We start from the raw sequence: 274,577 nt of genomic DNA on the forward strand, positions 1-274,577 counted from the left end.
GTCCTCCTTTTCATCAAGATCTTCATCAATTGGAATGTGGTTGGAAGGGACGCCTTCAAACTCTTGAGTAGGTTTTGCTGCTACTATTGGGTTGTGCTTGATATCCTCTAGCTTTATCACTTTGATGTCAATGTCATAAACTACTTTGTAAGCTACTTCAAACTTTATATCCATTAGATCTAGTTTGTAGAAAATTGCTTCTTATTGTTGACACATCCCCTTCACAACTTGTGCTACAAAAAACTTGTTCAACCAAGAAAACTTTGTAATTTTGAAAATCTTCTTGTCTATGAGGTGAGAGAACCTTATGTTTGGATCCCTGTGATTAAAACGCACCTCAAATTTTTTGTTGGTCATTTTCCTTCGTTTTTTCTTGACTAAATTTTCAATGCAGGAAACCTCCTGCTTGACAATAGTACAAAATTAACATTGATAGTTGGATGTTGCCTTCATGATATTAGCTTGGGTGTAACTGATATAATGGGGAAGCTTTTGGTGCAAGGTGATAGACTCAGATCCTATCATACGCTCCATCTATCAATAGAACCTACTTTATTTATCAATCCAGGAATGTATAACTTTCAAAAACATTGTGCCCTATATATGCATTTTTGGAGTCTTAAATTCCTTAGCTAATTACTTAATGAGATGATTCTTTTTATGGAGAATAAATAAAGGTGGTATTGTTCCTAATTTATGGGTATCTTAACTAATGAAAATTAACCATTCTCATACAAATAATTACAACAATAACTCATATTGATTGCTCTATTCAACTATAGAAATGAAATACATAAACTAATTACAACAATGATACTAATTTAGTTATAGAAATGAAATAAATAAATTAACTACAACAACTATACAAATTCAACTAAAAAAATGAAATATAGAAATTAGCTACAACAATTATACAAATTTAGCTACATAGGATACAATCCATTGGCTTTCGAAGGGGTTTGCAGGACCGAGAGATTGCAGAAGAAATGGGACAAAAAGAGAACTATCGCCTTGAACTCTGTGAAGCCATTCAACAGTTGAGGGCTCAAGCCTTGTACGCTATTTCCAGATGGGTCATGGAGCAGTTGGTGGGTTTAGAGGAGGAGGAGAGATCAATGACTCCTTTGCCAACATTTATTTAGACAAGCAGGGAGAGTTCTTCCTCCTCAACAAGGAGGGAGCGGAGGTTGAGAGTGGGCAACCATGAATTATTGTGTGGAGGAGGAGGCAGAGGATCATGATATTATACACCACTCGTTGGCTACTCACATGTGGCTACTATGGCCACCGAGTATGAAACCCCAGTGCTTAAAGAAATAGAGATGGAACATGACAACTATATGCTTGCGAAAGATTATTTCAACACTTGCGATTTTAGACGAGTGACGTCTATGCTCAGAGATACCCCTAGGAAGAAGGCATTTTTCCTATGATGTTATTGTCTTTATTTTGATTTTCTACGGTTTAGTTCGTGGTTTCATTGGCTTTGGAGGGTTTCTTTATTTCTGTTGTAGATAAGGAGTTGGGCTAAGGATCCCTTGGTGTATTCTCTGAGACAAATGTTTTTGGGGAGTTTTCTAGTGTTGATCTACATGCTTTAGCCTCCCTCCATGATCTTTTCCTCTCCAAGTTGCATTTTTCCCCTAAGATCAAAGAAAATCTGAAAGAAATACCCCTCTTTCTTCTTTGTTGGGGTTGATGGGAAGTTTAGAAGACTCGAACCCTGCGAAAGGGTTGCAAGTTTTTGTTAAGACACTCAGAGGAAACTCAATCTAGATCTGGGTCACTGCATTTGATAAAGTGGCATCCCTAAAGCAAATCTTGGATAACCGTTTGGGGATTCCTATAGCCATGAAATGAATATTAACATGGATATTAACACTTGATTTCTCTTTTATTTTTATTTTTTTCGTTTTAGAGCCGAGATGTTTTTAATTTGCTCTCACAAGACTATGGTCTTGCTCATACTAAATACTTCTAGCATTTGCAAAATGTAATTTTGTTCCTTTCTAAGTTGCAATGAAATTGTGGTTTTTTTCCAAGGAAAAGAAACTAATTTAGCTACATAAATGAAATACAAGGCTTAACCACAACAGGTAACTAAACTTATCTAGCCAACTATGTTTCTAGAATTATGGTATATAGGATTAGCTCAAATAGTATTAGTCAATTATGGAATGAAATGTCCTAAATTATTATAATTTTCTAAAAGAGTACTTAGATTATGAACTAATTGCAAGAAATAAAAAGATAACAAAAATAAATCAACAAACTTTTTTATTAGAAAGTAATATAAAATAAAAAAGTCAAGTAAAGATATGATCACCACATTTGTAGAGTGGCCCTTGCTCTACATTTTGTTGAATAATCAATTTGGAGAAAACTTAGTCAATCCCAATCACAACTAGCACCAAGATTTCATAAAGGAATTATAGAGCATGTAAAAAGTACGAACCCTTTGGAGTTATTTTCTAACTTTTATACATCCAAGACAAGCCTTCCTCCAAAAACGATTGCTAAAGTTTAGGAATTAATGTAATTGAAATAATGATTTAACTACTTCTCCAATAGAGGGGAAATACAAGATAATTACTTTAAAAAAAAAAAAAAAAAAAACTATGGTGCTAACTACCTTAACCACCTCATTGCACAATCCACAATCTACACTCAAGCCACGTGGCTAAATGTGTGTAATGTGAATACTTAAGATGGATGATGTGGTAATCCAATAAATTCTTAAAATTAAGTAATAAAAACAATAATGATATATTTCGCTATAGAGAAATCTTGTAGCAGTTGGATCTTCTTCCTTTGGTACTTCTATTGTAGAGCAATTCTGTAGCAACTACTAATTTGATATGTTAAATTGATGTCGTTGAAATATCGTGCAACAATTGTTGTTGACGAAGAATTATGTAGCATTTGCTTAGTAGCACAACAAATTGACATCTTGTTGAGTCCCACAATTAACAAATTAACCATTCCAACACAAATCGTTTAATATTGTTATTTTTCTAAGAAAACTCATTCATTTGACATGCTAGCCCAACCATAACCATGTAGTGTTTTGGAAAATCAAAATGAGGTAAAATTGGAAATAACAGTAGTGGAAGGATTGAAGTATAGGGAAGATGGCATAATGCATGATTGAAAAATACAATTACAAACTTCATCACAAGGTGTCCCCTATTAGACCCCACATTTGTTGGATTGCAATGAAAGTTCACTGTTGGATTTCAATGTCCTAGCCCGAGGATGAATGGTAGGAGTGATGGAGGGTAGTTGCAGTAATGGATAGAGAGAAGAAATTGAGAATGGGGAGCGAGGTACCAGACCTAGAACGATAGTCACCCATAGGAAAACTAGAAAGGGGCATGTTACCCATCCTTTTAGCAAGGCTACCTATAGTAAAATTTGTATTTCACTTGCATTTTGATGCGCATGGTAGATTGGTGACATGAAGTAGTCCTCCCAGATGGGTTAGTTCCATTCTGATTTTTTGGGTAGTTTCACTTTTTGCAAGGTAGGTCACATTCTTTGAGGCACTTCATGTATTCTAAGGCATTATTTACAACTCTTGAAGCATTATTGGGGTTATTTGGGCACATGTGGACTTCTTTTTGACATGTCATTTGGAGGATTAAGCATTGTCCTTGCTGTCATTTTATGAGCTAATTATCACTTGAGAAGAAGGATGATTTGTATACATGCCAGGCATGAGGGTATCATAGCAAGCAATGAGGCCTTTGCTAATGTGGATAGGTGACTTTGACTATGTGGTACTCACTTTAAGCAAGTGTGATGATGTGGATTGATCTTGAAGACATTGCTTGAAGATTTATGAGCTTGTTATGAGGGTTGACCTATACTTACTTGCATTATGACAATGATGGAACTTTTGTTGATGTGGCAAGCCATTTAAATGGTTTGGGGATGAATTAAAGCATTGTAATTTGATGTGGCAGGTCACTTGAGGCTAGTGTGATGCTTCAAAGGTGATTTAGTGTCCTTACTTAAAACCTTCCAAACTAAAATGGAAGGCCAACCACTTTGATTTGGACGTCAACATGGACATTAGGAAGTTTTGGGGCTAATTTATGACTTGAAAGTCACTCCCATGTTTTATGGAAGTCCTTGGATGCAAGACCTAGGTAGGGACTTTCTTCTGTGATCCTATGTGGTGGCATCAAAGTAGTATTCTACATGATTTATGGGACTACTTTCATAGTGTCGTCCCCTTGATGGATCATTGTACATTCAAATGAGGATGTTGTAGCAATTAAGGTGAATGGTGGACATATTTTGACCATGTTTTGGGTGTTGGACCATTACTTATTGAGTTGTTGTCATGAACCATTACTATGTTTGGCTCTTCCTTAATGATTGATTTGGACTTTTGAGGATGAATTTTGGATATAGTTGACTTGAGATGCCACTTTATCACATTTGGGGTAACATTGGATCACCTTCTTTCAAGGAACATTGACCATCTACAACAACACTAGAGTCTTTGGAGGATAGATGTGGCAACTTGGACCATAATTTGCTCTTCTTTGCATGGATCGAGTCCTCTTTGAGAATTTTACTCATCTTTGATTGTGCATGTGGCTTGACCATTCTATTTTAATGATGTGTTAGTTTACTTGATTTTAGGAGTTAGATTTAGTTTTCTTAGGTTAGATCTAAGGAATTGAATGAAATATCGTTATTTTATTGTAAACTAAAGTTAGATCTCACTCTATAAATAGAAGATAGCTTCCTTATTTGTACTCATGGTTAGAGGGTAAGAGCACTTCTCTCCTTGAGGCTTGATGGAAATATCTTTATTGGAGCATTTTTGGTGTTAAGGGTGTATCTATGTGGTGGATGTTTTTGACTTGGAAGTTGTTCTTTCTTTATTATTTCTTCTGCATCATTAAAAACATCATTGTGATTACTCAAGATTACCATAAGGTTACTAAGATCAATTCATTTGAAGGGAAAATTTGTCACTTGGAAGAAGGGTGTTTAGAGGCCCTTCTCACACACTTTCCTTCATTGATTTGGGGTAAGTTTTATTTTTCCTTGCTAGGCCATAGTTTAAAGTTCATTAGTAAGAGTTTTGATTATGTTTCATGCCATAGTCAATCTAGTGGTTGAAGGCTTTCCCCTTATAGGGATCCCTTGTAGTGGGGCCATCATTTCATGATTTTTATTGATTAGCTGAGGGGTTAATTTAGCTATTAGGTTCTAACCTCCTGCCCTAATCCAAAAGCACCAAATAACCAACCTACGACAATTTTGTTCTTGATCTCATATGACAACTTGGTTCATCTTGAATCCATAGCCCTAGTGGGATATTGATGTTGATCTTCGTATCCCTCCACCTTTTTCCTTTTTCAAAAAGCCCTAAAAAATCTCCAAAAAAATGTTTCACCGAGGTTACTGGTGACATCATTTTGTGCTCTTTTGACTACACCTTAGTCATCCTAGTAGGGAAGGCCCCCTTGAGTTGGAGTCACCCTAAGTGAATGGATAGAGCATTGAGGTGATAGTGGGTGACATTCCTAAAAGGTTTATGTCGAATTGTGCATTGTAGATTAGGGCGTTTGTCATACATGTACAATTTGGGTGGTAATAATTTTTGGTGTAGTTGCCAAGGATAAAGCGCATTTCCGTGAAAAATGACATTTGTGAGAGTGCATTATTAAATATCTTCTTACATAGCAACTCCAAGACATGATGAAATAGTTGTTCCTTATATATTTTGAAGACATTGTTGGGTGTAAAGGTGAGCACATCCATTAACCATGAATGCTCATTAAAGTTCATTCATCTTGGTGACTCCACCACGATATTTATACGAGGTGTGTTTATTATTTGTTGCATGTTTTTTATTTTATTTTCAACCTTACTTTGATGTTTTACAAGTCAAGAGAAGATGGAGCTTCCTCTATGATATCATAATGATATGCTCCAATTGATTTTTCTAAGAAGTCCAATTCTTTCCCATGAGCATCCATATGTGGACTTGGAGGAAATTCAAAGGTTTAATGGATATGGTGATTTGATCACTCAACATTTACTTGCCTTTATGGAATTCTTCTTCCTTTTAACCATGTTGACTTGGTGACTGGTTGGAGTTATCTAGGTGAGGCTCACGATTTACCTTTATGAAATTCACTAACAACGGTAACCTTTTTTATAAGGACATTATGACAAAGTTTTTGCACTTAGTTTGAAAGGTATTGCAAGTAGCCCGTTCAACAATCTTGGCCTTGCCTCTTAGAATTTCTTGAAGCATTTGGTGCACATTGAGGCTATGATGAGGAGCAATGGCTCCCCATTGTCCATGATATAAAAAAAAGTTGATTTGAGTGGAAGGGCTCATTGATGAGTGCCCTGACCCGCCGCTTAAATATAAAGAAATAGAGTTGTCTTTTAAGTGCGACTTTTTGGAGTTTTTGGAATTGGCCGGAATGAGTGGAAAATCTTGATTTGTGTTTGTTTAAACTAGTTTTTTTTTATTACATATATATCAGAAAACTTTTCAGAAAATCTCACTTAAAACAACTCAAAAAAAAAAAACATCATTGAAAAAGATGTTCATAGTTATGAAGCAGCCATTGATCATGATGCAGTCAAAAAATCTCACTTAAACAACTTAAAAAAACACATCCTTGAAAAAGATGTTCATAGTTATGAAGCAGCCATTGATCATGATGCAGTCAGCATGAAAAAAACGTTTTGGGCCCTATACTTAAAAGATGATAGGGCCGCAAGTGTTGATGAATTTGAAGACACTCGTGAAGGCATGGAAGAAAAAAATCGTCATCCTAGATTTAAAAGAGGGCAGATCAGATTTGCAGCAAGTTCATGGATTCAGATCGTAGGAATGGTGCTGATGGGATATTTGGTGGGCAACCTGTGACAATTTCCAGCACTACAGGCACCATTATTCCTGCCTTAAAGTTGGATTGTTATGTCTCTAGTGACAGCGTTGAGCGTGATTTTGAGCTTATGATCGTTGGGGTAGCGAAGAGTATCGAGCCGATCTGATTATGAGTCTGCTTACTGGGTCGAATCAAGCAGAAACCTGAGGGCCTTATTCTACCGATACTGATGGTCATCTCCAGGACAGAGAATATGGGCATCTTGATGAAACCCGTGGAGATCAGTGTGGTGACTCTCCCCTGCTATTGCATGTAATCAGTATATTGTTGAAGAAAGCTGTCGGAACATGTCACATAACTGCAATTTTGTTGTTATGAAGGATCAATTTGGGAGCTTGGCGACCAATCAAACTTCAGGACCGCCTTGGTATGATATCGAGGGTTGCTGCAATCAAAAGGAAGATCGGAATATCCCTACACTAGAGTCTCATTACCGAACTCAGATAAAACTATGCCCTAGGGTATCACGCTTGGGCGATTTTGCCGCCCCTCTATATCTCATACGGGCATTTCCTCCCCTTCAGTAGCTGCGGATGGATACCCAGAACTGATCGCAGAAGGAGGAAACGTGGCGGATGGATTGGGTGAAGCAAGACAGAAGAAAGCCCCCGCCCAAATAACAGCTTTGAGGTCAAGGTTTACTAAGCATTCAAAGATGAGTTTCCTTGCAACATTCCATATACATATCCAGCACTTAACTGTACGGCTGTCACTTATGAGTCGTTGATCACTCTGACATTAACCAAAGTACTGCGATATTCAAGCTTAGGAAAGGGCCAATCCGAGAAATTTAACTATGGTATTGTACCTCAGAACTTGAACACCATGGTCTGCGAAAGATGTGCGAAGTCCGACCTTTAGTGTCCACCGGGAAAATGAGGATTTCAAGATTGGCCAGTATTTAAGTATGCACTCCTGACGTCATGTGTTGCAAAACAAAGTTCTATGCAGTCGTCAACGAAAAATGTACCTAGTATATGGTGTGACAGTAAATACAATAATCCTTCGCAGAGAGTGGTGGACAAATCCTGTGGCTGCCCATTATTGCAGATTCCGAAAGCCATCTTTGGCTTGTGAGAAGCTAGCGCACAAACACTTGGTTTTTATGTTTCAAACCATCAAAACACTTGCGAAGTTTTTGGTCAAGATTCATGAGAAGAGAGTAGAAAGAAAAGGTTTAAAATTGTGATGGGTTGGAGTGGTAGGTATTTTAGACCATTTGGTTTTGTTGACCTTATTAAAATCTTTTTATTTATTTATTGATGATTTGGCACAAGGAAAGAGGTCATTATATCTTGGAGCTGATGACATCGCTGCATTGGATCACTCACTTCACTCGACAACCCTTTCACCCCCCTTAAGAAGATACTGCTGGGTAAAAAGAAAAATAAGTTCACCTGGACAATAGCTTAGCAATTTTCTTCTTGATGTGGATCTTACATGTACCGTGACGAGAATTTGAAATCCTCACGCATTCTTGAGAAGAGCACATGTTACGCAGTTGGAGCCCGCAATTACCCTTCCATTCACGGGGGTACTTCTAGTAAAATTTTGTGTTGATGAGCAAGGCAAATTGGTGACATGAAGTAGTTTCCGTGAATGGGCTGGTTGCATTCTAATTTTTGGGTAGTTCTATGTTTCCTAGGCAATTCACATACTTTGAGACACTTCATATGTTTCGAGGCATTGGTCATATCACTGAAAGCATTGTTGGGGTTATTTGGGCACATGTGAACATCTTCTTGATATGGGACATGGAGGATCATTAAGCACTATCTTCATTGTTGCTTTATGAGTTGGTTATCACTAGAAAAGAAAGTCGATTTTCACACATGGCAGCCATGGAGATATCATTGCAACTATGGGGTTTTTGCTTATTTGTGGATATGTTACTTTGATTATGTGGAAATCACTTTGAGCAAGTGTGATTACGTGGATGGTATTCAAGACATTGCTTGAAAATTATGAACTAATTATAAGGGTTAATCTATACTTGCATTATGACAACCATGGTAGTTTCAGTGATGTGATAAGCCATTTAAATGGTTTGGGATGAATGAAAGCATTGTAATTTGACATGGCATTCTTTGAAGTTAGTATGATGATTTGAAGGTGATCTAGTGTCTTTACTTGAAGCTTTACAAACTAAAATGGAAGGTCAACCCCTTTGATTTCAACATTGACATGGACATTAGGCACTTTTGGAGCTAATTTATGACTTGGAAAGTCACTCCCATGTTTCATGGAGGTGCCTTAACCCAATATATAGGTAAAGACCTTCTTTTGTGACCATATTTGGAGGCATCAAAGCATTATTCTACATGATTTTTGGGGCTATTTTAATAGGGCCATCCCCTTGATGGATCATCGTACATTAAATGAGGACATTGCAGAAATTAAGATGAAAATTGGACATATTTTGACCATATTTTGGGTGTTGGATCATTACTTATGAAGTTATTGTCATGAACCCTTTCCTATGTTTAACCTTTCTTGTTGATCGATTTGCACCTTTGAGGATGGACACTAGATATAGTTGACTTGAGATACCACTTTATCACACTTGGGGCAACATTGGATCACCTTCTTTCAAGGGCTATTGACCATCTACAACAACATTGAAGCCTTTGGAGGCTAGAGGTGGCAACTTGAACCATTATTTGCTCTTTTTTGTATGGATCAACCCCTCCTTGAGGATTCTACTCATATATGATTGTACATGTGGCTTGACCACTTTATCTTAATGGTGTGTTAGTTTACTTGATTTTAGGAGTTTGTTAGATTTAGTTTTCTTAGGCTCAATCTAAGAATTTAAATGAAATATTGCTATTTTAGTATAAAAGGAAATTACATTTCACTCTATAAGTAGATGAAAGCTTCCTCATTTGCACTCATGGTTGGATTGTGAGAATGCTCCTCTCCTTGGAGCTTAATGGAAATATTGGAGCAATTTTGGTGTTAAGGGTTTATCTATGTGATGTATGTTTTTGACTTAGAAGTTATTTTTTCTTGGATATTTCTTCTACATCATTAAAGGTATCATCGTGATTACTCAAGACTACCACAACATTACTAAGATTGATCCATTTGAAGGGCAACTTTGTCACTTGGAAAGAGGGTGTTTAGAGGCTCTTCTCACATGCTCTACTTTGTTGGTTTGAGGTAAGTTTTAATTCTCCTTGCTAGGCCATATTCTAAATTTTTTAGTAAGAGTTTTGATTCTATTTCATGCCATAGTCAATCTAGTGTTTGGAGGATTTCCCCTTGGAGGGATCCCTTATAATGGGTTCGTGATTTCACGATTTTCCTTAATTAATCGAGTGGTTAATTTAGCTATTGGGTTCTAACATCTTGCCTTAATCCACAAGCACTAGATAATCGACTTAAGAGGGTTTTCTTCTTGGTCTCATCTTATCACTTGATTCCTTTTGACTTCATAGCCTTAGTAGGATATTGACACTAATCTTCATAACCCTCTATCACCTAAAAACCCTAAAAATCTGAAGAAAAAAAAATGTTTCAATGGGGCTACCATTAACATCACCTTGTGCTCTTTTGACTAAGCCTTAGTGATACTAGTAGGGAAGCCCCCCCTTGAGTCGGAGGAGAGTCAGTGTAAAGTAAGAGGACAAGTTGTTGAGATGGCAATGGTTGACCTTTCTAAAAGGTTCCCATTGTATTGTACATTGTGGATTGGGGCTTTTATCACACACATACAATTTGGGTAGTGACAAGACCCCACAAACCAACACACATAAACCTACGTGGCTATGAATGGAAAACTTTGCCTACCTGGGACTAATATCGAGTTGAACCAAAAGACATAACACTCCAAACTACTAAACATACAAGAAAACTTGAAATCAAACCAAAAGGACCAAACTTAGAAGTGAGACTAGCGTTGTCTTGTAGCCCAACTTCCTCTGTTCCCCCAACCTTCCTCCATTTCTTGCTCCATTTGAACCTTAATCCTTTCTCCAAGCATGGTGTTGCACATGGAGATATTAATGAGTGAATCACGCCAACTACTATTCGTTGAATGGGAGGGCTCTATAATTAGAGCTCCCATCTTGACTTCCATCGAAGTCATTGCCCTCTGCATAAATGAACTTATGCAAGTGTGCCTTTGAGCATCACATGGGGCTTCTCTTGTCTTATCTGTCTGCACAAACACTCCTAGGAAAACTTGGTTTTCCATGCTGATACACACCCAAATACTTTATTACTTGTCACTAGAATGCATACCCATGGACTTATTTTTCAATATAATATTTTACCCAAAATTATTAACTTATCTACTTATAAAAAGTATAATTGAATTATATGGCTACAAATAGGCTAACATTCATAAACCTAATAAGTAAAGCAAAACCATATCAATATTTTATTTTTGCATTAATAGATGCTCTCAAGCCTAGTATGGAAGAGATTTTATAATTGCATCGAGAGGCACTCACCAGCCCAGTATGGTAGCGATGCTGTAACATAATGTAATGTCCTGTCAAAAAAAAAACCTATGCTAAACATTTTTACTTGGTTAAAATAAAATAAATTTAACCCTACGTTGAAATATAAATAACTTAAAATTAAAATAATAAGGTAAACTTGACTTCATCAAGTTACCAGTGGTTTTTGAGCTCCATGAGAACCCATGGTATTCATGTGGTATATAACTTGTTTAAAGGGGGAAATTAAATATCCTAAGATCCATCTCAACTTGGGGAAATTAAATATGCCTAGATCCATATCCATCTTAACTTCGGATCTATCCAGCCCCGAGAAGGATCACGTCTCTTGAGATGCAAACCTCTTTTATAGTTAAAAGAGATTTGATCCCTATAGGGCTTGGTAGATCGAGAGTATGGATCTAGGATGGTGTTATGTTATGTAAGTGGTGCTCTCCAATCTAGTATGGAAGAGATATTGCAATGTTATGTAATCTACCATTGGTTCAGTAATTAAAATTATAAAATAAAAATAAAAATAAAAATTATTAATTATTAATATCGATTCGATAATCAAAATAAAAATAAAATAAAATTAGAGAGGTCAAATTATTTACAATAAAAATAAAATTGAAAAATATAACAAATTAATGCTTATAAATATTGTTATGGTAGTTTAGGTAAAATTGAGGCTGTAGAGTCAGGGCTCCAAGTTTTGACAACCCATGGTTTTTTCAATGGTATTCTTATGTAATATAACATATTTAAAGGTGTGAATACTCCTTCGTAATTTTCCTTTGGCCTGTGAATGATCATTGAAAATGGTTTCTAGTGACAAGAAGAAATATAAGAGGGATCAAATCTCTAGAGGTCAAATCTTTCCTCAAGTTTTGCACTAAAAAATAGTTTGTACGTTAAGAGATTTGACCCTCTCAACCACTGAAAATGGTTTCTAGTGACAAGAAGAAATATAAGAGGGATCAAATCTCTAGAGGTCAAATCTTTCCTCAAGTTTTGCACTAAAAAAAAAAGTTTGTATCTTAAGAGATTTGACCCTCTCAATGCTTGATAGATGCACAGTCAAGATGACCTAGACTAGTTACCCCCAGGCACTTAGACTGTGAAGAGTTGGCTTGTCAAACTTGTGATGTCAATGAATTGTGACCGGATTCTAGACAAAGAAAGAAAGAAAGCACTTCGATTGTGAAGAGTTGGCTTGTCAAACTTGTGATTTCAATGAATTGCTACCGAATTCTAGACAAAGAAAGAAAAAAAGGAAATTATTTTAACATCCAGAGGCTAAAGATAACCTATAGGACATATTACTTGTTCAGTGTTCGTCCCTTTTCTTGTGAAGCCTCACAATAAACGCTCACAACTTCTAGATAAATTAAATCGGAAAATAAATCAAATTTTTTTTCAAAAAATCACACTTAAAAATCACTCATATAAATGATCAAAAATTAATTATTTCTACAAAATTATCTTTAATATATAATAAAATTTACCCTCATCACTTTTAACCATTTTCAAAATAAAATTTATTTACCTTAACCCATCATTATAATTAAAAAATTAATATAAAAATAAAAATAATTTATCAGATTGGTTATTTCTTTTCTTTGGAATGAACCTAACAATTTTTTAATTAAATAATGTATATTAATAAATACTATATTAATTGTAAGTCTCGAACAAGATTGTAATAGAAAAAAGGCACCTTTTTATATAACCTTTATTAGAATTTCATGCAATGGATTGGTATGGTTCTCATTGTTTCAATGGTTTTTGGGTTTTTTCGAATCCCAGGGTTAGATGTAAGTAAAATAAATAGAGTTTTGGATAAAACTAAGAGCCAATAAGAGTCCTAAATATAGTTTTGGATAAAATTATGGGTAAATAAGAGTGTTTTCTGGAATTATAAGTAAATTTAAGTTTTTAGTGAAATACAGTTTTGGATGAAATTATGAGTAAATAAGGATTTTTGGTGAAATTAAAAATAAATTAGAGTTTTTAGTAAAATTGTGATTTATAATTGATTTTAATTAATAAGTTCTAAATCAACTTTAATTTATTATTAAATTTTAATTGAAAATTTGTAAATGTATTTTATTTGCAATGTATCTAATAATTCTATTATGCTTTATAAGTTTGAGAGGTTTTAGTCTTTAAAATCAATTTATGACAAAAGTAAAACATGAAAACTACTAAATTAATTGAAATTATAAAGATTGATTTTACTAGATGCCAACTAAAATTAGAACTAACTATTAATATTATTTTACCAAGAGGAATCAATAATTGGGGAGGAATCAACAATTGGGTTGATTATGATTGTTACCACTATACTTTTGGGCATTCTAATTGTACCTTTGGGGAGGAATCAACGTTTGGATTGATTCCGATTACCTTCGAGGCTTACTATCTGTCTTCCTCTCCATAAATAAGAGGACTTGAACCTTTTACCTTACTTTCGGGGGATTTCAAACTTGAATCTCTTAATTTACATAATACTTCATATCATGATGATCACCAACTAAACTACACCCTAGGAACTATTATTGACAAAGATTGAAATTTTACAAATAAATATATTGATTTCTTGTAATAAAGCTAAAAAATAAATAATCTTTAGATACAAAATTACACTCAACTAATTTCAACAAATTACTAACTTTTTAAAATATTTTATTAAAATTAAATTTATTATTATTTTAAATATTTTATATAATTATGATAAAGGAATAACATAAGCCAAAATACCAATATTCTTTAGGAAATCTAACATAACCCTATAAAATGTCAATTTTACAAATTATTCAAATATAATAAATTCAGAAAACACCCCTAAATTCCGAAAAGAAAAAAGATATTGTTTAAACTTAGTTTATTTGTAGTAAATAATATAACACATAAAATTTTACCTTGACGCTGACTTCTTGAAGAGCAGAAGTTGATGTTGAGAAATCACGCACCTGTCAAGTGATAACAATAAGATCCTTGGCGTTAATTTTCGTGAATAACAATAAGATTCGCCAGCCAACACACCTCCGCACTTATCGAATCTCATATTTCCTTTTTTCCCCGTAAATAACAATAGGATGGTGGGCCTTCACCATAAAATCTTTTGGAATTTTCATTGCCAACAACACGCATTGTAAGATTCGCTAGCAGCTCACCTGTGCTCTGGATTTTATGTAAACCATGCGAGTCTTGCTTGCTTTTGCATTGATCGATTGATTCTTGACATCAACATCGGTCCTTTATCAGGTGGGTAGTTTTCTAGACCTTTCTCTCCAATCAGTTTAGTTTATATGTGTAATCTGTTTCCAAATATTGGGTTTCCATATGTATAGTGGATCACGCACAGAAGCTGTTCACTTGAACTGAAGTTGGGCGTCTGTAAATCATCTGGGATTCTGTCTTCACAAAACCTCCCAGATGATAGAAGTGAATTCAAAGATCGAGATTTTTCGATTAGGTACCTCCTCGCTGCCCAATCATTCCATAGCAGTTGTTTTTTGGTTTAATGACTACAGCAACTTTTCCACGGCTGTTTTTCGGTTAGGTGCCTCCTTGCTGCCCAATCATTCCATAGCAGTTGTTTTTTGGCTTAATCACTTCTGCAACTCTTCCATGGCTGTTTCAGGCTGACATTGTAGGAGGCAGCAACCCACAACTTGATCTCCAACGGGTGCCCTGCATGAAAGGGGCATATGGCCTAGTGATATACTGGTTCGATATCAAGGTATGGTTGCTACCTGTAACACTCCCGCTTAAGCCATGTTGGAAGGAGCAATCCCCATCTTGATATTGATCCAGTAAGGGTGCCCAGCAGGAAAGGGGCATGTAGCTACTTCCAAACGACATTGCATTTGATTGATATTGAATGCAGCTATACACTTAAAAACAGATATGTGATTTTGTCCAATAAAATAATTAATTTAATGATGGTTGGTACCACAATAGTCGGGTCTAAAGAATTTGTATTCTTATTATATAGAAAGAATGCTAGAGTCTTCAACATGCTTGGAGAAGAGAATACTCATTGCATGAAGTGAGTTCAGTAGTTTTTAAAAGCCTGGGCAGCTTCCATGCTGTCATCCCAATAGTTTAGAATATTCCTGGTTGATGTTTTCTTCTCTGTTTTTGTTGAGTTGGCAAAGCTAGGACTTAAATGTTCTTCATGCTTATTAAGCACCCACATTCTCATGATTGCCTGAGAGAGGTCCACACTGGCTGCTTACAAACATATATCCATTTATGATTTCGGTAACAGAACTCCCAGAGACCCAGAGATGGATTAATCTTTGACTATCTATGTTTTTTTCGTCAGGTAAATCCTTCTTGATTGGAGGGTACAGAACTCCTTATAATATCAACTTTACAGCGAGCAAACCTTTGTCTATGAAGCTGTGACTGACGTATCTATTCTGTCAAAGTCACCCAGGACTTGGCACTTGGCCTTATCCGCAAAGACTGCATTAGCACGAGGGATCACCATTAACAACTTCCTCACATATTCTTGGAATCAGTGCTGCTTCATTAACGCAAACCACAGCTCACAAAGGCTTTGGTCAACCACTTTAACAGAAGGAGCGCTTGTCTTGAGGATCTTAGTAGTAAACAACTTGAACAATTTATTCTGTTTAGTTGGTTGAAAATGCTACCCACTAGACAATGGTGCTTTCAGTTGCAATATGCCCTCGTGGGATGGGTATCGCTGTGATGGATATCGCTGTTTGTAATGAGGGTGTAATGGTGATTAGACACTTGTACAGTCATTTCTTGTCTGTCAAACAGAATTTTGTGGACAACTTAGACTTTGTTTTGTAGATCATTTGACTTCAAATCTAAATGAGTTTAGTAATAATGACCAATTTTCATTGTCAAGGATGGATGCTAGAATTGTATCATCATAGTTGTAAGCTGCATTTGATCAACTAAACACAATAATAAAGACAATCCCTAATTTACTGTATTTGAAGGATGAACACCAACAAAATGATATGATAAAACTTCAGAAGGCTGGAGTTTGCAGATTGAATGTAGTTGATCCGATAGAAGGATTGATGAATCATTTCAATGGGAGGATGCATTTAGATATTATCTTTATGTACTACTCCTCAAGGGTTATGAGTCCTGACCTAAGTTGCAGGAAATGTGTAGGGAGGGGATGTACCAGGTGCATTTCTCTATGGACATGCGGAAACATGTGTCATATGGCCCTGAAATGCATTTTTAACCATACAAATACTTTACACAGGTGGAAAACATGTTTCCGGCCTGTACCACCATCCATACAGCACATTTCCAAGACTAAATGTGCCAATTTTAAATGGGTTTGACCATTGGGACCCACCAATTTGAAATTAAAACCCAATTAGGGTTAATTAATCATTAATGAGTGGTTAAATTTTGATTGGGTTTGACCAAAAATGCTGGAGCCAGGCAAGTAATGCTAATGTTAAATTCTTAAAGTAAAAGGGACTGGTCAATTAATCATTTATTAGAGGTTAGGTTTTGACTGGGATTGACCAACAATGCTGGAGCTTAGTAAGTAATGGTAATGTTAAATTCATTAAAAGGGAAATGCCCATTTTACTTAAATTTCTAACATTTCCATTAATTGTTTCAAGATGCTTGACAATGGTCCCAACTTCATCAAACTTCATATGGAGAAAGTAGAATTTTATATCCCTTTCAAAATTCAACAAACTGAACAGTTTTTAGGATTTTATGATTGACAGGTTTGCAACATTTTCATTGGATCCTACCGTATATGAGGTTATAGTATTGGCATTGAATCAAGAGCAACAAGCCTTTTAAGTACCTCAATATGTTGAGAATTGTAGCTTAGATAGGAACTTTCACACATGTGAGAAGTGTTGAAATTCTATAACATGTGCAGTAGAATACAGTTTTCTAATCTGATAATTACTTCATAATGATTTTCAAACAATATTTCTCATGCCACTAATATCATAGAATAATTATCACAGAAAATCCTATGTTGCAGGGAGACCCGTTTCCACCAAAATTCATGGTGTTTCCTTCCACCAAAATTCATGGTGTTTCCTTCATCCTGACGATTTGGGTGCTTTGGAACTCGTTGGAAACTTCCCCAATTGGCTGGGGACTTTATCGGTGACAGACTTCCAGGCCGTCCCTCGAAAAATCGTGTTAAAATTGACAACTAGGGCCAAATTCCACCTTGGGCCAACTCATTTGATGGAGATGATGATTGCATTAAATTCCTCTTTTCTAGAGGACCAAAGTTGATATAAAGATCATCCAATTTGGACAAGCAGGAGTGTGTTTTTGAATTTATGCCCACACATGTGCAAATTGTTCGGGTGGGTCACATCATCATGTAGGCTCATGAAGCCCAATGGACGTGACTCTTCAATCTCAACAACTTGCATAAATACAAGTGCCCTCTTATCTCATTTGGCATCATCATCACACACATTTCTTCTCTCTACTTTTCTCATTGGTTCGTACAACTATTGGGTAGATCTTCTCTCTCTCACACGTGTGGCAGAAGGACGACTTTTTTGGGCAAATTGCAGGGCCAAATTTCAGGATTGTTGCAGGAGTTTGACCAACGTTGACCGAGCACTTTGACACATCCTTTGACTGCAATTTTTGTGTGAAATTTTCCTTTTTGGCAGGCCATACAGTTTGGCACAAAAACCGAGAATTTCTGGGCACTTTGACCATAGGGCTAATTGTAGTGTTGCCTGCAGAGTTGACCAAGTTTGCCTGTAGTTTTTCAAGACTGTTTTGGGCTGACTTTGACCACCTTATTAGGCCGAGTTTGACTGTGTGAGCGTGCTCCAAACAGGAAGATTTGTTGCTGCGTTGACCATCTTTGACTTTCTGGTTAGGGTTGAATTTGACTGCAGATTTGACAAGGTTGTTTTGACTGTGATTTGGCAAGTCAAATTTTCACTTTTGTACTTTCTCTCTCTGTTGAACATTTGATATAATAATAAGAAGAATTGATCAAAGGGTTTTCCCCACATTGGGGTTTTTCCTTGGCATCTGCCAAATCTGGTGTCCTCTTGTCTTGGCTTGTCTTCTGCATTTTGTTTCATGTTCTATCTACTTTTACTGTCAATGTGATTAATGTGTTTGCTATTGAAAACTAAATTGGAAATTGTCATTGGGCTGCTAAAGGAACATTGAAGTAATTGTGCTAAGCATAGAACATACTATTGTTAACTGGATTTTACATGGGATCAGAGCCTAGGTGAAGACAAAGCCCAAGCAAGAGAGAGAAAATCAATCACTAAGGGAGAGCTATTAGACAAGATTATTGGACTAGCTTCAATGGCTACTACATCTTACTTCATATCTGAGGATAAGCTCAAGGAAAAATCTGACTATCATGCATGGAAGATGACTTTGGATTTGACTTTGGAAGAGCATGATGCCATGGAGTATGTGTAGTGAAGAGTGGTAGAGTCTCCTTCAAATGCACCTGCTACTGCAAAGACAAAGTACAAGAAAGGTGAGGTCAAAGCGAAAAGAATTATCATAGACTCCATTCAAAAACATTTGGTTGCCTATATTTCTGATTTGGGAACATCTAAGGAGATGTATAATAAGTTGATTGGGATGTTAAAAGTAAACAATGCATTTCAAATCTTCTTTCTCAAGAACAAGTTGAAGGACATCAAGATGGATAAAGGGGAGTCTGTCCAATCCTACTTCATGAGGATCACACAAATCAAGAATGACCTTCTATCCATTGGAGAAGTTATTACTGATAGGAAGCTCACTCTCATTGCATTTGGAGGTCTTTCAAGAGCATGGGATGTGTTAACACAACCATTCTCAACAATGACAGGATTTCTAGTTTTGATGAATTATTGGTGAGATGCACTCAAGAAGAGACGAGGATGATGGAGAGAGACAAACCCTCAAATGGAAATGAACCTACTACCTTCTTCGCTCATGCTAAGAGGAAGAATAACGCTGGTCCAAGGAGACAGGGTCAAGGGTTCAAGCAGGGATTCAAAGAAGGAAAGGAAGGTGCTACAATTGTAACAGGTTTGGCCACTATGCTAGAGAATGCCCTCACAAGAAGAATTCTCCAAGGGATGATGACAACAACAACCACAACAATTTCAAAGGCAATGGAAATCAAAGGAACAACAGGTTCAACAATAAAGGAAAGAGGAATGCTCTCGCTGCTCGATATGGAAATGGTCAACTTCCCAAAAGGACGAGAAATTCTAGGTACAAGGAAAGTAATGTTGGAGAAAAACAAAAGGAATTTTATCTTATTTCTGCTCTATCCATTGTCTCTCCTTCGGATACTTTGGATCATTGGTTGATTGATAGTGGAGCCTCAAGACACTTCATTGGGTACAAGGAGGCCCTCTCAAATTTGGTTGAAAAGAAGACTAATTTGGAGACCATACTTGGAGATAATGCCACCTATCCCGTGAAAGGAATAGGTACTATCACTCTTCACTTAAAATCAAGGTCAAACCATTCATCTACAAGAAGTATTGTATGTACCCAATTTGAAGAAGAACTTTGTGTTTATTTCTGCAATGGAAGATAAAGGCTTCAAGGTAGCATTCATCGATGGAAAGGTACGTATTTAGCAAAGAAACTCAGAAGATGCATTTACACTTGGATTTAGGGTTGAAGGTCTCTATCAAGTTGGAGGAAGTCCTTTGGGAACCTTGACTTGCGATACTTCTCTTCAATCTAAATTATGGCACCAAAGATTTGTTCACCTTCATTACAAAGCCTTACCTGGGGTAAGGAAGATGGTCACAGATATGCTTGAGTTCAACATGAATCATGAAGGAGTTTGTCAAGGTTGTGCTGCTAGGAAACTTACAAGGGGACCATTCCCTTTAAGTGAAAGCCAAACCATTGATATTTTTCAATTGGTCCATTTTGACCTATCTGGAATGTTGCCTGAAACATCATTGGGAGGATACATAGTACAAGAAACCACCCAAAGATGATGTTGTCATCTTTCTGCATACATCTAAATGCACTAGATCAATGTTGAATGAAGTAGGGACATTTTTTGCAAGCGGATCCGTGAAACCGTCATTTCCCAAAAATATAGGAAGCGAGGTGTCTTAGAAGCATCTACTCTCTCTCTCTCTCTCTCTCTATATATATATATATATATATATTTATTTATTTATCTGTTTTTTGCATTTATATTAAAAAAATATCCAAAATACCAAATTAGTTGTAGAAGACATGAAAACATGCATATTTTTACATAAATCAAGATAGATATGGCATCCATTGTATATCAATGATTAATTATTCCAGCATCAACCATCTAGAATCTAGATTCCTCTTCCCTTGTCTAGCCTTTGCCTCTACTTCGATTCTCTAGGGATATTAGTCAACATTGCCCAATTTTGATCAAATGACCTAATCCAAGTCTTATAATATGGTAGAGAAAGCTTAACATGCCTGATCAATGACTTTGACTTTAGTGAAGGGTACATTTTTGCTAAAGCCATGACAAAGCAGTTCAACAATCAACAACACCAACACTAGGGTACATATAGGGCTCGGTGCTCTTGATTAAATGCTAGTCACATGCCCTCATACATGATATAAGCAAATGAAATGCCACAATCCCATTGATCCTGAAAACTGTTAAGTTTGTTGAATTTTGAATGGGATATGAAATCATATTTTCTCCATGTGAAGTTTGATGAGGTTGGAACCACTTTTAAACATCCTGAGTCATTTCATGGTAATGTTAAAAATTCAAGTAAAATAGTGAAAATGAAAGATAGAGGAGAATGTCACTTTTAATTTAAAAATTTAACATTACCATTAGGGAGCATCAAAGGGCACCTTGGGAGAATTCAGAAAGCGTAGTTCCTCACATAACAGTTCGAAATTTGCAAAAAAAAGAAGAAAAAATAGCCTCGTGGAACTATGTGAACCATCCACCTTCTCTCAGATCCATGTTAGTTTTTGTAGCATCGGATGTGTTCTAGGCATGAAATTTTGTAGAGAGGCTAGAATACATGAGATCTCCAAAACCCATAAATCTTTTCTGGAAATTCCGCCCAGAAGTGTCTCAATTAGATTATTAACCAATTTTTTAAATATTTCCTAAGTCTAAACTGAGGGAATATAGTTAATTAATCAATATTAATTGAAATAAGGCGAGAATCATCTAGAAACTCACACGGACCGATCCAAAGATGATCCTAGTCATTGATCAAGTTTTCATCTTGGCCGTTGGTGCTCCAACAGAGGATTATAAGAGGAGGTCGATGTGGTGATGGAGAAGACACTTGAGAGGTTTGATTTCTGAGCAGATCGATTTCTAGAGTAGCAGCAGTCAGTTGCTGAAGAGAGAGCTAGAGATCGAAGCAATGAGAGGGGCAGAGAAAGTAAAGTCGGAGGAAGATTTCCAGATTCGGTGAGTGCATTTGCAGAGACGCAGAAGAGCCACAGAGAGGCTGACGCTGGGGCAATGTACTAGCCTCTAGAGGCAGTTTCGATTCTGTTGGGGAAAGACGAGTTTCAGTGCCAGAAGTTGGACAGTCATTCCAGAGACCTGGAGAGATATTTTCCTAGACGACACCAGACTAGAGGGGAGGCTGATTTAGATTGAGTGCAGAAGGGAATGTGCTAGGGTGATGTAGTAATTGTGCAGAGGTAGTTTGGACAACTCACTCGGAGTTGTGGTCAGAGCCTGGATTTGCCTGTGGGGTGAGGAAAATTCCTAGCAGATTTTTGCCAGTATTTTCTTTGCAGGATTGCCAGTATTCGGCATCTAGATTGTACTCAGATTATTTCACTGCTGCTTAATAATAAAACCCTCAGCTGTTGCACCGGTTTTCCCAAGTTGGGTTTTTTCGGGGACTTGTGTCCAAAAATAATTGTGTTATTTTATGCGTGCGCTACTATTTCTTCCAGCATTTATTATTTCGTAGTTTTGTTTTTGTAGCTTGCAGTGTGATTTATTCAGTATTTGCTGTAGCAAACAATAAATAAATTGTTAAATTAAATTAACAATTAGGAGAATAATTTTCAGTTGCTGCAATAGGATTCCAGTTTGGAATTTTCACATGGTATCAGAGTGTAGTTGATCAGTTGGAGAGCTTACAGGCGAAGAGAGAAGGAATTTTGCTGCTCATTGTGGGAAGCAGGCCGAAATTCCTAAGGGCAACATAGTCATTTTGCCATGAGGCCGAATTACTTGTGGAGGTTTGATTTTTTTGAGTGAGGGGTAGAAAAATTCGATCCTACTAGATCAAGTGATTCCAGAGGCAGAGGGAGCAGCTCAGATTTTCGTTGGGCAGATCTCTAGCTAGATGCAGAGGTTTTGCAGCAGTACGCTAGAGTAGAGCCAACGTCGGGTGGAAGGAAGAAGAGCACACACAGAGGGAAAATTTTCCTCAGGGAACTTCTAGTCTCAAGAAGTTCAATTTTTCCTTGCAGATCAACAATCGTTGTGAGCAGATCTTCTCACTCTAGAAGGGAGTGCGAATAACAGAGCAGCAGCTGAGCAGAAGGAAAGAGGAGATTTTGATATTTTGTTGAGATGGCCACTGCTGGGCTTCGTGATTAGGATAGGTTGGATGGGGCTTTTAATTATGTCATCTGGAAGGCAAGGATGTCCTTCCTTCTAGATGAATATGGCCTGAAAACATATATTGATGCAGTGGTAGTAGTTCCCCAGGATGCAGATCAGTTGAAGGAGTACAGAAAGGAGATGCCACGGGCGAAACGATTGATCCTAAATGGAGTCCGGGATCATGTAGCTGGCAAAGATACTGCCAAAGAGATGTGGGATGCTCTCTCTATGCTATACCAAGGTACTTCCGAGCAACGAAAGATGTACTTGGAGGAGCAGCTAAGATGCATCAGTATGCAGAAAGGGGAAGGCATAGACCCCTTCCTCAGCAGGATTCAGGAGGTTTGGGACCAGTTGTCAACTGTTGGGCAGCGTCTCAACTGACAAAAATTGTGAGATTGGCACTCAATAGTGTCTCCGAGGAATGGCAAGCCTTTTTCCAGAGCATATTGGGCAGAGACAAGCTACCAGATTGGGACATCTGACTATAAGCTCAAGGAAAAATCTGACTATCATGCATGGAAGATGACTTTGGATTTGACTTTGGAAGAGCATGATGCCATGGAGTATGTGTAGTGAAGAGTGGTAGAGTCTCCTTCAAATGCACCTGCTACTGCAAAGACAAAGTACAAGAAAGGTGAGGTCAAAGCGAAAAGAATTATCATAGACTCCATTCAAAAACATTTGGTTGCCTATATTTCTGATTTGGGAACATCTAAGGAGATGTATAATAAGTTGATTGGGATGTTAAAAGTAAACAATGCATTTCAAATCTTCTTTCTCAAGAACAAGTTGAAGGACATCAAGATGGATAAAGGGGAGTCTATCCAATCCTACTTCATGAGGATCACACAAATCAAGAATGACCTTCTATCCATTGGAGAAGTTATTACTGATAGGGAGCTCACTCTCATTGCACTTGGAGGTCTTTCAAGAGCATGGGATGTGTTAACACAACCATTCTCAACAATGACAGGATTCCTAGTTTTGATGAATTATTGGTTAGATGCACTCAAGAAGAGATGAGGATGATGGAGAGAGACAAACCCTCAAATGGAAATGAACCTACTACCTTCTTCGCTCATGCTAAGAGGAAGAATAATGCTGGTCCAAGGAGACAGGGTCAAGGGTTCAAGCAGGGATTCAAAGAAGGAAGGAAAGGAAGGTGCTACAATTGTAACAGGTTTGGCCACTATGCTAGAGAATGCCCTCACAAGAAGAATTCTCCAAGGGATGATGACAACAACAACCACAACAATTTCAAAGGCAATGGAAATCAAAGGAACAACAGGTTCAACAATAAAGGAAAGAGGAATGCTCTCGCTGCTCGATATGGAAATGGTCGACCTCCCAAAAGGACGAGAAATTCTAGGTACGAGGAAAGTAATGTTGTAGAAAAACAAAAGGAATTTTATCTTATTTCTACTCTATCTATTGTCTCTCCTTCGGATACTTTGGATCATTGGTTGATTGATAGTGGAGCCTCAAGACACTTCATTGGGTACAAGGAGGCCCTCTCAAATTTGGTTGAAAAGAAGACTAATTTGGAGATCATACTTGGAGATAATGCCACCTATCCCGTGAAAGGAATAGGTACTATCACTCTTCACTTAAATCAAGGTCAAACCATTCATCTACAAGAAGTATTGTATGTACCCAATTTGAAGAAGAACTTTGTGTTTATTTCTGCAATGGAAGATAAAGGCTTCAAGGTAGCATTCATTGATGGAAAGGTATGTATTTAGCAAAGAAACTCAGAAGATGCATTTACACTTGGATTTAGGGTTGAAGGTCTCTATCAAGTTGGAGGAAGTCCTTTGGGAACCTTGACTTGCGATACTTCTCTTCAATCTAAATTATGGCACCAAAGATTTGTTCACCTTCATTACAAAGCCTTACCTGGGGTAAGGAAGATGGTCACAGGTATGCTTGAGTTCAACATGAATCATGAAGGAGTTTGTCAAGGTTGTGCTGCTAGGAAACTTACAAGGGGACCATTCCCTTTAAGTGAAAGCCAAACCATTGATATTTTTCAATTGGTCCATTTTGACCTATCTGGAATGTTGCCTGAAACATCATTGGGAGGATACTTATACTATGCAATTTTTGTGGATGACTTCTCTCGCAAAACATAGATCTATTTCTTGAAGAAGAAGGATGAAGTGTTCAAATGGTTCTGTTATTTCAAAGCGTTGGTGGAAAATCAAACAGGGAAGAAGATCAAAATATTGAGGACAGATAATGGAACCGAATATGAATAGAGAGGTTGGCATTAAGAGGGAGACAACCATTCCATGAAGTCTTGAGCAAAATGGAGATGCTGAAAGAAAGAATTGAACAATCATGGAAGCCACCCGTGCCATGCTCCATGCTCAAGGTTTACCAAAGTTCTTATGGGGAGAAGTTGCAAACACTGCTATCTATGTTCAAAATAGGAGCCCGCATCAAGCACTGGATTTCAAGACACCCGAAGAAGTTTTCACTGGTAAGAAACCTGATGTTTCTCATTTTAGAATATTTGGTTGTCCTATGTATTTTCATGTGCCTAAAGAGAAAAGAAACAAGCTAGAAGCATATGGGAAGAAAGGTATATTTGTGGGCTACAATGAAAATTCAAAGGCATATAGAATCTATGTGCTTGGACAAAGAGATGTGGAAGTTAGCCATGATGTCACCTTCGATGAAGACACTGCACTTGGGAAGGCCAGAGATCTCCCCATTCTAAGGAAGGATAATCATGATGCTGCAGAAAAGCAGGATGAACCTCCGACAGATGAGTTTATTCCCAATGTTGAAGGTCTGATGGATCCCACTGATCCACCTCTTAGTGATCCCTCTACCTCAAGAAAAAGACCTTTGTGGCTCAAAGATACTCTCGAAGATGATGAAAGATATATTGCTCCAAGAGAGACATTTTGTGAAAGCAAGAAGCCGAACAGGTATCAAGGGTACTTAGTTGCCATGAGTACTATTGTTCAATCTGATCCATGTATGTTCGAAGAAGTCGTAAAGCACCAAGTGTGGAAGGATGCGATAAATGAGGAATATGAATCTATCGTGGAAAATGATGTCTGGGATGTGGTGCCTAGACCAAAGGACAAGTTTGTAGTCACCTCAAAATGGCTATACAAAATTAAACATGGCGTTGATGGGAGTGCTGAAAAATATAAGGCCAGGTTCGTTGCTTGAGGCTTCTCTCAAAGGGAAGGAGTGGACTATGACGAGATATTTGCACCGGTTGCCCGATATACTACTATCTAATCATTTATTGCTCTCGCTGCTTCTCAAGGATGGAGCCTACATCAAATGGACATTAAGACTGCTTTCTTGCATGGCTCGCTTAAGGAGGAAGTCTACTTGGAACAACCTTAGGGGTTCGAAGTACAAGATCGAAGGACACACGTGTGCAGGTTGAAGAAAGCCCCTAGGGCTTGGTATGAGAGGATTGATAGCTATCTTATGAAGTTGGGATTTACAAGGAGCAATGTTGATCCTAACCTATACTTCAAGGTTGAAAAGGACATGCCTCTCATTTTGGTCGTTTATGTAGATGATCTCTTTCTGATAGGTACAAAACATCTCATTTATCAATGCAAGAGGGAGCTGTCTTCCGAATTCGAAATGAAGGACCTAGGTCTGATGCATTACTTCCTAGGCCTGGAGGTCTGGCAAAATCCAAGTGAGATTTTCATTTTTCAAGGAAAATACATTGTGAAGCTGCTCGAGAGATGTGGTATGGTGGATTGCAAGTATGTGTCTACTTCGATGGAAATCAACTTCAATAAACTATGTGGAAGTGTTGTTGGGCCCGAATTGGCAAACCCTTTTGAGTATTGACAACTTGTGGGGGCCCTGATGTTCTTGCTAAACTCCCAACTGACTATATGCTTTGCTGTGAATATGTTGAGTCAATTTATGGTCGAGCCTCATCACATACATTGGATTGCTGCTAAGAATCTCTTGAGATATCTTCGTGGCACAATCAACTATGGACTGAGATACACTGCCGGGAATTTGAGGCTACATGGATATACTGATGCTAACTGGGCTGGCAGTGTGGTGGATTGTAAGAGCATGTTTGGATGTTGCTTCTCTTTGGGGTTTGCGTCAATTTCTTCGATGAGCAGGAAGCATAAATTGATTGCTCTAAGCACTGCTGAGGCCGAATACATTGCTGCTAGTATGGCCTGTTGTGAAGTTGTTTGGTTGAGGAAGCTCTTTAGTGAGCTATTTGAGCATGTGCTGGATACCACTGTGATCTACTGAGTGGGATTCGCCTTTTAGAGAATCTGTGTTCGACGACTGCTCCAAGCACATTGATATCAGGTACCACTTTATCTGGAATATGTTACAACGGGGAGCAATAAGGTTTCAACACATCAGGACTGATGAGAAAGTCTTAGACATCCTCATGAAGCCCTTAGGGAAGGTCAAATTCTTGCCCTTTCGGGAGAGACTTGGAGTCGTGGAAAGACCCTCCCATGAGGGTCGCGTTTGAGTTGGACATTGAGCTTTGGGAGCTCTTGGGGGCCTGGGGTATTTCTTGGAGCTATGAGCGACCATAGGGTGAGTGGTTCGCCTTCTCCTATTGGTGCGTTGTGTACAGGGTGAGTGGTTCACCTTCCCTTGTGATACCCCATGATGATTGACATGTGTGTAGGGTTAGTGGCTAACCTTCCCCTACTATACATGTGTGTAGGGTGAGTAGTTCACCTTCCCCTACGATTGACATATGCACAAAATGAGTGGTTCACCTTCTCTTATGGCATATGAGCAGGATGAGTGGTTCACATTCTCCTGCTGATGCCCCAACATACATTTTACCCATGTAGTTCGGGACTCATGGGAAGTACCTCTTATCTGGCCAATGAGTTGGGAAAAGTGGATAGGGACCATAACACTACTGATGGACGCATTGTGTACTGCCGTACTCCCTATGTCTAGGATGCATGGTGTTCAACAACTTGATCTGGGATCAAGTCTGATTGAGGTTCTACCTTTGGACTGACTTTTGTCAGTGGAGAGTGGTAAGGTCTTGTGACTCACTCTCGATCGATTCTTCTTCATTATTCATATTAGTGTTCAACAGAGCAAAGATGAGATGAGATACAAAGATGGTACATGACGACAAGATGGCATGATGATTGATGATGATGGATGGATTGGCAGGTGGAATTCTCCCTAGTTGAGAGGGAGTCTTAAAGTTGGAAACTAGGTCCAAATTCCACCTTGGCACAACTCATTTGATGGAGATGATGATTGCATTAAATTCCTCTTTTCAAGAGGACCAAAGTTGATATAAAGATCATCCAATTTGGAGAAGAGGAAGTGTTTTTTTGAATTTATGCCCACACGTTTGTTTAGGTCGGCCACATCATCATGTAGGCTCATGAAACCCAATGGATGTGACTCTTCACCCTCAACGACTTGTATAAATACAAGTGCCCTCTCACCTTATTTGGCATCATCATCACACACATTTCTTCTCTCTCCTTCTCTCATTGGTTCGTACAACTATTGGGCAGATCTTCTCTCTCTCACATGTGTGGTAGAAGGACGAATTTTTTGGGCAAATTCCAGGGCCGAATTTCAAGACTGTTGCAGGAGTTTGACCAACGTTGACTGAGCACTGTGACTCATCCTTTGATTGCAATTTGTTAAAATTGGACAACTAGGTCCAAACTCCATGTTCTGATGCTCAGATTAAGAGGCTAATATTTTTGTTGGATTCCTCTTTCTGAGAGGTGTAAAATCCATATAAAAATAGTCTTAATCCGATGAACAGAACTTATATTTTGAATTTATTATTCTTAATAAATTATATGTGCAAGGTCAGCCAGTTTTGTAATGTAGGCTCACATGCCCAACAGATGTGTCACACACCCTCATTGATGGATATATATACAGGAAAAGTTGGAGAGAATTTGAACACAACTCAACTCACATCTTCCTCTCTCATCCTAAAAGTACGAGCTACCAGGAGGGTTGTTGTGACACATGCTGCGCTGGCTGACCAAAGGAGACTTTGCTGGTTGAAGCATCCTGTTGACCGCCGAAACGAACACATTCATTTTTCTTGTTTCTGATTTGTCTTCTGTAAGATCTGCTTATATGTTCTATCTGCATTTTGCTTATCTACTTGTATGATTGCTGTGAGAAAAGTGAAATTGCTCTTAGCATAGAACATCTACAAAACTTTACATGGTATCAGAGTTGAGGTGAAGACAAACTCTATCTATAGCAATCATCATCGAAGAAAACACATTCCTGAGGTAATCTCCTCCTCTCCACGTCTTGGGTTTTTGGAGAAGGAGTGAGACATCAAGAATAAGATGCTGGCCCATGATGCCCTAGCTCTAAATCTCAGCAATATGAAACCCTATACGCTGGTATGGTAGAACATGACAAAGGTTTCTAGCCGCAGTCTAAACGTAAGGCACAGTCCAAGCATAACTCGAGTATCCGCATTGAGTTAAGTATCTACAGTACTCTGAAGGGTAGCCACAGCAATATGAAACCCTATACGCTGGTCATGAAGACTCATACGCAGTCTTGGGTGCCACAGTGATCAAGCTGCAATTATGAAGAGGTCATTACGTATGATACAGTCATAGAGGAAGCACAACATTCACGATATATACGACACCTTAATTATGCACAGCATACAGTCACGCAGGAAGTATATACGCACTTCATGATACATCATGCAGGAAATTATGTATATGCTATGCTGTCATATATATATATATATATTGGAACGCAGTTATATATAATATACCACGCAAAGTTAGCCACAGTGAAGGAAGGAAAACAGCGTGGATGTATACACGTTGTCATACCACGCAGCCCTAATCTGCTTCGGTCATAACTATAGTGATACGTTAGTTATATTGAACGCATTATGGGATGACAGCAACGTAAGCCAATGCAGTCACATTGAACGCAGGGACGCAGTCATATTATATACGCTGCAGTAATGTAAATGTTGGATATATACGCTGGGCACTGGAAATATATACGCTGGGCATTCATATAAATATCTTGGAACGCAGTCATAACATATATCTTGGAACGCAGTCTATACACGCACAATTGGAGAACTTAGCCGCTGTTCACATGGTAGCCGCATTGATATATTGACATGTTGGAACCCACAGTCTATACGGGAAACGCATTCAGGTATGGAAATACGCACAGCAAAGAAGAAAAGTAATACGTTGCTCTGGGAAAATCTAGCCACAGTTCATGAAGAGATACGCATCAACTCAGTCATGATATATGCTCACAGGCCCTAATCCATAGTGAATCTGGAAGCGTGGTTACTGACAACACTTATACGCCGTTTATGAAGAGATACGTGAGTTCATATATACGTTGGGGTGATACGCTAGTCGATGGACAGTGTATGCTGGTCTATGGGCAGTGATCCGCTGTAGCAATATATTTATATTCGCAAGCAAACCAAGCAGTGATATATGCAACTATATATACCTTACCACGCTGTCATATACACAACAATATATACGCTGTCATGAAAACACTTCTTACGTTGTTCATGAAGACATACAGTGATGCCCTAGCTGCAGTGGCCGCAGTGAGGAAGACATCTAGCTGCAGCAGCCGCAGTGAGGAAGACATAGTCACAGTAGCTGATTACATACGCAGCCATGGTGATAGTTAATACGCTGTTCATGTGATACCTTTATTCGTTGTATACGCAGTCATAACCACAGTCAAAGAATTGGCATGATGAACAGTCTCGGCCTAGATGGAAGATAAGATCACACGTTGGATCTACTTCATAAGCAATCAATGTATATGTGATACATTGAACTTAGAACCCTTACTGTTCTCCTTGTCTCGGATTTCACAATGATCCTTAAGGTACAACCTCAGTCTCGATATATATATATTTTGGAAATCGCTGGAAGTCTGGGCACAATGAGAAACAATGTTGAAGGTTTCAAGAAATGTCAGTGCTGCTGTAGTAATGACAGTGATAGTTACATTCTCAGCATAATGGAAGAAGCTGTGTCAAGAATGATCTGAGACAAAGACATGATCTAGTTCTTGTAAGATCATGATCTCGTTGAAGATGTAGAGATTACCTCCATGGTAATTTCAAGGGACAGTCATGGTGCAACAATAATGTTATCAATGATGGTAGCAGTACTGAAAATATCAGTGATGCAGTAGTATAGCAGTGATAGATTGGTGGCATACTTGTAGCAGCAATAAACAACTATAGGTAGTATATCTGTAGAAACCCTATCACATGAACAACAAAGGATGAACAGTCTCAGATCCTGATGATGTAAGATGCAGCATCATAGGCATGTTCGTAAAGGGCAGCACGATGATGAATGAGACAACATGATGCGGCATGATGGTGCTACACAGTAAGGTGCAGCAAACGAACGATATGCAGCACGATGATAGGTGAAGGAGTCACCTTAGATACTAATCTTTCTGAAGCACTTTCTGACATGGTTGAAAGGGATACTAATCTAGAAATTATCCTTGGGGATAATGCCACTTATCCTGTGAAAGGGACCGGGACTGTGACCCTCCACTTGTCTCAAGGACAAGTCCTCCATCTACAAGATGTACTCTATGTACCCAAATTGAAGAAGAACCTTGTGTCTGTATCTGCCATGGAAGACAAAGGATTCAATGTAACTTTCTCTGATGGAAAGGTACTCATGTGGAAGAAGAGCTTCAAGGAAGCTATCTCAATTGGTTTTAGAGTTGGTACACTCTACCAGGTTGGAAGGAGTCCGTTGGGAGCTATGACTTGTGATACTATCCGTCAAACCGAGCTATGACTTGTGAACACTTGCCATTCATATGCAGCACGATGATAGGTGAAGGAGTCACCTTCCTTCCCGAAGCAAGGAAGGTGGTGACAGGGATGCCTGATTTTGGAAATAATCATAAAGGTGTATGTAAGGGCTGTGCTGAAGGAAAACATACAAGGGGACCTTTCCCCTCAAGTGTCACAAAGACATCTGAGATATTGCAACTGGTCCATTCTGATCTTTCCGGTATGTTGCCTGTAACATCCCTGGGGGGATGTTCTTACTATATGACATTTACTGATGACTTCTCTCGCAAAACCTGGATATACTTCTTGAAGAAGAAGGATGAGGCTTTCATGTGGTTCCGTACCTTCAAAGCCTTGGTGGAAAATATGACCGGAAAGAAGATCAAGATTTTGAGGACTGACAATGGCACTGAATATGAGTCAAATGAGTTCAAAGACTTTTGCAGAGAAGCTGGCATTAAGAGGGAGACTACCACTGCATATACTCCTGAGCAGAATGGTGTTGCTGAACGCAAGAATAGGACTATTGTGGAAGCTGCTCGTGCCATGCTATGTGACCAGGGTCTTCCAAAGTTTCTGTGGGGAGAAGCTGCAAATACTGCTGTGTACATTCAAAACCGATGCCCTCATTCCGCTTTGGACTCCAAAACTCCCGAAGAGGTTTTCTCTGGTAAGAAACCTGATGTCTCACATTTTAGAATTTTTGGATGTCCTGTCTATTTTCATGTGCCGAAAGAAAAGAGAAGTAAGCTGGATGCTACTGGGAAGAAAGGAATGTTTGTGGGCTACAGTGAGACTTCTAAGGCATATAGAGTCTATGTACCTGGTCAAAGGGAAGTAGAGATAAGCCATGATGTCACTTTTGACGAAGATGCTTCCCTGAAGAAAGTAGTAGATCTTCCTAGATCTGAAGAAAACCATGAAGAAAGCCCTCTATGGGTTAAAGCAAGCACCCAGAGCTTGGTATGAGAGGATGGATAGTTACTTGATGAAGCTGGGCTTCACTCGAAGCAATGCTGATCCAAACCTTTACTTTAAGGTTGAGGAAGGAAAGCCTCTCATTCTAGTGCTATATGTGGACGACCTCTTCCTGACAGGTGATGACCCTCTCATTCATCAATGAAAGAGGGAGCTTGCTGCTGAGTTCGAGATGAAAGACCTAGGACTGATGCACTATTTCCTAGGCCTGGAGGTCTGGCAGAGACCTGGAGAGATTCTCCTTTCTCAAGGAAAGTATATTGTGAAGCTTCTGGAAAAAATTTGGGATGGTGGACTGTAAGTCCGTGTCGACACCAATGGAACTCAACTTTAAGAAGTTGAGTGGCAGCGCTGCAGGGCCTATCTTGGCCAATCCTACTGAGTATCGTCAACTCATAGGAGCTTTGATGTTCTTAGTGAACACCCGTCCGGACATATGTTTTGCAGTGAATACTTTGAGTCAACAGATGGTTGAGCCTCATCATTTCACTGGGTTGGTGCCAAGAATCTTTTGAGATATCTTCGGGGCACGATAAACCATGGGCTGAGATACACTGCCGGGAGTGTGATACTCCGGGGATATACTGATGCCGATTGGGCTGGCAGTGTGGTGGATCGTAAGAGCACATCTGGATGCTGTTTCAATCTTGGTTCTGCTTCGATCTCATGGATGAGCAGGAAGCAGAAGTCGGTGGCTTTGAGCACCGCGGAGGCCGAATACATTGCTGCTAGTATGGCCTGTTGTGAAGCAGTTTGGTTGAGGAAGCTCTTTAGTGAGCTGTTCCAACATGTGCTAGATACCACTGTAATACTCTGTGACAATCAGAGTGGGATTCGTATGACTGAGAATCCTGTGTTCCACGACCGATCCAAGCATATTGATATCAGGTACCACTTTATCCGGGATATGGTACAGCGAGGCGCCGTAAGGCTCGATCATATAGGAACTGATGAGCAGGTCGCGGATATTCTCACTAAGCCCCTGGGGAAGGTCAAGTTCCTAACCTTCCGTGAGAGTCTTGGTGTCGTGGAAAGACCCTATGATATGGGTCCTGTTGGACGATGAGCTCTGGGAGCTCTGGGGGGCTTTGGGGATAGCTTCTCGGAGCTATAAGCACTCATAATGCTTCTGCCCCACCCTTGTGATTATTGAGCTGGTTCGCCACTCATTTAATCTGTGCCCCGTATGCATCCTACCCATTGAGTTCAGGGCTCATGGGAAGTACCTCTCATTTGGCCAATGAGGTGTGGAAAAGCTAGAGACTTTTAGCAAAGACTGATGGACGCATCAGAGATTGCCGTACTCTCTATCTAGGATGGCATGGTCCAACTACTTGATCTGGGATCAAGATTTGTGAGGTCTGGGACCTCTGGACTGATTATGTCAGTCGGGGAATGATGTCTTTGTGACTGACACACTTCTGTTCTGAAATAAAGAAGCCAGCAAAGCAAGTTTCGGCGGGATGACTCACGATGTTAATTGCACTAATAGATGGAGTTCTCCCTAGTTGAGAGGGAGTGTTAAAATTGGACAACTAGGTCCAAACTCCATGTTCTGATGCTCAGATTAAGAGGCTAATATTTTTGTTGGATTCCTCTTTCTGAGAGGTGTAAAATCCATATAAAAATAGTCTTAATCCGATGAACAAAACTTATATTTTGAATTTATTATTCTTAATAAATTATATGTGCAAGGTCAGCCAGTTTTGTAATGTAGGCTCACATGCCCAACAGATGTGTCACACACCCTCATTGATGGATATATATACAGGAAAAGTTGGAGAGAATTTGAACACAACTCAACTCACATCTTCCTCTCTCATCCTAAAAGTACGAGCTACCAGGAGGGTTGTTGTGACACATGCTGGGCTGGCTGACCAAAGGAGACTTTGCTGGTTGAAGCATCCTGTTGACCGCCGAAACGAACACATTCATTTTTCTTGTTTCTGATTTGTCTTCTGTAAGATCTGCTTATATGTTCTATCTGCATTTTGCTTATCTACTTGTATGATTGCTGTGAGAAAAGTGAAATTGCTCTTAGCATAGAACATCTACAAAACTTTACACAATTTTTGTGGGAAAATTTTGTTTTTGGCAGGCCATACAGTTTGGCACAGGAACCGAGAATTTCTGAGCACTTTGACTACATAGTTGTTTGCAGAGTTGACCAAGTTTGACCACAGCTTTTCAAGACTGTTTTGGGCTGACTTTGACCACCTTATCAGGCCGAGTTTGACTGGGTATGACCGAGCTCCAAAAAGGAAGATTTGCTGCTGCGTTGACCATCTTTGACTTTCTGGTTAGGGTTGAATTTAACTGCGGTTGACTGCAGATTTGATAGGGTTGTTTTGATTGTAATTTGGCAAGTCAGAATTTCACTTTTGTACTCTCTCTCTATCTCTCTACTAAACATTTGATATAATAATAAGAAAAATTGATCAAAGGGTTTTCCCCACATTGGGGTTTTTCCTTGGCATCCGCCAAATCTGATGTCCTCTTGTCTTGGCTTGTCTTCTACATTTTGTTTAATGTTCTATCTGCTTTTAATGTCAATGTGACTAATGTGTTTGCTATTGAAAACCAAATTGGAAATTGTCATTGGGCTGCTAAAGGAACATTGAAGTAATACTGTAATTGTGCTAAGCATAGAACATACCATTGTTAACTAAAATTAACAAATCAGGGACTTTTTGAGGGACTTGAGGACATCCCCCGATATCATGCACATTAGACTTGAAAAAATTTAAATTTAAAAGAAAATTTAAAACCTAAGTTCTAAACTTTAAAGTGAAAAGATTAAAAATCAAATTTTGAAACCTAAACCCTATCGCAACCTAAACCTATCAACTAAACTAAACCTATCGCATACACACTAAACTAAACCTATCACATACTACACAATACACTACACGAAGACGACGAAGGTAAACATGATTACAGAGACACAATGACGAAGGTAAACACAGGTTGCGAAGGTTGCAGGTAAACAAAGGTTGCAAGGGTTGCAGGTAAGAGTCAAGCAAAGTCTTAGATGGTGGGCGAAGGTAAATGCTAAACAAAGAACTCCATTCACAATGACAAAGGTAAATAGAGTTGAGAGAACTCAAGTGAAGGTTGCAGGTGAGGTAAGAGTCGAGCGACTACACGAATTCTGAGACTCTTAATTTGGGATTTATAATTAAATTTTAACGACTTATTCATGTTTACAATTTACAGTCACTATACTCCATGAATTAGTTTGCCTTCAATTCGAACTTGTTTCTTTCTCCATGTCTGTGACAAACCTTTTCTTGGCATGAATCTTTGAAATTTCCCTATGCCACAATCACCATGACTTTAATACCATGTTAAATATATGCAAGAGACAAGCAGGAGAAACTATATGATATATCAATGTGCTACTAAATTACTAGTGGTGTTGTCTATATACATAGCAAGTTCCATTATTCATTTTAGGAACCAATCAATTAATTCCCTGAATACATTAACATAAACATCATTTATTATATATAATTTATTTCACTTTATGAGATTGTTACTTTTGTACATAACATTTATTACTCCAGAAATAAACATTACAATGGCTAACTCATCTTCAACGCTTAATATTAGAAGGTAAATAGATGGGATGGTAATACTCTTTGTGCTCTGTAAATAATAGTGATTTCAAATGATTATGATATACATTATACTGATGACAGGTCCCGCAAGGTTCTTAATTTCTAAACTCTTAATTTGGGATTTATAATTAAATTTTAATGACTTGGTCATGTTTACAATTTTATTTAAATTTTACTTTTAGTCTTTAAAGTTTAGCTGCTACTAAAATTTTGAAATGATTCATCATGCATCATAGAATGATTATGTAGACAGTAGTAGATTGTAGGTTGTAGCTGTGAAAATTTCTGAATCCACACTTCAGAAACCCCTACTGCAATCACTGGTTTATCATCTCCTACTTGTTCTTTGTTATTTAATTACATAAACATCGATGAAAAACACTATTGCAGCCTACACATACATATAGATCATGAACTGAAATAAACTGAGACAATCACACAAGGGACACCGTTATTTTTGGACAATCGTCCCCGAAAAAACCCAATTCGGGAAAACTGGTGCAGCATATAGAGGGTTTGTATTATTAAGCAGATTTCTGAATACAACTAGGGTGCCAAATGCGGCTCACCCAACAGAGAATAACCTTGGCAGAAGTACCTCTATCCAGAGACAGATATTTCGGCAAATCCAGCAACTAGATGATCAAACCCCACAGATGACACTGCTGTCCCCAGTGCTGGTCAGCGATGGTTGCTCCAAGCTCTTCGCTGGGATTGTGTCACCTCCTCTAGGAGATGCGTCACCATCTCAGTGAGCCTCCCTTGCTTAGAAAGTCGATATGCTAAACTTCTCTCTCTCTGCCCCACAAACAAACCCCAGCGCTGCCTCTAAGGGCCTATGTCAGCCCCTCCAGCTTCTGCGTCACCTGCGTTAGCCTCTCTGGCCTTTGCGTCACCCTCTCTGGAGCTGCGCTGTCTCTCCTAGTGCTTCTCTGCCTCTCTGCTATGTATTCTTCGGCCTTCTGCCGAACTGCCCCTCATTGCAACTCAGATCACTAGCTCGATTTTCTCAGCAAACCTCGTCCCAGAAAAATCGAACTCTTTGATCTCTTTGGTGTATCTCCATCTGACCCTCAAGCCTCCTCTTATACTTTTCTTGTTGATGAATCAACGACTGAGATTAAGTCCCTAATCAACGGCTAAGATTAAAACAGGCTTGATCCTCATCGCATAGAACCTTCTCACCCATATTTTTATTAATACACATTACTATTTTTATTTTTCTAAGTTTAGACTTAGGGACCCATTAAAAATATTAATTATTTTAATAACTCCTCATTCAAGTAAAATTTCTCCAAACGATTTCTAGGTTCTGGAGATTTCATGTGTTCTAGCCCCTCCACCAAATTTCGGAGCTAGAGCACATCTGATGCTACCCAAAATCAACAGTAGCAAACTAGTAGTACTTCTTAAGTTCTTAACAATGGGCAATGATGACGAGATTTGTTTTTGTGATGTGTAATGATGATTAGATAGTATTAGACTTTATTATTTTATTTTGTAATTTGAATTTCAAAATTTGTAATGGTTCTAATTTTTATATTTTAATTTATCTTTCATGTTTATGCTGAATTACTAAATTTTATTTTAATTTTAATTTTTTAGTAAATATAAAAAATAGTTGCTTCACTTTTCGCCCCAACCCGCCGTCCCTTGAAAATTTGGGGGTGCACTCTAGCCGTCTCAGAAACTCGCCCCCCCGTCCCAGTAGCCAGTGCAACATAGAGAAAATCTCAACTGTAAATGCAACATAAATAATAAACATCATAGAAAGACAACTATGCACAATAGACACAATATTTAACCTTGGGAAACCCAACCTTGGGAGAAAACCCAACAATCTTTTCTTGAGGAGAAATTGTCTTTTCAACAAGGTTTACAAATTTGTCTAGAAGTCTATGCCAACATTACAAGTCAAATTCCAATCAAACCTGTTCAAACAACTGCAAGTCAATATGGGTCAAACCAATAAATAATATAACTTTGGTCAAACTTCGGCCTGCAATCAAACCCTTGCACGTGTGGCCTGCAGTCAACCTTCATGCAGTTAAAATCGCATGCGCGAACCTGCGGTTAAGCTCTGTGGTCAATGCTGGTTAAACAATCTGCAAATAATTGGTCAAACTTGGTCAAACAATCTAGTCAAATTCTGTCAAACAATCCACTGTTAAACTTAGTCAAACTCAGTCAAATCTTCCACATGTGCGGCTCGGTCAAACTTAGCTGTATAGAACAGTCAAAGATGGTCAAACTCAACTATATAGATCAGTCAATGTTGGTCAAACTCAGCTATATAGATTAGTCAACACTAGTCAAACTTGGTTGTACAATTTCACACGTGCAATCTCTTCAAGAGCAGAAATGATGATAAAGATGAAAGATGAAAGATTTCTCCATAGTTGAATTTCTCCACTAGAAAAGATTAAATGATCTTGCTATGTTGATGATTTGTCTCCTCACATGCTTGTCTATTTATATAGAGCTCTAATGTTGAGTGGAGACCCATAAAGAGGCACCTCATCACAAGAAACCCCTTCACTTATGGAGCCTACATTACAACTCAACATTAGACTAGAATTGTTTATTCCACTAATGGGTGAAAAACCCCATTAGATAAACAAATCAAACCCTTTCTATAAAAAATAGATCACTCCATCCCGGAGCAAGCAATGTGAGCATCATGGGCCAATATCCCTTAGCCAAATCAGCATGGCCCCATGGGAGAAAGACTACCCCTGGGCGATTCAGCCCTAGCCAAATCAACATGGCCCCAAAGGTGAATTTATCATTCCCCCTAGTCAAATCAGCATGACCATGTGGGAGAATGTCTGCTCGATGCTGCAAAAGCATCAACATTCCCTCAGCGAGGGAGACGTTTTGCATCATGCCAAGCTTGTCTTTGAAGTACACAAACTTTCCCCTAGACAAAGGCTTGGTGAGAATGTCTGCAATTTGCTCATCTATGGATATGTAGTGGAGTCTCATTGTCCCCTTCTGCACCATGTTTTGGATGAAGTGATATTTAATCTCAATGTGATTCAACCTATCATGAAATAATGGATTCTTCGAAAGCTTGACACAACTTTGATTATCACAATATATCAAGGTTGTCTATAGTGCTTGATCAAATAGCGCTACAAGCATCTTTCGAAGCCACACTGCTTCTTGACTTGCGACATTGGCTGTGATATAGTCCACTTTTGTTGTACAAAGTGCAACAAAAGTCTTGCTTCCTGCTAAACTTGGATATCATTGTTGATCCCAAGCTGAAGCAACAACCCGAGGTGCTCTTTCTGTCCACTGCACTCTCGACCCAATCAGAATGAATATATCCTTGCGGCCTCACTTCACACCCTGAGACATATCTCAGACCATATCCAATTATACCATGCAGGTACCTCAACACATGCTTCGTTGCAACCCAATGTACATGCCTTGACTTAACCATAAACTAGCTCAGGATGTTCACTGTAAAGCAAATATCTGGTGTAGTGTTAACCAAGTATATCAAGGATCCAATCAACTTCCTGTACATAGTGGGATCCACCAAATCTAAATATGAAGTGGAATCATTCAACTTCTTCAGATTTGTCACCATAGGTGTAGGCATGGAATCAATGTCCATCATACTGAATCTCCTCAGGATTTGAACTGTGTACCTCCCTTGTCCAAGGAAGATATCACCTGGCCTCTGCCACACCCCTAATCCCATGAAATAAAGCATCAAGACAAGATCCTTCATCTTGAACTCCGAAGCCAACTCCCGCTTGCACCTGACAATGAGCCTCTCTTCCCCAGTAAGGTACAACACCAAGATCAAAGGATCACCATCAACAAACTTGTAGTAAAGGTTAGGATCCACATCACTCTTGGTGAATCCCAAACTCATCAAGTATCCATCAATCTTGGAATACCATGTGCTAGGAGCTTGCGTGAGTCTGTACAAAGCCTTCTTCAATCTGCAAACATGGGACTTCTTCCCATGCATCACAAAGCTCTGAGATTGCTCTATGTACACTTCTTCCTTAATCACACCATTGAGGAACACAGTCTTTACATCCATTTGATGTAACTTCCAAACTGAAGCAAAAGAACATTAGTCCCGATGGAAGTGTAACTGACGACTGGAGCAAAAGTCTCCTTATAGTCCTCTCCCTCTTTCTAGGAGAACCCTCTTGCCACAAACCTCGCTTTGTACTTCTCGATGCTGCCATCTATTGCATGCTTGATTTTATAGATCCACTTGGAAGTCACTACTAAATTGCCCTCTAGTCTCTTGAACTATCTCCCACACATCATTCTTCATGATGGACTAATACTCCTCCATCATGGCATCCTTCCAAACCTACTGGCTTGCTTCCTCCTCATAACTGGAAGGTTCAAAATTAATGATGTGGCTCATCAATGCCATATAACTTGAGAACCTCTATGGTCATTTGCTCTCCTTGAAGGTACCATTGGGAGCTGCATGCCTCTTTGCATCTTGCAAAGTGTGATGAAGCCATGTTGGTCTCTTCTTGGTCCCTACAACATCTCTAGGCGGGTCCACTGGCTTTGCTAGCTCTACTGACTCCTCCTGATAGTCTGAAGGATGAACAACAGGACTAGAGGGATCTGTACCCACATCCTTCAGAGCCTCTTGCTCCTCACTATCAATCTCCATATGAGACTCTCTAGACCTCTTGAAGGCTACCTCCTCATCAAAAGTAATGTTTAGACTAACCTCAATTTGGCGTTGTCCTGGAATATAGATCCTGTAGGCCTTTGAAGTCTCGTTGTATCCCACAAAAGTACCCTTCTTCCCAGAAGGTTCTAACTTCTTCCTCCTCTCCTTGGGCATGTGGATGTGTTAAAATTGACAACTAGGGCCAAACTCCATGTGGGTCATTTTATTTATGGCAGCGGATTTTTCTTGGACTCCTCTCATCAAGAGGTGTAGGATTGATTTAAAGATCATCTGATTTCGATAAGTATTCATGGAGATATGAATTTATTTGTGTTATGGGATAATTCGTTAAGGTCAACCAACAACTAAGCTGCCCTCACTTGTGTTCCACGTTTTGGTATAAATACAAGTGCCTTGCGAGTCATTTGGACAGACAACTCTCTTGAGATTTCTTCTTCTCCACTTGTTTTGGGTTTTAGTGGAAAGAAGAAGCTCTAAGGGATAAACGCTGTCTTAGAGGATGCTCTAAATGCAGTCCTAGATGATGCCCTAGCAGCTCTATGCATGACCTAAATCAAGCTAGACGCATGTTTGTTGGGCAGCAATAGGAGGCAAGGAAACTTTGTTTTGGTTGGCTGTAGGTGATAGCAAGTCACTGTGGTAAGCCGCAAGCCTTAACACCCCAAATCAGGGCATGCGTAGGACTGTTTGAGGGTATTAAAGTGCTCAGATCAGCAGCGTGGAGGTAGAGGATACTTGTGGAGGAAGCCGCAACTATTTAAGGGACTATGTGGGTATGTTTTAGGACTGACATGGGCCACAATGATGCCCTAACCAGAACACAGTCATAACAACAATTGTACTCTTACAGTGCAACATAGTGCACATAGGAGCAACAATGAGTACATGTTGTACAATGCAGCATAGTGCACATAGGAGCAGCAATGCATAGCATGATGTACAGTGCAACATAGTGCACACAGTAGTAGTGATAGTGCAACATGGTGTAGATCAGTGTTGCTGGACATTGGTGCAACAATGGGACAACATGGTAATGATGGACATATAGCAACAACAAGAATGTATTGCATCACTAGGATGATGAGGTATTGCAGCATGCATTTGGGTGCAACATAGTGCAATGAAGAGCTCAACATAGTGCAACAGTATAGTGATGGGTACAATCATGATTAGTGAAGCATGATGAGATGCAACATAGTGATGATGGGTGCAACATGGTGCAGCATAGTGAGGTGCAACATGATGATAAGGTGCAGCATGGTTATGGAGTCACCTTGGAGAATCAGTCGAAGCAACATGTCTTCAACTGAGTTCAGCGATCTCATGTATCATCTTCTTAGAGATGATCGATGCTCTTATTTATATAAGTCAAAGTGTTGACTTCTGTTGTATATGTACTATCTCTCTCTCTCTTTGTTGAACTATTGAAGAACATATAAGAAGAATTGATCAAAGGTTTCCCCACATTGGTGTTTGTCCCTGACTAGCGCCACATCTTGTGTCCTCTTGTCTTGGCTTGGCTTTTACAATTTATGTTTATGTTCTATCTATGATTTACTATTATGCTGATGTGATTGCTAATCTGGAAACGATATTGAGCTAACTGTAAAAATTGAAATAAATTCCTCTAAGCATAGAACATACCTAAAATTAACAGGATGTATACTAGACAAGCAAAGATCCTCAAATGACTGACCTCTAGTTTCACTCTTGTGAATGCATCCTTAGGAGTCTTGTCCTCCAATATCCAGTGAGGATACCTGTTTTGAACATAAACTGCCACGCTGGATGCATCTGCCGATAAGAACTATTGAGAAATCTATTAGGGCAGTGATTAGAGTGATTTCTCTTTCTTTTGATAACTACTTGTGATGTCTTTTTACTTTTCTTACTTATTTAGCTTTGTTACTTATTATTATGTTTGTGTATCATCAAACAACTACCAAAAACAAGAAGAACAATAACACATAATATAGGCTGCAAGACAAGGCCAAAACCTCTCCACTTGAGAGGAAAACCCGCAAATCTCTTCTCTTCTTTATAGATTATTCAATTGACGAATTCGAAGACCTCTAGACCAAGATTGATACCCTCCAAGACCAAGTCCAACCCTTCCGGATGATGTGCTTCCTTTGTCCAAGTCAAACCCAGTCAAATCTCTTCTAGTAGCACAACTTCAACTTCTAGCTGTAGAATTTCGGCCTCTACTACAGGTCTGAAATTTTCGGCCCTCCTGTAGTAGTTGCTGCCACACGTGTGAGTTTCTTCTAGCCTCCCAAGGCTTCCTCAGGCCTTCGGTTGGATTTTCTCCTCCTTTTGGAGCTTGAGGATGGCTTATCGTGACCTTCGCTAACCTTCTTTCGCTTCCTTCTTCAAGATCAAACATGCAGAAGAAAACCCTAGATCAGCTGCAAAAACCCTAGCCTTCCTTTGCACATGTGAGAGAGAAATAGCCCAAAGACAAGTCTCCTTCGTCCTCTTCCTTCTTCATTGCCTTCTTCTTCTTCCTTCGCTTTAATGAGTGAGTGATGAATATGATCCAAGGAGGTCAAGTTTCCTCCTTTATATAGGCTTCTCAAGGTGGATGTTGCTCCTCAAATTAGGCCAACTTGGTCTTGAAGGGTATTTTGACACTTTTAAGGATAAGAATAATTTTCTTTACAAGTTACAATGTGCCCGATGGGGTCTTCAACTTATGATAATGACTCGTTTTGACTTCTTGACCTAGGACAAACCCTAGAAGCACTCAATGGGTGCTTGACCTATAAAATAAAAGACCTTGAGCTTGAAACCCATGCTCAAAAAATAGTAATAATAATAATTTTCTTTCATTTTCCAATATAGAAGAATCAAAAGTACATTTCATATTTATGAAGATCGAACCTAGTAACACATTTTTCAACAAGAACATGGGTAAATCTTGATCATGAATCATCACCTTGACAACCTCCACAATGGACCTTTTCTTCCTTTCCACAACCCCATTTTGCTGAGGGTTGTAAGGAACTATCAACTCTCCGTTGATCCTTGCTTCCTTGTAGAAATCATTGAAGTCCTTGGAAGTATACTCTCCTCCATTATTTGACCTCAAAACCTTGATCTTCTTCCCTGTCAAGTTCTCTACCTAAGCCTTGAACTCCTGGAACTTGTTGAAGGCCTCATCCTTGGTCTTCATAAAGTAGATCCATGTCTTTCGGGAGAAATCATCAATGAATGTTACATAGTACAAGAAACCACCCAAAGATGATGTTGTCATCTTTCTGCATACATCTAAATGCACTAAATCAATGTTGAATGAAGTAGGGACATTTTTTGCAAGCGGATCCGCGAAACCGTCATTTCCCAAAAATATAGGAAGCGAGGTGTCTTAGAAGCATCTACTCTCTCTCTCTCTCTCTCTCTCTATATATATATATATATATATATAGATATATATTTATTTATTTATTTATCTGTTTTTTGCATTTATATTAAAAAAATATCCAAAATACCAAATTAGTTGTAGAAGACATGAAAACATGCATATTTTTACATAAATCAAGATAGATATGGCATCCATTGTATATCAATGATTAATTATTCCAGCATCAACCATCTAGAATCTAGATTCCTCTTCCCTTGTCTAGCCTTTGCCTCTACTTCGATTCTCTAGGGATATTAGTCAACATTGCCCAATTTTGATCAAATGACCTAATCCAAGTCTTATAATATGGTAGAGAAAGCTTAGCATCCCTGATCAATGACTTTGACTTGAGTGAAGGGTACATTTTTGCTAAAGCCATGACAAAGCAGTTCAACAATCAACAACACCAACACTAGGGTACATATAGGGCTCGGTGCTCTTGATTAAATGCTAGTCACATGCCCTCATACATGATATAAGCAAATGAAATGCCACAATCCCATTGATCCTGAAAACTGTTAAGTTTGTTGAATTTTGAATGGGATATGAAATCATATTTTCTCCATATGAAGTTTGATGAGGTTGGAACCACTTTTAAACATCCAGAGTCATTTCATGGTAATGTTAAAAATTCAAGTAAAATAGTGAAAATGAAAGATAGAGGAGAATGTCACTTTTAATTTAAAAATTTAACATTACCATTAGGGAGCATCAAAGGGCACCTTGGGAGAATTCAGAAAGCGTAGTTCCTAACATAACAGTTCGAAATTTGCAAAAAAAAGAAGAAAAAATAGCCCCGTGGAACTATGTGAACCATCCACCTTCTCTCAGATCCATGTTAGTTTTTGTAGCATCGGATGTGTTCTAGGCATGAAATTTTGTAGAGAGGCTAGAATACATGAGATCTCCAAAACCCATAAATCTTTTCTGGAAATTCCGCTCAGAAGTGTCTCAATTAGATTATTAACCAATTTTTTAAATATTTCCTAAGTCTAAACTGAGGGAATATAGTTAATTAATCAATATTAATTGAAATAAGACGAGAATCATCTAGAAACTCACACGGACCGATCCAAAGATGATCCTAGTCATTGATTAAGTTTTCATCTTGGCCGTTGGTGCTCCAACAGAGGATTATAAGAGGAGGTCGATGTGGTGATGGAGAAGACACTTGAGAGGTTCGATTTCTGAGCAGATCGATTTCTAGAGTAGCAGCAGTCAGTTGCTGAAGAGAGAGCTAGAGATCGAAGCAATGAGAGGGGCAGAGACAGTGAAGTCGGAGGAAGATTTCCAGATTCGATGAGTGCATTTGCAGAGAGGCAGAAGAGCCACAGAGAGGCTGACGCTGGGGCAACGTAGTAGCCTCTAGAGGCAGTTTCGATTCTGTTGGGGAAAGACGAGTTTCAGTGCCAGAAGTTGGACAGTCATTCCAGAGACCTGGAGAGATATTTTCCTAGACGACACCAGACTAGAGGGGAGGCTGATTTAGATTGAGTGCAGAAGGGAATGTGCTAGGGTGATGTAGTAATTGTGCAGAGGTAGTTTGGACAACTCACTTGGAGTTGTGGTCAGAGCCTGGATTTGCCTGTGGGGTGAGGAAAATTCCTAGCAGATTTTTGCCAGTATTTTCTTTGCAGGATTGCCAGTATTCGGCATCTAAATTGTACTCAGATTATTTCACTGCTGCTTAATAATAAAACCCTCAGCTGTTGCACCCGTTTTCCCAAGTTGGGTTTTTTCGGGGACTTGTGTCCAAAAATAATTGTGTTATTTTATGTGTGCGCTACTATTTCTTCCAGCATTTATTATTTCGTAGTTTTATTTGTGTAGCTTGCAGTGTGATTTATTCAGTATTTGCTGTAGCAAACAATAAATAAATTGTTATATTAAATTAACAATTAAGAGAATAATTTTCAGTTGCTGCAATAGGATTCCAGTTTGGAATTTTCACATGGTATCAGAGTGTAGTTGATCTGTTGGAGAGCTTACAGGCGAAGAGAGAAGGAATTTTGCTGCTCATTGTGGGAAGCAGGCCGAAATTCCTAAGGGCAACATAGTCATTTTGCCATGAGGCCGAACTACTTGTGGAGGTTTGATTTTTTTGAGTGAGGGGTAGAAAAATTCGATCCTACTATATCAAGTGATTCCAGAGGCAGAGGGAGCAGCTCAGATTTTCGTTGGGCAGATCTCTAGCTAGATGCAGAGGTTTTGCAGCAGCACGCTAGAGTAGAGCCAACGTCGGGTGGAAGGAAAAAGAGCACACACAGAGGGAAAATTTTTCCTCAGGGAACTTCTAGTCTCAAGAAGTTCAATTTTTCCTTGCAGATCAACAATCGTTGTGAGCAGATCTTCTCACTCTAGAAGGGAGTGCGAACAACAGAGCAGCTGCTGAGCAGAAGGAAAGAGGAGATTTTGATATTTTGTTGAGATGGCCACTGCTGGGCTTCGTGATTAGGATATGTTGGATGGGGCTTTTAATTATGTCATCTGGAAAGCAAGGATGTCCTTCCTTCTAGATGAATATGGCCTGAAAACATATATTGATGCAGTGGTGGTAGTTCCCCAGGATGCAGATCAGTTGAAGGAGTACAGAAAGGAGATGCCACGGGCGAAACGATTGATCCTAAATGGAGGCCGGGATCATGTAGCTGGCAAAGATACTGCCAAAGAGATGTGGGATGCTCTCTCTATGCTATACCAAGGTACTTCCGAGCAACGAAAGATGTACTTGGAGGAGCAGCTAAGATGCATCAGTATGCAGAAAGGGGAAGGCATAGACCCCTTCCTCAGCAGGATTCAGGAGGTTTGGGACCAGTTGTCAACTGTTGGGGCAGCGTCTCAACCGACAAAAATTGTGAGATTGGCACTCAATAATGTCTCCGAGGAATGGCAAGCCTTTTTCCAGAGCATATTGGGCAGAGACAAGCTACCAGATTGGGACAGGATGTGCGCTGACTTGTAGCAGGAGGAATTGAGGCGAGCTCTTCTAAAGAGCTCCATCAATGGCAACAACAACGAACAAAAGCAGGTGAAGGAGGAGGAGGATGTGGCCCTCACATCGAAGGGTCCCAGTGAGGTACAGGGGGAGCAGAGGAAGAAGAAGGACCTGTCGAAGGTCAAGTGCTTCAGGTGTGGTGAACTTAGTCAATACAATACCTAGTGTCCTCTTAGAAAGGACAAAGAGAAGCAAGACCAGGCTGCAGCACATGCAAATATCGATAGGCTATCCTCCAGGCTGGAGGAATACTTCACCATGTTTGCTGATATACCTCTAGGAGTAAGGTGGGGTGACTTGGTGTTGTAGTCCCAGAGTGCTACATATGTGCAGGATCCTTAATGAGTCCATCTCACGGATCAACACCTGGCTACGGGGGCCCACAATATACAGTAGGAGGATGGATCAGGGATAGTTGATGCAGTCAGATGCTGGGAAGCATAGTGCAGAGTTGGCAGTAGTGTAAAGTCAGCAACATCGCAAATTCTTCAGTGATAGTGCAGACACTAGTAGTAGTCAAAGACTCAGGTGACAAATGCATTATACTGATCACAATTGATTCAATATTTTGGATGTTTTTCACTTGCTGATGTTGCAGTTGCAACACCAACAGATGAGAGTGAGTTGCAGTGCAGATGCAATGTTGACAACAGTTCAATAGCAGCAAAGATGCAGTGTATATCAGAGTTGTGTAGTGGTTGGTGGGCAGTATGGCCAGACATCAACAGTGTGACAAGAGATGATGCAAAGACAGGGTGCTGCCACAAGGTGTGTAGTAGCACTAGAACACATTCCTCACTAAGAGGGAGTGTTAGCTTTTGTAGGGTCGGATGTGTTCTAGCCACAAAATTTTGTGGAGAGGCTAGAATACATGAAATCTCCAAAACCCATAAATCTTTTCTGGAAATTCCACCCAGAAGTGTCTCAATTAGATTATTAATTTAAATATTTCCTAAGTCTAAACTTAGGGAATATGGTTAATTAATCAATATTAATTGAGATAAGGTGAGAATCATCTAGAAACACACATGGATCGATCCAAAGATGATCCTAACCATTGATTAAGTTTTAATCTTGGTCGTTGGTGCTCCAACAAAGGATTATAAGAGGAGGTTTCCAGAGAGAGAGCTAGAGATTAAAGCAGTGAGAAAGGGGCAGAGACAGTGAAGTCGGAGGAATATTTCCAGATCCGGTGAGTGCATTTTCAGAGGCAGAAGAGCCACAGAGAGGCTAACGATGGGGCAACGCAGTAGCCTCTAAAGGCAGTTTCGATTCTGCTGGGGAAAGACGAGTTTCAGTGCCAGAAGCTGGATAGAGGTTTCGGAAGCCAGGAGAGACATTTTCCTAGACAACAACAGACTAGACAGCTTGAGGGGAGGCTGATTCAGATTGAGTGCAAAAGGGATTGCGCTAGGGTGGCGCAGTAGCTGCGCATAGGCAGTTTGGACAGCTCACTTGGAGTTGTGGTCAAAGCCTAGATTTGCTTGTGGGGTGAGGAAAATTCCTTACCAGATTTTTGCCAGTATTTTCTCTGCATGATTGCCAATATTTGACATCCAGATTGTACTCAAATTATTTCACTACTGCTTAATAATAAAACCCTCAGTTGTTGCACCGGTTTTCCCAAGTTGGGTTTTTCCAGGGACTTTTGTCCAAAAATAATTTTGTTATTTTATGTGTGTGTGCTAGTATTTCTTCCAGTGTTTATTCTTTCGCAATTTTATTTGTGTAGATTGCAATGTGATTTATTCAGTATTTGCTGTAGCAAACAGTAAATAAATTGTTAAATTAAATTAACAATTAGCAAAATAATTTCCAGTTGCTACAATAGGATTCCAGTTTGAAATTTTCACAATCTGCTCGCAATCTGCGGTGGATACATGCCCAAACCTCCACGGATCTATAACCGATTCTTTCTAGATCCGCGGATTGGGCAGCTGGAACCATGACTCAGTCCCCCGCAGATCCGATTTTCCAGGAATTGCCCTAAAATCATAGAACCGCAGATCAGATTTTTAGATCCGTATGGGACACGGTTTTGCCTCCTAATCCTTGGGGTGGGGGATGAATCCTGCAACATTTCACTAGATCTAAGGTTATGGATATCATATATAATAATAATAATAATAATAATAATAATGATTAATTAAATAATGATTAGTATACTGAAGAGGCATGTCTTTATGGACATGACTGTTCATGAAGGGTCACCTACCTAGGTATATAAGCGGACCCTCATTTGTAATCATCTCATATCTTCTGAACATTCAACATTCTTAAATTAATATATTACTATCCTATAATGGATATTAACATATTTTAGATATTCTGAATATCCCACTACGTATACAGCGCCTGTTCATTACATTGGTATCAGAGCCTCGTTCTCCAATCCTGACCATTGGCCAAATTACCGCACACTCGAAGATTTTGGATTTTCTCCTATATCTCGATAATCAATTCGATTTTGACCTTTGACCACTAGAAGTTGAAGTTGACTTTTGATCATTACCAAAAAAAAATGGCCCTTGACCATTAACAAGAAAAAAATAAAAAAATAAAGATTCTATATTAGAAAAAAATTAAAAGAGAAAAAAAATAATATAGGCAAATATATATATATATATCTAAAATTTTAAAAAATAAATAAAAAAATAAAACCAAACAAAAAAATCCCAGTAGTCACCACTGCCATGTGCTCTTGTTGCCACCATGCGCTCTTACCACCGCCCCCACAATCCCTTCTTCCCTTTTGTGTTGTTGTCTCGGTTCCCATAGACTCCATCTAAAGCTGCCGCATACTCCATTAATTGCTGCTTGACCAGCCACAGACTCCATCCAAAGCCGCCGCAGATGAGCTGCCCAACCCGCTGCCACCACCGCTGAATATCGTCTCCTTCCCCGATGCAGTTGTACCTCCCTTTGTCTGCAACCAGCTGTCGCTACATTCAACCAGTCACCACTATGTACATCCCTACAACAACTCTGTATTGTGTCGTCATACTCCATACTACGTCGTCATTCACCACAACAAATCAAGAATCAAGTGAACTCGGACGAAAGATTAAAAAAAACTGACTAAGCCATATAGCCTAAACTTTTTTGTTGCCTAGTCATCTATTGTGTATACACATTTTGTCGCAATCTCTTCCCTTGTTCGTGAAACTGATATTGAAGGTATGTTCAAGACGTTTAGTGAGAGAAAGTTGTGACCCTTGATATATGAAAAGGCTCATGTGAATTTAAATTTTATTAAAAAGGGTAAAGAACCAATCAACAAATAATATAAACATAATGAAAAGGCAAAGACATGAGATATTATTAATCCTTATCTCTCTCTCTCTCTCTCTCTCTCTCTCTCTCTATATATATATATATATATATATATATATATACTGAGTTGATATATGTTATAAAAAGAAAAAAATATTCAAAAAGTTGATTTAGTAGAAGAAGCATATCCCTAAAAAAAAAAACCTAAAATTATAAATACTAAGTTTAAAGCAAAAAAATAGGATATTTTTGATTGAAGGCAATAAGGAGTTATTTACTAAAGAAAAAAGAATGGATTATAATTCGGAAACAAAGGAAGGAAGATTCTCCCATAAGGGTCTTCCAATTGCAGATTTTAGATTATTTACATTAAAGGGGAGTATCTAAGGAAAAATGATTAATGTCATTATCAACATGAGCGACAAAGAAAATTACATCAATATTAATTTGGCAAATCAACTATCAATTCCAGAGCCAAATATTGGTGAAAGAGAAAATATTTTTGGTGAGAAAGAGTATGAAATTAATGATTTACAAGTGATAATTGATCATTATGAATATATATCTCAATTCAACGTCGTATCTATGTATAATAAAGAGATTGACATAATTTTCGGTCTACCTTGGTTTAAAAAATTGGGTACTTCATGTTAAACACAAAGCAATTTTTTGTATGTTTTCTTATAAGAAGAAGATGATCACATTCCAGGACATGACAATGAAGTCAAAATCGATAATGCCTTCATCAAAAGACTTTAAGGATATTTCGAAACTGATGCTTCAAGAGAATCAAGAAACAATATCAAAGAAGAAGAAAGAGCTTGAAGAAGTCATATCCAATAAAAATGAAGAAAATTCTTGTTTCAAGGATCATAATTAGAAACTACTTGCACAAGTGAGAAATTGTAAAACTACGAAGCACAAATTAGGACAAGAAAATGAAAGTTCCAAGAAGAAACTTAACGAAAGTCTATCAGAGAAAGAAGACGAAAATTTGCGCTTCAAAATATAGAATTTCCACGAAATTCTGATTTGCTAATATGAACAATCTGAAAACAATTTTTCTTTTCACATAGACTCAAAATTTCTCTACCAAATAGTAGCAGAATAGAACAAAAATAAAAGACACAATTTCACACAATAAACAACACAATTTTTCTAGGGAACCCAGCTGGGAAAATCCTCACTTGCTTCAAAATTTTATTGAGGAAAACTGAGCAATAGATCTCATACAAATACAAGCTTGTTTCAATTTGAAAATACAACGATTCTCTTGCCTGTCCTAGGCCTGAAACCCCTGCTTGATCCCTGATCTTCTTCCTCTTTGTATGTGCACTAGAGACTCGATTTCCTTGCGAAATTCCTTAGGAAATAGCCTCCTATTTCCTAGTGTAACCCAAGCTCCTATTAAATAGGGAATTTCCCTATTTCTATGCGCACTCCAAGAGGAAAATACTCTCCACAATAACTCGCACAAGAAAACTCCTTGGCACCTTTCTTGACAAGCTCACACAAAAAATTATGATCCACTTGTGTGCCTTCGATCTCCTTATACGCTCTTCGATTAGGGTATTGTTAGTGGGTTTCTCAATTAGGAAGTCGAACTAGAGCTTTTCTAGTTAACAAAAGTCAACACAACTAGTTAATTGGATCCTCCCAAAATTTGGGAGGCTAACTCCACTTGTTCCTTCAGTTCCTAATTTAACTCACACTGGAGGACATATAACTCAATCCTCCACAAATTCACACTAGTCAAACTGCTTCTTGAACTCGTCCACATCACTGAACTCATCCATGATTAAGAAGACCAGAAAAACGATTCCTTGAATTAAGGCACAAATCAAAGAATCCATTCCTACGCTATTTTTCAACACAAAAACTTTAATCAAAATTTATTAGAACCAATCAAAGATGTAAAAAATAAAAAATTGAGCGTCAAAATGAAGTTAAATCAAAAGCTGAAGAACTTTCACGTTTAAAAATTAATAACCAAAATTTGCTTTCTCACATTAAGAAACTTAAGGATGATAAGAAATCATTGAAAAACAAATTAGAAGAACTTAACACAAAAGAAGTTTTGAAGTCTAAATACATAATAGTCCAAGTTGGAGACAAAAAGAACTAATACTCATTTAGTCAATATCAATACTCAAGAAGAAGACAAATAAGTTGAAGTAAAAACATATTCAGATATTGCAGTTTAGACAATGAAAATTCCAAGTGAAGATTTTGTAACCAACTCAACAACATCATTACCTGAAGTAAATCAAGTAATTGCCACACACATGATAAGGGGAAATCAAATCACAAGAACTCCTTGATGACATCCAAATCACAGGAGTAGACATCTCAATCAATCTGCATATCTATATCACTCAACAGAAACAACGAACTATGTTCCGAAGAATACTGATGTTTGCGAAATCTAGTTTTACGATAACAATTTATCCTAGCTATAAAATGATTGCAAGGTTCCACAAAAGATTGATTTAGGACGGTTAGATCCCTTCTTAGTTCGACAATTTCGTTTATCACTCAAAGGATCCTATTATCTTGTATCATCGAAGATGAGAACTTGAAGGACTCTGAAAGATACGAATAGGTTACAAGATAAAGAAATAGATGGCACACCTTGTTAGCAATAAGCTTTGAGGACAAAGCTTTTTTGAAGAGGAAGGCAATGTTATGAACATAATATATTTAAAAGTAATATAAATAACATAAATAATAATGATTAGTATACTGAAGAGCCATGTCACCAAGTACATGACCGTTCATGAAGGGGCACCTGCCTAGCTTTTTTGAAGAGGAAGGCAATGTTATGAATATAATATATATAAAAGTAATATAAATAACATATATAATAATGATTAGTATACTGAAGAGCCATGTCACTAAATATGTGACCGTTCATGAAGGGGCACCTGCCTAGGTATATAAGTGGGCCCTCATTTGTAATCATATCATATCTTCTATACATTCAACATTCTTAAATTAATATATCACTAACCTATAATGGATATTTATATATTTCAGATATTCTAAATATTTCGTTGCGTATATGAACCCTATTCATTACATCCAAGATCCCCTTGGACCTACTATCTCTACTAAAAAAAGATCCCTTGGAATTCTTACCAAGTGCACAACCCCTGCAAACATCCTTAGCTCTACCTAGAGCTCTGGAAGACATGTAACCATCCTCCTCAATGTTGGTAAAGCCCTCTAATGCAGGTAAGCAAATCTTTGATGCCATAATTCACATACACTGATATTGTACGTCTGGGCTGGACGTCTTAACAATTTGTACAGTTTTCCCTCTCGAACACAAATCTCTCCTGCTGAATCTATGCTCAAGTCCTTAGGCCATACTTGGTATTATATCCAAGTTCCACTTGCAATGTTGAATCCTTCTCTGTCAAATCTGTGAGAGAATATCGTGAACCTGTCATGTGTCTAGAAGCACCACTGTCCACCAACCAAATATCACTACTATCTATAATAGTGCTTGTAAGAGCAGAGACAAAGAAATATCCTTTCCAAAATCCATCGAAAATTTCATAAAGTTTAGATTCCTATGTCTTTTTCTGCGGTAGATGCTCATCATCATCATCAACATTGACTGTTGATGCATGCTGCTTTCCCTTCCTTTTCTTCTGAGGACATTGGGAGGCATAGTGACCAAATGTATGACATTTGAAGCACCTGATCTTTGAAAGATCCTTCTTCTTCTGATCTTGAACTGGAGTTGATCTTCCACCTGTATTTTTCTTATCAACGTTTCTTCTTCCTTTTCCTTTCCTTGCATGAGCTGCAAGGGCTTGAGTTTCTTCATCCCGAGGTCTCTGCAAGCTATTCTTGGACAATAATCTGGCCTCCTCTTGGACAAAATTAGTCCAAAGCTGATCAAACTTGGGCAACTCAGCTTGTGCACAAATACCTTGTACAAATGGATCCCATGAAGAAGGAAATCCATTAAGAGTCACTGTAACAAGCTCTGCATCATCAATGGTATCTCCAATGGCTTTAAGTTGATCTCTCAACTGGGAGACTCTCATGAGATAAGTGGCAACTGAATCTGATCTGGACATCATGATACAACGAAGTTGATGCCTCAAGGCTAATTTCTTGCTAGTGTTCTTACTCTCAAACAATCCCACCAAGGCATCATACATTTCTTTGGCAGTCTTCAACTCAACAACATGTGGAATCAAATGGTCCTTTATGGAATCTATCAAGATCCTCTTAGCCTTTGCTTCATTCTTCTTATGCTTGGCTTTCTCCTCAGCATTTGCTAGTTCTGAGACATTTTCCTTCACATAATTTTGAATCTCATTTTCATCCAAGACAAGGAGTATCTTGGTCTTCCAAGATTTGAAATTTGTAGCACCATCCAACCTATCTTCTACTCTGAGACTGGGAACCATCTTGACAAGAGATCTGAAGTATGAATAAACTATTGAGTATTGTAATATGAGAATGACATCAATGGCTGATCTTCTTCAAATCTCTAATACCATGTTGAAATTCTATAGCATGTGTAGTAGAATACAATTTTATGATATGATAATTACTTCCTAATGATTTTCAAACAATATTTCTCATGCCACTGATATCATTGAATAATTACACATAGAAAATCTCAATTGTAAATGCAGCGGAAACAATAAAGATCATAGAAAGACAACCATGCACAATAGACAAATATTTTTACCTTGGGAAACCCAACCTTGGGAGAAAACCCAACAATATTTTCTTGAGGAGAAATTGTCTTTTCAACAAGGTTTACAAATCATAATTTTGTCTAGAAATCTGTGCCAACATTACAAGTCAAATACTAGTCAAACTTGGTCAAGTAGCTGCAAGTCAATGTTCGTCAAACCAGTAAAAAATTTAACTCTGGTCAAACTTCGGCTTGCAGTCAAATCCTCACACGTGCAACTTGCAGTCAAAATCACACGTGCGAACCTATAGTTAAGCTCTGCGATCAACACTGGTCAAACAGTTCGCGGTCAACTAGTCAAACTTAGTCAAACAGTCCAGCCAAACTTGGTCTAATAGTTTGTGATCAAACTTATTCAAACTCAGTGAAATCTTCCACACTTGTAGCTTTGTCAAACTCCACTGTATAGATCAATCAACACTGATCAAACTCAACTGTATGGATTCACACATGTGGCCTCTTCAAGAGTAGAAATGATGGTGAAGATGAAAGATGAAAGATTTCTCCTTAGTTGAATTTTTCCTCCACTAGAAAAGATTGAATGAGCTTGCTGTGTTGATGATTTGTCGCCTCACATGCTTGTCTATTTATATAGAGCTTTAATGTAGAGTGGAGACACATAAAGAGGCACCTCATCACAAGAAACCCCCTCACTTATGGAGCCTACATTACAACTCAACATTAGACTAGAATTGTTTATTCCACTAATGGTTGAAAAACCCATTAGATAAACAAATCAAACCCGTTCTACAAAAAATACATCACTTCATCCTAGAGCAAGCAATGTGAGCATTGTGGGCTAATCTCCCCTAGCCAGATTAGCATGGTCCCATGGGAGAAATATTGTCCTTGGGCCATTCATCCTTAGCCAAATCAGCACGGCCCCATGGGTTAATGTATCATCCCCCCCAGTCAAAGCAACATGACCCCATGGGAGAAATGTCTACTTGACGCTGCAAAAACATCAACAAGAAGTAGTTTGAGATATTTATGAAAAAATATTTTCTGAAGGCAATTCTATTTTTTGAAAAAGTATTCTATTTTGTAATTAACTTTAGTAAAAATAGTGAAACTATTATATTTAGCAAGTTGAGTCTAAAATAGTATCTCATGCATGGCTTAAGAAAAGATAAGATAATATTATTAATGTTTGACAAACGACCACAAAAGTAGGTCAATGGGGCTGAGGATTACAACTAGTATGAATATAATGTGGATGTGCAAGCACGACTCCTAGAAAATGCCAAAAATAATATAAAGAAAAAGACCTACATAAGTATAACATTAGAACATGTGTAGAAAATTGTGAAATAGATATGGTGATACAAAATACTAAATGAGTTTGTCCAAGAGTATAAATGTGTACAACTCAAGAACATATTAAGAGAGAGAGAGAGATCGGACAATGAGGTTAATGATGTCAGGGTCTCTTGAGTCTAATGGTCGAGGGCAAGGGGGGCGAACTGGGCTTTGGATTCCTCTTGAAGTCCTCTAGGACCATCAGGGTGGGGGGGGGATGTATGATCTCGAGGTGGATGTATGAGCAAGGGAGACTCTTAGCATTTGAGGTCGAAAGAAGGAAACTTCAAATGGATATCTAGTTGCTCCTTTCAAAATGGGAGGTAGTCTGACAAGCGGGAGGCACTATACTCTAGATTTGTTTGGAGATAATCTCGCTAACACTCTTAGAATGTGTGGCTTGATGTATGGCCTGGCACCTTTGAGCAAGTATCAATAATATTGGTTTGTCTCCCAAAGGGGGAGGCTAAGGAGAAACTCGAGTTCTCACCATTATGATGTCTGGTACACTCTGGAACTTTGCTTGCTACTTGTTGCTTTGATTTGATAGATCAATAGGGAAGTATGAGGTGATCTCCTTGTTCATCCTAAGGCGGGGTATGGCATGTAGGAGTTGACATTTGTGGTTGAAAAGCTCCTTGATGAAGAGGGATAAGTATTTCTGGTCCTGGTATTGAAAGAAAGTAGAGAGGGAGATCCCCAAGTCCTTATAGAGGTAGTGATAGCGTCCTTTGATCTCATAGTATAGGGGATGCTACCCTCCTTCTAGCAGGGGTACCCATAGCAACATTCTACACTATCCATGGGATTTTGATGAGTAGGACAACTATGTTAGCATGGTGTAGGACTTTGTGATGGGCTAGTTGATTCTGATTTTTGGTACTTTCATATTTCCCAAGGCACTTTGCATATTTCAATGCGTTAGTCACACTTTTTGAGGTATTATGGGGCTATTTATGGACATCTGGACACCTGGTAGATGTACCACGTGGAAATTGCTTGAACATTGTCCATATTGGTCACTGTTGCCTCAAAATCTAGTAGGCCTTGCTATAGGTCTTGTTGCCACACAATCTAGCAGGGGTCCTAGGAGTGGTACTTAAGGGACAACTACTAGACCTAGTGACAATGATGGGACAAAGACCCACTGTCACCTCAGTCAGTGTCCCTTGCTCTTTACATATTTCTTTAACATTTAAATTTTGACTCTAAATTAATTAATTTTCTGGCTTAGGATTTAATTTAATTTTTGCAGAAAAATTAATTAATTGACTCATGAAGGGATTAATTATTTTTCCACCCTCAAATATTTCAGCCATGTTGTTTAAGTATGAAGGACCATGCACTAAAATATTTTTTACATAAGATTTTACAAATTCAACCCTCAAAGGGGGAATACCTGTTCATTATAGACCCTCATATTTTTTACTCAATTCTGCGACACAATATGATCTAGTAAACCAAGTGATTTGTAATAAAATAATTTAGCCAAATAGCTTAAATTATTCCCAAATCACTTTTACAGTGGACTCGACTAAAACACTAGGACTCATCTAAGACTTCGACAATAAATTCCACTCTAGCTTTGGGGTGAGGCTGGAGGGTGTTAGAAAATCAGAAAGGTAGAAAGATTTTCTTATACTCGATAATTACTTGTGGTGTTTCTTATTATTATGATTCTTTATATCTTATTTCTTTTAGTTCATCAAGCAATTACCAAAGCAACAACACATAAAACAATATACACCAGATGTAGGCACTATGCCAAGTCAAAACCCCCCTTGAGGGGAAAACCCAATCAAGATAATTCTTTCTTACAATAGTATTCTTTGAGACACTTCACCCTAGACCAAGACCAAACCTTCCCTCCACACCAAGTCAACCTTCCAAATCTTCAACCCCTTTAAGCAACTTCGACTAGGCAACAACTTCCAGCAACAACGAAACTTAGAAGACTACTTTTCTCCCAATCCAAACCATGAAACAGAGAGAGAGAGAGAGAGACACCAAAATTTTGATTTTTCCTTTCTCCTTAGACTTCCCCAAACTCACATTCACTTTGGCTTCCCGACAACAGACTTCGCACTTCTTCCCAGCTACAAGAGAGATTGAACTTGTGTGTGAGAATGATTCTCCAAATGAATTCGATGGGCTTCTTTTTATAGGCTTCATGTGGGGTCGAATAGGGTCCTTAGGCTGACTTGATCTTCTTTTAGGCTGACATGGTGTGGAGGTTACATAATTCATATTCGACTCAATACTTAACCTTTTTACATGATTCAAATGCCCAAGAAGGGTCTCTTTAAATGTACAATAACCCTATAGATTCAGAGTAAATCTTAGAAGTCCTCAATGGGGACTTTGACCTAAAACATGGTGACCCAAGCATGAAACCCATGCTTTAATAAGTCATCATAATAATAATAAATTATTTTCTTTATTTTTTTGACAAGTACATTACATGATGACTCAAATATATTAATGAAGACCGAACATAGTTACATTTTCCAACACTCCCTCTTAACTAGGGAGGTATTCATAATGTACAAATACAATGGAAGATCTCAAAGTGTATGAACCATGAAGAACTTTAGGCATCGTAATGCCATGGACTAGATTCCTGACGAGGGAAATCTATCCAATCAATCACTCAACAATTTAGGCACCGCAATGCCATGGACTAGATTCCTGAGCAACACAATCTATCCAAGTGGGAAAAAGATGGACTCAAGCTTTCAGCTCCTCTAGGTACCATCATGCTTACTTGCTAACCATCAACCCAAAAATCTAGTGTATTTCCAAAACAGAGCTCAATAACCAACACCACCTTTCCAACTTCGGGACCTAGACATCAACACAAAGTGCCGATCAGATGTCTTCCTAGGAAATACTTCACTCACAATGCCTCAACACCCCTTAATCCAACAGATCAAGGATGACCAATCTCTCCCAATCAAACTGATTGGTAACCAACATGCTATCAAAAACGTTCGAGAGATTTATCTATACAAACAAAACCCCAATCAATAATATACTTTCACATGTACATAATCAATTACAATCCTCTGAGGTTGTTCTAGATGTTGCTCCTCAACTCAATAGGACTATCAACCGAATTTTTGGTAGAAAATTCCTCAATTATATCCTTTCCTTTCCTACTTCTCAAGTAGCAACATATCCTCTGAAATTCATTCTTCAATCAAAACCAAGCTATGCCCTCCTTAATCAAAAAGCATCTCTTCATCCTAACTCCCTCTTAATCTTAGGGAGATCTCTTCTATGCATGGTTCCTCAGGGAGATCAACTTCTTCTTTTCGTAATCGGAGAATCTTTCGTGGCTTCCAACCATTTCATTAGAGTTATTATCATTCTCATCATGCTTATCACATCAACGAGCATCTTCACCAAATTGAAGATTGTGTACCTGCACAACTTAGAAAGCAGGTACAACCAAATCTATAGAAACATGAAGTTAGCCATATCAGAATCACAGAAGCATTTCATCTTTATACATATCAGATACCCAAACTTAATTACAAACAAGAGACATATACTCTTCAACATCTTACTAGGGACTTTATCATAAACCCTAGACTACTTCATAACACTTTTCATTCCATCTGGGGTTTCAATGTTTCTTCCAAAGGTATGACATACCTTACTTCAACATATAGCAAACCCTAGAAATAGTTCACACAAATATAGATCTACAAGTCATCTAACAACTCTTCAAAGATTCATATGTTAGAATTCTCACTAGAGATTCATAAAAATCCTAGATTTCATACAACAGAATCAATTAAAGTCAATCACAACTTAGTCATTAACATGACCAACCTCTACCAGGGTTAGTTGCAAACCCTAGATTTCTGATCAACCATCAAATCCATCCAAAACTCAAACTTCAACAATCTTTCACAAATCTCAAATTATCATATTGTCAACATTCATTAGAGATTTCTTCAACTAAGGTTCAACTCCAAAACCCTAGAATTCCATCTTCACAATTTCAACAATCTTACAAAAATCTCAAATCATCATATTTCAAAGATTTTACTTTGACTAAGATTCAACTCCAAAACCCTAGAATTCCATTTTTATAGATTCAACAATCATTAAATACATAGATCTTAGATTGTTACATTTCACACTAGACAATGTTACTACTAGGATTTAATTGCAAAACCCTAGATTTTCATTTTCAACAATCATTTAATAGATTTCAGATTGTTATATCACACATACTAGACAATTTAACTTCACTAGGGTTTAGCTACAAAACCCTAGATTTCCAAATATCATCATCCTAGAATCTCAGACAAGGATTTCCATTGAATCCTAAGACTTATGACCATCAATAACTAGGTCAACACATATATCTAGGAATTCATAATCATTCATAAGCATATCATATGTCCAACAACATTAATACATTTGACCTAGACCAAGCTAGGGTTTTGACCAAAAAGACATATCCATACATGCCTAGATTTCATCATCGTGCAAAGACTTTTCATATCATGTGTTAGTCAAACCCAACTTCACAATGATCAATAAGAGTTAGACACACAACCATCTTGATTACACTAGGGTTTGATCAAACAAACACACACATACCAAGGAAATCATTTCTAAGACAATATAAGGGTCTTGCTCACACATTCCACCAAACCCTAATGAGCTAGGGTTTCAATGTAAAAACATAGCAAACCCAACATAACCAAAACTTCAAAGGTTTGGGATTTTGGACCTTATCATTCAACCCTAACAAGTTAGGATGTCCCAATCATACCAAAATCCTAAACATGAGATCATCAATAAAAACTTCAAAACATCATTCCACAATATCCCTAATCAACTTAGGGTTTCAGACATTCACATAAGCACACCCTTCGGTTAGGGTTTTCTAGACCCTGACTAGGGTTCTACATAATCTGTTGAAATTTGGTACCGGAGGACAGGTGGTTCCCTAAGGCTTTGATCTTTGGCCTAGGGAAAAGTGTCCAAAAGAATTTAATTTTTCTCCTAAAGTGACTTTATAAATTTTATAAAGTCAAATTTAATTTAAAAGTGACTTTAAGTGATAAAGTTACTAAAGTCTAATTTTAAAGTGACTTTAATAAAGTCAATGTAAAATTAGAAAGGAAAAGTGACTTTGGAAATAAATGACTAAGTGGGTCTTTATTAAAGTGGGGTGAATTAAAAAATAGAAAGTGAGATTTAAATGAGCATTTAATCTCAGCCCTAGATCTCAATCTATTTCAGCCATTGGATTTAGGGATCACCCAAAAGTCACTTAGGGTTAGATTAAAGGAGGAAAATGAGGAAAAGGTCATTCATTCTTTCATGAGCAGATTGAGAGAGAGAGAGCAAGAGAGCAAGGGAGATTTCTGGACAGGGAGGAGAAGGAGGCAGCAGCTTGGCACACATTCCAAGGCAGCAGTTTAGCAAATCCGTACAGCTGAGTGAGCACACAGTGAAAGGCAGATATTTGGCACGATTTTCTAGAAATCCATACAGCAGTTTATTTGTGGAGGCCGTACAACAGTTGGGCACGATTTTCTAGGAAATCCGTACAGCAAGTTGGGCACGATTTTCTAGGAAAATCGTATAGCAGTTGGGTACGAAAATCGAGGAGGCCGTACAACACTTATTGCTGTTTTGTTTTGCTGTTGCTAGTTTTTCCAGTTGGCTGTGAGGCACGGAAAACGAGATAAGTTGTAAAATTTGCTTGCTGATTTTTTTGCTGAATATTTCTCATTGTAAAAAGCATTTTTCAGAAATAAGAAGGAGCTCTCGAACTGGTTTTCCCCAAGAGTTGTAGGGGGCTTTTCCAGGGTCACCTTGACCAAAAATCAGTGTTTAAATGTGTTAAATGGCTGTTTGTATCTGCTGATTTTTTATTTCTGCATTTTCCAGCATTTTGTAAAATTTCCAGAATTTGTGTTTTCAGCAAAAATTTATTTTTTCAGTTGTTGAATGTATGGATATGGGAAAGGGCATTTAACTATATGGGAGAAATAAGGTGAAATTGAAAACTGAGGTGGGAAATGAGAAATTTTTACATGGTATCAGAGCTTGAGTGCTGAAATGCAGTTTGGGATAGCAAGGAGGAAAATTACAGCCTGTTGATTTTTCACTCAGAAAATTCTAGCAAGCGAATTTTTCACAAACAACAGTTTTATCTTTACTACAACAGTGCTATTTTTCAGTTTTAGGACAACAAGATGTCATTGGGATTGAGGGTGGAGGATAGGTTGGATGGGCATAGCAATTACAGCGTTTGGAAGGAGAGAATGCAGAGTATCTTTGAGGAGGCAGAAGTCTGGGACATCATGGTGCATACCACACAGAACCCTGTTGTTGTGCCTACTGATGCCACTCAGTTGGCTGAGTATAATAAAAAGAACAACAAGGGTAAGAGACTGATTCTAGACAGAGTCAAAGACCATTGCATTCCTCATGTGAGAGGAAAGAGAAATGCCCATGAGATGTGGACAGCATTGTCCAATCTCTACCAGAGTACCAATGAGAACCGGAAAATGGTCCTGAAGGAGAAGCTAAAGACTATTAAGATGGGCAATGATAGTGCAACTGGATATCTCACAAAGATTACTAATGTGAGAGATGAGTTGGCAACAATTGGAGAGGACATTCCACCCACTGAGTTGGTGCAGATTGCAGTGAATGGCCTCCCCCGTTCATGGATGAACTTTGCTGATGGGGTTTGTGCACGTAAGACCCTTCCCACATGGGAGAGGTTTTGGGATGATTGCATTCAGACAGAGATCAGGAAAGGTCAGCTTGGGGTAGCCAAGCCAGTTGAGCAGGGTGAGGATGTAGCACTGTCGGCAAGAGGCAAGAAAGGCAAAGGGAAGAAGCAGGCTTCCACAAGCAATGGTGGGGGCAAAGGCAAAGGTAAAGGTAAACAGGGTAACACACAGAAGGACTATTCCCAGGTGAAGTGTTGGAATTGTCAAAAGATGGGACACTATGCAGTTGTGTGTCCGGAGAAGAAGAAGAAGGGGAAGAACCAGAGCGTGGCAGCTTTAGCAGAGGTTGAGGACTTTGCAGTTCGTTTTGACCGGGAGTTTGGGTTCACTACGTATGAGTCCTCTAGTGCAGGATCACCTGCCACACAGGTTCAGAGGGAGCATGCTTTTTCCTCGATTAGCGGAGCATCTTTGGGTATCTGTTATGTGGACAGTGGGGCTTCATGTAACATGACAGGAGTCCGTGAGTACTTCTCAGAGCTTTCAGAGAGTGGCACTGATATAGAGGTAGTACTCGGTGATGACAGAGTTATTAGAGCAGTCGGTGTGGGGACACTGACATTTCAGAGGGAGTCCAAACCTCCCTTGAAGGTGTCAGATGTTCTTTATGTGCCAGGGATGAGGAAGAACCTCATATCCGTCTCGGTTTTGGAGGATAGAGGATATGAGGTACTGTTCAGGGGAGGACAGGTGTTGATGTATCCCAGGGGCACTCCAACTGATTCAGCTAGAGTGATAGGTGTACGCCATGCAAAGGTGTACAAGTTTGCATTCCAGCCCCTTTTGGCATTGAGCAGTAGTACCGACAGCAGAGCTAACAATTCTGAGCTGTGTGAGATTTGGCACTGCAGGATGGGACATATGTATCATGGAGCCTTGAGGACCTTGCAAGAGATCACTACAGGTGTGCCAGATTTCAGTACTGATCACTTTGATACTTGCAGAGGATGTGCGATGGGCAAGTTTGCCAAATCCCCTTTTCCCAGCAGTGACAACAGAGCGACTGGGATACTTGATTTGATTCATTTCGATGTGAGCGGTCGGATGTCTCATGTTTCCTTGAGTGGATATGAGTACTATGTTTTATTCATTGATGATCACTCCAGGAGGACCTGGATTTATTTCTTGAAGATCAAGAGTGAGGTCTTCAATCGGTTTCAGGAGTTCAGAGCTCTTGTGGAGACACAGACAGGCCGGAAGATCAAGTCCCTGAGGTCGGACAATGGGGGAGAGTACACCCTTGGAGAGTTTGTTGACTATTGTGCGGAGGCAGGCATTAGGAGGGAGTTCACTGTTCCTTACAACCCCCAGCAGAACGGGGTTGCGGAGAGGAAGAACAGATCCATCGTAGGGGCTGCCAAAGCCATGTTACATGATCAGGGGTTGCCATTGTTCTTGTGGGCAGAGGCCTGCAAGACTGTTGTTTATTTGCAGAACAGGAGTCCGCATCGTGCCTTGGGGCACATGACTCCGGAGGAGGCTTTTTCTGGGAAGAAGCTTGATATTGGTCATCTTCGTATCTTTGGATGCATTACATACTCCTACATACCCAAGGAGAAGAGGACCAAACTAGAGCCCACCGCAGAGAAGGGTATCTTTGTGGGCTACAGTGAGACCTCAAAGGCCTTTTGGATTTACATTCCTGCACAGAGGAAAGTTGTTGTCAGGCGGGATGTGAAGTTCAAGGAGGATAGGGCCTTTAGAAGGTCACGGGAGTTAGAGTATCTGGATCAGCCAGACCCTCAGCAGCAGTTGAGTCAGTCGCAGGGATCCAGTGGGCAAGGATCAGGAGGATCAGGAGGTACATCTATGAGGATGTAAGGTCCGCCAGTGAGCAGTGGCTCGCCGAGCCAGAGGGGTGGTGCTCCAGGCAGCATGCAGAGCAGTTCACTAGGGAGTCCACTGATGGGCAGTTCACACGGTACCTCAGCTTCTACAGGTTCAGGTGCAGGCAAGAGGACAGCAGACAGACAGTCAGGAGTTCAGGCTCCTGATGATGATGGGGAGAAGGAGTTTCATTCTCCTATGGGAGAAGTGCACTCAGGGAAGAGGAAACCCAAGTGGCTTCAGGACACCTTGAGAGATGCCACATCTGTTGCTGAGCCTAAGAGGCCGGTCAGAGAGAGTAGACCACCTGAGAGGTTTTGTAGCTATATGGAAATGGCTACTAGCATCCTTGACTCTTAGCCTTCTAGCTATGAGGAGGAAGCTAGCGAGCAGGTCTGGAGAGAGGCCATGTAGGAGGAGTATTCTTCTATCATGAAGAATGATGTTTGGGAGGTGGTGCTGAGGCCTGAGGGCAAATCCGTGGTTACTTCCAGATGGCTTTACAAGGTAAAGCATGCTGCAGATGGCAGCATTGAGAAATTCAAACCGAGGTTTGTGGCTAGAGGGTTCTCCCAGGTAGAGGGAGTTGATTATGAGGAGACCTTCGCTCCCGTGGCTCGATATACTTCGATCCGCTCCATTATATCGATAGCAGCAGATATGGGTTGGAAGATCCACCAGATGGATGTGAAGACTGCATTTCTCAATGGCTTCATAAAGGAGGAGGTGTACATTGAGCAGCCACAGGGCTTTGAGGTGCATGGGAAGGAGTCCCATGTGTGCAGACTGAAGAAGGCCCTTTATGGCCTGAAGTAAGCTCCCAGAGCTTGGTACTCCGGGATAGATACATACTTGCAGGGGATGGGTTTCACAAAGAGTAACCTTTACTTTATTGTGATTGGTGAGGAGCCTCTCATTCTGGTGCTGTATGTGGATGACTTGGTCATTACAAGTGCAAAGAGACTCATAGAGCATTGCAAGAGAGATCTTGCGGCGGAGTTTGAGATGAAAGACATCGGCTTGATGCATTACTTTTTGGGTTTGGAGGTGTGGTAGGAGGAGGGGCATTTCTTCCTGGGGCAGGGGAAGTATATTGTGGACATCCTTGGCAGATTCCACATGGAGGATTGTAAACCCATGTCGACACCGATGATCACCAATTGGAAGAAGCTTCATGCTTCGGATTCCGAGTTGGTGGATCCCACATTGTACAGGCAGCTGATTGGTTCTTTGATGTATTTGGTCAACACTAGACCAGATATTTGTTTTGCAGTCAACACGATGAGTCAGTTTATGTGTGAGCCTAGGAAGGTTCACTGGGTGGCTGCAAAACACATTTTGCGGTACTTGCAGGGGACAGTGGATTATGGTCTGGACTACAGGCAGGGGGATGGAGTGAGATTGGCAGGTTATACTGATTCTGATTGGGCAAGTTGTGCTTCTGATAGGAAGAGCACTTCAGGGTGCTGTTTTGGGTTGGGTTCAGCAGTAGTGTCATGGTTCAGTTGGAAGCAACAGTCAGTAGCATTGAGTTCAGCGGAAGCAGAGTATATGGCAGTCAGTCTAGCTAGTTGTGAGGCCATCTGGCTTCACAAGATGTTGTTTGGCTTATTTGGTCAGCCGTTGAGACCTTCAGTGATTTACTGTGATAATCAGAGTTGCATTAAACTCACGGAGAATCCAGTATTTCATGACAGGTCAAAGCATATTGGGATCAAATATCATTTCATCAGAGGCTGTGTTCAGAAGGGCGCTGTGAAGCTTGAGTATATTCCCACTAATGAGCAGGTTGCAGATATTCTTACCAAAGCCTTACCACGGGGCAAGCATGACTACTTCAGAGACAAGATGGGTGTGGTGAGGAACACCTTCCTCGGTAAGAGAGAGTGTTGAAATTTGGTACCGGAGGACAGGTGGTTCCCTAAGGCTTTGATCTTTGGCCTAGGGAAAAGTGTCCAAAAGAATTTAATTTTTCTCCTAAAGTGACTTTATAATTTTTATAAAGTCAAATTTAATTTAAAAGTGACTTTAAGTGATAAAGTTACTAAAGTTTAATTTTAAAGTGACTTTAATAAAGTCAATGTAAAATTAGAAAGGAAAAGTGACTTTGGAAATAAATGACTAAGTGGGTCTTTATTAAAGTGGGGTGAATTAAAAAATAGAAAGTGAGATTTAAATGAGCATTTAATCTCAGCCCTAGATCTCAATCTATTTCAGCCATTGGATTTAGGGATCACCCAAAAGTCACTTAGGGTTAGATTAAAGGAGGAAAATGAGGAAAATGTCATTCATTCTTTCATAAGCAGATTGAGAGAGAGAGAGCAAGAGAGCAAGGGAGATTTCTGGACAGGGAGGAGAAGGAGGCAGCAGCTTGGCACACATTCCAAGGCAACAGTTTAGCAAATTCGTACAGCTGAGTGAGCACACAGTGAAAGGCAGATATTTGGCACGATTTTCTAGAAATCCATACAACAGTTTATTTGTGGAGGCCGTACAACAGTTGGGCACGATTTTCTAGGAAAACCGTACAGCAAGTTGGGCACGATTTTCTAGGAAAATCATACAGCAGTTGGGCACAAAAATCGAGGAGGCCGTACAACAAATTTGGCACGAAAATCGAGGAGGCCGTACAACATTTATTGCTGTTCTGTTTTGCTGTTGCTAGTTTTTCCAGTTGGCTGTGAGGCACAGAAAACGAGATAAGTTGTAAAATTTGCTTGCTGATTTTTTTGCTGAATATTTCTCACTGTAAAAAGCATTTTTCAGAAATAAGAAGGAGCTCTCGAACTGGTTTTCCCCAAGAGTTGTAGGGGGTTTTTCTAGGGTCACCTTGACCAAAAATCACTGTGTTTAAATGTGTTAAATGGTTGTTTGTACCTGCTGATTTTTTATTTCTGCATTTTCCAGCGTTCTGTAAAATTTCCAGAATTTGTGTTTTCAGCAAAAATTTATTTTTTCAGTTGTTGAATGTATGGATATGGGAAAGGGCATTTAACTATATGGGAGAAATAAGGTGAAACTGAAAACTGGGGTGGGAAATGAGAAATTTTTACATAATCAATTAAGAATATGAGTGGGGTGGGTAGATTTATCAAGTGATGAATCACACAAAGTAAGAATCACTTGGATTCAATACAACTAGTCATAACAAAGTCAGTGATAGATTATCAAATGAATAATCCTTTCAATATCGATGTATTTGAAGCATACCTTAGTTCCTTGACTAACCTTGTCTTGAGGGATCCTCCTTCATACTCCTTGCAAATGTTTTTCCTAATCAAGACAATAGAGGGAGAATGGTGATTAGTATTTAATATAATCAAAACTAAATGAATACATGAACCCAAAACTGAAAAGACATGAAATACTTATCTTTGGGAGTTGTTGGGGGCTCCCTCCAAAGCTTGAGGGATACCTACAAACTTATAAAAACAATACAAAAATGTCTTTTCCAAAATATGTTAAAAACCTATAAATTCTGAAACATATAAAACAAGATATATAAAGCTACAGGCAAATGACTTAGTAGTGTAAGTCTCAAATGTCGGGTTCTCCGGGCTTGACTTTCTTTGAGTCTCCTTCTTCAGAAAAGTTGGCTTGATCTCGTCCTCTCTTCTTATTCTTTGGATTCTCAGGACAGTCACTCTTGTAGTGACCCTTTTTATGACATTGATAGCACTCTATCTTGGACATGTCAACTTTCTTTCTTGGTCCTTTTGATCTCTTTCCTTTATATTGAGCAACATAATCATTTGATACTCCTTCAGGATTGGCAACCATTGAGATCCTTAATTCTTCTTGACTACAGGCGGTCCATAATTCTTCAAAGGTGGGAGCTACCTTCCAACTGTTGAGACCTGCAACAAATGCACCCCAAGAGGGTGGCAATCCTAATAGAGCAGTGATCACAAGTTCTTTGTCTGGAACAATCTCATCAATGGCCAAGAGATCATCCCTGAGTCTAGCTATCTTCACAAAGAAGGTTGCCACAATATCTTCTTTAGTCATCTTCGTAGTCCTTAGCTCATTCTTCAAACTTGCTACTTGACCAATATTCTTAATAGTAAACAACTTCAACAAGGTTTCATACATTTCCTGAGCATGATTGATGTTAGCTATGAATGGGAGAAGATTTTCCTTTATCCCTTCTACCATCAAAGTCATGGCTACCAATTCTAATTCCCTGTATTTCATTTTGTCGGCATCACTAGATTCCTTTGTAGGTTTCTTTACATTTCCTCTTACCAAGTACAATATCTTGTTCTTTTCAAGGATTAGGTCAATCCTCTTCTTCCAGGACTTGAAGTTAAAAGCTCCTTCAAGTTTGTTCTCTCCCTTGATTGAGTTAGACATCTTCCTCGAATAGAATCCTCCTGAGATAGTCCCTTTGAATGGTTCCTTGATCAGGTGCTTGAGACTGCATTTTACTTCCTTCTTCACCAAAGCTCTGATACCATGTTAGAAAATCAGAAAGGTAGAAATATTTCTTATGCTTGATAATTACTTATGGCGTTTCTTATTATTATGATTATTTATATCTTCTTTCTTTTAGTTCAAGCAATTACCAAAGAAACAACACACAAAACAATAAACACCAGATGTAGGCACTATGCTAGGGCAAAACCCCCCTCGAGGGGAAAACCCAATCAAGATAATTCTTCCTTTCAATAGTATTCTTTGAGAGTCTTCACCCTAGACCAAGGCCAAACCTTCCCTCCACACCAAGTCAAACTTCCAGATCTTCGACCCCTTCAAACAGCTTTGACTAGGCAACATCTTCCCGCAATAGACGCCTTCTAGCAACAATGAAACTTAGGAGACTTCGATCTCCCAATCTAGACCACGAAACAAAGAGAGAGGGGCACCAAAATTTCGATTTTTCCTTTCTCCTTAGGCTTCCCCAAACTCACATTCACTTCGGCTTCCCGGCAACAGACTTCGCACTTCTTCCCAGCTACAAGAGAGATCGAACTTGTGTGTGAGAATGGTTCTCCAAATGAATTCGATGAGCTTACTTTTATAGGCTTCATGTGGGGTCAAATAGGGTCCTTAGGCCGACTTGATCTTCTTTTAGGTCGACATGGTGTGGAGGTTACATAATTCATATTTGACTCAATACTTAACCTTTTTACATGATTCAAAAGCCCAAGAAGGGTCTCTTTAAAAGTACAATAACCCTATAGACTCAGAATAAATCCTAGAAGTCCTCAATGGGGACTTTGACCTAAAACATGGTGACCCAAGCATGAAACCCATGCTTTAATAAGTCAATAATAATAAAAAAATATTTTCTTTATTCTTTTGCCAAGTACATTACATGATGACTCAAGTATATTAATGAAGACTGAACATAGTTACATTTTCCAACAAAGGGAAAAAATCTGTTGATCATCCGTGCTTAGAAACAGAGATAATCAGTGAGACGACAAACCTCCTAAGATGAAATTCATCGCCAAAATCATAGGTTTACCTAGGATGTTACATAATTAAATGGTTGTACTAACATCGTTTACATTACAAATTCGCAGAATGGGTTTACAATGACATGACAAACTGCTGGCTGATGATTCCTACTTTGAAAGAAAATTTCCTCAAGTCTTTGGATCCTGTTTCGTTGGAATGTTGAAAAAATGGGTGCAACATCTGGCTCCATATGGGGACACGTTGCTTCAATGGAGCAATGTGAGAATCCAAAATCTTGTATCCAAGAAAACATAAGTCCATCAAATAGATATCCATTCAAAATCGAAATCATCATGCATACATAGAATATCTGCTAGAATAGAAAAAATTTAATCTAACAAACTGAAATATAAATACATAAGACATAATTACATAAAATAAAACTAGTAAATGACATAATGAAAAAGAATAGGGTTAGAGATACTATACAAAAGATTCCCCATGGCATTAGATGTCATCTGTGTGGCACCATCTGAAACATCTGTTCGCTGACAGGTAAATAAATAGGCTGTTTGTCAGATGCCCCTTGCTAAAATTTGACCCTTTTTGGTTGATGTAAATGTTCATCACTGTGTTGCATATCTCTGTCAATTTGAAGCCTTCTTCTTTTTCCGCTCGGAAGATAGGATGGAAGATGAGACGAAGAAAAGTGATACACTGGTTCGATGAATTCTGCCTCAAAATGTGGTGGATGATCCTGTGGTTCAATCTCTTCACTGTTTTATGGTCTCTTCGGATACTCAACATGGTATCTTCTTTCAACTTTCTTGTATAACTTGACCATACCACCTGTTGTTGCGAGAATAGTGGCATATGATAAATCCATCTGAATAGATCCACCTAAGTCAGCTGCAAACTTCTTGGATAGGAGCATTCCCCATACATCTGGCACATCAATAATAGCTATATCCATGGTGATGATCTTGTATGGATAATTAGCTAAGGAAACTTGTAAATCTTTGACCACACCAAGGACTTCAACCTTTCTAGAATCCATCAAGCAAATGTTATGGTAAGGCTTAGAAATTCTCAAGTTCAATTGGTCCATAACCTTTTTAGTCATAACATTCGTTGATGCACCGGAATCAAGCATGCAATTATGAAGCAAACAGTCATTAATATCCAATGTCAAGAAGAAAGGCTGATGATCCTCATTAGTCATGTAGCAATTCAAATCCTTTAACTTAATTTCTTCATCCTTTAGGTTATTATCAATCTTATCCTGTTGAGCCATACCCAAAGCTTTGAAGAATGATGCCCTCTGAGATGGAATTTTCAGAAGCATAAGCACTAGGACAAACAACTTAATGCTATTAATCCATGCAGCCCAATCAACTTTTAATCCTGACTTATATCTTTTAGACACAACCTGTTTATTCTGATTTTTCTCTTTACTTTTTCTTTGATAAGTATAACCTTTACTTTTAGCAATTTCCAGAATCTGCTCTTGAGATGGCTTTTCACCATACATCTGTGTGATAGGATCTTTTTCATCACTGAAGTTATTGATGGTGAAGGATGAAGAAATCATGTCTATGCAACGACTTTCCTTGGAAGAATTTTGACCAACATTATTTATCTGTTCATTTGTTGCTTCATCCAAGATTTTTCTAGCAAGGGCACATGCACTTTCTTCATGGAAACTTTCACATGGTCTGCAAAATGGTATAGGCTGATCAACTACATTGGCAGACTCAAGCAGAGTAGGAGGTCTCTGATCATTAGGAGGATTTCTTCTTGGCCATGGATTGTTGTTTCCTCTGTTGTTATTATTATTTCTAGGTTGCATGTTCTGGGCTTGATTTCTTTCCATCTGAATCAACCTAGACTGCATGGCACTCATTTCTCGAGCATAATCAACTCTCATTTCCTTAACTATTTGCGTTAATTCTTTAATGGGATCATGCTCTACCTCCTTAATTTCTTTTCCTTTATTCTTGATTGGACCTCTTTCAAAACCAAGAATCTCTGACTTTCCCGAAGCTTTCTTATCTCTTTCTAACTCTTCAACAACATTCTAAGCAACAACTAAAGTAACCGGCTTGGCACGCCTAATCCCATATTGGGTATCAACATTGAAGGCTTAAAGATATTGCTCTAACACTGTCTTGTCAGGCGGCTTGTAATCTTGAGTCATATCCTTTAGAAGACCATTAAATTTTTGATTAAATTCCTCAACTGTTTCATTTTCTCTTTTCTTAATAGTGTTAAGCTCTTTGACCAAGTATTTTCCTTCTCTTTTATCGCCAAATTTATCTTTGAATGCATCAGTGAGGGCTCGCAGAGAATCAAAAGCATTATTTTCTTTGTCATGAAACTAGTGTAATGCATTATATTCTAATGAGAGGACAAATAATTTCATTGTGACATCTTCATGGTTGTATGCAGTTGCATGAGCATATCTCTGAATAAAAGTGTTGAGCTTCTTTATATGAGCATCGACATTGATGGCATTATTCCCTTGGAAGGTCGAAAGCTTGTTCATAATAGAGTCATGTGGAGGATCGTGAGGACACCCCTGGATGTTGGCAAAGTTACAAGGCCTGTAATTATCCATAAGACTTGATTGGGAGGATTAACAAAAAACAAATGGATATTAGGGAGAGCTTTCTGTCCGAGAAATATGAAACGCTCTCTAAAATGTAATTTGTTTAACCAAGCTCTTAGAATCTTTTTAGGATCATGAGTGGGGTTAAGCAAGCTACCAAGACTTCTTCTAGAGTAAGCCCTTATGAATGGATGAATAAGTGGAGTCGCCACCCAAACAAGAAACCAACCGAAATGTCCAGGTGCTAAAGGTGCAGATAGAGAAAATTAGTGAGATGACAAAAGATAAGGTGATGAAAAGATGAAGAGATATCAATGGTGCCCAAAAATGTGCCAATTGACATGCTAATGAAATGATGAAAGATGAAAGATTGAGAAGATGTCGTGGGGGCCAAGGATAGAAAAATCTATCCTATTCAGTGACGCTAAAAAATGTTGTTGCTCAGATTGTGCAGGCACGATGCGACAACGAATAAGGGCGGGGGTTGTCACTATGATCCCTGCCCACTCTATTCTAGTTGTCTCCCAACCATAGGCTATGGGCGGTAGTCCCTATGGAAGATGGAAATGAAGGACAAGTTCACAACCAACGAGTTTGGGAGACAAGATTGAATGGCCTATCCACTTGGTTGATTTTAGCAAGTTTCAAAGGATTAGATTTAATTATCATGAGACTAGTGCCTTATGGAGTCAACTAACTTGCTTTTAGATTAGTTAAAGACCAAGTAACTAGATGAACAACCATTGCTTAGATGCTTGACTACCCTAGATGAAGTGCAAATCCTACAAGCTACGTGAAGTGCAAAATCTTGGTTGATTTTAAGTTAAATGCCTATTCTAAATGTAACCTTCCTCTTAGCTATTTTGGAACTAGTCTCTAGAGTAGGTTGTGGGATAGAAGCCAACGTGAAGCAAGCAAAGGCTTGATTAACGATACCTTCCCTTGTGTTCTAACCACCCGATGCCTCCAGCGCTGCAGAGACTATGGCTCTAACGACTGTAAGGTCACCGTGCTAACCACTAAAGAGGTGCTAAGTCCCTCAAACTAAATTGAGATTTGGTGGTCCTAGAAGTCTATCAACCAAGCTTATGCTTGGAGGTAAATTATTAAGTGCAAAACTAGATTATAATGATATGCAAGGATTATGAGTGAATCTTGAGGTGAGATTACTTAAATGTTTCCTTAAGTACTTAGTTATGATTTACTTCCAACTAAGATATCAAGTACTTAACAATGATTAGGAAAGATAATCTCAACCACAAGACAAGTGTTTAAGATCAACAATGCCAACAAGAGAAAAATATGCCCATGATACAATTGCTCAAGTATAACAAAGATGCTCTTAACAATGTTTAACTAATATATAGATTTCACCACTGAAAATGACAATTAGAGCAATAATTCCTAGGATGCCAATGCTTGAGATAGACAATAAGACTACTAATGCGCGATTGGAGTGCCAATATGCAATGACCATAAACTAATGATGGCAAAGGATAACAAGATTACTTATTCACTTAGAGCAATTATCCAAAAAGAGACGATGAAATTGCAAATATTCTTAGCCAATATTTTTCAACAAGATATTGAATTAGATTCAAGCTTAAGAACCCTTAGACTTTTAATAAGCCAAATTCACCAATTGCTTAAGAGACATTCAATGATATTGATTAAGTGCTTGTATGAGTGAGCTTAGTGCAAAGTTAATGACTCTTAGAGATTATGATTAAGCTTACAAGAGACAAGCAAATGTTAGATTCCAAATAACCAATGCTAGCAACCTTCTTCACAGTGACACTTAAAACCATAAAACAAGTAACAATAGAGTGTAAATCACTGATGCAACTTGTATTCCAATGTTATGACAGAAATATGTAATTTTTATTTAGAGCTCTTTTAAGTGCAAAATGATAAGCATATACTAGCCAAATATGAGCAATGGAAACACAACTATCAAATCAACTTTGCCAACTTAATAATTTCGATGTATTAGCCTTCTTAAGATGCAATTACCACTGTTATATCAGAGTTCTTATGTAGAGATGACTGTGACCAAAATTCGTAGATTCATGCCAAATTATGATTGTCCAACTTATGCAATTTAGTCCTTAATGTGTGTTGTCGCGTGGATTGACACGACAACGCTCAGATCGGGGGCTGTCACTATGATCCCCGATCCCTCCGTTTAAGCCTGTCTCCTGCGGCTAAGGGGGGTAGTCCCTGTGAGATGATGAGACCAACTGTCGACCAGTTGGTTGGGAGACACGAGATACAATATAAAAAAGCACTAAAATGATTTGATTAATTGAGCAGACCAGTGCCTTAAAGGATTATTATTACAATGATTACTTGTTAAATGATAAGAAAGATGAACCGTGAACAACAATCATTTGTCATCAAAAGGTATCAGCGAAATCACATAACCAAAACGATATCCAGCGACTGAGAATTTTTTTAGAAGATAAATGCTTGAAACCACCACGAGTCATGAATTATTAACCAGACATCGTATTCGTATCTCGACTTGAAAATTTTAGATCTCAGCATGAAAGATGATAAATCCCGAAAATCACTGGATTTGACGAAGAAAATTTACCACAAAATTTTTTTTATACTTTTTTCAAATTTTTTATTTTTTTATTTATTTTTATATTTTTTGAAAATAAAAATGAAATTTAAAAATTAATCTAAAACCTAAAGATAAAACTAAGCCTAAAATCTTTTCTATTTATTTATATTATAAAAAATGTGAATTAAAAAATCTAAAAAAAAAAGTATAAAACTTTAAACTTAAAAGTAAAACTACGAAAATGCTAAAACTATATCAAAACTTAAAAAAAAATAAAAAAATCTAAAGTCTAAATCTAAAAGGACCTAAATCTAAACTCTATGAAATCAAAAAATAGAAAAAAATTAACTAATATCTAAATGTAACTTAACAAAAATTTATTCCTAAAACTAGAATCTAAAATGATAAAATTTAAAATCTAAAATTTATATACATAATCTAAAAGTGAAATCGCATTTCCTTTTTTTTTTTTTTTTTTATGTATATATCAAAAGCTAAACTATAAAGCAAATGAAATCGAATTAAAAAAAAAAAAAAAAAAAAAAAAAAAAAAAAAAAAAAAAAAAAAAAAAAAACTACACTAAACCATGTCTAACGCTAACCTACGCTAACAATATCACAACGTTACCCTATGTGAATACATACAACCCCAAAACGCATTAAGAAATCTCGATTTACCTGTTCTGCGTAAGGGAAAAGGCCTGATGCCAACGCGAATGATAGAGGAATCAGAATATGATTTCAGGATATCACCTGCCCCGAGAAACGATGAACACGATTTACCTGTTACCGCACACACATGAGCATCGGAGCATGACCTGAGGCGATGAATTTCACGTGGAAACCCTGAAGATGCCCTTTTGGTGCGTACGACGGGCTCGATGGAGCTATGGCACGACAGACAGAGCAGTATTGAGGCAACACCCGCGCAGAAGGATCTGAGGATTTCGACTTGCGTCCGGTGCTGAGGAACCTGATGTTGAACGATACCTGATATTAAGACTTCTCATACAATCGACTGATCAACTGATACAGCGTCCCAATACCCTATGCGGATACAGCAAGAAAATACGCCAGCGGGTCTGGATGATTCAATGGCAATCGACGAAATGAAAACTAATTCTTTTCTCATTTGTTTGCAGGTATCTCGCCCTTCATTTTTTGCAGGTATCTCGTCTGTATTAACGAGGAGCTTGACGGCTGGAGTAATAATCATTCAACGCAGAACCAACAACGTCTTTGTGGTGTTAATCCTGAGTGATGGCTGTGGTTTCCAGCTCCCGACGGCGGATAGAACAGCATGAATATACAGGCGTCTCACCAGAACTTCATCAATCACCGTCTGAGGCGGCAGCTGGTTTAAAAAATTTCTCCACTTGATGCTCACAGAATAACACAAATTCGATATTCACATTGATAATGCTCAAATCAGTGAGGATCAAGGCAGGCAGCACGATTTCGTTAAGCAATCAATGAAAACCTCGCAACTGCAAACACAAGAAAACAAAGCCCTGATGATATACGCTTCAAACCCAAAACTGAAAACCCTAATGGAAACTACAAAAAATAAATTTAAAACCCTAGATCAGAAAAATGAAACTCTAAGACAGCTAATAAATTTACAGATTTGGCCCCTTAACAGCCAGATTCGGCAATAAGCACGGAAATATTTTAAAGAAAAGAAATTTCAGATGTTCACTGTGAAGAACTTCAGAAAAATATCTCATGCAAATCAGATAAATAAACCGAATGATAGACCCAGGATCAAATTCAACTGGGCTCAGCAAAAAATGCTTGCGGGAGTTGGCTGGTTCAGCCGAGAACTTCCCCGAACGCCCACAAAATTCCCTTCAATGATGTTTTCTGCACAGCTCAAAACAACTGTCAATAAAGAGGGCAAAAATGCTGCTAGATCTCAGGAAGTAATGGAGATACCTGCCATTACTTCAGAAACCCTAACAGCACCCAAACCCCAGCAAGTGAACAAGATACCTGTGCTCACAATGCTCTATAAAAAGCTATTATTAATGGCTGAAAATAACATATGCAGAAAATGAAACAATCTCACAGCATTTTAAGAGAGTAACACCAGCAAGATATGGACCCCAAAGTCTTCTTTTATTAACCAGAAACAGATTTACAAGAGAGCTTCTTCAGTATCAGACTCACGGATCGAATGAATCTGAAATGACCACCTAAGACCCTATATCAAGGAAATGATCCCAACGGCTAGTTCGAATGATCCATGTAGAAATGATCTCGACCGTTGATGAGGATCAAGACATCTCTTGATCTCATCCGTCGATTTATTCATTTAAATATTATTTTATTTTTAAAATTTTTAAACTTTTTAAATTTTTTATTTATTATTTTATTATTATTTTTTAAATTTTTAAATTTTTTATTATTTATTATTTTATTATTATTTTTTTAAATGGATCATCGAACTAAGCCTTTGGAAACATCACCTAGGACCTAGGACTTAGGACTCACGAGGGGATTTAAAACATTTTCAACCCTCAAGACACATTTCATGATGACTTTTTACAATTTACATCTCAAGGGGACAAACCCACTTAATACAGACCCTCACAAAACACCCAGTTCTGCGACACAACTATAATCTAGCAGATTAACACACTAGGATTCTCCTAAAGTTCTAATGACAAAATCCATCCCGGCTTTGGGGTCAGGTTTGAAGGAAAACTCTGCCGATCCATGGATCGGTGAGACGAAAAACCTTCCGGGACATAGATTATCATAGAAAGTTAGGTCCACCTAGGCAATTTTACATACATGACTCTGATCTGCTTAGATTATTTACAATTCATACATGCAGACTGGGTTTACAATCAAAATGATTAAAAAAAAGATGACTGCAGGATGGCACGGACACGCTGATCAGGTGCTGCCCCTTTCTTGCAAAGAAAAGGGGGTGTACTGCATGGGTAGTTGACCAGTAGAGGTCAACATCTGGCTCTACTTGGGGACACGTTGCTGCTTGCAGGAATGTGAGAATCCAGAATCTGCATCCATACAACACAAAAATAAGTAGCGTCCATCCAAAATCATCATATACATTAAGCACAATAAAGATAAAAGCTCTTCATTTATTAACTATCTAAAGCAGAAACGAAAATGCGGAAAAAACAAGGAGTAGGGTTAGAAATACGATACAAAGGATGCCCTACGACATCAGATGTGTTCAATATAGTGCATACTGAGCATTTGCCTGCTTTCAGGCAAATCTGTCGGCTGCTTGTCGGATGTGCCATGTCCAATTTTGCATATGGTAGGACTCTTCCCTATCCGAAAATCAAGCTGCTCACGACCGTCTGATGTATCAAATCTTCTACTTATTTTCTTTCTCTTACGCTTTTTCTTTCTGGCAGGCTGTATCACTGATGACATGGAGCTTTCTGTTTCAAAGCTATCAGATGAAGTATGTAAGATATGTCTTTCTTTAGCCCGCATCTGATCTTTATCATTCTTAAGTCTATCCGGATCACCTTCAATTAACCATCTTTCAATCGAATCAATAACCTCTTCATAATAAGATGGAGCCTGTTGCAGCACATGAGAAGGCTCCTGATCTATTGATGTCACCTGGTTTCTCTTATCATCTGACCATTGTTGAATCTTTTGAACTTGTATTCTAATGGCATCCATCTGACTAGAGCATTCAACCTTTATATCACTGATTTGTTTGGCATGATGTTCTTCCAGGTCTTTTATCACTTTATTGTTCTTTTCCTTTATGTCCATCAAGTAATGCTGCATGAAATTTATTTCTTCTTTATGATTCGCTTGCATGTCAGCCAACTGATTATTATGATTGAACGTCATGATAGTCATTTCCTCATCCATAGTTAATAACTTGTTTTGCATAGAGTCAATTTCCCTATCATGATCAGCTTTCATGGTCACCATATTTTCCTCTAAGACTGACATCTTGCTTTGCATGATTCTAATTTCTGTTTCATGATTAGTCTTCATGGCCTCAATTTCTTTAGCATGGTGACTTTGCGTGACCTCAATCTCCCTATTACGTTTTTCCAGGTGGGTGCATAAAGTTTTCACATCATTGACATAATTAGTTTGATTGATTTCCATATTTCTTACCAGCATCATTAGGTCTCGTATAATTTGCTTTTGCTCTTCTTTTTCATTGTCATTTGTCCCTGATTTTTCACTATCATGAACTTGATCTGCAATATTTCCGGTGGATGACACATTCTGACATGATGAATCGTCTTGGGATCTTTCAGCTGGACCTCTTATCAAATTACTTTCATTCTGTTGCACAATTTTAGAGGCAGAAGGCAAGCTGTTTGGACTATCATATCTATCTTTAAAAGCATTGAGAATGTCTTGTAAAGAAGTGAAAAAATCATTAGGAAAATTATTAAACCAATTCAAGGCATCACCCTCTAAAGAATGGACAAATACACGCATCTTGAAATCTTCATGATTATATTGAGGAAATCTACAATATAAGATCATTACACAAGTAAACCTGTTTAAATGCTGTCCAACAGTGACCGAATCACCACCCGAGAACTTAAATAATTTACCAACAGCCTCTTTCGGAAGATCATGGAGATTATCAGTAAAATGACATGGTTTACATGAATAATCCATGATGAACAGTAAGGGATCAAATGGATGATAGAAAGAGATTTCTGCTCAAGAAAATTAAGAGATGAAAGAAGTGGAGTCGCCACTTGAACAATGAATCTGATTCTAGGATCCAAAAGGTAACCACAAGCAGATATGCGGGAGGCTTCTTGTATGGGAAAAATAAGAAAATGGAGTCGCCACCCAAACAAGAAACACACTGAAGATATGCTGATGAGGCAATGAAAGGATGCCAAAAATATTGAATCTGCCAGCTCAACTGAGAGATGAGAGATGAGAAGATGAATGTCGATGAAACTCCAGGAACAGAAAAACTCTGTCCCCGGCAACGGCGCCAAAAAATGTTGGCGTTGCTGGGCCAGATGAAAAGATAAAAATGAGAAGGAAGATTGTCGTTGAAACGCCGAGAAAACAAAGTTCCCCGGCAACGGCGCCAAAAAATCCTCAGATCCTTCTACGCGGGTGCTGCCTCAATACTGCTCTGTCTGTCGTGCCATAGCTCCATCGAGCCCGTCGTACGCACCGAAAGGGCATCTTCAGGGTTTCCACGTGAAATTCATCGCCTCAGGTCATGCTCCGATGCTCATGTGCGTGCGGTAACAGGTAAATCGTGTTCATCGTTTCTCGGGGCAGGTGATATCCTGAAATCATATTCCGATTCCTCTATCATTCGCGTGGGCATCAGGCCTTTTCCCTTACGCAGAACAGGTAAATCGAGATTTCTTAATGCGTTTTGGGTTGTATGTATTCACATAGGGTAACGTTGTGATATTGTTAGCGTAGGTTAGCGTTAGACAAGGTTTAGTGTAGTTTTTTTTTTTTTTTTGTTTTTTTAATTCGATTTCATTTGCTTTATAGTTTAGCTTTTGATATATACATAAAAAAAAAAAGGAAATGCGATTTCATTTTTAGATATAATTTTAGATTTTAAATTTTATCATTTTAGATTCTAGTTTAGGAATAAATTTTTGTTAAGTTACATTTAGATATTAGTTAATTTTTTTCTATTTTTTGATTTCATAGAGTTTAGATTTAGGTCCTTTTAGATTTAGACTTTAGATTTTTTTTTTTTTTTAAAGTTTTGATATAGTTTTAGCATTTTCGTAGTTTTACTTTTAAGTTTAAAGTTTTATACTTTTTTTTTTAGATTTTTTAATTCACATTTTTTATAATATAAATAAATAGAAAAGATTTTAGGCTTAGTTTTATCTTTAGGTTTTAGATTAATTTTTAAATTTCATTTTTATTTTCAAAAAATATAAAAATAAATAAAAAAATAAAAAATTTGAAAAAAGTAAAAAAAAAAATTTGTGGTAAATTTTCTTCGTCAGATCCAGTGATTTTCGGGATTTATCATCTTTCATGCTGAGATCTAAAATTTTCAAGTCGAGATACGAATACGATGTCTGGTTAATAATTCATGACTCGTGGTGGTTTCAAGCATTTATCTTCTAAAAAAATTCTCAGTCGCTGGATATCATTTTGGTTATGTGATTTCGCTGATACCTTTTGATGACAAATGATTGCTGTTCACGGTTCATCTTTCTTATCATTTAACAAGTAATCATTGTAATAATAATCCTTTAAGGCACTGGTCTGCTCAATTAATCAAATCATTTTAGTGCTTTTTTATATCGTATCTCGTGTCTCCCAACCAACTGGTCGACAGTTGGTCTCATCATCTCACAGGGACTACCCCCCTTAGCCGCGGGAGACAGGCTTAAACGGAGGGATCGGGGATCAGAGTGACAGCCCCCGATCTGAGCGTTGTCGTGTCAATCCGCGCGACAACATTTTTTGACGCCGTTGCCGGGGACTCCATTACTCTCTGAGATCTAGCAGCATTTTTGCCCTCTTTATTGACGGTTGTTTTGAGCTGTGCAGAAAACATTTTCTGAAAGAATTTTGTGTGCGTTCAGGGAAGTTCTCGGCTGAACCAGCCAACTCCCGCAAGCATTTTTTGCTGAGCCCAGTTGGATTTGATCCTGGGTCTATCATTCGGTTTATTTTTCTATGTTGCATGAGAGATTTTCTGAAGTTCTTCACAGTGACAGTCTGAAATTTCTGTTCTTTAAAATATTTCTGTGCTTATTGCTGAATCTGGCTTTTGGGGGGCCAAATCTGTAAATTAAATTAGCTGTTCTAGGGTTTTAATTTTTTTTGTTTTATGCAGTTTTTATCAGGGTTTAGGGTTTTTAGGTTTCATTTTATCACATGAAAAATTTCGAAATCATTTTTGGCAGGTAAATCAGATTTCACCCGTGGCTCCCATGCCCTGTCAGTAGCTACCACTTTATCGATGCTGCCGTGCCCAGAACTGGCTCAGATTCGATTTCAATTGACACCGTTCCAGCCATTTCACCTGCACCACGATTTGGGTTTTTCAACACTCATTAAATCTGCAAAATGTCTGCGTGCATGTGAGGAGTCCAAGCTGTAAAGAGATATCAGATCAGAAGGGGATTCAAAGAAGGATCGATTTCAAATAGTTTTCTGGCCGCCAACAGTCACAGTGAGAAGCTCAGATCTTAAAATCGAATTCATCCTGTATAATCTCAGAAACAATCTGCGCCATCGACTGTGTCTTTTTTTGGGAGATTTCTCTGTCGTTTATGCACTTCTATAGCGTCATCGGGCCAGAGGAAGCGTGCTTTCAAAGTTGCATTTTACGTGGCTGAGACTTCCATTTATCCGCTGTTAGAATTCTGGTAAGGTCGCATGAGGTTTCATGGCTTGAGCCCACCGTGTCGTGCGTGGAGGTATTCCGCCATAGTCACTGTCGATCCAGCTGAAATCCATTAGCAGGCCACGACTTCTGGTATTCCTCAACTCGTAAAAGCCGTGGATCGCCTCGTCATAGTTTGCAGCACGTTAAATCCTCGATGGCCAAGCATTCTCCAGCGAAAATAGCTTTCTACGCACGCAGTCTATGACCTGTTATTGACTCTCCGCCGTCGTATTCCCCTCTTGCCTGCAAACGATAAACGCAAATCTGATTTCATCTCAGGCATCGATTAAGGCAGAATATGCAGACGTAATGTATGAAAGCGTCAGGTAAGGAAGTCTGAACCGAAGTCTTGCGACGCAGCATCATTTCGAGAAATCCTCAGGTAATCCGTCCGCTAGCTTCGCTCTCGGGTCAGGTATTTTCTCAACGCATTCAGTCGAGTTTCTTTTTTTTAGGGTCACGATTTCATCATTCTGCTAACTCGTATCTCAGCCTTTAGCCATATATTTGATCCATTGTCGATTTGATGTCACGATAATACATGTGCGTTGTATATAGTTTAGTTTATGTTTAGGGTCTTGTATAGTTACGTTTCACGCTTAGGTTAGGGTTTTATTTTTGATTAGATTTTAATCTATTTAGTTTTGAGTTTTATTTGTAAATTAGATCTTAATTAGATTTTATTTTGTTTTGTTTTAGTCACGTATTTTATTTTTTTTAGATTTTAATTCCTTTTTAAATAGTTTCATTTTGTCAGATATAAATTTAATAAAAAATCAATAAAAAAAAAGGGTTTTTTTTTTTTTTTTTTGTTAGATTTTTTAATTTTTAGTTTAGTTTAGATTTGGAATTCAATTAAAACAAAAAAATGATCTTAGCCTTAGTTTTATTTTCAGTTTTAGATTAATTTTTAAATTTTATTTTTTAAATATATTTAAAAAAAAAAATTTGGAAAATTTTCTTTTTTTAGATCCAGTTATTTTCGGGAATCATCATGTTACTTCATGCTGAGATCTAAAATTTTCAAGCCGAGATGCGAAATTGATATCTGGTTAATGGTTCTCATGGTGTTTTAAAGCATTCATCTTTTCTAAATTCTCAATTGCTGGATATCGTTTTGGTCATTTTAAGAGCATTGTGATTTAGCTGATGATAGATGATTATTGTTCATGGTCCATATTTTTATATCATTTAACAAGTAATCGTTTTAACCACAATCTCTTAAGGCACTGGTCTGCTAAATTAATCAAATCATCAAGTGCTTTTTATATCGTATCTCGTGTCTCCCAACCAGCTAGTCGACAGTTGGTCTCATCATCTCACAGGGACTACCCCCCTTAGTCGCGGGAGACAGGCTTAAAAGGAGGGATCGGGGATCAGAGTGACAGCCCCGGTCTGAGGGTTGTCGTGTCAATCCGCGCGACAACAATGTGTCAAGCAAATCGTGGATTGATTTTAGGCCAACTTAAATGAAATTTTACTACTATTATGAATTATTTTACTTGCTGAAGCGAAACAATGAAGTAATAAGTGTTAGGAGATCAAACCCTTAGGCCTTATGGCCTTCGAGAAATTTTCTCGCTTGTCCAAATTTTTCCCAAAGGTTGGATCACCTGAAAAACCCAATTCTTACCAATTTCTTTGCAAAACTCCACCAACAATTAGCTCAGAAAATTCAATGATCAGATAGAGGCAAATAAGGGTCAAGATAGGGCAACGCTAGGCCCTAGAGGGCTAGCGTTGAGGTGGAGAAGGGCTGGAAGGGAGGACGCAAGGCTTGTTAGGCCTGTGTTGAGGCAAGAGAGGAGGATGGAGAGGGAAATATGTTGGCCGAAGGCAAAAAAGGCTAGCGGAGGGCCACAGAGGGACAAGGAGGGCAGGCCGAGGGGGTGCGACAAAGCTTCAAAGGGAGTCCAAGGGGATGCCGAGGGGAAGGGAAGGCCCACAGGACCTGTGGCCAAGCAAAGGAGGGCAGGTTGATGCCTTAGAGGCTTGTGTCTAAGGCCCAAGGGGCCTAGAAGGGTGATGAAAACCCTTAAAGGGGCCATGTTAAGGCCACAAAGGCCAAAATAGGTCGCGGCCTAGGGCTAGAGGGAAAAATGGAGCAACGATTAGGGCAAGGAAGGCTGGATGACTAGGGTGGAGGACATTGGGCCTAGAGGCCCTAAAAAAATTTGAAACCCTCGCCAGAAAATTGAATTTGCTTCAGATCTTCAATTTCTTTGCAAAAATCCTCGATTGCTGGCCCTGTAAAAATTCTAGAGACTAGATCTTACCCTCAAGGGCCTAGATGTAGCTCCAACCCAACAAATTTTCTTGAATCTCACCTGCACAAATAAAAATACAAGTGCCCAAAACCCCAAATCCCAAACCCCAGTTGCAAAAAAGGGGTTAGAAAAAAAATTTATTTAGAACAAATTATTATACAAAATCTAGCTACAAAATATATAAGTGTACAATGCTTGAAAGATTTTTGAAGAATAATTTTCTTATGAAATTTTGACAATGGCTAGATGTATTTCGAAAAATAGATGTTAACCACAACCTCAGCGAAGTAAGAAAATCACATAAAATATTTGAAGTCCAAACAAGGTCGGCTTGTGCCCACCGTTTGTGAACTTGGAATCTATATATTTTCTTAAGAAAAATCGTTAGAACATACAATGAATCAGATCACCTAAGATAAGCCCGAAAATTACCAATAGAATGTTCCTATCATCTACAAATGAAATAACGATTTAGATAATATTAAGCACAATATACGAAAACACATACCCAACATGTACCACAAATCAATGAGACAAAGACACCATGAATTGTACGCCAAAGTCTTTTATTATGAAATTCAAATGTTCTTAGCAGAATAGTGGCTTCACACCAACGTTTACAAAATTACATTTGACCAAAGATCAAGATGATCCAAATAGAAGCAAAATGCCTTCTATTTATAGAGAAATTCCTTGAAGTGGAAAATAATGGCTAGTTGGCTTGATCCCCGTCAAAATAATCTCGACCGTTGATAAATCCTTGATCAACTTTTAATCTCAGCCATCAAAAATACTTATTTTTGAGAAATTTTCGAATTTCTCATTAAAACCATTTTTTATTAATTCAAAAATAATTATTTTGAACTAATTTCCTCAAAATTTTGACCTTGAATTAACCACTAAGATCCAAGGGTCCAAATTTTCTTGAAATTTCCAATATTTCCTTGGTGGGATGTCATGTCCCTTCTCAAACACATTAGTAACAGGGTGTTACTACACAATTTTGCACATTTTTGACTAAGGAAGAGGGCCCTACACTTTCGACTTAGGGACTTAGGGGCCAAATCAACTTTATTTAGCCGCTAGTGGAATGTGGGGGCCACCCACATAGGAGTTCGAATTAGCCATTTGATATGCTTTGAGGGAAAATCGAATGGGTGGATGGAGAGGTCCACATGAGGCTAAGAAGGTCCAAGGAGTTATAAAGAGAGATCAACTCTCATTTTGTTTTCATTCTGAATATTTGATAAACAAACTCACTCTTGTACGCTTTGCTGCTTGGCGAGTCTACCGATTGTTTAGCTACGAGTCTTCCGCGAGGAAGATTCAACCTCTACTTCGGGGGACCATCTGTGCCCACCCTAGGGAGGCTGTTCCACAAAGATTGCAGGAGTTTCTAGCAGCGATTCACAATTTAGCCAGCCACGCAGAGGAAGGGATTGCGTGTTTTTTGGGCAGCCGGAAATACGTAGAGGTTGATTTAGCCACCCAAGAGGCCTGAAAATCCAAAGTCAAAATCAGAGAAATTCCCTTCTGGGTTTTTCTGGGTTTTGTCCAAGGAGTCTAAGGCTAAAAGGGCAGAATTTTCTGGGTAGTTTTTGGGCACTTTCCAGTAGGCCGAAAGTCAGCAGATGTAGCTAAGCATTGTTTTAAAAAACGACTGAGTCGAGTCCGACTCGGCTGAGTCAGACCGAGCCAATGCTTGATCGGGTCGGTTCGGTGGCCGAAATGGAACGGTTGGCCGGGTTGTTACCGAGCCAATCATTGACTCGGTTGACTCGGTAACAACTCGGCTGACTCAGTAATGACTCGATTGGCTCGGTACAACTTGGCTGGCTCGGCTCTTTGACAAAAATCCTGAAGCACATTTGTCAAAAGCTGTTCCGCCTCCTACATATCAATGGGTGGGTTGTTGTTTATTGCATATTTATAGCGCTAAAGTAATATATCACTGTGAGAAAGTTTTGAAAATTACAATACTGAAGTATGGTTACCATAGTGGCATGAATTAGAAAACTGAAACAATGCATTGAGCCATACAATGTTTTTAAAAAGGCAAACGTTCTAGAAATGGACTAATAAATACATATTTACCTCTGATTGTTCTGGAGCTTGACCAAAATTAAATCAAGGGTTTTGAGACTTCATTAGGGGCAGAGAATTGGTATTATTGTTGTTGTAGTGTAGTGATTGTCCTTAGGTTGAGGCAGAAAAGAATCTTGGCATTGGTGGCTAAGTATGAACTTTGTATTGGACAGTGCACTGAGTGCCATTTTGATATAATGGACATATTCATGAGCCTACTTTGATCATATGTTGTCTTCTCTCTATATTCTAAAGCCTTGTGTTTGGAAACATGAACGAAAATCTTTAAAATTATGTTTTTTATAAAAAAATAAATATTTAATGTATTTTTTACAACGACCGAGTCATTGAAATCAAACCGGCCGAGTCGATACCGAGTTGGAGTCAGAGTCGGAGTCAAAGCCAACCCTCGGTCGTTTCCAAACTGGAGTTGGAGTTTTAAAACATTGAGTCGGAGAATAGCTCCCAAGAGGCCGAAAATCCAAAGTCAAAATCAGAGAAATTCCCTTTTGGGTTTTTCTGGGTTTTGTCCAAGGAGTCTAAGGCTATAAGGGCACTTTCCAGCAAGTCGAAAGTCAGCAGATGTAGCCAGAGAGCAGCTCCCAAGAAGCTAAAAATCCAAAGTCAAAATCCGAGAAATTCCCTTCTAGATTTTTCTAGGTTTTGTCCAAGGAGTCTAAGACTAAAACGACAGAATTTTCTGTTGGAAATACTGAGAGGGGGGTGAATCAGTATTTCTTACAATGGTTTTTTTTTTAAATTGTTCTAGTGATTGCCAAAAGCATATATAGATATGTATATGTATACACAGAACACAGAAATCAACAGCTAGAATTAATGCTTTTATTAAAACTCAAGATAGTGCAATGAAATAAATACAATATAAGTATATATCTGATTGTGAATAGTTGCCAAGCTCCAACTTGGACTTTCAGTGAGGCTCCAACCTCCAGAGCACCAACTCTGTTTCCCCAAGACACCAATCTTGGACTTAGGAGCACCAACTCCCAAAGACTTCAATCCTGTTCAGTTCTGAGGCTCCAACCTCTTGGGCTCCAACCCAACCTTGGTGTAAACTCGTATGCTGCTAAACTCTGTTCAGCTGAGGGTCTCTCACTCGTGCTCTCCTACCTCTGCTACTTCTGCTGCCTCTACAGCCTCTGCTGCTTCTGCTGCCTCTACAGCCTCTGCTGCTTCTGCTACCTCACACACTCGTTCTTCACCGCAACAACAGCAACTATAGTTCTCTGTTTTTACTATATTTATTCATTCCCCATGCCTCTGTCTCTTCGTTTCCACTTACACTGTCGCTTAGGCTTCCTCCTCGGTTGTTGTGGCTTCCTCTTTGGTCTCTATGGTTTCCTTTGTCTCTTCGTGCTTCACCTGCACTGCTGAGACACGTTGATTCAATGGACAGGTCCAAACGATCCACGGAGAACACATCTTCCCTGTTTATCGTAACAGTGCTCCTTTTGGGAATGATGTTGGGAATACATAGAGTTCCGCTTTATTTAACGGACAGCCACGTCCAATCGCAATCAGTGTCGCCATGAATCACCCCATTTACTTGACGTTTAGTCTATTCCTGTATCGGGTCCGCTGCTTAAATCGCAATCGGCGATTCGTGACTCCTGGGGTCCTTTATATATCGGAACCATGACTCCGCTGATGGCCGACGGCCGATCCTCCACTGCACCGATGGACCAATGTTTTTAAAACCGGAACCGGTGACCGGACTGGTCCACCTAATGAACCGGTTTACCGACCGGAACCGGTCTAATCGGGACTGGTTTGGTCTAAACGAACCGGTTTTAGAAAAATACATTAAATAATTATTTTTTAATGAAAAAATCTATTTTTAAGATTTAAAACCATGATTCCAAGCCAATAGAGACAAAATATGCAAAGATTGCTCATTTATATACCATGTAAAGGTGAATATATCAAAATGGCACCGAGTGCAATACATATCATCGACAAAATACATAAGCAATGAGGCTCTAAATGGCCTCTAGAGTGCAAAAACAAAGCCTACAAACTATGGGGCCAGTGGCCTACTACAAGACTTCAGTCTAGACTCTACATATATGATAATAGTAATACTATAATAGTGATCAACATTATCACTTGAAGTTGAAACTTCTCATGAGTGTCAGTCATCATGATCAAACTCAGTTGATTGAGTCTCGACTCCCAAACTTTGCAGTCACAAACTTCTCTATTGGTTCAATGACTTGAGTCTCAAACTTCTGAAGGTATTCTGCCCTAATATGCCCTATTATTTCATTTGGTGCTCCACATGGCTTTACATGGCCTCCTATCCCAGCCAAGTGTTGCTTGAACCTGTTAATACCCCCTCCTTGAATGGATTTTTGGCAATATTTGCAGATCATTTTGCCATCAATCATATTGCAATGAGCCCATGCAGTATCTCTGGCTTTCGGAGGCATGATGACTCCCTGGATGGTAGATCATAGAAGTGAGAAGTTTATAACACAAATAAAATTAATTCATGGACAACAGTCAAATAAGGAATTTTCAAGTGCAAATCCTTACCTGTAAATGAAAACTGGCTTCCTTAGCCTCCCCTTGAAGATGACAACTCCACTGACAGCTACACACTATCTCCAAAATAGCTCCAACTCCAACTCCAAGATGACTACTTCAGCAAATGCCAAAAACTCAACACTCTCCAAGCTCACAAACACTCACAAACACTCCAAAACAGTTGTGTGAGACAAATGAGAGTGAGAGGGGCCTCTTAAAGGCTTGGAGAGGGTGTTTTTGGAGGGAAAACACCCTTAGTTTCCCCCCAAAACCCCTAAAACACAGTCCGCATTACACTTTTTGCATTACACGGTGGGCGTGCCTCTAACCGGCCGGTTTAGGACGGAACCGGCCAGTTTGATACAAAACCGGCCGGTTCCGTCCTAAACTGGCCGGTTAGCACCGATTTAGGGCAAATTTTAGCGAAATGGGCGATTGAACCAGGTTTTTTGGCCGGTTTAGACCGGCGGCCTTGCTAACCGACCGGTTAGACCGGTAATCGGTTTTTAAAAACGGATTTGAAAACGCTGCGATGAACCAGATGCGATATGGTATTAAACCATGGTTTATATGCCCGTCGGGTCCACAACTTTATCGCAATCGGCGCTTTCATATGGCAAGGTTTCACGGCTTGCGATCTGCGACGGATGCGATGACAGGTTAAGTGATATTGTAATGTAGTGGCGGGTCCGCATACGTTCATCGCAATCGTGGGTTGCCCTTGCCGGAGGTTCGATGCGATATCACTATCAGCAATCGCAAGTCGCACAGGGTCAGGGCTCGGTGTTAACGCAAACCACTCCATTTTTGCGATGTGATATGAGATACTAGACCCGATATTTTTCAGCGCTCCCGTGTATAAGGTTTCAAGTCCGCAATCTGCCTCCGATAGTGTTAAGTCTATATACCCAAGTCTTTTTGCCTCTGTTTGCGTTAAATGCATATACAGGTCTTGCTGCCTTCATTTCTCCGATGGCTCTCGATAGCTGCTACTTGCATGCATATAAGCTCTCCGATGACTTATTTGCATGCCTCCATTGGCTCTGTCTGCTCTTTGCGCTGTTTGCTCCTTTGGTGGCTCTGTCTCCTCCTCTTGGCTCTGTCTGCTCCTTGAATATTGCCATATTGACATCAATGACAATCTGTGTCCAACAATCTCCCCCTTTGTTATTGATGGCAATATTCTTCTGCTCTCTCCCCCTTTGACATCAATGGCAAAGGAATGCATACAGACTCCCCTTGTCAACCTGCTCCCCCTGTCCTGTTACATCCTTATGAATGAATTTGAGTGATGATAAAGAAATAACTCCCATCTTTTGACGCAAATGTTCGAATGCTTCTCGAGGAAGAGGTTTTGTGAAAATATCAGCTATCTGCTCCTTAGTACTGATATATTCCAGGACGATGTTTCATTCAGCTACTTGCTCACGGAGGAAATGATACTTGATTGGTATGTGTTTGGTTCTTGAGTGCATCACAGGATTTTTGCTGAGATTGATAGCACCTGTGTTGTCACAATAGACAGTAATTGGTTGAATTGTACATATGTTGAGATCTTTTAGAGCTTCCTTCATCCATAGTATCTAAGTACAACAGTCTGCTGTAGCAATATACTCGGCTTCGACTGTGGATAATGATATGGATGACTGTTTTTTGTTGAGCCAGGATACCAAACAGTCTCCTAGGAAGAATGCATTTCCACTAGTGCTTTTCTGATCATCTATACTTCCAGCCCAATCAGCATTGATGTATGCAGTTACAGTCAGTGTTGAGTTCTTTGGGTACCAAAGACCGAAATCAGAAGTTCCCTTCAGATATCTGAGAATTCTTTTTACAACTAATAAATGGGATTGTTTGGGAGCAGATTGAAATCTTCCCACCATTCCTACTGCCTACATTATGTCTGGTTGTGTAGCTATTAAGTATAGAAGGGCTCCAATCATTGACCTGTAATGAGTTGCATCTACTAGAGGGGAGTCATCATCTTTGCTCAATTTGTAGTTTGTAGTCATAGGTGTGCTCACGGGTGCACAGTCCTCCATTCCATAATTTTTGAGCATGTCTTTTAGATATTTGGTTTGAGATATACACAATCCTGCTCTGGTTTGAGATACTTGAAGTCCAAGGAAGTGGGACAGCTCTCCTATCATTGACATCTCAAACTCTTTTGACATGTTTTGAGAAAATTCATGGCTCATTTCATCATTATTACTAGCAAAAATCAGATCATCGACATAAACAAGACCAACTAGTAACTTACCTTGATCTATCTTTATGTATAGATTACTTCCAGCCACTCCCTTTTTGAAGCCTTGTTGTAGATAGTGATCCAATCTTGCATACCAAGCTCTAGGAGCTTGTTTCAACCCATATAAAGCCTTTTTCAACTTACAAACTAAGTCCTTTCCTGCTGTTAGATCAAACCCTTCTGGCTGCTCCATGTAGACTTCCTCTTTGAGTTCCCCATTTAGAAATGCTGATTTCACGTCCATTTGATAGATTTTGAATCCTTTTGAGCAAGCAAATGCTAAAAACATCCTAATAGCTTCCATACGGGCTACTGGTGCAAATGTCTCTTCAAAGTCAATTCCTTCAATTTGTGAATAGCCTTTGCAGACAAGTCTTGCTTTGTTTTTGATAACCTGTCCTTCCTCATTCATTTTATTTTTGAACACCCATTTGGTTCCTATTATGTTTTTGTCCTTTGGACGAGGTACCAGCTCCCATGTCTTGTTCTTCTCAATTTGAGACATTTCTTCCTCCATGGCTTTTACCCAATGAGGATCCTTGCTTCTGCAAATGTTTCTGGTTCTATCATAGATAGAAGGGCAATGACTTTTCTCTTGGGTGTAATTGTTATCCTTCTTCGGGTCTGCACACCTTCATCTCTATCGCCAATGATCTGTTCTTCTGGATGATATCTTTCGACATACTTCATCTTTGAAGGGGTATGAGGTGGTTCTCTTTCCTCTTCTTCTTCTTCCTCATCTATCTCTTCTTCTTTAGGTTCTTCTTCTTCAATGAGAAAGTCATCTTCATGTTCTTCAATTTCCTTTTTTGGAAGATCTTCATCAACCTTTACATCAATGCTTTCCACTATTTTCTACAAGGGCTTTTAGATTCTTAAAACACTCAAAAGTTTCAGATTTATACTTTACAAAATATATCCACATGATTCTAGTATAATCATCAACAAATAACACAAAGTACGTTTCTCCTTGGAGTGCTTGATTTCTAGTTGGCCCACACACATCAGCATGGATGATCTCCAAGGGCTTCGATGTACAGAGTTCCTTTGTCTTGTGGCTGGTTCTGGTCTGCTTTCCATGTTGACATGGACCACATACTCCTTGATTTGGTTTGAACAGCCTTGGGATGTCTCGTACAACTTTGATCTTGCTGATATTGATCAGATTTTTGAAGCTTGTATGTCCAAGTCGCTTGTGCCACAACCAACTCTCATTTGTCTGACTCAAGTAGCATTTATTTTCTTGAATCTTGTTCAGAATGTAAATGTTGTCTAATGTTCTCACCCCTTTTGCCACAAGTTCCCCTGAGGCAGAGTTCCTTATTTCACAGTCTTTGGTGCTGAAAACAACCTTATGTCCTTGATCATAGATTTGGCTGACACTCAGGAGGTTGTGTTTGAGTCCGTCAACTAGCAAAGCATCTTGAGCTTTTCCTTTTCCATTGATCAAAGTAACTATTCCTTTTCCTGCAATTCTGCCAGATCCGCTTCCAAAGGACACATTCCCTTCCTTTTTGCTCAGTGAGACAAACTTCCTTCTGTCTCCTGTCATGTGTCTGGAGCACCCACTATCCACAAACCAATGGTTTCCATTATTTTGAGCATATAGAGCTAGGCCGCATTTATCCATGCTGGAGTTCTTGCTACTCGTCTTTCTTCCTTTGAGTGGGCAGTCTTGTTCATAGTGTCCATTATTGTAGCAGAAAGAGCAAATCAGATCAAATTTGGTCAAGGGATCAAATGAATTGAAGGTTTTGACTTTTCCTTGCCTTTTGGGGGCACATGAGTTGATTATTCGGTCCTTTAGCTTTGTCTTTTCACTTCTGCGAGCCATACAATGTCTGGCTTGATGACCAAAGTTTTTACAGTGAAAGCAGTGTCCAAGAAAGATGGTTTTGTACTTGTTGAAGCAACCACAGTTTGAGTCGATTTCCTTCCTGGGAATTAATCCTCCCTCGTTCTTTGGATTTGCGATGGGCCCTTGGTGGAGTAAGGTTTGTATTTGCTGTATTGTCCATGATTCGACTCCACATTCTTCTTTGGAGTAATTCTCTCTTCATTCTTGGGATCTAGGATGCACTTTTGATAACATACTTTTTCATCTTTTGGATTGCTGGAAAGTGCATTGGCATAGCTTTTCGCACTATTCTTAATGCTTGAGGATTCTTCTTTGAAACCTATTCCAAACTTGTCATGTTGAGGTTTTTGATTTTTTAGAATACTCTCAAGTATTTGAGAGCTTTTACAGCCTTTTTTAATTTGCTCCAACTCCTTTCTCAGAGACACTATTTCGGCCTCACGTTCTTCACAAGTCTCTTCTTTTTCTTTAAGCTTTGCTTCCAAGAAATCTTCTCTCCTTATTTCCTCGTTTTCCACTTTGAGAGAAATGATTTTGTTCCGTAGTTTCTCATTTTCTTCATTGGCGCTTATTAACAGTTCATCTACATTTCCTTCCAGCCCTGAGTCATCATCATCTGCGAGTGCCATGAATAATGTTTCTTGGCTTTCATCATGATCACTTTCCTCATCTGATTTCTTTTTGATGATCATAAACTCATCCTCATCAGGCTCATCTTACTTGGAGAAGAAGTTTTTCTTATTAAACCCTTTCTTTTTGTGTGCCATTCTTTTAGAATTTCCTTCATCATCACTGTCATGTTTATGAGGACATTTTGCTACATAATGACCTATTTTACCACATTTAAAACAAATAAGAGGATACTTGCCTTTAAGCTTAGATCCTCTCTTAAGCTTTCGTACAAATTGACCCAATTCGGATTCCACATCTGACTCATCACTACAGTCATTCCTTTCTTTCCCCTTCTTTGACTTTGAGGCCTTGAACGCTGCATCTCTGGAGGTTGGGCCACCTTTCCTCATTTCATAGGCAGTGAGAATTCCATGGAGTTCATCCATTTTGAGGGTATCTAGATCCTTTGCTTCTTCTATAGCGCTTATTTTGGAGTCAAATCTGTTTGGAAGAGACCTTAATACCTTTCAAACAATGGTACTTTCTTCAATTTTTTCGTCCAATCCTTTCAAGGAATTTACTACTTCAGCTACTTAGAGAAGGTATGTTGCAATATCTTCTTCATCTTCCATCCTTAAACTTTCAAATTATCTTTTGTGAGTTTGAAGCTTTGCCTATTTTACTTTTGAGTCTCCATCGTACAAGCCAACTAGCTTCTCCCACATTTCTTTGGCAGAGGTACAGTGCATGACTTTTGTAAACTCGGAATCAGTGATTCCACTAGTGATGGAGTTCAAGGCCTTTACATTTGCGATGTAGGCTTTCCTCTCGTCTGAGTCTGTTGGAAGAGTGGAAGTCGTTTGGTATTCATTTTGAGCAAAATGCCAGACTTCAGGTCCAAGGGACATTAAGCAATAGGTCATTCTTTTGTTCCAGAAACCTAAGTTAGTGCCATCGAACAAAGGAGGTCTTCCTGATGCTTCGTGATTTCTCATCATGGCTGCAGATCCTTCTTCAAGCTGTTAGGCTAGTATGAAAAAGCCCGCTATGATACCAATTGTTGGAAATATTGAGAGGGGGGTGAATCAATATTTCTTACAATGGTTTTTTTTTGTTAAATTGTTCTAGTGATTGCCAAAAGCATATATAGATATGCATATGTATACACAGAACATAGAAATCAATTGCTGGAATTAATGCTTTTATTAAAACTCAAGATAGTGCAATGAAATAAATACAATATAAGTATATATCTGATTGTGAATAGTTTCCAAGCTCCAACTTGGACTTTCAGTGAGGCTCCAACCTCTAGGGCACCAACTCTGTTTCCCTAAGACACCAATCTTGGACTTAGGAGCACCAACTCCCAAAGACTTCAATCCTGTTCAGTTCTGAGGCTCCAAACTCTTGGGCGCCAACCCAACCTTGGTGAAAACTCGTATGCTGCTAAACTTTGTTCAACTGAGGGTCTCTCACTCGTGCTCTCCTACCTCTGCTACTTTTGCTGCCTCTACAGCCTCTGCTGCTTCTGCTACCTCACACACTCGTTCTTCACCGCAACAACAACAACTATAGTTCTCTGTTTTTACTATATTTATTCATTCCCCATGCCTCTGTCTCTTCGTTTCCACTTACACTGCCACTTAGGCTTCCTCCTCGGTCGTTGCGGCTTCCTCTTTGGTCTCTGTGGTTTTCTTTGTCTCTTCGTGCTTCACCTGCACTGCTGAGACACGTTGATTCAATGGACAGGTCCAAACGATCCACGGAGAACACATCTTCCCTGTTTACCGTAGCAGTGCTCCTTTTGGGAATGATGTCGGGCATACACAGAGTTCCGCTTTATTTAACGGACAACCACGTCCAATCACAATCAGTGTTGCCATGAATCACCCCATTTACCTGATGATTAGTATATTCCTGTATCGAGTCCGTTGCTTAAATCACAATCGGCAATTCATGACTCTTGGGGTCCTTTATATATCGGAACCATGACTCTGTCGATGGCCGACGGCCGATCCTCCATTGCACCGATGGACTGGATGCGATATGGTATTAAACCATGGTTTATATGCCCGTCGGGTCCATAGCTTTATCGCAATCGGCGCTTTCATATGGCAAGGCTTCACGGCTTGCGATCTACGACGGATGCGATGACAGGTTAAGTCATATTGTAATGTAGTGGCGGGTCCGCATACGTTCATCGCAATCGGGGGTTGCCCTTGGCGGAGGTCCGATGCGATATCGCTATCGGTGATCGCAAGTCGCACAGGGTCAGGGCTTGGCGTTAACGCAGACCACTCCATTTTTGCGATGCGATATGAGATACCAGACCCGATATTTCTCAGCGCTCCCGTGTATAAGGTTTCAAGTCCGCAATCCGCCTCTGATAGTGTTAAGTCTATATACCCAAGTCTTTCTGCCTCTGTTTGCGTTAAATGCATATACAGGTCTTGCTGCCTTCATTTCTTCGATGGCTCCCGATAGCTATTACCTGCATGCATATAAGCTCTCCGATGACTTATTTGCATGCCTCCATTGGCTCTGTCTGCTCTTTGCGCTGTTTGTTCCTCTGGTGGCTTTGTCTCCTCTTAGCTTTGTCTGCTCCTGGAATATTGCCATATTGACATCAATGACGATCTATGTCCAACATTTTCTGGGCTGTTTTTGGGCACTTTCCAATAGGCCAAAGTCAGCATATCAACAGTTTACTAGGACAACGCAGAGCATAGTAGAGCAATAGCTGAACAACCATTTTTCCAGCTATTCTACCCCCTGGGTTTGGTCTAGCTTGTCTTTAAGACAAGCCTAGGTGTACTACTCCATTTATATATTGTACTCATGCTCTCATATTTCATAATATATGGCTCAACAGTTCCAGTATTATAGTGTTTCATGGGTGTTTGCTAAATGTTTTTAATTTTCCACTGTTGCACTGTTTGTTTAATTGGTTTATCACTTAAATTCCTGTTTAGGAACATTACATGGGGGGCCTCCAAAAATTAACTTCTTTTAGACCCACAAATTTTTGCACTTGGAGAAATTAATTTCTTTAAAATTTAAATTTTAACAATAAATTAATTAATTTTCTGGCTTAGGATTTAATTTTATTTTTTCCAGAAAAATTAATTAATTGACTCGAGGGGATTAATTATTTTTTCACCCTCAAATATTTCAACCATGGTGTCTAAGTATGAGGGAGTATGCACTAAAATATTTTTTTACATAAGATTTTACAAATTCAACCTTCAAAGGGGGAATACCTGTTTGTTATAGACCCCATAATTTTTACCCAATTTTGTGACACAATATGATCTAGTAGACCAAGTGATTTCTAATAAACTAATTTAGCAAAATAGCTTAAATTATTCCCAAATCACTTTTACAATAGACTCAACTAAAACACTAGGACTCACCTAAGACTTTGACGATAAATTCCACCCTAGCTTTGGGGCGAGGCTGGGGGGAAAAATCTGTTGATCATCCTTGTTTAGAAACACAGATAATCAGTGAGACGAAAAACCTCCTAGGATGAAATTCGTGTTGAAATTTCTAAGTATTACCCATTAGAAATTTTATCTATATTCTCTGGCTTATTTCGCCTACTTGTCTAATTACTAACAAGTTATTTACTCATATAAACATTGAAATAAACACAATACAATCTCAACCATCTATAGATCAACAACTGAAAGAAATAGACAAACATACAAGTGACACCGTTATTTTTGGACAATCATCCCCGGAAAATTCCAACTTGGGAAAACCAGTGCAACAATTCTGAGGGTTATATTATTATGTAGTCTTTCTGAGTACAACTGGGTGCCAAACTGGCTCACCCGACAGAAAAAATAATCTAGAAATAATACCTCTCTATTCGGAAGCAGATATTCGAAAAGTCTGCCCCACGAAACCCTCTCTAGGACAATCTGAAGCTCAGCGTCAGCCCTCCTGGCCTCTGCGTCAGCCCTCTGAGGCTCTGCACAACCTCTATGGACCTCTGCATCACTCCTGCAGCCTTTGTGTGGATGACGTAGGCCCTTCTGGCCTCTGCGCAGTCTCTTCTGCCTTTGCGTGGCTCCCTCTGGTTCACCGTCTGCCTCTCTGCCTCTGCGCTAGACTTCCGACACTTTCTATGCCTCTCTGCCTCGTACTCACTGCCCCTTGCTGCAACTCTTATCCCTGATTCGATTTCTCTTAGCAAACCCTGCTCTAGAAAATCGAATGACTGATCAATCTGGTGTGTTCTCCAACTGACCCTCAAGCCTTTTTTTATACTTTTCCTGTTGGTCCTTCAACGACCGAGATTACATCTCTAATCAATGGCTAAGATTAGATTTGGCTTGATCCATATCATTTGGAACCTTCTAATCCAGTTTTATATTAATACCCATTAATATTTTATTTTTCCTAAGTTTAGACTTAGGAGCTCCATTAAAAATATTAATTATTTTAATATCTCCTTAACTGGGTAGAATTTGCCCAAACCATTTTTGGGTCTTGGAGATCTCATGTGCTTTAGCCTCTCCACCAATTTTCATGGCTAGAGCACATCCGATCCTACCCCAAATCAACAATTCGTCGCCAAAACCATAGGTTTACCTAGGTTGTTATATAATTAAACGATCATACTAGTATCATTTACATTACAAATTTGCAGAATGGGTTTACAATGACATGACAGACTACTGACTAATGATTCTAACTTTGAAAGAAAATTCCCTCAAGTCTTTGGATCTTGTTTCCTTGGACTGTTGAAAAAATAGGTGCAACATAGTCAAAGCATATTCATATTAAGTACCATTTCATTCATGACATGATGCAAAAGGGAGCAATGAAGCTCCAATATATCTCTATTGATGAACAAATAACTGATTTTCTTACAAAGCCTCACTTCCATGAACGCCCGATGATCTAATTCCTACAAAACTCAATTTAACCATCAACATAGAGTGAGAAAACGATAATAAAATTTAGATAAATAGAGATACCTGCTATTATATTCAAAACTTAAACTATCATTCAAACTCCAGCAACTGAGCAAGATGCCTGTACTCAAATCACTCTTCAGAAAGCTATCATCAATGGCTAAAAAGAAATCTATGCATGAAAATGACACATTTTACAGTATTTACATGAAGATTAACACCAACAGAAATTAACCCCAGAGTCTTTCTTTATTACTTATAAAAAGATTACAAGAGAGCTTTTTGCTTAGTACATGATTCAAAGATCGGATGATCCTGACTGACAAAATGACCTTCCTATTTAAAGATAAATCCTCCAACAGCTAGTTCGAGTGATCCACGTCAAAGCAATCTCGACTGTTGATGAAGACCATAATTTCTTTTAATCTCATCCGTCGAAATTTTAATTATTGAAGAAATTTCGAATTTTTCAATTAAATGCATTTTAATTAATTCAAAAATTAAATTTTTGAATTAATTTCCTCAAAATTTTGACTTTGACTTAACCCCAGGGACCAAAGGCTTAAAATTTAGCAAAATAATCAATTAACCTTAGTCCCTGGACCTCTTAAAATTTAATTTTTAAAGGACCCACAAATTTTGCCTTTGGAAAATTTAAATTTACCTAGGACCTATAATTAATTAAATTTCTGGCTTAAGATTTTAATTAATTTTGGCCAGAAAATTTAATTAATTAACCTATGAGGGGATAAATTATTTTTCTAACCCTCAAGACACTTTACATCATGATTTTTACATTTTTTACATCTCAAGGGGGAAAACCCATTTGCAAAAGACCCTCACAGACTACCCAGTTCTGCGACACCAAAATATAATCTAGCAGATCAAGCAATTTGTAATAAAATAACCTAACCAAATAGTTAGGATTATTCCCAAATCACTTTTACACAGACTCGATCTATAACACTAGGACTCGCCTAAGATCCTGGTGACAAAATTCATTCCGGCTTTGGGGTAAGGCTGAAGGAAAACTCTGCCGACCATCCGAGAATGGATCAATGAGACAAAAAACCTCCCGGAATGTAGATCGTTACTAGAAAAATAGGTTTACCTAGGCAATTACATGACACAGATCTGCTGAGATTATTTACATCATATACATGCAAAATGGGTTTGCATCAATGTAACAGGAATCGACGAGTACTCGTGATTCCCAATCTGATCGCCCGTGAAACGATCCGATCCGAAACTCTGCGAGTCAAATTGCGTTGACCGAGTTTGACTCGTGGTCAACGCGAGTTTGACTCACGAGTCTGCCGATTTTTTCGATTTTCTCGATTTTGCCGAGTCCCGCCAGTTTTGGGTTTAGGGTTTTTGCTTGGGTTTATCAATCCACCGTGGATGCCGCAGAGCTATTCCTGGATTCCATACACCATAGAGCCGACGCCACAGAGCTATTGCATACACCGCAGAGCCGACGCCGCAGAACTATTGCATACACTGCAGAGCCGACGCCGGAGTTCAAAAATCAAATACTCCATTGAACCATCAAACACTTTTAGAACCGAAACCATTAGATATATTATCAATATGAAGACTGAAACACTGAAAGGATGCATCATCTGTCATACAAAGTAACAAAAAGGATCATGATATCATAAATGATAATAGTAAATACATTTACATATCTTCAAATGGATCTCTATCTTCTGCATATTGCAACTCTACATCATGAATAGATGATGGGGGTCCTGGAATGTAGGAAGTTGCATCAGTAGGCTGGACTGGTGGTGGAACAATATCCTCAAGTAGGTTGAGGTGAGTCATGGCATTTAGTGTCAGGTTCAAGTCAGAGATCTCAGGCTCCACATCCCACATCCTGCTCGGACCTTTTTTATACTCTGGTTCAACATGTGATAGAAGACGGAGGTTGGAATGAACATAAACAAGATCCTCAGCCTTTCCCGCTCCCAACCTGTTTCGCTTCACTGAATGGATGAAGCCATATGTACTCCAATTCCTCTCAGCTGATGAGGAACTAGCAACATGTGATAATAACTTGGTGGCTAAAGTAGAGAGATGAATGCTATCCCCACCATGGAAGCCCCACCAAGTAATAGGATCAAGATGTCCTCGATCGTCCATAGCTACTGGATCTGAAAAGCTACCTGTAGACTGTACAAACCCTCCAAATTCTTGGCGGACTTCCATTGCAACTCCCATATCTCTATAAATTTTTCTCAAAGCTGTTTTGTATCCTTGTACCACTTCAGAATCCTTGTTTGGCGCTGTTCTACCTGGTAAAGACAAAACTTTGGAATGATAGTATTTAGGGTGCAATGCATATGCCAGAAGGTGTAATGGTGTGGTCATTTTGTTCCACCTTTTTGTAATTATGTCCTTCACTAAATAATAGAATGTTTCATAAGGGTCATTTTCACTTGCCCTGATAATTTCCCTTATCCTCTCCAACATACTATCAATGTTTTCATAAACTTCCCCCAAGCAAGGTGTATCTGTATCAAATGCCCTGATCAAGGTCAAGATTGGTTCAGTGAACCGTAGAAGGTATTGGACCTTGTCCCACCATGCATCATCAAGAATGATGGACTTGATTTTTTGCCCTCTATCAGAAGTGGAAGTCCTCCATGATTCCCAAAGAGGGTCAATGACCATTGCTTGTAATGCTTGTCTCACCTCCACAAGCCTCTTTATGACAAGAGTGTGGGAGGCAAAACGAGTTTCAACAACCTACAAGTTTCAGAAAGTACAAAAGTCAAATCTCAAATTGAAATGAGAAATCATATATAAATTCGCAATTAAAAGAATTTGCAATACAAATAAGATTGATTAAAAGAAAATACCTTTAGTAGTTCCAACTTTGCAAAACCTCTATAAATGGCCTGGGACATTGAATGATTGGTTATGAACATTTGGATTTCCTTTCCTGCTACATATATTTCATTAATCCATTGAATCTCCCCAATCTTGGCAAGCATAAGGTTCAACGAATGTACTGCACATGGAGTCCAAAAGATGTGATCATATTGACCCTCCACAATCAAACCTGCAGCTTTACAAACCTGTGCATTGTCCGTAATGACTTGGACAACATTATGTGGCCCCACACTTTCTATTGCCTCAATAAGAATTGTGGATATGAAAGATGCATCTTTCTCTATTCCACTGCAATCAACAGCCTTAAAAAACATTGCCCCTTGGGGGCATACTGCAACAACATTAATTAATGGACGGTTTCTTTGATCTCTCCATCCATCAGAAATGATGGACACCCCTGTTTCTGCCCATGTATCCCGGATTGCCTGTAGCTGTCTATCCACAAATTGTCTTTTTGATGCCAACAAAGTAGTGCGGACCTTTTCATATCCAGGGCTTTTGTACCCTTTCGGCGCTTCATTAACTGCTTTAATCATTTTTTGCCAATAAGGAGAACGCACCAAGTTGAATGCTAGCCCATTTGCATAGATGCAACGAGCTACATGTTCATCAGCTATCTCTCTACCTTGATTATTGAACGCTGCTTCAAGAGGGCCTAGAGTGGGCCTTTTATTAGTTGTGGCAGTGGGCCTAGATGGCAATGGAGGCCTAGTTGTAGAGCTTTGCACAGGGTATTTTCCCTTAGCATGCTTCCTATCAGCAACGTCTTGCAAAGATGCATAGAATTGCATTTTTCCAGGACTCAAACCTTTGCCAAGTTTGCCATTTGCATCTTTTGGCCCGGTGCATACTTGCACCCCTGTGTTAGTTTGACCAGTGAGATGGGCCTTCACTCTAGTATATGAGCCATTTTTTATATCTTGGCATTCATTGCACTTCCACTTAAATGAACCACCTCCGGGATTTTTCCCAATAATCTCCACATACTGCCATAGAGGAGATTTTGGGTCTGTCTTGATGATTTCCCCTTCACTCTGCTCGCGCTGTGATGGCTCCATAATGATATATAAATTATGTACTGCATATAAAATTCAAAATATAACGTATTAAAATTTAATAATTATCCATACACAATTTGAATAATTGAATTAAATAACATATATATATCAAATATCAATACACAATTTGAATTTCAATTAAATAACATACATATATATATATATACAAAATTTGAATTTCAATTAAAAATTTAAATAACATACATATATTAATATATATAAAAAAAATTGAATAATTGAATTAAATAACATATATATATCAAATATCAATACACAATTTAAATTTCAATTAAATAATAAATAGCATACATATATATATACAAAATTTGAATTTCAATTAAATAACATACATAAATAATAAATATATATATAAAAACTACGATATATATGAAATTAATATATATATAAAAACTACGATATATATGAAATTAATATATATATAAAAACTACGATATATATGAAATTTTAATATTCATTAAGATATATATGAAATTGTAATATTCATTGAAATGTCAATACGCAAAAACTAAAATATAATTATATATACGATTTGAATTTCTTTTAAATGTTCATTCGAAACTTTGAAAGGTCGGTATATATATATATTTAACAAATTATCAATACATAAAAAAGCGGAATAAATATAATGGGCGAATGGCACAGAATGAGAATGGGTAAACCCGGAACCGTAAACGCTGATAAACTGTTAAACGCTGGTAAACCCGTTAACCGTTAAACGTTGGTAAACCGTAAACGCTGATAAACAGTAAAGTTTAAACGCCGGTTTAAAGTCTAAACGTTGATAATAAACGGTTTTCCAAACAGGTTTTCAAAAAAACAAACCGGTTATCATTTCCAAATACTGCGGCTGTGGTTATCGTTTGCGGCTGTGGTTATAAATTGTAAATGCGACTGTGGTAACTGGTTATAACTTATCGTTTCTACATTAGAAATTATAAAACGCTGCTGTGGTTATCGTTTATAAATAGCGCGGTTGTAGTTTCAGCACATTGAAATGGCGGTAACATAAAAAAATTAAAATACCTTGCGCGGTTTATTGGTCCAGCCGACACACACGTTGAAACTTGAACCTGAACCTGAACAGCCCTGAACGACAAACGCTGGGCCCTGAAGAAGCGCTGAAAGTGAAAGGCTGAGAGCAAAATGACAAACGCTGGGCCCGGAAGGAATACGCTGAACCGTGAACGCTAAACGCCAAACACTGAAACCCTGTTCTGTTCTGTTCCGCCTGTTGGGTGCACTGCCGACCAAATAGGGACCACCTAACTTTAACTAACATAAAAAGCGAAAACCCTAAACTCCAACGCATACACCCATTTTAATTTTTTACTTTTCGGGTTACAGAATTTGGGGAATAGTTATGCGGGTTCCGGCTTTTTCATAGAAATACGTTTCTGGCGAGGAGGAGCCGTTTCAAAAAACGCACATTCGCCACCTGCCGTATTTGGGCCGTATTTTTGCGTATCCGTATCCGGATCCGGATCAGATCCGAGGATACGGAGATCTTTACACCTATACTGCTGTATCCGGTAACTTAGGTCTTGGAACACGTTGAAACAGTCCAAAAGTCTATCTAAACCCTTCAGATAAATGTGTTGCAAGTTTGCAACATGTCGAAACAGTATGAAATTATTAAATGTAATCCTGATTACGTCTCTCGAGTCAAAGTATCGGGTATGACCAGAGGAAACCCTAAACAAGTAAATTATGTTTTATTAAATTGACTCGAGACCATGGGTGCTTTGATTGCTAAACACAATAAAATTGTAACGTTCAGTTCACTAAAACTAAAATGTATAGTTTCTATATAAATATTGTAATGTTCAGTTCATTATTATGTGCGTCAAAATAAAACTTGAAGGTTTTGGCAAGATTTGTGTTGGACAATTGGTATCATACCATATACTTCCATTTGGGGGTCTTTTATGAATAATGTTCTTTCTACCATTGATATGTATTTTTATTTCGATTTTTATTTTCTCATTACAGAAGGTTCAATAAGTAATTGGAAATTTGTTTTTCTTGATAATTACGGAAAGTGTGGATGAATATTGTAATTGAGTTCACTAAGAGATTATTTATGTGTTACTTTACTCGAAGAGGTTTGGTATTTAATAAAGTGAAAAAAAAATTATTATTTTTGGATATTTTGTATGTAATTATATTTTCAAATATGTGGTAAATTGCTCTTTTTTGTGTATTATTATTGTATTGAATTCTCTTGAAATATCACCCGCTTTCACTAAAAAAATATCATAATTAGAGTTCAAGAGGTTAAGATATCACTTATTAAAAATTAATTATTTCCAATGTGTTTTTTATGACGGGTATGAGATACTTATTCATTCATGATATTTTGGACATCTATTGATATTATGCATTGTTTGGACATGCCTTTACCGAATATTAATGAAAAATGTTTATGTGTATATTTTTATTTAATGAATTCAGCGATTTTGAAATGCTTTTTACATTAATAAACTGTTTCTCTTTGAAGCAGTTTATTATAATATCAAGTATAAATATTATTTATTGTGATATACTGAGATACATAATACAATACTTACATGTGGAAGAAAATACCTAGCCTGTGACAGACAGAGAGTCAACAGGGTGGGGATTGAAAGAATGTCCTTGAAATTAGGCGACTGATAAAAGGTTCTGGTATTTTGGTAATGTAATTTTGCGCTTAAAGGAGAATTTTGAGCTAATAAACTGTGTGTTTGCCATTGCATTGTTTTGCAGGTGTAGAGGAGAATAAACAGACCTGCGTAAGGATGTGCTAGATCTTCTATGACTCATGGAAATGCCACTAGCTAAAGGAGTAGTCTGTGTCATCTTGTTTCACCTTCTTATTGGATGCATGTTTCAACCTGGATATCTCATCTCATATGCATCAGGAATGTCTAAACCAGTTTATCAAGGGACAGGCAAACATTCTTCAAAAGAAGAAAATCCCAAAAGAAGCATCAATTCAAGCAAATGGCAACCAACGGGGTGAGTTCTATCTTCACTATCTTGATCTCTATTAAAGTGCTACGGTATCTAGTAATGCTTGGTTAATCTTTTCTGCAATGCTCATCTTCGCTGCAGACAAAAATCTTGGAATGATTTTCTAGAAAGTTTATGGTTTGTTCATTATCAACTGTAAAATTAATTTATTATTTCAGTTGAATAACTCATATCCCTTCATGTTGGGTTTTGTATGTACAATACAGATACCAACTACCATCGATACTATTTTATGGTCTTTTCTGACGTCTGTAGCGTAATCTGCAATAGATTCAGCCTTCAAGTTTTTGTCGCTTGAGAGGCTTCTTTATTCATATGAAGGGCTAGTAACTCCATGGGGAATATACTATGAATTTTTATTTTGCAGGACGACGGAGATTGGCACTGCTTAATGAATGTAGTTTTAATCCCCTTGTATAAGGGTGAGCTACAGGAATGTATTGGCAGCATGTAATCTATAAATCGGTTTCATTTATAGGACTTGAATTTTACAGAACCTAATATTTTCAAATGTTGAAAATTACTGAAGACTTTGAATTATAGCACACCTAAGTTGCACGATATGGGGAAACAGGTATGTGCTGGAAACATGACCCCCCAATATTTGGAAATGGGGAAGCACAGTGTTAACAAATGATATATATATATATTGAAGAAGGAATAATTTAGCGAAAAACTTTAAATGACAAACATAAATAACAACTTAGTAGCAAATCCATTTCTATATTAGTTCCCATAGATAATTACATTATGCAAAATGCACAGATTTTATAAATGAGGCTATACTTCCAAATCAGCATTTATATATGAGTGTATATGTTGGAAATTGAAATACAGTATTAGATAAACCATGATAGTAATCCATCCTATCTTCATATTCATCAAGAAAAATAGAACAAGGTGCACATTCACTGGTGGATTTTGGATTGGAAAATATGTTCCCAATTCCACTTCTAGGTTCCCCAATACTTAATGTAGCAAGAAGCGGTTTCAAGTCGGGATTCAATATCCATATCCTAATCTTTATAAGGCCTAGTTGTATATTTTGGAACCCTATGAGATGCAAGGAAAATGTTGGAATGCATAAAGATGAGAGCCCAGCCTTCTGTGAACCCATCCTTTTCTGCTTTATGGTATGGATAAAGCTATAGGTGCTTCAATTCCTTTCTTCAAATGAAGAGCTTGTTGCTTGTGAAAAAATACAAATGGAAAGGGTTTGCAAATGTACACTCAAAGTATTCCTCTCATCCAAATCTGATATCTCAGAATATTCATCCAGTCCAATAACAGAAACTGGCAGATTCTTCCTTGACTTCCCTTTGTAGAGAAATTGGAAATATACTCAAAGGCATTCTTCACTCCATTGGCCACCTCGTCGAGGTAGGTATGCACTTCTTTTTCATAGTCTTCTCAGTTTCTTATAGCAGCCTTCTGACAGCTTAGCCTTTGGCTAATGTCTCTTCTCTATATTTTTTTGCACATCTCATATAGATCCCTATTGTTTTGCAGACATAACATCCAGCAAGAGCAAACTACTAATAGTCGTATATGTTTCAACATTCAACAAAATATAGCAACCAAGCAATTAATTTTCTCAGTAACACCAACCAACTATAATGCTCGAAATTAAGATTCAACAACAAAACAAATTGCACAGCACAACATTATCACCAAATTTCTAGGGCTATGTTTGAAAGATTCCACTCTCTGCCTTAAGATTAAACAGGAGAAAATTATATCATTTTCACCTTTGCGGCCTCTTTATCCACGGCCTGGGAGGGAGGCAGACTTTTTGGGTCGACTCTCGATTAAATCGGGAGTATAACGATTAAATCGCGATTTTTTCCTTTCTGAAAAAGTCGCCAAAAAGTCGGGGGATTAAATCGTTTAGTTTAAAAAATCGCATTTTTAGGATTAAATCGGGATTTTTTGCAGACTTTTTCCACACTGATGATAAGTCACCCTGTGGTCATATGTCGCTCCAGTAAGTACCCCAAGCCCCCAGAGCTCAATGTATGCAACATGCAGGACCCTTTTACAAGGGTCTCTCGACGACTCCAAGTCGTTCGAGAAAATCACAGATTTGATCTTTCCCCCGGGGCTTTGACAAAGTGTAGCGACCTGTACATCATCTCACAGCGATGGAGCTTCCTTGCTCATTGACTTACCATATCCCAGATAAGGTAGTATCTGATGTCTATCTGCTGGAGCAATCATCGAATACGGGATTTCTCAATAATCGAATCCTACCTCTAGTTGTCACAGAGAATCACAATGGTATTCATCATGCGTACAAACAACTCACTGAAGAGCTTCCTCAGCCAGGTAGCTTCATACGAGGTCATACTCGTAGTTATGTATCCGGTCTCGTCAGTGCTTATAACAACCGATTTCTGCTTCGTGCTCATCCATGATATCGAAGCAGAATCCAAAGAGAATCAGCACTGAGAAGTGCTCTAGTGATCCTCCACACTGCCTTTCCAATCAACATTCGAATAATCATGCAGTTTCATATTTCCGACAGTGTATCTCAATCCATGAGAGATTATGCCGCGAAGATATATCAGAAGATTCTTGGCACCAATCCAGTGAGGCTCAACCAAATATGAGCTCTCCATGCTAACTGCAAAACATATGTCCGGGCAGAAGTTCACCAAGAACATCAATGCGAAAGAGTTTATGAAACTCAGAGGCATTTCCCAAATCTGGTCCGACATCATCACCATATAACCTCTGAAAGTTAAGATTCTCGAGGTAGTCGCGGGCTTGCAGTTCACCATTCCACATCCGGAATCCAACTCCCTCTTACTTCTTGCAATTGAGAGGGTCTGCACCTGTTTGAAATAGGCCGTCCTCAGAAGGTGCTGGTATGAGAGGTCTATCATCCACAACCTTCGGGTAATGGTTTGGATCGGTTTCATTCCTAGTGAATCTCAGCTTCATCTGACAGTTATCAATCCTCTCATACTATGCCCGGGGAGTTTTGCTTCAAGCCATAGAGGGCTTTCTTCCACCTGCATACGTGAGATTCCTGATCATCAATCTCAAACCCCTCGGGCTGTTTCAAAACTGTGGACCTGCTACATGAGGGAAATGGTCCCCTTTAAGATTTTCCTTCGGTACATCTCAAACATGTACCTTCACCTCTTCTTGAATTCAGGCATCCCTGTCACCATCTGACTTACAGAGCTTCGGTGCTGTGTCATTGGACATGGTCCCCAGTGGACTTCCTGCAACTTGATACAACCTTGAACTCAAAAACATCTTTGAAAATTCTATTTTCAAACACGTACCTTTCCATCGATGAGTGCCACCCTGTAACCTTTGACTTCCATTGCCGAAATGGACACCAGGTTCTTCTTGCGATCAGGTACATAAAAGAGATTCTATAAATGAATCGAGTTACCCTCATTCAATTGAGGGGTAACATTCCCTACACCCTTTTCGGGATAGGTGGCATCGGCTCCAAGTATAATCCCATGATTGTTTCCATCTCTACCAGATTAGAGAGAGCACCCTTCTATCCGATGAAGTGCCTTGAAGCACTATAATCCATAAGCCAAATTCCCAAAGAATCTGAAGAAGAGGGCCAATACAAGATCTTATTAGAAACAACATTTGATTCTTCATACCTGGGGTTCCTTATTTCCTCTAAAGAGTTGGCCGTGTCCTTGATAACCTGCATTATCTATCATTCCTTTGATCATTGAAGATGTCCCTAGAATGATTGTTATCATCATCAAGTGACGTGTCCCTGCCATTCGGACACTCCTTCGCATAATGGCCGAACTAGCTATCTGCCTTTCCTTCCACCCTGAGATCCAGTTTTCCCAATGAAGTGATCTTTAGGTAGGCCATATTCCGCTGCGCCATTCTGATAATATTCTCTGCTTCGACTTCACCCTTGGTGAATTTGAAGGGGGTAAGGAGTCCACTGATCCTGTTGTCCTTTCCCAACTGTCTTCGGTGATTGCTCTTTCACTCTTACTTGGGCATTGTCTTTACCTCCGCTCTGATCCCATGTTAATTTTAGGTATGTTCTATGCTTAGAGCAATTTATTTTAATTTTCACAGTTAGCTCAAGATCTTTTCCAAATTAGCAATCACATCAGCATTAAAGTAAACTGCAAATAGAACATAAACATAAATCACAAAAGACAAGCCAAGACAAGAGGACACAAGATATGGCGCTAGAAACTCACACGGATTGATCTAGAGATTATCTTAGCCATCGATTATGTTTTAATTTTGGTCGTTGATGCTCCAACATAGGATTATCAGTTGCCAGAGAGAGAGCTAGAGATCGAAGCAATGAGAGAGGGGTAGAGACAGTGAAGTTGGAAGAGGCATTCCAAATCCAGCGAATGCATTTACTGAGAGGTAGAAGAGCAACAAAGAGGTTGACAATGGGAAAACGCAACAGCTTCTAGATGCAAAGTCGAATTGCTGAGAGGGATTGATGTCTTCAATTCTAGAGGTCGGGAAGGAGTCCCAGAGTACAAAGAAGCATCTTTCCAATCAACAGAAGAAAGAACGGCTTCATTAGAGACACGTCTGAGGCTAGACTTCTAGTAAGCTGCATAGAGCATCAGAGAGGTTGACGCAGAGGGTCAGAGGGCCGAATTTCCGAAGGCAAGTCATGTCGGGAGTTTGCCTGTGGGGTGAGGAAAATTCCTCACTAGATTTTTGCCAATATTTTTCTATGTAAGATTTCCATATTTCGGCATCTAGTTGTATTCATAATTTCTTACTGCTGCATATAATAAAACCCTCAGCTGCTACACCAGTTTTCCCAAGTTGGGTTTTCTCGGGTACTTCTGTCCAAAAATAATTTTGTTAATTTTATGTGTGCGCTAACATTTCTCAGTTTCCAACACATTATTTTTCCATAGTATTTTATTTGTGAAGTTTGCAGTGTGATTTATTCAGTATTTGTCGTAGCAAACAACGAATAAATTGTTAAAATAAAATTAACAATTAGGAGAATAATTTCCAGTTGTTGCAATAGGGTTTCAGTAGTGAAATTTTCACATGGTATCAGAGAGCAGTTGATCAGTCAGAGAGCTCAGGAAAATGAAGGAAAGGAATTTCGCTGCTCAGCAAGGGCAGCAAGCCGAAATTCCCAAAGGCAGCCCAGTCATTTTGCCAGGAGGCTGAGTTACTTGTGGGGGTTCGATTTTTCTTAGTGAGGGGCAGAAAAATTCAATCTCTCTAGATTGAGTGATTCCAGAGGCAGAGGGAGAAGCTCAATACTTTTGTTGGGCAGATCTCTAGCTGGATGCAGTGGTTTTGTAGCAGTTCGCTAGAGAAGAGCACACACAGAGGGAAAATTTTCCTCAAGGAACTTCTAGTTTCAAGAGATTCAATTTTTCCTTGCAGTTCGACAATAGTTGTGAGCAGATCTTCTCACTCCAGAAGGGAGTTCGAGTAGCAAAGCAGCAACCAAGCAGAAGGAAAGAGGAAGTTTTCGACAGTTCGTTGAGATGGCCACTGCTAGGCTTCGTGATCAGGACAGGTTGGATGGAGCTTCCAACTACATCATCTGGAAGGCAAGGATGTCCTTCCTTCTAGATGAATATGGCCTGAAATCCTATATTGATGTAGTGGTGGCAATTCCCATGGATGCAGATCAGCTGAAAGAGTACGGAAAGGAGATGGCACAGGCGAAGTGGTTGATCCTAGATGGAGTCTGAGATCATATATTCTCGCATACAGCTGGCAAAGATACTGCTAAACAGATGTGGAATGCTCTCGCCACGATATATTAGGGTACCTCCGAGCAGCGGAATATGTACCTCAAGGAGAAGCTGAGGCTCATACGGATTCAAGAGGTCCGGGACTAGCTGTCAGCTGTTGGGGCAGCACCTCAACTCACAGAGCTTGTGAGATTGGCACTCAACAGTGTCTCTGAGACTGACAGGTCTTTGTCCAAAGCATATTGGGCAGATACAAGTTACTATAATGGGACAAAATGTGGGATGACTTGCAACAGGAGGAGTTGAGGCGAGCTCTTCTAAAGAGCTCCATCAGTGGCAGCAGCAGCAGACAAAAGCAGGTGAAGGAGGAGGAGAATGTGGCCTTCACATCAAAGTGTTGGGTCCCTATAATACTAGTTATTACCCCATTACTATTGTAGTTGCATCCCTTATTAATATTGTTGTGCCCCTATTATCCCCATATTGTTATTACTGTGCCCCATAGAATCCTTCTATTGTTATTTTTGTGGCTTTATATTATTATTGTTAGGTCGGCTGGGTTATGTGACTCCTTAGACTCCTATATATAGAAAGGAGATTTTGTCATTTGAATCATCCAAGAATTGTTCATTTATGTAATGTAAAGGAGGTTTCCCTTTCGAAGAGGCTGAATTCTAAGGCGTTGATCTATCTTTTCTATCTTTTCTTGAGCTGGTTTCATAACATTTGGTATCAGAGCTTTCGATTCTAGGGTTTCGCTGTTCCAAACAGGTCATCGTGGCATTTTCGCTATAACTTTTTTTCTGCGACGTTTCAGACGCTAAAAACAAAACCCATTTGAGAAGACATCGTGTTGAACCTCGGGTCCGAATTTCAGAGGTTTTCACGCTATATTTGCGAAGATATGATCTGAGGAAGTTGGTCTTTTTGCAGACTCCTAAATTACATTCCAAAAGATGACTTGGGGAAAAGCGTCATAACTTTCTCTCTGAGCATCGGATTAAAATTTCGTAAGAAGTTACAGAAATAGGATAGACTGTAGTTTCTTGTAGATATTTTTCAGAGCCAAAGGTCGAAACAGTGACTCGTGGCACGTCGTACAAGTTCGCTCTACTGAACTAGTCTATAATCAAGTCACTGTAGGAGATTTCACATAACTCTTCCTTGGAGAATCCAATTTGGGTCAGACTGGTGGCCTTGGAAAGAGGACACAGAGGGCTACTGCAGATCGCAATTTCAGAACTAGATGATTAGAAAGTACAGAGATACATCAGAGGCAATATCGAGCTCCTACAAAGTGAAAAAAAGTGTAGATTTTTTTAAATTTTTGCTTAAGCTTGGTTTGAAAATTTATTTTGAAAGAATTCAAAGGGCATAGTAGAGCATTATTATCAGTAATTGATGCCCCGAGGAAAGAAAATGCAAACACCTAGTAAGCAACCTGAAAGCTCGAGCATGACTCATGAAGAAGACGAAGAAATGCTACATGATATATCAAAATTACAAGAACAAGTGCAACAAATGTCACTCTCACAAAAGCTAACATAAGCTAAGATAAATGGCGTGGAATCTAAGATAAAGGGCGTGGAAGCTAAGATGGACGATTTGAAGATAGATTTGAAGACAGATTTGAAGAGAGACATGGTAGATTTGAAGACAGACATGGCAGATTTGAAGACAGATTTGACAAATTTTCTACAAAAAATACTTACTAATGGTGAAAAGGTAGTAAAGGAAACTCATGATGCGAACAAAAGAAATGTTAATCATGATTTCTTAGACTCTAATGTGGGATCGAAGACCCACCATATTCCAAAAATCGATATGAGGAAGTTTGATGGCAAGGATCCCGCAACATGGATATTACAAATGGAGCAATTTTTCGATCTCAATAATGTGCAAAACACACAAAAGGTACGTATTGCAACTTTATATTTGGAACCAAATCAGTTTGTATGGTATCAATGGTTCCAGATATTCCACCTCTTGTACTCCAAAGAAACATTTGGATCTTTTTGCATATAATTGTTTCTCCTCCAATAGTTATAGCACCCTGTCAACATGTTCAATATGATCCTTCCAAGACTTGTTGTAGATTAGTATACCATCAAAAAATACTAACACAAATTTTCTAAGGAATGGTTTGAAAATGGAATTCATCAAACCTTGAAATGTTGAAGGTGCATTGGTAAGGCCAAAAGGCATGACCAAAAATTCATAATGACTCTCATGAGTTCTAAATGCTGTTTTCGGAATGTCTTCAGTCTTCATTCTGATTTGATGATATCCTGAATGAAGATCCAACTTGGTGAAGTAAATTGATCCATGCAATTCATCTAGTAATTCATCAATGACGAGAATGGGAAACTTATCTCTAATAGTGAGCTTGTTGAGCTCCTAGTCTTCCACAACCTATAAGGTTGACATCACAACAATTGGAAGAAAAAAGAGTAAAAGGGCTTTGTTACAGTTGTGATAGCAAATACACTAAAGGTCATAAGTGTGCTGAGAAGAATTATTCTACATAGATTGCGAAGAGGAAGAAGAAAAGGAGCAAGAAAGGTCAAAAGAAGAGGATATACTCCAGGAACACAGCCTAGATAAAGAAGAAATGAATCCGACCATATCTTGTAATGCATTAGCGGGAATTACCACTCCTCAAACCATCAAGATAGAAGGACAAATCAAGAAGAAAAAAGAAATAGTGTTGATTGATTCAGGAAGTTGCATGGTGCATGTTGTTGCTCCTAGTCTTCCACAACCTATAAGGTTGACACCACAACAATTGGAAGAAAAAAGAGCAAAAGGGCTTTGTTACAGTTGATTGATTCAGGAAGTTGCATGGCGCATGTTGTTGCTCCTAGTCTTCCACAACTTATAAGGTTGACACCACAACAATTGGAAGAAAAAAGAGCAAAAGGGCTTTGTTACAGTTGTGATAGCAAATACACTAAAGGTCATAAGTGTGCTGAGAAGAAATTATTCTACATAGATTGTGAAGAGGAAGAAGAAAAGGAGCAAGAAAGGTCAAAAGAAGAGGATATAATCCAGGAACACAACCTAGATAAAGAAGAAATGAATCCGACCATATCTTGTAATTCATTGGCGGGAATTACCACTCCTCAAACCATCAAGATAGAAGAACAAATCAAGAAGAAAAAGGCAATAGTGTTGATTGATTCAAGAAGTACCCACAATTTTATTCATTGTAAGGTAGCAAAAGAATTGAATTGCTTCTTATATCCAGCACCAGAGTGTCAAGTGATGGTTTCAAATGGAGGAACAATAAATTGCTCTGGAAAGTGCCATAATATCAAGCTATCGATGGGAGAATATGTATTGACTAGCCCAATGCTTTCCATTCCAATGGGAGGTGTTGATGTTGTACTAGGAGTCCAATGGCTACAATCCTTGGATACAATAACTTTTAATTTTCAAGAACTTTTCATGAAATTTTTTGTGGAAGGAAATGAAGTTGAATTAAGGGGTATTGCAGGGAAACCAGGAAAGATAATCAACTCTAACGGTATGACAAAGCTTCTAAAAAAGGAACAAAGAGGTGTAATTGCACAATTATGTTCGCTAGATGTTTCCACATTGCAATCATCTATTTCTCCAAATCTCCAAAAAGTCTTGAACAATCATTCCAAGGTATTTGAGACTCCCAAAGATCTCCCACCTATTCGTGATCATGATCATGCTATTCATCTGATTCCAAGAAGTGTTCCTCCAAACATTAGGCCGTACAGATATCCCTATGCCCAAAAGAGTGAAATTGAAGGTATGGTTGCAGAAATGCTAGACGATGGTATAATTCAACCGAGTCAAAGTTCTTTCTCTGCTCCAGTAGTATTAGTGCACAAGAAGGATGGATCATGGCGCATGTGTCTGGATTATAGGGAGCTCAACAAGCTCACTATTAAAGATAAGTTTTCCATTCCCGTCATTGATGAATTATTAGATGAATTGCATGGATCAATTTACTTCACCAAGTTGGATCTTCGTTCAGGATATCATCAAATCAGAATGAAGACTGAAGACATTCCGAAAACAACATTTAGAACTCATGAGGGTCATTATGAATTTTTGGTCATGCCTTTTGGCCTTACCAATGCACTTTCAACATTTCAAGGTTTGATTAGATCCATTTTCAAACCATTCCTTAGAAAATTTGTGTTAGTATTTTTTGATGATATACTAATCTACAGCAAGTCTTGGAAGGATCATGTTGAACATGTTGACATGGTGCTACAACATTTTTAGGAGAAACAATTATATGCAAAAAGATCCAAATGTTTCTTTGGAGTACAAGAGGTGGAATATCTGAGTCATATTGTATCTCATGAAGAAGTTAAGGTAGACCCTAGCAAAATTAAAGCCATTAAGGAATGGAAAATCCCCACATCCATAAAGCATCTGCAAGGATTTCTCGGGTTGACAGGGTATTATCGCAGTTTTGTTAAGAATTATGGGAGAATAGCAGCACCTCTAACAACATTATTGAAGAAAGATGCATTTTCATGGACTCCAGAAGCAACAAAGGCCTTCGAACATCTTAAAGAGGCAATGTGCCAAGCACCGATCTTAGTTACACCGGACTTCACAAAAACCTTTATTGTGAAATGTGATGCTTCAGGAAATGGAATTGGTGTTGTTTTAATGCAAGATGAAAGACCCATTGCTTTTGAAAGTCGTCCAATCAAGGGAAAGTTTTTACACAAAGCCATTTATGAGAAGGAATTGTTGGCAATACTCCATGCACTTAAGAAATGGCGACCTTGCCTAATGGGAAGACACTTCAAGGTAAAAATGGATCATGATAGCCTTAAATACTTTTTAGAACAAAGATTATCATCTGAAGAGCAACAAAAGTGGGTCACAAAGATGTTGGGTTATGACTTTGAAATCATCTACAAAAAGGGAAGCAAAATGTGGTGGCAGATGCACTCTCAAGAAAGGATGAGGATGTGGAAGCATTGTTGTGCGCCATTTCTATTATCCAACCAGATTGGATAAATGAAGCAAGGGAGGAATGGAAGAATGACGAAGAAGTGTGGGCACTTATTCGAAAGTTACAACAAGATTCCAGTATGTCTGATACATTTAGCTGGCAAAATGATTCTTTATGGTACAAAGACCACTTATACCTCTGTAAGAATTCCCAACTAAAGCAAAAGATTCTTATGGAATTGCACACTTCTCCCTTAGGAGGGCACTCAGGATTTTAAAAACTTACCACAGGGTTAAGAAGGAATTTTTTTGGGATGACCTTAAATCGGATATTCAAAAATTTGTGGCGGAATGTTCGGTTTTCCAACAAAATAAAGTTGAAACAATTAAGACACCGGGTCTATTACAACCTTTATCCATTCCAAGCCAACGTTGGGAGGAGGTTTCAATGGATTTTATAACAGGTTTACCCAAGTCTGACGGAAAGAGTGTCATCATGGTGGTAGTTGACAGACTTACCAAGTATGCACACTTTTGTGCATTATCACATCCATTTAAAGCCAGTACAGTTTCTACTGCATTCATGGAAACAATTCAAAAGCTACATGGAAACCCAAAGATTATTGTAAGTGACAAAGATCCCATTTTCACTGGAAATTTTTGGACAGAATTATTTTCTTGTCTTGGTACTCAGTTAGCTCATAGCTCATCTTCATCCTCAATCTGATGGGCAAACTGAGATAGTAAACAAATGTTTGGAAGGATATCTTCGTTGCTTTGTATCTGATAAACAGACACAATGGGTCAAATGGTTGCCTCTGGCTGAATGGTGGTATAACACTTCCTTCCATACAGCAACAAAAATGACCCCATTTATGGCACTTTATGGATATCAGCCACCATCCATCACATCATATTTAAGAGAAAATTCTAAGGTTCAAGCAGTGGAACATCACATCGAACATCACAACAAGTCCTCCAACTCTTAAAGGATAACCTCGTGTTGGCACAAAATAGAATGAAACAACAGGGAGATCAACATTGCAGCGAAAGAAGTTTTGATGTAGGTGATTGGGTATTCCTACGGCTACAACCATATAAGCAAATGCCCCTCAAACAAGCTAAGAAGGATAATAAATTATCACCAAAGTATTATGGTCCGTACGAGGTGTTGCAAAAGATTGGTACTATGGCATACAAATTGGAGCTTCCTGCAGCTTCTTGATTGCACCCAGTTTTCCATGTTTCATGTTTAAAGAAGGTTATAGGCGACAAGCTCCCAGTTCAAACAATATTGCCAGAACTTGATGAGGAGGGAAAAATTATATTGGAACCGGAAGCAGTCACAGAAACAAGAACTCGACAGCTACGAAATCGATCAGTTTCGGAGTATCTTATCAAGTGGAAGAACTTATCCGCTGAAAATTCCACATGGGAGGATGAGAATTTTATACAGAAGCATCCAGAACCACTCAAGTGTTGAGGACAACACTTTTTTGAAGGAGAGGGGCATGTTGGGTCCCATGTTGATTACCCCATTACTATTGTAGTTGCATCCCTTATTAATATTGTTGTGCCTCTCCCCATATTGTTATTACTGTGCCCCATAGAATCCCTCTATTGTTATTTTTGTGGCTTTATATTATTATTGTTAGGTCGGCTGGGTTATATTGTGACTCCTTAGACTCCTATATATAGAAAGGAGGTTTTGTCATTTGAATCATCCAAGAATTGTTCATTTATGTAATGTAAAGGAGGTTGACCCCTCGAAGAGGCTGAATTCTAAGGCGTTGATCTATCTTTTCTTGAGCTGGTTTCATAACACAAAGGGTCCCAGTTAGGGATAGGGGGAGCAAAAAAAAAAGGACCTGTCAAAGGTCAAATGCTTCAGATGTAGTGAGCTTGGTCACTGCAATACCCAATGTCCTCTCAGAAAGAAGGACAAGGAGAAGAAGCAGGACCAGCAGGCATCTTCAGCAGATATCGATAGCCTTTCCTCCAAGCTGGCGGAAGATTTCACCATGTTTGCCGATATACCTCCAGGAGTGAGGTGGGGTGACTAGGTGTTGTAGCCCCAAAGTGCTATAGTTGGGCATGGTCCTTGAGGAGTCCACCTCATAGATCATTACCTGGCTACGGGGGCCCACAGTATTCAGCAGTAGGATGGATCAGTGACAGTTGATGTAGTCAGACACTGAGTGACAGTTGCAGAGACTAGTAGCAGTCAGATGTTGGGGAGCATAGTGCAGACTTAGCAACAATGTAGAGTTGGCAACAACGCAGATTCTTCAATGCTAGTAGTAGTCAGAGACTCAAGAGACAGATGCATCATACTGAACACAGTTGATTCAATATTTTGGATGTTTTTCAGTTACATATGTTGCAATTGCAACAACAACAGATGAGAGGGAGTTGCAATGCAAATGCAGTGTTCACAACAGTATGGCAATGTCAACAACATCACAGATGCAACATATATCAATTTTGCGCAGTGGTTGATGGGTAGTATGGCCAAGCATCAGTAGCGTGACAGGAGATGATTTAGAGACATGGTGTTGTGACAGGGAGTGCAGCGCTGGGACGCATTCCTCGCTAAGAGGGAGTGTTAGTTTTTGTAGCATCAAATGTGTTCTAGCCATGAAATTTGGTGGAGAGGCTATCATACATGGGATCTTCAAAACCCAGAAATCGTTTCTGGAAACTCCGCCTAGAAATGACTTACTTAGATTATTAACCAGTTTTTAAATATTTCATAAATCTAAACTTAGGGAATATAGTTAAATAATCAGTATTAATTAAGTCAATGTGCAAATCATCTAGAAACTCACACAGATCAATCCAGAGATGATCCTATCCATCGATTATGTTTTAGTCTTGGCAGTTGGTGCTCCAACAAAGGATTATAAGAGGAGGTCGATGTGGTGATGGAGAAAACACTTCAGTAGTTCGATTTTTGAGCAGATTGATTTCTAGAGTAGCAGCAGCTAGTTGTCAGAGACGGAGCTAGATATTGAAGAAGTGAGAGAGGAGCAGAGACAGTGAGGCTGGAGGAGGCATTCCAGATCCAGCGAGTGCATTTGTAGAGAGGTAGAAGAGCCACAGAGAGGCTGACGTTAGGGCAGCGCAACAACTTCTAGAGGCAAAGTTGAATTGCTAAGAGGGATTGACGTCTTCAGTTCCAGAGGTCGGGAAGGAGTTCCAGAGTGCCGGAGAAGCATCTTTCTAGTTAGTAGAAGGCATAACGACTTCATCAGAGACCAGTCTGAGGCTAGACGTCTAGCAGGCTGCACAGAGTAGCACAAAGGCTAATGCAGAGGGTCAAATTTATGAAGGCAAGTCATGTCGGGAGTTTGCCTGTGGGGTGAGGAAAATTCCTCACTAGATTTTTGCCAGTATTTTTCTCTGTAGGATTGTCATATTTTGGCATCTAGTTGTACTCAGAATTTCTCACTGCTGCATAATAATAAAACCCTCAACTACTGCACCAGTTTTCCCAAGTTGGGTTTTTCCGGGCACTTGTGTCCAAAAATAATTGTGTTAATTTTATGTATGTGTGCTAGCATTTCTCAGTTTCCAGCGCATTATTTTTCCGCAGTATTTTATTTGTGAAGTTTCCAACGCATTATTTTTCTGCAGTGTTTTATTTGTGAAGTTTGCAGTGTGATTATTCAGTATTTTTCGTAGCAAATAACAAATAAATTGTTATATAAAATTAACAATTAGGAGAATAATTTCTAGTTGTTGTAATAGGGTTTAAGTAGTGAAATTTTCATAATATACATCTGTCTTGTGGTGGATTTTACTCAGATTTTGAATGACAGTTACAAGAGCTTAAAGCACAACAAAATTTCTAGGGTGATTGTAGAAGTGTCATCGTACAGGGATTTGTGGCACATTGTTGGAGGATTTGTTGGGAATATGTCTCCCCTTTCACCACCCAACCTCACACATGGTAGCCTCAACCATTTTTGCACATGAGAACAGGGAATATGTTGGCCAGAACAAGGATACACTGCCATATAATAGGAAATTTGAAATTCACATTTGGCATGAGGTTTCTACACTTGGAATTTTACTTGCCTTCCTTGGGATCTTCACCTCCCCACTTGTCACTTGCCTTCTCATTGGGATTTCCTCCCAAGTTTGTATAAAGAGACCCATCGGGCTCTCATTTTACATTCTTGGTATGAGCTATTGGACTTGAGGAGACTCTATCAAATTGTATACTTGCTTTGATAATAATACAAAAGACTTTGGGGTATCATGGATGGTGTTCTCTTTCTCTTTTGAGGTGATATCTTTCTAGTTTATGCGCTTCAATTTCTTATGCATTTGGATTTTAATAACCTTCTACTGCCATTCATTGTGGATTTATATGTGCAAGCTACCTTGTATGTATCTTTTATTTAGAGTAATATTCTAGGAATGAAAAGTGCTAGTTGATTTTTGGAGAAATCTCTAGTTCTCTCACCCATTATATTTTTCTATTTCCTTTCTGAATGCTAATATTTCTTTCAAGTGTGTAGAAAACTCTATTGTGAAATTTTGTAGAGGATTGTTTGGGCATAGGAGAAGTCTCAAATAGAACAACTCACTCTCAAATTTAAGAAGTGAAAGACCCATCAAGTTTTAGCTCCAAGGACTTCATCCAAAGAGAAGCAAAGAGGGGAGTTTCCTCTTCCTCTACTCTACTTGAATCAAGTTTAAATTTCAATTTTTCTTTTGGTCCAAATTTAAGAGATTTAAATGATTATATTTGCTACTTAGAGCATTATTTTAATCTAGGCAAGTATGGAGTTCTACTCCCATAACTTGGTCTAGCTCTTGTACATTAGTTGTGGAATATTATTTCTCTTATTGCATGCTCTCTCCACTAATTTTCATATTTGGTTTGCAGCCTTTTGAGCAGAAACCAAAATCCATTTTGGTGGCATCTTTGAAGGAGGACCTTCCTAAAACTACTAACACATCTTGTGCAGGACCTATCACACTCTTTGGGGCATCTTTCCAACTAGGTCGTGGGCTTTGAGAAGACTTGTTCTCTCGTCTTATGCTAATTCTCTTCCATCTCAAATCTGAAATTTGTATTTAGTTTTCAGATTTTGAATGATTTTTTGGGCCTCATTTGTATCAAGTATTCATCAAGGAAGGCCTATAGCCAAAAACTTTTATTGTAAAAACCTAATTGAGCTTCCTAGAGGCCTTTAGAAGCTCTAATTTTCTTGAAACAAATCTAATAAAAAGGCTGATTTTTTGTGGGAGCTTGGAAATTATCCCATGGTATCCCGCCTCCTCATTTAGAAGGAGAGCTTTCTCGGCTAGATCTACTTGCATTTCTTTGCTTTTATCTTTCTCACTTGGCATATTTTACATGCACCTTTGATTTACTAATCTAGCTCACATAACACTCATATTTTAATTTCATCTCAACTTGCCTTTGTTTATTAAGTATTTGTATCTTTCCAACCTATTTCATGCAAAACAATTTATGCAAGCAAATACTTCACATTTTGTATTGCAAGCTCATCTACTTAGCAAATTTGTTTCATACATCTTTGGAATACATTGCTCCATTACATGTCAACCTATGCTTATTTGTTATCTTGATCATACATTTTGAAGCACTTTACTTTGAAGCAATTTGCAATCTAGCAATTATTTACTTGCAAGTCAGCGATTTTCATTGCAAAATTTTATTTGGAACTTGTGAGTAATATTGGGCTATTTCCATTTTGAGATAATTGAAGTCATTGGTACAATCTTATTTTGAGCAATTACTTCATTTACTTTGAAGCATTTGTATCAATACTTTCCTTTGGAAATACAAGCACTAATATCCACATGCATCTCATTTAGGCATTCTTAGCACTAATTTGCATTTCTAATTAATTCACCTCCAAGCATAAGCTTAGTTGAAAGACTCTTTTAGGGACCCCTTTCTTTCACCAACTTGAGGGACATAGATCCTCTTTTGTGGTTAACACGATGACCTTGCAGTCGTTAGAGCCACAGTCTCTATAGCGCCGGAGGTATCGGGTGGTTGCATATTTCAGGGGAGGGATCGTCAATACAGCCTCAACTGTCTTTCCCTGTGTATCCCTCCACAACTCACATTAGAGACTTGTTTCAAAATAATCAAAAGAAAGGCTACATCTAGATAGGCATTTAGCTTAAAATTTACCAAGATAATTGCACTTCACATTAGATAGATTTGCATTTCATGCTAATTAAATCATCTTGGAGCACATTTAGATTTACTTGCAATATTATTTATTTCATGTACTTGTTATGGTGAATGGTCTCATGTTTACTTGATGTCATTATCTCTTGTCATTTGAGCATTTCCTCTAGCAAGTGCAACATCTATTTACATTGTGGGAGTAATACCTTTATTGGATCTTTTGAATCTCATTTGCAAGTTATTCTTCTTCCAAAGTAGCATTTTGCAAGTAGGTGGATCTCTATATTGGATCATGGATTATTGAATGATACATCTTGTTATTTGAGCATTTCTTACAAATATTATATTTCAATATTTCCATCTTGCAATTGATATTTCATATTTCATCTAACAATGTTCTCTTTTGCATGATTTTTTGTCATTACATTTTCATTTGAGCAAGTACATGTTATTTTCTTTGAGCAATTAATTGTTTAACATTCTTCTATAAGTGTATATCTTTTGAATGAACCATTAAATGTTGCTCATGTATCTATTTACTTGTTCATATTGTGGGATCAATTTACTATTGTTGATAAGCTTTCCATTTAATTCAATCTCCTACAAAGTTGCATCTCATCTAACCTTCATTTAGGGATGACCCCCCTTACTTTAACTAAGAGAGAGTTTTAATGGAGAGAGTTGGGAATAGGTGACAACCCTTTCTCTTAGGTTGCCACCAAGTCACACCTTGTGGGGTTGAGGATTTTCCCCACGCTAACCTAGGTGTGGAAGCAAGGCGGCAACAAGACCAAACTATTATTAAATTTTTTAAAGGATTGAACATTAAAGGCCCAAAGGCTGGTAAAGGCCCACTCATATATTAATTTGACAGGGGCGCATATTTTTTTAAAAGGGCGTTTTGAAAATCAAATTCTAGCTAAGGGAAAATTTAAGAAGAAATTTTAATGAAGGCAGGGATATATTTGATATATTTGCAAAAGTCGAGAACCATTTTATGTAGCACAAAGCCAAGTCAAAGTTTCGAAGATGCAATCGTTCGACAGGGAATTTGGAGGCCGACACTCCGTTCTTGAAGACCACATCTTACAGGGGCCGAATCAATAAACAAGTGATAAATCCATCCACGTAAACTTATAAACAAGAGCATATTGGTCTGTGAGTTGTTGCACATGTTTAGAGGCTGACTAGAATAGTAGATTTGAACGTTGATGTGTAGAGGTAGACTCACCAATTGAAGGTAGATTTGAACATTCATGTGTAGAGGCAAACTCACCAATTGAAGGTGGCTACGTATACGAAGGAATAATCGTAATTCAAACGTGTCATGTGATTTCAACGCAAAGATCAGGCAAAATCAAGAGCTCCCAAGTATCACTAGATGAGTTTAATGTGTTGTAGAGGCTAAGCTTGAAGGGTTGTCGTGGGACCTATTGCCCACCATACATGGGTAGTATCCATAGGAGAAATTCTTCCTCCTAGATGTTGATGTCACAGACTTAGGGCCTGCCACACAAAACATACACAGAGATATATTTCATAATGGAGGAATAAATTATTAATAAATAAAATATTTACAAGAGAACTATTGGCCTCTCATTGGCCTAATCATTCCTCAACTCTACTTCTCTTACCTTACATGGCTCACCTAGATTTATACAAGTGGATCTGAACCCAAAGTAGGTTCTAGATCCTAAACAAACTCCCACAATATCTTTCATGATCCATAAAATCTCTCATCTAATACCTTATCTCTAGATAAGATTTAACTAACCCAAAAATCTCTCAACTCTTCCAAAATACTCTCAAACCTTCTCCTATTTACAATAATTCTCATTCTCTCCTAAAACTATAGGAAAATACAATAAATAATTAAATCCTAACTTAGGAAACTAACTCCTTTAGTAAACATTCAACCCTAGGTTAGATTCTCTTGCATCAGACTCCCCAGGTAAAAGAAAATCATGGTCTCCCGACCATATGTCTTTATAAGTTGATAAAACTCCTCCTAGATCCCAAAATTTCACTTGCAGTAAATCAGTTGCTCTGTCACATTGTTGTTGTTTTATGGTTGTCTTTTCTCGTCTTCTAGGCTTCCAAACTTTATGTTGCAATTCTCCTCCTTTTTTGTTGATGTATACTTGTGCAGTCAAATGTATCCTATTGTTTTGTCTCATTTTGCAATATCTTGGTTTATGTACTTCTTCCATTAGTTTCCTTAGTTCCTTAATTTCAATATCCAATCTAGTTTCAGGCTGCAATTTATTGTTACTAGTTTGGAATTTATCCTCAAAATTAAATTGCAAATTATATTTTATCTTAAGTTCCACATTTTCACTGTTAAGCATGCTTGAGCATTTCTCTTCTTCATTTGCAACTTGCTTAGATTCAGGTTCCATCAACATATTTTCTAGCAATTGTAGTTCTTCTTTACATTTCATCAGCATTTTACGGTCTCTTTCATAAATCATTTCAAAAGACTAGTCTTCATCCCTACATGAAACAAAATTAATATCTTGTCCATCATCTACAACACATCCTGCATCCACACACCAATTGTCAAATTTAAAACCAACATAATTGTTATCTTCCATCGATGATTCAGTCATCATATGTGGATCTTCTAAACAGTTTGTGGCACCATCTGTGGGAATCGAACCCACGTTCACATCAATAGATTTCATTTCAGCATCATCATCGTCCTCACCAAGCATCAGTCCTTGTTTCTAGTTCACAAATGCATACATTCATCTCAATTATCTAGAGTTTTTCCACTTCCCTTAACAAAACTTTCAACTTGTGTTTCTATCTTCTTGCAATCAACTACTTGATAGGCCATCTAACTGTCTTCTTCATTATCCATCCATGTTTCTGACTTTGTAGCAACTTCATCAACACATCAATTCATGCTTTGAACTCAACGATCTCTTTCTCGAACTCTTCATTATTTATGCCAATTGTTATGGCATCGTTGTGGCTTTTTCCTGAATTCTGCAAATGATTATTCATATTCATCTTCATCTCCTTCCCTTGTATAAGCTCCTTTGTACTTTGTTTCCTTTGCTGCAAACAACTGCATATCCCTTGTCCTTACAATACCTTGACCAGAATTTGGGTGTCGGCGCTACTGATCATGTACCCAATTACAATTAATGATTTGACTTATGACTCTTTAACTCCAGACTTCTAATTTGGCATTAACTCTTTACATTAATGGACCTTGGGTGTCGGGTATAACCGAAAATGCACCCTTTTACATACCAATACACGACTATAAACTTTTATTTGACTTCACAACTTAAAATTTAAATAAGACTTCATTACAATAATTACAATGATTAATGGTGAACTTTGACTCTAACTCATGCTATACAACTTAGACATTGACTTCACAAATTTCACTGACATCCACCCCTAATACATTTATATGTTCATTTGATATTGTAATTCCTTACATACATGGACTTTTAATCTTAACACCATAAACTCACACTCTATACTTACACACCCCATTGTATAAAGGAATAATTAATAATACTCTTTACATCACCACTTATTCTTTCAAAAACTTTATTTTATGATCACTTTTTGCAATGATTTTACATACATCCTGTTGACCATTGGAGTGGTACCTGATGATTATATGAAGATCCCATGCACAAGGATGATCCAAAGAACACTTGTACCATCAGATATCGTCAGTCAACAGAATTTTTTAACTCTACTTCTATCTTCTGATCATTTTTCTTATACCCAGACTCCACACCCTATAGGGAATTGTAATAAGTGATACTAGTAATGATGAGTTTTGAGTCTGTAACAGGCCTAGAATGTTGGGACTCAATCAGCAAACGAGTACACCTTGGAGTGTTTTTTTTTTATCTAGTTAATTATCCCTTCTTTTTCAAAGGCGGATAATATTTTAGGTTTTTTTGCTCACGTTTTACCCTAAATCCGGGGTGACAGTTTGAAGGTTGAGCCCCTGACACATCTTAGTGTCTAGAGTCGATGTACCATACTAGATCACACAAAAAATTTCGTAGAATTTGGTTAGGTCTAAGTAATTTTTTAATTTTTTAGATTTCTCGTAGGTCAAAAATTACAAATAAAATTGTATTTAAATTGTAATAAGTGTAGTGTAGAGAAGTTGTATGGATATGAGTAATCAAAATTACACCTCTCACCCTCAAATTTCTACTATAACACATTTTGAGGGGTTAATAATGTGTTTTGGATCCTCAAAACCCACTTTTCCTAAGTTTAGTGGGAAATCTGACAATTAATTAAGCCAGAAATTAAATAAATGGAGAAAAATAAATATCCACAATGCTAAATGTTGTGGAAATGAGGTGGAAAATTATGGGGGAGTTAAAGTGAAGTCCTAAGGTGATGTGGACTCCTAAAATCAAGGAAAGGACGTGCTCAAATAAAATCGAATTTCTGACATTAAATGAAAAAGCTGTTTGGAAATTCGAATTTGTGAAGTTAATGCACATTTTGGAGGATTTGGGAGAATATTTGGTGGAGATTTTTGTGGAAAATTGTCCCTACATAGGTTACCACCCATATACACTTGTTATTCCATTATAAAATTCGAATTTGGCACATAAGAGAAAAAGAAAATGATGTCCACTTGCCAGAATTCGATTTTTACACTTGACAATGGAGCTCCATTCAACAAATTTGAATTTCTCTTTGGGATTGTGACCTCATGCCACTTGTTTAATCACTTCTACATTAGGATTGGCTCCAATGCCATTTGTCATTGTCATTCTTCATTAAGATTTGCTCTCAACTCTCTATATAATAGAGCCATGGGCTCTCACATTGCAATAACATTGTTACTAGCTATTGTGCTTCCGGAAGCGCTGCTACCTTGTACACTTTTAGAAATATCAATAAAGACTTTGGGGTTTCATTCATGAGGTGTTCCTCCTTTTCGAGTGTGATGAATTGTTCAACATTGGTATAATTCATTTTACTCATGCTTTGATCTAATTTGCTTCTATATGCTCTTGTAGATTTGTTAATGTAGAGCTAACTTGCATTGACATTTGATTTAGAAGTATGCTCTAAGTATAGAATGCTCTAGTTGGTTTTAAATAAATCTCTAGAGTTTCTTATCATTGTTTACTGTTAAATCTATATGGAACTAATTCTTGATTGAAGTTTTGTAGAGGGAACATCTTGTTGGGATTATAGAATCAAGAGTGAGGGAAAGTCTTTGGAGAGACCAACCCAATCTTGATACATTCTTAAAGGAGCTCTCAGTTGTTCTTTGAACTTTCATAGTCTTATCTTACAAAGTGGTTTTGCAGGGATTCTAGCACATAGCTTGTACACAAGCCGAGAACTTCTAAATTTAAATCTCTTTTAAAAAAAACATTGTACTTCATTTCTTTCATTTGCTATCTAAGAGCTTGAAGATGGCTAAGCAAAGACGAGAGTTTACTCCCACTCTTTAGCTTAGCCTTTTGTAAATTATAATTGTACATACACATTTTATTTTGCTGATTTTTCCATTAATACTTAACTTATTTTGCAGTCATTGTTTGGATTGTTTGCTAACTCGTGTGGCAGATTTTGAAGAGCAACTTCCCGCAACATCTAACAAGTGTTTGCAGGACCTTTGGCAAGTGTTGGGGGTTCGATTTCCAAGGATATCGTGAGCCCTTTTGAGGCTTATTTTGGCCAAGTTGAGTTCACTAGAGGGCTACCCATTTTCCTCTTTAAGCCGTGGGCATTTGGAAGAAACTCACACCTTGTCTCCCTTGCATAAGAATTGTGAGATCTTGTCACTACTTTCTCAAGAAAGGAGGTCTAGTGTCCAAGTTTCAAGCAATTATTGTGAGGACTGTCCTTGAAGTATAGTTGAGAACTTTAAAGGGCCCTCTTCTCATTGTAATCTTAATAAAAGATCTAACTTGCTTGTGGGAGCTTGGGATTTCTCCCATGGTATCCTATCTCCCCATTTAGAGGGAGGCTTCTCTTAGGTGGATTGACATTTGCATGGTTTAAGCTTTCATACTTCATTCACTTGCATTGAATGCATGCTTTAATTGGGAATTAACACAACCTCACTATCACATTTCATTAAGTTAAAGTTTTTACAATTTCATTTGAGCTTTGCATTTTCTTTCTCATTGTTGCTTGGAACTACAAGCTTACACTTTACTTTGGGCAATTCATCATTTACATGCAAGCATTTTATATTCTTAACAAACTTTGATTCGTTTCCATTTACCTTGGTAAATTGTTTCATGAGCACTTGAATACATGTTTCAATTGTATGCTACATTGTTATCTTTATAATGACCCATCATTAATATAGAGAGCACAAGAATATTAGCATGCATATGATAGCTACATATGCATGTATCGCATGCACTACACTAGTAACTATATTCTAAATTAACTAAAATATTAAATATCTTGACACTCCTTCAAATAGAAAAATCGCATTCACCCATCAGCACACATATTACTTAATGCATCCTGATTAATGAGCAATTACCAATGATATGAAGTTAAAAAGTATAAAGTAAAAGGGTTATAAAAGAAATAGATGTAAAAATTAAGTGAATTCTTAAAAAAAGGTTTTATAATTATCTATCCTAGAATTTTAATAAAATATATTAATAATTATTAAAAGGATAAATTAAACCAAAATAAAGTTCCTATGTATGAACTTAGGACATTTTAATTAAACAAATAAAATCTTTAATCAGAACAAAAACACACATGTCAATATATCTTTAAAAGAAAGACAAGACTCACATTACATTCAAGAGGTGTTGCTGAGAAAGGAAGCAGTGGGCTCACTGGTGGAGAGAGTGACCACCGCCAAGGAACAGTACATAAGGAGAGGCCGAAGCTGAAGACAAAAAAAAGGAGAAACAAGAGGAAAATTTGTACACAGAGTTTATCATCAGGAACAATTGAGCCTTGCTTGTTCTGAAGTTTCTGGGCACGGGGGAATAGTTTGCATCAATTGAGAAGCATATTGGACTGAGTATCTAGGTTGTACTCGGTTTGGCTGGGTGGTTTCGGTCTTTTGGTAACGGGAGCGAACTGGAGAAGTTCTGAAGCATCTTCATCTGCAGCAAACTAGGTAAGTACTTCTCATCGAATCAATCAATTAGATATACGAAGTTTTGTATAAATTTAGAACAGGTTCATAAAGTTTCATAATCTGTTCAGGATAGATGGCTCTTTAAAACTCCTTTACAATCTTTACAGTTTTAGTCAATTTTTATAGTTTCAGTAATTATTTTTCCCTCTTGGGAGGCTTATTTTTGTATTATGGAGCTATCTTATGTTAGAAAATCAAAAAGAAAAAAAGATTCTCTTAAATTGATAATTACTTGTGATATTCTTGTAGACTTATTATCTTTTCTTTATGTTCTTCTTTTATCTTTGTTTCATCAAGCAATCATCAAATCAAAACATGAAGATCAACGACACTAGATGTAGGCACCCAACCAAGGCTAAAACCCATCTCTAGGGGAAAACACAGTCAAACTCTTCCATTAATCAAATTGAGATAGACGAAGACCTTAGACCTGCCAAAAGACTCTTCTCACTCCACCAAGTCAACCCTCAAACTATCCTTCTATACTCCAAGGATCACCTGCATCAATACTGCATCAAAGACATAATTTCGACCCAGCTACTTAAGAATTTCGGCCCAGCTTCAGACTGTAATCCCGGCCCTTTGAGCAACTTTGCATGTGTGAGACAAAGAGAGAAAATTTGATTTCTCTTGCTTGAGAAAGACTTCCTTCTCCTTCGCTATTCTTTTCTCCTTCTTCCTTGAATTTCGCACCCTTTTTCTTCTTTAGCAACTGTAGATCAAACTTATTGTGATTGTGCTCCAAATGAGGTCGAGTTGTTGCCTTTATATAGTGAATCTGTGAGGTCGACTTGTCCTTCTTGAGGCTGACTTGGTGGGAGACCTAAAAGACCTATTTTACATTAATATAAATTTCTTTCTTGATAGATGAAGCCCAAGAAGGATATTTTACATGATGACAAGGATTAGGACTCTTGACATAAATGATAGAAGCCTACAATGGAGGCTTTGACCTCAAAACCATTGACCCAAGCATGAAACCCATGCTTTAATAAATCAATTTATTTTATACTAAAACTTATTTTTCTTTCTTTTGACATACATTTCAAATACAATTATGAAGACCGACACTAGTTACATTTTTCAACACTCTCTCTTAACTAGGGATGTATTCATAATTACATATATATAGAGGTACATGGAAGATCTCAAAATGATATACTCTATGAAGAGTTCATAGCACACGCAATGCTACAAATTAGAATCTAGATACCTAACTAGGGTACTCTAATCGAGTGGGACTAAAGTATACTCAAGCTTTAACCACTTTAGGTACCATTAGGCTTTTAAGCTCTAACACCAACCCAAGGCTCTAGGTGTGTATCCAAGGTCAGAGTTCCATGACCAACACCACCTTCCTTACTTCGGGATCTAGACAACACATAGGTCGAACAAATGTCCTCCCAAGCATCTTGTTGCCACAAGATGCTTCATCTCTCCTTATCAAACTAAATCAGATATATATCCACCACTCCAAGCATGCTTCAAATGTTCAACCTTTTTATGGAGAAATTCTATACATTCACAACCCAATTAGTAATAAACCTTCAAACATATATACAAGTAAACACAAACCTTCAAGCTCCTCAATCATCCTGATGCTACTTATATCAAGTTATCCAAATACAACTTGTCGAAAAATTTCTTCTTTCACTTCCTCAGTAGCACCAAATATAGCTTTAATATTTCTCAAGTCTGTTTCACAAACATTCATTTGTGGTTCTCTTATTCATTCTCTGGTTTCATTCTTTCTTCAAGGGATTCATTATGGTTGTCATAATATGCCCTCCCTCTTAACTAGAGAGATATACCTTTTCTTTTAACCATGCTCCCTCTCAACTTAAGGAGTTCAACAACTTCCTTCTTTTATAATATCGGAGAAACTTCATCAAGGCTTCATTTCTTTCTCATGGCATCAAGGTCAATTTTGATTATCATCATTCTTATAATTTCCCTCATCATGCTCATCATTATGAACATCTTCAACATCTTGAAGATTATATACTTGTAAAACTTTAATAGCAAGTACAACCATATACTAACATACAAAAGCATGAAGTCAATCATGTCATTATAATGGAACCATCAAAACATTCAAGCTTTAGACATCAAATACCTAAATCCAGTTAGGTTCATATTTAGCAAGGGTCACATCTTTTTACATACCAGACTTAACCTCTCGCTAGCGTTTTGTCATAAACCCTGGACTCCATCTTCGATACACAAAGCCTTAGATTCAATCAAATAAAAATCCAATCATAGTAATATACATCTAAGATTTCAACAATATGCTTTTAGAATTACATGTTAGACTCTACTAGCATTTGTTGCAAACCCTAGATTTTATCATCAAAGTTAAAACATATCAATAATTGAAAACAATATCATCATGTCCTAAAATATCAATCTCTACTAGGGTTTTGTTACAAACCTTGTATTTCACAAACTAAAACATGAGTATCAACAATTAAGTTAGCATACTCGCATATACATATCTAGGATGCACTAGCATTTCACATCAATATCTACTAGGCAAACCCAAGATCAACACATCGGACAATTTTAACCAGGTTGGGGTTTCAATCAAACAAACGAATATACAACTAGGGTTTCATTACTAAGATCTTACTATAACTATTACAAGGGTTTTGTTTATAAACCTTGATTCACCAAACCCTAAAAATATAGGGTTTGATCATATAACTTGGACATTAAAAGAAAACCCTAAAGGACTAGGGTTTTTTCCATAACATTATAAAAACCCTAAACCTCAAAAGAATAGGATTTCTAGACTTTATCAACAACCCCTAAGTAGACTAGGGTTTCATTATTTAATATTGACATACCCTTAGCAACAAGAAGCTAGGGTTTTATAGTGAGCCCTAAGAGTTAGGGTTTCCTCAAAAATAAACAAATGACAAGAAATAGTATAACAAGGGTAGATTCAATCTAATGATTAATCACCCTAACAAGAATCTTTATGATTCAAAACCCTACACATAGGAGAGTTAGTAATATAACACAAATTTAAAAAGAAAAATGATCATACCTTCTGTATAAAGAAAGCCTTGCAACAAATCCTATAATTTGTGACATACTTTGAGTTGTTCTTTAACAAACCTTGTAGGACATCAATTAATGAAGGGCTTCCTTTGCAACAAAACTTCTTTCGTGATTCAAGTCTATCTTTTGAAGTTTCCTCCATAACCTTTGTGTATTCTACAAGCTTTCCTATCGAGGAAAATATAAAGAAAAGTTATTAGTATACAATACAAGCAAATCTCAATATGAGGAAACCAAACATGAAAGATAAAACAAAAAACAATATACTTATCTTTTGGTAAAATGGTGAAGGCTCCCTCTTAATCTAGTCCTTTGAGGGATACCTACACTTTAAACAACCCAAAAGTTCTAACAATATATATTAGACCTACAAACTCTATAAATAAAAACCAATGTTGTGAAAATCGCGATTTTTTCTGCATGCCGATTTAATTGACGATTTTTTCCAAGATGAAAAAATCACGATAAAATCCTGAAAAAACCTCCAAGATTTTTTCCAAAGTGAAAAATCGCGATAAAAGTCGTAAAAATCGCCAAAATATCATCAAAAGCGTCAAAAAATCAAGGATGCTTTAGATACTTAAAAAACTGATTAAAAAAAATAATATATGTGTGTGTGTGTGTGTTATTTTTTTATATTCTTTTAATGTTGTCGATGTTTTGCCAATTTTTACTAATTTTTTCCTTATTTTTACAGTTTTTTCCTTTTTGGACCCTTGCCAATTTTATCTAGATCGCGATTTCGCAACATGATAAAAACATAAAAGAAAACACTACAAAACTTAAAATAGAAGAATATGCAAGGGATAGTATCCGTAAGAGTCTTTAGCAAATAGGCCTTTGATTTTGGATTCTTTAGTCTTGTTTCTCTTGGGTGGAGCTTCATCGACAATATTTGCATGTTCTCTTTCTCTCTTCTTATTTCATGGATTCTCAGAACATTGACTTTTGTGGTGTCCCATCTTATGACAATTGTACCACTCAATATTTGATAGATTAACCTTCTTATTTGGTCCTTTGAACTTCTTGTATGTTCCCTTCCTTTTGTGATGAGTAGAGTAGGCATTAGAAGTGTTGTTTTCTTCATCCTCCTTTTTGTCACTTACTAACAAGATGTAGGCTACTTCTTGACTGCATGCATTCCACATTTGTTCAAATCTTGGAGTATCTTTCCAACTACTAATTCCTCAAAAGTGATCCTTGACTCCAAAGAGAGGGAGATCACCTTGAATCCTTCGATGATGCCAACAACTCCTTTCTTCTTGCTTTCCTTGGATGAGTATACTTCAAGATGCTTTGATTTGACGATTTATTCAATTAGAGTTAGGGTCTTTTGAGGTCTCTTTCCTAGTGATGATGATTTGAGCGAGGATCCTAAGAATACTTTAACTAGACACTTCCTTCAAGATGATGACATAGCCTTTATCTTCAAAATGCCCTGAAGATGAGAGGATCTTCTTGATTCTTTTGATGCCTTTGATATCCTTCTAGAACCTTGGTCCTTGAGTGCTTGAGTGTCTCTTATTGAGTTGCCTTTCCTTGACTTGTTATGTTAGCTCTGGTACCTGTTGAGAAATCTAGGGTAGAGAGATGAGGTGATTTCTCTAGCAATGATAACTGCTTGTGGATACTTTTTACTTTTCTTTATTAGGTTCTTCTTTAGCTTGATTATTATTGTGTTCTTTTCATCAAACAACTATCAAAATATAAACAATAATGAGACAACGAACACAAGATATAGGGGATCAGTTAGGGCTGAAACCTCTCCAATCTTGAGAGGAAAACCCACCAAATTCTTCTTCTTATAGAACCTTCAATTGATGAATTCCAAGACCAAGACCCTTGACCTATTAACCTCTCCAAGATCAAGTCACAAGACCTTTTGAACAACTTCTTCTTCTCTTCCAAGTCAACACTTGACAAACTGGCTTCTTACACTTCTAATCTCTGCTTCTTTGAAATTCGGCCTCTTTACACAGACCTGCAATCTATGGCATGCCTAAAATCACTGCAATTTCGCATGTGTGAGCTGATTGGAGGAGTTTGGTGAGGTTCCTTCCCTTCGCTTGACTTGGACACTTCTCCTTGTGATCTCGGCTAGCAAGAATGCTTGTTTAGTGACCCTTTTCTTGGCTTCTTCAAGGACTGATGTGACCTCATTGCAGAAACCCTAATTGTAGTCACACGTGTGAGGAAGATGACCCAAAACAATGCCAAAAATACTTCGTTCTTCTTCTCTTTCCCTTCACTGGATGAGAGCCTTCCTTCTACCCTTTACTCACACTTCTTCTATTTCAGATGCTTGATGGATGCTTAACCAAGTGAGGCTGAGTCCTCCTTTATATAGTGATTTGCCCATGTAAATAAGTCGACTTGTCCTCATGCCTAGGCTGACATCTCCTTCTAGAACGATCTATATCTTCTTTGGAAGGCCAACTTGTTTGAGTACTTGTGACAAGGTCTTGGAGGATTTTTTACTCTTATAATGACTCAAATAAATTTTCTTTTACAATATGTAACATGCCCAAATGGATCTTTAATACATGACAATGATTCAATTGACTTAATGACCAATCCTAATAGCTCACAATGGGCTTGATCTATAAAATTCCTTGAGCATGAAACCCATGTCTCAATCATAACATAAAAATAATTTATTTTTCTTCTTTTCATTAATTACATAAAATCATGATTACACATGTCATTATGAAGAAGGAACCTAGTTACATATTTCAACATCTTATTGTCACAGTAAATTATTGTTGTGTCTAGAACACGCTCAAACAACTCTCCAAAGAGCTTCCTCAACCATACTACCTTACAAATAGCCATGCTAGCAGCAATGTACTCAGCTTCAGTCGTGTTGAGCGCTACAGACTTTTGCTTCATGTGAATCCAAGATATCATGGCAGATCCTAAGTTGAAGCAACACCCAGATGTGCTTTTTCTATCAGTAGAGTTACCAGCCCAATCAACATTAAAGTACCCAAGTAGTCTTACATCTCCGACAGTATATTTCAATCCAAGATTGATGGTCCCATGTAGGTATCTCAACACATGCTTTGTAACAATCCAATGTGCATGAGATGGTTTAATCATATATTGGCTCAGAGTATTGACCGCAAAACATATGTCTGGTCTAGTGTTCACTAAGAACATCAGTGCCCCAATCAATTGTCGATACTCAGAAGGATTTTCCAAATCAGGACCTGCAACTTCACCACATAACTTCTTGAAGTTCATCTCCATTGGAGTATTCATGGATTTACATTTTGTCATACCAAATCTTTCTAGCAACTTGACAACATATTTTCCTTGAGAAAGGAAAATCTCACTAGGTTTTTGCCATACTTCAAGACCCAGAAAGTAGTGCATCAAATGAATATCTTTCATTTCAAATTCAGAAGCTAACTCCCTCTTACACTAGAGGATAAAAGGTTCACCACCAGTCAGAAATAAATCATCAACATATAATACCAAAATCAAAGGCATACCTTGAACTTTCTTGAAGTAAAGATTTGGATCAACATTACTTCTAATAAAGCCAAACTTCATCAAGAAGATATCAATGCAAGCATACCAAGCTCTTGGAGCTTGCTTCAAACCATAGAGGGCTTTCTTCAGTCTACACGTGATTTTTTTGGCCATGTACTTCAAACCCTTGTGATTGTTCCACAAATACTTCTTCTTTGAGGAAGCCATGCAGAAAAATAGTCTTCACATCCATTTGGTGAAGGGACCATCCATGGCTAGCAACTAGAGCCATAATAGATCGGATGGTTGTATAATGGGCAACAGGTGCAAAGATTTCATCATAATCTATTCTCTCTTTCTGAGAACCCTCTGGCCACAAATCTAGCTTTATATTTTTCAATACTTCCATCAACACCATGTTTAATTTTATACAAACATTAAGAAGACGCAACAAATTTACCTGGGGGTCTTGGAATCACTTCCCATACATCATTATGAATGATGGACTCATATTCTTCAGCCATTGCATCTTTCCACACTTGTGCCTTCACAACTTCTTCAAAAGTGCATGGTTCGGCTTGAATAATGTTGCTCATGTCTACAACATATCCTTGGAACTGGCATGGTTTCTTGCTTTATCTGAAGGTTCCTGTGGGAGTAGCATGTGTAGCAACATCTTGAAGGGTGTCACAAAGCCATTAAGGTCTCTTTTTAGTAGGAGTATCACATGGAGGAGGATCCAAAGGATCCATGGGCTCCATGGGTTCATCAACAAGATCAATTTTAGGCTCAAGATTTTCTTGTATCTCAAATGCATCATCTTGACTATCAACATTAGCAGGAGGAAGAGGAGTGTCTCTTGCCTTTCCAAGAGTTGCATCTTCATCAAATGTTACATCCCTGCTAAACTCTATATTTCTTTGTCCAGGTACATATATTTTGTAAGCTTTAGAATTTTCACAATAACCAACAAATGTACCTTTCTTACCTGAAGCTTCCAACTTGTTCCTCTTTTCTTTTGGCACGTGGAAGTAGATAAGGCAGCCAAAGATCCTCAAGTGCCCAACCTCGGGTTTTTCACCAGAGAAGACTTCTTTCAGAGTCTTGTTGTTTAGGGCACAGTGAGGAGATCTATTTTGAACATAGACAGTTGTGTTAGCAACTTCTCCCCATAGAAACTTTGGTAGTTTTTGATCATGCAACATAGCTTTGACTGCTTCCATGATAGTTCTATTCTTTCTCTTAGCCACACCATTTTGTTCTGGGTTATACGGTACCGTGGTCTCTTTCCTGATTGCAACTTCATTTCAGAAGTCAATGAAATCATTTGAAGTGAACTCTCTTCCATTGTCAGATCTGAAGATTTTGATTTGTTTTTTAGTTTGTTTTTCTACCAAATCTTTGTAATCTTTAAAAATGTTAGATGCTTGACTTTTATTTTTCAAAAAATAGATCCATGTCTTGCGAGAAAAATCATCCACAAAGGTTATATAATACAAGTAGCCACCGAGAGAAGTTATAGGCATTGGTCCACATAAATCAACATGTACAAGATGAAGTACCCGATTGGTTCTACTTTTGCTCGAAGGGAATGGTCTCCTTACTTGCTTCCCACTAGTGCATTCTTGGCAAACTCCATCATGATCAGATCTAATCTCCGGCATTCTGGAAATGAACGAACCTTCAGTGCCAACGTCCACTTTGTTGATTGTTGTCATGGATCAATGCATGAATAGGTTTTCCATTGAATTTATATAGACCTTCACATCTTAAACCCTTAGTGAGGGCATCTCTCATGTTGGATCTCATTGGCCAAGAGAGAACTTTACCATTTATGAAAGAAAGTTTCATTCCTTTATCTTCTAAAGCAAAAATAGAAACAAGATTATTTTTCAGACCAGGTACATACAAAACTTCTTGAAGAGATAAGGTTTTACCATGATCTAGATGGAAGGAAATAGAACCAGATCCCTTTATAGGATATGTAGAGTTGTCTCCAAGAATGATTTTCAAATCGGTCTCCCTCTCAACCAGATTAGAGAGCACTTCTTTATAGCCAGTAAAGTGCCTTGAGGCACCACTATCAACCAACCAGTTGTCACAAGAATCTGCAGGAGAGGAACTAGAAAGAGCAGAAACAAGAAAGTATTTTGATTGTGTTTCAACCAGTGTTGCTAACATCGCGATTGGGATTAAATCGACGAGGGGAAAAAATTGGAAAAAATCGTAAAAATCGGATTAAAATCATTAAAAACCGGGAAAAAATCAGCAAATACAAAAATATTCATTTTTTTTCAATTTTTTTAATATATAAAGCATCTACAACATAAAATAAATGCATTGACACATAAATATGATAAAAGAACTAATATATAAGATGTGTAATAACATTTCTAGTGCTACATCACACATAACAGTGAATCATGTCCTGAATAGTAAGTCCTGACTCATGAGTCCCAACTTAGCCTCAAAATATCAACAAAAAATATAATAATGTATCTCACGTCATGAGTCATAATGTCATATACAATGAAATGAACCAAATAACTAATACTATTGATTTCCTCTGCCCCTCTTGCGAGAAAATGCAATAGCTTTTCATTTCCCTCTAGATGTAAATGTCGATGGAGTTGGCAATGGACTCTGCTGTGCTCTAGAAGTTGAAGAACTAGGAGCTACAAGAGGTAGACCACGTCCTTCACTGGTGGCAGGGGTAGCCTGAGTAGGTGGTGTCACCTCCTCCTCTGGTTGCTCCTCCTCCTCCTCCTCCGCCCCCTCTACACCTTCCACTACCTCCTGCTCTAACCAATCATCGATAGACTCCATGAGAGGCCTCTCGGCCTCAACCCTCCATGCAGCAGTGGTGTCAATCCCATCCAATGAGATGGCCTCCATATCAGGTGTCCTCTCAAGTTGCCTCACCCACAATCGAAGATTGTAGTAGACGTAGACCATGTCATTAAGTCGCTGGGACTCCAACCTGTACAAAGATCATAAAATAATAATTATAAAAAAATATTATTTAATGAATTCAAAAAAATAATTGGAAATTTGGAATACTTTTAAGTTTTAAGTTTAACCTGTTGCCTTTTTGGTGTGTATTTTTTCAAATACACTCTAGTTGCGCTCGCATCTTGAGGAGCTACATGTTTGGTTGAGGATTTTTGCAGATTGGGTACTCTGGCACCATAGCTTTTCCACCATGCATCTACAACAAAATTACAAATAAGATAAACATAAGAAAAAAATGAAAGTTGAAGCAAAGTATGAAGTTATGAACTTGAAGAGACAATGAAATTTAACACAAATTAAAAAATACCTGGCATTTTAGTCTTCCTATCAACCACAGCCATATCAAAGCTAAATGTGCCACCTGCCATCCTATATATCTCCATTTCTTTGAAGATTTCTGCACGTTTTGCTGGAGATGGCACCATCCTCTGAACACAGGTAAAGAATCCATCCATGATCTCAGCATCAAATAAGAACCCACAGGGGTAAGAAAATGTAGGGTTCAGGTAGATCCCTACAACATGAATGGGATGATGAAGTGTGTTGTTCCATCGTTCATCAATCACTTCCCATAGGAGTTGTTTCTGAAACCCCTCATCTCCCTTATCATCATAGTAGGCACGAATGGATTCTTTGGCCCTATCCATCGCCTCATACAAGTAGCCCATTGCAGGCTTGTCGCCATCAATTAATCGAAGAACTTTTACCAAACGTTCAGTAACGCTGCACACCTCCTGCACTCCCGCTTAGAAGTTTTCCTGGTATGAAACTAATTTGCATATGGCCTCTCCCTTTGGTTTGCGGCTAATTGTCAAAGCACGCCACTCATCTGAAAGAAACATTCTCTTCACATCCCACATAGAATTCAAGAGGGATTGAAGAGATTTGAAACTAGTTGCAAACCGTGTAATGACGGGGCGCACCAACTCTTTGCTTTTGATGAATGTTCTCATCAAATAAAGCACAAATGCATGATTATATATAAATTTTGTAATGCTTTTTGATGAGTCAACAATATCTTTGACAAAATGAATTTTTCTTATGTCCTCCAACATCAAATCAATGCAATGTGCAACACAAAATGTCCAAAATAAATTAGGATGCCTCTCCATAAGTATCTTGCCAGCAACAACATAATTCGCAACATTGTTCGTTATGACTTGGACAACATGTTCTACATCCACCTCCAAAATAAACACATCCAGCAAATCACATAATAAATCTTTGATATGTGGAGATACATCAACGGATTTCATAAACATTGTCCCCTTGGGACAATTAACCAAGAAGTTTAAAAGGCTTCTCCCCTTTTGATCATTCCAACCATCTGACATCACAGTGCATCCTGTGTGTGCCCATGATGCCCTAAACTCCTCCAATCTTTTGGTGCAGTCAACCTTTTCATCTTGAATAATGCGGTCTGTAAAGTCATCATAAGAAGGGACTTTGTACCCTGAGCCAACAATTGCAATAGCATCAACAACAGGTTGGAAAAATGGATTATTCCTTGCAACGCTGAAAGGAATATCACTCCAAAGAAGAAACTTTCCCAACAACTTATTAGCTTCTTCTTTCTCCCTTTTTTTAAGCATTGAAGAGATAGATGGTTGTGAATCAGCCGTGGTTCTAGGAACAAAATATGATGAGGTAGCTACAAGGTTGGTTGTAGATATTGATGTTGAAGTAGAACCAGTGCCACTTACATATTCACCTCTTAACATTCTATTCCCTACTAATTGATTCCTTAGATCTGACTTAAACAATTTGGCTTGCTCTAATTCTTCCAATGATCTGAGGGCTCTTTGGATGATTTCTGGATTTGTATTTTTGCAAGGCCCTACCTCATGTCCAGGGATTTTTGCCAGGTGATACTTCAATCTATAAACCCTCTCATCATATGATGCCCACACAACTTGCAAGACAAGTTTGATCTATCAAACCCTCCATCAGATTCACCAAATTCCCACAGAGGGTCCAATTTCCTTGGCATGTTTGTAACTTGGTTGAACTCTTGAGTTTTAATGTAAGATGAAGCTTGAAGTTGAACCTATGGCACAAGAAGAATTGCAAGTATGACACAACACATTGAATTTTTGACAAAAAAAAACCTCAACTCAATGCAACAATAATAGAAAAATGCACATTCAAACCCAAAGAAAAATGATACAAAAAAATAGAGCACAAGAAGAAATTAAACTAATAAATCTAGCAATCAAGTTTTTGCATTTTTGACTAAAATGAACCCTCTCCACTCCATGCAACAAAAATGAAATAAAAAACATAATCAAATCCACTCAAAAATCATATAATCAATAGGTTATAGAAACCCAAGCAAAAACAAGAAAAAAAAAAAAAAAATGGCCAAATTTGGTGCCCATACCTAGAAACCACCGTTTGCTAAAGAAGTTTGGTCCAAATACAAATTTGTCTTGCTTGGGATGTTAAAATTTTCCATTTTTCTCCTCTGCCTTAGTAGTCACTTTCCTCTCCTCCTCAGCTCTCAAACAAGCCCATTGTCTACAAAAAATGACAAATAAAAACCAAGAAATTGCTTTTAAAATGCGTTGTTCTAGACCCGAGTGATGTTTTCCCGTCGAATTGCGATGTTTTAAAAAATTTGCGATTTTTTCAAAATAAAAAAGACACCTAAAAAATCGCCCGATTTAATCGGCAAGTCAAAAAAATCGCGATTTTGATTAAATCGTGATGTTCACAACGCTAGTTTTAGCTACATTGTTATCGTACCTTAGGTTCCTTGAAGAACAAAAGCTCTTCTTACAAATAGAAGGAGCTTCTCTTCTTATTCTATAATCAGATTTGTTGGAACGATTGTTGAAGTTGGATCTTGGTGCTCTTCTATTTTTTGGACAATCACGGGCATAATGGCCATTCTTATGGCAATTGTAGCATTGGACTTTTGATAAGTCTCTGTTCCATTTAGAGAAACTGTTGGGAGCAAGCTTTTTCGAATAGTGATGACCTCTTCTTCCTTTCTTCTTCTTACCTTGGACAACAAAGGTAGTAGGTTTTCCCTCATGCTTGGGAATTTTTCCTCTGGAAATCATTCTGGCCTCTTCTTGACTGCACTTTCCTAGTAGCTCATCAAATGTAGAAAACTTGTCATTGATACTGATGGTAGTAATAAAAGTTTCAAAAGAAGGAAGAACTCTAAACGTCATCAACACCCACTCTTTATCAGAAACAACTTCACCATAAGTTGACAACTGATCTTTGATTTTTGATATCCTCATGAAGTATGCTTGAATGGTCTCTCCTTTGTTCATCTTAATATCTTTGAGTTGATTCTTCAGAACAAGAATTTGACTCAAGTTGTTCACTTGATACATTCCAATTAGTTTGTCATACATTTCTTTGGCATTTTTCAATTTGAAGACATAAGTGATGAGGTGGTCTCCAAGAGAATCCAATATAATATTTTTAGCCATGACTTCTCATTTCTTGTATTTGGCCTTGATAACAACATTGGAGTTTTCAGTTGGTTTTGCTACCTCTCCTTCAACATACTTCGGAACAACATGTTCCTCAAGAGTAATATCCAGTTTGGCCTTCCAAAGGAAGAAGTTTGAATCATCAACTAGTTTCTCTTCATTCTTAAAGTAAGAGGAAGACATCTTGATCTGCCCAAAAATTTTAGCAACAAATAGAAATGGACAACAAGAGATATTTCAGCGACAAATGAGATAGTTTAGTAGCAAAAGAAAAACATTTCAGCAGAAAAATGAGCAGCAAGTAGAAAAAACAAGAAGTGATATTTCAACAAAAAATGGGTTGCAAATAGATTGGACAACACTTGATATTTTAGTAGAAAATGCATTTTAAATAGACTGGACAACACTTGATATTTCATCAAAAAATAGGTTATAAATAGAGTGGGCAGCAAGAGATTTCAACAGAAAATGAGCTGGAACAACACTTGTCTTCACTAAAGCTCTAATACCATGTTGAAATTCTGAAGTTCTATGTTGTAACAATTACTTGATTCAATAACTTCTTTAATCTGCAATATTAGTTAAACAATTGTAGATAGAACATAAACTATATACACAAGAGAAGACAACCATGAGACATAGTGAATTTAGGTCCAATGACTTGGGCAAAACCCACAAGGGGAAAACCCAACCAGATTCTTCTTTTATTAGAAATCAAATGTTCAGTAGAGATACATAATACAATGAGAGAATGAACAAGTTCACCCAAATATGAAGATCTCTGATAGCAGTAGTTGATGAAAACACTGAATTACTTTGGCTCACCAAGTTTTGCTCTTCCTCTTCAAGACTCTCCCTCTCTCTCTCTCAATTCTTCTCTAGACTCTCTAGTTCTCTCTTTCTCAAGTTCGAACTCTCCTTTCACAATGCACAAGTTAGTGGTAGAGAGGATGAGAGGCACAAATATATAGGAAGAGCAAGGAGGTTGAATTCATGAAGGAGTAATTCCCATGCCTTGAGGATAACTTACATATGCCAAAATAGGAGTGTAACTTATGCCATAAAAGAGGTACACTTGCCTTAGTAACTCATTCCATCAAGAAAGAGTATGCATGCCTTAGTGACTTGTGCCATAAAGAAGGAGAATGCATGGCTTAGTAATTCAAGCCATTAAGGAGAAGTGTAACATGTGCATTAAAGAGGTGTAAGATGAATCATTTTATGACAAGTCTTTGAAGTGTGAGAGAGTGTAAGGGGTGTGTAAGAGCATTAAAGAGAGAGATGAATGAATCCATTAAGAGAGAGAGAGTAATGTATCATTGAATGAGAGAGTTTGATTTGCCATCAAGGAGAGAGATGTGAAGTGGCATGATTGAGTGCCAAGTAGGAGAGGTGACATGTAATTCCTCTTTAGATAATATTATAGTATCATGAGTGTAATAATAATAAGATTAATAATATTGACGATTAAATTAAAAAATTAAACAATTTAGATTGATTAAGGATAAGTTAAGTGATTTTCCATCATCTATACATGATTATCAATTGAAACAAGGTGACTTACTAATTTTGGAAAGTCATGGTTGCAATGATAGCCATGACTTTCTATTTTTAGAAGGTCACTCTAGAATAGTCAAAAATGAAATTTTATTCAAGGAAATTCATCCCTTAGCTCCCAATTTTCAACAATTTTCTGGAAAGAGATTCTAGCATTGACTTTTCTTTTTTGACTAGCTTTGACTGCAGGTCAAATTGGGTAGTTTGACCAATTTTTTTCTATGGAGCAGTAGGGCCGAAATTTGGCCCCTTTGACCTTACTTGACCAAGAGCTATAGAAGGCCAAACTTTGGCTTCTTTGACCAGATTTGACTTGTGAGTAGAAGTTTGACTTTCTCTCTCATTTGACTTGGTTTGACTTGGAATAAGATATGGTCAATGGGATGATATTTTCACTGAAAAATCAAATGTACATTTTGATTGAATTGAACAATTTCTCCTAAGAAAAGATTTGTTGGGTTTTTCCCTGGTTTGGGTTTTCCCAAGATAATTTTGTGTCTCTTGTGCATCATTGTTTTACTGTGATCTCTACTGCCCTACTGTATTTATGGTTGAAATTTTCTGAAGTGTAATTGTTTTATGATCTAGAATGTGCTAAAGAAGTAATTGTATCATTGAAAGTAAATTATCTGGCAGAAAATATGTGCTTGTTTTAATTGCACTATAAAAATCAACAGATAAGACACTAGTCTTCTCCCATCAACCTCCAAATTTACAATAATGTTAATAATTTATTTTTAAGGTCACAACCAAGCCAGACACCAAGTTGATGTATGAGAACCCCTTTTTTGCAGGAGAAGGGACCCACCTTTGCATAGTGATTTGACTGCTGAAGTCTATGAGAGTGATCTCATAATCTAAACAAAAATATTGGAAAATCTCTAGTTTAGATTTTTTTCTAGTCTAGTGTTTAATTCGTTGCATATTTCATTTTCTAGACTAGCATAAACTAGGGTTTGATCTTAATTTTTCATCTTAAAAAACTAATCATGCCCTAGGATTGTGTATCTAAAGTTTATTTCTGTTTCTTTGGGCTGTTTTCATTGCTTATGTAAATCTAGAAATTGCATTAAAAACAGATTTTACATAACCCTAAGTCTATAGTTAATGCATTCAATATCTAGCATAGGCTTGGTACAAAATTCATAAACTAGAAAGGTTTTATCAAAGTTTGATTTCCATTTTCTAGTTCTGAATCTTTTCTTAAGTTTGTTTTAATTCCGTATCTTTCATTAAAGGACATACTTGGTAAATTCAAAGTAATTGTTGCCTATTATGTTGGATATTTTTGTCTATATACTTTGATATGCCTATTATGAAATATAGAGTGTGGCAGAAAACACTTCTCTTTTGCTCGTGTGATCTTTTCCTCTTGCTTTCACCTGTTCATTGCCATCCTGTGCACATCACATTCTATGGATTTATTTTTATGTTGATTTTATAGTTTAGACGTAATTCCCACTTATATACTGTTTTTAACCTTTAGCAATAGGCTTTAATTAGTTTTAGATTTTTCACTTGTCATTTATAGGCTTGAGCTTCTAGTGCCCCTTTTGCAAGCGTCCTTCCTATCACCGAAATATGTGTTCCAGTCTAAAACATTTGTAGATAATTGGTCTGATTTTTGTTTCTTTTCTAGAGAGACTGAATCCACGTCATTGGTTATATATATTCTATGCCCATTCAATGCATGGCTTGCCTTGATGATTTCCTACACTATTTGTTAATGGAAACTCTTCTTAGCAGGCTGCTTTCGTCGTCCTTTTCTAGACATTAATTTTTTGTTCTGTAAATCTGATGCCACTGTCTTGTGTCCTAGATTTAGGTGATCTTTGAATTCCTTTAAAATGGACTTCTTGATTCCTTTAAAATGGACTTTTAGATTCACAGCCATTTCTTTTAATTGCAGAGACAATGCCATGGATGTTTTGATTTCTCAGCCTACTGACAAATATTATACCAAAGTTGGCATTTCTACACGACAACTTGCTCAGCAATCAGATAGAGAAAATGTTTTTATACCCGCAACTGTGGTGGAGGAATTCACATATCATGCGGAAACTGCACCTTTCTTGAGTTGTCATGCTTCAACCATTGTCGAGGTAAAGTTTTGTTTATTTCTATGCAAATCCACGATTGCCTGAATCGAAAATTTATTTATTTTTTTGTTTCATTTTGTTTTTTTAAGCAAGTGTAGCCATTCAAATCGAGGGTCTTTCCTCTAGATTTCTATGCTTATGTACTCTTGCTTGGACCTATGAGGTTGCTAGAGATTAGTGATAATGAAGCTTTGGCCCTCTGCAGGTTGAGCCTAATGTGTTCCTTGTTGCATTTTTCGGTGGAACCTCTGAAGGTGCACCTGATGTTAAGATATGGTTGCAACGTTTTGAGGTTTGTCTGCATGTCAATTTAAGCACCGTAAATAATGTTAAAGGACTGTAAGGTCATTAGGCCAAAACATATTTAAAACTGTTTTTTTTTTTTAAGATATAATTATTTATTATACTAGTTGACAGGCTCCTACAATGTACTTATATAGAACCTACTTTACATATCAATTTGTAACCGTGGGCTTTCAAAACGATTGGCATTTTTGGCTTATTCCTTTTGCTTTTACTAGTTTCAAGTGAATTTACAAATTATTGACAAGTGATATATAGGTAATTACAAGTGAGATTAAATATCATACCATGGTTGGCACAGTTGAACTAATTAACAACTAATTTCTACTGCAATTCAAAACTATTCTAATAGTTAAAAATTCTTCTCACAGTCTTAGAACTATTTTCCACTCCTACAGAAATTCAATCCAGCAACTCTACTACTTGCAGAAAATAAATCTGTTGCTACTATTACAATGCTGCTACAGGAATTTACTACAGCTGCTGTTTATAAAAATAACTACAAATGCTATTGAAAGAAAACAAAATATAACCATTGTTCAGAAAATACACTTCAGCTAATGAAACAGAGTACAACTACGCTACAAAAAGTACGCTACAGCTAATGAAACAGAGTAGGTTGCTCACAAAAAGCAATTTACAAGCACAGAAAGATGAAATATGCCCCAAGTCTAGAAAATAACAATTCAAGTTCCATGAAATATACATGCACAAAATAAAAAACTTATTTATAGATTAACTCAGGAAAATAAATGGAAATGAGTATCACCACGACTATAGAATGGCCCTTGCTCTACAGTTTGGCTGGTAATCACAAACACACACGCATGCACATATTAACTTACCAAGACGAGAAACAACAAATCCTTCTTGTATTTCAGGAAACAGTGATTAAACATCAAAACAGTTGAACCCCTTAAGTTTGTTTCCCTTAGTTCTTAGCAAAAATCTTTCTATTCTAACTATCATAATTGTTTGCTAACTTTAGCAGTTCTTGCCTGGTATCTAGTATAATGTTACAAATGGAAAATAAACAGTGATAATCAAGCGAATGCAACAAATTCAACACAATAAAAATGTACATAGATCAGAGAACCATAAATGAGCCAGAACACGCCAAAATGGGCAATTTTTATTAAATATATCTGCTGGAGTACAATATGAAATAGGAAGGGTGCACCTGGGCTTGCACAAGGCAAGCTACAAGCCTCAGGTGGATGCTCTATCGTTGCCCAACCACTGCTGGAATTTTCCCTCTCAAAATCTGCATTGGCCTTGTATTTTCTGCGCTGTTGGCTGTGTTGAGACCCTGGTTGGACCCCTCCAAACTGCCCAGAAATTTCTGATAAATTATTTCTGGAATCCTTGTCAAAAAACAGAAAAACTCATAAAGGGTTGGCCTTCGTTTTGAATCTTGATGCTCCAAAATGGACCCCAAAATACTTGGCCCTCCTTCACCAGCAAAAATCCAAAACTGTGGCAAATGCAAAAATGTTTGACCCCCAATGACTGGAAAATTCTCCACAATTCCACTCCAAACCAACCCCAGCAAACCCAACTCTCAAAAACCCTTTACAAGCCTCCCCACAAAAGTGTCTCTACAATGACTGTGCAGTCTCTAGACAGGATGATGCAGTCTCTCCTCCAGGAAATCGTCTTGCTGCTGTGTGGTGAATTCTGCCCTTGCAAATCTTCCTCTTCTGCCAGAAATTTGATCAGAAAATGCTCCAGCAATGCTTCAGCTCCAAACTCCAGCTCTTTCCTCCTCAAATCACTGTGTGGCTCCCTGAACTGCGTCCCAACTAGCCCAGAAATTGTACCACCTGCGTGGCCCTCTCTCCAACTCCAATGTTGATGCAATATCCTTCCTAGGGTGGCACTCGAAGTCCACCGAAGAAAGGTTGAGCTTCCTCCTTGGGAAACTCTTGTGCTGAACAACACTATGTGACTCTGCTAAACAGCTAGAGCAACAATTCAATTGTCAAATTATCAAAAGGCCCCAAATGATGTTGCCTCCCTTCTATATCCTTGGCCATACGAATTTCCCTCCAACAAGAAGTGTGTATTACTAGGAGAGGTGGCCCCCACATTCCACTAAGTGTTGAATTTCGACCCCATGTCCTAAGTGTTTTTCCTCCAAAATTGCCTTAGGCCCAAAGCTGTCAAAAATGACAAAATTGAGATATTATTAACAAAATTATTTAGGAAGGGACATTACAGTCCTCCCCTCCTAAATGTTGCTTGTCCCCAAGCAACTGCAAAGCTGGGTGCTGCAAAATTTGTTCACTCTCCCAAGTGGCATCCTCATCTGGCAAATCCTTCCACTTCACCAAGTGCTCCCGGATGACCCTGTTCCTCAGCTTCCTTTCCCATGTCTCCAATATAGCCTCTAGTGTCAGTATTAGGTGCCCCTCATCATCCAATGGAGGCAACTCAGTGGCTGTTGTAACCTGCTACCCCAATGCCTTCTTCAGGCAAGAGACATGAAATATGTTGTGAATCCGACTCTCTGTGGGTAGCTCCAACTCATAAGCTACCTCTCTGACCCTCCTGGTCACCCTGTACAACCCATAGAAGCATGGCTTGAGCTTCTCTGCCCCTTTCTGCTTGAGGGAAGATTGTCGGTAAGGCTGCAAGCATAGGTAGACCATGTCCCCTACCTCAAACTATCTCTCCACCCTATGCTTATTAGCGTACATCTTTTGTTGATTTTGTGCCACCTGCAAGTTGTCCTTGAGAGCTCTGAGGATCTCTTAGCTCTCTTGGACCCAATCCTTTGCCCCGAGGGGGGCCTGCTATCTCCAAATATCATGTCAAAAAAAGAAAGGGCATCATAACCATAAAGTGCTCGAAAAGGGGACATACCAATCGACATATGGTAAGTGGTGTTGTAGCAAAACTCCCGTAGGTGTAGCCACTTCACCCACGCTCTTTGTTGCCCCATGACATAGTTGCGTAGGTACCCTTCCAGCCATTTGTTCATGATCTCGATCTGCCCATCTGTCTGTGGGTGATAGCTGGTGCTGGGTGTAAGCTCAGTCCCCACCAACCGAAACAACTCCTGCCAGAAGGCTCCCATGGACCTATTGTCCCTGTCGCTGAATATGTTCTTTGGGAGTCCGTGCAGCTGGAACACCTCCCGAAAGAACAACTTGGCCACTTGTGAGGTTGAAGATCTCGATGAGATGGCGAAGAAATGGGCGAACTTGGTCAATCTGTTGACCACAACGTAAATACAATCTCGCCCCTGTGCAGTTGGAAGCCCTGTGATAAAGTCCATGGACACGCTCTCCCACTTCCTCTCCAGAATGGGGAGCAGTTGTAGTAATCCTGCGGGATGTGACAACTCCACCTTGTTCCTTTGACAGTCTACGCACTCTTGCACATGCCTCAGTACATCTCCCTTGAGCCCCCGCCATGAGAACCTCTCCCTAATGGCACGATATGTTTTGAGGAACCCAGGGTGTCCTGCTAGAGGGGAATCGTGGGCTGCCTGCATAATCCTCTCCCTGAGTTGAGATCTTGTCACCAAGTATATCCTGTCCTTGTAGTAGATCACGTCATCCATCACCTGGAACCTATCATCTCTATGTGTGCCATCCAATATCTCACAAGCTTGCCTGTCTTTGGAATACTCAACCAAAAGTTGAGCCTTCCAGTCATGAGTAACATCCATCAAAGATAGTATTGCGGGCCTCCAGGAAAGTGCATCTGCTACTATGTTGTGCTTACCCTTAACGTACTCAATCTCAAAGTCATAGGCTTGGATTTTTCTCACCCACTTCTGCTGCCTCTCCTCCAATGACTGTTGCTCCAAGAAAAATTGAAGACTGTTGTGATCAATCTTCACCTTGAACCGGTTGCCCACCAAATACTTTATTATAGATCTAACCCAGAAATATATGATAATAGAATTAACCCAAGAAATAACAAGATCTGAATATAGATAGAAAATGTTATTTATTAATCAAACCCTTAAGGTAGGGCAACACCATACATTCACTCCTTAAGGAAGGAGAGCACTCCACAAGCCATATGTCTGTTCATACAATAATCCTTGACACAATTCCTTGACATGGAGTCTCTAGCCTCTATATAGGCCTTATATATACAATACCATGGGTCATTACCATGGTTCCCTCATACCATCAACTAATACCATGGGCCCATTACATTATTACTAACTACTTGTGGTCTCTTACATGATATGGGTTAACCACCTTATTTATTACTATGGCCCATCCCATTATTACATTATTACCTTGGGTACCTCCCTTGGTACCCCATATTATCCCCCCTAGGTATATAACATTCCACCCCCCTTAGCATGTTTCATCCCCAAAACATGGGAAGAACACAAATAATAAGATCTACTCAAAAGAGTAGTCCACTGGTACCATGCACGTGCATCTAACCATCCAAGAGAGAGGTGAACCCTTGGTCTCGCTGGTGCCTCACTCGCTTGAGATGGAAGTTGACCGTGGTAGCTCTTCTGTGTTGATGTGTAGTAGGTGGATCTTCGCTCCTCGCTATCCGTCATACGGGGGTTGTTGTCCTTGTGGCTAATTGGTTGCCATCTTGTTAGTTGTTTTCTTGCGGGGTGATGTGGGTGATGATATGTTGAAATTTTAATCCACGGTGTTTTTTTCTTTAATTCACCCTGCTGTGGTGTCTTCTTTTCCAATATGACTTCAACCACTGAGGCCTCATCTGATGTACCTGTAACCTTTTCTGCTTCAGCCTCTGTTTGTGTTTGATTGTCGATCATCAAAGGCTCATCATCTGATATGTCAGTCCCTAGAACATCTTCTGCTTCAGCCTCCATGTACTCTACCTGTTTATTGATGGAAATATCCTGTAATGTAATTTTCTTCTTTTTATACCAAAGCTTCAGGAATTTCTTCTGCACATTAATATTAATAGTACCCGCAGATTCCATCCAAGGATATCCCAAAACAACATCCATATTATCCATCTCTGAAGTATAAAAATCACCATGTAACACATACTTATCCATAGAAATCTTCAAATCTTTATACACTAGAACATCCTCATTATCCACTTGTGTGTTTTCAATGTGTTTTGTTGGAATTTGCAATTTTTTTGCCAAATTAACATTGATGAAATTATGCTTGCAACTAGGATTTATAGAAATAATGATCTTCTCCTTCTGAATCAATCCATGAACCTGCAATAAGGATATACCAGTATGAAATAGCCCCACATGTTTCTCCTTATCTTGTTTTCTAGCATGAGACCATCTGTCTAAAAGTAATTTTTCAAATTCTTCATCGGGCAGGTTGTAACACTTCGTTTTGTTAAGTAATCCCCACCATGTGGCTGCCTCCTCTCTAAATAGCTCCACTACCCACCATTTCCAATTGTTTTTCCATAATGATTTCTGTTTTTTTATGTATTCTTCAATAGTAGGACCATTATCTTTTCCTGTAAAACCTAGACCCGCCATGAAGAGGGTTTTGAACAAACTTGGCGAAAATTTGAAATGGTCACAATTCTGTCAATATTGCTCAGAATTCGTATTATGACCTGTTTTCGGAAATGGAACAACCATTCTGCATCTGCCCATGTGATAGAAATCCTGATCCAGACATTGGAATTTCAGATCTGCGTTGCTACTCTCCCGCCGTCACCACAATTTTTGCAAAAAAGAGCTGATTTTAAATCAGCGATATTTCCCTCATCCGGACTCTGATTCGACTGATTTTTTTTTTTGAAATTGGGTATTTTTTCACAAAGAATCCAGATCTGCAATTAGATTTTGCAAATCTTGTGCTAGGACGTCCAGATCTGCGTCGCAAACTCGCTGCCCTGAAAAATTGTCTGCAACCCCACTGATTTTTAGATCAGCGATATCTCCTTCATCCGGACTCCGATTCAATCGATTTTTTTTTTTGAAATCGGCTATTTTTCACAAAGAATCCAGATCTGCAATTAGATTTTGCAGATCTTGCACCAAAACATATAGATCTGATCTGCAAACTCGCCGCCCCCAAAATCCTGCAAAAAATAAAAAAAAAAAAATTTCTCCACTTTTGCCCAAGAAAGTGCTCTGATACCACTTGTTATAGCTCTGATACCACTTGTTATAGATCTGGTAGCTCTGATACCACTTGTTATAGATCTGGTAGCTCTGATACCATTTGTTATGGATCTAACTCGGAAATATTATAGATCTGATATAAAGATATGAGACAATGCAAATAAACCCAGAAATAATATGAAGTGATTCTTTATTAATCAAACCCTTAAGGTAGGGCAACACCATACATTCACTCCTTAAGGAAGGAGAACACTCCACAAGCCATATGCCTGTTTGTACAATAATCCTTGACAATATTCCTTCACATGGAGTCTCTAGCCTCTATATAGGCCTCATACATACAATACCATGGGTCATTACCATGGTTCCCTCATACCATCAACTAATACCATGGGCCCATTACATTATTACTAACTACTTGTGGTCCTTTACATGATATGGGTTAACCACCTTATTTATTACTATGGCCCATCCCATTATTACATTATTACCTTGGGTACCTCCCTTGGTACCCCATACTATCCCCCCTAGATATATAACATACTTCTTGAACCTGGGTAGTGCATGCGTCACGACCAACATCTCTTTGTCATAGACATAGTGCAAACGCTCGTGGGGTAGCGGTTTTGTACTCTCAAATGCAATAGGATGGCCTCTCTGTGTCAACATGGCCCCAACTCCCTCACTTGAAGCATCACACTCGAGTACAAATGGCTGTGTGAAATCCGGCAAAGCCAAAATAGGACAACTATTCATAACCTTCTTGAGGCGTTCAAAGGCGTCCTGTGCCGCTTGTGTCCACTCAAAAGCCCCTTCTTTGTCAAATTGGTGTGGGGTGCTGTAAACTGTGAGAATCCTATCACAAACCTCCTGTAGTAAGTACAAATGCCCAAGAATCCTCTCAATTCCGTCACATTCCTCGGTGTTGGCCAATCCAAGATGACCCTGATCTTCTCCTAGCGTACCTTCACTCCATCCTCCCTAATCACATGTCTAAGGTACGACATCTCTATCAGTCCAAATTCACATTTGGACATCTTCGCATACAATTGTTGGTCCTCTAGTATGCGAAGTACTACCTCCAAGTTGTTAAAGGTGCTCCTCCCAAGTCTAGCTATAGATGAGTATGTCGTCAAAGAAGACAAGGACAAAGAATCGCAACTACCCACGAAACACGTGATTCATACAAGACTAGAATGTAGCTAGAGTGTTGGTTAGCCCAAAGGGCAACACCAAAAACTCAAAGTGTTTGTAGTGGCAATGAAATGCAGTCTTACGGATGTCCTACTCCCTCACCCGGATCTGGTGATACCCCGAGCGCAAATCTATCTTAGAGAAGCATTTCGCCCCTTTAAGCTCGTCCATCAACTCATCAATGTGCGGGATAGGGTATCGATTCTTCAATGTCCTCTTATTGAGGGCCCTGTAGTCGATGCACATGCATAGTGTCCCATCCTTCTTCTTCACCAGCGCCACCGAAGAAGTGAAGGGACTCAAGCTAGGCCTGATGTGCCCCAACCTCAACAACTCCTAAATGGCCCTCTCTATCTCATCCCGATAGGCTTTGGGGTGCATATACGGAGTGGTGATGACTGCATTCACTCCCTCCTCCAACTCAATAGTATGCTCGAACCCACGATCTGGTGGTCTGCCCAGAGGGATCTCCCCAAAAACCCTCTGGTGCCTCTCCAACAAAGCTAATATGTCTGGAGGCACAGGTCGTGATAGAGTCCCTACCTCTGAAATCCGAAGCTCTGCCACCCACTCTATGTCCCCATGTCGTATATCTGCCTCCATCCTATGAGCGGAAACTATCTGGGGTGGATAAGAGTGCATCCCTCTCAGTACTACCGGCTTCCCATCTGGGCTTGTAAACTCTGTCTCTAACTTCTGCCAGTCAATGGTGACTCTCCCCAGTGAGTATAACCACTAGACACCCAACACTACGTTGGTGTTTGGAACATCAACTACAAAAAAGTGATCAATGAATGAGTAGTCCCCCATCACCACAGTTAATCGAGGGACGCACTTCGTGCACTTCATGGTCCGGTCTCCTGGCACCAACATGAAGAACCCCTCAAATGTCTCTGTGTGGATGCCCCTGTGAGTATTTCTAATACGAAATTCTATTGCAGCAACTGATTTATTTCACCTACTTATTTCTCACAATAAGTTATCTACAGAAAACCCTTCAGTAGGTATTAAAATCAATTCTACTGCAGATATCACATAATTACATAGAGAAAATAACAGTGATATACAAGCACAAGAATCAATCACATCAACATAGTTGTTTTTGGACAATTATCCCCGGAAAAACCCAATGTGGGAAAACCGGTGCAACAGATGAGGGTTTTATTAATCTTCAGCAACAATCGCTTTACAGGGAATGATTTTACAGAGAAGTTGAGACACTATTGAGAGAAAACACCTAAGACAAAGTTTCTCCTCTTCCTGGAGAAGTTTTGACACACTGGAGACCCTTCACCCACCTCTGCGTCACTTTTGTGTCCCTCTGCGTCAGCCTGCGTGAGGACTGCGTCTCCAATGGTGTTGTCTCCCTGCTCTTCCCTCTGCGTTGTTTCACGAATGCCCTACGTAACCTCCTCCTTAATCACTGACTGCTGCTAATGCCCTCCTCTTCCTCCACCCTGCAACTTTCCCTCTGAAATCGAACTCCTCCTTGAGAATCGATTTCCCTCGGGGTACTGAGTATTTTCCTGGTGTGTCTCCAAATGACTCTCAAGTCTTCTCTTATACTTTTCCTGTTGATGAATCAACGACTAAGATAGAGTCTCTAATCAATGCCTAAGATTAAAACAGACATGATCCTCGTCTCTTAGAAGCTTTTCACCCATATCTTTATTAATAACCACTAATATTTTTATTTTCCTAAGTTTAGACATAGGAACCCATAATAAATATTGATTATTTTAACAACTCCTCATCTGGGTGGAATATGTCCAAATGATTTCTGGGTCTTGGAGATCTCATGTGTTCTAGCCCCTCCAAAAAATTTTGGAGCTAGAGAACATCTGATGCTACCCAAAATCAATGCTTCCTCTTAGTGAGGAATGTGCTCTAGCAATACTTCTCAGCAAAAGCATCACATTGATCCACGACATCGGTCATCTGCGATGTCGATGCTCGACCAACTACCCCTCATCCACTGTGTTGTTGCCACCTGTACTGTTGCCCATGACACTGTAATTGTCACTGCTACATCTGTATTGCAGCTCCCTCTGAATATGTTGCATCATGCTACCCATAGCACTACTACTACTAACTATTGCACTGCAACTTCTTATATTATCTGCTTCTGCTACTGAAACGAATTCTTTACCATCCCCATCTTCTCCCTGAAGTAAACAAACTTTGTTCTTCCTAGGGCCTTGGTGAGAATGTCTGCCACCTGTTCTCCTGTTGGGGTGTACCTCAATTGTACTGCCCCTCATTGGACACAGTCTCTGATAAAGTGACACCTGATATTAATGTGCTTCGACCAATCATGAAAGACTAGATTCTCAAAGAGCTTGATGCAACTCTGATTATCACACAAAACACTGGTCGCTTCCATCTTTCTCCTGAATAGATTCACAAGCAATTTCCTAAGCCATATGGCTTCGCATGAAGCTGTGCTAGCTACCATATATTCAACTTCAACTGAGCTCAGAGCCACGGATTTCTGTTTCCTATTGTATCAGGAGGTCATTCCTGATCCAATGTTGAAACAATACCTAGTGGTACTTTTCCGATCTACTAAACTTCCAGCCTAATCTGCATTAGTGAACTAATCCAAGTGGAGGACAGAGTGCTTATGAAAACTCAAAAATCAAAATGTTTGGATTATGCTCGATCTAGGTTCATGTTAAAGATCTCGTCGTCGTGATCGCGGTGGTGCAAACGGTTCGTCAATCCGAGTCCGGATGAGGAAGATAGAGGCAGTGAAAGTTTTGGTTGACTTTTGCTGACTAGGTAGGTTAATGGAGACACAATTTGGACTTTTTCCGGCAGACAAAATCCGACCAACTCCGGCTAGATTCCGGGCGAAATTTTCGCCTTGTTAAAATGACTCCTTCGGTCAAAAATCCGAATTTTCAGAAAGGGATTCTTATTGTTAAAAATTAAAAATATATATATAAAAAAAGGAGGTGGTGGGCCACCACCCCTACCACCCCACGCGTCTCCCTCAAACCACCGTAACTAAACATTAATTAAAGGGTGGGCAGCCATGACCCCGCCACCCTCGGAGCTGTTCCACCACATCACTATTAATAAGTGGGGGCCTGGGCTGTCAACCCTGCAGCCCTCCACACCGTCCGTATGAACTGTAACTGTCGACGGAAATGGGGGGCGGGCCACCCAAAACAGTGGACCCGCCACCCCAAACTTAACCAAAAATATCACGTGGGGTAATTAAGGAGGGGCGGGATTTGACCCCCTGACCCCTTAACAAATTTCTAAATTTTACCACTACGCCAACCGAACCACATGGGAATATCTGCCTAGATTTTTTATAAAAAACCCCAGTTTTCTCAGTGCGCCCGGGCAGCATGGAGGAACCAGGAGCGGGCACAAAAAACGAGGCAGAGTTAATTTTTAGTTAATTTTTAATGCAAGGGGAACCATGACTGAGCGAAATTTCCAAGAGTGAAATTTTTGCAGTGTCCAAATTGGACAAATTTTATGTCGATCTTACACCTCTCAGTGACACGAAGTCAATGGCGCGGTCAGTTTCCTGATCTAAGTAGCCGATTTGCAGATGAACCGAAGGAGGGAATCTTTGAGGAATCTAGGGGGAATCTAAAAGATTCTTTAAGCCCTAGATTTTCATTTTCTCAGAATTCAGAAATTTGACAGTCGATTTTTCACTATTCGACGCCAAAAATCTGATGGTGCGTTCAGATTTCCATTTGCTCATTCTATTTTTTAGCCACTTTTCTAAGTGGAGTGCAGGTGTCAGCATTCATGTGCGAGCAGCGATTTCCATGAGATTCGATGCAGCGAGATTGATGGCATGAACAACTTCAGTAGTTTGACATTCTCTTCTTCAAACGGCCCTAGGATGTGAGGTATATGCAGTGTGTTCATGTACTTCTTTTGCTATGCATTGTGCTGCACAGATCCCTGTTTGATGTTTGATGATGAATCTTGTTTCTTACTTGTTTTCATGATTCCTTCTTGATGTGACGCAGAATCATCTATGTGATGTACTTGTTGTCATGATTCGTCATGTTTTATGTGAGATCCCTTTGTCGTTATGTTGATGGGATACTCATGTGTCGCCATGTATGATTGCACTGAAATCCCTTTTATGCCATGTTGGCGGGATATTCATCATCATCATGCATGGGTTTATGTCATACTGATAGGAGTCCTTTTTGACTGAGAGTTCCTGTAGCAGAACATCTCTTGGAGCCACTCCTGCGTGAGGGCATTTTCCTTGTATGATAGCGACATCACCTCTTATGTACATCATCACTATTGACAACACTTAATGCAGTGGCCTACACCATCTTGACACCGGGGCCCGGAGACGTAGTCCCTCCTGGACGAACTCCGTTATCAACGGCTTATGTTTTCATGTGTTGATGAATTTCATGTTCCTCTTCTTTACAACATGCAGATGTATTCATTTATGTTCTTTTAAAAATGCAATTTAACACATCACGAAAGTAAAAGGTCTTGGAAGGGTCCTTTGTCACACCCGGACCTGGATCAAGTGGTATCAGAGCGGTCTTTGCATGGATGTGAATTGCAGCGTGAACAATGGAACGTGCAACAACAGAGGATGAAAAAGCGATGTACGAAACCATGCTCAAAATTTCCAAAAGGGTGGAAATAATGTATGAAACTCTACAGAAAGAGACAGAGGAAAAGGAGCGATTGCAGCTTCAGTTGCAAGCCACGGAAGAGGCCCTAGAAGAACTAAAGCACAACAAACATAATCTTCAAACAAATAACGCTGAATTGAAGATGTGTCTACATGAAGAGAAAGAGGAAAAACATAGTTTGCTACGACAGCTGCAAGCAAAGGACGAGGCCTTGAAAAAGCTGCAGCGTGACCCATGTGAGGTAAAAAGTAATTCTTTGAATTCATGTATGTGTCCTAATGATGATTTCGCTATTTTTGAAATTCATACCACAGGAATTGGCTCCAAACTGTTGAAGAAAAGGTATGAAGGAAAAGGCTTGGGCGTTAATGGCTAAGGCATTGTCAACCCCATCAAAGTAGAAGAATTACCCCGTCAGGCAGGACTTGGGTATGCTAGAAAGGAAGTTGGGGAATGCGCTGAGATAGCAAGCGAACCACCAACAACAGATGATGAGAGGCCCTCATCATTTCTTTCCAAATCGACAGAGGAGGTAAAAGATGTTGATTTCCTTTCAATTTCGTCTTCACATAGTATGATTTCTGTTGGATATTTGGAGATCCCAATTACATGGACAAACATGAGGCTCCTTACAAGGACGAGGCACGAGAAGGAAGAAGAACTTGGTGTTAATAACCAAGGCATAACTCAACCATTGGAGGTTGGGCAGAGACCTCAATTTGCAGGCATGGGATACACCAACAAAGAATGCTCGAAGGTGTCAGATTTTTCCGAGACATTGTCGAAATCGTCGAGGAAAGAGAATGATGGGAACACATCCCCATCATCCCATGGCAGTTTCCATCGCAGGGAAGGAGATGAGGCAAGCTCTCATCGCCATACTTACATCAGAGAGGGCAAGGAAAGGTATAACCACTTTTGACATTCGAATGTTCATTTCGATTATAATCATGTTGTTAGTGATGACCGTAAAACATGGCATCGAAGGACATGTACCGTTTGTGGATTACATAACCATACATTTTCTAAGTGTTGGAAAAGAATAGCAATACAAACAAAGAAGAGGCGTGAAAGACCCTCTCAACAACAGGGAAAGAAACATGTTAAGCAAATCTAGAGAAAGAAGACCTATTGCAGTGATTGCGATAGAAGTGGCCATCAAAGAGCCACTTGTTGGAGGCTCCATCCAGAGCAGCACCTTAAAGACAAGGTGTCGGTGCATAAACCAGGTGGAACAATGGTTCGACAAGCAAAGCCACCACAAGGAGACGACCCATTCACAGCGATAAGTGAAAATGGTTTCTATATATGTTAGCGTTTCATGGTTGTACTTTTGTAAATCATTTGTTGCATTTTAAAATGTAAAAGTGATGATGTGTTTTCCATCACTTGTTCAACAACAATGATGTCTGGTCTTATTTTGTGTTGCATAATAAATTGTGAAAGTGATGCCGTGTTTCCATCACTTGTCAGAGCAAAAATAGTGTTTGGCCTTATTATTGTAAATCATGTGCTGCAGTCATGATGTGTTTTCTATCACTTGTTGAAGCAACAATGATTTGTTGGCCTTGTTTTCATAACTGGGATATTGTGTCCATTTCGATGTAAACTTGACCACCAAGTATGTGTTATAAACTCGTGGCAAGTGTGGGACGCTTGGGTCATTAGTTGGTCATGAAAGTCAAGCATGTAATTTTTAAAACAATGTACTACAGGTTACAGAGGTCGCAGGTGTCAACTCATTGCTTAAGGCTCCGAAGAACAAAGGTGAAGGAAATGGAAGCGAGACCTTTCAAGACGCTTGTGGTGCAAACAAGGTACAAATAAGTTGCAAATTATTTTTCATGCTTTTGGAGGACCAAAAGCTCCTCAGTGGGGAGGATTGATCCAGGTGGCTCCAGGGACACACACAGGACAAAGAGGGCTTATGAAAGCTCAAAAATCAAAGTGTTTGGATTATGCTTGAACCAGGTTCATGTTAAAGATCTCGTCGTCATGATCACGGTGGTGCGAACGGTTCGTCAATCCGAGTCCGAATGAGGAAGATAGAGGCAGTCAAAGTTTTGGTTGACTTTTGCTGACTCGGTAGGTTAATGGAGACACAATTTGGACTTTTTCCAGCGAACGAAATTCGGCCAACTTCGGCCAGATTCCGGGCGAAATTTTCGCCTCATTAAAATGACTCCTTCAGTCAAAAATCCAAATTTTCGAAAAGGTCTTCTTATTGTTAAAAGTTAAAAATATATATATAAAGAAAGGAGGTGGTGGGCCACCACCCCACGCCTCTCCCTCAAACCACCGTAACTAAACATTAATTAAGGGGTGGGCAGCCATGACCCCGACACCCCCGGAGTTTTTCCACCACATCACTTTTAATAAGTGGGGGCGTGGGCTATCAACTCCGCCGCCCTCCACATCGTCCGTATGAACTGTAATTGCCGGCGGAAATGTGGGGAGGGCCACCCAAAATAGTGGACCGACCACCCCAAACTTAACCAAAAATATTACATGGAGTAATTAAGGAGGGGCGGGATTTGACCCCTCGACCCCTCCTCAACAAATTTCCAAATTTTACCACTACGCCAACCGAACCACATGGGAATATCCGCCCCGATTTTTTATAAAAAAACCTAGTTTTCTCAGTGTGCCCAGGCAACATGGAGGAACCAGAAGCGGGCACGAAAAAACAAGGCAGAGTTAATTTTTAATTAATTTTTAACGCAGGTGGAACCATGACTGAGTGAAATTTCCAAGAGGGTGAAATTTTTGCAATGTCCAAATTGGACAAATTTTATGCCGATCTTACACCTCTCAGTGACACGAACCTGATGGCACGGTTAGTTTCCTGATCTGAGCAGCCGATTTGCAGAGGACCCGAAGGAGGGAATCTTTGAGGAATCTAGGGGAATCTAAAAGATTCCTTAAGTCCTAGATTTTCATTTTCTCAGAATTCAGAAATTTGACAATCGATTTTGCACTATTCGACGCTACAAATCTGATAGTGCGTTCAAATTTTCCATTTGCTCATTCTATTTTTTGGCCATTTTTCTAAGTGGAGTGCAGGTGTCAGCATCCATGTGCAAGCAGCCATTTCCATGAGATTCAACCCAGTGAGATTGATGGCATGAACAGCTTCAGCAGTTTGACAGATGGCCCCAGGATGTGAGGTATATGCAGTGTTCATGTACTTCTTTTGCTATGCATTGTGCTGCACAGATCCCTGTTTGATGTTTGATGAGGGATCTTGTTTCTTACTTGTTTTCATGATTCTTGCTTGATGTGACGCAGAATCATCTATGTGATGTACTTGTTGTCATGATTTGTCATGTTTTATGTGAGATCCCTTGGTCGTTATGTTGATGGGATACTCATGTGTCGTCATGTATGATTGCACTGAAATCCCTTTTATGCCATGTTGGCGAGATATTCATCATCATCATGCATGGGTTTATGTCATATTGATAGGAGTCCTTTTTGATTGAGAGTTCCTGTAGCGAAACATCTCTTGGAGTCACTCCTGCGTGAGGGCATTTTCCTTGTATGATAGCGACATCACCTCTTATGTACATCAACACTATTGACAACACTTAATGCAGCGGCCTATGCCATCTTGACACCGAGGCCCAGAGAATTAGTCCCTCCTGGACGAACTCTGTTATCCACGGCTTATGCTTTCATGTGTTGATGGATTTAATGTTCCTCTTCTTTACAGCATGCAGATGTATTCATTTATGTTCTTTTAAAAATGCAATTTAACACATCACAAAAGTAAAAGTTCTTAGAAGGGTCCTTTGTCACACCCAGACCTAGATCATGAACCTACTCAACCTGATATCATTGCCTTTGGTATACATTAATCCATGCTCGATTGTTCCTCATATATATCTAAGAACATGCTTGGTTGTTGCCCAATGCGACCTCTTTGGTTCTACCATGAACTAACTGAGGGTGTTGATAGCGTAACAAATGTCTAGCCTGGTATTGACTAGATACATTAGGAACCCTATGAGCTACCTACACAAGATGGGATCGACTTCTTTATCTTCGGATGCATCAATCTTCTTCCAGTTGGTGATCATTGGAGTAGCCATAGGTCTGCAATCCTACAATATGAACCTTTTCAAAATATCTGTAGCGTATCTCCCTTGCCCAAGGAAAATTTCACCCTTTTGTTGCCAAAATTCCAACCCCAGGAAATAATGCATCCACCCAAATCCTTCATGTCGAATTCTGTGGCTAGGTTCTCCTTGCAATCTTTGATGAGCTTGGATGATCTTGTTAGAAGGAGATCATCCACATATAAAACCAGGATTAGAGGCTCATTCTCTACAACCAGATAGTAGAGGTTAGGATCTTCGTCACTCTTGATGAATCCCATCTTCTGCAAGTAGCCATTAATTCTACCGTACCATGCTCTAAGTGCCTGTTTAAGCCTATACAGAGCTTTCTTCAATCTCCATACATGAGATTTCTTCTCATGTGTCTCAAAACCCTCGGGTTGTTCAATGTATACTTCTTCTTCTATCACCTCGTTCAAGAACGTCATCTTGACATCCATCTGGTGAATCTCCCACCCCATCTGAGCTGCAAGGGATATCACGAATCTAATAGAAGTATACTTGGCTACTGGGGCAAAGGTTTCTTCGTAGTCTATCCCTTCCTTCTGAGCAAACCCCTTAGCCACAAACTTGGCTTTGTATTTTTCTACACTGCCATCTGCAGCGTATTTGACTTTGTAGAGCCATCTCGACCCTACAACTAACCTGTCCTAAGGCCTAGGTACCACTTCCCAAACATCATTGACCATTATGGAACTGTATTCCTCCACCATAGCATCTACCCATACTTGATGCTGAACGGCCTCCTGAAAACTGGAGGGTTCTCCAACCTAAGCTACCAAGGCTTGGTATTTGTCTCGTTGTCTACGCTCCCTTTTCTCGTTCCTGGGCGCCCCGACAAAATCCTTTGCATCTCGTAGTATTTGTCGAAGTTCCCGGCTCGCTCTACCACTGGTAGTGGGTATATCTATCTGCTCCTCCTCTTCTTGAGGCTCCACCTCTGGAGTTTTGTCTTTAGGAGAAATACTAGCACTAGTTTCTGCTGGTCGAAGTGCCTGTACCAACGGATCATCCTTTGACTACTCTTTGGAAGACATTTCTCGGGATTTTTTGAAGGCTCTGTCCTCCATGAACTTTACATCCTGTCGGATTACGATCTTCCTATTCCCCGGAAGATAGATTCTATATGCCTTAGCATTCTCGCTATATCCTACAAGATATCCTTTCTCTGCAGTCTGATCCAATTTCTTCCTCTTCTCTTCAGGTACATGGCAGTATGCCAAACTCCCAAATATCCTGAAATGACTCACTTCAGGCTTCTTACCGATGAAGACACTCTCCGAAGTAATCTTACCTAATGCGCTGTGAGAAGTCTTGTTCTGGATATGCACTGCCATGTTGCATACTTCTACCCATAGAAACTTGGGCATATCCTGATCATACAACATTGCCCTGGTTGCTTCAACAATAGTCCAATTCTTCCTTTCTGCTCTGGATTATAGGGGGTTGTCCATTCCCTTCTGATGCCTTCCCTTACACAAAAATCAGTGAAGTCCTTGTCAATGTATTCTCCACCATTGTATGAGTGCAATATCTTTATGTTCTTTCCTGTCAGATTCTCAACTAGAGCCTTGAACTCTTTGAATCGACCAAATACCTCATCCTTGGTTTTTCATTAAGTAGATCCAAGTCTTTCTGGAATGGTCATCAATGAAAGTGACGAAATATTCGGCACCACTAAGAGCTTTTGTGGACATGGTTCCGCAAATATCTGAGTGTATCAATCCCAGAACACTCTTAGCCCTACTGTTGCTTCTTGAAAATGTTTCCTTAGTGTACTTTCCTAGTGCGCATCCTCTGCATACATCATCTCATTCGGTACTTTTTGAACTCCCAATACTGTTTTCCTGAGAATTCTTATAGCACCATGGTATAGGTGTCCCATCCTCCTGTGCCATAGTTCATTCAAATCTTTATCCCCATCGCTGCCTATCAGTGCCATTGGAGATTCTAGCTGTAATATATACAGCCTGTTACTTCTGATTCCAATCTGGGCCTTCTTTTTCCAACTTGGGTGTTTGACATATACTTTCTCCTTAATGAAGAAAATGTCATAGCCTTGTTTTGAAGCTGAGATACAAAGAGTAGGTTCATCCCCAATCCTGGCACATGCAGCACATTGGTTGCTCGAAGCCGATCCCCTGTTTTTGTTTGAAAGACTACAGTACCTCTTCCTGCAAGGGTACACTTTGCCTTATTTCCCATGGTGATTTGAAAATTCATCCTTTCTTCTTGATAATTTGAAAAACATTCTCGTATTCCTGTCAAATGCCAGGAAGCTCCACTATCTATATACCAAACCTCAAAGGAGGCAGAACTCGCTAGGCAAACAACTTCTTCTTCCAGTCTGGAAGCTAACATAGAGTAATCGTGATCCAAGTTCTTCGTGCTCTCTTCTTTCTTTGGAAATCTACGTGAGTCTCTCTAAATTGATGTGTCGGCAGCATACTCCCGACTCATAGCAGATTCTTCTATCATGTTGCCCAATCTCCACTCTGATACCATGTGAAAATCTCTAATACGAAATTCTACTGCAGCAACTGATTTATTTCACCTACTTATTTCTCAAAATAAGTTATTTAAGGAAAACCCTTCAGTAAATATTAAAATAAATTAATATTTATTTTGCAGAAGTAATTTGCTTCAGTATTCAGAAGAATAACTTGATAATGTATGATAAAAAAAATCAAGTAGGTGAAGTAGATTCAGATTTGTTGTAGTAGGGATTCCTTCAGTGTAAGAATTTTTGCTTGGTATTGGAGTTCATGAGTTTGCAGAGGCAGAGGGACTGATGCATAGCCTCAGCACAGTGCTTGAAGGGCGCAGTGTCTGTCGGGGCAGAAATCTGCTAGAAAAGAACGAAGACACATAGAAGGGGAATTTTCTCCTTAGAGAACTTTCCACTTGAAAGTTTCACTTGCTGAGCAGCTGAGTAGTGCTAAGCAATGATTAGAGGAGTCAATTCAATAGTTGGGTGAGATGGAATCGCATGGGCTCAGAGATTAGGACAGTTTGGACGGAGCCTCCAACTATGTCATATGGAGACCAGAATCTCAGTTGTTCTGGAGTAATATGATCTTGAGGCCTACGTCAAAAGTGTTGTAGTTGTTCCTGTTGACAATGATCAAAAGGAGAAGTACAAGGCCGAGCAGGGGAAGGCAAAGAGGCTTATTCTCGATGGAGTTCGAGATCATGTGGTCTCACACTTGCAGGGCAAGGATACAACTCGGGAGATGTGGGAAGCCTTGTCTCTGTATGAAGGCTCTTCCGAACAGCAGAAGATGTATTTAGAGCAAAAGTTGCAACGGACTTTGATGTAGAAAGGAGAAGGGGTGAATCTCTATCTTCAACGTCTTTAGAACACTAGAGACCTGCTTGCTGCAATGGGTCCACTTAGCCAACCGTGATGGTGAGAAAAGCCCTGAATGGAGTCTCGGATGAATGGCAAGTCTCCGTCCAAAGCATATTGGGCAGGGAAAGACTACCTTCATGGGAGGAGATGTGGGTAGCTCTTCAATAGGAAGAATTAAGGAGGGACCTAGTTAAGGTCAACCTCAATGGCAGCAGTGGGAGTAGCACGAAGACCAAGGAGGAGGAGGAGAACGCAACTCTAGCATCGAAGGGACAACAGAAGCCGAAGCAGAAGAAGTACATTTCGAAGGTGAAATGTTTTAGATGTGGCGAGATGGATCACTTTGCATCTCAGTGTCCTTTGAAGCAAAAGGATAAGGACGAAAAGCATGATCCAAAGGTTGCAACCGCGAAGATAGACAAGGAAGAGTATGCCATGAGTGCCCATGCATCTCTAGGAGGGAGATGGGGTGATATTGAGTTGTAGTCAAAAGGACTACATGTGGGCATGATCCTTGACGAGTCCACCTCTTGGATCAAATCCTTGCTACGAGAGCCCAAGATTCAGCAGTAGCGAGATAAACTTAGTGTCAGATGATGTAGTTGAGTGTTTGGAGGACAGATGCGGTAGCTTGGGACCAGAGACCGATTAGCGCAGAGCAAGGTTGGTAGCAATGCAGAAGTCAACAGTAGTGCAGAAGTCAGCAACAGCGCAGAAGATTTAGAGGGTCAACAACTGTTAGATTCCAACATTCATTGTATTATGTTGAACATAGTTAAGTAAAGCTAATTTTGGATGTTTTTCAGTTGCTTCTCTCAACAACTGAGTTGCAGTACAGATGTAGTGATAGTAGTGGTAGTGCTAGCAGCATAGCAAGATGCAGCATTTAAGAGGGAGCTATAGTACAGATGCACCAGCGGCAGTGGCATTGTCATGGGCAGTAGTACAATAGCAGCAACATCACAGTGTTGGTGGCAGCAACAGTGCAGAAAGGGGGTGCTTCAGAAACAGAGCAACATGCAGGTGGACATTGTTGTTAGAGCACTTTCCTCGCTAAGAGGGAGTGTTAGTTTTTGGTAGCATTGGAAGTGCTCTAGCCTTGAAAATTGGTGGAGAGGCTAAGGCACATGAGTTCTAAAGAACCTAGAAACTATTTGGTGAAATTCCACCCAGATTGTATTTTATTAAAATAATTAATATTTTTAATGAAGTTCCTACGTCTAGACTTAGGCAAATTCAAATATTAATGGGTATTAATCAAAATATGGGTGAGAATGATCTAGAAAGAGAATCAAGTCATGTTTTAATCTTAGTCGTTGATTAGAGACTTAATCTCGGTTGTTGAAGACTCAACAGGAAAAGTATAAAATGGAGGCTTGGGGTTCATTTGGAAACACACACGGAGAGAACGAATTGATCTGGAGTTCAATTTCTGGGGCTATGAAGCTAAGAAATTCGAACTAAGTGATCATTCAGCAGCAGAGGGGCAATGAGAATCCGAGAGAAGGACATTCCATAGAATACTGACAGAGAGATGGAGAGAGCTTGCATTGGCAGCGTAGTAGCTGAGAGAGCTGACGCTGGGCCTGTCTGAGCCCACGCAGCCTTGACGTAGAGCCAGAAGGGTTGCGCAGAGGAGAAAGTTGCCTATCACACAAAAGTCAGAACTACCGGAACAACCGGGATAGTTGACACAAAGGGTAGAAAAGGTGACGCAAGGTTGACGCAGGGCCAGCACAGAAGTAGTCGGGGTTAGCCAGTGTTGTTGCCGGAATTCTGCCTAGTGAAGTGAGGTAAAACTCGCTCAAATTTTCCACCAGTATTTTCTCTGTAAATGATTACTAGATGAGCATCCTAGATTTGCATTCAGGTATTTCTCCTGCATAATAATAAACCCTCAGAACTGTTGCACCAGTTTTCCCGCATTGGGTTTTTCCGGGGACTATTGTGTCCAAAAATAAGTGTGTCCTATGTATCTTGTTCTTTGCTCTGTTTTATGTTTCATGAGATCAAACGTTTAATTAGTGTACGCTGCAGAGGTAATTTTTTTCAGTATTCAGAAGAATAACTTGATAATGTATAATAAAAAAAAATCAAGTAGGTGAAGTAGATTCAGATTTGCTGCAGTAGGGGTTCCTTCAGTGTAGGAATTTTCACATGTTGCAGTGCCTGTACAATCTGGGCGGCGACATTTTTTGGCGTCGTTGTCGCGGACCAATTTATTGGACCTTGGCTTTACGACAGTCTCCATAATCTTGTAAATCTTTTCATTCATTATTCCATCAACGCCACAACATATTTTGGCACCTATCTCTCATCTTTGTTCATCTTCACATCACCTTATCATTTTTTCTCTCACTAATCTTCTCATCTTGTTCATTCTCGCATTTAGCACTTGGACATTTAGTTTGGTTTTCTGTTTAGGTGGCGACTCCACTCACTCATCCATGCACTATAACGTACTCTAGAAGGAATCATGTTTAACCCCGCTCCCGATCATGAAAAGGTTCTAAGAGCTCGGTTAAACAAGTTACACTCCAGAGATTGTTTAAATTTTATCAGACAGGAATCTCTCCTTGATCTCCATTTGCATTTTATGAATCCCCATGAATCAAAACATCATGGGTGACTACTATGGTCCTTGCAATTTCACCAACATCTAGGGGTATCCGCACGATTTGTCAAATGAGTCAACTATGAACAGATTGCCAATCTTTGAGGGGAATAATGCTATCAACGCTGAAGAACATATAAAGAAGTTTACTTCGTTCCTCCATAGATATGCTCATTCTACGAACTATAATTATGAAGATGTCAAGATGAAACTATTTGTCTTATCATTGGAGGGTAATGCAATTGACTTGTTTCATGACAAGGTTGATAATGCTTTCAATTCTCTAAGGTCCCTCCTTGATGCTTTTCGAGACAAATGCGGAGATAAGAGGGAGGGGAAGTACTTGGTAAAATAATTCAATACCATCAAGAAGAAAGAAAATGAAACAGTGGTAGAATTTAACCAAAGGTTCAACAAATTATTGAGGGACATGACTCAAGATTACAAGCCTCCTGAAAAACTGTCTTGGAAACATATCTCGAGGCTTACCATGTAGAAGTTCACTATGAGATAAGGTGAGCTCACCCTGCCACTTTAGCTGCTGCCCAAAATACAGTTGAAGAGTTAGAAAAAGATAAAAAGGCTTCAGGTAAATCTGAGATCCCTGGTTACAAAAAAACTCTGGTCAAAATCAAAGAAGATTCAGAACAGTCAAAGAATTAACCAAATTGGTTAGGGATATGGAAATTAAACATGCCAAGCAGATAAGTGACATGCATAATAAGTTAATACAAATGGAAAGGAATACCAGGATGCAAACACAAAGTATGTCTTCCTGAAACAATAATAATTAGTGGCCAAAAAGGGAATTCCTCAAATGATCAAAGGCCTCCTACACCGCTTGAGTCTACCAACGTAGTTGATGAGTTTGTTCCTTTCTGCGGACCTTGTGACAATTTTCATGAAGAAATTACATGTGCTTTGGCTAGAAGGATTTTAGAAGAAAGTAGATATCAACGAAGTAATAATGCAAGTCAAGGTGAATCAAGTGAAAGCCCATGCGCCAATATGATTTCTTCAACCTTTGCAATAAACACCTTCGATGAAGAAAAGGGCCCCATTACTTAGGCATATGGTGATAAACCAACTCAAGAACAAGTTCTAGAACTTGCAAAGAGTAAGGGATACACATATCAAAGAAAGGGTAAAGGTCAAAGTCAGAACAAGCAGGTTCTCACCAAAAGATACAAATCTGGTTTGAACATGGATTGGGTCGCATGAATAAATAATATTAAGATGTTTGTCCCTGTACTTGAATTTTTAAAGATTCCATCTCAAAGGGCATCTTGTTTCAAGGCTTTGGGTATGCTTCAACAAGAAAATGACGGAATTAATCATCAGGACGAGGAAATTAAATTAAAGGATTTCAATTGTTATATGACTAATGAAAATCATGAATCGTTCTTTATTATTTTGGACATCAATGGCAGATTACTTCACAACTGCATGCTAGATTCTAGTGCATCTCAGAATGTTATGACCAAGAAGGTCATGGAGCAATTAAACTTAAGAATTTCTAGACCATATCATAACATTTGTTCGATGGACTCTAGAAAGGTTGAAGTCCTTGGTGTGGTTAAAGATTTACAGGTTGCCTTAGCAGATTATCCATACAAGATCGTCACCATGGACATTGCAGTCATTGATGCGCCAGATGTATGGGGGATGCTTCTCTCCCGGCAGTTTGCAGCTGATTTAGGTGGATGCATTCAGATGGATTTATCTTATGCTACTATTCCAGCAGCAGCAGGTGGCATGGTCAGGTTGTACAGAGAAGTAGAGAGAAGATACCACATTGAAGTTCCAAAGAAGTTGGAAAATGGTGAACAGGTTGTGCCACAAGAACATTCGCCTCATTTTGAATCAGAGATATGTCACTTTTTCCACCACCATCCCCTTTGCCAAGCAGAAAAAGAAGGTTTCAAATTGACAAAGATATGCAACACAATGATGAGCAGTCACACCGACCTAAGAGGATCAAACTTTAATAAGGGGCATCTGAAAAGCAGCCAAGTGATCTACCAGTCAGCGGAAAAATGCCCGAGATTGTTCCTCACCAATGATATTTGATGCCATGGGCATCGTTTTGTATAGTATCTCTAACCCTTTTCCCTTTATTTCATGTCATTAGGTAGTTTATTTCACGAATTTATATTATGTCTTTTATATTTCAATTTGTTAAAGTAGATTTTCTATTCTAGTGGTATTTTCTATGAATGCATGATGATTTCGATGTTGAATGGATATCTATTTGATGGATTTTTGTTTCTTTGGATGCAGGATTCTAGGATTCTCACGTTACTTCTTTGAAGCAACGTGTCCCCATATGGAGCCAGATGTTGCACTCGAATTATCAAAGTTTCAGGGATGTGGAAGTACCAATTTTTTCAACAAGGATCGGATTACATATCAGCAATCCATGTGTCATGGTCATCCCATTCTACAAGTTATATATTGTAAATCTTAGTAAAACCTTGAGTCTATGTAACAACCTAGGTAAGCTTATAATTTGATGACAAATTCCATCCTAGGAGGTTTTTTAACTTTACTGATTACCTGTGTTTCTCAACACGGCTAGTCAAAAGAGTTTTTTCCCTCCAGCTTAAACCCCCAAAGCTAAGGTGAAATTTATTGTCAGATTTTTAGGTGAGTCCTAGTGTTTTAGTCGAGTTTGATGTAAAAGTGGTTTGAGATTAATTTAAGCTAATTGGCTTTATTATTTTATTACAAATCACTTGGTTTACTAGATCATATTGAGTCGCAGATGGGTTGTGTGTCTTGAGGATCTAAGTCTAATGTGTATTCCCTCTTTGATTCTTATAAATGTAAAACCTTATGTATTAGAGGGTTGGAAAAATATTAAATCCCTTATGTGTAAATTAATTAATTTTTCTGGTAAAATAAAATTAAATCCTTAGCCAGAAAATTAATTAATTAAAGTCATATTTAAATTGTCTTAGGAAAATAAATTTTTCAAATGGAAAAAATTCGTGGGTCTTAAAAGAGTCAATATTTAAAGGTCCTCCACCAAGGGAATATTGTATATTTCAAGAAAAATTGGACCCTTGGACCTTGGTGGTTAAGTCAAAGTCAAATTTTTGCGAAAAATAGCTCTAAATAATTAATTTTGAGATAATTAAAATGGAATTAAATGATAAATATGAAAATTCCTCAAAAAAAAATAAAAAAAAATCAAGGGTCTAGATTAAAAAATATTAAAGTGTTTATCAACGATCAAGATCATTTTGACAAGGATCAAAGAAACTAGCCGTTATTTTTCCATTTGGAGGATTCATCTATAGATTAGAGAGTCAGTTGAGTCTCTAGTCATATTGATCTTTGGCTAGAATTGCTGCTAAAGCATTTTGTAAACTATTGTCCCACTGGAAACTATTTTTTCTACTATAATAAAAGACTTTGGGGTGCAACTCGAGGTGTTCTTGTCGTTGATCTGTGGTATGTATTGACTACGAGCTTCCTATGTGGTGCTTTATATTGTTATTTTGAGATAATACATAGTGTGTGCAGCTACTCAATCCTTGGTCTCCAAATTCACAAACTATGGGCAAAGGTTACTTTGCTTGGATCTCTAGTTTTTATATGGTGGATTGAATCTTCGCTTGGGCTATAGTGAGCATTAATTTTTCTGAAGCATTTTAGCCATTCTTTCAAGGAAAAAATATCATAAAAATTATTTTCTCAAAATCCATTTGAAAACCCATGTATATTTTGTAAATTTAAATTTGTAAATTATTTTTCTAATTTGGGTTGGGGTTTTAGTTTTATTTTTGTATATATTGGGGTTTGGGTGTTTTGATTTTCATTTTTTCACGTTAGATCGAGAAACCAAGTGGGAAAAAAGCTAGATCTAGGCCCTTGAGGGTAAGATCTAGTCTCTTGGAAATTTTTGCAAGTTTCCGACGGAAAAAATTCTAAAAAAATCAAAGGAGTTGAAGCATAAATTTTTTTAGCAAGGATTTCAACATTTTTGGGACTTCTAGGCCCGGATTTGCCTTCCTAGGCCTCAACGTCAGCCTTCCTCCCCTTAGCGCCTTAGTTTAGGGCCAAGTTTTGGCCTTATTGTGGGGTTTTGAGGCTTCGGCCTCCCTCCTCCCTTCCTTCTCAGCCTTCAATCTCCTCCGTGAGGCCTCCTCATCCCTTCGTCCCCTCTCGGCCCTCCTTCCAGCCTTTGCCCTCCGCCCTCGGCCTCCTATCCTCCTCTCTCCCTCAGCCCTCCTCCCTCTCTTTCCCTAAGCCGCAGCCCTCTAAGGGTTTGCAACTCCCTCTCCTTGGCCTTTAAGCCATAGGCCATAGGCCTTAGGCCTTGCCCTAGGCCTCCATACCCTTCTCATCCCCAATGCTTGCCTCATTAGCTATGAAACAGGATTCGCTGGAAATGGCCTGCGTGTTTGAATCCCACGAATTGGACACGATTCGTTGGGGATTCAAATCCCAGAATGGGACACGTACGAATCCCATACGTGTCCTGTTAGGACACAACGTGTCTCGATTTTGGGATTCGAATCCCAAAAAAATGAAACCCGCGGGCATAAAAAGGCGTTGTTCTTTCAGTCATTTACCATTTCTCTCTTTCAGTTTTGCATACATTGAGCTGTGGGCAAGGAGCTAAGGGTGTGGAGCGTTTGGCAAGGAGATTCAAGCAACAGGTAAGTACATTTCATCTCTATATTTTTGCATTTCTATTACGGCAGTTTGTATATGAATTTTTTTTACAAATTTGTGCATGTTTCATTTTTTTTTTTTACAGTATTCATGGCTCAATCAAGGGCAGCAGTTAGGGGGCAAAGGAAGGGGAAGAATGTCTCCATTGGAGATGCCCCTCCTCCCCCAATATCATCAGAGTCTACTGCAAGTAATATTGAGGGAAGAGGAGGACCTAAAGACAGCATTGAGAAATATCCCTTGTGGAAATATGTCACAAGAGAGGATGGGACAAGCACCAAGGGGAAGAGGGGAGGCAATGTGCAATGGAGGTGCAACTTTTGCCACATTCCTTTTAAAAGCACATATTACTGTGTGAAAGCCCATTTGTTGGCTTTACCAGGTTGTGAAATTGAAGCTTGTAAAGCTGTTCCTTTACAAAAGAGGAAAGAAATGGAAAAGGAGTTCACTGTTGGTATGGAAAATGTGGCTGCAAAATCAAGAAAAACCAAGAATGAAGACCCCCTTCCATTTTTGAGGAAAGGCACCATCAAATTTCCATTTGAGAGTTCTATTGGGGGACAAGCAGCAAAAAGAAGAGCAATTACACTTGGTCCAATGGACAAGATTTTTCAAAACGAGAAACGGGAAGAGATTGATCTCACCATTGCCTTCTTTTTCTATCAAAACTAAATATCATATGTTGCACGCTCACCTCTATTTATTGAGATGTGTCGAGCTCTAACTCATGGGTCTCCATCATGGTATGTGCCTCCTGGTTCAGAGAAGCTTAGAACCACATTGTTGACGAAGGCAAAAAAAGAGGTGAAAAAATGCTTGAACCTATTAAAGTATCATGGCCAACATCTGGGGTTAGCATTGTTTCTGATGGATGGACAGATCCAGCACGACACCCAATCATCAACTTCATGGTGTCTTCCTTGAATGGTCCAGTTTTCTTGAAAGCAGTGGATACACTTGGAGAATACAAGGATGCACAATTTATGGGTGAGTTATTTATTAAAGTTATTGAATATGTAGGTGTTGATTCTTGAGTGCAAATCATTACAGATAATGCACCTGTTTGCAAGGCTGCTAGCATGATTGTGGAAGCTAAATATTCAGAAGTGTTTTGGACACCTTGCATTGTCCATTCATTGAACTTAGCACTGAAATCCATTGCTTCTGATGTGCTTTGGATTGGTAACATTATTGAGGATGCACGACATATCCGTAACTTTGTGCAAAATCATACAAATGCCCTCACTATCTACAAGGAGTACAACAATCTATCATTGTTGAAGATTGTTGATACATGGTTTGCCTCTTCATTCATGATGTTGAAGAGGTTGAGGGAGGTCAAGACCGCTCTTGGGGCCATGGTTATTTCTGAGTTTTGGTCTTTTTGGAGAAAGACAGATCAAGTAGCCTCTAAAAGAGTGAAGGACACAGTGCTAGATGATGCTTGGTGGGAGAGGGTAGATCTAATTATTCAGATCATGGACCCTATCATTTCTTTGCTTCGATTTGCAGATACAGACAAACCCATCCTAGGAGAGGTTTATGAGGGATGGGATTCCATGATTGAGTCTGTGAGGAGCATTATTCTACAGAGTGAGTGCCCTGAGTATGAGACATCACCAGAGGCCTTCTGTGGTACTATACAGGATATTCTTGTCAGCAGATGGGACAAGAATTGCACACCTTTACATTGTTTGGCTCACTCATTGAACCCAAAATACTACAGCCATGAGTGGTTGAATGGTGGACCTTCCCGCAGATTCCCTCTTCACATGGATGGTGAAATCTCACAGGGGAGGAAAGATGCATTCAGGCGGGTTTTCCAGGATAGAGCATCCCTTGATGAGGTGGAGGATGCCTTTGCAGAGTTTTCCATTGGCACTGGTCGATTTGCAGGATATGATGTGATTAGAGACAGGGGGGCTAAGAAGCCCTATTCTTGGTGGGCAAATCATGGGGCAACAAGCCCTCCTCTTCAGCAGTTAGCCATGAGGCTCCTCTCTCAGGTGACTTCATCCTCTTGTTGCGAGAGGAATTGGAGCACATATGGGAATTTGTATAGTGTGAAGAAGAGTGGGCTTGAGCAGTCCAGGGCAGAGACAATGGTGTATGTGCACACCAACCTTCATCTTATTTACAGGCAGAGGGAAGAGTGGTTGAGGGGAAAGACAAAGATGTGGGATGTCTTTCCTGATGATATGGGTCTGGACAGCAGTGTTGAGTTGGCATTGGCCAACATGGATCTCAATGATCCAGTGCTAGAGCCTGTTAGATTTGATGACGGTGATATTTTCGAGGGGTCATCCTCCACACCAGTAGATGCAGAGGTGACTATGGATACAGGGGAGGAGGAGAATGCAGAGGAAAGTAGTGGTGACCATGATGATGACATTGATGATTCTGATGATGACTATGAGGATTGTTGACTCATGAGTCATGGGCTACCTATTGCCTTGAGGCTTGTATACTTGTAGTTGTTTTATATTTTCTATTTCTATTTGCCATTGCACTACCTATGTAACACATTTTTATTTGATGACTTAATGAGAAAACTACAGTTGTCAGTTGTAAGGCTCTTAATCATTTAACCAGAAATGTAAAACTTTAAAACATAATATGTGTTTTCTTCAAATCTGTTTGCAGCTTAAATGACTTATCCAACATTCATATAACTGAATTACTCAGTTTGGTATGGAGTACCTACCTGTATTCCGGCGGTTGATGATGCCTCAAACTGTTCCTGTTTCCCACTTCTGTTACCAAAAAACTAAAACCACCCAACCAAACTGAGCATAAACTCGATACTCAGTCCAGTAAGCTTCTCAATTGAAGCAGACTGTTCCCCCGTGCCCAGAAACCTCAGAACAAGCAAGGCTCGGTTGTTCCTAATGATAAACTGTGTACAAATTGTCCTCCTATTTCTTCCCCTAGTCTTCAGCTTCGACCTCTCCTTATGTACTGTTCCTTGGCGGTGGTCGCTTCCTCCACCTGCAACCCACCGCTTCTCCTTATGGTGACACCCTTCCCATATCACGTGATATATATACTTCTTTTAAAGGTATATTGATTTTTTTGGTTTAATATCATTTTTGTTTGTTTTTAATATAAAGGTTTAAGTTCATATTAAATACTTTATCTTTAATTTATTTTTATTATTTTATTAATTTATTAATATTTATAGTTAATTTAGTATATAAATACTAGTGCGGTGCATGCGATACATGCATACGTAGTTATTATATGCATGCATCGTATGCATGATAATATTCTTGTGTTCTCTATATTATAGATAGGTCGTTACATCAATGTCTTTATCTTACTATCTTGTAATTGTAAGTTATCTTTCATTTATGAATCATGATTTATCATTTTATGTGACATGTATTTGAATTTTGTATGTACTATGCATGCTAATTGCTATAATGTTACTATTACTAACTTACTTTGTAAATAGTAAAACTAACATCTAGATGATCTATGTTTGAAATCAATGAATTCCTATCATTAATGAGAATTTGTGTAAGAAATATCTAATCTTAATATATATATATATATATATATATATAACGAATCCTACGTGTCCTGTTCTAGGGGGTCAACGTGTCTGAATCCGACTCTCGAATCCCCGTATCCTATGAATCCCGAATCCCCGTGTCAGGTGACTTAGCTCATTAGGCATAGCGTTGGCCCTTTGAGGCCATATTCTTCATCTGTCTGCCCCGATCTATCATCCTACCCCATTTATCCAGGCAAATTTGCCTCATTTAGCCTTGTTTTCCAATTCTTGGCCTCTTTTGCCCCAAAATTGACATGAATCCCTACGCTGAATTTTTAGAACTAAATACTTGACATTATTGCAGGATTAAGGTCTCAAAACTTTTGTTTTTCAAGCGACAAAGTAATCCCAAAGTTTCAACGATTTTCAATGATGGGATCTTCGAGGCCTTGAGCCTAGGGTTTGGCCTCTAAACCCTTGTTTTCTGAAGTTTTATTACAACAAGCAAATTTCTAGTAATTAGACCTTAAAATCACAAACTAAATGTTCAAAGTCATTTAAAATTGTAAAATCTTCATTTTCACAAATTTTGGCCTCTTGAGTATTTGAGTTTTGGCTCAGATCTAACATTTAAACTTGCTGGATTTTTCTGCATAACTAAAATTTTCTTAATCAAATACTTAATAAGGGCCAAAAGCTAAAATTTTCTATTTTTGGAAATATTGGGTATTTATTTTTGGCTTGATTAGTTTGTTGATCTATGGTTAACTCACTGTTGTAATAAACATATCAGATCTTAAAATTGTTGAGTCAAACTCTTTAAAAACCCTAAAATTGAAATTTTCAAGTTCTAGTGTATTTTGTTATTTTTAGGCATATAGGTTATCTATTTTTGGCAGTTTATTTTGCTGATTTGTCTTTACTTACTACTATAAATCAAGAAATCAAATCTGAAATTTTACTGAATACATCATCTTAAAATGATCTAAACAAGTTGAATTACATTTGTTGGTCATTAGAATTTCAGTGTTTTATGTATTGGGCACGTTTCATCATTTGAAATGGTTTATGCACTATGGTTACAACATTGATAAGATTTTAATTTTCTAAAGTAGTTTTGCTGGTATAAATTGTCATAACTCTGTGATCAACATCTTGATTGACTATTTTTAGCATTTGGCATTTTGGGTTACTTGGTATTTTGTGGAATATTGTTGAAATTTACATTTGTATCTCTAAGCATTTTATCTTGTCTAAAGATTGCAATTTACTATTGTTAAGTACGCCTAGAAAGATTCTAATTAAGTACTTGAACAACTTAAGAAAATCTTAACTCAAGATAACTCTCACTCATAATTTCTTGCCTAAGCATACCAGGTTTAGATTGAATTAATAATTGACCTCCTAGTGTAAGCTAGGTTGATAGAGACATAGGACAACCCTTCTTATCTAGCTTGAGGAGCCTCGGCAACTCTTCGGTGGTTAACATGGTGACTTTGCAGTTGTCAGAGCCAAAGTCTCTGCAGCACCAGAGACATCGCGTGGTAGGATCACAACAGAAGATATCGTTAATGAAGCCTTAGCCTGCTTCCTGTTGGCCTCCTTCCCACAACCTACCTTGGAGCCCAGCTTCAAAATAATTAAAGGAAGGTTACATCTAGATTAGGCATTTAACTAAAAATAACCAAGATTTCTGCATCACACATAGGTCATAGGTTTGCATATCATTCAGGTTAGTCAATCATCTTAAGCAACGGGTGTCTATCTGATCATTTGGTTCCAATTTATAAGAAGCAAGAATTTATGACTTCATTTAGGCACTAGGCCACTCATCGGTGTCTTCCAAGTAAGTTGGTTCTCAACTTGCTTTGCTGCACTTCATTCCATAGGGACTACCCCCCATAGCCTGTTGTTGGGAAACAACTAGAACAGAGTGGGCGGGGATCAAAGTGACAGCCCCCGTCCTAAGCATTGTCGTGGTCCCTGTACAATCCAGGCAACAACAAGACCACTAGGAGAAAAAAATTCTCCTATATACACTACCCACAGGTGGTGGGTAACAGGGATGAATTTGGAAGGAATTTTTCAGAGGCATAACAAAATATATATATATATATATAAAATAATAATAATAAAATCAGTCTGACAGGCACGAACTTCGAGGGCATTTATTGCTTATTTGTGGCATGATTTTTGGGGCAAAAAAGTGTTGAATATGGCACAAGATTCAAGGCAATGAAAGTATGGGTAGTGGCACGAATTTCAAAGAGAGCAGAAGTTTCTAGAAGCTGACCCAAATTGCAAGGAGGGAGATAACTACTCTTGTGTTGTAATTAATGTTGTGAATTTCTCTGAGTAAAGCAAATAAAATCCTCTTCCTATTGGTTTTCCCTTTGAGGCTTTTCTAGGGTCTGATTGACAAAAAATTCAGTGTCTCTAAATTTGTCAATGCTTGAGAAATTATCAGCTGAAAATAAAAAGTAGTGGTAGCTTCTAGTGTTTCAATTGCAATTTATATTCAAGTTAAATGAACATGGGGTTTGGGCATTAAACTTGATGGACGAAACAAATAGAAACTGGATGGGACTACAAGACCTAAACTTTCTATATTATAATGGGATCTAATTGGATGAAGGGAGGAGTTTTTACTGTTGTCCTGCTGGCTTAAATGAAAAAACTGCAATGTAATGTTAACTAAACCAGCCTAAAGTACACTAAAACTGAACGGAATGTAACAAAGAAATAAAGGAGATTAGTGTACGAAAAATATGTTGTCCAGAAAAATAATTTATTCTATAAATTGGTACTTGGTTAGACAAGTTTTTGAACAAATTTGCTGGTTGTCCTATTTAACAGGACTGCAAATCTGTAAGTACAGTTTTCTAATAGCAAGCAAAAGACTCAATACAAGCCCTGATAAACACACACGCCTTGATAACTTAGTCAGCACTAAAACCAATGTATTTTGTGATACACAACCTTATTAAACAAATTACAATTGTACCCATGAGCTTGCTTACTAAATGCAACACAAGCTTCCTCTTGCAGAAGATGCAGATTGCATCATCATTGACTAGTTCAATCTAAACAACACCCTTGAAAATGTTAACAATATCTCTGCAACTTAGATTTATAGACTTCTCATATGCTAAAACATGATTTTAGACAAAAATAAAAGATTAGCAGTCGCAATAATCTACCATTCACCACAACAAAAAATCACTAGTGTTGCATGACTCGTACTTGTATAAGACTCGTTTGGCTATTGACTTGGTGACTCGTATAAGAATCAGGGACAACCTGTATAAGACTCAACAAAATACAGATCTCAAAAAATAAAAATAAAAAAAATGAAATTTGTTGAAGGAAGTCCATGCCGGGTCCAGGGACGGATCTTATACAGGTCCTTGTGAGTTTAATACGAGTCTTATGGGATTCAATTGGTCAACATGAGTCTTATGCAAGTCAGCACGGGTAAGGATCTTATATGTGGGTTCTATGCGAGTGACCTGTTTCGGCATATGACTCGTCAAGACCTGTGAGTCTTGAAGGGTCTTATAAAGGTCATGCTTCACTAAAAATCACACAAAGATATGCAGAAAGGCCCACTCTTCCTTGATGATGTTTCAGGGAAATCTGGGTTAGAATTTCTTTTATTTTGCACCACAACTAGATTCATCTTCAAGATAGAATGATGTCAACCCAAATTTACCTGAAACATTATCAAACATATCTTACTCTGGAAATTGGAAATCACAGAAGGCCAACTCTCGTTAACTGAAAAAACTGCAACACATACAATTGAGTTACACTCATCAACCTTTACCTTATTCATGTTGCAAACCCAAGTGGAAATGGCATCTGCAGATCAGATCCTCACATCCCTTGGTTGGAGAAACGTCATCTTTATGCATGCATCCAAGCGGGATTTTGTGATGAAGTAGTGGAACGTCATGAGTCATGGGATATTCTTTGGGATGCCATTTTAAACTTCTACCTCCACACCATCCATCATAACATGCCAGTCCATCTTCTAGGCAACTGTCCCATGAATGATGATGAATGCAAGGCTATGCATAGGCATCTGCATTTTTCCCTCACCAATAACCCGCCCTTCATCCAATGCACACAAAGGGAGTACTGGCTTTTTGTTGCAAGGAGACATGACCTGCTTTTAGCCTTCCAGATTTCTCCTAAAACCCTTTATTGCACTCTCCACCATAGGGAATCCACCCTTCCACATGATTTTGACTAAATTAAATCAAATTAAATGGTCCTAAATTTTTGTGTATTTCTGTTGCCATGTTTGGCTATATCTTCCTTTTCGTTTGCAATTGTCTTAAAATCTGATACTGTGCATTGGTGAACATTTTTCTTTAGTTTCTTAGTTTTTGGCCTTCTTGTTGGTACCTGACACTTGTCCATATCAACAGAATGGCAACTGGTCTGTTCCAGAGATAGTGGATGAGGAGCCTGAGATCCCAATGTGGAATCCTGTTCTTTTCAAAATGCCGACTGGGGAGCTGCTTATCTTCTACAAGATTGGTCCAGAGGTGCAGAAGTAAGCTTCTTAGCCTCATATAGTGTAGAACTTTGAAAACAAATGCTCAAAAACTTAGCATTCATATTCACTCTGAAATAATTTTGTCTACATGAATGACATGTAATATACTCTGTGACTAGCAGCATTTGGGCATGTGTTCTTATCCATGCTTACGTGCTCAGATTTCATTTATTTTTTGGATTACTTGGGACTTAAAGCATAACTTCTATGGACATGTATTGTTATATTTCTTCCTTTTAGCCTGTAAACTAAAATTGTATGTGTTCTTGATCATTTTACATTAGTAGCCTAATATGTATATAAGCACAATTTAATTTGTAGTTATCTTTATGACATAAAATTCCAGCTTAACTAGCCCTTCAGGTCCACAAAGTTTGTTTTGTTATGAATGCCATGTTACCTCTAAATTTCCTAGACAATCATATACAATAACTCAGATCTTATATTAGTGTATTTATCTATCTATTTTTGTAATATGAAAAGATATGTACTTTAAACCAGTGTTCCAAATATTGGCAATATATCGCAGTTCTCTCAGCACAGTGATATCATCACTTAAAAATAAAAATAAAAAAATTGAATATATCAGCAAACAGCGAGAAATTGGAAAAATATTGGCTGTCAGCAGATTTTTGAATTTTTTTTCTCAGTTTGAACTTTGAAGAGAGGAAGCAGGGGATTGCAAACAAAGGGGTTATTGACTGTTGCATTTTCCCATAAAGGGCTAGAGGGAGGGGGTTGATTCAGATGTTTAAAAAGTTGAAAAAAATTGCATTTTTTATATTTTTTAAGTTTGCCAATAACTTCTGTGATGTTTCAGAATTCAGGCTTCTATGATTCATAATGATAAATAATGACTCTTCCGGATTAATCACAACAATGTTTTTGGGGCCAACTTTTTGAATCCTCAACTGTGGTTCATCATCAGGACATGATGATAAGCTTCTTTCTGAAACCTTGGCAATATATTTGCCAATTTACAACACTTTTAAACCTCTATATCTTTTGTTTTGATATGTTTTTAATGATTTAAAAACAAGATCAGGTATGACTTTTGGCTTCTAGAATTTGTGTTTTCTAGGTATAAAAACATATCTATGAGAAAGAGAAAATGATATCCTTAGGAAAATATGTTGTGAAAGAAATGTTGCACCTCTTTGCAGCTTAGTTATTGTAACTTTGGGAAGATTCTGAAGATCTATCTTGAAACTTTAGGAATGTTTTTCCACCAAACAGGTACAGCGTGTACTGAATGCCCTTTTACAAGTAAACCTAGTATCCAGGCATGCACAATCTTCAGTGCAGTGTAGATGCCCTGCAATCACTAGAGGAACACACAGAAGTCAACTGCAAGACCTTAGTCACAAAGGAGGAAGAAGGCAACAGAATCAATTAACAGGCATATCCGTTCGGGATATACCAATATATAATTGAAGGAGCATTTGACGAGGGGGGAAGGATTGTAATCCTAGACTTAGTAGTCTGATTGGTTGGGCTCCTCTCTAGAACTGTAAGATGGATTGAATTATTTATCTGCAAACAACAAACTTCAGTGAACAAAAGCAGGTTGTTAGGCTGCAAAGTTGAATGCGTAGTAATTATTTCAGCACTTTCGTGTCTGACTTTCTAGTCTATTTTATTTGCATTTCGTTTTTCCTTGAGTAATTTTATCATCGAGGTTATAGCTACTGGTTCCTCTGCTCTTGGAAGCATAATTTATTCACAGAGATTCAAGTTGGCCAATTTTAAAGGTTTTTGCTTTTAATCTAGCTGCTACCTTTTGTACAGGTGGAGTGGTTTTATGAAAAGATCGCTAGATATGGGAAAAACATGGTCAGAACGAGAGCAACTTCCTCCTGGGATTTTAGGTCCTATTAAGAATAAGGTACTTTTCCCCTTGACACAACACATACGTTTTTTGAGAGACTATGCATTGTGAATAAGAAGCTCCAAGGATTCAAGTCTGCAGACTTTTTCCTAATCTTTTTTCCATAAGCACTTGATGTTATCAAGGAAAGAGGCTTACAAAAATATCTCATATCCTGTATTTGAAGTCATTGTCCGCAGATGCTTTTCTAATCAGAATTTCTTCTTCTAGAAAAATGACTCGTTTCTGATGGGGGAAGGTGATTTTTCTATTGTGGGATTACTTTTCTTGCATGCACTGTTGATTGTGAAATATTCTAAAATCTTGTTGGCAGTTTTATGTCTTCATATGTCTTCATGGTAGCCTCAAGCTGATTCAGTGGACTGTTTAATTGATCATGTAGGGCTAGCCACAATGTCAACATGAGGGCCTTGTTGGTGGAGCACTTTTCTGATATTTTATTTACTTACATATTGTGTCTAATTTATAGTAATAGTTTTAACTTCCAGCCTTTACTCCTTAATAATGGACATCTTTTATGCGGCACATCTGTGGAGAGTTGGAATTCTTGGGGTGCATGGATGGAGGTTGGTGTGCTTTAAGTCTGTATCTCTAGTTTAATATATTTAAGAATCATATGGTATTGCTGCAGAAAATACACTGAGGTTCTTTTGATTTGTAGGTTCGTTTTTTTTAAATAAAATGTTAGTCAGACTTTTTCTACAATATGAAAATTACAACTTTATGTCTGACAGATAACCACTGATAAAGGCTATACATGGACAAAGCATGGACCTATATTTGTACCTGATGAGCCTATGGGTGTTATTCAGCCAGTTCCATATGAGACAGCAAGTGGCAGCATAAGGGTACTACTGCGGTCAACTGAGCAAATAGGAAGGATTTGTATGGCTGAATCAAAAGATAAAGGCTACACATGGGGTGCTGCAGCACCAACAGAACTTCCAAATCCAAATTCTGGTATAAAAAACATTTCAAGATAGACATATAATGAATTCTGGCATCATAGACATCTCTATCGTAGAAGATGGGCATAGTCATCTCCTAACCTTGAGATCCAGTGTATGGGCAATGTAGAATAATCGATTCTCTGAAACTCGTCCCTTATTTGTTTAATTGATTGATAGTTGGTTTGTTCAAGAATTAGGGGTGAGTTTATTCAAGAAACAAAATTAGGGGTAAGTTTGGGGATAAGGCTAGAAGGCTTTGGGCATAATTATGTGTGCACACTTTTTAAATTCTATTAAATATATAATATTAACCAAGTACAAAGTAAAAATTGAAATTTGTGTTCATGTCCACTAAAGACCAAAAATAGGGGTGCAAAATCCCCCCTAAATGAGATGAAATGAAAGGAAAGATGAGTACAACGGTATAAGATGAGATGAAAGGAAAGATGAGTACAACAGCATGAGATGAAATGACATAAACATAGGTGTACAAGTAAGCTATCAAGAAGGAAAATCCTAGAAAGTAAAGAAGAGCCACTAAAGAAGCATGGTTTAAAGTTTAAACAAAGTTCGATAGATAGATAGCTCTTATGAAACCATCCACAAAGCCAAATGGCTTGATGGAGCAAAAAAGTCCACATTTTGAATGAACTTAAAGCTAAAGATTGTAGTAAAAGGGTTTTTGTCATGGGGCTTATTGATGTAGAAAACCACATTCTAAAACCTATCCAACAAGAAAATATCACAACTCCAAGATGTCCCAAATGATTTGCTTCAACCTTCTAGAAGCACTTTATTTTATTATTTTATTTCCATTCTAGAAGATTCTCCTCTTTAAGTGACCTTTATTTTATTTTACTTAAGTCACTTTTCACCTTCTGTCCTTTTCCTTCAATTAAGCATTTTTCCTTTTTTTTTAATTTAATTAGGGGCTAATTAAATTCACTTTTAATCTAAGAAAATGGTAAATTTGCCTCTGTGATCTCTCCGGCCACTGAAAGTCACTTTTCACCATCCCATCATGTAGATCACTTCGTTCCAGTTCCAACAAGCTATTACACTAAGGTGTTTTATCAAATACTCCTCCCAAAATGACACCTTAAGCGTATTTAATTAAGGTATGCTCAATAATAACCCCGTTTATGGGAATTGTCAGAATGCAACGGAACCAAGAATAAGTTGTGTGGAATTCACCCTGATGATGAATTATGCCAAGCAAACTCCGTCGGACCCCATAAGACTCCTCCAAAACCCTCTAGGCCCATTGATAAGGAAATCTCTCTCCTGTGACCAAGTTGTCACCAACCCTAGAAATCCATCCTAGTTGCATCATAAGGGAAACTAAAAATGGGGACATTACAAATCCTCCTACCCCAAGATTGTTTTCCCTCAAGCAGTTTGCATGTATCCACTCTAGAAGCATGTGTACACTGATACGAATATCCCATACGAACCATTAGGTCACATCATGCCTTAATGTTAACCAAACATGAATGGATCCCTCAATTCCTAGATCCCAAACCAATCTTTGACTCATCCTGCCATCAATAGATCCACCTGGATCCCAATGCCACCATGGCCAATCATCATCGCCCAAGCCTAAGGGCTCCTGCTGTGTTGTGCCCCTAGCTAAGAATATCCTCCCAAGAATTGTCCCATCAATAGAATACCAACTCATAATCTCCCGCCAATCCATCCCGTCAAATGTATCAAATGTGAACACTTGCACATGGAACAAGCCCACTATGCCAATGTTGCTCGATGATCAACTCATGATCTAAGTCACAGGACACGTCCTCCAGGGTCCCGTGTCCCGTATTTTACGTACTGGACACGAAAACGGCCCTAATACGTGTCGAATACGGTTTTTATTGTGTCCTGGAAAGTGGAAAACGTATTCGCCAGTTTTCGTCGTGTCCTGCATTTGGAAAACACGTATTTCGTTGGTAGAAAACGTGGCCCTAAAGTTTTTCGACAGGTTGAATACGTACCCCTCAAAAAAATGTAATATAAAGCCTAGCTGCCCGAATCATAGGTAAATAAGGCCCAACTTCCACAGAAAACCTAATACCTCAACCACCACCAGTGAATGCCTCAGGGTACTAACAAGTCACATGCCAACTATTGTCCCTTGAGATGTACCTACTCTAACAAGGACAAATGTTAGGATTTAGGAAATCCTCCGACACTGCTTTAGACATTCAGGCCAGCTCTCAGGTCTTGGGGGCTACACACTCAACAAATCGGATATCGTCTTGGAATGCAAAGGTAGGTTCAAGAAGATGCATCGTGGTAGCTTCAAAAAACTAAAAAAGGCTTGGGAGTGACCAACAGGCCAAAACAACATGGGGATTCAATAGATTTTAGCCATAGAAGTGATATTTTAAACCACAAGCACCATTATTTAATTCTGCATGATAAACAACTCAGGGAAAATGGATTTGCCACTAAGGGAGCGTTGTTTATAAGCTTTTTCCCATAACTACAAACTCCAGGAAGTAGATTTATTGGCCATTTAAACTAGATCCAATGAATCTCATTGAACACCCATGATGCAAATCAACACAATAAATGCAACAACAATAGTTGGGGGCTTTTATTTTAAAAGTGCAGCATAGCTATAACCTGATTTACAAACAAACAAAAAAACCTTCATTCTAACTTGTAACAGAAATGACACCCAAGCATTGGGCTGATTTAGCCCTATCCTGGGTTTTTCTTATTACCCATTACATCAACAATGTTCTCAGGAAGAAACAAAATGGCCTTGGGAAAGTTAATTCACCTCTATCCCATTGAAATTTCAGTCTATGGCAATTAATGCAAAACCAAAATTTCATCTCTTACTAGATGTTTCCCAGATCTGATTCCTATGAACTTTCAGCCTTGGGGTTGATATGAAATATTAATTTGCATCAGAAAACAACAAATAATATTTCACTTCACAAATTAATATGGATAAAAAACTATATTTCGGTATATATATATATTTTTATTAAATATATATAAAACGTGTCCCCCGTGTCCTGTTTCCAGGTCATTGCGTTTCGTATTGAATACTCGTATTTACATGTCCTCCGTGTCTCGTGTCCCCCGTGTCCTGTTTCCAGGTCATTGCGTTTCGTATTGAATACTCGTATTTATGTGTCCTCCGTGTCTCGTCTCCTCGTGTCATGTGACTTAGCTCATGATGCTTCACCTGATCAACCAATAAAATCCATCTCGAAGATTTCACCCCTCCCTCCAATGGACAGAGGTGGGCTAATAGTGTTGCAGGCCCTATCTATGTACTCCTGAAGAAGGATGCTCTATGTCTCCAAAGTATACTCCTCTTGTTGCCTCGCTAGGAACTACAGCCATCCCTCAACACTAGACAGCTTGGTCCCTGACTCAGCGCACACCATACTAAGCCCCTCAATTTTATTGTTTTGTTGTAAGACAGTGCCTCGTACTGTATGGATCTTTTGCTTCAATGCCATAAGGTTGGTACTTAAATGCCCAATCTTCTCCTAGTAGTTACTGTCTAAAAGTACTGCAACCTTGCTAGCTGCCACTGCATCTCTTTGCACCTCATCAATGCGTGGACCCAAAGATGGATGCTCAACCACCTCCACCATGTCTCCAACTCGAACCTTCAACTAGCTCTCTATAGATGGCTCAGCATTCACACTGCATATCATCCTCATTTGACTCATGCTCCTCTATGTGCTTTTCATGTTGGATCACTAGTAGCTTATCTCACAAATCTCCCTGAATGCCTTCTTCTTGGTCTTCTTCACATATGGGGTCAATCTGTTGCTCATCCCCTTAATCCATTAAACATGGATGCTTAGGTGGCTTGCTATCATCACCACCATATGATTGTTCATGCCCTTTAAAGGTATTCTCGTGAAAATCATTGGACTCAACTATAGAAGAAGAATCCTCATCAGAATGATCAAAAGGAATCTCTTCTATCATATCCCCCAAGCATTAGTGTTTGGGCTCCTAAGGTTCTTTGCAGATGAAGCAAAGACCTCTCCTCCTTAATTCATTCTTGCTGCATGTTTGGACCTTTGCTTCTTTGTCATCTCTAACTTGCATCCTCCTTGGTTTTTTCTTGTCAGCTTCCTTCTAAGTAGTTTTGTGTTTTGCTCAACCAACCTTTCGGCTAGTTCGTAAGCACCAGGTGATACATCCTGTTCTTTCCTCCAAATGGCCAACAATCTAGACTGTAGCATCCTGCAAATGGCATCATGGTTACCCATAACTCCAACCATGATTTCTAAAATCTTGAGCCTCTTCCCAAAGGTAGTATCCAAAGTGTCATGTAGTCCTTGAAGATCTCCTTCAATTAGCTAGAAAACTTCCCCCATAATATCATCATTGTAAGGGAGCATAGGTGAAGTTATTCTGATAATCTCACTGAGATAGGAGGCAACTATAAGTCTAACCCCTTCACAAGGCTGCTCCAAGAATCTTTGTTGGATCAAGGAAAGCATTGTTGGTTTGAGTGCCTAGTTTAGAACCCTCAAATCTGATTGGCTCACCTTAGAAGGTGTTGTTGTCGCACAAAGTGTCTAGGCACCGCGACAACGCTCAGAGTAAGGGTTGTCACTCTTGATCCTTACTCCGTTTAGACTCTCTCCTAGGCAAGTCAAGGGGGGTAGTCCCTAAGGTAAATGGATGAGAAAGCCTGTGGAACACGGGCTCTAGAAGATTTTAATGATGGACAATTTTGACGAATGTAGAATAAGTCTCGATCAATTAAAATAGATGGATTAAAATAAGACACAATTACAAGATATAAATGACTACAGACCAGTGCCTTTAATTTGAATTAACCATAGACTAAGTGATAACAAGTCATCCAGAGAAAACTTATAGATGTGGCAAATCGACGATCATGAATAGTTAATGTAAATGCCCAAAACTGCAATATGCAAGAGGTTCTAGATTTAAAATAATTTTCAATTAATGGCCCATATCTAGAATAATTAATTTTCCCCAACAATCAATATGATTTAAAACGTTTATCGCACTTGACAAAGAAAATGCATTTAATCACCAAATAACACTAAGGAACTTCAAATTTTAATTTTAATTATTCCTTGGCAATAACTTCAATGTGATAAATAAATAAGTCGAACTGAATCAAAGGGTTAAATTTCGAATTTTTAATGGGCCATAGGCCACATTAAAAATTTAATGTTTAAGCACAAATCCCTTTATTTATCTTAACTCCTTAGTCACAAAAAAAAATATATATATATATATATTTTAGAATTTTTAATTTTTTATGATTTTTAATGTTTAGAAATTCTAATTTTTTTCTTTTTTATTTATATTCAAAATCATAAAAATAAAAAATTTCTAAAACTAAAAAAAAATCATAAAAATAAAAAAATTCTAAAAAAATAAAATAAAAAAGGGGGTGTACTACTATGGGTCGTTGACACGTAGTGGTCAACATCTAGCTCTACTTGGGGACACGTTGTTGCACTGGAGGAATGTGAGAATCCAGAATCTGCATCCACGCAACACACAACTTAACATAAGTAGCATCCATCCAAAAAATCATCATATAACGTTAAGCACAGGAAAGATATAAGCTCTTCATTTATTAACTATAACATGAAAAATAAATCTAATCCTAAAACAGAAATGAAATGTTGAAATGACAAGGTGTAGGGTTAGAAATACAATACAAAGGATGCCCCATGGCATCAGATGCATTCAATATAGTGCATACTGAGCATTTGTCTGCTTTCAGGCAAATTTGTTGGTTGTTTCTCAGATGTGCCATGTCCAATCCTGCACACGGTAGGACTTCTTCCTATCCGAAAATCAAGCTGCTCGCGGCCATCTGATGCATCAAATTGCTTTCTCATTCTCTTTCTCTTGCGTCTTTTCTTTGTGGCATGATGTATCACTGATGATGTGGAACAATCTGCTTCAAAACTCTCAGATGAAGTATGTAAGATATGCATGACATGTCTTTCTTCATTCTGCATTTGATTCTTATCAATTTCTGTTTTATTCGGGTCACCTTCAATTAGCCACTTTTCAATGGAACAAATGACCTCCTCATAATAAGATGGGGCTTGCTGTAGCAGATAAGGAGGCTTATGATCTATTGACGTTTCCTTGTTTCTTCCCTCTGACTGATGCTGAAGTTTTTGTACCTGTATTGTTATGGCATCCATCTGGGTAGAGTGTTCAACCTTCATAGCACTGACTTCCTTGTCATGGTTTTCCTCCATGGTCAATAACTTATTCTGAAGACATATCTGACCAACTTCCATATTTTGTATTACTTTGTCATTATCTGCTTTTATGGTCATCAAGCAATGTTGCATAGAGTTTATCTCTTTCCTCTGATTTTCTTATATGATAGCTCACTGATTATTATAATCGAATCTCATGATGGTCATTTCTTCGTCCATAGTTGACAATTTGTTCTGAATCGAACTTATTTCTTCTTGATAACTTGTTTCCATGGCAATCACGTGATTTGAATGATTAAATTCCATGATCGTCATATTTTCCTCTAGGGCTAATAACTTGCTTTGCATAGAATTAATTTCCCTGCCCTGTCATGATTAGCTTTCATGGTTACGATTTCCTTAGCATGCTGACTCTGCATGTTGGTCCTCATATCCTCCATATTCTGAGCACACTTTTCTACTACGGTGGTTACGTGATCGGAGTGTTTAATTTTCATGATTTCCATCTCCTCATCACGTTTTTCCAATTGAGTGTACAAAGTTCTCATATCCTTGACGTAATCAATTATAAATTTTTCTTGATTAAGCTCCATATTTTTTACCAGTTGTGTTTGACTGAATTGCATGTCTTTAACCAACTGCTTTAGTTCTTCTATAAGATGCTTATCATTCTCCCTTTCACTGTCGACACTGATTTGATAACTTGTTCCTGCTTTTCCACTATCATGGATTCGTCCTGCAACGGTACAAGTGGATGGCACATTCTGATATGGAGAATTGTCTTGAAATCTTTCATTGACAGCTGGATCCTTTACAAGATCACTCTCATTCTGTTGCATAATTTTAGGGGCACAAGGCGAGCTACCTTGATTACCATATCTATCTGTAAAAGCATTGATGATGTCTTGTAAAGAAGCGAAAGAATCTTCAGGACAATTATTAAACCAATTCAAAGCATCACCCTCTAAAGAAAAGGCAAATAGACACATTTTGACATCTTCATGTTTATATTGGGGAGAACTACAATATTTGATTATTGTATGAGTAAACCTGCATAGATGCTTTCTAATAGCCACTGAATCACCACCCGAGAACAAAGGCAATTTATGAATGGCCTCTTCCGGCATATCATGGAAAAAATCAGTAAAATGACACGGGGTAAACGAATCATCCATGATGACTTGCTTGAAGGGATAAGGAGGGACCAAATGGATGCTAGAGAGAGACCCCTGCTCAAGAAAATCAAGAGATCCACAAGAAGCGAGCTTCTAGTAGAAATTCTTGTAAGAAATGAAAGAAGTGGAGTCGCCACTTGAACATGAATCTAGCTCTAGGATCCAAAAGGCAAAAACAACTAGATATAAGGGAGGGCTTCTTGTCTGAGAAATAATAAATGAAAGAAGTGGAGTCGCCACCCAAACAAGAAACGAACCAAAATGTCCAGGTGCTAAAAGTGCAGATGAAACGATTAATGAGATGACGAAATATGAAGCGATGAAGAGATCAAATGACGCCAAAAAATGTTGTGCCGCTTGACCGGCTAATGAATGGCGGAAAAGAAAAACGATGTCAAAGAAACCAAGGATAGAAAAAAACTCTATTGCCGGCAACGGCGCCAAAAAATGTTGTCGTTGTCGGCTAAAATGAATGATACAAAGATGAAAGATGAATGTCGAAAAGCCAAGGCCCAATAAATCGGTGCCCCACAACGGCGCCAAATAATATTGTCACACAAAGTGTCTAGGCACCACAACAACGCTCAGAGTAAGGGTTGTTACTTTTGATTCTTACTCACTCTGTTTAGACTCTCTCCTAGGCAAGTCAAGGGGGGTAGTCCCTAAGGTAAATGGATGAGAAAGCCTGTGGAACACGGGCTTTGGGAGATTTTAATGATGGACAACTTAGACGAATGTAGAATAAGTCTCGGTCAATTAAAATAGATGGATTAAAATAAGACACAATTACAAGATATAAATGACTACAGACCAGTGCCTTTAATTTGAATTAACCATAGACTAAGTAATAACAAGTCATCCAGAGAAAACTTATAGATGTGGCAAATCGACGATCATGAACAGTTAATGTAAATGCCCAAAACTGCAATATGCAAGAGGTTCTAGATTTAAAATAATTTTCAATTAATGGCCCAGATCTAGAATAATTAATTTTCCCCAACAGTCAATATGATTTAAAACGTTTATCGCACTTGACAAAGAAAATGCATTTAATCACCAAATAACACTAAGGAACTTCAAATTTAAATTTTAATTATTCCTTAGGCAATAACTTCAATGTGATAAATAAATAAGTCGAACTAAATCAAAGGGTTAAATTTCGAATTTTTAATGGGCTATTGGCCACATTAAAAAATTTAATGTTTAAGCACAAATCCCTTTATTTATCTTAACTCTTTAGTCACAAATTTTTTAAAATTTTAGATTTTTTTTTAATTTTGAATTTTGAATTTTTTATGATTTTTAATGTTTAGAAATTCTAATATTTTTCTTTTTTATGATTTTCAAAATCAAAATAAAAAAAAAAAAAAAAAAATTAAAGTGAAATCAATTCAAATATAAAAAATAAAAAATAAAACAAAACAGAATGAATTTTTTGAATTTTGTTTGTTTATGATTTATGAATCTAACTAAAGTCTATACCCAAAAGACAAATAAAAACAAAACGAAATGGGATCTAATGAAACAAATCTAAATGAGGCAAATAAAAATAAATAAATAAATAAAACCAAAATCGAATTTCAAAAAATAAAAATGAAAAAGAGAACATCAAACCTAACCCTACCTACCTAACTAAAGCATACATAACAATGAAAAATAAAAATCGAATGCGTATGTTGTTGTTTGTGTTTGCAGTGCAATTTATGATGGACTGCTTGAGCGTGGAAGAGAGTTAGGCAAAGACGGATGGGGCAGCGAGAGAGGAGCTGCAGGTGCAGAGGAGAAAGAAAGACGGCAGCAAGGGATGGAAGGGCAAAACGCAAGGGAAGAAGAGCTGACGGATGAGGAAGGGAACCGCGCGAAGGGTGAGTGAGGTCGAGTCTGCTCGAATACGAGGATTGAAGCAGCGGAAAGGAGATACGCAGGAGAAGGATGCGGGCAGCGTGGGACGGAGGTCTGAGGAGGCTCAGGCTTGCAGCTGCGGGAGAAGAAGCAGCGTGAGTTGCTTGAGCGTGGAGGAAGAAAGATGCGTGAAGGCTGAGGGTAGGTTGGCAGCGGAATGGAGATGGACTAACAGCGGGCAGATAGTAGCATAGAGGAGCAGCTGTGTGAGGTTTTTCTTTTTTTTTGGAGAAGGGGAAACTGCAGGGGTATGGAGGGCAATGGCAGCGTTTGGTGAGCCATTGGTCGATGGACGGATAGCGAATTTGCAGGCTAGCGGGTGAAGATTTGCAGTCAGGGATCAAAATTTCTTTTAATCTCATCCATCGAAATTTCAAATTTTTGAGGAAATTCGAATTTTTCAATTAAATGTATTTTAATTATTTCAAAAATTATTTTTTGAATTAGTTTCCTCAAAATTTTGACTTTGACTTAACCGACCAAAGGCTTAAAATTTAGCAAAATAATCAATTTACCTTAGTCCTGGGACCTCTTAAAATTAATTTTTAAGGACCAACAAATTTTTCTTTCAGATAATTTAAATTTACTTAGGACCTAGAATTAATTAAATTTTTGGCTTAGGATTTTAATTAATTTTTGGCCAGAAAATTTAATTAATTAACCTATGAGGGGATAAATTATTTTTCCAACCCTCAAGACACTTCACATCATAATCTCCATATCTTTTACATCATAGGGGGGAAAACCCATCTGAAATAGATCCTCATAGGCTACCCATTTCTGTGACACAAATATAATCCCGCAGACCAAGCAATTTGTAATAAAATAACCTAACCAAATAGCTAGGATTATTCCCAAATCACTTTTACATAGACTCGATCTAGAACACTAGGACTCGCCTAAGATCCCAATGACAAAATACATTCTAGCTTTGGGGTAAAACTGAAGGAAAACTCTGTCGACCATCTGAGAATGGATCGATGAGACAAAAAACCTTCCGAAATGTAGATCGTCACCAGAAAAGTAGTTTTACCTTAGGTAATTACATACACGACACAGATCTGCTGAGATTATTTACATTATACACATGAAGAATAGGTTTACATTATAGCATGATGATCAGACTGATGATAACTAGACGACACAGAGACATCGATCGGGCGCTATCCCTTTTGCAAAGAAAAAGGGGGTGTACTACTATGGGTCGTTGACACGTAGTGGTCAACAAGTGTAAATCCAATTTCTTCAGGTTAAGGACAGTTTTCTCAGTCACCTTCATGTTCTTCAAATCTGACCCAAGTGCAAAAAGCCAATTTCCTACCTCTAGTTCTTTTTGTAAATCCCTCATTTGCTCCAGTTGTGGAATAGTGCGGACTTCTCTTGAGAAGGGTCTATTGTTCTGCCTTTTTCTTTGGTCTACAGAAGTATTGGAGCCCAAAGAATCCACTAATGCATCGCTACAATGATTCCATCTCCTTTCTAAGTTATTCAGGGTTTTTGTGAGGCCTTCTAAGGATTTCTTCCATCTGCCATCCATGAGAAAAAAATTCAAATTCCACCTTTACAAATAGTCAACATGCCAATCACATTTTTTTTCATATCAAATTTCTTCAACAAATCTTTAGAAGTAATTTTGCTAAAAATTTTAATAAATTTCAGTCAGTAAATCACAAAAATACAATACAAACCCAGCAAATAATACTAAGGAAGAACCTTTTTTTGGACATGGAAAATTGAATCGACTACAATAAATTCAATTGTTGCAACGTTTTGGCCTCTCCACCAATAAATTTAGCCCTGTAAAATACTTTGACCCAACAAGAGAAATTTGGCCCAACAGAATAATTTTGGCCCATCAAGAGAAATTTAGCACAGCAAAAATAATTTTGGCCCAGCAACAGAGATTCGGCACAATAAGATAAATTTGGCCTAGCAAAATAATTTCAGCCCAACAAAATAATTTTGGCCCTACAAGATAAATTCGACACTACAAGAGAAATTTGGCACAACAAGATAAATTTAGCAAGGTAATGTCAAAGCAGAGGTGTTGACTTTGCGGTGGGTGATACAATGTGCTTGTTGGCTCACTGCAGAGGACATCTTGTTTGTTGGAGACTCGAAGTTGGTCATTGATTGGGTCAAGGGCCATTCCTCACTTGAAGTTCCATCACTTCATTGGATAGAGCAAATTTAGTCCATGATGGCCTCTTTTTCTTTTGTCTCTTTCTGCCATATCTTTCGAGAGCATAATCACTTGGAAAACCAACTACCTAAGTGAGGAGCCATTGTCTTACCAGGGCAGATATGTTTCGACTATCTAATCAATGGCTTTATCAACAACTCGGGGGCTTTCCCCTTTTGACGAAGGCTCAGTATGTTTTTTAGCTGGGCACATGCCTTTTTGGAGTGTTTTCTGTAGGTTTCACCTCTCGGATCTTCGTTGAGGCAGGGCACCTTGTGGCTCAATGTTCCTTGTATGGTTGTTTTTTTGTTGTTTTGTCTATTTTCTCATTGTTTTGATCCGTTTTCTATTCCTATATGGAAGCTTTCTGCCATGTTTTCACAGACTTTTGAGACAATTTGGGGCCAATGTAGCTTCACATAACTTTGTAAATGTAACCATCTTTCATTAACAATGAAAAAGGTTGTTTTTTTCTTTTGAAAAAAGATAAATTCAGCCCAACAAAATCATTTTAGCCCAACAAGAAAAATTTGACACAATGAGCTAAATTTGACCCAACAAAATAGACAAATTTGGCTCTAGCAATAAAGTGGGCTCCGAAAAATAAACTCAGCCCAACAAATGAACTCGTCCCCAATAGATAAATATGGCTCTGAAAAATAAATTGGCTACGACAAATAAACTCGACCCCAATAGATAAATTTGGCTCTGACAATTTGACACTTTGAAAAATCACCTGTAACAACTATTCTCTGGCAAATAGATTAAGAATTTTAACCCATGAACTTAGCTCCTTTATTCTTCAGGAACAATATGGCAATACAACAAACTTGGATTTTAACCCATAGCTGGCCAAAATCATGCTCTGATACCAATGTAATATCCCTTTTGGATATTTTTGTTAAATTTATGGAATTTTTCTTTTGAGAAATATGCCATGAATTTATTCAAAATTAGCATCAAAATTCGTCAATTTATGCAAGAGGAATCGATAACATAAAAACCCAAAAATGAAAATGTTGCTACTTCGACAAATTGAAAATAGAATTACAAAAATCACAGTATGAGACAAATGCAGCAAATCTCAACTTTATTATATTAGTATAAATATTGAAATTGCATGCCCATACAAATAACTGATGTGTAGCTGAGATAAAACCCTCCAAACTACAACAAACTGGATCTGGTCTCAAAATAATCTACTATAACACTGGATCTGACCTCCTAAATTGGACTACAAATATAGCTCAACTTGAGGATTTGGATGATCCTCACTCCAATCTTCAAATTTTCTCCAGATCTTAACCTCAATAACATTGTTGAAGCTCTGTGTTTCTTATGGAGAGACGTAGAGGTAAAACAAAAATGGGCTCTTGTTGCTTGGGGAAAAACTTGTAGGCCCAAAAAAGACGGTGGTCTTGGTCTCAGAGACACAGACCTCCTGGGGAAGGCTCTGGGAGCCAGAACTCTATGGAGATGGATTGCAAACCCCAACTCCCCTTGCGGAACCCTCTGGAAAGTTAAGTATACCCCTACCCTCTCGCAGGAGAAAATTATTAGGCTAAATGGCAGCATCGAAGGACCAGTTATCTGGAATCAAGCGTGCGAGAACAGTGAGATAATTCAAAAACATAGCTTCTGGGAGATTGGAAACGAAAACAAGGCTCTCTTTTGGGAGGATGCTTGGCAAAAAAGGTTTGAACCAGTGTTGTTAAAATCGCGATAAAATCGCGCTTTTTTCAAAAAATCGCGATTTTTTCACCTTAACGCATAAATCGCGCTTTTTATCCCAAAAAATCGGCGGATTTTTTTATAGCGCTTTTTTTCCGAAAAAAGCGCGATTTTTATGGAAAAAATCGGCGAGGCGCGGGGCAGCGGGTTATAATAGCCAAAATGCGATTTTTTTTTATGTCATTTTTGACTTGGGCGCGCGTTGGAGGAGGAGAAGTGTTGGGAGAGAGGAGCTGAAGGGTTTGGAAGCAAATCCAAGTGCTTGTTGGAGAATTTCAAGAGGAGATCACAAATTTCTCCATAAAAACGGTATGTAGATTATTTTTTTTTTGTTTTCCTTGTTTAAAAACTTTGTTTTCCATTGTTTTTGGTTGGCAAATTTCATATGGGCAGTGGGCACCATTTTCCTTTTGTTTTTAAAGAATTTATTGTATTTTTTCATTGATTTGGGATGGGTAACTTGGTATGAGTATGGGAACCAATTTTATTTTATTTTTCATTTTTTTTAAACATTGTTTATGTTTTTTCATTGTTTTTTGGCATTGCCATTTGGTTGGGTAACTTGGGTTTGGAACTTTGGATTTTGGAAATTTGTATTTTGTAATTTTGTAAATGCTAAATTGTAATTTGTATTATGTAATCCTAAATTCCTATTTCCTAATCCTTATTTTTCCATAGGTTTGCAAATTCAAAAACAAACATGCCAAGGAAATTGGATCCTTTCTGGGAATATGGTGAACCTAAAGCTCCGAATGATAGACAAAACTTGAATTGCAAGTTGTGTGGAAAGGAGATAAGCGGGGGGGTGTACAGGTTGAAGTACCACCTTGCACAAATCCCTGGACGTGATGTGGGGCCCTGTATAAATACAAATCCTGAACTTATCCAAAGAGCCATGAGAGCATTGGGAGAATTAGAGCACACTAGAGAGGCCAAAGAAGAACTCAAAAGGCAACTAAGAAGGTCAGCTGAAAGAGGTGGACCAAGTGGCACTGGTTCTACTGCAGCGTCAGTCAATCCGGTAGCTGCATCATCATTTTTTGTTCCTCGAACCACACCTGGTTCACAACCAACTATCGGTTCAATGCTAAAAAGAACTGAAAAAGAACAAGCTGATAGGTTGATGGCAAAATTTCTCCTCTGGAGTGATATTCCTTTCAGCATTGTAAGGAATAATCCATTTTTCCAACCTGTTGTTGATGCTATTGCCAGTGTTGGCCCGGGGTACAAAATCCCTTCTTATCATGATTTCAGAGGCCCGATTCTTCAAGAGGAAAAGCGTGACTGCACCCAAAGATTGGAGGATTTTAGGGCATCATGGGCACAAACAGGATGCACTGTTATGTCAGATGGTTGGACTGACCAAAAGGGGAGAACCCTTATAAACTTCTTGGTTAGTTGTCCCAAGGGGACTATGTTTATCAAATCTATTGATGCAACTCATCAAATCAAAGATGCAAGAACTTTATGTGATTTGCTGGATGTGTTTATTTTGGAGGTGGGTGCAGAAAATGTTGTCCAAGTCATAACGGACAATGCTGCAAATTATGTTGCTGCTGGTAGAATGCTTATGGACAGGCATACTACTTTATTTTGGACACCTTGTGCTGCCCATTGTATTGATTTGATGTTAGAGGACATAGGGAAAATTCCCTTTGTCAAAGATATTGTTGACTCATCAAAAAGCATCACAAAATTTATATATAATCATACATCTGTGCTTAGCTTGATGAGAAGATTCACCAACAACAAAGAGTTGGTGCGCCCCGCCATTACACGGTTTGCGACGAGTTTCATATCTCTTCAATCCCTTTTGAATTCTATGTGGGATTTGAAGAGAATGTTTCTTTCAGAGGAGTGGCGTGCTTCGTCAATGAGCCGCAAACCAGAAGGAGAGGCGGTATGCAGACTAGTTTCATACCAGGAAGACTTCTGGGCAGGAGTGCAGGAGGTGTGCGCCGTTACTGAACCTTTGGTAAAGGTTCTTCGGTTGGTTGATGGTGAGAAGCCCGCAATGGGCTATTTGTATGAAGCCATGGACAGGGCCAAAGAAGCCATTCGGTCCTACTATGATGATAAGGGAGATGATGGGTTTCAGAAACAACTCCTTCTATGGGAAGTGATTGATGAGCGATGGAACAACACACTCCATCGTCCCATTCATGTTGCTGGGCTTTTCCTGAACCCTGCATTTTCTTATGCATGTGGGTTTGATTTTGATGCTGAGGTCGTGGAAGGATTATTAACCTGTGTCCAGAAGATGGTGAGATCTCCAGAACAACGTATAGAGATCTCTAGACAAATTGAGATTTATAAGATGTCAGGTGGCACATTTGGCTTTGAGATGGCTGTCACTGATAGGACGATTAAAATGCCAGGTATTTTTTAGTTTGTACTTTGTAACTTTGTTTCAAATTTCATTGTCTCTTCAAATTCCATTTTTTTCTTATGTTTATTTAAAATTTTATTTGTAATTTTGTTGTAGACGCATGGTGGAAGATGTATGGTGGCAGAGTACCCCTTTTGCAAAAGCTTGCCGTACGCATCCTCAGCCAAACATGCAGCTCCTCAGGATGTGAGCGCAATTGGAGTGTATTTGAAAAAATACACAAGAAGAAGCGCAATAGGTTAACACTTAAACATTTAAAATATTGCAAATTTCCAAATAAATTTTTGAATTCATTAAAGTTTTAAACAATATTTTTTTTATAATATTAATTATTAATTATTATTTCATGAACTTTGTACAGGTTGGAGTCCCATAGACTTAATGACATGGTCTATGTCTACTACAATCTTCGATTGTGGGTGAGGCAACTAGAGAGGACACCTGATATGGAAGCCATCTCATTGGATGGGATTGACACCACTGCTGAATGGAGGGTTGAGACCGAGAGGCCTCTCATGGATCCCACTGATGATTGGTTAGTGCAGGATGAGGGGGCGGAGGAGGGGGAGGAGGAGGAGGAGGAGGAGCAGGAGCAGGAGCAGGAGCAGGTGGAGGAGGAGGAGCAGGAGGAGGAGGTGACACCGCCTACCCGGGCTACCACTACCACCAGTAGAGGACGTGGTCTCCGTCTACCTCAGCCTCCTGTAGCTGCTACTACTAGTTCTTCAGCTTCTAGAGCACGTCAGACTCCACTGCCATTTCCACCAACACAGGCACCAGCTTCTACATCTAGAGGGAAAGAGAAAGTTGTGCCATTTTCTCGCAAGAGGGGCAGAGGAAATCAATAGGATTAGACTTTCATTTTATTGTATATGACATTATGACATGATGAGATACATTATCATATTTTTTGTTGATATTTTGAGGCTGAGTTGGGACTCAGGACTTACTATTCAGGACATGATTTTAGCGCTAGAAATGATATTAAACATCTTATATATTAGTTTTTTTATCATATTTATGTGTCAATGTATTTATTTTATGTTGTAGATGGTTTAGATATTAAAAAAATTGAAAAAAAATGAATATTTTTGTGCCAAACGCTTTTTTCCTGCTTTTTTCCGCTTTTTTCCCGCTTTTGCCGATTTTTTCCGCTTTATTCCCGGCGCCGATTTAATCCTGATCGTGCTTTTAACAACATTGGTTTGAACTCGATCAAGATCGATATGCAAAATAAAGGGAGGTCTAGAGTCAGCAAATATTGGAAACCAAGGGCAGATGAGGACAGATGGAGAATCTGGTTGGATCAAGGGGACTAGGCTCCCCACATTAATCCTCAGGCTTGGTCTACTCTCTCATCAGAACTTCAAAAAAGACAAATCCTCCATGACTCCTCAGAGGAAAAAATCTGATGGGGCAAAAATTTGGCAGGTCTCTTTAATTTAAGAGAAGCCTACAGATACATAGCCAAGCTTGATCAACTTCAACCAGACCCAAAATGGAATTCTATCTGGGATAGGAAACACTGGCCTAAAATTTCAATCTTTCTATGGCTGGTTCTGCACAGGAAGATCCTTACTTGGGACAACCTAAGGAGAAAAGGCTTCATTGGCCCCTCCAGATGCCATCTATGTTAGCTAGAAGAAGAATCCCCCAATCATCTCCTAAATGAATGTCCATATGCATCCAAACTTTGGGACTAGGTTTTCCTGGTCTTCAACAGTTCGGATCGGGATCCCTCCTCCATACAAAACACCATCGTGAACTGGAGACCTTCTTTCTCCTCTCATCCTTTGGTTAATCGTGCATGGAACTTAATTCCAGGTCTAATCTGTTGGGCACTATGGAAGGAACCAATGCCAGAATTTTCCGAGGCATCTCTACTCAGGAGGAAATCATATTATCGAAGATCAAAAGCGTTATCCGGGAAACAGTGGTATCTTCACCTACTCAGACTTCCAATGCCCCTCCCACCAACTCAGAAGCAAGAATTTTGTCTATGCTGGACCTTCTCCAGATAAGAGTTCTCGAAGTCCCCGCCCCCTCCAAGAATGATAAACAGAAAGACATATGGAGGCCACCAAAGCTGGGCACCATAAAGCTTAACTACGACGGCGCAGCTAAAGGTAACCCGGGCCAAGCCGGTTTTGGAGGTGTCTTCAGGAACACAAAAGGAGAAATAATATGGATTTATGAGGGCAACATAGGTTCAGCAACAAACAACGTTGCTGAACTTCATGCTCTGGAAAATGGCATTACCATCGCACACAAGCTAAAGCTCAGTCCTTTGATCGTGGAAGGGGACTCTACTCTGGCCACTCAGATTGGAAAAAAACTTCAACAGGGTATCAAGGTGGCTAAAGTTTCGGACAACTGGCGCCTAAACAAAATCATTCAGAGAATCAAACACAGAATAGACAGCATGGCAAGCCTACACTTTTAGGCCATCAGAAGGAATGACAATAAGCTAGCACACAGATTAGAAAATGAGGGTACAGCAAGGACCCTTCGGCTGAATTCCAGATCATGGAATGACCTGAAGGATAGTGATCTCCGTCAGCACTGTGCAGCCATCAATGACAAAGACAACCAGACTATTGAACAATAATTGTTCGCGTACCCTCCATCAATTCAAGGATGATTCTAAGTACCGGAAGAAGGATGACACTGCGGCGCACGCGCCCAGACCCATCCTTGGCACGCTTGATGTGCTGGCCTTTTCTACCACCTCCCTCTTCCCCTGTGTAGTCGTCACCTTCCTGTCACATCCTCTCTGCAAGGCTCTTCCCCCACTACCCCTCCTCCATTCTTCGCATGCTTCTCCTTCCCACCCCCCTCTTCGCGCCTTGCCTCCCTTGATCCCCTGGACTCTATTTATTTCCTCCTCACCCTTCTTCATCCCATCATTCCCTCTGCCCTCACTCCCCCCTGCTTTTCCTCCGCTCTCTAGCTCCTATCGCTCCCCTGTCCCTCTGCTTTTCTCATGGCCCCGAAGCGTTGTTCCACCCTTGCCTCCAGTCAGGGAGCTGCGCACAATCGCACAGCCTCCCGTTGGCATTCTCTGGGTTCACCCTCCACTACTCGCACTTAGACCTCCGCGAGGCGCGCAGCTTTGAACTATGCGGCGGCTATCCTCCCAGAAACTCAAGAGCGCATCGCTAATCTAGAAACCCAAGCTAATGTTCTTTGCAAAGAAGTAATGTCTGAGGAGGTTGATGCGAACTTTGCTTGGATCCCTAATCCTGCCCTCACCAGAGCGCACGAAAATCTTTATGTGCGCACTATAGAAACATGGTGGCAGATGAAAACAATCATGGGTCTTGCAATGCAGGAGCAGGAGGAGCGCACTAAGGCACTCGAAACTAAGATTGACAATCTCACTGAGAAGTTTGTAATCTATGTTGAAGCCATCCACCATTGTTGATTCATCACTCGGGACTCTCCACAATACATTGTCATCAGGACAGCGAAAGTTCACTCTGCAATTGAAGGCTCACCAAGTATCAAGAAAGAGAACGTTGGAGCCTCCTCCAGTCATCTAAACACCACCGCGTCGCAGGAGGGGAGCACTCAAGAGACTCCCATCAACCTGGACGAAGACTCGGTCACCACCAACCAAGAATGACTATGGAAAGCCCTTTTTTGTCTCTTTTCCCCCGCAGAGGCCTGACTGTTGCAGACTACCATGTCTCGGAAATAAACACCCCATGCCTAGTCAATATTGCAATGGCTATAATCTATACACTCATTTTTGAGTATGTTGTAAAAAGGGTTCATGTCTGGTTACTCCACTGTATCTACCTTAGGCTACAAAACCCAATTTTGCCAAGGTTTCATTGTAAAAGGAGGAATACTGAAGCCAGATCAAACTATTTTGTTGGTCCTTGTGTCGGGTTCTCTTTCCCGCACAAACCAACTAAAGTAATTACTCACTTCTTTCAGTAATATATTTTATCTTATTCACAAAAAAAAAACATTGTTGAAGCTCCGTGAGATTTTTGGATGAAATCTCCTCAATAGTGGGTTGGGGTTGGGTTTTCGTCCACAATAGGAAACCCAAGGGTTTTTGGTCTGGGGCTTACCAAATTTGAGAACCGCATTCCCAAAACCTCTCCAACAAGAAAATATCACAACTCCAAGATGTCCCAAATGATTTGCTTCCCCTCCTTTTATAGATCTAATGGATCCCTCTTCAACCTTCTAGAAGCACTTTATTTTATTATTTTATTTCCATTTTAGAAGATTCTCCCCTTTAAGTGACCTTTATTTTATTTTACTTAAGTCACTTTCCCCTTCTACCCTTTTCCTTCAATTAAGTATTTTTTTTTATCTAATTAAGGACTAACTAAATTCACTTTTAATCTAAGAAAATCGTAAATTTGCCTTTGCGATCTCTCCAACCACTGAAAGTCACTTTTCACCATCCCATCATGTAGATCATTTTGTTCTGGTTCCAACAAGCTATTACACTAAGGTGTTTCATCAAATACTCCTCCCAAAATGATACCTTGAGCATATTTAATTAAGATATGCTCAATAATAACCCCATTTTACGGGAATTGTCGGAATGCAGCGAAACCAAGAATAAGTTGTGTAAAATTGACGTCGATAATGAATTATTCCAAGCAAACTTCGTTGGACCCCATAAGACTCCTCCAAAATCCTTGATAGTGAAATCTTGCTCCGTGACCAAGCCGTCACCAACCCTGGAAATCCATCCTAGCCGCACCATAAGGGAAACTAAAATGGGGACATTACAAAAGATGACAAAGGAAACACTGAAAGCAAGGAAGACTCTGAAGTAGATCTCTTAGTTGCCCTAGAAGAAATAGACATGCTCAGAAAAGAAAACAAAGAGCTTAAAAAGCAAATGCAAGGTGTTGAAGAAAAGAATCATGGCCTTGGCAAAACAAAATAATTTATCCTCCTAAGATTTCAAGTAGAGGAAGTAGAAAAGAGAGAAGAAAGCTTGGCAAGCCAACTAAAGGAAAAGGTTGATGATTATGAGAAGCTAATAGTGGAAGTTGATCAAAACCAGAAAAAGGAACAAGGTAGAATTGAAGAAGAGGTCAATCCCTTGAAAATTCAGCTAAAAGAAGCAAATAGAGCAGAAGAAGTGATGAAGTTCTAGCTGATGAAGGAAGAAGAAGACTGTGAAAAGCTTGAAGAAGAGATTGTTTCATTGACAAATGAAGTTGACAAGCTCAATAAGAACTTGAAAAGTTCTCAAATATTGGATGGTATTCTCAGTTATCAAAGATCACCATTTGACAAATCAGGTCTTGGCTATATAGGTGAGATTTCATGCAAATATGATGAAAACCCCAAGTCCTCTAAAAGAAAAATTAAGGTAAAACCTAAAAGTCACGTCAATATCCTTCAGATTTCCAAATCTAGTGAAAGCAAGGAAAGAAATCAAGATGAGTTTGGAAGAACCACTCCACCAAGAAGCTATATCAATGTTCTCACGGGATCCATACACAATGCAAGCAACAGTAAGGATCAACAAAGGTTTAAGCCTCCTCCAAAGCAAAATAACTTCAAAAGACCACCAAGGGAAGCTCACTCAGCTAGGTATCAAACCATATTCCTTGGTCATTGTTTTTCATGTGCAAATCCCGAACATAAGGCAAGAGATTGTAGGGCCTATACCAAAATTAATTATAGTAAAAGTGTCCCTATCAGCCTTCCATAAATCAGTTCACAAGCTATAAAACTAGAGGACCTATTGGCTACAACAAAAGTTATGATTTATTTGTTCCATTATTCATATACAATGTTGTAATGTCCCCATTTTCAGTTTCGTCTATAGTACAGTCATGATGGATTTTCAGGGTACGTGATGGCCAAGTCATAGGAGTAGAATTATGTCATCAGAGGTCTTGGAGGGGTTTTGAGGAATTTTATGGAGTCGGATGGCATTCGCTTGGCATATTCCATCATCAAGGTCACTTTCGCACAGCTTGCTTTTGGTTTTGTTGCATTACAATAAATTCTGTAAAACGAGGTTATTATTGAGCCTAAATTAATTATGCTTAAGGTGGCATTCTAGGAGGAATATTTGATGGAACACCTTAGTGTAATAGCTCATTGGAACCAAAACGAGAAGATCTATAGGATGGGATGATGAGAAGTGACTTCTAGCGGCTAGAGAAAGTATGGTGGGCGATTTACCATTTTCCCGAATTAAAAGTGACTTTAATTAGTCACTTGATTAAATAAAAGAAGGGGAAAATGATTAATTGAAGGAAAAAAAACCAAAAGTGACATAAGTAAAATTAAATTAAATTAAAAGTCACTTAGATGAAGTCAAAGGGGAGCTTCTAGAATAATACTAAAATAATCAAAATACAATATTTATGGAAGATTGGTGATTTATCTATCGAGCCTTTAAAAGGAGGACGAGATCATTTGGGACATCTTGGATTTGTGTATTGTCTTTGAGGTGGAGTTTGGGGAACCAAGTTCTCAGCTTCAATAGCCCCAAGATGAAAACCCTTGGGTGATTCGATGAGATCAGACAAAAACCTGTTTCATCCCTTGGTGAATTCATCTAAAATTAACAAGTAGTACTTATCAATTCCGATTTATTTGAGTTGAGGAGTTATTGTCAACCATTGCTATTGTTGTAACCAATTATTATATTAATATAATAAGGTTGAATCTAGTAAGCAAGTCTTTCGGATTAATCACATCGATATTATTTGGTCGACGTTTCAAACCAACTAATGTGGTTCATCTTCAGGACAAAGGTGAAAAAATCCATAGATCCTAAGGAATAAATAGCAAAGAAGCATCAGGGTCTAGAATTAGCCGTTAGGAAATTAGTTATTTAATTAATGAATTAATATATTTTTAATTTTTAAATTCCAATTAAAAGCTAGCTGTTATAAACTAGTCGTTAATTGTTTATATAAATATTTAATTATTTGTTAGTAATATTAAATTATTATATATGTACTAACCCTATTTCATCTAATAAGGTTGAATCTAGTCGAGTTTGCAGCTATCTATGTTGTGTATTTTTATGATTGAAGTATTTCCAGGTTATTTTGTGTTGGTGTTTTTGTATTATTCTTGTTAAGAAAAAATTTATGGCAAAGTTTTCATGAAAATCATAATTAAAATAATTCGGGATACCTCAAATGTAGAAGGCTATAAATGTCACAAACTTGGACACATAGCATGTGATTGCAGAAGTTGCATGATATGGTTGCATAAGAAAGTCAAAGAGGAAAATATTCCTACTAGGAACAAAGAAAAATCCACCAAATTTTGGAGAAGAAAATAAGAAAAGCCAAATATTGAAGAACATGGCGTGGTTGCACATGCTCAATGCACTAATTGTTAAAGCATCTTCAGGTTCTAGTGTTCCAAGACAAAGATTACTAGGCTATTAAAAGTTGCAAAAATATTGATGATGTAGGTTGTCTATTGCTGAATAAAAATAACTTAAAACAGGGGAAATTAAAAGAACTTGGTCTTGAAGATGACACAGGTTATAGACTTGATAATCCATTTGAGCGCCAAAGTAGTTATTACTTGCAAGAAAATGACATGGAGGAAGCACACAAGGGTGCCATTTCTATGATTGTTGACATGGGATTTTCCCAAGCTCTTGCCTTGTCACTAGGTAATTATGAGGTTCCCAAAGACAATGCCAATGAGAAAGGAAGAGAAGTCTCTTATGAAGAGAAACCTATAGAAAATCCTTCCGTTGAGAATATCTTAATTACATGTATGAATTTGTTGCAAAGAACAAATTCAATTGCTTTTTCATGACTGATTTTATTGTAACCAAAACAAAGGCATGTTTCCTTATTCAACAACTAAAGCTTTGTAAGGTGAATGGATCTGAAAAAGACACTAGTCCATTATCAATTATTTCTCATATTTTACAGAGGCAGTTACCTGGAATTTCATCCACAAACACCCACCCAAAATTACCCTATAGCAAAACGGCCCTAGCAAAGCCCTATCGACTTGCCTTAAAAAGCCTAGCAGAGATAAAATAAAGGAAAATATTTATGTTTTAATGATTTTTTATCAACACAACTTTGGCTAGTGCCTAATCCATCTTGGCCAAATGGAGTCTTAGGGATATTTAAAGGAAGTTGATAATTGATTGGAGTAAGGGGGGAAATATAATTTTCCTCTTGTAAAACCCTAACTATCTTTTTTGTGAGGGGAGAAATTAAATATAGAAGATGCACCCTAAGAGTTCTTCTATAGGTTTCAAGGAAGAATAATTTTAACATGCAAAATTTCACCAAGATTTCCAATAAACAATATGCATTTAGTCATGGAACATTTAGAAACCTTAGCATAAATTCATTCACATGCAAAATATAGAAAAATCAGCAATAAACTTACAAATTCTTCCAAGAAAAGTCTTCTTTCAATCCCAAAAAGGCATCTTCAATGCATCAACCTCCAATAATAAGATGCTCTACAAAAATCACATTTTCACCAATTATAGAAGTAGACAAGGCAATTTTCACTCTCTAAGGAGGTTGAATTCACATGTGTGATGATGTCTAAATGAAGTGGAGGGATCCTCTATTTATATGAGGTCTATCCCTTCACTTTTACAAAAAATTAAGCCTACAAGCCCTAAAACAAGTTCAACTTTGAGTGTTTGACAAGACAATGAGTTACAATCCAACCCCATAGCTCAACACAATAAAATAATGCCATAAATACCCACATGTGTGGGTCAATGTCCTCCAAATGCATGATGCCATCTTCATTTTAAGCTCTAAATGCCACACAAAGGTGGGATGGGCTAAGGAGATGCCCCATCATCATAATCAACTCTAAATCTTCCTCCACCCAAGCCTTTGTTTCCTCTCACAATTAATTCAATTGAGGATTCTTTGAAAGATCATTTGCCTTCTTTATTGGTTGCTAAATATTATCTGCTTGATTCTGTTGAAATTTGGCAGCTCAAGGAGAAATTCCCTCCTTTGGGAAGCCCTTCTCACTGTAAAGGGACCCTACTAGCCCTTCGAAGAATTTAATTTGCACATGGAAAACCATTATTTTAATGCGGAACCATGTCATCACAAAAAATACAAGTCAGCCTGGAAGAGGAAATTAGTCCACCAAAACCACATATAAATACAAGTTGCTTGATATCACTTGGAGGCATCTCAACACACATCATTTCTTCTTTGGATGGTTTGATCTAACAAGTGCAGGTTCGAGTTCACACGTGCGAAGGAGAGAGAAGGTGTTTCTATTGACTAGCATTGACTTATGTTTTGGGATTGTTTGACTTGCGTTGACTTGGAAGAGTTTGACTTCATTTGAATTGGTTTTGGACCTGTTTTGGAAGGCCGAGTTGACTGGCATTTTGACAAATTTTTTTGGGCATGTTGACTACCTTTGACTGCAGATTTGAGCAGGATTTGACCACAAGTCTGTTAGCGTTTGACTACAGACTTTCTCTCCTTTGACCGAGAGTTTTGATGCTGCTTTGTCTAGTTTTGACTGAGGGAAGAAGGCCACACTCTTTGACTAGTTGATGGAACTGTTTGGAGCAAACTTTGACCATTGATTGTTGACTAGTTAGGGCAGCATTGATTGTTGTTGACTTTGACATAAAATTGCAAAACTAAAGTTTGACCAGATTTGACTTTCTTGCTCATATTTGATTGGATCTTGGTTGGTTGATTTGGTTGGTCAAGGCTTTGACCTTTGACTCATTGTTGATGTACTTGGACTATGTATCTCTCTGTTGAACATTTGATGACAATCTAATAGAAGAATAATTTGGAAAGGGTTTTCCCCCTTGTGGGGTTTTTCCCTGGTCTTTGACCAAATCTCTGTGTCTCTATTGTTCTTGGTTGTCTTCTATTGTGCATATGTTTTATGTTCTATCTACAATTGCTTATTGTTATTGAAAGATTGAAGATAATTGGATAAAGTGATTGCTATTGGAAGAAGAATTGTTATAAGTGATTGTTGCAACATAGAACATTGAAAAATTAACATGGTATCAAAGCTAAGGTGAAGACAAGCCCAAGGAGACAAGAGCAATCACACTTTGAAGATCTCTTATCCACTGCTGAAGATCACTTGACTTGGTCAAGATGACTACCTCATACTTCAAGATTGAAGAGTAGCTAAATGACTCATCTATGTTGTTTGGAGAGCTAGGGTCAATTTGACTTTAGAGGAGAATGGTGTTTTGGAATATATTGAAGGAAAGGTATTTGAGCCTCCGAAGAATGCTTATGTTTCTATCAAGCCCAAGTACAAGAAAGGAGAGGTCAAAGCTAAGAAAATTATTATTGATTCATTGGGAGATCTCTTGATCACTTATGTTGCAAAGTTGAATAAATCTAAGGAGATGCATGATAAGCTAGTTGCGATGTATGAGGTCAACAACTTGAACCATATTCTATCTTTCAATAATCAACTTAGAGACATCAAGATGAACAAGGGGGAGATTGTGCACACCTACTTCATGAGGATATCCCAACACAAGGATCAATTGTTGTCCGTTGGAGAAACCACATTTGATATAGAGTTGGTACTAATTGCACTTGGAGGTCTTCCTCTGATTTGGTAGACATTCATCACAACTATTAGCAACAATGACAGGTTTCCTTCATTTGATGAGCTTCTGGGAAAGTGCACTCAAGAGGAGACTAGGATGATTTCTAGAGGGAGAATTCAAAAGCTTGAAGAAGGAGAACCCTTTGCATTTTCTACTCAAGACAAGAAGAGGAAGACCATCTAATTCAAGAAAGCCTGGACTAGCATCCAGGGACTCCAATAGAAGAGTGAAAAGGAACAGGGACTTGTCATATATTCAATGTTACAATTTCCACAAGCATGGTCACTATGTCGATTGCCTGGAGAATGGTGATGCTCGTAGATCTAACAACAACAATCATGGCTACAACAACAAGTCTAACTATAGAAGAAGAAGAGATACTCCTACCGCTCGTGAAGAGGGTCATCGTCCTCAAAAGAGATCAAGGAACTCAAGGTATGAAAATAATGCAGTTGCTATTCAATCTAAATATTTTCTTATTTTTTCTCTTTCTAGTTCCTCCCCTCCGGATTCGTTTGATAGCTAGATTGTAGATAGTGGGGCTTCTAGACACTTCACTGTGTTGATTTTTGGTAGCATTGAATGTGATCTAGCCTTGAAATTTGGAGGAGAAGCTAAGGCACATGAGATCTCCAATACCCAAAGATCGTTTTGAGAAATTCCACCGGATGAGGAGTTATTAAAATAATTAATATTTTTAATGGGTTCCTAAGTCTAAACTTAGGAAAATAAAAATATTATTGGGTATTAATAAAGATAAAGGTGAGAAGCTTCTAAGAGATGAGGCTCAAGTATGTTTTAATCGTAGCCGTTGATTAGGGACTTAATCTCAGTTGTTGATTTGTCAACAGGAAAAATATAAGAGAAGACTTGAGGATCATTTGGAGATACACTGGCAGATACTCAGTATCTCAAGGAAAATCGATTCTCGAGTAGAGGAGATCGATTACAGAGGGAGAGTTGCAGGGTGGAGGAAGAAGAGGGCATCAGCAGCAGGCAACGAAGAGGAGGAGGTGACGCAGGGATAGTGGGAGACAACGCAAAGAGAGACGCAGTCCAGAGGAGAGACTCAAAGCCTATGTAGGTTGACGCAAAGGGACACAGAGCCACTCAAAGCCACGCAGAGGGACGCAGAGCCACGCAGAGGGACACAGAGCCACACAGAGTGACACAGGGGTAACACAGAAGTGGGAGCAGGGTCTCCAAAGTGTCAGAAGGTCTCAAGGGGAAAGTTTCAGGTGTTTTCTTTCAGTTTCTCTGTAAAATCATTCCTTGTAAAAGCAATTGCTACTAAATATTACTAAAGCCCTCATCTGCTGCATCGATTTTCCCACATTGGGTTTTTCTGGGGACAATTGTCCAAAAATAGCTGTTTTGATGTGATTGGTTATTGTGCATGTATTTTTTCTCTAGGTAATTGTGTGATAACTGCAGTAGAATTTATTTTAATATTTACTGAAGGGATTTCGTAAATAACTTAGTGTGAATAATAAGTAGGTGAAATAAATCAGTTTCTGCAGTAGTAGAATTTCAGTTTAGAAATTTTCACACACTGTTATCGTGAAGTCCTCTCAAACCTGGTTGAGAGGGAGACAAATTTGAAGATTATTCTTGGGGACAATTCTACTTATCCTATAAAGGGGTCTGGTTTTGTTTCATTTCATTTGGATTATGGTCAAACTATACATCTACAAAATGTTTTGTATGTGCGAGGATTGAAAAAGAATATTGTGTCTATATTTGCCTTGGAGGACAAAGGAATGAAGGTTGCTTTATAAATGGAAAGGTCCTTACTTGGCCTATGGAGTCTCGCTTAAGTGATTCCTTCACTTTGGGATCAAGAATCGAAGGCCTTTATAAAGTCAATGGAAGATCAATCCGAGCATTGGTTCATGATAGTAATCATCAATGTGAGTTGTGGCACCGAAGATTCGCTCACCTTCACTATGAAGCCTTGCCTAAGGTAAGAAGGATGGTTTTTGGGATGCCCGAGATTTGTATAGATCATGATGGAGTTTGTCCAGGATGTGCAAGTGGAAATAAGACAAAGGGGCCATTCCCTTCAAGCAGGAGCAAGACCAGTGGAATACTACAACTAATACATTTTGATTTGTGTGGACCCATGCTAGTGACTTCTCTTGGTGACTACCTGCACTACATAATCTTTGTGGAGGATAATTCATGTCAAATGAGTTCATTCACTTTTGCAAGAAAGCAGGAATCAAGATGGAGACCATCATACCTTACAACCCCGAGCAAAATGGAGTCGGTGAAACAAAGAACAGGACTATCATCGAAGTTGCCCGAGTCGTGTTGCATGATCAAAAGTTGTCGAAGTTCATATGGGGAGAAGCTGATAATATTGTTGTTTATGTTCTAAATAGGACTCCTCATCAAGCCTTCGGTGATAAGACTCTCGAAGAAGTTTTCACAAGTGTAAAGCCCGATGTTGGAAACTTGAGGATCTTTGGCTGTCCCATTTACTTTCATGTGCTGAAGGACAAGAGGAACAAGCTGGAAGCTTCAGGAAAGAAAGGTACATTTGTTGGTTACTGTGAAAATTCTAAAGCTTATAGAATATATGTATTTGGTCAGGGTATAGAGTTTAGTAGGGATGTGATATTTGATGAAGATGTTGCCCTTGGGAAAGCAAGGGATACTCTTCCCCCTATCTGTGTTGAAAGAAAGGATAATGCCATGAATGAACAAGATGACTCTCCTATGTCTGAGTCAGAGACTAATGATCCCATGGAACCCATGGACCCCTTGGATCCCCCTACATGTGATCCTCCCGACAGGAAGAGACCACTATGGCTTCGTGACACCTTAGAGAATGTTGAAAGGGATGTTGTTGCAAGAGGAACCTTCAAGGAAAGCAAGAAGCCATGTCGATACAAGGGATATGTTTTGGCTATGAGCAACATGATACAAGTTGAACCACACTCCTTTGAAGAAGCAGCGAAAGAACTAGTATGGAAGGATATTATGGCCGAAGAATATGAGTCCTTTATGAAGAACGATGTGTGGGAAGTAGTTCTGAGACCCAAAGGAAAGTCTATTGTGACTTCTAAATGGTTGTACAAGATTAAGCATGGTGCAGATGGAAGTATTGAGAACTACAAGGTGATATTTGTGGCTAGAGGTTTCTCCCAAAAAGCAGGAGGGGACTATGATGACATTTTTGTATTGGTTGCCTGCTATACTACCATTAGATCTATCGTTTCTCTTGCTGCTAGCCAAGGATGGAAACTTCACCAAATGGATGTGAAGACCGTGTTTCTACATGGCATTCTCAAGGAAGAAGTATATGTTGAGCAACCACAGGGCTTTGAGGATCATGACAGGAAGACTCATGTATGCAGGCTGAAGAAAGCGCTTTATGGATTGAAGCAAGCCCATAGGACTTGGTACGCCTGCATTGATAGCCACCTGATGAACCTTGGATTTACGAGAAACAATGTCGATCCAAATCTCTACTTCAAAGTAGTCCAAGGTATGCCCCCGATTTTGGTATTGTATGTTGATGATTTATTCTTGACAGGTGGAGAGCCTCTTATTCTCCAGTTTAAGAGGGATTTGGCCTCTAAATTTGAGATGAAAGAACTTGGATTGATGCACTACTTCCTAGGCTTAGAGGTGTGGCAAAGCCCTAGTGATATTTTCCTTTCTCAAGGGAAATATGTTGTCAAGCTATTGGAAAGATTTGGAATGGTAGAATGCAAGTCCATGGCCACACCGATGGAGATGAACTTCAAGAAGTTATGTGGTGAAGCTGTAAGACCCGATTTGGCAAATCCCTTTGACTACCGATAGTTGATTGGGGCACTAATGTTCTTAGTGAACACTCGACCGGACATATGTTTTTCTGTCAACATTCTGAGTCAATTTATGACTGAGCCCCTACATGCACATTGGGTTGTTGCCAAACATGTGCTGAGATACTTACATGGGACTATCAACCTTGGTTTGAGATATACTGTCAAAGATGTGAGACTACATGGATACACTAATGTTGACTGGGCCAGAAATATTGTTGACAGGAAGAGCACATCAAGGTGTTGTTTTAGCCTGGGGTCTGCCATGATATCTTGGATGAGCAGGAAGCAGAAGTTTGTTGCCCTTAGCATGGCTGAGGCTAAGTATATTGTTGCTAGCATGGCTAGTTGTGAGGCAGTATGGTTGAGGAATCTCTTTGGAGAGTTGTTTGAGTAGGTATTGGATACAACAGTGATATATTGCGACAACAAGAGTGGGATCCGACTTTTAGAGAATCTTGTGTTCCACGACAGGTCCAAGCACATTGAGATTAGATATCACTATATCCGGGATATGGTGCAGAGAGGAGCCATAAGACTCTATCACATTTCGAGAGGTGAGCGAATAGCAGATATTCTTACCAAACCTTTTCCAGAGGGGAAGTTCTTGGTCTTTAGAGAGCAGCTTGGATTGGTGGATGTGACCCTCTCGGGAAAGGATCACGGCTGATCAAGGACACTGAGCTATGCTCTTCCCCCTTGTTTGAGCTCCCAAGTTGGGAATGGAGCCAGAGAGCTCCTAGGGTTGAGGGAACTCTTGGACAATAGGATAGTTGTGATCCTTACCTCTCATGGTTAGTATCCTTCCTATTGTCACTGTAGGGTGTGTGTGATCCTTGTCATTTATGGCAAGTTGGGTATCTCCCCCTATCGAGTCTAACAGAGTATTCTCCAATATGCATCCTACCCACAAGTTGGGCTTGTTGGGATTGCCACCCATCTGACCAATGGGTGAGGAGACTTGGGTGTGTGTGATCCTTACCACTGGTAAGTTGGGTATCTCCCCCAAGGTAGAGGATGCAGGTGTTCAACCACTTGACTCTTGAGAGTCAAGGTGGGAAGATCAATGGATAATAGGATGGTTGTGATCCTTACTTCTCATGGTAAGTGGTATCTCGCCTATTGTCATTGGACAAATAGGATGGTTATGATCCTTACCTCTCATGGTAAGTTGTATCTCGCCTAATGTCCTTGGATATAGGGTGGCAGATTTATCTCCCCTATGATGATTCTTCTTTAGATCGAGAGTATTCAGCAGATGAGCAAAGACGATGTATGATATGATACAACAACAATGATGACGAGACATCTGAGATTGAAATTCGGCAGCTCAGTGAGAAATTCCCTCCTTTGGAAAGCCCTTCTCACCCTAAATGGACCCTACTAGCCCTTGGAAGAATTTAATTTGCACATGAAAAACTATTATTTTTAATGTGGAACCATGTCATCACAAAAAGTACAAGTCGACCTGGAAGAGGAATTTCATCCACCAAAACCACATATAAATACAAGTTGCTTGACATCACTTGGAGGCATCATTTCTTCCTTGGATGGTTTGATCTAGTCTGAAAATTGCAGGTCCAAGTTCACACATGCAAAGGAGAGAGGGTGTTTCTGTTGACCAGCATTGACCCCTGTTTTGGGACTGTTTGACTTGCATTGGCTTGGAAGAGTATGACTTTGTTTGACTTGGTTTTGGACCTGTTTTTGAAGGCCAAGTTGACTGGAATTTTGACCAAATTTTCTGGGCATGTTGACTACCTTTGACCACAGATTTGAGAAGGGTTTGACCGCAGGTCTGTTAGGGTTTGACCGCAGACTTTCTCTCTCCTTTGACCGAGAGTTTTGATGCTGCTTTGCCTGGTTTTGACTGAGGGAAGAAGGCCACACTCTTTGACTGGTTGACTGAACTGTTTGGAGCATACTTTGACCACTGACTGTTGACTGGTTAGGGCAGCATTGACTGCTGTTGACTTTAACAGAAAATTGCAGAACTCAAGTTTGACCAGATTTGGCTTTCTTGCTCATATTTGACTGTATCTTGGTTGGTTGATTTGGTTGGTCAAGGCTTTGACCTTTGACTCATTGTTGATGTACTTGAACTATGTATCTCTTTGTTGAGCATTTGATGACAATCTAATAGAAGAAGAATTTGGAAAGGGTTTTCCCCTTGTGGTGTTTTTCCCTGGTCTTTGACCAAATATCTGTGTCTCTATTGTTCTTGGCTGTCTTCTATTGTACATATGGTTTTATGTTCTATCTACAATTGCTTACTGTTATTGAAAGATTGAAGATAATTGGATAAATGGATAAAGTGATTGCTATTGGAAGAAGAATTGTCACAAGTGATTGTGTCACAAGTGATTGTTGCAGCATAGAACATTGAAAAATTAAAGATTCTAATGTTCTTTATCTGTCATTCCCATATTTCTTCCTTTGTAATATTCCATCGTCCTAGAACTTTTTAGCCCCATAAAATATGTCAGTCTCATAAATATCAAGATCTTCTAGCATTGCTATATTTGTGCAGACAATCATGCTAATCGACTTAGTCAAGAAAGACTAAGATATTAGTAAATAACCATGCTAATCAGCTATATCATAGGCATTTATGAGGCAGATACATACTGAAATGTATAGTTGAGAAGTTGATCTACTATCATTGGGTGAATGTTTTTCTTCTGCTGGCAAGGATTTGATGGAGTTAAACTGCATGACGAAAGGCTTTTGGTGGTGTACAATACAATTTCACGAGCTGAGTTAAAAGTTGCCATATCTGGAGATGATGGTGATACTTGGCATGATGTTTTGACATTGGAAGACACTGAAGGAATGGAATTCTCATATGCAGCTGTGATTCAATCTTCAGACATGCTTGTCCACACGACATATACATACAACCGGACTCAAATCAAGGTGCTCTAAATTATTATCTCACCTATGAAATTTGAAATCTTTGTAGAAATTCAGACATGTTTATCTTCTTATTCTGACACAAATTTTGTGGCATAACTGTCCAGCGTGTGGTTCTGAATCCAGCAGCATTAACATATCCCATTCGAGAACAAGTACCTCAGGACAAGAAATTCATTGATGCTTTGTAAGACATGATTCTTCCAACTAGAAGAAAAGGAAATGGACGTTCTTTTGAAATTCTTTACTATTTTTAATCAATTAATGAATTTTACAGTGACTCAAAATATGATGTTCTTGTTTTATTTTTCAGGATTTAGTATGAAGACTGTTGACCTCAATCCCAAATTAGTAAATTAGTCTTGTCGCAGAGGTTGCACACCTTGTATTAAATATTGTGTTCAGAGATTGTTGGCGTACCACTTTGGAAGACATTCTCAGTCAGGAAGTAACCAGCGATCAGCAATGTTCCCGTAGTTATGCAAAGTTGTTTTTAATTCCTAAAATTTGTAAACACTAGACTTCGATTTGTAACAAGTGTATATAACGTTTATTGTCATTTTCTCATGCGTAGATTTTATAAATGTCTTGAAACCATGCCATTAAAACTCAGTTTCAAACTTCAAACATTGAGCAATCATTTACAAATAACTGAAATATCTATCAACTTGTAGGCTTTTTTTTCTGTTTTTTGTTGGCTTGACCCGCGGGGATTTGAACCTTGAATCTCATGGTTTACATGATACTTCATAACATGGAAATTGCCACTGAGCTGCCCCAGGGCATGACTTGTAGGCTTTTAAGTTTGCTAAAGCATTAGAATAAAGTGGTGTATGGCCACTGAGCTTCCCCAGGGCTCGACTTGTAGGCTTTTAAGTTTGCTAAAGCATTAGAATAAAGTTGTGTATGGGTAAGTACTAAATTCCATTTTCTAATCTTTGATTAGGATCTATTCATGATAAGAACCCTTGGCTTTTTGTGATTAATTTAATGACAATTTTTCCGGGTTCAATGTGAACTTAATTGAAAAAACTTGCAGTTTACTATAGAAGCATTTTTTTGACTGTGCCTTTAGTTGGATGCATGATTCTGTTGGATGTGGATTTTTCCAACGTCACAAGTTAAGATTAATAACAATGAAAGAAAAGGAACGGATTATACATGCTTTTAGTTGCATGCATGACTCTATTGGGTGTGGATTTTTCCAAAGTCACGAGTTAACAGTCATAACAATGCATGAAAGTGAACGGATTATACATGCACGTCCAACTTAAATGAATAGGATAACAATATTGATGACAATATAAAGAATAGTATTGTAAACTAGTAAAGACTTTTTTATCTTCTTGGGATTTTTACCCATCTTCCTACCCTAGTTTCCTTATGCCTTGTGCTTTATATGGTAGATGAACCATTACTGCTGCTTCCATTACCAGGATGTAATGATTCATAGATAAGACCAGTGACATGCGAAGTTAGGTTAAAGCGGCTTAGAGTCACTTTCAGTGCATCTGCACAGGCCTTCATCTTTTCCAACAAAAGTTATTCACAATTATAAACTTCCCCCTCCAGCAGCCCCGTGATGTCTTGTATCCCAAATACAGCTAGGGAAATGTTATTATGGTTTACTATTCCATCAAATACCATAAATATGGATGTATTTGTGATTCATGTAAAGCCAAAAAGTATGGCAACAATGTTTTCCAATCAGGTTATTGAATGGAGTTAAAAAGTGGACAAACTCAACTTTTCCCACAAGTTTAATTTTTTATTGGTAAAGCAAAGTTCAACATAAATCCACTTATATTTTTGAAATTGTGAAGATTTGTTTTTTCTTAAAATGGACTAAAACCCTAAAAGCAAATTTCCATGATCAAAATTCAACAATGGTTTCCAGTCGGGTTATTGAATGCAGTGAATTTACAAATGGACGACCCAACTTTTCCAATGAGTCTATTTTTTTATTGGTAAAGAAAAATTTCACCTAGATCCACTTTTTTTTTTGAAATTGCGAAGATCTGGATTTTCTTAAAATGGACGAAAACCCTAAAAGCAAAATTTCATGATCAAAGTTACCATCAAGTAGGTGAAACTATAACTTTCAATAAAATTCCTCATTTCAGAAAAAATTCACCTAAAAATCCATTATTGAATGAAACAAGTATCCCAATTCATTATTAGTTGTGAGCAAGGTTTTAAAAATTGGCCCAGTCTAAACCGGAACCGGTCAAACCAACCAGTTGGATAGTGCCAGGGATCAACCCAGCCATCAACCTGAACCAGTGGCAAATCGGTACAAACCAATCCAAACCAACTGGTCCCATCATGAACCCCTGAGTAGGTCACAGCCCCACACACACGGATTTGAGAGGGGTTTTAGGCTGCCTTTTATAGAAAAGGGCAAAATCCCTCCTTAAACCCTAACACTTTGCCATAAAGAGAACCTTCCCCCTTCTATTTGCCTAGAACTACTACAGCTACTGCTACTAGACTACTGAGGTTGCAAATGTCCCTAAGAACTCTAGAGTCGAAGACTCTAAGCCAGATGATGATTATGTAGCTGCTACTGATGATAATGGTAATGAGTTTCATGAGTGATCATGTTGATTAGTGATTTGTATTAAGTTAGTGGCCCAGTAGCTTGTAGTATGGTTTTTAGACTCTAGAGGTCATTTAAAACCTTAGTGATTATGTATTTTGTTGCTGATATGTATTGCACTCAGTGCCATTTTGATATATTCACCTTTACATGGTATATAGATGAGCAAATTTTGCATATTTTCAATTTTGCATATTTTGAATTTTAAAAATATTTTTTTCATTAAAAATTAACTATTTTATTTATTTTTTAAAAACCAATTCATAGAATCTGAGTCAATCTGAGCCAACTAAAAACCTGATTTGATAGATTGCCAAGTAGAAGATGGGTTGTGAGGCCAATAGTAGTTAACCAGCAACCACCTGACAGTGATTTGGTGAAATGAAATCTGTATTTTGCAGATTTGAGAAACACCAAAATAACACGTTCACATATTCATTTCAATACACGTTCATATATTTACATGAATTTTAAATATTTCTATTGAAGATGCAGCATTATCGGTCAGAAGAGAAGTATTTTAATAAAATCTTTTTCTATGGCTGAATGCTGCCTTTGCATCTAATTTTACCATGAATTTGTTTCCCTCTATTTCTACTATAAGCACGAATTCCAAGACCATTCTGAGCTAATAGGTGTTTCGATCTCAGACCACTGCAAGGTAATAGCTGTTTCGATTCATATTTCAGTATGCCTCCCATGCTATCATTTATTATTCTGAACCATTTAAAGAATGCACCATTCGTTTGGAAACCAGAGATAAATATTGTCCTTGTATCATAAACATTATATTCACTCGTAAGATTTTCCCTTTCAAAATGGATAGCTGTAATTTGGAATCTTCCTCTATGTAAACGGAGGTTATCATCTGATGCAAATTATGTGACGCATATTTTGTCTATCATAGCTATTGTACCTTTTTAACTTCTGCAACATTCTCATAGCAAAGATAACATTGGGGTAAGTGATATTTGACACTGCGTAAAAGAACCTAAAACAAACATAAATAGTTCTCCATTTCTAGAAACTCTGTATGAAATGGTTCTCCAGGGGTGGCGACCTGCTCCGGAAACTTGTCATCCAATTCCGATTACCATCAGTGGTTTCATTTGGCGGGTTTTGCATTCTGTCGCTCATCTGGTTGAGTCGTTCTCGGTACTCTTCCTTCGTTTAGTATGCCTGCTCCTGACATCCTCGGGATATCATATCTTTAGTCTTCCTACACTGTTACTGTGCCACCGCCCCCTCATCTCTCTGCAACCACTGGCTTGATCATTACATATCCGGGCATAATTATTGGACCAACGCCTTGATCATTACACATGCTTCACAGCAGCTTGCCCGCAGCAAACCTATGCAAATATTTTCGGCTATATGTAATAATAGAGAGGCGCTTGTCCATTTCCCTCTAAATTTTCTGCTCTATATCTATCGCCGTTTTGCCTGCAATATCTATGCCTAGAGTTTGAGGTTTGTTATTGCTGGTACCTTCCCTGAAACTCTATCTCAGAACGCTTTCTTTTATGATATATCTACTATGTTGGCCTTCTCCATGTTCTTCATTGTCTATTCTGAGAAAGTCATGTCTAGGCATTAAAATAGCTTTCATTGTCATTTCATTTTGCATACTGACCGTGAATTGGTATTCTCAGAGCTTACAAACTTGAATATTTTGAGCCACTCAGTTATCTGGACTCGAGAAAGTTTTTATCTATTGTTTCACGCTTTAATCGTATATAGGAAAGTTTACCCCATTCGAGTCTTCAAATTCTAAACGGGGATGGCTTCCTCGTTAAATGATCTCCACCCGATCTTGATTTGCTAGGCTATCAGTTGTAAATTAAATTATAAACTTAGAACAACTAAAGTCTGAAAATTCGTGTACGGAGCTCAGAAGAACAAGACTCATTGAAACCCACATTATTCAAGGGGCAAGGGTGATACCCTGCTTATGTAACGAATGCAAAATTCAGCTAGAAACTAAGTTCCATCTCACATATGAAGAAAATATTATGGCCTGTGGAAAGGTTAGAACTACTTACATCTGCTATGCATGTATGGATTGTAGACAGGCAAACAACCGACAGATATTAAGTAAAAATGCAGCTTAAAACAGCCTGTAAGGACTAAGAACCAAGAAATTGTTGAGACGTAGCAAGCCTATAAGAGAGGTCACTTTATACTAAACTATGCCAAAATCGAATTCGTACATAATAGAAAAGTAAAAAGCTTACATGACTGCCTATAGTTTTCAAAAATTGGCTAGCAAATAATTATGATTACCTGCAATAAACATAAATAGGTGAGGATGAGAGTCCAAATACATGCAAAATACACCAACATTACATTTCACAAAGATAACCGGATTTCAATCATTTTGTGCAATCCTTGATCCACGCAATTGCTTTTAATTCAATATCTGTACATGTTAAACCGTCTCGTTTTTTAAACAAATAGAAAAGTATCAGAATGTAAGCATATAAAACACACCTTGCATGTAGACTTAGGTTCTCTAAACACTGTGCCTCTCTTGCAGGCAAGAAGAGAGAATCCAAGGAGTATAAATGGCAATTGTTGTTGCAATTCCACCATTTTCATGCAGATTGCTCAAGGTATAGAGATGCGGATTTTCTTGAAAATCTGTCGTGGAAGATAGTGCTATTAAAACCCATTGGCCATCTCATATGTGTATGATAATAAGTATCCTTCACTCCTGCTCCTGAAATCCTTTGTTCCCTCAAGTCAGGGAGTAGCTTTATCTGCCAAGACACTGCTGATCAAACCTGTAGCCTCGCATCACGCAGGCGGATTTATCAAATATTTGCAATATTACCATGTCAGCAAAAAGCTTTATCAGACTTTTTAAATATCTTTAAATAAAGCCTGCAAACTTTTTAATTCTCTTTAAATAAATCCGGCAAAGTTGAAAAGAGAGGCCGACAAAGAAAGCGAGGTTCGATAGCCATATTCAGACCCCTTTTCTTTCGCGATGTACATGATCCTTAAAAATCGAAAGCAACTAATTTCTATCCGCTTCGAGAAATTAAGGGAAGTCTTCCCTCCATTACTATGTTTGAAACACATACCTGTTCGTTATTACTCACTAGCCATCTAAATGTTCAGGGTTTTTCCTGTTCCTGTAGATTTCCTCCTCCTTCATGTGTTTCTCCTCTTCTTGTAACGAAACCTTTGCCCTATCTACGAAAAATGGCCATGAAAATTCTGTCGGGGAAAAATGAGAATTGCTTGACTAGAAAAGCCTAGAGGAAAGTGTGCTACAGCCTAGGGACTTCTAAGGTGGGTTGGCAGTTATCTATGGGCTAGCACTCCAACGCACCGCGCTGTTGAGCCTAATAAAAAACCCACACCACAGTGGATACTACAAAGTCCTCAAGCTCTTCGTGCAGCTGAAGAGCTTTCAGATATCAAGGAAATTGAGAAATTCATTCTTTCATATGACAATAATATTTAAGTTGATGAATATTGTCATGGAAAGTCTAATTTATATCTGAGAGCGAATACAAGATTATTCTTACCTCCATAGTGTACGTGTCATTGCATATCTCTCTTACCATTCCCCCATCTATCTGTTCGTGGCCGAGTAGAATTTGTGACTATTTATGGTCAAAAAAACTAAAGGGAAGTTGTCCAAGAAAATTGGTGAACCATACCTGTGCTTTCTAACCCTGGCTTCTTTTTTAACTTAACGGGAGCGGCCTCGTCGGTTTTCTGTATGATGATGTTCCTCCACAAGGGCAAGATTATTACCGTGTAACAACAATGAAGTCAACATTAAAGGTATAAACTTATGACCAATCAACTAACCAGGGATAGGGATAGAGGTCAGGGGAGAGGGATTTCAACTGAATTGCAGTAGATATGGACACACATAAGGGGTATCAATTTATTTGCAGTGAATAGGGATGCAGATCAAGGAAGAGAAATGTGCCCTGCTTAACTACTTAACGCGTGGAATCTTGCAATGATTTGCAGCGGGTCTTGCTTTTCCATTTTGCCAAATCTCTGTATTAAGGATACATACTCTACCCTACTTTACTGTAGATGTTAGAATTATTATCTTCCAAGGAAGAAAGAGTTAGAGAAGATGTGCACTGGTTTTTTCAAAGCAATGAGTACTAAACCCCAATCAACAATCCAGGACTACAAATAGCTTAGATATGATACCATCTTGCTATATTCGCTCTTTTCTCAATTCTATAACGTGCATTCAATCAAATATAATTGAAGATTCATTGAGACAACCTTAGTACTTGAAATTTTTAAATTCAAAATCAATGCACAGTTTTGGTGTTTTATTGGATACTTATATTGCATGCATGTGATTCTATTGCATTGCATGAAACTTTCTCTGTAAATTGGCAATGGAAAGTTTTTTGCTCACAGTTTCATTTATGCAACAAACTGATTATGATGGTATCAATGGCTTTTAGATGACAATGTCAACATATCATTCACTGGTTTAAATGTATGCATGTATGAAACACTGGTTTAAATGTATGCATTTTGTTTCATAGAGAGAGTAGAAGCTTTTATTGCAAAATATCTAATCCCTATACACATGGAATATATGTGTGTGTTCATTGTGAAAATCTGTAAAGGATTCTTATTGATTAGAATCGTAGTACATTATATTATAGCATGTTCATTGTTAAGGATGATAAACAGGTGTTATTAATATGGAATCCTTGTAAAGTTAACTTGTTATTAATATAGAATCCTGGTAGAGATAACTTGCTATTCTTGTGTTGATTCCCAGTTAGCTTCTGTTAGATTATTTTGATTCTGTTAATTTTTTTTGTTGGTCGGTAACATCGCTCAGAGTTCCATGTGCCCCTATTATAGACAAGTAAGTATCAGGGAGGCCAACTTCCATTACATGTGCAAACTAACTAATAAATATATTTGTAAATATTTATGTAGAATCCTTGTTTTATCAGTTATTCATGCTCATCTTTTTCATGTCAATTTCCAGCATATATTGAGGTGATTGGTCTAGTGATGCTTACTATGATCTAATATTTCATTGTACTTAGCGTGAAAATCTTTTAGATGTCAATCCAATCTGAAGTTTATCGTTGTAACACTCTCAGAGTATGACTTTCAACTAAAGCATTAGCTATGGTTGAAAACTTTGATTCTGAATCTTAATGGTAAAACTAGTTGGAAACTTTGATTTTAGATATTAAAGTTAGTTGGAAAGTCTCATAATCTGTATTGTCTGCGTTAGAGTATGGCTGTATGCATGTTAAGTAAAGTTTATATATGATATATTTCCTTCAGTTTGCTGCCCAGCAGTGGAATTGAGGTTTTAAAACTTGAATGCCACGGCCACAGAGCTATTAGTTGGATTTTGTTTTTAACAAATGCCACTGCCTCCTGTATTGATTTTGTAAGTTATTTTTATTACAAGGCATGTTTTGGAGGCTTTAAAACTTGAATGCCACGGCCACAGAGCAATTAGTTGGATTTTGTTTTTGATAAAGGTCACTGCCTCCTGTATTAATTTTACAATGTAATTTTTTAGGAGGGAAAAAAAATTTCCATTGACGAAAATGAAAAGTTTACACAGTCAGACAACCATATGACAGCAAAAACTCATTCCTACCTCCCTTGAAAAAACTACCAACCCATACCCACAAACCAACCATATGACAGCAAAAACTCATTCCTACCTCCCTTGAAAAAACTGCCAACCCATACCCACAAGCCACTGCCTAAATGTCATTGCTGCCAGCCATCAATACACAAACAAAATCAAGAAAAACCTTAGGCAGCACAGTGCATACAAACAGATTGAATCAATACCCAGCCAGACATACTAGTAACTGACCAAAAAAATATTGGTTTTGTAATTGATTTTGGAGTCTCTAACAAGGTGGAGGAATTGTCTAACAAGGTGAAAGAATTGCCCGGACTCCCAAAAGTGGTCGGAATCTGGGCAAAAAAATTTCAAAAAATCGTGTAGAGGCAGTGTTTGAATCGTGTTTTTGATGATGGAAATGGATTCAGCACCATCAAAAACGTCTATGACACCTAAGATTTTGAAATTTAACAACTATAACTTGGATTTACAAAAATCCTGGCCAAATTTTTTCTAAATATGACCAGAATTTCCAAACCTTTCGGGCAACTCCTCCGCCCATTAGACTACGCGATTGATTTTTATCATATAGCATGTTTTGGTTTTTTATTAACCGAATAAAGACCACCATAGAAAAATGGCATGTGCGCTTCTAATCAATCCAGATATCCTCGCCTCTATCGTCATGGTTTTCAAATGTCAGATGTTCGCTTACGTGCGTGTGACTTGGTTCACCAAGCGCCAAGGAAACGCCTTTATGGGCAACCCATCTGCTGAGTTCAGCAAGCACGATCAAATTCCCGAAGAAACTGCTACAGATGAGAAAAACCATTCAGAATTCCATGTTCAGGAGAAGATTTAGCACAGAAATCGTTTTAGCAGCCGCCATCTTTCAATTCGTCTGAACAGTGGAATTGGCCGGTGAAAAAAATTGATCATTCATTGACATTTCTGGCATTTCCTGACATTGAACACGTTTGGAGAGTGATCCAGGGGCGGTCTTTATGTAATATATCTTTTAGCAATATTGTTTTTTTTTAACTTTCTACATACTAATATTGGTTATGATAGTGATAGAAAGTTCATTTTTTACTTTAAATTTCTGCGCCTGGCCCTAACACAGGAGCACGCAGCCCCCGGCCGCGCCACCAGCGGGCGGCGGGAGGGCGTCGATTCGCTGGTGTCCCGGCGGGGCTATTTTTTTAAATTATTTTTTAAATAAAACAATAATATCAATTAAAAAAATTTAATATGTTTTAAAAAAATTCTTTTAATAAATAAAAAATATAAAAAATTAATAATTTTTTTTAATTTTTTTATAACACATAATTATAATTTTTTTTTATATATTAATTTAAAAAAAAATATTAATTCTTTAAATTTTAAATTAAAAAATTAAAATTTGTTTTTAAAAAATTAATTTTTTTTTATGATTTATATTTTGAAATAAATAACCTAGGGTTTAAAAACAAAAGTTATAAAAAAAAATTAAAATTTAATTTTGATTAAAATATTTTAGTAGATTTTTTATTAATTTTGTTTTTATTAACCGAGGCTTAACCACCTAAGGCTTAACCGAGGATGGCATAAGGACACAAGGGCCTGGTTAAACTATTGGGAGATCAATGAGAATGATGCTTTGCAAAACATAAATAACATTAAAGATATTGTTACTTCTAAGTTCAAAGAAAAATTGTGGTGTGAGAAAGATTTAGCGTCTAAAAGAAAATTAAGTTATTATAAGAAGGTCATCAACCCCACCCTTGAAGATCAAAAGTATCTCTCTATTTTAACTAGGTCAAAGAAGAAAATTAATATAGCAAAGATTAGAACGAATTCTCATGAGCTCCATAGTGTTGGGCAGTTCCTAAAACGCCATGGATGGAAAGGATCTGCCATATTTGTGAGAATAGGAGCATCGAGGATGAAAACCACTTCCTCTTAGAGTGCCCTGCATACAACCACATTAGATCTCAATTTCACAACCTTTGTTACAATACTGACCTTCCTAGCCTTTTACAATGCCAAAATTATAGTGAACTCGGGAGGCTTCTCTCAAAGCTTTTTGAGCATAGGAATAAAATCTTAAATCAAAATAAATAATTTGTCTTTTTAGGTCCGATAGATCATTATTTGGTCTCAGCGGACGTTAATCATCATCATCAATTTTTTTTAATAAATTAAAATTAATAATTTTTATTACTACTAATTAATGAATTTTTCTTTCAAAAAAAAAAAATTACATTTAAAAAGAAAAATATTTTTAATTTTTTTTGTTTGTTTTTAAATAAATAATGAAAATTTAATAAAAAAAATTATTTATTTATTTATTTTTAAATCAAAAAGACTTTTTTTAAGTTGAAAATGTTCTTTAATTTTTTATTTTTTTTTTTATTGGAAAATCTCTATATTTTTTTCGTTTTTTTTTTTTTAATAATTTGAGGTTTTTTTAGTTTTTTCTAAATGTTTTTAATATTAATTTTACTAGTTTTTAATTTTATCTTTTTGTTAATTTTCTATTTTTGTTTAATCTAGTTTGTGTTTTTTTTTGGTTAGTTTTTGTTAATGATTTTTTTAATCTTTATGTTTTTACTTACTTAAATTTATATATATAAATTTATTTTTTTTTTTTTCTTTTTTTCAAATTCTTTTATAATTAAACAATTTTTTTAATATTTTTTATTTATATTTTGTCTCATATATATGTATTTTTACATTTATTTTTTAAGTAATCATCATTTTAATCTTAATTTCACTATTTTTTATTTTTTATTTTTGGTTAATTTTCCAATTTTTTTTTTAAATCTAGTTTGTTTTTAATTTTAATTTTTTTTAGTTTTTTGTTAATGTTTTTTTTAATTTTTCTATTGTTACCTACTTAATTTTATAATTTTTTAAATGTGTTTTTTCTTCTTTTCCCAAATTTTTTTATGGTTTACATATTTGTTTTTTTTTCCCCAATTTTTTTTACATATGTTTTTTTTACTATTTATTTGTTTATAATTTGTAATTTTTTTCTAGTTTTTTAATTCTTATTATTATTATTATTATTTTTTATTTTTTTTTTTTATTGATTGATTTTATTTTTTATGTTTGATATTTTTCGTTTTTTGTTTTTTATTTTATGTTTTGTTTTTAGTATATATTTTTATTTATGTTTTGTTTTTTTTATTTTATTTTTTTTTGTTTTGTGTTTTTTCATTGTTTTAATTTTTATTTTTTGGAATTTTAATGTTTTTCGGGGTCATGATAAAATATTTTATGCTATTATTTTGAAATGTTGAAATTTCACCCTTGAAAAAAAAATTGTTATCCCAGCATCAACACTTTGAGGGTGTTTTTTGCACAAAATTTACCATTGAAAAAATAAATAAATAAATAAAATTGAAATGAAATGTTATTCCAACATCAACACTTCGTTTTGAGGGCGTGTTTTGGACAATTTTTGCACCAAAAATTGGTTTTCACCGTCATTTTTAAAACATGTTGAAAATTTAGCTTGGAAAAAAAAAAGGTGTTATTCCAGCATCAACACTTTTCGTTTTTAGCATTGTTTTTTATGTTTTTTCGGGGTTTTTTTGTCAGAGTTCCCGTTTTGAGTTTATAGTTCTCGTTTCAAAGTTTACATTGTTTAGCACAGAAGTCCAAATGAAGGAACAAACAGAAGAGTCAGAGGAGGATGCAGACATGCTCACCAGCGATGGAGGAAGTGATGATTTAGAGTTGGAGGAGGTTCTAGCAAAGGAAGGGATGAACCTACCAGTCATGGCCGAGAACTGGAAAGCTCGAGGCATAGAAAACGTGCCGGAAGAAGAAATCAGGAAGGTCAATGAGCTATTTATAGCAAGGCAGAAAGCAGAGTTAGAAAGGCAAAGTAGAAAGTTAGGTATAGCAAGAGGAGCTGGGAACCACCCAAAGAGTCTTCTCTGCAACTCAACAAGTTCAAAGCAAAGGAAGAAGAGAGGACGGAGAACAAGTGGTGAAGTTCTGCAGGAGCTTGGGATAATAATGATAAACTCAGGGAAGATGAAGGCTCTAAATGCCTTCCCATCTTACCAATAATTCTTCTAGTTAATCATGAAAATCATATCATGGAATGCAAGAGGGCTAAACAGCCAAGCAAAGCAGAGAATTCTGAAAAGAAAATTTCAGAAAGAAAAACCGGATATCATTTTCATTCAGGAAACTAAATGCAGCAATACAAGCATGGCTAACATCAGTAAGAAGCTCGGCAATCACATAAATTATATGGAAGTAGAGAGTCAGGGACGAGAAGGAGGTTTAGTCACTATGTGGGACTCAAGGATGTTTCAAGTCCTCTCAGCAGAAGCAACCAGAGCATTTATAGCCGTGGAAGCCCAACCCACAGGTAACTCTAAATCCTTCTTATGCATAAATGTTTATTAACCGCAGAAGATAGAGGATAAAATAACCTTTTTAAGCTCTCTGTTAAGTTTGATTTCTAGGCATCCATATTCCAAATGCATTATGGGGGGTGTCTTTAACATGATAACTACCCTTCTGGAGAAGACAGGGGGAATAAGAAAACTCCGTACGGATGCGGAATTATTCACAAATTTCATTGACAATGCTAAATTGGTGGATATCCCACCTAAGAGTGGCACTTTTACATGGAATAACAGACGAGGGGGCGATAGGCTGATTGCCTCTCGTCTGGATAGATTCATCATCTCTGAGAGCATCATTATGGATGGTATTCTAGTTGAGTCAGACATCCTTCCAAGTGGAGGATCTGACCACTGGCCAATATCTTTAATAGCAGCTATCCATGGCACTCCAAGGAATAAACCTTTCAGATTCGAAAAATTTTGGTTGGAACACCCCAACTTCCTCAATCTGGTGGAGAAATGGTGGTCTGAACCTATGATTGGAAGGGGATCCAAAATGTTTAATCTTCAGAAGAAACTAAGGTACACTAAAGCCAAAATTAAAGAATGGAACATTACGGAGTTTGGAGATATTTTTAAGGAGAAAACCTTGATAGAAGATAAACTGGAACAGATTCACAAAGCTTGGGCTTCAGGGCACAACAGTGAGGAGTCTGTAGAGCAGGAAAAAGCTCTAACTCATCAGTGGCATACACGCTGTCAGCAGGAAGAAACTCTTTGGAAGCAGAAATCCAGAATTCGGTGGCTAAAAGAGGGTGAGCAGAATACCAAATTTTTTCACAGATCTGCTCTAGATTACAGGAGTGCGAATAGAATACTAGAACTCAAGGATGAGAATGGTGAAACTTTAAAGAATCACCAAGACATAGCGGCTTTACTCACTAGGCATTTCAGCATTATTGCCCAGGAACCGCAAGCAAACAGAGAGAATGCTATAAAGGAGCTCATTACGGCCATCCCCAAAACTATCACCAACGAACAGAACTCAGCTCTAAGCAGAGAAATCACCCTAGAGGAAGTGGAAGAAGCAGTCAGAAGTATGCCTAGTGATAAGGCCCCTGGACCAGATGGTTTCACCATTAATTTTTACAAAGCTTGTTGGAACCTAGTGAAACATGAAATATGGGAAGTTGTTGAGGACTCTAGGCGATCTGGTTCCATCCTCAAATCTCTTAACTCCACCTTCATAGCGCTTATCCCAAAGATGGAAGAAGCAAACTCTCCTGAGAAGTTTAGACCAATTGCTCTGTGTAATGTCATTTATAAAATCATATCGAAAGTTATAGCTAATAGACTGAAGCCAATTCTTCCTGGCCTCATATCAGAAGAGCAATCGGGGTATGTCGAAGGGAGACAGATCTTAGACAATATTCTTCTAGCTCAAGAAATGATTCACACCCTTCAAACTAGAAAATTAGCAGGGATGTTAATGCAGCTTGATCTATCGAAAGCCTATGATAAAGTTAGTTGGCAATATCTAGAAGCCATTCTAAAAGCCTTCGGTTTTTGCAAGCAATGGATCAATTGGATTCTAGCCCTTATTAAGTCCTCCAGATTCTCGATCCTTGTCAATGGATCCCCCTCTGAACCCTTTTCACCCACTCGTGGAATCAGACAAGGAGACCCTCTCTCCCCCTTCCTGTTCGTAATTCTCATGGAAGGACTCAGCAGACTCATAGCCAAAGCAAAAAGAGAAGGGAAGATCAAGGGACTTCAGCCTCTCCAATCTATTCCAGCAACAACACACCAACAATTTGTGGATGATACGATGTTACATGGAACCCCCACAGTGAAAGAGGCTCTAGCTTTTAAGAAAATCCTTGATCTTTTCAGCAAGGCGTCGGGAATGGAAATTAACTTTTCCAAATCCACGATTTTTTTCTTTCACACCCATCCAGCTATTCAGAAGCATCTCTCTAATTTACTTGGATTCAGAAAAGGATGTCTACCTTCAAGATATTTGGGAGCACCTCTAACACTCAAACCCTGGCAAAAAGTGCACTGGGAGAAAATCTTGGCTAACCTGGAGAAAAGGTGTAAGCACTGGACGCACAGGGCACTTAATTTTGCTGGGAGATTAGTTCTCACCAAGGCAGTTCTGCAGGCTATCCCTCAGTACTTACTTTCCATGCTGTCGTCCCCCAAGGGCATCCTTCAACAAATTAGAACAATCCAAAGATCCTTTTTATGGAATGGAAATGGGGAAAAGAAAAAATGGGCGCTTGTGGCATGGCACAAACTCTGCAAACCAAAAATTTTGGGAGGCCTAAATCTGGTGGATCCTTCAATCATCAACATGACTTGTGGTGCAAAACTCTGGTGGCGATGGATAAAAGAGCCCCATCTCCCCTGGGCAAGACATTGGAAAGAGAAATATACCCCCGAATGCAATAATCAGGATCTTATTAGACTTCAGGAGGTTCCTGAGGGATCCCCCATATGGAATCTTGCCAGGAAAAATCGCAACTTGGTGCAGGAAAACAGTTTTTGGGAAATTCGGAATGGGCATTCAGCTCTTTTTTGGGAAGATGCTTGGCAGCAACTCCCAAAACTGGAAAAGCCCGAACTCGATCTTCTCAAGCAGAAATGCCAACACGAGGGCCGACACAAAGTCCATCAATACTGGAACTGGAACAGCAGGGATCCCATCTGGAGAGAATGGATAAACTTCAACTTCGACAACAGCAATGGGGAAAACGACAGCACAAAGCATCTAATTGACCAACTACTCAAAAGGAAGATAAGGAATACGGAAGAAAAGGACCAGCTTAGATGGGGAATGAAAGGCAGCGGAAATTTCTCACTCAAGGAAGCCAGGGAACTGATAGAAAATGCAGAGCAGAGGGAGGTCTTTCCTTGGAGTCATAACGTGTGGGACAGCCTGTTTTGGCCAAAAATCAAAACGTTCCTCTGGCTTTTAATGAGGAAAAAAACCTTGACATGGGAAAATCTACGCAATAAAGGCTTTCATGGGCCGTCCAGATGCCCAATGTGCCTGGTAGAGGAAGAAACAATAAATCATTTATTTAATTCCTGTGACTGGGCTTGTCATTTATGGAATTGGGCGGAGGGTATTTTGCTAAACTCTAACAGAAATAGGGAGTCCATCCAAGATACTATACAAAATTGGCAAAAAAATTACTCAAAGAATCCCAGAGTCAACAGCATTTGGAAAGTTATGCCAGGTTTCTTAACATGGACCATATGGAAGGAGCGTAACAGGAGAATATTCCAAGATGAATACAGAAATACAGAGCATGCCATAGATACTCTTATGATAAATATTAGACAGTTAATTCAAGTAAAAGTCAAAGCGGAAACTAATGAGAAGCCTTCGTCTTGTGACTTACGGATTTTAAAACTCTTCCAGATGGACATCAACCAGAGCATGGCTACGTCGAGAGGCCAGCAGAACCCGCAGTCTGAGTCCAACAGTTGGAAATACCCGCCGGTTGGTTGGCTGAAGTTGAATTTTGATGGCGCGTCCAGAGGAAACCCTGGGATGGCGGGTATAGGAGGCATCATAAGAAACCATGAAGGAGACATTCTTCATATTTACTGCAAAGCTCTGGGAGAAGGGACGAACAATGAAATGGAGTTTGCAGCTTTAGAACAGGGACTACGGATTCTAAAAGACATGCAGAATTGTACAGCGGTGGTGGAAGGTGACTCGGCCCTGGTAATTTCTGTGGCAAAGAGAATCTATGGCGGAACCAAAGCGAGCAAAGCAACGAAGCATTGGAGATTAGCAAAGGTGACGGAAAACATAGCCGAGTTAATCAGCGGCATGAGAGGGTTAGTCTTCCAGGCGGTGAGACGCAAGGCGAATGCGATAGCGGACCACCTAGCAAATCATGGCATCGACAACCAAAATAGGGAATGGGACAGCTGTTGGCAGCAGGTGAACTGCCCAGACCTGAAGAAGAAATGCATCCAGCTGGCCAAACAAGACATGGATAATGCCAACCGGGCTTAACCGGAAGGCGTTCGGACTCCGCGTTTTTCTATGATAAAGCACACAGGAGTGGATACGGATATTAAAAGTTGGCAGAAGGCAAAAGGACAGGTAATTCCGGTGCGTTTATGGCAACAGAAGGGGAATAAAGGAAACAAATCTAAAATGATGTGCCGCAACGATCACCGCCGCCACCACAGCAAGTTGGAGGACACTTGGCAATTTCTGATTAGAGAGGGAAGAGGCAACATTGATGTCAAGGTTTGGATACATCACTCGGAAAACACAGTTCAATGCAGTAACAATTATGTTAGTACATCCACGTCGTTTCGGGAGGATCGGTTGGTCATGAGTAATATCCTCCAGAACAACTATTTAACAGCGAGTAGAGGCATAGGCATGAACAAAATTTTTCAGTGCATCGTTCCGGTTCATTTTCTTTCGGCTCTCAGCGCCTGTTCTCACGTTGCAAGCGTTAAGCTAAGTATGGAAGGTGACGGCTGCCGCAGCACCACTGCGAATATGGAGCTCAAGACAGCGAGGGAAATGTATGAGACCAGAACCGCGTCGAAGAACAAACGCAAATTGTCTGAACTGGAGGCTTCTGTGAAGGAAGAAGAGCGAAAGCGGTCGGAGGAAGATATAGCGCAGGAGGTTGATTGGCTTCAAGATCCTGGAACAGTAACCAAACGCGCAACTCAGTTTGTGCGCACTCAGGCGGAAAGCTGGCGAGTAAAAACCCTGCTGGCGCGTGCTCTGGAATCAAAGGAAGATAGTAAGAGGCTGGCTCAGAGTGACCAGGTCATCCCTGAGGCCCAGATGAAAAGTTTATATGACATTTATGAAGCTCTGGATTTCAAAGTCACTGCAGTGCATGAGGTAGTAGATTCTTTGTCCAAGAAGGTGACGGTGCTTATTAAGCTCCTCAGGCAGACGCTCAGTCCAGAAGCACGGCAAACTGGCGGACCGCAGCAAGAAAAGCAGGCGGAATGCCGCAGCTATCAATCCCTGCAAGCGAGAGCGGACAGCCATGTTCTGGAACAGGCCTTGGACACAGCGAGCAGGTTCGGGAAGTCCCCTTAGTAATTGTGTTCTGATGTTAATTCTCATCCGTCTTGACCGGTTGTTCATATGTCTTGACCGGTGTTTTCTTGGTCTCCCTAAGATCTGGGGTTTTGTCATTACTATAGTGTCTGCGTGTTGAAGGGTTGCGGTCTTCAGCTCAATCTCTCTTATTCTCAGGCGATGTTAGATAGAAGGATCAGCCACCCTGCGTGGTGTGCAGTGGACAGTTTTTGGTCATTTTGGATGGAAATCATGGTGTTTGGCTTGTTATTTTCAGGCCTCGATCTACTATGGCAGATTTTTTGTACTATATTTTTACTCTTTTAATATAATCCTCTGACTTACACAAAAAAAGTGTTGTAATAAATTTAATTCATATAGTGTCTATTTTGTAATTGAATTTTGATAGCATTTATCATGTAGTGTAATAATTGTGTTAGATATTATTATTTTGTTAAAAAAAGTGTTGTAATAAATTTAATTCATATAGTGTCTATTTTGTAATTGAATTTTGATAGCATTTATCATGTAGTCTAATAATTGTGTTAGATATTATTATTTTGTTAAAAATATTTAGAATTCGTATGATATTATCGTTTTGAATTTTATTGGTTTTTTTAAATTAATTTTGTTAATATATTTTTCATTTTGATGTTTATTTTTTAAATCAATTTTTTTTTTAATATTTTCTTTTGTGTTTAAATTTTCATTCCATAAATAAACAAGTTACATCTACTTAAAATATAATTAAATTAAAGTAAAAGGTTGAAGATTTGATAAAATGGAAGTCTATATAAGTTCATGCAAAATCAGAAACCAAAACGAGGACTATTTCACTGTTAATTTATGATAGGTTTTCCCAGTGAAAACAAAAAACAAAAAACTTCACATAAACTAATGTGGATTTAAAATTCTTAGATGTTTAACCTAAATTTTAAAGATGGATAGTTTGTATAAGATTTTACATATGATAAACTTGGATCAATTTACCAAGTTAACAACATACATTTTGTTTAGATTCCATACAAGTATTTTAATCATTTTTTTTAATTTTCTTTTTTGGTTTTTTTTCTAAATTCTAAAATATAATTAAAAAATGAGAAAAGAAAATTGTATTATACCCTCAACAAAAAAAGTTTATTACACAAATATTGGTTGTTGAAGCAACATCATTATGGTGACTTTAATTAATAAATTTTACTGAACTTTGAAACTAATAAACAATGAGAAGTTGTTGAATGTAAAATAGATTGGTTGACATGCAGATTTAGGAAATTTAAAAGTTTTGTTTTGACAATAGCAACCAATTGATAATTACTAAGATGACCCAAGAGCATCTGAATTTAAAGATTTAAATTAAATTTACCATATATGGTTCCCTTATTCTTGGCATAAGACATGGATATGGGATTCTACTATTACCCTATGATTCCTTTGTTACACATCATTATCATGTACATTATATATATATATATATAAAGTTGTTGGATTGTTTTGTACGCAATAATCTTTTTTACATTTTATATAAATTTAAGTTAAAATATAAAAAATATAAATTAAGAATATATTAAATAAAACATCTTAAATTATGAAATGTTTAATTAATAAATATGTAATTTAAAAAATATCTTAAAGTTTTATATAAAAATAAACTAATTTTTATTAAAATATAAATTTAATTATTTTTAATAATAATTAAAAAAATGAAATTTAATCATTTAATTAAAGATTTAACTTATAACAATGTAATTTAAACTAAATTATATATAGAAAGAAAGAAAAAATAGAAATTATTTTAACGTCCATGACGCTAAGGATAGCCTATGGGACAGATTGCTTCAGCCCTTTTTCTTTGAAGCTTCAAAGTAAATGCTCCCAGCTTCTCGACAAACCCCTCGCTAAATAGATTATCCAAAGAGCTAGCTGCCAACCTATCTGCATAACTTTCCCTGTTGTCTTTGAAGGCCTCACATTCTAAAATGAAATGTTTTTATGTTCCCACTTTTCCGAAAGAACAAAAAATGCATACTCTTTCCTCCCACACTGCCTTTGGCCTTTTCTAGCACCCAGTTTCACAACGGAGTTGATGAGAATTGGCCCTTAACTGAGCAATAAGAATTTTGGCTCTCCAAGAGATATTGGCCTCTATGTATGCTTTTGGTTGATGACTATGAGTGGGATTAAACACTTCAATATAGTAATTTTTCTTTCTTCCTATCTCCTTATACCAAGTAAGCTTGTGGAACTTTTCCATAACAAAAACTTTTATCTCTTTGTTGTTTATGGGGCACGCGTTCAAGCAAATACCCTATTTACTAAACCATTTGTTATTTTGTTGCATCCAAATTTTTTTGCTCTTGCACAATCTATCATTAAAGACAACCTTCGGCCATCTACCTTCTTCCATTTCCTCAATTTTTTTTACATAACTTACGACTCCTACCATAGCAATTGCTTCAATAAGACCAGTCCATGTTTCACTTAACTAGATATCATAAGGAACTGCACTTTTAATCTTAAATTTGTTTGTAATCAAACACTTCTGAATTTTCTCAATTTGTCTCCACTGTGTTGGATGTAATTTTGACACATAGTTCACAACCATAGACAATCATCGGAATCACCAAAAGCCCAAAAAGAGTTTGAGTGATTTTCCAGTCTCATAACTCTGCCTCTCTACAATATTTTGAAAAGCATAAAATGCTTTCCAACCCCCAAAGTTCTTTTATTTCTACAATCATTCCATCTTAGATTTTTGATGAAGTGAATTCTGAGGTATTTGTAATGCGCAACTTCTTCTAGAATGTTGCCTTCAAAGTAGAACTTATGCTGGTTATGTTTTCTTTTCTTAGAGGAGACCACTACTTTTGTTTTGTTGATATTGACTTGCGTCCCCACACTTCTACAAAAATGCTCAAGGGATAGTAAGTGCTCTTACAAACCAAGAGTCGATTTAGCAATCAAAATAAGGTCATTTGCATACAAAAGAAGCCTTATAACAAACTTGCCCAAATAGATACCATCACCCCCTTGCGAATTTAACCACTGCTCAAGCTTGTCTATATAAACCAAAAAAAAGTAGGAGATAGTGGGCAACCTTGCTTGATCCCCATATCGCTTCTAAAACTTTCAAAAATGCTTGGTGAAGTTCTAATTTTAACTTTTATCTTTTCAGAAAGCCTATATGCACAGCTATGTTTTATAAAATATATATATATATATATATATATATATATATATATATATATTATAAGAAAATTATAATAAAATAAATAATTATTAGCTATTTTTTATATGGAATTAAATTATATTTTAAATTAGAATTTTGTATTAGATATTATATATAATATTATAATTGAATATTATTAGTATAAATTTAAAATTTTGTATTAAATATTATATATAATATTATAATTGAATATTATTAGTATATTTATAATATTTGTACTTAAAATTTAAATAACAATTAAGATAAAGAATTAGTTTATTGGTATATAAAACTTTTATTAAAAATACATTTTTATAATACATAATTATTTTGAAATAGTATTGAAATTTCATAAAGTTGAGATATCTACATGTCATTAATAAGAACTATTTTAATATTATAATTTAATATGCATCTTAATTTAAAGAACTTTTAACAAAATGATAATAACTTTTTTAAATATTATATAAAATATATAAACATCATTATGAAGTAACTTAAATCTAACCAATTATTTAAAACTCAATATAACACACTTTTAAGATTACATTGAAGTGGTGATTAATGTCTTTTCAAGACCTTTATAGGCTGGCCACAAAATACGAAGAGGAAGACGGTAACCATAAGTAAACATTAAATTTTACGGTGCCAACAACACCAAAAAAAAAAAAAGTAAGGGTGTGTAATTTTTACGATGAGCTTTTCCTTTTCTTATGTGGTAAAAAACCCTACCTACAGGAGTTCAACAGTATCCATGAAATTTCCAAGATTGTCTTTATTAGGAAATTTTTCTTCGATATTATATTTTTTTTGTTTTATTTTCAATATTAATTATTTATGTCCATTTAAGATCATCTAAAAAATAAAGATAAAATGTGAAAAAACATGCAAGTAAAATCTAATAATATGAATGACAAAATCTTAAACTGAAGTATAATGTAAAAAATAAAATACTAGATATTAGTAAGCTTCAAGTGATTTCCATATATTAAGAAATTTATATATCAATCACTATTCTTTTTCAATCCAAATTTATTCAACAATAAATGTGGCTAAATTAATTTATGTAATGGATCACAGAAAATGAACCCTTTTAATTGAATTCCAAACAAATTATCATCATTACAATAATACTATTCTTGTGGAAAAACATGTAAATAAAATCTAATAATATAAATGACAAAACCTTAAAACTGAAGTATAATGTAAAAAATAAGATGCGAGATATTAATAGGCTTCAAGTGATTTCCATATATCAAGAAATTTATACGTCAATTACTATTCTTTTTCAATCCAAATTTATTCAACAATAAGTGTCTAAATTAATTTTTGTAATAGATCACAAAATGAGCCCTTTTAATTGAATTCCAAACACAATACCATCATTGCCATAATTAACCAATTTCTATTATCCAATTAAATTATGACAATAAAAAAATATATTAAAAAAATAATAATAATTAACATTCTATGTAATTTTTAATAAAAAAATTCCAACTTTTTAATGAAAATCTTCTGATAAAAAATAGAAAATTATATTGTAAAGCTTCTTGAGGTGGTAGATGGATGCTTTCTTATTCATAATAATAATAATAAAAGAAGAAGAAGAAAGAATTATAAGTTGTTTTAAGCCTCCCTACTAAGAATAGCGAACCAGAGCTATTCTACCCTCTTTGCTTGTTGATTGAAGAAAGGAGATTTATAAGTTTTTTGGGAGCATCATGTTGTTTGCTAAACTTATTTGATGAGAATAACAACAGGGCAATTTGTCAATGATGTATAACTTGGGTGGTTGGGAGGGTTTAATGATAACCTCCTCACCCGGGTTCTAGTCCCATGACATGAATATAAACAAACAAACAATGAGGCAGTTTGAAGTCCAACTAAGTCCAACTAGATAAGGATAAGTCCAACTAGATATGGAGAATAGCGCTCACTGCCAACTTCAACTAATTTCATAAATCAAAATTTTGTACTTATTAGGTTGAGAACCAAATAGTATCAACAACTTTTTTATATGGCTGAATTTCGTAACTATGGTTTGTAATTATAACTATTTACTAGGTGTAGAATAGATGGTGATGGGGTGCAATGTACTAATTTCATAAATCAAAATTTTGTACTGTATTGAAATCAATATATTAGGTTGAGAACCAAATCGTATCAACAACTTTTTTATATGGCTGAATTTGGTAACTATGGTTTGTAATTATAACCATTTACTGGGTGTACAATAGATGGTGATGGGGTGCAATGTGAAATCACTCCCTAATGTGAAGTTCATTTGTTTGAAATTTTGTGGACAAAAATCCAGCCATGTTAGGGGCTAGTGTGGGCCAAGCCGAGTGTCATCCCTAGGTGATTTTGACGGCTTAGATACCCTTGGGTAGCGGTTTCTCAAACCACTGGTCAAGCCTGATGTAATCTTTGGAGAACTCTGACAACTTTACAAACACAAAAATTTATTAGAAAAACCAAAATAATATAGTTGTTAAGTGAAATTTACTATTTCTACTTGGTTAAGAGCTTGTCTTCCTCAGACTTAAGGAAACAGGTCAAGGGCCCAAGACCCAAAGGTTGATGACAAGTGTGAAAGTCTACCCCCTTATGGACCACTAGTGGGTAATTCCACATGACATGGTTTTTAACAGTAATGAGTCAACCTACATTAGCCAATAGCAGTGCGTGATGGTTGTCCCCACTACTAGTTTGACAACTGAGTTATGATAGGTTTTCCCACTATTTAAAACCAAAAAAAAGGTTTCCCCACTACTGGTTTGACAACTTAGTTATGATAGGTTTCCCACTATTTGAAATAAAAAGGGCTTCACTTTCACTGTTCACTAGAACTATGGTCCCCGAGGGAAGTAGGGACTAATAAAATGAAATCATGTGAATGAATTTTGCAACCACTAGGAGCAGCTTAATTGACAATCGCTGTGAAAATGGAGTGTTATATGCGAAGACGTTTGAGGTTCAAACCTCCTTCTTAATTGGCAATTGCTGTGAAAATGAAGTGTTATATACGAAGACGTTTGAGGTTCAAACCTCCTTTATTCACTTCCTGTGGAAAGGTGGATCCCTTGTTCCGGTATCCAAGGCAGCCATGGTAGGTTGAAGATAAAATTAATCCTTTGGCCTTTTTTCAAAAATCTAGGTTGCAAAAAGTCAGTTGGGCTTACATACCTAACCATGATTGATTGATTCTATACTTTTGTTTTCAGTTGTTCATTTATATTTATGCGAGCTCAGTTCATTTTTGTCAATGTTACATTGATATAAGTTTTATTTGTTTTCTTACTTCGAGAGTGACAAAAATAGATTGCTTTGTCCGTATTATAAAAAAAAAAAAAATTAAAACAAAACAAAAACAAAAACTTAACTTTATTAAATAAAATTGTACAAATTATTTGGATTTTTCCATTTATACAAATTTTTTAATCCTATACACCATGTTTAGTTTAGTCTCAGGGACTTAAAATATCATTCATATATCTCTTTATTAGCCACAATACTATTGAATCCTAACTCTTAAATTAAAATATCATTCATATATCTCTTTATTAGCCACAATACTATTGAATCCTAACTCTTAAATAATTCTAATATTTGTAGACATATGACTCTGCCTTAACTAGGTCTTCTGCACTATCTTAACCATTGGCAAAATAAAAGACACACAATACTCTGTAACCTCTTTTCCAACAAAAATAGCCCAGCCTGGCCTTAATAACCATACAATTACCAAAAAAATATCGATGCTATCCTGCTCAAATCCTTTTAAAAAGGAGTAAAACCAGAATTATGTAAGGATCCATTACGTGGTCAAGAAATTATCATTTCATTCTATATATTAGCTTGATATTCTCAGTGATTATAAACCTAAATATTTTAACCCATAGAATGAGTTGTCTATACTAATGAAAATTGTGTTGATTTTCTTCTATTCATTTGCACAAATGCTCCAAAGAACTCAAGAAAACATCCAAATAAAGGAATCGTTATGCCAACAGATCAAGTTAGGCCTGGCATTGATAACAGAAGAAAGGAAACATTATGCCAACAGATGTGTTGGAGCAATATTTTACTTAAGGAAACTATTTTAAAACCTAGTGAGAAAATTGTAACTAGGTTGAAACAAGAACCTGCAATTCAAACTGATTCTTAACAATATTTGACTATTGGTATGTATTGAAACTTAGGGATTATTGCTATGTTATTCATCATTTTCAATTTGCCTAAAAGAATAGATGTGAAATGAGAATTATCAACTTAACCAAATATATAAAACAAAAAACAAAATCGTGTTCATATGTAAATATGAAAAAACAAATTCACAATTATATGCAAATATGAAAATCTTATTTTATGTATTAATCTTCAAGGAATTCAGAAACTTTCCGTTAGAAATATAAATTTTATCAAAGTTATCTCATATACATAGTAACTAGAAATTAGTTGATTCTCCATGGATTTATCACCGAGGCATTTTAAATTTCTATAAGCATTTTCATTTTAAGAGGTGTTTAGAATGGGGAGGTGATGTTTTCTGCAACTTAGCATTTACACTATGGTGTTTTTTTTTTGTTTTTTTTGTTCATGGTTCAAAATTTATCACATAGATGTTTATTGCAATTTAGCATTTATACTATGTTGTGGTTTTTTTGTCTATGGTTCAAAAATTATCACATAGCACTAGATTATGAACAACATTTGGGAAAAGTACCCATGAAAAACACAAATATAACTATAGCAAAAATAAATACAACCAAAAACAAGTTAATTGAAATCCATGAAATAGTTTGAAAATAATCAATAGAAGCAAACCAAAAATCTACAATCAAATAACAAAGACAACATAACAAAGTCACCACGAATACAGTGAATACAAACCAAAAACAACCACATTGAAAACAAATAAGCATACCAATGTAATAATGCCAAAATATTTCTTCTTGTATATTTGTTTGCTATCAAACTCTTATGCAATAAAGAAAAGATTTACAAAAACCATATTCAACACCATAAAGCAATTTATTGCATCTTTAATGAGTAGGGGTTTAGCAAGTAATCATAGTGGTTATATGGTAAGTGAATGGCCAGGCACGCAAGTGTCAAAAATAGCTTAATCAAATTTATTAAACCAACTTGAGCAGGTCATAGGTGTGGAACACCACCTGGAGACTGCCACTACAGAACATGCTCTACCCTACATGCATTACATGAGAGATATATATAATTTACACACATTTAGGGAAGTTGAAACAACACCCTAGAAAACAGGAACAAACTCCTAATCTAAGGTTCAGTTTGAACCATCACTCCATTAAGACATTTCAACATTAATCTCAACACTCCCCCTTAATGGAGAAATGGATTCACAGATATGCCTAACACTTCCCTAAACAACTCAAATTTGATTCTACCAAGAGGTTTGGTAAAAATATCAGCAGCATTGTCACAACTATTACAATACTCAATATGGATTTCTTTTGATTGAACTTTCTCCCTGACAAAATGAAATTGTGTATCGATATGCTTTGTGTTCTTATGAAATACTGGATTATTTGCAAGTTTGATGGAGCTCTGGTTGTCGCATTTGATCACTGTTGCAACCTTCTGTTCTTCTCCAGCATCAAGGAGAAGTCTCCTCAACCAAACTGCTTCACATGTTGTTGCACACATAGCTTGATATTCAGCTTTTGCAGAAGACAAGGATATTGTGTTCTGCTTTTTGCTGCTCCATGTAATGACCCCAAACCCAATGCTAAATGAATAGCCTGTTATGGATCGTCTGTCGTCTACATTTCCAGTCCAATCGGAGTCTGAAAAGCCTGCCAATCTAACATCACACGAATTAATATAAACAATGCCAAAATATAAGATTCCCTGGAGATACCTCAAAACACCTTTTGCTGCAACCCAATGGCTCTCAAGTTGCTTTGACATAAATTGGCTCAATGCATTGACTGCATAAGCCAAATCTAGCCTAGTTGTAGTCAAGTAGATTAGACTCCCAACCAGTTGTCTATACAAAGTCGCATCTGCCTCCTTAGATCCATCATCATTCTGAAGTTTTAAATTATGTTGTAAAGGTACTTTTGCAGCTTTGCACTAATCCATTCTGAACTTTTTTAGTAAGCTCTTGACATACTTACTCTGTGACAGAAAAGTTTGTCCAGAATCCCTCCAGACTTCCAAACCTAAACAGTAATGTAGCTCTCCAAGGTCTTTCATCTCAAAGACTTGTGACATCTGCTCCTTGATTTCTTTAATGAGATTATCAACATTCCCTGTAATGATTAGATCATCTACATATAAAGAAATCAAAACAATCATTCCCTCTTTATCAAACACGGTATAAAGATTAGGGTCATTTTTTCTTCTTTTATAACCATGTTGTAGGAAAAATGAATCAATTTTGTCATACCATGACCTAAGTGCCTGTTTTAGTCCATACAACGCTTTCTTCAACCTGCAAACTAAATGTTCTTCACCCTGTTTAACAAACCCCTTAGGTTGCACTAAGTAGACTTCTTCTTTTAAGTCCCCATTTAAAAATGCGGATTTAACATCTAGCTGGTGAATCATCCAATGGTGTTTGGTAGCTAAAGCAATTATCATTCTGGTTGTGTTAAGTTTAGCTACATGGGAAAATGTTTTATCATAATCTATACCTTCTTGCTGCGAATACCCCTTTGCAACCAACCTAGCTTTATATTTATCTATGCTCCCATCTACTTTAAATTTAGGCTTGTGCAGCGATTTGCATCCTATGGGTTGTTTGCCTTCAGGTAGTTTAACTAAATCCCAAGTTTTGTTTCTGAGAATTGACTCATGTACCTCTTCCATAGCAGCCCTCCATTCACTATGTTGACTGGCTTCTTTATAACTAGAGCGTTCAACAACATTCATCATACTAGTTATAAAAGCATTTTCCCTATATCTTGTTGGCAACTGAACCTTCCTACCTGATCTCCTGCGTGGTGGGGTAGCTTCAAACCTTGTTTAATCATCATTTTCTGGACTTGGCTTGATAGCTACATCATCTTCTTTCCCTTCCTATTGTTGTTGTTGTTGCTGCTCATTGTTGTCACCTGATTTATCACTTCCTTCTTCCACCAACAAGGGAACGTGCCATTCTTCATTATCACTCTCATGGCTTCCATCATTAACCTTCTCATGAAACACTACATCTCTGCTCACAAAAACTTTATGAGTAGAGGGATTAAACAGTTTGTAAGCCTTAAATTTTGTACAATACCCAACAAAAATACATTTGATGGCCTTTGAATCCAGTTTCTTTCTATCTTCCTTTGGGACATGGGCAAAGGCTTTACTGCCAAAAACTCTCAAATGCTTAACTGCAGGCTTATAGCCAAATAAAGCTTCAAAAGGAGTTTTGAAATCTAAACTTCTTGTTGGACTCCTATTCTTTAGATATACTGCAGTATTAATCACTTCAGCCCAAAAACCATTAGAAAGATTCTTACCTTTTAACATACTGCGAGCACACTCCACAAGGGTTATGTTCTTCCTCTCTACAACCCCATTCTGTTGAGGAGTGTGGGGTACTGTAAACTGCTGTTGTATCCCATTATCTTTGCAGTATTTGAGGACACAAGATTTCTTGTACTCTCCCCCTTGATCCGAGCAGAGAATCCTGATGCTCTTACCTGTCTGCTTTTCAACCATACTTTTGAACTCCTTAAAGTATTCAAAAGTGTGGCTCTTCTTCCTGAGGAAATACATCCAAGTAAATCTAGTACAGTCATCAATAAACAATAAAAAATAGTATGCATTGCCTAACGATCTTGTCTGCATAGGCCCACATAAATTTGTGTGTACCAGCTCGAGTATATCTCTCCTCCTTCTATCAGCATTCACAGCAAAGTCATCTCTATGCAAATTTCCCAGTGCACATGCATCACAATCAATATGAACATATTTTAAAACAGGAAGACCTTCGACCATACCTCTTTTCTGTAATAGCAACAGATCATTGAAGTTAATATGGCCGAACCTTTGATGCCATAAGTCCATTGTAGTCATGGAAGATGATGTCAATGCCTGATGTGGTGCACTTTTGACATTTAGATTGTACAATCCTCCCACACAAATACTTGATGCAATAGCCTTCATACAATCCAACAGGTCTTTAATGACACAATATGATTTATAAAACTCTACCTTGAGATTATGATCAGTTATAGTAGAAACAGAGATCAGATTCTTTTTTATCCCGGGTACATACATTACATTATGGATATGTCTAATATTTCCATCAGGCAAAACAACAGGAATATTATCATAACCTTTGATTCGGTACCCTCTATCATCGCCAAGATAGATGTTTGCTCCACTAAAGGTCTCTTTGAAGTCTTCAAACCACTGTCTGTTCCCTGTCATGTGGATGGATGCACCTGAGTCCACAAACCAGGTATCTGCTTCATCATCCTTAGCCGAAAGCGTAGAGTTAGATATGAACAGTCTGAGGTTTTGACTCTGTTCCTCATCAGCAAAATGACCTGCATGTTGTTTATGTCTCTTCTGGCCTTCATCAAACTTCTTCATGCAATATCTGGCTATATGGCTGGTTCTACCACAATAAAAACATTTGGTCGCAGAGTCATTTCTATTGAAAGACGTGCCTTGAGGTGGGCGCATCTTTCTCTGTGGGGCTGCACTACTCTTCTTTGCTTCATTTGGCTTCCCTCTAAAGGGCTTCTTCTTCATCATTAAGGCCAGATCTGAACTCTGAGGTTTATGAGTCAGTCGCCTTTCCTCCTCTTGCATTAGGATCCCTGTCAATTCTTCAAACACGAGGGCTTTTTCTCTTACATTCAAGCCAGTGATTAACATCTCATACTCGTCAGTCATACCATTCATGGTAATCGCGACCAAATCTGTATCTGACATAGCTTCACGGATGTCACCCAGCTTGTTCTTGAGCTCCTTGATCTGCGAAATAAATGCTACAACTCTCTCATTCTCCTCCATCTTGATGGAGAGAATATTGCTCTTCAAGAACAGCAATCGATTGGTGTTCTTGACCTCATAGAGATCCTTGAGCATCTTTCAGATTTCTGGTGCAGTCTTGCAATCACAGATATGGGAATAACGCAATCTTTGACCGACAATTTTAGGAGCATTCTCACCTTAGTCTCACGCTTGTTCCAGTCTCTGATTGTTGTTGTTGTTCCTCCTGCAGCTAGGTTCATCTTCACCTCATCATTATTCACAATTGTCCATGCATTGTGTCCCTCAAGCAAGGTCTGCAGCTTAAATTTCCAACCAAAATAATTGAATCCATCCAACTTGTTATTCTCATTGAGGTATGCTTCTGCTAACTGATTATTCATCTTGAATGAATAAAAATAAATAAACTTCAACCCCAGCAATTAAAAAAATGACCCCAGATCTTCAAGGCTACTACAAATGCCAGATCCAAAAAAAAAAAAACTGAGCCCAGATCCCCTTTCTTTTTAGAAATCACTTCAATTCCTTCTTAAAAAGAAAACGAAAAATCTGCCCCCTTTATCAAATAATAAGCCCTTTTTCTCAATTAAGTTTTTAAATTAAAAATTAATTGAAAAACTCAATTAAAAAATAATAATAAAAATAAAAATTTCCAATCTCCTTTCACCGAAATCAGAATCAGGATCATGTTGGGCACCATTCCTCCAACTCCATTCTTCCTTTAAAAAAACTATCGGCAGCACCCACGTCCACGTAGACAGCAATATATTAGCTCGGATGGCAGAATGGCTCACGGCAGTCTCTGAGTTGTTTGAAAGTTTAGGTAGCAGCAATGGAAGCCTTTGTTCTCAAGGCCGATGTGAAATTGGGCACTTCTCACACAAAATATCGATTCAAGAATATCGATTTCCACCAGCAACCCAAAGCACAGAGGGTCACCTTTCCGATCAAGGTCGTATCGTACGCCGAGGAGCAGCTTCAACGTTGTTTGATCCACCCTTCGTGTGTGCAGTTAGAGAATTGGATTCAACGCCTTCGTGTGTGTGCAGCAAGTTGCGCTCAATCTGCAATGGGCTTCTTCAACACGAATTTTCCAACGCTAATTCCCTTCAACGCTTGTTTTGTTGAGCTCCTTCAACACCACCTCCGAGCTCCTTCAACACCGCCGAGCTCCTTATGTTGGTCGATCCAGTTCTCCTATTATTGTTCGATGCCAACCACCCAAGTAACAATGCCTCTTCCTCGGCAGTCCGGCCTCCTCCACGGATTTCACGTGAGCAGCAATCACGGATTGGCTGCAAGCTCAAGAGCGACAACCACCGATCCCATCATGCAGCCCCGAGCACCTCAGATTGCTCGCTATCCCTTCACCTTTCACAGTCGGCCCGATTCAACAATGATTCACTCACGCCGCTCTAGAGAACAAAAATCGTGTAATGCCAGAAGTGAATCGGTGCAACTATCGCACCAAATTCCGTGCTGATCTCCCTTCAAAACGCACCGATCTCTCCACTTAGGGTTACAAGTCGTCCTCAGTCCTATAGCTCCTCTAGCTCTGATACCATGTCAAAATTAGCTTAATCAAATTTATTAAACCAATCTGAGCAGCTCACAGGTGTGGAACACCAGTTCCACGCGTAGAGACTGCCACTACAGAACACGCTCTGCCCCACATGCATTACATGAGATACATGCATTACATGAGAGATACATATAATTTACACACATTTGGAGAAGTTGAAGCAACACCCTAGAAAACAGGAAAAAACTCCTAATCTAAGGTTCAGTTTGAACCGTCACTCCATTAAGACATTTCAACATTAATCTCAACAGCAAGTCGATGTAGTGCAATATGAATGGTCAAGTGTACAAAATTGATCATCATGCCAATGCAATCTATTGGTAAACACTCATTGAAAAGCTCCATCAAAACATAAGACTTATAAGAGAATGTTTTATATCATAAATATCACTTCCATAACATTTTGTAGTTCAATTTGAGCTAACCCATACTCATAATGTACTTGTAATAATTTTCCTTGAATGATAAACAAGTTTGTTGTTATTATTATCAATTATATAGTCTTTAATATGTAATTGTGTGTATTTTTTTTATTAAAGAAATTTTGAAGTTAAATATGGACCTCAAAACAAAAATGTACAACAAAAATTAAAATTATAGGAACTAATAGGATTAAATATGATGATGCCAATTATGGGGATGATTTACCATTTTAGGAATAAAAAGGTAAAAAGATTAAAAAAATGAAAAAACTATTTTTTTCAACTCATATTTCCAACTTATCTTCCAACGATTTTACTCAAATTTTGAGCGGGAGCACTCATTGAATGCAGAATTTATTTTTGCATGCAAGGAGTACCCATGTTGCATACTTTTGATGGACCCTACTACATGAAAAAACTTGATTGCAGGGTTCATCGTTTTTTTCATGTATTTCACATTTTTCGTATATAGTAGGATCCATTGAAAGTATGAAACTTGATACTATTTGGATGCAAAATTAAATTTTGCATCCAAAGAGTGTTTCCACTCTAAAATTTGAGTAAAATCATAGAGAGATAAGTTGAAAAAATATTTTGTTTTTGTTTTCCCTCCAAAACTTGATGAGGTAATCTAACGTTATTTTATTCTTTCCACTATTATTTTATAATATTCCTTAAGAGGCCCATTTTAGACCTCATAAGTTCTCTAATGAAAGATTCTAACTTGGCATATAGGCCATGATAGATTAGAGGCTTGTGAAAAGTTTCCTCTCATAATGATGCATGAAGAATGTGTAAAGAAGTCAAGCAATGAAGTGTTTCGAAGTTAGATCAATACCTTAAACAGTGAGAAATTAAGAACACCTAAAGGGTAGATTAAAAATATGTAGTGGTTTATATTAATTTTGTTGTTGTATGTGGCTTCTTAAACACTTTTTAGTTCAATGTAATCCAACGCATTCTCATGATTATGTACTAGGTATGTACTTGTAATAATCTTCTTTGAATGATAAACAAGTTCACTATTGGCATAATCAGTTATGCAGTCTTTAGTATCAAGTTTACTATTGGCATAATCAATTGTGTAACTTTAGTATCCCATTGTTTCAGGCTTCTTTAAAGATAGCTCATATGCCTTTGAGAAGTCTCCTCACATGATGATGCATAAAGAATGTGTAAAGGAGTTGAGAAATGATGTGTTTCAATGTTAGATCAATGCCCTAAAAAATGGAAAAGGGAAGTGAGAAAGTCCAGAGGGTAGGTTAAAGGTATTAGTGGTCTATAAAATGTGGTTTTGTCCTTCATGTGGAGTTTGTAGCATATTGATTCATAACTATGATTGTAAATTAGAGTTTCTATCAAATACCTCTTTATCCCTTAATATTTTAGAAATATTAACAGTAATGAATTTTATGCTAAGAAGAGTGTAGATATTTTTTATAATACTCAATAAATGGATGTGTCATTTCTATATTGATGTTTAAAATTGAATGCTCTAGTTTGCATTTGGAATTTAGTCACCATTTATATTGAAGATTAGAAGTTTTGGAATAACTCATGGAGTCTTTTCAGAAAACATTGGTTATATAATGACATTATTTCAATAAAGATCAAGGTGTGTTTTCCTTTGTCATGAAGCTCTTCTTTCGGACAAAATAGAGTTATCAGTGGAAATACGCAGAGATATAAGTTTATGGAGATAAGATGAAAATAAATATGTCAGTTGAGGTGTGGTCCAATGGTTAATCAATGAAAGTTTTCCACTACTCGCCCAATTTTGGTTACTAGTGAATGTTGCCTTTTGCATCTTAACTGGATTCTTTAAAGCGACATGTCCCAAGAATGATAATCCATCAACTCCAAATATCTATGTCAAATGTTAGTAGACACAGATAGATTATTATGGGATAAGTGGATTTTGGGGGGGAAATAAATCCTCCACTCTAACCCAAACGAGGGTGTTTGCCAAAAACTGGAAAAAAAAAGGTAATAGATTACAATCATGTGAATGGTTCCACTAACACAATTGGCATTGCAAACAGTGAATAATACAAACATGAAGTAGATTTTAATAACTCTCGACAAGTTGCAATTGACACATTTGTTGATTGGTTATTGAAATGGTATTCATATTTTTGAGAACCTACATTGATTGGTTTGCTCTACTAATGCATCTGCAAAAAAAACAAAAAACAAAAAAAACAAAGAAAGCTTCTCCATGTTGAAATGTGGCAACAAGAATATTCCAATTTAATTTGTCCTCGAATTAAATTGTGAATTAAAATCGAATTTAGACTTAACAGCTACTTGGAAATAATTAATTAAGTTATTTTGACTTAATTAGTTGGAGAAATTCAAGTTAGAAGTCTTTCTGAAGTCATGCAAGAGTTATCCCTTAAATTAAGGAGATAAGATTGAGTTATATTTGAGTTGTAATTAGTTAACTCATTTTACTGAGTTAAGTCCAGTTGAATTAGTTCCAAATTGTTTGAGGAACTAATGGTGAGTTAACAGTCAGTTGATGCATGCATGCACTTAACTAGTGTACTCCAGTTAACTAAAGATTCCCTCATCAGAAACTCATGCATGTCTATTCTGAGAAAGACCCAGTTGAGATTAAAGTCAAGGATAGTGTATTATCAGTTGCATGTGTTTTCTTATAAAGAAAACTCATGCATGCAGTCAAGGCATCATTCCTTGAGGATTGCGCAGTTCTGACAGTGTGTAAGATCAGAGTGTTCCACATGGTCGAAGGTGAATCATCCCAGAGGAACAGTGCAAGGAAATAGGAGCTTGGAGGGCAGAGAGGAAGGTTGGAGAGCAGCCAAGATTGCCTGTGAGCATCTGTGAGGATTGTACTGAGAGCTGGCTAGCTATGAGAGCTAAGGCTTTGTATAATTCCTATGTATTTCCACCTTGTATGATAATACAGATAGTGGGGTTTTTAGCTAAGGCTTTCCCCAAAGTATTTTCATGTGTATTGTGCATTGATTCTTCTTCTTCTGGTTATATTGTTCAGCTCAATCTTTAAGCTTCCGCAAATTGATAGTAGAAGTAGGTTATAGTATTCAACTTTGATTTATATTGCATTATCGGGTTAACCTACATACAGATTTTCTACACTCCAGATGTTAATATATAAAAATGGAATTTTTATTTATGTGATCCTAAGAATACATTAGAATAGAATAAAGTATCCAAAACTACAAAACAATAAAAATTTAAATTTTGGTTAGTTCATTGTGCATCGGTGACTTTGGAAGGTCTATATTGTAATGCACGACCAAGTAAATGGACAACGTGATCCCTCTTTGTAGAAAATCCTATAGATTCACAAGCTCATGCAATGTACTAAAGCACAAGACAGGAATCTACTTCTACTTTCAACCAGCCGAAGCCAGTAGATCGATAAAAACAATATGAACAAGAAGAAGATCAATCAATGGCACATAACACAAGATGTATCTGGGGAAAGCCACTGCTCAAAGCCCCACTATCTGTATTGCATATATCAAAAATATGAGTGAAGATACAAATTTTGTTCTCACTAGAACAATTCCGCACAAGTATGCTTAACTCTCTCAGCTCACAAGCTAGCTCTTGGCCAACACTTAGCCAATTTTCTAGCTCTCCAAGCCCCTATTCCCTTGCGTAATTCATAGGATAAATAACTTGTATTTAAAGGGAATTCATGCTTCCAAAATAGCGCAATCCTAAATTAGGTCATTTTCCTGATTGCATGCATGATATTTACAACGAATAGTACATTGTCCCTGCACTCTAGTCTCAACTGGGTCTTTCTCAGAATCGACATGCATGAGTTTTTTATGAGGGATTCTTCAATTAACGGGAGTAACACTTGTGGATGCACGAGTGCACCAACTAACTGTTAGTCCTATATTAGTTCCACAAACAATTAAAACTAGTTTAACTGACCATAACTCAGTAAACTGAGTTAATCTAATTACAACTCAAATAAACTCATCCTCGACCCCTAAAATTTGGGGAGAACATATTCATGACTACAGAAGAAACAAAAAATTCCAACTCAAAATTCCTAAGCCAATTAAGTTAATTAAATTTAATTAACTATTTACAAGTTGCTATGAGAATAGAATTCGATTTTAATTCACAGTTTAATTCAAGGATAAATTAAACTGGAATTTCTTGTTGCCATTTCTCAACACTCCCTCTCAACAAGAAAGGGATTATTAGCTACCCCGATCCTGTCTCTGTGAAACTCGAATTTACATCTTGACAACGTCTTTGTCAAAATGTCAGCATCTTGCTCCTCCGTGGGAATCTACTCTAACAATATAATCTGCCTCAACACATAATCTCTGAGATGATGATATCGGATATCAATATGCTTGGACTGATCATGAAAAACTGGATTTTCAGAGAGTTTGATACAACTCTGATTATCGCAGTAAATCACAATTGGATGTTGGGCTGTGTTATATTCTTTCCACAACTAGCCCACGTAGCTAACCGGGGGTTAGAGGGGGGGAGGTCACAGGGAGTTTGAGGGGCACCTGTAACCCCACTTTATGGGGTCCAGGGCAGCGCCCCGGAAAAATTTGATTTTGGACCCTATGTTAGGTTGGGCAGACCCACTTATGGTTTTGTGCATGATTTTCGCACATGTTTTTTTGGACGCGATGGTTTTCGGTCCATGGTATTGGATGCTTCGGCATGTATAAATATGTATTGTAACATTGAAAGGAACATAATGAAAAATCAAGCTGGTAGTCTCGGTTTTGGGATCCAGGGGCAAATCTCTGTGTATATGTGTTTTATGTGTTATGCTCTCGCATTGTTTATTTTATGTGTTTTAGAATTCGTATGCAGGTAATTTCTGTACGGGGTTAAAACCTACATTTGGTATCAAAGCAAATTTGGCTTCAAGGGGACGCCTTTGTTGTTGAGGGGTTTCGCTCGGGCCTGTGATAGACCCTGTTCAGTGGGAGATCTACGAGATCGATTCTGGTGGTGAAAAAAGATGGCGAGCAATGGAAAGATAGAGATCGAGAACTTTAATGGTCAGAGTTTTGAGTTGTGGAAACTCAAGATGGAGGATCTATTGGTGGATAAAGATCAGTGGATCGCGGTAGATCCGGGTACTAAACCAACGGGAGTGTCTGATGAAGAATGGAAGAAGTTGGATCGGAAGGCAAAGAGCACAATACAATTGTGTGTCTCAGATTCAGTATTGTTGAATGTATTAGGGGAAGCTATTGTGAAGGATTTGTAGGACAAGGTAGGGACTTTGTACCAATCTAAGTCTCTGGTGAATAAATTGTTCCTGCGGAAAACGTTGTATAACCTGAGGATGAAAGATGGAGACTTGGTGACAGAGCATCTGAATGCATTTAATACAGTGGTAAGTCAGTTAGCATCTATTGATATTAAAATTTCAAATGAAGATAAGTGCATCGGTTTGTTGTGTTCTCTACCAGATTCGTGGGATAGTCTGGTTATTGCAATAGGTAGCAATGCAACTACCTTGCAGTTTGATGAAACAGTCCCAGCCTTGCTGACAGAGGAGATGAGACAGAAAAATATAGAGATCCAGAATGGTGATGCCTTGTCTGTACGAGGACGGTCCCAGAACAGAAATAAAAATAAGTCATCGAGTGGGAGATCTAAATCTAGAGGGAGATCTAAATCTCCAAGAAAACCTGTAAAGGTGGTGTGCTGGAAATGCAAAAAGGAAGACCACTTTAAAAGGGACTATAAATCTAAAGCTCCTGACAAAGGAAAGGGATCTGATGAGGCTCCTTCTCCAGAGGCGAAAACCACCTCAGATGAAGGTGGGGATGTGTACTTGGCTTCTTCAAGTACACATGTAGATCATGAGGCATGGTTGATTGACTCGGGTGAATCTTTTCACTTCACTCCCCATAGAGAATGGTTATGCAAGTATGAGAAATATGATGGTGGTGATGTCTTCTTGGGGGATGACAGGAAGGCTAAAATCATTGGTCGCGGAAAAGTAAAGTTGAAGTTGCAAGGTGGAAGGGTTAGAATGCTTCCAGGTGTTCTACATATTCCTACATTAGCTAGAAATTTGATTTCTGTAAGCAAGTTGGATGATGCAAGTGTAAAAACAGTGTTCGAGAAGGATACCTGCAAAATGGTTCGGGGAGCACTGGTATTGATGCGGGGAGTTCGGATTGGAACTATGTACAAGCTGCAAGGTAGCACTATTATTGATGGGTGCAATAGTTCTGTGGTTCCTGAAAGTGGAGCAGAAAATCTAGTGGTCTCTGGAGAAAAGACCATGCTGTCGCATCAAAGGCTTGGACATATTGGAGAGAAGGGCCTTCGAATGCTTCATGGTAAAGGTATGGTATAAGGTATGAGTAATAGCTCTCTGGATTTTTATTTCTGTGAAAATTGTGTATATGGGAAGCAAAATCGGGTGAGTTTCCCCTCTGGTAGTAAGAGGGCGAAACAGATATTAGAGCTTGTGCGCAGTGATGTGTTTAGACCTGTGAGGGTTCCATCATTGGGTAAGTCTGTGTACTATGTATCATTTATAGACGACTTCTCAAGGAATACATGGATATATTTCCTTAAGAAGAAATTTGAAGTCTTTGACAAGTTTAAAGAATTTAAGGCTCTCGTGGAAAATCAGATAGAGAAGAAGATAAAGGTGTTGAGGACAGATAATGGTGGAGAGTTTTGCAGCAAGGAATTTGAAGAATTTTGTAAGAAGTGTGGTATAGAACGGCAGAAGACTACTCCATATACACCTCAGCAAAATGGAGTTGCAGAAAGAATGAACAAGACGTTGATGGAAAGGGCAAGAATCATGCTTAGTGGTGCCGGGTTAGGACAGGAATTCTAGGCAGAGGCAGTGGATACTGCATGTTACCTGGTCAATAGGTCACCTTCATCAGCGTTGGAGGATAAGACTCCACAAGAGGTATGGACTCGTAAGAAACCCTCTCTTTCACATCTAAGGGTATTTGGATGTGATGCATATGTACATGTTCCAAAGGAGAAACGAACCAAGTTGGATAGTAAATCTGAAAAGTGCATCTTTATTGGGTATAAGGATGGTTTAAAGGGTTATAAGCTTTGGAACCCAGTAACAAGGAAGGTTGTGTACAGCCAAGATGTGGTGTTCAGAGAGGTGAAAGATGTTATTAAACATGAATTCCAACCAAAGGAACCTGAGAAGATAGAGTTTGAGCTAAAGGAGGAAGAATCAGACTCTATAGCAGAGGAGGAATCAGAAGATGAAGAGCCACAAACTCTGGCTGTGAGAAGATTAGTTCGAGAAAGAAGGAAACCAGAAAGGTATAGTCCATCTGCTTTCTATTCAAATTTTGCTTTGTCTGTCACTGATGATGATCCTAGAATTGTGAAGGAAGCAGTGGATTCAGAGGATGGAAAACTCTGGAAAGAGGCCATGGTTGATGAAATGGCGTCTTTGCACAAAAATGAGGCTTGGGATCTAGTGGAGTTGCCGACTGGAAGGAAACCCATTGGCAGCAAATGGGTGTTCAAAAAGAAGACAAATGCAGAAGGAAAAGTGGAGAAATACAAAGCTCGGTTGGTAGCAAAAGGTTATTCCCAGGTGCCGGGAATTGATTTTGGTGATATTTTTTCTCCTGTTGCCAAGGTAACTTCTATTAGATTACTTTTATTTGTTGCTACTGCTTTTGATTTTGAGGTAGAACAGATGGATGTGAAGACAACATTTCTTCACGGGGATCTGGAAAAGGAGATCTACATGAAGCAACCTGAAGGATTTGCGATGAAGGGTAAGAAAGAACTGGTAAGCAAGTTAAAGAAGTCTCTGTATGGGTTAAAACAGTCACCAAGGATGTGGTATCAGAAATTTGATACATTTATACGGGGATTTGGCTTCACCAGAAGCAAAGCAGATCACTTTGTGTATTTTAAATTAATTGGTGACCGTGTTATTTATCTGGTCTTGTATGTGGATGATATGTTGCTGGTTGGAAATGACAAAGAAGTTATCTAGGATTTGAAGACCCAATTGTCCTCCAAATTCTACATGAAAGATCTTGGTGCTGCAAACTATATTTTGGGCATGGAAATTAAAAGAGATTGGGCAAAGAGGAAGCTCTGGTAAAACCAGAGAAAGTATGTCAAGGTAATATTCCAGAGGTTTAATATGCAAGATAGGAAACCGGTGAAGGTTTCTATTCCTGTAGGTGTGAGGTTATCTGTTGAACAGTGTCCCAAGACACAAGAAGAGGAAGAGGACATGTCCCGTGTTCCATATGCAAGTGCAGTCGGTAGCCTGATGTATGCAATGGTTTGTACTAGACCAAACATTGCACATGCGGTGGGAGTATTGAGCAGGTTTATGTCAAAACTAGGAAAGGAGCATTGGACAGCAATGAAGCGGGTTTTTAGGTATTTGCGTGGCACTAGTGATTATGGTTTGTGCTACCAAGGAAGACCAGGATTGGACAGAGTGTTGGATATTCGTGGCTTTGTTGATGCAGACTGGGCTGGAGATCTGGATCAGAGAAGATCTACAAGTGGGTATGTGTTTAACCTATTTGGAGGTGCAGTCAGTTGGATGAGTAAGAAACAATCTGTAGTGGCACTATCAACTACAGAGGCAGAATACATGGCAGCCACTCATGCAAGAAAGGAAGCAGTTTGGTTGCAGAAATTGTGTTCAAGTATGGGGTTAGTACAAGAAGCTATAAGGATAGACTGTGACAGCCAAAGTGCAATTTTCTTGGCAAAGAACCCTGAATATCATTCAAATACAAAGCACATTGATGTTCAGTATCACTTTGTGAGGGATATGATAGAAGACAAAAAGGTGTTGCTGGTAAAGGTGGACACTTTGAAGAATACTGCAGATGCATTGACAAAATTTGTGAGCTCTGAGAATTTCTCTTGGTGTAGAGAGACAATGGGCGTTTCAGGGCTGGATAAATGACTAAGCTCTCTTGTGGCCCCCTGTGGAAAGAAAACAACAAGTGGGAGAATGTTGGGTTGTGTTATATTCTTTCCACAACTAGCCCATGTAGCCAACTGGGGGTTAGAGGGGGGAGGTCACAGGGGGTTTGAGGGGCACCTGTAACCCCACTTTATGGGGTCCAGGGCAGCGCCCCAGAAAAATTTGGTTTTGGAACCTATGTTAGGTTGGGCAGACCCACCTATGGTTTTGTGCATGATTTTTGCACATGTTTTATTAGACGCGATGGTTTTCGGTCCATGGTATTGGACACGATGGTTTTCGGTCCATGGTATTGGATGCTTCGACATGTATAAATATGTATTGTAATATTGAAAGGAACATAATGAAAAATCAATCTGGTAATCCCGGTTTTGGGATCCAGGGAAAATCTCTGTGTATATGTGTTTTATGTGTTATGCTCTCGCATTGTTTATTTTATGTGTTTTAGAATTCGTATGCAAGTAATTTCTGTACGGGGTTAAAACCTACATTGGATCCATCTGTTAACCAAATAAACCAACCAGGATCTTCCTCATCCATATGGCCTCATATGTTGCATGACTCGCAGCCATGTACTCTGCCTCTGCCGAACTGAGTGCAATCGATCTTTGTTTCCTGTTGTACCAAGAAATTGTCACTTACCCAATACTAAAAATCCCTCCTAATGTGTTGTTTTGGTTGGATGGACTCCCTACCCAATCTGCATTGGTGAAGCCTTGAAGCTTCACTCCCTCTGTCTATTTGTACCATAATCCATACTGAGAAGTGCCCCTGAGGTATCTTAATACATGTTTTGTCGCCTTCAATACAATTTGGTAGGCCTAACCATCGCTTGACTAAGTTGGTTAACTGAATAGCACATATCCAGTCGTGCATTCACCAAGTACATGAGTGAACCCACAAGCTGCTTGTAAACAGTAACTTCCACTACTTCCTCTAAAATAGCATCCTTCTTCCTCTAGTTACCTGCTAGAGGAGTCTCCATGGGTTTGTTGCTCTTCATGCAGAATCTCCTAAGTATCTCGTTGGCATACTTTCCCTAAGACACAAACAACTCCCCATCTCCCTGTCATACCTCCATGCCAACAAAGTAATGCATGAGCCCCATGTCCTTCATCTCAAACTCTCTTGCAAGGTCCTCCTTGCAAGATTTGATCAGTCGATCATCACCTGTCAGTATGAGATCATCAACATAAAGTACAATAATCAATAGCCTACCTTCCACCACTATGTGGTACAGGTTCGCATCTGCTTCACTCTTCGTGAAGCCCAACCCCGTGAAGTATTTATCTATCCTAATGTACCAAGCACGAGGTGCTTGCTTCAACCCATACAATGCTCTCTTGAGTTGTCACACATGCGACTCACGGTCAAAGGTCTCAAAACCTTCAAGTTGCTCTATGTACACATCTTCCTCAATCATGTCATTAAGGAAGGTTGTCTTCACACCCATCTGATATATCTTCCAACCCATCTATGTTGATAGTGCCAATATGGATATGATTGACGAGTACTTTGCAATAGGAGAAAAGGTCTCATCGTAGTCAATCCCCTCTATCTGTGAAAAGCCATGGGCCACAAATCTAGCCTTATGCTTCTCCACACTACCATCTACAGCTTGCTTTACCTTGTAAAGCCAATAGGATTTCACCACTGACTTGTCCTTTGATCTCGGGACCACATCCCAAACACTGTTACGAACTATGGAGTCATACTCCTCCACCATGGCATCAACCCAAATTGGCTGCTACATTGCTTCCTTAAAGGAAGATGGCTCTGTCACAACACATTCGCCCATAAGAGCCATGTATCCAGTGTACCTTTTAGGTGACCTCCTCTGCCTGCGTTGAGAAGTGGGTGCTCCCACATTCTCCTGTGCATCATTCAAAAATCTGTCAGCCTCTCTGGTGCGCTTTCTTCCCTCTCTGGAAGAATCTTCCTGAGTGGATGTCTCCACTCCTGGATCCTCTGCATGTGGCTGCTCCACATCAAATCTGACATCCTTGTGAACCATTGTCATCCTGTTGGTCAGCAAGTACACCCGATAGTTGTGAGGTGTATCAATGTACCCCACAAATATCTTGAACTTTGTTGTAGGCTCAAGCTTCTTCCGTGCATCTTTGGTCACATGGCAATATGTCGATGACCCAAAAATCTTGAAGTGACCAACATCTGGCTTCTTACCGGAATAACCCTCCTTTGTTGTCTTCATCTCAAGTATATGATGTGGGCTGCGGTTATGAACATAAATTGATGTGTTGCATGTCTCATCCCACAAGTGTAGTGGTAGGCCTTGATCATGCAACATCACCCTTGTTGCCCCTACTATGCTTCTTTTCTTCCTCTTGGTCACCCCATTCTGCTATGGGTTAGGGGGTGTCGTCAACTCTCGTTTAATCCCTTCTGCTGCACAGAAGTTATTGAACTCATTTGAGACATACTCACCACCGTTATTACTCCATAAAGCTTTAACCTTCTTTCCCGATTTTTTCTCCATCAATGCTTTAAACTCACAAAACTTAGTGAAAGTTTGATCATTTGCATGAAAAATATCTAGCATTTAAAAGAATAGTCGTCAACAAATATAACATAATATATGTGTTTGGTCGTGGATGTTGACGAGAATGGTTCACACACATCTGAATGGACTCACTCTATAATAGCCTCTGCTCGAATGTCTTTGTCATGAAAGGAAGAGTTGGTGTATTTTCCCAAAGTACACCCTTTGCATGTATCAACTTGCTCAAGCGTACCTTTGTGAAGACCGATAGAGATCTGCTACATTATCTTCAAAGCCCCATGATGCAAGTGGCCCAATTGCCTATGCCACAACTCGCTAATGTCTCAGCTCTGCACCCTTTCTGCTTTTGTGTTCAAAGCAACACACTCATCTACCTCTAGCTTATAGAGATTATTCACCCAAATCCCTATCTTCTTTACTTGACCTGTTGCTATGTGTCGAAGGAACGCCTTTCCTTTCGAGAAGATCACATCATAGCCTCTATCCTCAAGCATGGCAACGGATACCAAGTTCTTCTTCAACCCGGGCACATACACAACATTATTCAAGGTGAGTGGAGCCCCATGCTCCCTCTGAAAATTAATCATGCCCAATCTAGTAACACTATACTTCCTGTCGTCACCCATCTGATATGCATCTGGAGATCTTTCTCCTCCAGATCATTGAATAACTCTTTGTCGTTAGTCATATTGAATGAAGCTCCACTGTCTAAGTACCATACACCTCCCATCATTCATGACACCATTCATGCAATGAGGGAAAAGTCCAATTCGAATTGAGAGGCCAAAGCCACACCCGCCGCTCCTCCTAAGGACTTCTTCTTGGACTTCTTGAGTGGACAATTTGTAGCAAAATGGCCCAGCTCATGACAATGAAAGCACTTAAATTTTGTCATATTTGTATTCTTACCTCCATGATAAGAATCCGATTTGGAATGGAAATATTTCCATTTCCCCTTCTTCGCCTTAATCGCTAAGGCACAGTTCTCTTCATCATCAGTCTTTGATGAAGAGCCATCTCTAGTGTTCCTCTTGATCTCCTCCTGCATCAAATCCGACCATAGTCGTTCACAATCTAGCAGCTTCTCCCGACCATTGAGAAAGTCTTGATGACTATGCCAACTCTTTGGGAGTCCTAGAAGAGAAAGACTCACCATATCATCATCGGCAATCGTGATTCCAACACTTCGAAGTTCATCACAACATTGAGTGAACTTGGTCAAGTATTTTGGAATAGTCTCGTCTTTCTCCATTTTTATTTTTCGAAGTTTGTCCTTCAGTGCAAATTTCCTTTTTCACTGTTGTTTTGATACAATTTGTCAATGCTTTCCACATAGCATATGGAGTTTCCTTACCATGGAGACTCGAGACAATGTGGTCTCGAACTCCCTCAAGGATTATCCACCTCACCTTCGCCACACACTTCTTCCATTCGGCCAAATCCTATGTATCTGATGTTGCTGGCTTAGGAATTTCTTGATCAGCGAATTCCTTCAAGTCGTTATCCTTTAGCATAGCCTCCATTCTGTCCCTCCAGGCTATAAAATTCGAGTTTCCTTCCATGTCATACTCAAGCCGCAAACCATAGAATGTCATCGGTCGATCCTAAAGTATGTATTGCAATTTCGATTTTCACATATAACCCAAAACTCAAAACTTCGAAATATCCTCTAGTATATTGTTCTCGACCTTGATACCATGTAGAATTTCCTGTAGATGCATAAGCTCATGCAATGTACTAAATCACATGACAAGAATCTACTTCTACTTTCAACTAGCGGAAGCCAATAGATCTATGAAAACAATATGAACAAGAATAAATAAATCAATGGCACATAACACAAGATGTATATGGGGAAATCTACTGCTCAAAACCCCGCTATCTGTATTGCATATATCATAAATATGAATGAAAATACAAAGCTTGTTCCCACTAGAACAATTCCGCACAAGTATGCTCAACTCTCTCAGCTCACAAGCTAGCTCTTGGCCAACACTTAGCCAATTCTGCAGCTCTCCAAACCCCTAATCTCTTGTGTAATTCCAAGGATGAATAGCCTATATTTAAAGGGAATTCATGCTTCCAAAATAGCGCAATCCTAAATTAGGTAATTTTCTTGATTGCATGCATGATATTTACAACTCAGTAAATAAAACAACTAATAGTACATTATCCATGCACTCTAGTCTCAACTGGGTCTTTCTCAGAATCAACATGCATGAGTTTCTGATGAGCGAATATTGAGTTAATTGGAGTACCACTTATGGATGCACCTGTTCACCAACTAATTGTTAGTCCTCTATTAGTTCCACAAACATTTAGAACTAAGTTAACTGACCAAAAATCAATAAACTGAGTTAATCTAATTACAACTCAAATAAACTCATCTTGGGCCCCTAAAATTTAGGGAGAACATATTCATGACTACATAAAGACTTCCAACTCGAAATTCCTAAGCTAGTTAGGTTAATTAGACTTAATTAACTATTTACAAGTTGCTATGAGAATAGAATTCGATTTTAATTCACAGATTTATTCAAGGACAAATTAAACTGGAATTTCTTGTTGTCATTTCTCAACACTCTTTATGTCATAGTTTTGAATAAAAGTGGTCAAAAGTTGAAAGTGATTTAAAGACAGTGATGGAAAAGCAAAACATTGAAAGACAAACTCATTCCTTTCCCTCCATTATGGAGTCTCATATTCCCTTCACGAATAATTTTTAGTTCAATGGTTTAGTTTGAATAATATTTTTAATTACATTGTTCAAAAATAATATCTTATTGTTTGGCAATACATCAAAGGATTTGTTGTTTCCTTCGCATGCTCTTTTGTTGGCTTGTGACAAATTTTAGGTATGATTTTTATTATTAATTCATTAAAATACATGACTATTGTTGGTCCTAAAGAAGTTATCATTTTCAGTTACCAAGTCTTTCTATTCATAACTATTATGTTAAGTCCTTATAATATTAGTGTAGTCCCCTTATTGTTATTGTTAGTGTATCCTCTTATTGCCATTGTTGTGTCCATGTAGCCCTAATATTGTTATTGTTGTGCCTCATAGAAGTCCACTATTGTTATTGTTGTGCCCTTACAATATTATTGTTATGCAAACTCTGATTCTATTGTGACCCCTTACACTCCTATATATACCAAGGAGATCTTGTCATTTGTATCATCGAAGAATTGTTCATTTATGTGATGCAATAGATTGCATTGTTCAAAAATAATATTTTATTGTTTGGCAATGCAACAAAGGATTTGTTGTTTCCTTCACATGTTTTTTGGCTAGCTTGTGACAAATTTCAAGTCTGTTTTTTATTATTAATTCATTAAAATACATTACTATTTTTGGTCCTAAAGAAGTTATCATTTTCAGTTAGCAAGTCTTTATGTTCATCATTATTATCTTAGGTCCTTATAATACTAGTGTAGCCCCCTTATTGTTATTGCTAGTGCATCCACCTTATTGTTATTGTTGTGCCCTTGTAACCCCCATATTATTATTGTTGTGCCCCATAGAAGTCCACTATTCTTATTGTTGTGCCCTTACATTATTATTGTTATGCAGACTCTAATTATATTGTGACCCCTTAGAGCCCTATATATACCAAGGAGGTCTTGTCATTTGTATCATCGAAAAAAAATTCATTTATGTGATGTAAATGAGGTTTCTCCCTCGAAAACACTAATATTCAAGTCATTGATCTATATTTTTTTATGTTTTGGGACCTGGATGCATAACATTTGGTATCAGAGCTTTGGATTCTAGGGTTTCACTGCTTCAAATAGATCATATTGAAATTTTCGCTATAAAAGTTTTTCCACGTGGCTTCAGAAGCTAAAATTTCGACTACGAGGAGCCAAAATCTTGGTGAACTTCAAGTAAAAAAATTAGGTCTTGGTTCACTATATTTTCTGATATATGGTCTGAAGAAGTTATGGTTTTTACATGCTCCAAAATTCAATCTCAAATAGGTGACCTATGGAAAATCATCATAACTTTCTCTATGAGCTTTGTATTTGAATTTCATAAAAATTTATTGAAAGTGAACAGACCGCAGTTTGTTGTGTATCATTTTCGAAGCCAAAGGTTGAAACAGTGACATGTGGCATTACATGCAATTTCGCTCTATTGAACCAGTCCATAATCAGGTAATCGTGGGAGATTGGGCATAACTTTATCTTGAAAAATCAAATATTAGTCTGACCTATGGCATTGGAAATAAGACTCAAAGGGACACCACAAGACAAAATTTCAAACCTTGGAAAGCCGAAATTACAGAGATACAATAGTTTCAATATTGAGCTCCTAAAACCAAGAAAAAGTTGTGTATTTAAAAAAAAAATGTTTGAAGTGATTCAAAGAGCATAGTGAAGCATAGAAATCATTATTTGGTCTCAATATGCTTCATAACAAGAAAATGGATACACCTAATAAAGCAACAGAAAGCTCTAGTATGACGCATGAAGAAGAGGAAGAAATACAACATGATATATCAAAATTATGAGACAAAGTGCAACAAATTTCGTTCTCAGTAATAAAAAATGAACTAGAAGCTAAGATGGATGGTTTAAAAAATGGTTTCAAATCCGACATGGAAGCAATGATGAATGTCAAGATAGAAGGTTTAAAGGATGTTTAAAAACAAAAAGTAAAAATGGGTCTAGAAGGTTTGAAGGAAGGTTTGACAAAGTTGCTACAAGAAATGCTTCCTAGTGGTGACAAGGAACTCCATGAAAATCATGATGAGGAAAAAATGAATAAAAATTATGATTTTGGAGACTCTAATAGTGGTTGAAGACCAACCACATTCCAAAGATTGATATGAAGAAGTTTCATGACAAGGATTCGGTAACATAGTTACTACAAATTGAGCAATTCTTTGATCTACATGATGTGTAGCACACACAAAAGGTACGCATTGCATCCTTATATTTAAAACAAAATCAATTTGTTTGATATCGATGAATTTGTTCTCGTAAATCAATTGTCACTTGGCCAATTTTTATGAAATACTTGGTATCACATTATGATGATACAAAAAGCAATATCTTCTTTAACAAATTGATAAATCTGAAACAAAAGGGTTTAATAATGGAGCACATTGAGGACTTCCAAAGATTGAATATCAAGGTAAATGATATTCCAGAGGAGCATAGGATTGATTTCTTCATAGGGACTTTAAAGGATAACATCCAACATGAGGTTCATTTTTGAGAAACTAATTAATTAGAGAAGACATTCAAGGTGGCAAGAAAAGTTGAAAGAAAAATTATGGCAACAATGAAGTCTACCACTCACAACTATAAATATGGGAGTGTTGCTACCCCTAACCCCCCACAACCAACAAGGTTGACACCACAACAACTGGAGGAAAAAATAGCAAAAAGGCTTTGGTATAGTGGTGATAAAAAATACACTAAGGGTTATAAGTGTGCTGAGAAGAAATTATTCTACATAAATTGTGAAGAGGAAGAAGAAAATAAACAAGAAATATCAAAAGAATAGGATATACACCAGGGACCAACCCCAAATAAAGAAGAAATGAATCCAACCATATCTTCTAATGCATGGGCAGAAATTACCACTCTTCAAATTCTCAAGATAGATGGATATATCAAGATAAAAAGATAATAGTGTTGATTGATTATGGTAGTACCCATAATTTTATTCATTGTAAGATAGTCAAGGAATTGAATTGTTTTATCTATCCAACGCCAGAATGTCAAGTGTTGGTTGCAAATGGAGGAACTATAAAGTGCTCAGGGAAGTGTCATAATATCAATTTAACCATGGGAAAATATGTACTGAACAGACCAATGCTTTCCATTCCAATGGGTGGTGTTTATGTTGTAATAGGAGTCCAATGGTTACAATCTTTGGGGATGATAACCTTTAATTTTCAAGAACTTTTCTTGAAATTTTCCTGGGAAGGAAAGGAAATTGAATTAAGGGGCATCGTTGGGAAACCAAGGAAGATAATCAACTCTAATGGCATGACAAATATTTTGAAGAAAGAACAATAAGGCATAATTGCACAATTATGCTCACTAGATGTTCAAACATCGAAATCATATGTTCTCGAGATCCCCAAAGAATATTGGACAAACATTCCAAGTCATTTGAGACTCTTAAAGGCCTCCCACCTATTCGTGATCATGATCATGCTATTCACTTTAATCCAGGAAGTGTTCCTCCAAATATCAAACCTTACAGATATCTATATGCCCAAAAGAGTGAAATTGAACCTATGGTCGCAGAAATGCTAGAGGCGGATATAATTCAACCTAGCCAAAGTTCTTTCTTTGCTCCAGTAGTATTGGTACACAAGAAGGATGGATCATGGCATACATGTTTGGATTATAGAGAGTTCAACAAACTAACTATTAAAGATAATTTTTTCATTCATGTCATTAATGAATTGGTGGATGAATTACATGAATCAATGTACTTCACCAAGTTGGATCTTCGCTCACGATATCATCAAATTAGAATGAAGACTGAAGCCATTCTAAAAAATAGCATTCATAACTCATAAAGGTCATTATAAATTTTTTGTCATGCCCTTTGGCCTTACTAATGCACCTTCCACATTTCAAGGTTTGATGAATTCCATTTTCAAACCCTTCCTTAGAAAATTTGTGTTAATATTTTTTGATGATATACTAATCTACAACAAGTCTTGGAAGTATCATGTTCAACATGTTGACAGGGTGCTCAAACTAATGAAAGAGAAACAATTGTATGCAAAAACATCCAAATGTTTCTTTGGGGTACTAAGGTGGAATATTTGGATCATATTGTATCTCACTAAGGGTGTTAAGGGAGATCGTAAAAAAATTAAAGTCATCAAAGAATGGAAAATCCCCACGACCCTAAAGCCTCTTCAAGGATTTCTCGAGTTAACAGGGTATTAGCGCAAGTTTGTTAAGAATTATGGGAAAAAATCAGCACCTCTAACAACATTACTGAAAAAGATGCATTGTTTTAGACTCCATAAGCAATTAAGCCTTTTGAACATCTTAAAGAGACAATGTGTCAAGCTCTGGTTTTAGCTACTCCATACTTCACAATAAACTTTATGGTGGAATGTGATGTCTCAATAAATGGAATTAGTAATGTTTTAATGCAAGAAGGAAGACCCATTACTTTCGAAAGTCGTCCAATCAAGGGAAAGTATTTACAAAAACCTATTTATGAGAAGGAAATGTTGGCAATACTACATGCCCTGATGAAATGACACTCTTACCTAATGGGAAGACACTTCAATGTAAAAACAGATCATGATAGTGTTAAATACTTTTTGGAACAAATATTATCTTCCAAAAAAACAACAAAAATGGGTCACTAAGATGTTGGGTTATGATTTTGAAATTAATTATAAAAAAGGGAAGCAAAATGTTGTTGCAGATGCACTTTCAAGAAGGGATGAGGATGTTGAAGCATTGTTTTATGCTATTTGTAATATCCAACTTGACTGGATAATTGAAGCAAAGGAGGAATGGAAGAATGACAAAGATGTGTGGACACTCATTCAAAAGTTACATCAAGATCTCAGTACGTCTAATACATTTATCTGGGAAAATGACATTATGGTACAAAGATCGCTTATATTTATGTAAGAATTCTCAAGTTAAACAAAATATTCTTTTGAAATTGCACACCTCTCCTTTAGAAGGGCACTTGGGGTTTTTAAAATCTTACCACAAGGTCAAAAAAATTATATTTGGGATGGCCTTAAATCTGATATTCAGAAGTTTGTGGCAGAATGTTTGGTTTGCCAGCAAAATAAAGTTAATACAATTAAGACCCCAAGTCTGTTACAACTTTTAGTCATTCCAAGTCAGCGTTAGAAGGAGGTCTCAATGGATTCTATCACAGGTTTACCCAAGTCCGAAGGAAAGAGTGTCATCATGGGGGTAGTTGATAGACTTATCAAGTATGCACACTTTTGTGCATTATCTCATCTTTTTAAAGCTAGTACATTTGCTACTGCATTTATGAAAACAATCAAAAGCTACATGGAAACCCAAAGATTATTGTAAGTGCTAGAGACCCCATTTTCACTGGAAATTTTTAGACGGAATTATTTTTTTTTACTTGGTACTCAATTACCTCATAGTTCATCTTATCATTCTCAACCTAATTGGCAAATTGAGATAGTAAACAAATGTTTGGAATGATATCTTCATTGTTTTGTATCTGATAAACAAACACAATGGGTCAAGTGGTTACCTATGGTTGAATGGTGGTATAACACTTCATTCCATACAACAGCAAAAATGACCCCATTTATGGCATTTTATGGATATCATCCACCATCCGTCACATCATCTTTAAGAGAATTCTAAGGTTCAAGCAGTGGAAGATCACATCAAGCATCAACAACAAGTTCTCCAATTTTTAAACGATAACCTCACTCTAGCGCAGAATCGAATGAAACAACAGGGAGATCATTATTGCAGTGAAAGAAGTTTTGACGTAGGCGACTAGGTATTTTTATGGCACATCCATACAAACAAATGTCCCTCAAGCAAGCTAAGAAGGATAATAAATTATCACCTAGGTACTATGGTCCTTACAAGGTGTTGCAAAAGATTGGTACTATGGCATACAAATTGGAGTTGTCTACATCTTCTCAAGTACACCCAGTTTTCCATGTTTCATGTTTAAAGAAGGTTATTGCTGACAAGCTCCGTATTCAAACAATACTGCAAAAACTTGACGATGAAGAAAAAATCATATTGGAGCCTGAAGCAGTCATGGAAATAAGAACCCAACAGCAACGAAATCGATCAATTTTAGAGTATCTCATTAAGTGGAAGAACTTACCCACTAAAGATTCCACATGAGAGGAGGAGAATTTTATACAAAAACATCCAAAACTACTCAAACATTGAGGAAAACAAATTTTTTAAGAAGGAGAGAATGTTATGTCCTTATAATATTAGTGTAGCCCCCTTATTGTTATTGTTAGTGTATCCCCCTTATTGTTATTGTTGTGCCATGTAGCCCCCTCATTGTTATTGTTAGTGTATCCCCATTTTTGCTATTGTTGTGCCCATGTAGCCCCCATTTTCTTATTGTTGTGCCCCATAGAACCCACTATTGTTATTGTTGTGCCCTTACATTATAATTGTTATGTAAGTTCTGATTATATTGTGACCCTTTAGATTCCTATATATACCGAGGAGGTCTTGTCATTTATATCATCGAAAAATTGTTCATTTATGTGATGCAAAGGAGATTTCCCCCTCGAAGAGGCTAATTTTCAAGTCATAGATCTATCTTTTCTTTTGTTTTGTGATCCGGTTGCATAACATATTATGTGTGCATTTCCATTTAATAGTAACATTAGGTGACCATTTCTTTCACAAGATAGAAACAATTTTCGCAAAGTCCCAACAAAAAATGAAAAAGATCAAAATGTTTATGCCTTCATTGTTCTTAGTTACTAGTTATTACTTTGAGATGAGTGTATTTGATAAGGGATGACTCATCTAAATACTCAATAAGCTTAATAATCATGAATAAACCCTTGTAGGCTTGTAAATATTGCTTGGAAGCCCACGGAAAATCACATAGGAAATACCTCTTGGTATTTATCAAGCAAACATGCATTGTCTTATACAAGTTCTGCACCTTAATTCAATAACCCCAATTTGTGCATAGGGCCTTATTAATAAATATTGGTTGAGTTATTAGTTACATTTAGATAATGATAGTGACATTAAAATTGAAGAATTATCCTCAACATAATAGTTTTGAAATTGAAAGAAGATATCGTAACATTTAAGAAATTAAATTAGCAATTCCTATGTGTTTTTTGAGATTTGAAGAGTGTATCTTAGCATTTAAGAATTAAATTAGTCATTTCAATATCGTAACATTTGAGAAATTAAATTAGCAATTCCTATGTGCTTTTTGAGATTTGAAGAGTGTATCTTATCATTTAAGAATTAAATTAGTCATTTCAATATGTGTTTATGTTGCATCTCTTGCTGATGGTATTATTGTAAATGATAAATCATGTAGATACAAGCTTAGAAAACAAGTTAGAGTTATGATTGTTCTCATGTAGTAGCAATTTGGCAGAAACAACTTTGTAATGGATTCAAAATAATATCAAAAAAAAAATTAATTATCTCATCAAGTTATGTGTAAAGGTTAAATCTTTTGATGACTAGTTTAAAGAACACACTCCATTGCAAAAACAAGGAAATCAAGTCTGCAAATTACAATGAGCAATTTGAGCTACTATTGTGTGGCCTTTCGATCCAGAAAACAGTCCACCTCGTAAACTCTTCATACATAATTTCCTATTCCAATGATAAACCTCATTTTTGTATATTGAATGACTCATTTGTAACAATACAATCAAACAAGGTGTTGAAAATGAAAGGTAGCACCTACTTATTTAGAGCAATATAAACATTATAATTACTAATAATGATTATTCATACCATGACAAACCTTAAGGTAGTCATGGTGTGCCATTAACACTCATAATTAAAGAACCAAGCCTATGGAACTCAAACGGGTATAAATGATTGATATATAAAAAGGTCAAAGATATAAGATAATATGCACTATAACACATTTTCATAAGAGTAATATGGTAGAGATGTGACTATAATAATGGAGTGGACTCTACATAAATATGTTAATTTATGGTTTAGTGTGTAGGTAAAAGAATGATGACACAAACAGCTTGGATTCAAGTTCCAATGGAAGTAAACCCAGTGTATATGAGAGAACGTATTCGAAATTATCAAAAAGATTAATACATTCTTAAACATTATCAAAAAGATTGATACATGCTAAAAAAAAAATGAGGGAAGGTATTTGACCCCTAGAATTGATTTCCCAACATTATCAAAAAGATTAATACATGCCCAAAAACCCAACATTATCAAAAGGATTAATACATGCCCAAAAAACAAAATTGATAGAGATGTGCATTAATAAAATACTTTATTTTATTTAAAAATTTATAAGTTAATTATATTCAAAATACAACATAAAGTTTAGCATAAATTGACGACAGCGTAACAACATAATCTGTAAGCCGCTCTTAACTTGTTACATGAAAAGTCCAATATCAAAAAAAATTGAAATGGTAACAAAGGTATTGCACAAAACAAACTTTTGCTTTCAAATTATAAGCATGAAAACCCTTTCCAACCATATATATTATCAGAGATATATAATAAGCCAAGTATCCACAAAGTAATAATGTTCGTCATATAATTTGAATCCTAATTATTTGGCTTAAGAAATACCCTTCTACACTTGCCTCGTCTTGAAGGCAATAATTTGATTCTTAATTAATTAGCTTAGGAAATACCCTTCAGCACTTCGTCTATCCTCTAGCGCAAGAAATCGAAGTTTTTACAATTTAGTTTGTCAAATAACTACCAAATTGTGAAGGGCATATAACATTGACGTCATCACATATTTATTTATTACTCATGCTTGGACTTTATTCATGTATTTCACAAATCTACAATTATCGTATTTACATTTGCCCAATCTTTCAGATCAATTATTCAATTGCTATTAATTAATATCTAGAAAGTCAAATAGATTTAAATGAAAATTGATAGAAGACTTCACCATTTTTGAAAAGTTAAGCTAATTATATTTCATATACAAACCTCAATGCATTACAAGAAACACAATATCAGAAATATTAAAAAAGGAACGAAATCGAATATCACCATCACTTAAGTATTAAGTGTCAAAAATTTGAGGAAAAGCAAAGTTTTTCTTTTGAATTATAAGTGAAAATATTTTCCAACCACACATTGTTATAGATGTTGAATAAGCCAAGTATCCACAAGGTAATAATGTTCCTTATAAAACTTCACTCTTAATTAACTATCACCATCACTTGGAAAAAGTATTAAGTGTCGATAATTTGGAAAAAAGGGAACATGCTTTTTCTTTTAAATTATAAGCAAGAAAATATTTTCCAACCAACTTTTTTTTATAAAATATAAGCAAGACAAAATATTTTCCAACCACATATTGCTGTAGATGTTGAATAGGTTGTTATAGATGTTGAATAGGCAGGTAAAACCTCTTCTTTTGAATTATAAGGAAGCAAATATTTTCCAACCACATATTGTTATAGATGCTGAATAGGCTAAGTATCCACCAGGTAATAATGTTCCTTATATAATTTGAATCTTAATTAACTAGGTTAAGAAATATCCTTCCACACTCAGCCTATCCCTTCAACACAATAACATGAATCTTCATTAACTGGCTTACGAAATGCCCTTCTCCACTTGGCCTATCCTTTGAGCGCAATAAATTGAAGGTTATACAACTTGCAATTATAGTTCAATACTTCTGTCAAAGAAGGTATATGTCATTGATGCCACTACATATTTATTGTTCACTCGTGCTTCGCGTCTGCTGATGCATTTCAAATATCTCGATCATCACATTTATCCTTGCCCAGTCTCTTCAAAGTAATTGTTACTGATTTTCTCGATAACTTCAATCACATTGTAAGCTTAAACTTTAAAGTTATGCACAATTAGTGAATGCATTCAAAATATGAATCTCACATGTATGGTGGGAGCTACATAGCGCTGAAAGAACAGTTAGACAAATGTAATAAAAAGAAGACAAAAAAAAAGTTAATGGAACATCAGAACTTAGATTATCCCTTCAGAGTAAAGAGATTCAAAATATAGTCAGAAACATGCCTCTAAACACGGTTGAATTGGAAACATAACAGGTGAGTACACAAGTAGAAATTTGTTTTACTCGAATTATAGGTGAGAAAGTCAAGAAGCTTGCATTTTATGATATTATAATCATACATTACTCGCAAAATAAAATTACCATAGAAGTTCCCAGATCTTAAAAGATGACAAGATGGGCAACTACTTGAATTCACACTTCATACACGCTGCAAGCATTAGGAAAGAATTCTTCTTCTGTCCATTCTAAGATGTATTTTGTTTTACGACCGAGCAATTACAGAGTTATAATTACAGACCACATTTATGAATTGCCCATCTCGAAGAATAGTCTGATAGACTGACACAAGT

General features: G+C 38.0%; 3 protein-coding genes across 6 annotated transcripts; 2 read left to right on the top strand and 1 right to left on the bottom strand.

The window, feature by feature from the left end:
* The first annotated feature begins 14,420 nt into the window (after positions 1–14,420).
* Positions 14,421–218,767, top strand: LOC149225587 (uncharacterized). Of its 4 annotated transcripts, XM_089377174.1 has the most exons (13): positions 14,421–14,647; positions 14,734–14,858; positions 15,027–15,125; positions 106,583–106,834; positions 147,273–147,465; positions 147,668–147,754; positions 182,357–182,484; positions 184,276–184,372; positions 184,864–184,941; positions 185,110–185,335; positions 217,982–218,205; positions 218,310–218,389; positions 218,516–218,767. In XM_089377174.1, exons 4-13 carry the CDS (start codon positions 106,638–106,640, stop codon positions 218,520–218,522), a joined length of 1,317 nt encoding a protein of 438 aa, XP_089233300.1. In that variant the 5' UTR covers positions 14,421–14,647; positions 14,734–14,858; positions 15,027–15,125; positions 106,583–106,637; the 3' UTR covers positions 218,523–218,767. The 4 variants fall into 4 exon arrangements, with proteins under 4 accessions (XP_089233300.1, XP_089233299.1, XP_089233301.1 ...); XM_089377173.1 differs by lacking the exon at positions 15,027–15,125; XM_089377175.1 differs by lacking the exons at positions 14,734–14,858; positions 15,027–15,125.
* On the bottom strand, positions 72,919–103,816 carry LOC149225588 (uncharacterized). The gene is made up of 5 exons (XM_089379966.1): positions 103,091–103,816; positions 102,725–102,943; positions 102,558–102,611; positions 101,360–101,482; positions 72,919–73,152 (listed from the first exon to the last, which is right to left on the bottom strand). Exons 1-5 carry the CDS (start codon positions 103,814–103,816, stop codon positions 72,919–72,921), a joined length of 1,356 nt encoding a protein of 451 aa, XP_089236092.1.
* Positions 218,768–230,891: 12,124 nt separating the features above from the next.
* LOC149225589 (uncharacterized) lies at positions 230,892–234,788 on the top strand. The gene has a single exon (XM_089379967.1). It carries the CDS (start codon positions 230,892–230,894, stop codon positions 234,786–234,788), a length of 3,897 nt encoding a protein of 1,298 aa, XP_089236093.1.
* Positions 234,789–274,577: the final 39,789 nt, after the last annotated feature.

This window comes from Pinus tabuliformis, chromosome J (genome assembly GCF_031772625.1).
Source record: "Pinus tabuliformis cultivar Carrire ecotype Pingquan chromosome J, CPIR1, whole genome shotgun sequence".
Lineage (NCBI taxonomy): Eukaryota > Viridiplantae > Streptophyta > Pinopsida > Pinales > Pinaceae > Pinus > Pinus tabuliformis.

Bases quoted from the DNA above. Each gene is read 5' to 3' on its own strand.
- LOC149225588 (XM_089379966.1), bottom strand. From the start codon at position 103,816: ATGGAGCCATCACAGCGCGAGCAGAGTGAAGGGGAAATCATCAAGACA. The intron at 101,483-102,557 runs GTGAGACAAGCA...TTTGTATGACAG, and splicing joins TCATAAAGAGGCTTGTGGAG to ATGATGCATCCTTTCAGTGT. The intron at 73,153-101,359 runs GTATGCAATAGT...GCATTACACTAG, and splicing joins TCCGGCGTCGGCTCTGCAGT to TTTCATGACAAAGAAAATAA.
- LOC149225587 (XM_089377174.1), top strand. From the start codon at position 106,638: ATGGAAATGCCACTAGCTAAAGGAGTAGTCTGTGTCATCTTGTTTCAC. The intron at 147,755-182,356 runs GTTTGTCTGCAT...CCATATCAACAG, and splicing joins TATGGTTGCAACGTTTTGAG to AATGGCAACTGGTCTGTTCC. The intron at 218,206-218,309 runs GTGCTCTAAATT...ATAACTGTCCAG, and splicing joins ACAACCGGACTCAAATCAAG to CGTGTGGTTCTGAATCCAGC.
- LOC149225589 (XM_089379967.1), top strand. From the start codon at position 230,892: ATGGGGGGTGTCTTTAACATGATAACTACCCTTCTGGAGAAGACAGGG.